This window comes from Chiloscyllium punctatum, chromosome 32 (assembly GCF_047496795.1).
Source record: "Chiloscyllium punctatum isolate Juve2018m chromosome 32, sChiPun1.3, whole genome shotgun sequence".
Lineage (NCBI taxonomy): Eukaryota > Metazoa > Chordata > Chondrichthyes > Orectolobiformes > Hemiscylliidae > Chiloscyllium > Chiloscyllium punctatum.
In genome coordinates this window covers 13,953,006-14,241,363 of record NC_092770.1, presented here as the reverse complement: position 1 = coordinate 14,241,363, position 288,358 = coordinate 13,953,006, and the positions used below count along the sequence as shown (strand labels likewise).

Here is a 288,358-nt window from a genome sequence, read left to right as displayed (position 1 = left end):
GTACTGAATTCCAAGGTTTATTCTTCATTTTTAGAGGCATGTATCAGTAAAAAAAGCACATAGTGTGCTTTGTAAAACTGTGGGGTCTGGCAGTGATCACTGTTATAGATAATGAAAGTTTCATTCAGTTAGATGTTGTTTTCCATTATCTTTTGATGATATTGTCAAGGATTTTTACTCGACCAGTTAAACTTTGGCATAACTTTCCTGCATTATGCAGTCAAAACATCTGACAGCTGTCTGCAGTCGGTGTGATAAAAGAATTGCAAAGTCACATTGCGCAGAAGTGGAGATTCTTTTGACAGCTCTTATTAGTGAACTTCCTATAGTTTCCATGAAGGTATTTCATTCCATTGATCATAGACCACAAAAATAGCTTAGGTGGTTGATTGCACCTGCCCAAGAGAGACTTATAGCAGGACTGTTTATATTTAAAACCTTTTTGAATAGTAATTGTCCTTAGGCCATTTGTCTTTTGCAGACTATCCTGGAAGTCATTAGTATATCCAAGCAGAAAGAATTTTGAAAATTATAATAAATGTGTATAATTGATTTTATTTTAAAGTAAACAAGTTGGATGCATTTTCAGATCATATCAAAAGATAGTATGAGTACCAAACACAACAACAACTTATAGAAACAGAGCAAAACTTTGCAGTTAAAATCTTAAGTTAATGACAAAGTTGATTTAGAGAAACCTCCATTTCAGTTATCATCTAAGTTCACATTTAATATGTTTCTCATGATATTTTGGTTTTGGAATGGCGATTCCAACTTTACAAGCCAATTGCATGCAAAATAGGTTTTAATTGCTTTTAAATACTATGGGAATCTCATGTTTCTGAATTATTGGTCTTGCTTAGTTCTACCAAAAAATCAGAATCTTTACTGTTACTGAGCCCGAGGATGAACATCTCTTTGCTCAAGATATTGTTCCAGTCTAAAAGGGACCGTATTGTTGGATAGATATTTACATTTGGCTAAATTCCCTGTGCTTATCAATGTCACCCCATAGCCTGTGATAAAGCCAAATAGATACATTGACACAGGAAATCTGTTAAAAATATTAAAGTGAACAGAAATGGTATTCCCCTGATACAATACGTGATTTATCTCAGCATTACAAAGGAACGTTATTAATACCATGTACCGAGAATAACTAAGGATGACCATCAGAAAATGTGGTGTAGAACCAGCTCACATTACAATTTTGTTTGTCACCTTATTTCATTCCCCTGCATGGAAAATAAGCATATCGTATATACGCGCTCACTTAAAAGGATTTGTTGAAAATACAAAAAAAATTCTCATTGTATAATTAATTGCTATCAATCATTAGTTCATTTCACAGAGTAGCATACACTCCAAAGTATTGCTGTGTAGAAGTAATTTTCAGAATATTTGTACAGTCTGAATAATATAATTGACATTCCAAACTTGATATTAAAATGAGCATCTAAGACATTCCAGAATTGAATCTTTCCCATTTGATTTTTGTTAAAACTATGTCATGTCCTCCGTTGCAGGATGTTTTCAATGTAATTATTAGTTAACAGAGTTCAATACAAACAGCCAAATTGAAATGTTACATCTAACACAATCTTCACTTCATTCTTCTTTCCTAGAGATCTCAGCATGAACAATATTACTGAGCTGCCGCAGAATGGCCTTTTCAACATGTATTTCCTTGAGGAGCTGTAAGTATTACAATGCTGCTCTTAGTCTGAAGCAGAATAAATATATTGAACCTAGTTAATAATAAAAATGGTTGCCTTGGGTAACTGATTGGTGTTTGTTAAGCAAAGTTACCTGAAATAAGTAATGACATGATAAAGTGAAATGACTAACAGTAAATCAATAATCCAAATGAAAATGGGATAAGGGGATAATGCAGGAAAGTGGAAATGAGGGTAAAGATCAGCCATGATCTCACTGAATAGTGGAGCAGGCACAATGGGCTCATGGCTAACCTCTGTTCTATTAAGTTAAAATGATCCATATGGCTTCTTTACAAATAACTTATTAAACTTTTCTTTCCAAACTTGTCCCCTCCTCACTAAAGGTGCTGGGTCACAATAAACTAAACTTTTATAGGTTCTATCAGCTACCTAGGACTTCAGCGAGGTAACCATACTTCATTAGTCAATTAGATTGTGTTGTTGACAGTCTGTTTTGCTATAAGAGCTGTGAGTCAGCTTGAGCCCACTCTTATCCAATGTGCTGACACATGTAGTTCCCAATGGGATCTTGAGTTGGAATGATCAGTTGCCTCACTTCTAAGCTTAATCACATTGAGATCAATTGTAGTGCTTTCAGTATCATGTAAACTGGTATCAGTTAACAGTACAGATGAAACAATAAGCCTGTAGCCTTACTAATCAGCATGGCTCAGTACCACATTACACTGTGTAATTTATCCAGTGACCCATGAAGACTAACCTCTACAGTTTATTTTCAAGTAGATTGCTATTCACAGCGATGTAAGGGAGCCAGCACAACATTCTGTATGTGGGCAAAGCAATCAGCCCACAAAAAAGTGCATGCTGCCTTAACCCAGAAATACAACTGCAACTTTGAAACAAAGTGATAAAGAAGCAGTTTTCACCTCCACGCGCAGTGGGACCAAAATAAAACAGTTGCTTGTCCTGATGCCTTATTAATAAACTGTGTTCATTCTGATTTTTCTGGCAGTATCAAATGTGGCAGCTAGAGGTCCTGTCAGAAGTAGGTAGATTGCACATTCATATAAATTGGGGTAATTTAGGGGCCCATGAACCATAGTCAGTACACGTCAGGAGACAACCAGTTATAGAAACACTGAAGAGGGATTTTCAGCCATTACATTCCCTTGGCATGTCTGGGAAGAAAAAAAATTAAATCAAGCAAGTTTCTGTTCCCAAATTTCCTTCTGTTAGGCTTGGGGAGGGGACAACTAGTAACATTTGCAGGAGGCTGAGTGGATGTAGAGTGGTGAATCAGTAATGGGCCTCAGCAATTGTATCTTCTGTCATTGGACCCTGTGATTTTGAGGCCTAAATGATATTCCTGAGGGTGGATTTTTCTGCCTGTGCCTTAAAGGCAAAAAGCTTGGGAACCTTCTGCACTATAGCTACAGAAGTGATTAATGTGAGTAAACGATGCTTGTGGTAAATGTTATATTACAGCAAGAAATAAACAAACTTCCAGCTGTGTGCACAGATATGCACAGAGAGATAGCTAGCAACTCAATGACTGGGTGGCCTCCGATTCCATCAATCTCATTTTCAGTGGCGAGATAAAAATCTTACTTGCAAAACATACAAAATTGAGAGGGCTGTATATTGATCAGAATCTAATAGCATCTACCAGACTGTGCCATGTTATATCCTGCATGAGTCCATAGGATGACACTTCTATTTTCTTTACAGGGAAGCTCACATCACGTGAAGCTACATGGCCAAGTCAAATAGCAGCCCTGTTTCCAAGCAAAGCTAGATTAATGGTGCCTATAAAAGTATACTTAAGGAACTGAATGTTGGGAGTAATTATCATCTCTATACAAGTTCATTCCATGAGTGGTCTGCCATTTGTCATTGACTCTAAAGTCCTAAGCGAGGTAGTGCATGAACAATAATGGAATAAAAAGCCTGAAACTGTTAATCTGATTTATACACAAAAAAACTGGTGAGAGTAAGGCCTGGCAGCTGAAGTAGACGATTTAGCCAAAAAAGATAGACTTAGAATTGCTTTAAACTGAATGCCCAATTTCCATCTTAGAATGTGGAAAATAGGTGTTTTCTAACAAAGAGTGGCTTAGTGTATCGTGGAATATAATCCAGTTGGTGGATTTTTACCACAATTATAGTTTAAAACCTAAGACAGGTGTTCTAAGGAAAGCAATGAAATGGATACCAGCAAGTATTCATTCAGAAAAGCTGCTTGCTTTTATTTCATTGAACAATACATTTTGGAGCGAAACGCTTGTTAACTTCAAATAACACCTGTTCCACAAAATCACATTTAAACATAAAAAGAATTGAACTCAAACTGAATTGGTATGGTCGGCAGGTACATTAATGGTAAATCTATATGCATGCATAGAGAGAAGAATTGTAAAGCAGTTCAGACCAGAGGCTAATTCAGATTTCGTTGCATTTGTACAAAATATGGAGGATGCCAGCCAGTAGTGATATGGTTTTCTGCTGCTTAGCAGAGCTCTGATACATTCTGCAAACATCTATGAGCTGTGACGTCCAAGAATTGATCACAAATTGCTTTACAAAAATTGCTTTACAAATATTTTACAACCAACTCTTAAAAAAATGTTGCCTGAAATTTTCAGACGTTGAATGACTTGGTTTTGAGAAAATTTACTGTTAGTAAAAATGATGCTTCTAAATTTGTATTTTAACTGTCCCAGCTTGCTTTATATATTAATGGAATGGGTGATGGAATTACAGGAATAAGGTTCCTCAAAAGATCTGAGTATACCCCATAGTGATACTTGGCAGTTCAGTTGTCACAATGATCAGGTTGAGAATGAGAAAGCTGGTCAGGATCCCTGTACCCAAAGACCGTTGGGTGACCCCAGTTGACAATGTCTGTGTAGATGCTGGAGGAAAATCATAGTAGACTCAGTTGAATTGCCAACCAAGTAGGATAACCTGGTACAATTGGTAGTTAAGAATAGCTGCCCCCTACTGTCTTCTGCTTCCGCAATCTGCTCCAGCATGTTGATTTTCCAGCGGGTCGATGTGCCAGGAGACTACACTGATTATATTGCTCGTTCGGGGTGGCACACTGGCTCAGTAGTTAGCACTATTGCTTCACATCGCCAGGGACCTCGGTTTGATTCCAACCTTGGGCAACTGTTTGTGTGGAGTTTGTGTTTCCCGTTTCTGTGTGGGTTTCCTCCAGGTGCTCCGGTTTCCTCCCACTGTCCAAAGATGTGCAGGTTAGTTGGATTAGCCATGCTAAATTGCCTCGTAGTATCCAGGGATGTGCAGACTAGGTGGGATAGCCATGGAAAATGCAGGGATAGGGGGTGGCTCTGGTTGCGATGCTCTTTGGAGGGTCAGTGTGGACTTGATAGACTGAATTACCTGCTTTGTCACTGAAGGGAATATATAACCACTGGGCCATATTGAATGCCACCAGTCAAGTTCCTGCCCTGAATGGTGTCAAGAGGATATAGGGTAACTGCCAACAGGAATAGATTGTGGATTTCCCAATAAGTAGAATAGAAGGACCATTCTTGCTCCTCCTGGTCCCACGAAGGAATTCTTTGCAATGTATCAGCAGGATTTCTTCTGTCTCTAGACCATTGCCTGATTGCTGTTTACATAGTTTGTGGGGGATATCTATGAAGGCCTTTCTACTCTGGTCTCTTTAAAATAGTGGTGAGGTCCCATTGATGTAATACAAACCCTCCATTTGCCCAAGCAAATCAGACCCGTCTCCACTTTAGATGCACTCTTGACCTATTTAAATGTCTTGCAGATTTATATCTCAAAAGGACAGAAGCCATCAGGATCTAAATATAATTGTCCAGTACTACCATGCAACCAGCATTAAAAATCAATCCCACAATGTCAGTGGTGGCAATGATATTGATGAAAAAGAATCAGCCAATAGTGTCAAGCCAATAACAGCGACTGTGAAGATTATGGCAATGCAGCTTATAAGTGGCCTGTAGTTGAAGGGGTGGGAACATCCTTCCTTCAATGCCTTCTCCAAATATATAAAGAAGAGTAACCTTGCTTTCTCTCCACAGATGCTGCCAGACCTGCTGTGTCTCGCCAGCCATTTTTGTTTCAATGCATTTACTTCTTTATTTAGCTTTTCTTAAAAAAAATCTGTTTGTTTGATAGTTTGGATGGAGACCCTTGACGTGAATCTCTCTTGAAGCAAGATGGCTACAGTGATGTCACTGTCAGGGAGAGAATGGGTCCATAGTTAACAATGATGAGGGCTGCTCAGCAGTAGCTGGCCACCGAAAGGCCTGCGCTCTGCTGAGATTGCAGAATCCCCAGCGAATAGTGAGGTCTCCAGTTCAAGCAAATCAGGAGCTGTCAGGAAGGACAAAAGTGAGAAATCTGTGCATTCCTTATTTCCTACAGACCTCTACATTGCAATGCCAGCACTCCGATACCGCCTCCTATCTCACCCTGGACTATGACCCCACCACGGTACATCAGGCCAATGTGCCCACTACAATCACAAACCTTATTTTATCTGGTGATATCCCCCCCCACTGTCTCTAAGCTCATAGTCTCCCAATTCTGCACAGCTCACTTCGACCTCTTTCCCAAAATCCACAAACAGGGCTGTCACAGTCTGCCATCGTTTCGGTCTGCTCCTGCCCCAGAAAACCCCACCTCAATTCAATTTTTTTTCTGCCTTTGTCCAGTCCCTTCCCATTTACATCTGCAAGTCCTCTGACCCTTTACATAAGTATCAGAATTTCCAGCTGCCTTGTCTTTACCATGGACATTCAGGGTGTTCAGGGTGAAGATGAGCTCAGCCAGAGCCAATAGATTGAGTGCAGTGCAGGTAAAGCACTACTTCACCTTGAAGGTGTGTCTCGAGCCTTGGATAACAAGGGGGGAGGAAATAAATGGGCAGGCATTACATCTTCTGCGATTTGATGGGGAAAGTGCCATGGGGGTACAGTATTTAGGAGGAGTGTGACTTCCTCTCCTCAGATGCTGACAGACTTGCATCCGCAGTTCATTTGGCTTTTAATTTCCTATTTATTATCCATTTAAATGTAACTTCATCTCATCCCTAACAAAATAATGTGTGCCTTACACTATGTCAAATCAATTCTCATCTCAACACCACAGGAACAATAATTCAGACTATTAAAATGCCTTACATGATTATTTTTAACATAAAAAAGTAGGAGGTCTTGAGGCACAGTAAGTAGTCTTCCTGCTTCTGACTTCGAAGTCCTCAGTTCATGACTCTTTCCAGGGTTTCATGGCACTTGACATATTCAATCCCTTTACATGTCCATCCTCCATTAGGATGGTCTCAGGGCTGTCTGCTTCTTCCTGGAAAAAAGGCCTGAACCACCAGCTTGCAGTGTCTGGCTGAGCTCATCCTTATCCTCCCCTTTTAACTCCTCTCACTTTCTTCAGGTCAACAGGGTGACCATGTGCACTCACGTGGGCCCCAGTTATGTCTGTCTCTTTGTAGGGTACATGGAACATTCCTTGTTCCAATCTAAGTCTAGCCCCCATCCACAATTCTTTCTCCAGTATACTGATGACAACATCGGTGCTATTTCCCAGTCTCATTCAGAATTGGAAAAGTTTACCTATTTTGCTTCCACTTTCAATCTCGCTCTCACCTTAACCTGGTCCATCTTTGACTCCTCCCTTCCCTTCCTCGACATCTCTGTTTCCATTTCTGGGGATAGGCAGGCCAACGATATCCATTACACAACCACTGATTCCCACCATTGACTATACATCTTCACACCCTGCTTCCTGTAAAGACTCTATTCCTTTCTCTCAATTCCTCTGTCTCTGTTGCATCTGTTCTGATGATGCTACCTTTGACGATGGGGTCTTCGAAATGTCTACCTACTTCCTCAACCAAAGATTTCCCAGCACTGTGGTTGACAGGGCTCTCAGTCAGGTTCAACCTATCACCTGCACTTCAGTCCTCACCACCTTCTTCCCTCCCACAACAGCAATAGGGTCCCCCTTGTCCTCACCTACCATCCCACCAGCATCCACATCAGAGGATCATTAGCTGCCATTTCTGCCACCTCCAGTGGGATGTCACTACCAGATACATATTCCCCTCCCCTTCCTCGTCAGCCTTTCATAAGGACTGTTCCTTCTGGAAAACTCTGGTCCACTTCTCCTTCGCTCCCAACACTCCCCCGTAGCCCCATGGCACCCTCCCCTTCATTCACAGAAAATGGAACGCCTGCCCGTTTATTTCTTCACCCCTTATTATCCAAGACTCGAGACACACCTTCCAGGTGAAGCAGTACTTTACCTGCGCTTCACTCAGTCTAGTCTATTGTATTCACTGCTCACAATGTGGTCAACTCTTCACTTGGGAAGTGAAGTGCAGACTGGGTGACCACTTTGCAGAACACTTACATTCTGTCTGCAAAAATCACCCTGAGCTTCCAGCTGCCTGCCACTTCAACAAGTCACTGTGTGCCCCACCAACATTTCTGCCTTGGGCTTGCTGCAGTGCAAGCTGGAAGAACAGCACCTCATTTTCCATTTGGGAACCCTGCAACCTCTGGACCTACTATTGAGTTCAATAATTTTACTGCCTGAGCATCTTTCCCCATACTTTCCCCTATCCCACACACCAAACCTTGCTGTTGCCACACATTACCAATTGTCAACCACTAATTCTCCCCATTCATTACCCTAGACTGTCTGTCCAACTGTTCTCCTCTTTCTTTGGGCTCTATTTCCACCCATCATTTACTTATTCCCCACCACACTCCACTCCATCATTTGTATAAAAAATATCCTTTCCCTACCTACCATCAGTCCATCAGTCGTCAGGAAGGGTCACTAGTCACAAAACATGAACTCTGATTTCTCTCCTCAGATGTTGTCAGACTTGCATCTGCAGTTCTTTTAGCTTTTAATTTCCTATTTATAATCCATTCAAATGTAACTTCATCTCATCCCTAGCAAAATAGTGTGTGCCTAACAGTGTGGTAAAAACAATGACTGCAGATGCTGGAAACCAGATTCTGGATTAGTGGTGCTGGAAGAGCACAGCAGTTCAGGCAGCATCCAAGGAGCTTCGAAATCGACGTTTCGGGCAAAAGCCCTTCATCAGGAATCAATTCAATCAATTCTCATCTCAACACCACAGGAACAATAATTCAGACTATTAAAATGTCTTTCATGATTATTTTTAACATGAAAATAGTAGGAGGTCTTGAGGCACAGTAAGTAGTCTTCCTGCTTCTGACTCAGAAGTCCTCAGTTCATGTCTCTTTCCAGGGTTTCATGGCACTTGACATATTCATAGCATGGCTGAAATGTTTGATCATTAACCTGTAGATTCCATCAATATGCTGGTGGTAACAGCAACTGGATCTACTGAACATCTGTGCTTGATGTGGTGAGATCTGGGTAAAATCAAGGAGCAATTTCTTTTGTCAGCCTCCTAGCGGGAGGCAATAGCCAAGTGGTATTATCGTTCGACATGTTTGTCCAGAAACCCAGAGTAATGTTCTGAGGACCTGGGTTTGAATCCCGCTACAGCAGACGAAAGAATTTGAATTCAATAAAAAAAATTTGGAATTAAAATACCATGGGCTGATGATCATGAAACCATTGCCAATTGTCGGAAAAACCATCTGGTTCACTAATGTCCTTTCGGGAAGGAAATCTACCATGTGGTTGATTCTCAACTGCCCTCTGAAAATGGCCTAGCAAGCCACTCAGTTGTATCAATCGCTAGAAAGTCACAACAAAGACGTGAAGCCAGTTGGACCACCTGACATCAAACTTGGAAGTGGAAAAGACAGCAGCAAAAACACAGACATCCCTGTCAACCCTGCAAAGTCCTCTTGACCATCATCGGGGGCTAGTGCCCGAACTGGGAGAGCTGTCTCACAGACTAGTCAAGGAACAGCCTGACTTAGTCATTCTTACGAATCATACCATACAGATAAAACCCCAGACACCATCATTACCATCCCTGGATATGTCTTGTCCCACCGGCAGGACAGACCCAGTAGAGGTGGTGGCATAGTGGTATACAGTCAGGAGAGAGTTGCCCTGGGAGTCCTTGACATCAAATCTGGACCCCATGAAGTCTCATGGCTTCAGGTTAAACATGAGCAAGGAAACCTATTACTGGTTACCATGTACCGTCCTCCTTTGGCTGATGAATCAGTAATCCTCCATGTTGGAGGAAGCACTGAATGTGGCAAGGGTGCAGAATGTACTCTGGGTGAGGGATTTCAATGTCCACCACCAAGAGTGGCTCGGCAGCAGCATTACCGATTGAGTTGGTTGGGTCCTAAAGGATACAACTGCTAGACTGGGTCTGCAGCAGGTGGTGATGGAACCAACAAGAGGGAAAATACATACTTGACCTCATCTTTACTAATCTGTTGGCTGCAGAAGCATCTGTCCATGACAGTAAAGGTAAAAGTGGCCACCGCACTGTTCTTGTGGAGATGAAGCCCCGCCTTCACATCGAGAATAACCTCCATCTTGTTGAATGACACTATCACCGTGCTAAAAGGGACAGACTTCGAATTGATCTAACAGCTCAGGACTGGGCATCCATGAAGCACTGTGGGCCAACAACAGCAGCAGAGCTGTACTCCAGCACAATCTGCAACCTCATGGCCTGGCATGTCCCCCACTCAACCATTACCATGCAAGAGGGCAAACCAAGAGCAGCACCAGGCATACCTAAAAATGAGGTGTCAACCTGGTGAAGCTACCAAACAGGATTACTTGCATGCCAAATGGCATAAGCAGCAAGTGATAGACAGAGCTAAGTGATTCCACAACCATCGGATTACCTCTAAACTCTGCAGTCCTTCCACATCCAGTCATGAATGGTGGTAGACAATTAAACAACTCACTGAAGAAGGAGGCTCCACAAATATCCCCATCCTCAATGATGGAAGGGCCCAGCATTTCCGTGCAAAAGATAAGGCTGATGCATTTGCAACAATCTTCAGTCAGAAGTGCCAAGTGGATGATTCATCTCAGGCTACTCCAGTGGTCCCCAACATCACAAATACCAGTCTCCAGCCGATTTGGTTCACTCCATGGGATATTGAAAATGGCTAGAGGCACTGGATACTGCAATGGCAATGGGCCCTGATAACATTCCGACAGTAGTACTGAAAACCTGTGCTCCAGAACCTGCCGCTCCCCTAGCCAAGCTCTTCCAGTACAGTTACAACACCAGCATCTACCCAACAATGTGGAAAATTGCCCAGGTATTTCCCGCACACAAAAAGCAGCATAAATCCAACCTGGCCATTTACTCTCCATCAGCAGTAAAGTGATGGAAGAGGTCATCAACAGTGCTATCAAGCAGCACCTGCTCAGCAACAACCTGCTCAGTGATGTCCGGTTTGGGTTCTGCCAGGGTCACTCAGCTCCTGATCTCATTACAGCTTTGGTTCAAGCATGGACAAAAGAGCTGAATTCCAGAGGGGAGGTGAGAGTGACAGCCCTTGACATCAAGGCTGCATTTGACTGAGTATAGCATCAAGGAACCCTGGCCAAACAGGAATTAATGGGTATCATGGAGGAAAACACTCTGCTTGTTAGAGTCCTACCTGGCACAAAGGAAGATTATTGTGGTCGTGAGGTTCAGTCATCTCAGCTCTAGGACATCTCTGTAGGAGTCCTTCAGGGTAGTTTCCTAGGCCCAAACATCTTCAGCTGCTTCATCAGTGACCTTCCCTCTGTCATAAGGTCAGAAGTGGGGATGTTTGCTGATGATTGCACAATGTTCAGCACCATTTGTGACTCCTCAGATACCGAAGCAGTCTGTGCCCAAATGCAACAAGATCTGGACAATATCCAGCCTTGGGCCGACAAGTGGCAAGTAACATTCGTGCCACATAAATGCCAGACAATGACCATCACCAATAAGAGACACTCTAACCACCATCCCTTGACATTCAATGGTATTACCATCACTGAATCCCCAAATGTCAACGTTCTTGGGGTTACCATTTACCAGAAACTCAACTGGACTCACTACATAAACACAGTGGCTACAAGAGCAGCTCAAAGACTAGGGATACTGCAGTAAGTAACTCACCTTTGACACCCCAAAGTCTATTTACCATCTACAAGGCACAAGTCAGGAGTGTGGTGGAATACTCTCCACTTGCCTGGATGGGTGCAGCTCCAACAACACTCAAGAAGGTTGACACCATCCAGGACAAAACAACCCGCTTGATTGGCACCACATCTACAAACATTCAATCCCACCACCACCAGCGCTCAGTATCAGCAGTGTGTAATATCTATAAGATACACTGCAGGAATTCACCAAAGCTCCTTAGACACTACCTTCCAAACCCACGACCACTTCCATCTAGAAGGACAAGGGCAGCAGGTGCTTGGGAACACCACCACCTACAAGTTCCTCTTCAAGCCACTCACCACCTGGACTTGGTAATATACTGTTGTTCCTTCATAGTCATTGGGTCAAAATCCTGGAATTCCCTCCCTACTGGCATTGTGGGTCATCCCACAGCAAGTGGACTGCAGCAATTCAAGAAGGCAGCTCACCACCACCTTCTCAAGGGCGAATAGGGATGGGCTATCAATGCTGGCCAGCCAGCGACACTCAAGTCCCACAAATGAATAAAAGAAATGTTGCCAGAAATGGGGAAGCCAGTAAGTCTATATAGAATATTTGAACTAAAAATAGTTCTGTTATTTTCACATTATGTGTTTCACATTAAAGCATTTTCAGATCATAGATCATAGAAATTTAAATGGACACCAGGAGCAGCTTTGCTTCATTTGATTGTAATCTGAATGGAGAGGGAGACCATGACTGGCTCAGCTGACATACAGAATCCAGGGGTGGTACGGTGTTTCACTGGTTAACACTGCTGCCTCTCAGCGCCAGAGTTCGATTCCAGCCTGGGGTGACTGTCTGTGTGGAGTTTGCACATTCTCCGTGCCTGTGTGGGTTTCCTCCGGGTGCTCCGGTTTCCTCCCACAGTCCAAAGATGTGCAGGTTGGGTAGACTGGCTGTGCTAAATTGCCCAAACTGGTCAGGGATGTGTAGGTTAGGTGCATTAGTTATGGGTAAATATAGGGTAAGGGGAATGGGTCTGGGTGGGTTACTCTTCAGAGAGTTGGTGTGGACTTGTTGGGCCGAAGGATCTGTTTCCACACTGTAGGGATTCTGTGGTTCTATTCTATGGAGAATCACAGAAATTGTTGCAGCACCAAAAGGGTATTCTGCTCTGGAGTAGCACCAGGCTCATCAGAGTTTGTCTAAATATGAGAAGGCTTATAAGTAGATATAAAGTGAAGAATAATGCCAAATAAAATTTGCGCAGAAGGAACATCGGCTACAAAAAATACTAGCGCTTTCCCAAAGTCTAAATGTATTAAAAAAAAAGGGTGTGGTGTTGTAGTAGTGTTATTCAGCTAATAATTTAGAGGCCCAGACGAATGTCCAGACAAATCCCACCATATCAGTTAATGGAATTTAAATTCAACGAATATATATGGAATTAAAAGCTGCTCACTAATTGTGTTCACGAATCCATTGTTATGCAGCTTATTTGTATCAGTAATGTCCTTTGGGGGAAGGAAACCCACAGGCTACAGATAACTGCAGACCCACAGTGATATGGGTAACCATTAACTGCTCCATTTGTATGAGTAAGCCACTCAGATCAAGGGTATTCAGAGCAAATACTAGACATTGCCAGCAACACCCACATCCCACGAAGGAATAAATAAAAACTGTGCGCCTTCGGAGCTTAAATTTTAACTGGCCATTGTGACTACAACATTCAATAATGGAAGGATTAATCTAAAAGAAGTAGTTAAAATTAACAGTGAAAAAGAAGTGATGATCTTCAGCCAAATATTTTTAGCTATGCTTACTGCAGCCAAGATTCTATCACAATTTCCTTCAATCACTTGAAGTATCATAAACAGCTTCAGCATCAACCCTTAATTTATTCAGACTCCAAGAAATGGGATATTTCAAGATGTGGAGAAATGACATGCAGAAATTCTACATGGCCAAACATTTTGAGAAGGAGCAAAATTGAACACCAGGAATACAGAGAATCATTCCCTTAACCTATGTGGTTATTTTCTAAGTTCATACTTCTCTGAACCAATCAATGACAAACATCCTTCTACTCCTGGTCAGAAACGATGGGCAGAGTCTTCTGAGGCAGTGAACGTGTTGGCATTGGTGAGAAGACTGAGAGAATTGCATGAAATCAGCACCTACGTTGCCTCTCTTTTTTTTTATCCCTCAGTATGGACCTCTAAGATCTGCGTATAACAGTGAATTTTGAAGCAAGAAGTCAATGCTGAGATTAGTGTAGACACACCAATTATGTGTGGGCCCTCAAAGTGGGCACTCTGCCTAGGGGGAAGGTTGATCACCAATGAGAAGCCTCCTGACATCAAGAGCAAAATGTTCCATTTTCCAAGTGTTGAATGGTGAGATGAGCATCTTGTTTGTGAATGGTGAGAGATTTTTTTGTATCCATTAATATCTTCTTTATTACATTAATGAGGTGCGATAATGTGTAGTTTCCCATTCGCCTACTTGTCTCGCAAAAACAAGCTGGGGACAGGTCCCAACGTGAAAGTCGGAGCAGAACCTGTCAACGCCAGCTCACTGCTTGCTCCAACAGCCTTCCATCAGTTACCAACATGTCAGGTCACCAAGACCTCCAAGTCCGTTTTGGCATGGCAATTTACAGGAACCATGCAGGGTGGCTGTAGCCTGCCAATGCTTTAGCTAAGTTGGCTGGATAGATGGGTTTGCAATGCAGCCAACAGTGTGCAGTTCAATTCCTGCACTGACTGAGGTTATCGTGAGGGACTCTGCTTCTCAAACTCTCCCCTTTCCTGAGGCTTGGTGAGCCCTAGGTTAAACCCCAACCTGTCGTCTGTGTATCATTTGCCAGCAGTTTCTACTCTGCCCCTGCAATTGGATTACCTTCCTTGGCCTGTAATTTCCTAAAATAATCCATGTAAAAGATGTTTATTGTTTTATGTGTTCCTGATAAAGATCATTTATGACTTTCTATGTTTTCAACACATACAAAACAGAACAATTGATATGGTTTCACAATTGATATGGTCAGAGGAAGTGGTGGAGGCTAGTACAATTACAACATTTAAAAGACATCTGGATGGGTTTAGAGGGACATGGACCAAATGCTGGCAATTGGGACTAGATTAATTTATGGTACCTGGTCAGCATGGACGAGTTGGACCAAAAGGTCAATTTCCATGCTGTGCAACTCTGTTTTTACCTTGCATATGACTCTGTAATAAATGCCTCATTCGCAATCAGAAAAAACTACTGTCTTCTGAAGGTGATGCAATTTCTCACCTGATCTTGTGTTACTTTGTGGGCGGCACGGTGGCACAGTGGTTAGCACTGCTGCCTCACAGCGCCAGAGACCCGGGTTCAATTCCCGCCTCAGGCGACTGACTGTGTGGAGTTTGCACATTCTCCCTGTGTCTGCGTGGGTTTCCTCCGGGTGCTCTGGTTTCCTCCCACAGTCACAAAGATGTGCAGGGCAGGTGAATTGTCCGTAGCGTTAGGTAAGGGGTAGATGTAGGGGTATGGGTGGGTTGCGCTTCAGTGGGGCGGTGTGGACTTGTTGGGCCGAAGGGCCTGTTTCCACACTAAGTAATCTAATCTAATCTTTCTTGTTTTCTGTGTTTCAAAGTGAGAAACACTTTTACTTTGCAAATCTGGAATTCTAATCCATTGAGGATTCCCTGAGTAAGAGAGTCTTCTTCCAAAACTAGATGGAAATCTGAAGGTTTCAGTGACATATAGAACGACAGAAACCATAGAAACACACAGAGGCCATTCAACCCATCATTCTTGCATCAGCTGAATAAACTAGCCAGGCATTCTAATCTCACTTCCCAGCACCTGCTCTATAGCTTTGCAGATCTAAGAGTTTCGGATGCAGATTGAGGTTCCTTTCCATTGAATTGAGGATTTCCTTCTTAAGCACCCAACTAAACAGTGAGTTCCCGACACCCACTGTTCTCTGGTGGAAAATGTTCTTCCTCATGTACCTCCCACAATCCTTCTACTGATCACCTTAAGTCTTTGATCTCAGTGTAAAGTGGTACAGCTGTCACAGTGCAAACCTGTCTTAAAGCTCATTAGCTGAATCTCACAGGAATCGCACATTGACCCAGAAATTAAGTTAATATGTCAACATAACCAGAGCAAAAAAATCTTGAGGGTTTCAATCCAGGTTGAATTCAGAAATGTTAAAGAGGAAGTGAAAAAAAATTGAACAGATTATTGAACTTGCACATTTAGGAATAAGGAAAGAAGGATTTGTATTTATTTTGTGGATTTCAGAACCTCAGGATATTCTAATTAAGACTGTGAAGAATAGTGGGGCACGGTGGCACAGTGGTCGGGCGGCACGGTGGCACAGTGGTCGGGCGGCACGGTGGCACAGTGGTTAGCACTGCTGCCTCACAGCGCCAGAGACCTGGGTTCAGTTCCTGCCTCAGGCGACTGACTGTGTGGAGTTTGCACGTTCTCCCCGTGTCTGCGTGGGTTTCCTCCGGGTGCTCCGGTTTCCTCCCACAGTCCAAAGATGTGCAGGTCAGGTGAATTGACCATGCTAAATTGCCCGTAGTGTAGGTAAGGGGTAGATATAGGGGTATGGGTGGGTTGCGCTTCGGCGGGGCGGTGTGGACTTGTTGGGCCGAAGGGCCTGTTTCCACACTGTAAGTAATCTAATCTAATCTAGTCACAGTTGTTATGTTGGTAATAAGACTGCAATTTCAGTACAGCAAGTTTCTACCAGTATAAATGAAACAAATGACCAGAAATAGGTGTTATGTAAGGCACACATATTGACCTTCTTTGACTGTGCCAAGGGATCACCTGAGAGTACAGTCAAAGTCTTGGTTAACGTCTCATCACAATGCAGCAGTCCTTCATTTTGAAGTTGTTCTTGTGGGCTTTTTATCAAGCAGTCTGAAGGCCCATTTGTTTGCAAGTACATTGATAAGGTTTTCCAACCACTAAAGTGAAGAGATGGGGGCTTGTAATTTACTGTAGTGGAAGAAACAAGGCAGAATGACATTGCTGTTGCCTAGTGACAGGAGTCCAGGGATACAGACTCCGGAGCAATCCATAAGGGAATCAATCGGTAGGTGTGCATGTGCCTGTCTTTGGAAACAGGAGTGATAAATCTAGGAAGAAATCCTGTTAGACTGCAGGAAACTGAGTTTCAGGAACTTGTTTTTGCTTTGATCTTAAAGTGATACACTGTAGTGAGTATTGTTTGCAGCTTGGTTTTGGTGTCTTGGGAAGAGATATCAGCTGAAGGAAAAGCAAATACAGTGTACACAGAAATTCATGGGAAGGAAATAGACTGCAATTGTACCAGCCTGAGCAAGGAGCCTCAGTGTGGAGAAAGTGAGAAATCTCCATTATGATTTAATGTTTAAGGATAATGCTAGGTTGCAAGAAATAGTTGAGATTTTATTGAAAACTTTGTAACCTTTTTGCCAATTTTGAAATAGTCCATGCATTTCTTGTTTAATAAAGGTTTAGGAAAGATTTAGCTTAAAGGTGTACCAGCACATTTTTGTGAATATTTAACTGACCTTTACAGTCAGAAAAAAAACAAAGTTACTGTCTATCAAGCCAAGGTTTCATGCTGGGATCTGACTTGTCCAGTATCAACATAAGCTGGGGTCATAAACACACTGCTGGTACACAATCAGTCAGGTCTAAGTCTCTTTAAAGGTTGTTTACCAGTGTTTCACTTTAATGTGGATCAAGTATAGCAAAAATAATTTCTAGTAACAATACATGCAATTCCTTGGAGCTTGTTTTCACTCTGGCTGCAAAAGAAAAATGTGGTTTGCAATTGAAGAATATCCTGAGTCTCATACAAGAACAGAAATTGAACATTTGTTTTCTATTTTTGTGAGTTTGCCAATTTGATATGTACTTGCACAGTAAATCCATGTGAATTTGTGTGTGCCCTACCTTAAATGGAACAGCAAACAATGCCTTCAGAACTGAACACCGTTTCAATCTGTTGCTGATTTTAGATCTTGTTCTTAACATCACTACTGGGACAGAGTCAAATAGCTTCTACTTGATTAAAGAATGTTTTACCTCCGAGATCATAACTGTCTATAGATTATTATAACAGTTTTTTAAAAATCACACGCTAGCTCTTCAGGGAGTTACACTGGATTCAATATGCATTCCTGGTGCAATTTAGGAATAGGTGTGGTGCATTGTATTGTTCGTGAACATCTCCAGAGTGTTTTTGTCAAAACTGAATACGTCAAGTTTAAACTTGCTTGGGGCACAATTGGATAGGACCCACAAATGGGTGTAGCAATCATGAGGTGAGATTATCCCTTGCCCATTTCTTCAAATGCAGACAGCGCTACAACTAATTTCCAAGATTGGAGTATGCAATGAGCAGTGTACAGTGCACAGCAGTATACAGTGGCTGTGTACCTGAACAGGAGCTACCAACATTGGCTGTAGATCTTAAAAGAGAGCTGCACTGTGACTGGAGTAGGTGCTGAGAATCATTCCGTGAGGAATTCATCAAAGTGAAAGACTTTTTTTTCCAAGGTTTTGTAACACTGCCTTGGTGCAGATGGTGGAAAGGACCAGAGTTGTAATCTATCTACAGCGGTCCTCCATACAAGCTTTGTGATGGTAGTTCGCAGAGAGCTGGCCTTTCCTGCATGGAATTGGTAGCTACCTGCATTCACACCTTTGAGGATCAGGGGCGCAAAGCAACCAACATGTGATGTCTCCACATCAATTGCAGCAGAAAATGATGACACCCAAAGTCTGGATGGTGCAATAAATGCACAGATTGCTGCATAGACAAGTTGAAAGAGGAATAAGGAATCACAGCCGATCAGCAATTTGTTCCCAACTGATAGCCAGGACTGTTGAGATATTGTTCTGAGAGAATGGCCATAACCGGGTATAGAGTCAGCTGTTGTCAACAATGAGGTGATAACCTATATCTTCCAATCAAAGCTTCTACAGCCTGTGAGCACTGCAGGGGCTGGAATACATATTAACCTCCCAAAGTGATGCTTTTGTTTGACTATTGTTTATTCAAGTTTGGAACATTTGCTTTTCGTTACAGTGCCCTTTTCAGATATTAACACCTTTTAAACCAATTTAGTTTGGTTTGCTGTGTTTTGAATAGTTTTGATGGTTTAGCGGGGATTAAGAGAGTGCTGCCACTGTCAGTGAGTCAGCCATCTGCCTGTTACACAGAACTGGTGCAGTCCAGTCAAGCCTTCCAAGGCCACAGCTGTATGAAAGTGTCCTGCAAAACCATCTACAGTTACTACTATTCATCAGGCTTCCGCCTGCCATGCTGCAGTCACTGGGGCAGCACTGTGAAGGAGCATAGGCTAGTCAGAGCCATATTGAAGACAGGACCTAGAGTCATAGAGATTTGCAGCTGAGAAACAGACCCTTTGGTCCAATTCGTCCATCCTGAACAGCTATCCTAAATAAATCTAGTCCCATTTGCACGCATTTCGCCTATGTCCCCCTAAACGCTTCCTACTCATATACCCATCCAGTTGTCTTTTAATGTTGATTCGGAGATGCCGGTGTTGGACTGGGGTGTGCAAAGTTAAAATCACACAACACCAGGTTATAGTCCAACAGGTTGACAATCACCTGATGAAGGAGCGTCGCTCCGAAAGCTAGTGTGCTTCCAATTAAACCTGTTGGACTATAACCTGGTGCAAGTGGGTTGCGCACCAGAATCATGAACTGTGTGATCACTGAATGGCTTTTGGAGCCACATTTGGCGTAATCACAGTGGTTCAAATGCAGATGGTGCAGTGGACTGGCGGAGGAGGAAGGCATCACGACTGTCGCCAAGCAACAGAGCATTGACCTGCAAGTATATAATCTTGATTGTCCATTAAGGAAGTAGAGCCCCTTTCAGTTGCAGCATATCTTTGAGTTGGAGTACAAAGCCCACCAGACAACATGTATGCAGAAATTGGAAACGTCCACCATGATGGAAGAGGTTGCTGTAATCCCTGCATGCTGCATAGTTACTTCACCTGCTTCTCTTTCTGACTTAAACTTTATTCAACTTATTTGACAAAGAATGACAAACTGGGACAAATACAGAAAATGTTGGAGAAACTAAACTGTTTTGGCAGTTTCTGTGGAGAGGGAAACAGAGTTAATGTTTTGAGTCCAGTATGACACTCATTCAAAACCGAACAGAACGAGTCTAAAGAAGGATCAGATCAGACTCGTAATGCTAACTTTGGTTCTCTCTCCACAGATGCTGCCAGACCTGCAGAGTCTCTCCAGCATCTGCAGCAGTTTGTTTTTAAACAGCCAACTGGGAGGTGTTGCAAACATTGCCTGATCCAGCCCCAGACGTGCAAATTCATAATCAGGGCCAACTCCCCAATATCTGACAATGCTAACTCAACCTGTTCTAAAGTTGCCCTCAGTAAAGTCCACCCCACCAACCAGAGCCTGTCTTGCTTGGCCCTGGCCCCCTCAGAACCCCTTTAACTTTTTCTGCACAGGTATCCAGCCATTGATGAGCCCTACTCCAGCAGATGCAGACTCATGCTGAGTACTGCGAGCTGTGGCACTGCTATGCTGCTAACCACCTGTATACCTGGCGGAAAATACAACTTTCTGCTGTACTCTCTACACCATCACCCTAAGCCCCACCCTCTGCAAAACCTTTCCAGCAACTTGTCCTGTTTTGTGTTACATTTGCTTATTCTCCTTGTCATGTTGAGTATTACTGGTTTCAAAGTCTTTGTTATTATGTGCATGGTGCAGAGAGTTTGTGCAAAAGCCTTGAAGGACAGTTCAGCAACCTTTTTAAAGGGCTCCAGACTGCATCAGTTGCTTTTAGTAATTGCAGCAATCATCAGTAGAAATCAGTCAGGGGCTTGCTGATTGGGTGGGGTCAGGAGGAACTCCATTTGTTCAACAGTGAAGAAGTGGTGGGGAGGCAGTTGTCCCGGATAGAGTCAGGAGAAGTATTCACGTTCCACAGTGCCCTTGTGACATCTCATTCATCCTTGTGCAGAGTTCCACCTGTTCTACCTGCTGTGGAGCCAGTATCAGAGCATGAAATCTGCAGCAGATTTATGTGGCTTCACACAGACGCAGAATAGAATAGTAGAGAGTAATTTATGGGAGTGCATCACTCACATCCCATTTCCTGGTATGTCTATGGAAGTTTCTCTTCGGGGTCATTTCAGATCAGTTTGTAATATTGAGATCAGGTCACGACATTCATTTTAGGACTATTCACCCTACCTATGCCCCTCATAATTTTATAAGCCTCGAAAAGGTTTATCTAACCCTCAGCCTTCGATGCTCCGGGGAAAATAGCCCCAGCCTATTCAGCCTCTCTCTGTACCTCAAATCCTCCAACCCTACAGGGATGCAATTAGTATATCAGCATGCAAAATATTCTGACTAAACACCAACAGTTTTCAGTTTACTAGCATTGTGAACATTTAATTAGAATAACACTTGAGTAAGATAGTTTAAAAGATATTAATGAAATATAAAACTCGGCAAAGTATAAAATGGACAGTCACTTTTAATTGCATCCATTTCACATTAACTGGGAGTGCTTAAAGTTGCCTCAAGTACTGTGCTGTGATACAAATTTTAACAGAACAATGATTGATTAATCTTTAACTCCATAAAATGTGTCCAAGGATGAACTGATACAAAACTTCTTAATGTCTTCAGGGTACAAAAGGTTGTGCCATGACTGAATAATAAAATCAATTAAACAAAATGCACACACATAAAATTGCAAAAATTAAAGTCAGAAGTGATGTTAATTCAGCATGGTACTAAGACCTGTGGCACTGAAAAAAAATGCAAAATTAAACTTCTAACACAGGGTATTTACCATTCATTTGCAGAAACGTAAAAATTAATCTTAAAAATGTCTATTAACTATTTATAAAGAGATTGCAAATTTTAAAAATACCAATAATTATAGTGTTAGAAGATGGAAATAAGTATTAAAGAATTCACATAAGACCATAAGGTGAAGGAATACTCAGGATCAACCTAGAGAACTTTTCTGGACTGCCTCCAATGGCAGTATATTTTTCCTTAGACACAGGAACGAGAACTGTTCATAGTGTTCCAGGTATGGTCTGATTAGTGGCCTTTACTGTTTTAGCAAGATCTCCCAATTTTATATTCCATACCCTTTTGAAGTAAAAGGTAGCTGTCCAATTACTTTCCCTATTTCCTACTGAACCTGCATGAGAGATTTGTGATTCATTTACAAGGATCCCCAAACCCTTCTGTGCTGTAGCTTTCTGCAGTCTTTCTCCAGTTAGATAATATTCAGCTCCTCTGCTCTTCCTGCCAAAGTTCATAACCTCCACATTTTCCCACATTATATTTCCATCTGTCAAGTTTTGACTATCCACTTAATCTGCCTATATCCCTACAGTAAATGAAGGAACTGTAGATACTGGAGACCTGAAATAAAAACAGAAATTTCTGGCAAAGTTCAGTGTATGCTTCCACTGTTCTGGTAAAGAGTCGTCAGACTTGAAATATTCACTCTGCTTTCTCCCCACAGATACCACCAGATCTGCTACGTTTTGCAAGCAATTTCTGCCTATATCCTTCTATAGACTTCTTGAAGTAGCCTCATCACTTGCTTTCGCAGTTATTTTTATGTCATCCACAAACTCGGATGCAGTCCATTCACTTCCTTTATCCATGTTATTAATATATATTGTAATGATTTGTGGCCTTAGCACTGATCCCTGTGACATTCCATTAGTTACAGTTTGCCATCCTGAAAATGGTCCCCTTATCCCAACTCTTTATCTTCTATTAGTTAGCCAACCCTATGTTGCCCCAGTACCATGGGCTCTTACTTTATCAAGTAGCCTTCTGTGCAGAATCTTATTGAACAGCAACTGGATCCAAATCATTTACACCTACTGGTTCTGCTTTATCTATCCTTCTTGTTACCTCCTCAAAGAATTCTAATAATTTTGTCTGACATGCTTACCCCTTTACAATGCTCTGCTTATTTTTCTTGATTCTATTACATATTTTTAGTCAAGATCCTTCAGTGTTGTGATAATATAGTAAACATACATTATTGGCCTAAAGGCCCTGCTCAATAATGGATGACATAAGGTATGTTGCAAAGAATGAGTTAATGGTTTTTATTCATTCTTCAGATGTGTAGATGGGAAAATGAGATAATGCAAGCCCAACTGGGAATAGTTTGATACCTGCTGGAAATCAGTGCCCCGCACCCTTTGAGTTAACACCAAGTATAGTTCCAACAAAATCTGGTTATTGAACCTCATAAGAGTAACTGGCGTTTATTTAAAAATACTGAATATAGATGCTTTTGCCTACAGTTTCAGTTTATTTAATGTATAATATTCAAGTGTGGAACACTATATCTGAATGGCCAGGCAGAATAAGGAAGAGTCAAATGCCAACTATACTGAGACTGGTAGCTGTGTTCGAACTGCATTCTAAGGATCTGCAAACAGCTGATGGTGAAACAACACAAAATCAATTAAGAAAATAACATTCATTGACGTGACTCCAAAATCATTTCCTTTTCTTTAAAACATTGTACACAGGACATCTGGACCGTTGACAGTCTCAACCTGTCAATTTGCAACTACTCAACAAAGTCAAATCACAAACAGACGTATGACAGATATATTAAAATATCCTCAGCGTGCTCAGACTCTCAGATTTAGGATTGACCATGATGAATTGAGCTTTTAGTTTATTCTTGTTGCTAAATTCTTCCAGCTGACCAAAGTGTCCAAAGACAATTTCCAGATGCAACGAATGGGATAAGGGGGGAAACACAACGTTCCCGAGTTTGTATTTAGAAGAGTAGTGAGGCTAAAATCTTCTAAGTTAGACAGTAATCTCCAAAATACACTTAAAAACGGTTGAATTTGGACGTTCAGACTTTCAGGTCTGAATTACCAGCTCCTCCTCTGGTAATTTATTGTTTGCCGCAACACTGAAATGCCTGTCAGAGTGAGAAGTTGGATGAACCTGCATCCTAATTTTGCTGCGATAGTGGTGTTCTTTCACTCAGCATGCAGATATCCCAAGTTTTCTCCTGATTTCTCAAATGTCGGGGTTTTTAAACACTCATGAGTCCCTTTCCCATTGTTCCACTCCTTGCATTCCATTTCATATACATTAGTATATGAATGTATATCTCTGAGTGTATCTCTGGAGAGCTCTATGTTTTTCAGTAATTTGCTTTTAATTTGGTATAAATTGATCAAAGCATTGGGTTGATGTCCCAAAATCAACCAATCAAAAGCACATGGTATGAATCTTCACTTGGTGGGTTGAGAGGGAAGCTTACTTAATTAGAGGTGCAAGTATTGATTGATTTAGATTTAAGTTTCATTGTCCCATGCATTCAAGTATAGTACAGGGTACATGAATACATTGAAACATGTACAGTGTTGCCACACATGGCACCACTTTAGGTACAAAGTACATAAGTACAAAATCTTATTTACAGAAATAGAGCAATAAAGGAATAAGTTTTCTTCATAAAAGTGGAAAAAAAAAGAAATAAAATTAAAATGTCAAACATTACAGTCCTTTTGGTGCTTTGAGCTTCAATGGTTCTAATCTCAGGGGCTTATGGTGGGGAAGTGGCAGGTGAGATGGTTAGTGTCTGGGAACCGCTGCCAGCTATAAGCAGATAGACAGGCACTGATTCAAACTCTTACACCAGCGGCAGGAGCCAGGCCCAGGCAATGGACAAGGCAAACAGGAGGCCACCTCTCAAGAGGAAATCCTTACCACTCTCCATCAGCGTAACAGGGGTGGTGAATAGCAGCAGCAGCCAGTGAGGGAGTGACAGCCAGGTCTGGGTGCAGAGGCTGCAGAGAAAGCTGGGCTGGAATGCTCCACCATTCATCGATTCCCGTCCAATCCTTTTGCACCAATCCCCACGTCATTGTCAATTTAATTAAAATTGCATTAATGTCAGTCTCGCAGTAGAACTGCAATCTAAAATGATAATCACCTAAAGTCAGCACAGTATAATATGAGGAGAAACAATTGACGGTTAGTGACAAACTTTTCACTCTTTTGGTGACTGTGCCAATTAAGATGTCATCACATGACCCCCACCTTCAACTGCTCCTTCCCCCGGACGCTGATATTTATCACCCAATATATCAATCATCATGAAATCCATCTTCTAAAGGTGGTTAATATGTTCCAACTTTGGCTTTAGAATATCTCATCACTTTGGTGCAGAGTCGCTGTACTTAGTTCTCCTGACCCACTAAGAAAAGTGTAAAAAAAAACGTAAGATGTGCATTCACATGCAAGTGAATCATTTGTAACACAGTTAATGATAATTATTTCTAAATAACCTGTTTGACACTGACAATTGTAAGTTTTGCTTCTATAGAGTCTCATTCCTTTAGAATTTAATTCGTGCCAGAGATTTAAAAAAATATAGAATTACTTTCACTTCCATATTTTAAAATTTCATTTTGTATATGATTTAAATGTCATTTACTCACTGGTTTAGAATGTGACTGTTTTCAGTCTGAAGAGATTTACAATTGCTTCCCACATTTCCCTTTTAAAGCATACTGTACTGCGAGTTCCATTGCAAAATCAGAAGTACATAAGAACTAGGAGAAGGCAATTCAGCCCCTCAAGTCTGCTGCTTCAAATGACACGATCATGGCTGATCTCATCTCAGCCTCAACTCCATTTTTCTGCCCCCTCTCCATAACCCTTCAACTCGTTGCTCATTAAAAATCTGTCCACCTCCTCTTTAAATTTACTTAATGTCCTGACATCCATCACACTCTGAGGTAATGAACTCCACACCCTTTGGGAAAAGTAATTTCACTTCCTCTCTTTTAAATCTACTATCCCTTATCCTAAAACGGTGACCTCTCATGCCTCAAAACACCTCTCTATATCTACTTTATCAACCCCCTTCAGCATTTTATAAAACTCAGTTAGAGCTTGTAAACTCTGGAGAGTCCAGACCTAAACTGCTCAATCTCTCTTCATAAGACAAACACATCACCTCTGGAACCCACCTAGTGAACCTCCTCTGAATTGCCTCCAATGCAACTACATCAGTCTTCCGGTAAGAGGACCAAAATTGTACACAATACTGCAGGCCACTGCATCGGCGTACAATGATGTAAAGAGAAGTGTGTCTACATTCTGCACGTTAATATTTACTTTCACGTTTATCTAACCGCCTGTAACATATAGGTTCATGAATGCATTCTTTGAAGAATACAGCCATTTGTTTATAAATTAATAGGGATTGATTGGTTCCTCGAATATGGCAGTCGAGGGAATCTGACTGTGTGAATTGTGTAATAATTATTTCCTTCAAGCAGTAGTTGCTTTCTACTTTCCTTTTCTTGAGTATCTTACTTAATATATGTATATTAGAGAAAAGTTAATCTTTCTCCTGCTCACAAGGATGAGGATATTAAGTGTTCAAAGCTGAATCATTCCATTTGAGGTATTCTGTGTCAGCACAATGTTATGTGGATACTGAGCACTCCCTCATGGCATGTTTCCTACAGTAATCTACATCGATCTTACCCAAATAAGCAAGGTTGGTCCACAGCTAAAAATTAATGTTTATTACAGCATTGGCTCTACAGCACAGGACAGGAACTAGCTGTAAGTTATACTGAAAGATACACTTAGACTCCAGCCTAAAGGTCCTCAGGAAGCAGCAATTTTCCTCAAGTCAACAACACATTACACTTCAAAAAACTAAAGTTTTTTTAAAATTAATATTGTAATTTATTGTGCCTCAAAGATGAACTTTTAAAAACCTATTGCTGCATGCTGTCAATAAACAGCAATTCCTCTAAGTTCATGTCTGTAAAATCATCAAACATCATAGCAGTGATGATTCAATGTATATTAAAAAATGTTGGTATATTAACTGATTATTTTATTGTAAAAACACAACGCTGAAAAAGCTCAGCAGGTATAGCAGCATCAACAGAGAGAGAAACAAAATTAACTTTCAGAGTCTAATATTTTGGTGGTAGCATGGGAATTCACTGCAGAATTCATCTGGGCTATAGAAGAACTTGAAATGGGAAAGGAAAGATCAAATTGCCACATGGGTTCATGCAGGAACTAATAATGTTGATAAAATGAGGTTGTGCTGAGGGAATATGAGTAGAACCAAAAAAGTAATAATCTCTAGATTACCATGTGAGGTATGAGCAAATTAGCACAGACTCAACAAGATTAAAAAAGTAAATACGTGCTCAAAGATTAGTGTGGGAGAATTTGGCTTGAATTCATTGGAGCTGAAAATGTGTTGCTGGAAAAGCGCAGCAGGTCAGGCAGCATCCAAGGAGCAGGAGAATCGACGTTTCGGGCATGAGCCCTTCTTCAGGAATAAGGAAGGCGTGCCAAGCAGGCTAAGATCTTAGCCTGCTTGGCACACCTTCCTCATTCCTGAAGAAGGGCTCATGCCCAAAATGTCGATTCTCCTGCTGCGCTTTTCCAGCAACACATTTTCAGCTCTGATCTCCAGCATCTGCAGTCCTCACTTTCTCCTTGAATTCATTGGACACTGGCATCAATATTGGGGAAGGAGAGAGCTGTTCCAGTGGGATACTGGGACCAGAGTCCTGGTGAATCATATAACTAGAGGTGTAGATAGGGCTTTAAACTAAATAGTGAGAGAGTATGTTCAGTTGCATAGAAAATTATAAAATCAAAGGTAAAGGAGAAAGTAGGGTTGCAGGTGAGTAATGGGGTTGATCGTTGCCAGAAAAAAAAAGGAAGGGACAGAATATGTTAATGTCATATTGTACCAAGGAACCATAAAAAAAGGGGGAAATTCAATAATAGAACAAACTTCAAGGCTCTGTAGCTTAATGCATGAAGCATTGAGAATAAGATAGATGACTGATGACAAAAATAGTGGTAAATGAGTATAATCTCATTGCCTTTACAGAAACATGGTTATATACAGATCAAAATCAAGAACTTAACACTTAGGGATGTTTGACCTTTTAGAGAGGTAGAACCATAAGATATAAGCTCAGTGAATCGAGTCCATCATTTAATCATGGCTGATATGTTTCTCAACCCCATTCTCCTGCCTTCTCTCCATAACCTTTCAACCCCATAGTAATCAAGAACCTACCTAACTCTGTCTTAAGTATACTCAATGACTTGGCTTCCACAGGCCTCTGTGGCAATGAGTTCCACAGATTAACCACCGTCTGGCTGAAGTAACTCCTCCTCATTTCAGTTCTAAAAGGTTGACCCTTCACTCTGAGGCTGTGCCTTTGAGTCCTAGTCTCTTCTGCTAGTGGAAGCATCTTCTCCATGTCCACTCTGCCCAGGCCTCTCCGTATTCTGCAAGTTTCAATGGGATTGCCTCTCATCCTTTTGAACTCAATTGAGGTTATAAAGACAGAAAAAATATACTAAGAGGGCAAGCTAGCAAGGAATATAAAAACTGATCAAATAAGCTCCTTTAAATAAGTAAAAAGGAAGAGAGAAGTCAAAGTGAACATAGACCCCTTAGTAAATAAATCTGGGGAGACAGTTTTGGGTAACAAGGAATTGGCACAATACTTAAATAGATATTTTGCATCAGTCTTTATTCCATTAATAATAAAGAATATAGGGGAGGAATTAAGTACCATCACCATCATTAAAACAGTATTGACATGCTAATGGGCTAAAGGCAAGTCGATCTCCTGGCCCTGCTATTATTCTTAAAAAGATAGCCGAAGAAATTATAGATCATAATTTTCCAAAATCTGTTGGATTCTGGAGAAGTCTACGAGGATTGGAAAACTGCTAATATGACAACCCTATTCAAAAAGGGAGGGAGGCACGAAGCAGGTAACTATAGGCTAATTAGCCTATCATCCGTTTGTTGGAGAGGTACTGGCATCAATTATTCAGGAAGTATTAGCGGAACGTTTAGAAAATCTTACTCTAATCGAGCAAATTCAGCATGGCTTCATGAAAGGGAAACCATGGCTGATGAATTTTTAAAAGTTTTTTGCGGAAGTCCCAAATGGAGTGGAGAGAGAGGAACCAGTAGACGTGTGGTATTTGGACTTCCAGAAAGCCCTAGACAAAGTACCGCACAAAAGTTTAAGCCGTAAGGTAAGAGCCCACGGTGTTGGAGGGAGTATATTGGCATGGATAGAGAATTAGCTAATGGGCAGGAATATACAAGTGGGAATAAGGAGTTCTTTTTCAGGCTGGCGACCCTTGACCAATCAGATTCTGCAGGGATCAATGCTGGGACCGCAATTGTTTGCAATATATATTAATGATTTGGAAGGAAAGAAGTGAATGTACTGTGGCCAAATTTGTAGACAATGCAAAAATTGGTGGAAAGGTAGCTTGTGAGAGAGATACAAACATTGAGACGAGACATTAATAAGTTAAAAAAAAAGTGGGCTAAAGAAATGGCCAAGGGAGTATAATGTGGGAAAGCAAGAAGTTGTTCATTTTGAAAGGGAGAACAAAAAAGTACAGTATTTTCTAAATAGAGTCATAGAGATGTACAGCATGAAAACAAACCCTTCGGTCCAACCTGTCCATGCCGACCAGATATCCCAACCCAATCTAGTTTCACCTGCCAGCACCCGGCCCATATCCCTCCAAACCCCCTCCTATTCATATACACATCCAAATGCCTCTTAAATGTTGCAATTGTACCAGCCTCCACTACATCCTCTGGCAGCTCATTCCATACATGTACCACCCTCTGCGTGAAAAAGTTGCCCCTTAGGTCTCTTTTATAGCTTTCTCCTCTCACCCTAAACCATGCCCTCTAGTTCTGGACTCCCCGATCCCAGGGAAAAGACTTTGTCTATTTATCCTATCCATGCCCCTCATAATATGGTAAACCTCTATAAGGTCATCCCTCAGATTCCGATGCTCCAGGGAAAACAGTCCCAGCCTGTTTAGCCTCTCCTATAGCTCAAATACTCCAACCCTGACAACATTCTTGGGGTTTGGGAGTAATTCTGCATAAAACAGAAGAAGCTAGCATAAGGAGCAGCACATAAACAGGAAGGTGAATGGAATGTTGGCCCTTATTTCAAGGGGGTTAACTTATAAGAATAGGGAAGTCTTAGAGCACATGTCCAATGTGCTGGTGATACCATATTTGCAGTACCATGAGCAGTCTTTGTTCCCTTGAAGAAAGATATTTCATTGTAGGCAGTTTAGGGAAGATTCACTAGCATGACCCTGGTATGGCTTATGAGCAAAGATTAAATGGGTTGGGACGAAACTTACCGGAAGAATGAGAGGTAATCTCATTGAAACATTCGCTGAAGGATTCCTAACAGGGTAAATGCTAAGAAGATGTTTCCCCTGAAGGAAGGGTCCAGGATCCGAGGGCATAGCATTAGAATAAAAGGATGCCAATTTAACATTGCGATGAGGAGGAATTTCTATTCTGAGTGTTGTGAGTCTTTGGAACTCATTGCCACAGAGAGCACTACAGGCAGAGTTCTTGTGTATATTTAAGGCTGAGATAGATAGATTCTTGAACAGTAGGTGAATCAAAGATTGTGAGGAAAGTGGATATGAGGAATGCCAGACTAGCCATGGTCCTATTGAATGGCAGAGCAGGCACAAGGAGTGAATGGCCTATTCCTGTTCCAATCTTTTTGGTCTCATGGCTTCTTTGGAACTCTGAAGGGTTGGACTCAATATGTTGACTTGTTTCTCTCTTCACAGATGCTGCCAAGCCTGCTGAGTTCCTCCAGCAATTTCTGAGTACAGTCCAGAATTTCAAAATCAGCAATATTTTTACTTTCTCAATCAATCAGTTATTTGTTTCAGCCACCTTTGCATGATTCCTGTTATTGTACTATCAGACTAAAAATTGTGTTCACTATGATTTTAATTTCTTTAACTGCTAGAAAAAATACAAAATATTGTGAATGTGAAATGCCAGACTTTATCTGTTAGAAGTGATTAATGTGACAGATGTAATGAAAAGAGATATTTTACAGTCAATGTTTTTTACACTCGGCACAGCTTTTAAAATGAAAGCCCTTATTTTTCTAAATATTGTCATTGTGTTTTTTAGCTTCTAAATGAATCCCACATGAAGAAAATGTGTTTGATTATTCTTTCACCCGCAGGCGTCTTGCAGGAAATGACTTAACACACATCCCCTTGGGAGCATTTGCCGGTCTTTACAATCTTAAAGTCCTGTGAGTAAACTCCTCTTTTATTTGAAACCTTTGCTGCTTAGGTAATGAGTGTTTTTTGAAGCATTGAACAAAAAAAAACTGCAAATATCTTAGGTCATGTAGAATATTGTGTTCAAGTTTGTAAGATGTTCACATGGTCAAATTTAACTTGACTATTGGGAAACTGCTGCCAAACGACTCCGTATGTATTACTATACATGTAGGCAGAGCTGTAAGAATACATGTTCTATCAGAAATTTACCATTCAGTAAAAAAAAATGACTGTCCAAAAGTACATGTGTTTCTGACCATCATAGACTCTTGGATTGGTGCTGCATTGCAGATGACTACAAGCAAGTCTACCTTGTCCATTTGGTTGGGCCTAGGGTTCCAACACAATGCTTGTAGCTGTAAACACAGGATAAACAAACATAATTTCTATTGATTGATATTTTCAGGGGCAATATCATGTTTGTGATTGAATGTGCTTTCTGAAGTTTGTTCACTTTCATTTTGCTGAGAGTCAAGTCTAAGCTTTTGTGAGTGTGGACTTCGTAAAACTGTGTGAAAATATCACATAAAAATGTTATCTTACCTTTGGAAAAATGTGTTAAAGATTATTTTGTTTAAGAATCTGCTTCTAGTGAGCAACTTGGCACCTTGTCAATACCAATCTTCCGAATTTATTTCTTAGTGCCTTAAGAAGCTAAAATCTCTAATTTCATTGTGCGTGTTTAGAACAAAGTATCACCTAATAAAGCGATAAAGTAACGCATAGCCTCAAATAATAAATGTCAAAGCGGACACAATGCAGTGTATTTTCATAGTTGAAGGCTCTTTGAAGCTGACAGAAATTTGAGATATGATCATTAATCATCTTTGCTCTGGCTAGTAAGGAAATGTTTGTTTCACCTAAATAATGAATAATTCATTTTGCCTAGGGACAGAAGTTTAGTACACATACTCTTGTGATAGATATGAAAAAGGTGTTTGTCAGGCCAAAGATTGTTGCAGAGAATGCATCTGCCTTCTGCAGAAGAGATGGGATAAAGTGTGAACAGAATTGATTGTTGGTGACGAAGACAGCTACACTTTCAGGACAGCTTGGATTTTGTTGGCACTTGAAGAAATCCAAAGGAGGGGATCATAATCCTGATCCAGGTACTTGTATGACTTCATGAAGCCATCACAACATTGGCTAAACTAATAGGTCAATTTCCATTGCTGCCAGTCACTGGTGAGATAACCTTTGTCAGTTTTCTCTTATAAGAGAGAACAAAGGAAATAAAGAGATTTGTGTTTATACAGGAATTAATTTCCTCTCTGAGATGCATGTTAGAATGTGGAACAATTCATAATTTTGAATTGCCCATCATTGCTGTTATACAAGTTGGTGCAACAAATATTTCTGATAGAGTCACAAATTGTTTGATGGTTAGACATCTTGACTGACCATCCTATCCTATTAAAATGTGTTAATGTTACAAAATACTTACAACCAAGGTGACCAACATATGTGGTGAAAGAAAACACCATCATAAAAGAGGATTACATATATATTTTTAAGACTATTTATCCTAATGTTTTCAAATGAATTTGTTGTAAGACAGATGCAATAATTCTGTGGTAACTTCAAAATATAGTACAACAAGTACCTCTTCAAACTATTTATTTCAGTCAAGATGATCGCAACTGTTGGAACTTTCAGATCCAACTGGTACTTGTCTAAGGCAAGCAGTGAGTCTTGGTACACAAACAGAAATTGTTGGAAATAATCTGCAGCATCTGTGGAAAGAAAGCAGAGGTAATGTTTCCAGTCCAGTGATCCTTCTTCAGAACTGAGTTCTGCTTTCTCTCCACAGCTGCTGCTAGATCTGCTGAGACTATCCAGCAAACTCTGTGTTTCTGATTTTCAGCGTCCACAATTCTTTGGGTTTGCTTTTTGTTTAGTGCACCTTGGTTATGTATTATGAAATTTAAGGCTTCCCTGTTTTCCAACAACGAAGTATAAAATTCTTTTGTCAGTATCATACTCTCAATTTGGAGTTTCAATGGTTGTTGTTGAATTGCTAATCCCTGCAGTCTTTGTTGATGCCAAGTGGACTATAAAGCTGTCAGCAAAGGTCAATATTTAAAAAGTAGTCACATTTATAATGTACAGAATGGAACAACCATTGCAAGTAAAGCAAGATCCCAGATGCAGCTATGAGTTAAAGACCCATAATTTATTTAATGATGTTAGTTAAGAGCCAAATATTGTGACATACATCACATCAACTGCCCTGGCCTTTTTTGAGAAGTATCAGTGTATTAATTATATATTAATTGTGTTAATTATGTGCAGGTGTTGGGCATTAACTGGGATTTCACTCAAATGCCGAATGATGAACAAGTTGATTGAGTTAACATAAATACTTGTGAAGTGATATTTGTTGAAACAGTGAATGGTTGAGTTACGAGCTGTATGCTTGTAATCTTTTTCTCCCCTAGGCTCCTCTTGAAGTCGGCTCTCTAATTTTTGAGTTCTAACTTATATTTGTTTGGGAATCTTATTTCCATTCTCACTAACTCTTGTACAGGTTGTTCTGCTATAACGTGCACTTTGTTAATACGAATTCCCATATAATGCGATTGACGAATTAGGGACACTGTTTCTAAAGTGGGAACTTTTAAAGTGTGTGTTGGTTATAATGTGATTCTGGTCCCCTTAGTTTAAATGGTGCTGCTATTACAAATTTTTCTAATAGCACAGGATTGCGTGAGAATAGAACTACCACATTATAGCAGAACCGACTGTATTAGATGATGCAGTTCCATAGTAACATGACTTTTTGTATATCTGCTGACTTCTGTAGTTTTGGACTCCTACAGAAGCTGAATTAAAAGAATTCATCAATACCCTCAGTAATTATCAAATGGTGGTGTACCTTACTGTCATAGCAACCAAGACAAGCATTCATTTCCTAGACACTACAGTCATTTGGTAGGACAGGACTGGAGTAATACTAAGAAAGATCCATTTTCTTGAAACTTTTCTTCTTGTACTCATCACCACACTGGCAACAAAATTCACATACCACATTATTCATTTGCGTGATAAGCAGAACACATTCTTTTCTTGAGGGTAGCAAGTTAGTCTAGCATAATATTTAGAACTAGCTTCACCTGTTGCTCAACTCTTTGCGATATCTTATCCTTCAGCGTAATCTGAGAAGGACTGGTTACTTTACAGGACCAAAGGTGACCATCTTATGATCGTCATGTATTTAGGATATGTACACTTTCTGTGCCATTATAATAACAGCTATTACACTATTTATCCTTCCGGTAGATCATATCAAACAGCATGTCCTTTTGGCTATTCACGACAAGCAAGCTACCAACCATAAACATCCAGCCTAAGCATACACAACTCTCAACTCAGCATTCATGATTCTGCCATTTTCAACATTTGCTTGAATGTATGAGGAATTTAGGGTTATTGACCATGGTCACAATGTGATGTATTTGTGAATATTGAAGGTGACATATATTAATAGACAACACCCTGTTTGTTACAGACAAAAAGAACTTGTACATGCACTACTCCTGTTTCAACTCATATAGATGGCAGCCATACACAGAATCCTTTCTCAGGGCAATGCCTTGAACAATTAAAGTCAACCTGACTGGTTTAAAATTTAAAGGCAGCATGGCAGTTAACTGTCAACTGGACTTAATGGATGCATTCTCCATAGCATTATCTGTACCAAGCAAAATTCACTTACCAACTAATCTTTGTTCTCCTCTCATGTAGTATAAATTCTGGTTTTCATCTTGAATTTTTTTTTTTGCAAATTATTTAGATGAGTTCAAGACATAAAGTTTTGGCAATACAACACCGTGGTATTTAAACTGCCCAAAACATCAGATATAAGTTAGAATAAAAATTATTTTCAAAGTGACTGACATGTATTTCTACACACACAAAGCCCCACCTCCCCCTAAACACTCTCACCGGAGAGCAGTCAGGTCAAAGCCAATATGTTTCCAGCACATATTCACAAAGATAGATGTTTCTAACCAGGCAGTTACCATGCCTTTTTTTAAAATTGCATTTCAGATCTCAATTTTAGATTTAAATTAAAAAATTATTTTACTATCCATTACACAGCTTCAACTTAATTTCCACTTGAATTTAAGATTAGATTAGATTACTTACAGTGTGGAAACAGGCCCTTCGGCCCAACAAGTCCACACCGCCCCGCCGAAGCGCAACCCACCCATACCCCTACATTTACCCCTTACCTAACACTGCAGGCAATTTAGCATGGCCAATTCACCTGACCTGCACATCTTTGGACTGTGGGAGGAAACCGGAGCACCCGGAGGAAACCCACGCAGACACGGGGAGAATGTGCAAACACCACACAGTCAGTCGCCTGAGGCGGGAATTGAACCCAGGTCTCTGGCGCTGTGAGGCAGCAGTGCTAACCACTGTGCCACCGTGCCGTACTCAACAGTGGCTAGGAGAAAGTGAGGTCTGCCGATACTGGAACTCAGATTCGAAAAGTGTGGCCTTGGAAAAGCATAGCCGGTCAGACGTCACCAGTTTCCTAATCTCCCCTCCCTTCAGTCAGAGATCTCACATTCATTTGCAAGTAATTCATTACTTCAGTGATCTCAGGTTTTCTGAGCTCGTAATCAGTTGAGCATTCCTTTATTGACTGTATGAGCCCATTCTCTCTTTATACCCTTCCTCTTTCTTCTCCATTCCTTATTTACAGCTTCCATTTCTTCCCAGCCCAATTTACAGTCTCCATACATTTTCCAATCCTGCAGCATTCCTGTCTCCCCACAACTCCTATTCAGTCTCCATGTCCTCCCACCCCTTGCAGCCTCTTCTCTCAACTTTGAAGTCCACTGCAGCTCCCTTTGGGCCTCCATTCTCCCTCTCCCTCGCAGCCTTATTCTCACCAAACCGTCTGGATCCCTCAAGCAGATAAAAAGACAGGTCCTGGCTCCTCCCTCCTATTCTAGACAAGAAAGTTGCCTCTAGCCCTGGCACAGTGGCAGCTAGCCTTTAGACCTTGTCACCTCCTGCTCCTGATATTCTGGCTCTGTTCCTGCCCTGGGCAGACATTCCCCAGGAATTCCATCGCTCCAAGAACTCACTTACCTAGCTGCTGGAGGCACCTCCAGTCACAGGCTGGTTCTCTCCCATGTTTACTGCTGATAGGTCCACTGTTGAGTACCGAAAAGTGTGGTGCAGGAAAAGCACAGCAGGAGAGGCAGCATCCGAGGAGAAGGGGAGTCTATAATTTGGGCATAAGCCCTTCATGAGGTGTGTGGGGGGTTGGGGGGGGGGGGTGGGGGGTTGTTGGTAGAAAGGGGGCTGAGAGATAAATGGGGGGGAGGCTAGATGCAGGTGGGGGGTGATAATGATAGGTTGGAGGGGAGGGTGGAGCGGATAGGTGGGAAGAAAGATGGACAGGTAGGACAGTTCAAGAAGATGGTGCCGAGTTGGAGGGTTGGTTCCGGGATGAGGTGGGGGATGAGAGATTAGGAAACTAGTGAAGTCTGAAGGGAGGGGAGATTAGGAAACTGGTGACGTCTGACCGGCTATGCTTTTCCAAGGCCACACTTTTCGAATCTGAGTTCCAGTATCGGCAGACCTCACTTTCTCCTAGCCACTGTTGAGTATGGAAGGGAACAAGCCTGTGATTGGGGGAGCAGCTTCTCACTATTACCCTGCATTCAGCTTGGAGTGGGGGTTGACTTTAATCCAATTGATTATCTTGCGAGTGGATTTGCCAGGGCATTCTGAGATCCTTCAGGGACAGATTCAGCCACTGACCCGTGTGTTTTGAATGCTGCTTGTTACATTTTCATGCTGTGAATAAACGTAAGACTCAATAAAGATTGGATGCAGCACAATCCTTTGCCGACTGACTTTCTGATTCAAACAATGACAACTTGTATATTCAGCTGCTGGATAGCCCAACCTTGGTATAGTGTTTCCTCTGAAAGATGCCAACTCAGGCAGGGTAGAATTCCCTCAGCGGTGATCTGAAATGTCAGCCTTGATCAATTGTTTCAGTCTATGGATTAGTGTAAAATCGGGGCTGACATCTGGGCTGTATTTAGCCTCCCCATTCTGTTTTTGCTGATTCCAAAAACAGCAAACGTTTCTATCCTTCCTTCTCAATCAGCAGACAAGCCAGAATAACCCCAAGAGCTCTTAAAGTGTGCATGCGCAGCATTTTGACAAACCAACTTTATAGCAATGAGAAAGTAATATAATCACAACTTGCCCCTTAACTCATAGAATCCCTATAGTGTGGAAACAGGCCATTTGACTCAACAAGTCCACATCGAACCTCCGAAGAGTAACCCACCCAGGTCCATTTCCTATTACTCTACATTTTGTTTTTAAACCCCTGACCTATGCACCGAACTTACACATCCATGAACACGATGGGCAATTCAGCATGGCCAATTCACCTAATCTGCACATCTTTGGATTTAGGGAGGAAACCGGAGCACCCGGAAGAAATCCACACAGACACGGGGAGAATGTGCAAACTCCATATAGGCAGTCGCCCGAGGCTGGAATCAAACCCAGGTCCCTGGTGCTGTAAGACAGCAGTGCTTACCACTGAGACACCATAAATTCCTGCTGAAGTGTTTAGTAACAGCAGTTTGCAGAAATAGACTGGACAGTATTTGATGGAGGGAAACAGGACTCTCACTTACTGACTGGAGAGTTGGCAAGAGCTCTGTATTGTCCATGCAGGGAAGTCCTGCTGCTAATTTTTAAGTGCCTTTTCTTGGCTACTTAACTGAATTTTGACATTCCTTCCCTAAAGTCAAGGATCAAGGCCGGGGTGGGGGGGTGACTCTCAATCTGCTTACCTAGGTATTGCCCATGTCCCCAGACCTGGGAATTCATAAACAATTCAGTCCAGGACTGCTGCTTGTGCTCCCCACTTTCTGATGTCCAATCACCTCCCATGGGGCTGGGAGTAATATTAGCAGCCCAACAGAATGGATAGCCCACTTCAAGGCATCCATTGGTGGCAGAGATGGTAGATCATCCATAGGCCTTCCTGCTGTGGACTTTTTAAAATTCTTCCATGGAATCTGAATGTCGCTGGCTAGGCTGACATTTATTGCTCATCCCTAATAGCCTTCTGGAACTGCTGTGGTCCATTGGGAGTTGGTATTGTCGCAGTGCTGTCAGACTGATGTTTCAGAAATTCAGTTCAGCAACAGTCAAGAATTGGGGTTGAAGTGGGAATTAGAGGGGTACAAACCTGTCACCTCCGATCTTATTAAACACATCCCCACCACCAAACTCATGGTGAACACTTTAAATACCATCCGCTGTTTAACTAATCTTTCCTTCAGGACAGGCTTGATTGCAAAAGATTTGTGAAATAAATCTTGTTTTAATTTTTGCACCTGTCTCTCAGCAACTTCTTCCCCAGTCGCAGAAGCTTGTTCTTATTTTAAATGTATATTTCTGTGTTTGTTTTAAGGAACAAAGTTTAATCAGTGCTGCTTTTTAGCCAAACTCTTCCATATTGTAATCAGAGTCAGTAACAGTCAATGTGAGGTTAATACAGGGCTTTCCTCTTTATTCTAACCTTCCAATAAAGTTGCTCCAATCTTAAAGTTTCTTCACCTCCAACCCTATTGAATTCCCAGTTTTCATACTCTACTCCAATAAGCTCAGAAATACTGAATCTTAGCAGAACCCTTACCACGTTTATTAACACTGGAATCACATCAGGGCCTTTATTGGTTAGTCTGATTCAGTACTACATTGGATGATGTAATTAATCATTGAGCCACTTCTTACTTAATAGTTTAAGGAACAAGTCTGCAGAAGGATGATTCGAAGATTGCACAAATTTCTATCATCCGATTTTGCTAGAACTGAGAGAATAGATAGCCACTGTTAGTTGATGCAAATTCAAATGCTACCTGCAATCACACCATATTACAGTCAAACTGCAGTGTCATTAAAAACTAAGTAATCATAATGTTGAAACACCACACAGCTCAATAATATCTTTGTAAAAGGTATGTTTTGCTAACCATATTGTCAATTCAAGTAACCTTTGTATATTAAATGCTTTTTTTTTAGAACTTAACAATTTAACTAGTTCACAGACTAGAATGGCTATACGTAGCTTTGCCAGTGGGATTGGTCTGGTAACTTTGTGTGCCTCGTAAATGTCACCTTGATGCTCTATTTACATAATAGTTCTCTCATCCTCAACCTGAGAATGGCATTTGGAATTTTCACTGATCAATTTGATGTTCAGCTCTGATATTCTATTGCAAATGAAAAGTTAAGGAGTGTTAAATTCATTCTTGAGATGAGGACATTACTGGCTAGGCCAGCATTCATTGCCCATTTTGGGGTGGGGGAGAGGGGGGCATGGGGAATGCTAGCCATCAACATTGCTGTGGGTCTGGAATCACATATATGCCAGTCCAGGTAAGGATGGCAGTTTTCTTCACGAAATGACATTAGTGAGGACTTTTCTGGCCAATTGATTCATAGTCATAATTGGACTCTTTCATTCCACCATTTGCCATGGTAAGATTTGAATCCAGGTCCTGGGTTTCTGGATTAACAGTCCAGCAGTAATATCGCTAGGCCATCACCTTTCCTATGTAGCTGTGACAATCACTGCTCTAATCACCTCAAACCAGAAACCATTGGTCTTGGTGTTTTGTTTAACTTCTCAACTCAGCTCCAGCGTTAGTGACTGAAATAGAAATGGTATTTTGCAAGATAGTGCTTGAGAGTTTCCTCAGGAATGCCTTGGAAACTAGGTCTAGTTTTTGCACGGGTGTAAAAAATAATTAATAGCTATACAGTTATAACATTTGTCCAACTTTTGAAAAACTGCATGCAATTTTTCATTAACTGATTTATTTCGGATATCTGATCTCCCAACTATAAGAAGGATGTTGTGAAACTTGAAAGGGCTCAGAAAAGATTTACGAAGATGTTGCCAGGTTGGAGGGTTTGAGCTATAGGGAGAGGCTGAATAAGCTGGGGCTAGTTGCCCTGAAGTGTTATAGGCTGAGGGGTGACCCTATAGAGGTTTGGAAAATCATGAGGGACATGGATAGGGTAAATTGACGAGGTCTTTTCCCCAGGGTGAAGGAGTCCAAAATTAGAGGGTAAAGGTTTGAGGTGAGAGAGGGAAGATTTAAAAGGGACCTCCGGGGCAACTTTTTCACGCAAAGGGTGGTGCATGTATGGTAAGAGCTGCCAGAGGAAATAGTGGAGGCTGGTACAACTACAACATTTAAAAGGCATCTGGATGGGTAAATGAATAGGAAGGGTTTAGAGGGAGTTGGGTCAAATGCTGACAAATGGGACTAGACTCATTTAGGATATCTGATTGACATGGGTGAATTGGACCGAAGGGTCTGTGTTTTCATGCTGTACATCTCAATGACTCTAAGATTATGAACTTTAACTTTCTGCTGAATTCATTCGCAAACAAAACATGTTAGATATACACAACTAAACATGTTTTTTTAATTCTTGTAAAAAAATGTTTAATGGTTATTTGTGGCAATTGCCAATGAAATATTTTCCATTAATTAATCATTACAATTTTATGCTTTAGGGATCATATCTAAACTTGTAACATAAATTGCAATAAATAAAAGCTTATTGTGAATTGTAACTTGATGGAACATCACAAAGCTTACGTTTTGATGCTCTAACAAGTTCCCTTTGGTTTTTCCAAATAAACAGCATGTTACAGAACAACCGCTTGGGGGCAGTTCCTGAGGAGGCATTACAGAACTTGCAAAGTCTCCAGTCACTGTAAGTACAACTCTGTAATACTGCATAATGCTGAGCAAATATCAAAATAAATGATGGAACAAAAAACTAGTCTGCAGTGCTAGTCCACCGATGTGTGGTACCCTAAGTTGTATTATCCATCAAAACCAAATGTTTAGGATGAAACTGCCTTTTCATGTGTTCTATCATGCCAGATATTAGCACTGGCTGAGAAAGTTAGAGAATCATTTCTTAGCCATCATCAACATCACCCTGAAACCAGCCACAAGTGATTCTCATGTTCCTCTTCCTCTTGTGGCCTTCAGCTGACATTTGGAATTTTGAGAGAGACCATAACCTCCGTTAATAAAAAGCAGCAAATGAGAGCTCAAGTCCTTCCTATTGAAGAATCCCACTATTGTACTGTGGTTTCTTGGCTGATAGTTGTCTGCTGAGCTTGACGTTCACTCCTACAGGAGTCACTTTGACCAATAAATGTCACTCAGCTTGTTTAAGCAAGGGGAGCAGCATTACAGTATGGTATGAACATGCACGTATTTTCCAAAAATACATTCATTTTCTCCCTTGCCTTTAAAATATTGAAAAGAAGGTCTTCTTCATTGTGGGTAATTCAGCAAAATGTTGCATTAAGTTTTTGGTACTGGAAGAGCAATTTCCCTACCTTCAAATGATGAGGGTTTTGGAAGCCCAAAAAATGAACTTTTTGGGAGACTTTCTGACCTCTAGGAGATCCACCACAGGAAGCCTGTTGAGGGGTCTAGCACATACTGACAGATGTTCAATAGTTTGACACCATCTACTGTTATTATTAGATGCTGCATTATAACATAGATGTATTTTAATGGAATTATTAATCACAGGGCTCTTTCCTGTAGATAGTGAATTGGCCAGCATTGTCTAAGTACTGCCGTGCATTATAGTACTTTCCCCAGTATAGATAGTTGTCAGAATGCATTCAAGGCAGTCGAAAAATGGGCTTTGATACCTTCCTGTCATGGTTTGGATTGAGATTGAGACATTGAAATATTCTTTTTACTTTGAGTTTTTAAAGATTATTTTAGGAAATTTCCATTCACTAAAATAGCAAAGAAAAATACAAGTGGAACTGAGGTCAGAAAAAAATGCATAACCTTACTGATGTTGGTTTACCAGTCTCAAACATAAAGCATAGCCTTTGTCACTAAATTCCAGAAGAAAGGTAAATCCTTTTTTCAGGATAAGAGGTCATAAGTAGACAAGGACTTGTCTGGGTGTTAACAATAAAGAAGGAGGAGCGTTTAGATTATTGGAGATTGAGCAACTGAGACATTACAAAATCGTAGCAGGAGAAGACTTGAACCTTCTGTTATTGGCTGTTGTGATTATTGGCATAGAAGGACACTGTTAGCCTATCAGGTTTATGCAGATCTCTGTTGCGCTATCCAGCCAATCCCATTCTTCTGCATTTCCCTGAAGTGTCCTTCTGAAATCATTAGTATTTACCCTTTCACCACCTATATCATCATCAGTTTCCAGGTTACTGGGTTAAGAAAAAGTTCTTGACCTCTACCCTGCATCTTTTGACCAGAACATTAAATCTATGTCTCCGGTCCTTGTACCAGCACCTAATGGAAACAGCTTCCTTTGTCTAACTTAGGAGAAAATGAGGACTGCAGATGCTGGAAAGTCAAAGTTGAAAGGTGTGGCACTGGAAATGCACAGGAGGTCAGGCAGCATCCAAGGAGCGGGAGAGTCAACGTTTTGGCCGTACGTCTTTCATCAGGAATGTAGCGAGGGCGACTGTCTAACTTATCCAAATCTTGCTAACCTTGCACACCTCTAACAAATCTCCCTTCAATCATGGCACTCCCCTCAATCTCTGCAGTCCAAGGAGAACATACATTTCTTAACCTCTCCAATCTAACTTTCTAACTCTAATCTCTAATCCCTTTTACAATAAATCCCCTGTGCATTCTTAAGGATGACCACATTCTTTTGGCAGTGCAGTGATAGAGTATAGAGAATTTGGAGCTTGATTATGTACTCCACACACTTATGAAGCCCAAGATATCATATGCAATGCCAACTTACTCTGCATAAAGTTCATTGGCCTCAAGTGGCGGAAAAATGATTGATCTCACCAGTCTCCAGTTATGGACAATGAAATAAAATGGCCAAGAACACCAATATTGATTGATTCCAATAATTCATAATGCATGTACAAATATGAACATTTGTTCAGACATAGAAGAAATGTCACTGATTAAGTAGTCCACTGGCACTCCTATATGGAGAAAGAGCACTTTTGTAGGATGAACCAGGCTGCCTGATGTTAATGGAATCATACTCAAGGAAGGGGTCAGTGCTTTCAAAAGAGGATAAAAGGATCAAGGAGAGAGAGGGAGTAAAAATCTTAAATACTTTTTTTTCAGGTGGGTTAAAACAGTCATTCTAGATTCTGCAGAGGTTTACTTGCACGTAAATCAGGCTGAACTTGTAAAGCAGAATCGTATACTGGGCGCCTTTTGTCAAAGCTTATTGTGGAAAAGAAAACAGACAGCTTTCCTTGTTTGCGGCTGTTCATGGTCAAATTATTCAAGCTATCTTCTGTTCTGAGATAACTCCAATAAAACAAACGGTTCATTGTTGAATTTTTAAACTCTGAGGCATGTTAAACAGAATTTTGTTAGAAATGACATGACAGCTTAATTTCTTTTCCCCCTTTTGTAACCTGAATTCTCTCCCTTCTGAACCAAAGTAAATAAAGGTGTCAGACCTAGAGAATGGTATCCAGTGACCAGATGATGAAGTGTATTGGTCAATAGGAGTGTTACAGCAGCTGGGCAGCAGGCAATGAGATGGAATGATAAAAGCAATACAGAATGTGTACTGCTGGCTAGAGTAACTCCTTAGAGAAAGACTAGACTTGTTTTGTTCATTTTGGAATTGAGTTGAGTGCTGATTAGGTAAAGATGTGCTGTGGTTTAGTTTCATGCTCTGTTCAGTTTATAATACCACATTTACCAGGTGTCACATTCCACAGCTACCCAGCTAGAACCTGGTGCATTGGTCACTTCAGCGTAAAAGTCACACCCAGGAGGTTTTTACGAAGGCAAGCAAATAAACTCTAACAGTGCAGCAGCACAATAAAATCCTCCTGGTTCGCATAACAGCAATATATGAGCAACTTATACATCAGATCTTGTTATTCAGAGTAATTCTAGAATTTAAAAAACACAAACGCTGGAAATCTAGAATGGAAGTACAGTAGGAATTCCTGCAAGTACCTTCCAAACTCTAGGTTAAGTTTCCATAGCCTGACCAGACCATAAGGCTGCTGTCTCAATAGAAGCAACGAGTGGTGGTTTAACCTAAGGGTCACCATATATCAAGCAAATGGAAAGGTTGAGAAGGAGGGTCCTTTATGGTAACTTTAATGAAATCAGGAACTGAACCCACTGCTAATGGCCTCCCTTTGCATTGCAAACCAGCCATCCAGCCAACTGAGTAATCTAAATGTCCACCACCTGGAAGGACAAAGGCAAGAGAAGCATGGGAACACCACCATCTCCAAGTTCCCCACCAAGGCACTCATCATCCTGACTTGGAAATGTATTGCCTCTCCTTCACTGTTACTGGGTAAAACTCTTGGAGTTCATTTCCTAACATCATCAAGGGTTTCCTTATGTTCCCACGGACTGCAGTGAGTTGAAGAAGAGCTCACCATCACCTCTCTTTTCTCAAAGGCAGTTGGGGATGTACAATAAATGCTGGCATAGTCGGTGAAACTCACATTCTGTGAAGAGTAAAATAAAGTCAAGATCAATCAGCAACTCAATAAGAACAGGATAAGGTAACACTTTTGAATGAGACTCTTTGTTCATTTGCATTCATTTACTTGCACTGATTCCTAAACATTTAAATGATAATTATTATTCATCATCGGAAAATCAAAGATCTGAAATTTAGGTCCACAGTGTGACCGCTTCTGGTGATACAGATACTGCCAGCTGGTAAATGAGAATCCCTCCAACTAATGTTAACATGGCCTGTATATAATGTGACCTGACTCTAAGGTTGCAAATACACACAAACCACATGAGTAACAGAACCATGCAGCATGCACACTTTGTGATGCCTGTCAGTCTCTGCCACTGCCCTGATGCTCAATCTATCATTTTGATCCTGTTCACGTATTTGCTTAAGTACTGCTGTGCAGTCAGATGCAGAATTGATGATGCCTCCATGTTATTTCTTGGATCTAACATGGAGTGTTCAACTGAGTAACATTCAACAAAACTTGCTGTTGCAGATTTAGTGCATGTATTGTGTTAAGTGTCATTGGAAGAATTTTCCAAACTGTATAGATTTACAACAGAGTAATGCTAGATTTTGCCATACAGTTCAGAGAAGCTGTAAGGTCTATCAGACTAGTTACACTGGGCTGCACACTGCAATCATGTTTAAGTGAGATCAATGCAAAGATCATGTGCTGCCTATCTCAATGCGTAATCCTGCCTTGTTTCCATTAGTTAAGTATTTATATATTGTGTTGTTGAATAGAAATGGTCTGACACCCGTTGTTCTGCATTCTTTCAGGTTGTATGTGAGAACACAGCTATGTTAGTGTTCAGTGAAAAATGTTTGTCCCTGAATAGATCTGTTAAATAGATAATGGTAGTGGAATTTATGTTTTTTATGAACAGTAAGTTTACATTGTCAGAAAATTCAAGTCATCTTCCAACATTCTTTACTCATGCAATTGGAAAGGCAGCAACCGTAATTAAACCCTTTATGGTGAAAGCGTAACCTTCTGCAGCTGATGAATCATTGCAGTGTGATTCAAAGCTAATCAACTATCTTTGTAACCATTGGGTTTTACTGGTAAGGTTTTGGAATGCAAAACCATTCACACTGACAAAGCATATAATTTAGGATAAAACTCAATTGTGCTAGTTTACAAGAAAAGTGCAAATTAAATCAGTGGTTAAAAGCATAATTCAATGCTGAACCTTGTGAGTTAATTTTCATTACTTTCTGCCTCCAAAAATGAAGTGTTTTTAGGCTTTTCATCACTAAAACTTCATGTCCTTTTGATTATCTTTCTTCATAGACACAAGTTAGAGTTCTATCCCACCGCCTTCAACATAAATGAATACCAGAGAATTTAAAAAGCAACTATCTCAAGGCTTTTGGATCAGGATCAAATGGTGAGACTGTGCCATGCCAGGAATGATCATCTGACATGATTTTTGCAGGTGAAAGTGAGGACTGCAGATGCTGGAGAATAGAGTTGAGAGTGTGGTGCTGATTTTTTCAGGATTGGCTAATTAATGGCCAGAGGGCACCTCCATCATCCATTTGAGGATAATGGATTGGTTCTTGAAGCCGTACCACCTTCTAGCACTAAAGGACCTGCAACATGTCCCCCTCCTTATTTTGCTAGGCCTGCTATCTCTTTAGCCGTAGATTGAATCTGAACACTCCTGACCTGTCCATTGAACTACTGGTTGCTATTGTGTCATTATCTCTCCAGGCAATATAAATCAGTATCAGCCTTATCTCTAAAGCCCGTGGTTGAAATCTGGGGTACAGCAGCTCCAATAATATTCTCAAATCATCACTAACATTCAGGTCACCTTAGGAAGCAACTCTGTAACATAATTTAACAAAACCATCCCTACCTAATGAGCATCTTGACAATGCATTTACATATTTGTTCAAACTATTTACTTGGTGATTTTTCTTCCTGTTTTTATTACATCATTGTCGGGGGCTTTGCAATTTTGTCACTAAAACTCATCCTTGGGATCATTGTGAGTTATCTAGATAGCTCCAGCAATTTAATTAGGTTTTGGATTTCCTCCTTTAATTCTTATAAATCCAAGTCCCATGATTAATTAAAATATTCTGGATTTTGTTTTCCAATTTTCTCTCCTTTACAAGTATGGAGCTGATTCCATAAGGCACTGGTTTACAAGACTATTGAGGGTTAGATTATTTGACAATGCATGTGAATGGTGAGTGTAAAGGGAAATCATCAATGTTTTTCCTGAGGCGTTGGAAATTGTCAGGAGTACTGGGAATTGCCGTTTGCTTGTTTGCCTTGAGAAGCCTAATTGTGATTTTGTTTTACAAGCCCTGTTTTTACAGCACATCCCAAGGATTAAAAATTCGACCATTCTGGTCGTTAGTGCTTACTTCGTCGCAAGGTGCTTGCATTTAACCATGAAGCCACTGGAGTCAGCTATTGTTTATATCATAATTCACCTGTTGGTTGTGTCACTGTGAAAACAAGTGGGTAGTGCAGTAACTTAATGTATACCTCTGGATCTTGGTTCTGAACCTAGTTAAAGGCTGAGACAGACATCTCTTTGCCAAAGTGAAAAAAATCCCAACTATTATGTGGTTAAGTGACATCAGCCCAGCTTTATCCTTGTGGTCAGAATTCCACACCACAAAAGTACCCATCATTGGACTGTAGTTGTCATTAATTTTGCATTTGTTTACTCAGATAGCAGCCACAGTGATGGCTGATGCAGAAAAATCGAAAAACACCAATAAAAGTCACTGTAGTCTTAGCAGACCACATGACTGTGCTCTCATTAGAGGGAGATAACTGCTGATGCTTTAACTTGAGGGTCTCCATGCCTCAGGTGAAAGGAGGGATTGAGAAGGAGAGTCATTCATTGTAACCTCAGCCAGTGCAGGAATTATACCCATGCTGTTGGCATTACTTTGCATGGCAAACCAGCTGTAGAGCCAACTGCGCTAACCGACCTCCAGTTAGGCATGCCTGAGGCTAGGGCAAAGATGCCTTTGCTTAGAATACTGTAAAAGTGCCCACACTCTATGAATATGCTCTACTGGCCCATGCTATAACTTAATGAAAATGTGTTGTTGGAAAAGCGCAGCAGGTCAGGCAGCATCCAAGGAGCAAGAGAATCGACATTTCGGGCATGAGCCCTTCTTCAGCCCTTTCCTCATTCCTGAAGAAGAGCTCATGCCCGAAACGTTGATTCTCCAGCTCCTTGGATGCTGCCTGACCTGCTGCGCTTTTCCAGCAACACTTTTTCAGCTCTGATATCCAGCATCTGCAGTCCTCCCTTTCTCCATGCTATAACTTAATTTAGATTTCATGCTTAAAATGGAGAAACATTCCAATTACCCACAATCCTTCTCAGCTGACAACATTCTGTTGATGAATCTAATGGATTCAAGGTAGGGGGAGCTTGTTCTTGTAGTATAGTGGTAGTATCCCTATCCCTGGATGGGAGTCTCGGGTTAAAGTCCCACCTGCTCCAGAGATATGTAATAGAATCTCTGTTAGAATAGATTGGTTAGAAAAATAAGTTAATGAAAATAAACTGATTCAAAAACACACTTGAAAAACATTGCCTTATGCATTCAGAACTATGACAGTGGCTGGGTTCGGGAGTCTTTAAGCCAAATTACAAAAACTCTTATACCATAAGTACTTTAGCAGCAGGATGGTGGGGTAGCAATTCAATGACTTATGATTCCTGTGGAACAAAATGTTACACAAACTGAACACTTTTGATATTTGAAACAACATCCTGCAGGTTTGAACGGGAGGTTTCATGTTTTAATAAGTACTACAGAAAAACAAGTAAACTCCACTCCTTCACTATTAACTGAACTGGCCAAGCAAGTCCTATAAAACATTTCTCATTGCAATTTATCTTAACGTAATGGCCTGTGCAAGATGAAAGTGTAGCTATTCAATCATTTTTTTGAATGTCCTTATAAAATGCTTTAATTATGTCATTCGAGTAAGGAGTAAATTATTGAGTTTGTGCAGCTTAATTTCCTGCTCAAATCGTTCCAAGTTTTACATTGCAGTGGAGTGTATGTAATGCTTGTCATGGAACACCAAGTCCAATAGGAACTCACTGGGAGTTCGGTCAGATCTAGCCTTCTTGGTTCAAAAGTAATGATTAAGTAACACACCCACAGCTTTCCTTCATCAACATAACTGGCCTCTAGAATAACAAGTCAAACAATAAGGAGCAAAGTTCCATGTTTTGTTGGAAAAGCTGTTCTTTTGAATTAAATCAAGCATGATTGTATTCCCAAGCAAAGTGTAATACCACAGTTTACAACGGAGTAATCAGTAAGGTACATTTATTAGAATAGTGCAATTATGTCATACAATGGACAAGGAGGGCCTCAGCTGTACTTATTAGGTGGAGTGTATCACTTGACATTTTACAGGAATTAATATCCTCTGGAATCTCTGCTTTCAGCTTCTCTTTTAAGGGTATGAAACAAAATTTTAAGGGTTTGAAACATGAACTTTCAAAAGTTGATTAGAGTAGATTATTTGCAGGTAAAGGGGCAGTGGTTAGCACTGCTGCCTCACAGCGCCAGAGACCCGGGTTCAATTCTTGCCTCAGGCAACTGTCTGTGTGGAGTTTGCACATTCTCCCCGTGTCTGCATGGGTTTCCTCCAGGTGCTCCGGTTTCCTCCCACAGTCCAAAAATGTGCAGGTTAGGTGAATTGGCCATGCTAAATTGCCGGTAGTGTTAGGGGAATGTGTCCGGGTGGGTTGCTCTTCAGAGGGTCGGTGTGGACTTGTTGGGCTGAAGGGCCTGTTTCCACGCTGGAACTAATCTAATCTAATCTAATCTAAACTAAGTAGGAGGCCTTCAAAAATGTGATAACAAGAGTTAAGAGGCATTATGTTCCTGTTCGAGTGAAAGGTGAGGCTGGTAAGATTAAGGAACAATAGATGAATAAAGATATTAAGGTTCTAGTCAAGAATTAAACTCAATCATATATTAGATATAGACAACTGGGATCAACAGGGCTGCAAAGAAAAAACTGGGAACTATAGACCAGTAAGCCTAACATCTTTGGTTGGTAAATTACTCAAGAGATCTGAGAGGTAAGCTATACATGTATTTGGAAAAACAGGGTTTGGCTAGGAGTTGTCAGCATGGCTTTATGTGTGGGAGATCATGCCTCACAAATTTGTTAAAGCTCTTTGACGAAGTCATCAGGAAGGTTGATGAGGGCAGGGAGGTTGATATAGTCTATATGGATTTCAGTAAGGCCTTTGATAAGGTTCCACATGGTAGGCTGTTCTGGAAGGTTAGATCACATGGAATCCAGGGAAAGCTAGCAAATTTGATTCACAATTGGCTTGATGTTAAGAAGCAGAGATTAATAGTAGAAGCATGCTTATCAGACTGGAGGACTGTGAGTAGTTGTGTGCCTCAGGGGTCAGTACTGGGCCAGTTGCAGTTGTTATCTATATAGAATCATCTCCCCTCCCCCCACCTTATCCCAGATCCAACCTCCAACTCGGCACTCCCACTTGAATTGTCCTACCTGTCCATCTTCGTTCCCAAAAATCCACTTCAGCCTCTGATCCAACCTATCACCATCAACCCCCACCTTCATCTACCTATTGCCTTCCAAGCTACCTTCCCCCAGTCCCAGCCCTTCCCATTTATCTCTTCGCCCCTTTGGCAACTCCCCACCCCCAGATTCCTGATGAAGGGCTTATGTCCAAAATGTTGACTCCCTTGCTCCTCAGATGCTGCCTGACCTGCTGTGCTTTTCCAGTTCTGATCTCCAGCATCTGCGGTCCTCACTTTTTCCTAGAGTCATAGAGATGTACAGTATGGAAACGGACCCTTCGGTCCAACTCGTCCATGCTGACCAGATATCTTAAATCAGCACTTGGCACATATCCCTCTTGATTTGGATGAGAATGTACAAAGCATGATTGGTAAGTTTGCAGATGACACTAACATAGGCAGTAACACAGACAGTGAGGAAAGTTATCAAAACTTGCAGCAGGATCTTGATCAGCTGGGGAAGTGGACTGAGGAATGGCAAATGGAGTTTAATATAGATAGGTGTGAGGTGTTGCATTTTGGAAAGTCAGATCAAGATAGGAGCTTTATGGTGTCAGATAGGGTCTTAAGGAGTGTAGTGGAACAGAGGGACCTTGGTGTTCACGTGCACAGTTCTCTGAAAGTGGAGTGCAGATAGACAGGGCAGTGAAGAAGGTTTTTGGCCCACCGGTCTTCAGTCAGTGCACTGAGTGTAGAAGTTGGGAAGTTATGTTGCAGTTGTATAAGACGTTGGTGAGGCTGCACTTGGAGTATTGTGTTCAGTTTTGGTCACCATGCTATAGGACGGATGTTACTAAACTGGACAGAGCACAGAAGGATTTTACAGGGATGTTGCCAGGACTGAGCTACAGGGAGAAGTTGGACAAGCTAAGAATTTTTTCTTTAGAGTGTAGGAGACTGAGGGCGGAGGGGAGGCGGGTGGGGGGTGGGGGGGGGGGGGGGTGGGGGGGGGGGGTGTTGTCCTAGAAGTGCATAAGAGGCATGAATAGGGTGAATGCACTCAGTCTTTTTCCCAGGTTTGGGGAATCGACAACTAGACGGCGTCAGTTTATGGTTAGAGGGGAAAGAATAAATGGGAACCTGAGGGTCAAAGTTTTTACACAATGCATGGTACACGTCTGGAATGGAAGTGGTTGAGGCAGGTACATTAATAACATTTAAAAGGCATTTGGACAAATACATGGATTGAAAATTAAAAATCACACAACACCAGGTTATAATCCAACAGGTTTAATTGGAAGCACGCTAGCTTTCAGAGCAACCAAATCATGGATAGAAAAGGTTTAGAAGCATTTGGGGCAAATCCAGGGAAATGGGCTTAGCGTGTATGGACCTTTTGGTTGGCATGGACCGGTTTGGGCTGAAGGGCCTATCTCCGTACTGTAGGACTCTATGACTAAACTGACACTCTTGAAGAGTATAAAGAGTATAGGGGCATTCTTAATAAGGCAATTAGTAAGGCAAAGAAGGGATATGAGACAGCCTTGGCAGATAAGGTTAAAGATAATCCAAAAGGATTCTGTAAATACATTAAGAGCAGGAGAGCACCTAGAGAGAGCAGGACCCCTTCAAGAACAATGAGATCATCTTTGTGTTGAACCTCAGGAGATGGGAGAAATATTAAATGAATGTTTCATGTCAGATTTTATTGTTGAGAAACAAATGGAGGATAGAAAACTCAGATAAATAAATATTAATGTTTTGAAAACCGTTCACATTACAGAAGAGGAAGTACTGGAGGTCTTCAAAAACATAAAGGTAAGTAAATGTCCAGGATCTGACCAAGTTTGTCTCAGGATGTTGTGAGAAGTTAGGAGGGAAATTGAGGGGTCTCTAGCAAAAATATTTGTATCAATATATGTGGGTGAAGTACAGGTGGATTGGAGGGTGGCTGATGTTGTGCCATTGCTTAAGAAAGCTGTAAGGAGAAGTCTGAAAACTATAGACCCATGAGTCTAGTGGGTAAGGTTGTTGGAGATGATTGCAAAAAGTAGGATTTGCATGCATTAGGGCAGGCAAGGATTAATTAGGGATTATCAATGTGGTTTTGTGTGAGGAAAATCGTGTCTCACAAACTTAAGTTTTTTTTAATGAAGTAACTAAGATATTGATGAGGGGATAGCAATAGATGTTGTTTACTTGGATGTCAGTGAAGCCTTTGACAAAGTTCTGCATGGTAGATGCAGGTATTGTTACAATGTTTATAAGACATTTGGCTAAGTTTATGAATAGGGAAGATTTGGAGGGATATGGGCCAAGTGCAAGCAGGGGTGGGACCAGTTTAGTTTGGGAAATAGTCAACATGGATAGGGTATGTTTACATGCTGTATAACTCTATGATACGTCAGCTATGTAATCCAGCTTCATTGATTAATGTTTGAATATATCTGCAGTAGACATCTAGATCCTCATTTTCATCATTGAGGTGTGATTTGCAACTGGGGCCATTTTCTGAAGTGTATTCTCACCTCTTGCCCAACAGTGTTATTTTTCATTGTGAGTAATGGATGGGCTAGAATCAGGGCTGCTGCCTTCCAAAGCCAAAGAGAAACAGAAGCTGATAAATCTAGAGATTGACAGGTTAGAAGGTTCTAACTAGGTAATAAGCTCAGTTCTACAAATGGGTTTAGCAACTTGGTCCTCAACAATCACCCACCACTCATTATTGCCTCTTCAAATGCCCAGAATCTCCCACCATGACCTTTCAGTTTTACTCACATGGTATCTATGATGGACAGAATTTAGTAACCTTGTAGTAACACTGAAAATCATAGAAGTGCTCATAAAACTGTCCAATTAAACAAGCAGCCAATGAAAAATCTCTTCAGAAACATTAATCCTCTGGGAAGCTCATAAAACTATCAATAAAACACAAGCCTCTCAGACTTCACTTGAAAAATATTAATATTGTTTTAATTTGACAGGATTAAGAAAATTAATTTTGGGAGATCTATAATACCTGATAATGGACAAGAGCAGGATTGCTGAACCAGGCTTGTCCCCATATCTCATAGCCATGCATTAAATGGAATTTGCAGAATCAGGTCCCAAACCCACCCTTCAGAAACCACCCACCCCCATCACCCACCACATAGTCTCCATTCTGGTGAAGATGGGACCATTAAAGACCATCCTTTGGTATCTTGTCCGAAGTGATCATTCATTATGTGTTAATGGATATTGAATTGCACATGCTGTTTTGACCAGCTCATCCCCCTCTTACCTAATGTCAGTCACATTTACTTTTTGATAATGGGATCAGGGATCTGAGCTGATTTTCATTTTGTCTGATATATCAGGGACACTGAGGTTAGTTCTTCTCTTGGCTGAGGTCAGCAGTCAGCTAAGCCAGCCCCAGCCATGAATGTCCTTGCTGACCTGTATAGGTCAGTGCCATTGAACCTACCACAGACCTATAAGTTGGTGAAGTGCTCTTTAAAACTGTGGAAAAAAAACCCAACAGTCATTCAAAACCTCTAAAAATTTTGTTCCTATTCATCTCTGATAAAACTGTCCAACAAAATAAATCCCACAGTCCCCTTGATAACCACATCTGAGCACTACTGCCTCACAGCGCCAGAGACTCAGGTTCAATTCCTGCCTCGGGCTACTGTCTGCGTGGAGTTTGCACATTCTCCCCGTGTATGCATGGGTTTCCTCCGGGTGCTCCGGTTTCCTCCCACAGTCCAAAGATGTGCAGGTTTGAATTGGCCATGCTAAATTGTCCGTAGTGTTAGGTGAAGGGGAATGGATAGGGGAATGGGTCTGGGTGGGTTGCTCTTCAGAAGATCGGTGTGGACTTGTTGGGCCGAAGGGCCTGTTTCCACACTGTAAATAGTCTAATCTAATCTAAGTCCATTCATGGGGCTTGGAACTCAACACAGTGCAATTCTAAAGTACAGCTGTGTCCACTGTTGGGCTGAGACCACAATTTTTTGCTTGGTTTCTCTTTCCATTTGCATGCTATATTTTCCCTCTAATTTTGATGCAAGATGTCAGTTCCATTATGCAGCTAAAGAATATCTTGAATAATGAATGTATGGGGGTAGCCTTGGAGTTTCTACCACCCTGACAATGTGTTTTTGACAGAAAGCCATGGAACGCGCATTTACTTAAATTTTCATATTGGATACTAGGTTCATTCTCGAAAGCAATAGATATAGCCAAAGTATCAGGGCAGTTGGGTGAGAGTGTTAGTTGACGCAGGACTCAGACACTGCTGTGGACCTGAAAAAATATTCTTCAGCATCAGGTAGCTATTGGGAGAGTAGTGGTGAAGGAGTGGGGCTGCAGGGGTGTGGTTTGAGTAGAGAAAACCTGGATCAATTCCTGGAATGGCGGGACTATCTTAGGTTGAAAGATTGGAGCAACTGAGCTTGTATACCCTTGAGTTTAGAAGACTGAGAGGGGATCTGATTGAGACGTATAAGATTATTAAAGGATTGGACACTCTGGAGGCAGGAAACATGTTTCTGCTGATGGGTGAGTCCCGAACCAGAGGACACAGCTTAAAAATAAGGGTAGACCATTTAGTACAGAGATGAGGAGAAACTTCTTCACCCAGAGAGTGATAGGTGTGTGGAATGCTCTGCCCCAGAGGGCAGTGGAGACCCAGTCTCTGGATTCATTTAAGAAAGAGTTGGATCGAGCTCTCAAGGATAGTGGAATCAAGTGTTATGGAGGTAAGGCAGGAACAGGATACTGAATGTGGATGATCAGCCATGATCATAATGAATGGTGGTGCTGGCTCAAAGGGCAGAATGGCCTACTCCTGCACCTATTGTCTATTGTCTATTGTCTATATTCCTTCCCGGGTCTCAAAATAGTGGAGATAATGTCTTTTGGGCTTTTACAATTGATCCCAGCCTAATGTTGTTGCTTCCCAAACACTATTGCTGATTGACTGGGAGCAGGGGAATATTGGTTAGAACTCCACAAACTTCACTAGACATGCTTTACCCTCAAGCAATTACTGTACAATATACCTCTCAAATGGATATTATCACTTGTTACTTTTCGATAACACTGCATTACAGTCGTTAGCTAGCATTAAGGTTATTTGTCAGTCCAATTAGAATCTTAGAATCTGTAAGTGTGGAAGCAGGCCATTCAGCCCATGTACATCCATACTGATATACTGAAGAGCATTCCACCCAGAAACATCCCCTACCCTGTAATTCTACATTTCACACGGCTAATTCTATCCAGCCTGCACACCCCTGAACATTATGGACAGATTCAACATAGTCAATCCACTTATCCTGCACATCTTTGGACTGTGGGAGGAAACTGGAGTACCCGGAGGAAATTCATGCAGACATGGGAAGAATGTGTAAACTCCACACAGACAGTTGCCCAAGCTGGAATCAAACCCCTGCGAGGCAGCAATGCTAACCACTGAGCCACCATGCTTGACAGAGGATGAAGTTTCATTATCCATTTTTAACCAGCTATCATCAAAAGGAAAATTAAATCTCACAGCCCACAATAACTCAGTGAGTACACAATTCTGGGATATGAAGGGGCAGTAAAAGAAATAAAACTTTAATCATTATTTCATGCTTTCTAAAATTTTCTTTACATATGATTTAAAGTTTAAAATACCCATTCAGAAACCCCAGTTTTTAACCTCACATTAAAATGTAGTCATCAACATGTCTCGAGTATTTTACTAAGATGTTATAAATTAGTACAGAGTGGAAGAAATGTAAAATGGCAAAGCATTACAGGGGAGTTAGACAGGTGCTTGAAAAATTAGTCAGTTCTTGGCTTTTTTGAAGGTGTCTTTGAAGACAGGGAAGAGGTAGCAAGCTTGAGCAGTTTAGGGAGGGGAAATCAGCAGCTGCAAGATAACCAAAAGCTATAGCACCAATAGTGGAATGTAAGGAGGCAGGAATGCGAAGGAGTCTAGATTCTATGGATGGAAGAATTGAGAGGTCACTGTATCCACTACACTAGTGTACCCATCAATAAAAGCTGTGATAATTAATTAGATCAAGCTGCCATCACAAAGTGTGTGACCACAATTTGTTCAAACTATTTTTAGAAAAGCCTGAAATTTGTCAATGCATCATTTGAGTTAAAGAAAGAAAATAAGAGAAAATCCTAAATATCTTATCATTTGGGAAGCACCCTTCTAATAAAACAAATTCTGTGGTAACTAGCTCATTTAAAAGTTGTATTATTCCTACTTCTTAACGTTTTGTCAACTGTAATGGAACCAAGTTCCTCTTCTATTCATTTCTCTTCCATTAACTGCAACTTTCAAATAAAAGATGATAATTTCATGTAAAATTATTCCAACGACCAGGTGTGAACAAGCCTTGAAAAAGCTGGTTCATAGAAATGACGAGATCTTGTAGAGTGTCTTAATGTGTCCTCAGCTATTCAGAAGTATTTTACAATCATAAGTATGTTAAAAGTGGCAAAAGACTGCATGATTGGATTACTTTGAAAGTGTCACAGGGAAGGATTTGACTAGGTCACTGGGAGAATTCATGATGTTTCTTTGAATCACCCATTGGTACTTTTATAGCCCCCCCCTCCCACCCCTCCCCACCCTACCCCCCAAAGCAAAGAGCTTAGTCTCAGCTCTCCTTCTCATCTGAGCAGCTGGCCTGATATATCAGACTAAATAGTGCAGCTGAAATTGCATTTCCATTTCCCTATGCTGTGAGATTATAAAACTGGTGCACAGATGTCTTCCACCAAGTTGACTTTTTGAAATGCACTGTCACGGGCTTTCTGCTGTCTGTGATGGAGGTGCATGCTGCTGTGTGAATGCCACATTATTGGAGAGGTAATCTTCCGGATGAGATGTTAAAGCAGGGCCCTGTCTGACTTCTACTCTGAATCTAAAAGTTCTCATGTTAGTTTTACAAAGAAGAGCAGTAAATGTCCTTTCAGGGTTATGGCCTTAAGCAACAAGAGGTATGGAGGGAAAGCAGGAGTATTCTATGGTTGTTGAGGTAGAGGCTGTAGGGAATCTAATCTAATTAGGGATGACCAATAAATGTTGCTATAGCCAGCAACATCCTCATCCCAAATGAATGTAAAAATAAAGTTCCGAGAACAAAACCTCCAGGTCATTCAGAAACACAAGGACAGGTTCAGTTCTGTTTCTTGCAGTTCAATATAGCCTACTGCTGTTTATATTCACAGATGAATACTTAACATATTCATATGATGTTTCTCTGCATATAGTTTTGCAGATGTTTAATAGATTTTTAAAAAACCTATCTACTATTACAGCAAAGGAAGAGCTTTTGCAGAAATGTGAAAAATCTATCTTAATTTTGGCACCAGCCATTTCCATCCTAATGTTCTAGCAAATGCTGTTCAAATTGCTATAATTTGGTAACCACATTGTGTACCACATAAAGCTTTAGAATCTATTTTTTGCCATTTATTGCAATTTCTAGGATATTCTGGTGACTGTATTTTTGGAATAATGGAAATTTTAGTGTTTAATTCAAACCTGAAACAACAAAGATAGTTTTCCTCCAACCCCAATTAAACTGATCGAACTCTGATTAGAAAACCTGTGAATATTTGTTCCCTGTGCATGCAGTTGAATTTGTTTTTGGGGAAAAAAACTGAAATAATTGCTCAGTAGCTTACTAACTAGTAGTAAAGGAAAAACACATTGAGAAGGAGGCCATGTCGCAATGACCTTTGACATGCCATGTGACATTGTTGCAATAATGGGTTCAGATACTTCCCAGGGTCACAAAAGCTCCACTGTTGACAGTAGGAAAATGTTATCTTGTATAAAGGCATTAGTGAGCACATTAGAAAAATAAATTGTTTATAGATATAAATGATTATTTCAGAGGTTGACCTTTACTTTTCCAAGGCCAGATATTTGGGTTTCTGATTATTTGATAAGTACAGTGAGATAGAAGCTTGTGAACAACAACAACAGCATCAGCCCTTCTGAATTAGGAGCCAGAAAGCAATTTTAAGAATTAAATCCTCACTGTAAACTGTGTACCATGTTATTTAATTGACCACAACATCCCTCTGCAAACACAAAATATGTGAAGACTATCTTCTTGTCTTGAACCTTCATACAGCAGGTAAAGACAGCAGTATCAAATTCAAGTTTCTAGGGCAACTCAGTGTCCTGGCAAGTGTTTGACATTCTCTTGCCTCAGGCTAGTGCCATTGCCCATCAGGTATGAACTGCTGTGGCTATAGATTTGCATGATGCACCACTCATTAAGATTAATCTTAGATGTCCGGTGCCCTCTGACAGGCTGTGCTGTCATGTAATTGAGCTCAGCGTGGCACTGCAAAATGGAAGAGAAGACAATTTATGACACTGGTTGGTTGAATCTCTCTCAACTTTGCGCATCCAACAGTGCACAGAAGACTGCACATATGTGTGAATGTCAAGCCAGATGAACAATACAGACTAGAAATAATTGGCTTCAGCCAACTATGCAGATGAACTCTTATCTTCTAATTGAGAAAGATATTCATCAACCTGAAATTTTGCTTGGCTGGACAGGATCTTTGATGTAACCAAAATGGTGCTGAAGCCCCAATAATGAAGTCCTGCTGCTGAATACAACACTCATTTTATTTTGTGCGGGGGAAGGTGGTGGTAGTGGTGGAGTAGGCATCTTTTGTGGTTTGACCAGCTGCATTTAGCCAGATCCAATTCATGTTAGGAGAATGAGTACAGTTTTATGGCTTTTGATGAAGATCATTTTGCATTTGTGCTTGTTAAATTCTTTCTGACAGAGCCAAATGGTGTATTAAAATGTTTTAAAAATACTTGTCTATTTTCATTTTTAATTTATTTTGATTAAATTGTATAAGTTGCAAGCAGTAAAATCCTTTGAAATGTTTTAATCAGAAAATTCTTTCTCAAAGTTACAGGCTTTAGCCATCTTGAGCTGCCACAGTCATTTGGAGGCAGTAAGGGAGCCTTTTGGTTCAGGAAACCCTCTGTTAAACATCTAACGCCCATTGAGATTGTTTAAAGCAGACATGAATGTGTGGAAGAAGTGGTTGTATTGGAACAACAAGCTGCCAAGGCATTTAAATTCCCAAGCTCTTTAATTTCTTTTCTTAAAATCTAACCCATATTGACAAAACTTCATTTGTACATTCATTCATGTACTTCATTCATTCAGCTTTAACATTGTAGGAATAACAACTTACCACTACCACTAGACTCTGGAGGTTGGGGAGTGGGGAGGGTGGGGGTGGTGGTGGTGGGGGGGAGAATTGTACAGTCATTTCACAGTTTGAATGAGTTTTCTAGATGTTTGATGTGGGTTTCTAAATTCAAGAGGTAATTTAATGAGGGATTGACTACTTGATGGGATTTACATGTTTTGATTTGTTTATAGAGGTTATAGAGGTTAAACCTTTTATAGAGGTTTATAAAACCACGAGGTGCACGGATAGGGTGAACAGCCAAGGTGTTTTTCCTAGGGATGGGGAGTCCAAACTTACAGGGCATAGGTTAAAGGTGAGAGGGGAAAGATTTAAAAAGGACCTAAGGGGTAACCTTTTCACACGGGTGGGTGGTGCATGTATGGAAGAATTACCAGAGGAAGTGGTGGAGGCTGGTACAAATACAACATTTAAAAGGAATCTGGATGAGTGTATGATTAGGAAGGATTTAGAGGGATATGAGCCAAATACTGACAGATGGGCAGTAGATCAGATTGGGATGCCTGGTCAGCGTGGATGAGTTGGACTTATTTCCATGCTATATGACTCTATGAATGCTATGACTCTCAGGACTGTGTTTTGTTTTATCTCCATCTGATACTGGGTAATCTAGCATTGAGGACATATGAGTAAAGGCACTAAGTTGCCATAAGGACTATAAAGAGCAATGAGATATGGGTATGGGTTGGCATGGAGGCTAAGTGAGGTTATGGAAGTTTGGTTGGCACATTAGGTGGCATGGGGCTAGTGTAGTGTCTAAGGAGTCTGAGGAGTGAGAGCGAGAGAGTGTTTACCTTATTGTTAGTTTTTACAGCTGTGACACCCGGATCATTAAGATGAGCCTTTCACAGAGCCTTAACGTGCTTTTGGCAGTTCTTGTGAATCCTTGCCAGGGGAAGTGGACCCAACTCCTTTGAATAGTTACATACCTCCCAGGAATAAACATTAAAACATCCAGGACACGTTTTCCCAATTTGAGTTAGCAATTTCAGGAATATTTCTGAATTTGCATTCCTAACACAGAAGCATAAATTCAGCAAATCATCTTAAATCAAATGACAGTGTCTGAACTAACACAAAATTAGAATGTGTTTATAGTGATTGGAATGACGTTAGTCAAGTGGATCTTGTTGAGCACAAGATCCCTGATTGGGGCTGTTAATCTGAATCTTAATCAGCCAGGAGTATAAGCAGGAGTATCAGACAGTTTCCTCAGTCTAGGGACTGGCTCTCTGGTAGCTGGTCAGAGTCCATGTACAGTGCAGTTGTAAATGAAGATTGACTTGATGATGGGATATCAGCTTCCGTGGAGTTATTTCAGTGTTAAAGTTACTAAAAAGTAGCAGAGCAAGTTAAATAGAAAAAGGAAAATGAGATAAAATCAAAATACTGCAGATACTGGAGATCTGACCTCTCTACCTCAGAAGAAAGTGGAGCTAGAGTTCATTGAATATTTTTAAAGCAAAATTAGGTAGATTCTATTAAGGCAAGGGCATCTAAGGTTATCAAAGTTATTGGGATTGTGGACTGCAAAATTCAAACAGGTCAGCTGTGATTTTATTGAATAGCAGAGCACACTCTAGGTCAAACGGCCTACTTCTGTTCCTAATTCACACCTGCAAAAAGAGAATTAAAATCAATCATTCTCACTCTTTTAATGTAACGTACAAAACTATATAATTCTAAATGTACAGTTTTGTTCTCCATGCTTGAAGAAGGAGGCAGTATAGTGAAAGTTCACTAAATTGGTTCTTGGGAAGAGGGATTTTTCCTATGTTGAAGGGGGATTGACAGGGTAGAGACTGAGAGGTTGTTTCCCCTAGCTGGGAAACTGAGAACCCTAGGCTTAGTCTTGGGATAGGGGGTTGACCATTTAGGACTGAGATGAGGAGTATTTCTTCTCTTAGAGGGTTGTGTTTCTTTGGACTTGCCTACTTCTCTACTTCAGAATCCTTCACCTTTGAGACTATTTAAGGCCGAGATAGCTTGATGTTAATTTTGTAATAAGCACTAAGACACATATGGCTCATAAAATCACAGTAAGAGAATGTTAAATCTAACTAAAAGCAAAACAAAAACAATAAGCAATTTTGTTTGCTCCTGTTTTCCTGCAAATCATGAATTACATTTGTCATAATTATCCAGCAAGTGTTAACTTTCCTTTTCAAGATACCAGGGTATAATATTTTATTGATATTTGAAGGACAGACAGTCCAACTGATGCTTATAACTAGTGGAATTATTAAAATCAACATGATTAAATTTTTTTACGATTTAAGCATAGAGATTTTTGGACTCTATACATAGGCTAATCTGTGTGTGTTGCTGGAAGGAATAAAGTGCATGCAATAAATATTGAATGTTATACAATGTCAGCTTAGTGTATGTCATACACATGTCGAGAAAATAATTCAGTGTGATATATTTGAAATTAAGGATATTCTGATAAAGGTTGTGCTTGGGTTGATGTTTATATCCCAATCTGTGTTTGACAGTCTCTTATAAATTACTTTAAAAGTGTTTATGTAAACAGTGTCCATTACCATGCAGACTGTATAAATGGTAAAATAGAACTGTTCAAAGAAAAGGTTGTTATGTTCTGTGAAAATCTGATAGTGCATTCACAAAATATTGACAAAATGCCCGAGAGTTTATTTGACACAATTCCATAACCCTTAAAAAAAAATAAATCTCAACTCATCTTTTTTTTTATTGCCTAGGAGACTGGATGCCAACCATATCTCTGTTGTGCCATCAAACTGCTTCAAAGGATTGGTCTCACTTAGACATCTCTGGCTAGATGACAACGCCCTGACAGATATCCCAGTCAAAGCTCTGAGCAGTTTACCTTGTCTACAAGCCATGACCTTGGCCCTGAATAGAATTCCTCATATCCCGGACTATGCATTTCAGAATCTTTCCAGTTTGGTAGTTCTGTAAGTAATGTTGCTTTTGTTCTCATTGCTGTAAAGATATTTCTGTATGGATATGGTACAATCTTTGAATAAATAAGTAATAGTGGCACTAAGTGTACCGTGAAATGCAGAAATCATTTGACCTGTCCTGTGGCCAATCTAAACAGCTCAGATGAGAGCAGTGGGTTGAGTTCACTTTAGGATGCCAAAACTATTGTACTATGCAGGGGTTTTGTCCAACATTGATTACAAATCAAAATACTTTTAGTCTGTTTCAAATTATTCACAGAAATATATTATGATCTTGCAAACAATTGCCTACTAAAATAATATTGGATGCTGCCATTTAACTTCGGGCTCTTTTTATTTAACCATGTACAAAGTTACTACTCAAGTAATAGTAGGGACAGTTACACATTGAGGTCAATTGTTTGGACAGCATCTCCCAATTTCATGACCAATACTATCTAGAAGATCAAGAACAGCAGATACATGAGAATGTCACCATCAGAACTCCCCTTCAAGCCACTCACCATTCTGAGTTGGAAATATATTGCCATTTCTTCAGTGTCACTGGGTTAAAGTCTGGCACTCTCGCTAACATTACTTAAGCCAAATGGATAGCAGCAATTCGATAAGGACCTCACCACCATCTATTCAAGGGCAATTAGGGATGAGCAATAAATGCTGGCCCAGCCAACAGTGCCCACATTGCATGAATGACTGAAAAAAAGCTCAAATTCTTTACAATTTAAGTATAAAATGTCGAGAGACAACTAGGTGCTGTTACTGAAAGTTTTGATTATGGCTAAACAGGAAGTGACATAATCAAAATTGAGTTTGACATATCTAACTTCTATGTAATATCATTCTGAAAAAATGGGCTGAAATCCCCCTTCTCCTCCACAAATGTGGGGCTGTGAGAGGACTGAGGGGATGGGGGATACTGTGCCAGAACTGTTTCCAACATCCCTGCTGCTAGGATGTTTCCCAGCAGTGAGAAGACATCCCTGGAAGATCCTGTCTGATAACTTGCGACCAAATCTGCATGCCTATCTCTGAGTAAGGATGTCTGAATGCAATGTTTGAGTACAGTTTGATACATACAAAAACTTAATAAATCTAAATACAGATCATTACCACATTCTTGTGTACTGGAAAGTATCTGAGTAATCCCTGGAATGTTTTTCCTTTACAAGTTTAGCATCACAAAACTAAACATCATTCTGCTCACTAATGGGGTGATCCAATCACCTGAAGTCACTTTCTTAATCAGTAGCAGCTGAGGTCGTTGATGACTGTTTTGACTAAACAGTTTCTTGATCTTTTAAACCATGTTTAACGGGGAAACTTTCATCTCAATGAAAGATATAACCAACATTTTTCACGTGATTTCTAGAAGTTAAAACCTACCATAGCTGAAGTCTGGTCTACCAATGGAATGTGCACTCTCAGGTAATGGTTCCCAGGATTTTAAGATGCACTATTAATAATACCTTTGTTTACTGAATGTGTCGCTGTGGGAATTTATGCCAGAACTGGTTTATAATGTCACAATTCAAAGAATCTTGCTAAACAATAGTTGGGACTTGGGTGAATAATGGTCAGACAAAACTTTATATTGGAGGAGTATCTGCAAAATCATGCCCATAATATTGTTTGTGTTGTTAACTCTCCTGAAGAACATGACTCAAACTGGCATTGAATTCTAACAGTGCTGGCAACCCTCTCATCTCTTGTCTGTGTTTATGTGCCAGTAAGGCATGGGGCATCGCAGTACAGCCCAGAACATGGTTTTGATTTGAGGGCTGTGGCCAAAACCATTAATTTTTGAATCACATGACAAACAAAACCAATTGCTCCATTGAATGAATTTGATCTGACACTCTGGAGTGCTTGCCTTCAGTTTTGGTCACTGCACGTCAGTAAAGGTATTGTAGGCATTACAACACAGATTCTCAACGGAACAGAAACCTCAACTAACAGTGAGGAGTTACATCATTATTTCACAAAAAGGATGGTGGCAATATGGAATTTCTGCCTTTGAAAGGCTATAGGTGCTCAGTCAATTAAAATGTTCAACATTGACATTGATAGATGTTTGGTATATAAGAATGTCAAGGGATTTGGAGGAAATCGAATTGAGGTAGACTTAGCCATAAAATGTAGCTGAATACAGACAGCATTGAGAAGTTAATGGCTTATTCCTTTCCTCTGTTTGCATTGCAGTAACAACACTATTAAGTTTCCATATTCTTTAGCTTTTACAATCTGCAGGCAATGAATTTTACTGAAATATTATTGATGAAGATTCTCATTATTCTTATTGCTTCAAAACCCATAGAGACTGATGACTCTTAATAATACAAATGACTGATGCAATGGATTGCATGGCAAGATCTCACATTTTAAGGCTTTTACTCTAACAAATGAATTGAAATTCCTGACAAAGGACTTTTGCCTGAAATGTCGATTTTCCTGCTCCTCAGATATTGCCTGACTTGCAGTGCTTTTCCAGCACCACACTGCCAGCAACTAAACATTACCAGTAGACAACTAATGCACTAAACTACAAAAAAGCTATTCTCCATTAAATTGTTAACAAAACTGAAAAACCCATGTCATTTCTGTATAATACACTGCACATCCTACAGAAACATTGGCTGTGTATAAAGAATCTTATCCCTGTTCTAACTTGATGAACCTTCCAATGTGTTTTTAAAAACAGTCCCTTCATTCAGTATTAACAATTAATTTTCTACATTTTCTCAAAGTCATTCATTTGCTTGTTGAAAAGCCAACCATTTCACCTACTCCAAATGAGAAACTGCCTTGAAACGGATCTCCCAATGAACTGTGACAAATTTGAAACACAAAATAGATTACAATTGCATTTAGAAGTCTGTGGATTTTAACAACAAAACTTTGAGGGATTTTCAAATTGCTTCAGCCTGTCATGTCATGGAGCATACAATGCAGGTCCTTCTCCTCAAAGCAAGCTCATACATTTAGTCGAGTAGAAAGCGAAAGTATTAATCAAAGGTGACTTGATTGTCTTCAGAGGAGAACAAGAGCAAATGGTACCACTCCTACATATCACATCAAACATTGTAATTTAGAAACAGATTTGAGTGCTAATTTACCAATTCAACTGGATAATATTACCAAGTAACGCATGAACAGCTTCATCGGAACAACATGTAGGAATTGAAAAAGACTGTGTTATCAAAGTCATTCAAAATGTGGTAAAAGCTATTAATCTCCGATATTGCAGCAGTGGTTGGTATTGTCTGTTAGCCCTGTGATCTTGGGGATATTGTGAAGAAAATCTGTTGAAGGGAAGAAATGGGAAATGTGTTTTTATTCAAAAAGGTACACCTCTCAGGGGAGCAGAATCAGAAGGTGCTAGAAATTTTGAATTTCAATTGCAGAAGCATTACAAATTGGCTAAAATACCACTTAAAAGTAAGTCTGGTAGTTAACAATAAAGAACATGCATTGAAATTACTAAAAAAATAATTTTAACACAAGTTATAAAGAGAATTTCATCCTTACTGAAAAGATGGAAAATATTTGGCATATTCTAACAGGGAACCTTGTAGCACCAAAGATTTCAAAAATTTGTAAAAAAAAAAAAATTTCTTCCACAGAATGTAAACATTGCCAACTAGGCCAGCATTTATTGTCCATCCCTAATTGATCTTGAGGAGGTGGGGGTGAGTTGCCTTCTTGAACTGTGGCAGTCTAATAATGTTTTCTAAAAGAGTTGAAAGATGAACTTGGATTGTCCATATTGTCTTCAAATTTTCTGTTAAAGTGAATCAATGCTTTAGTATTCATGTTGATTGCAGATGGGGAGATATACTTTTCAAATTCGATGCTGCATCTGTATTCACTGTATCTGTCACAGTATCTGTCATAGAAGGTTTTGCAACTTTCCAATAACAATCCTTTCAACTGCCAATTCCAACTGATTATTGATTTGCAATGCTGTAAATAATCCAGAATATCAAATCCAAATGCTGAAGCTCTGAAACATGAAAAGACAAAGCTGTGTATACAGAATAGGGTCCATCAGGATTTGTAACGAGGGGAGAAATGCTAAACTTTCTCATACAGTTGAAAACTTCAAGTTTAAAGACATCAGTAGCCTAACCCTTGTTTGGAGTAAAAACTCACATCCTTTTGACATCTGATTTAACTGAGGCTCTGAAATGATGTGAGTCTTTTGACATGTTTCAAAGGGAATAAGAACTACTCACATTTATCAAATTGGTAATTTAACACCAGAGTATCTGAACAGAATTTGAACAATTGTGTAAACTTCAGGGGGTTATGTACACAAATTGAATTTTTATTTGCCAATGAGTGATGGTTTAACATAAATCTGACATCATTTTCAATTTTGAACATATGTACACTGCTATTAGCAACAAATATTTAAAGAATTGGTGTAACCTGAATCGAATAAATATGTGGAATGGCTGAAGAATTTCAACCTAAAGTTTGTTTAAGCTTGTCATGTGCACGTTCTTTTCCTGATTGTGCCACTAATGATACCCTGCAGGCATCTCCATAACAATCAAATCCATTCCCTGGGAAAGAGATGTTTTGATGGTCTCCACAGCCTAGAAACTTTGTAAGTCGGCATCTTGTTTTATTTGTTTCCTTTTTTTTTTGAATGTTTTCAATATGTAAAAACAGAAATTCAAAAAAAACACTCAAAATAACTGAGGAATTAACAAAATCTTTAAAGTGAAACACAATCACCAATGTATTTCTAATTATTCTGTCTCTTCAGTCGAAAACTTACAATATTCTCCGTGAATAACAAAAATTTCAGGACCCCAAATGATATAAAAACCTATGCACAGTCATATATGTGGAGGCGCCAATGTTGGATTGAGATTGGCAAGGTCAGAAGCCACAGGACACCAGGTTATAGTCCAACAAGTTTATTTGAAATCACAAGCGTTTGGACCGCTGCTCCCCCATCGGATAAAAGACTGTTGTGTCACTTGTAGGTATTTAATGATATTGCAAAAATAATCTATTTATGGTGTTTAATAAGTCATCTACTGTCAGATTAATAAACACGAAAATGTTTGCCAACTATTGCAGTACAAGTTAATTGCTACCTCAATTTGGTCTGAAATAGTGTAGATGTTTAGGCAACCCATGGAGAGCAGACACTTCAGTTTTTTTCCTGTCCTGGATTCATTGTTTTGTATCTGAAACCAAACAATAAACTTAATTAAAAACCAAATAAAGACCTCTTGCAGCACATTTGTGAAGCAAAATATCAAAGAGCCAAACAGAACAGTTGACACAATCATCTGTGACCCTTAACACTACTTTTATAAGAACAGGCCTGTGCAGTATTTTGTATGAAAGATTCCAATCAGAAGGATATCTCTGGCTGTGAATGTGTGAGCTTGCCAAGAAAATTAATTCAGTTTTATATTAGTGGGAACAGAAATGCAAAAGCAACATAGACCAATCACCAAGTGCTGCATTTGCTAATGTGTGAGAGGGTTTTCTCCTTTATAAGTAATTGAGGGAGGAGACCACTTCTGGATCCTCAACCCACGTTTTGCAGGCAGTATTCCCAGTTGGGAGATCTTGCTGGAGGCAAACTCTTTGCCCCGTCCAAGTCCACCATCCAATTGCATCCTAATCAGAGGGCCTGCAAGCATTGAAAGAAAGCAGTTCCAATGGTAAAGGTGGCCACTTCCATCTTGACACACCTGATGGAGGTGGAGAGAATTTCTTTTAAATGGTAAACTCTGGCCACAGCTACCAAACTGTCCCCATAGAGGAAAACCACAGCTAATTGTTGTTGCTGTGGTGGGATGGTGGTGTTAGAATAGGAGGTCTTCTACATTCCTTCAAGGGGATCAAAAGTTACGGGGACAAAGCGGGACAATAGGGTTGAAAGCTATCGGTCATGAATGGTGGAGCAGACTCGATGGGCCGAATAGCCTATTTTCTGCTCTTGTATCTTATGGTCTTATAGTCTCACTTAAGTGGCCTCCAACCAATTTCTACACATCACTGTCCAAGCTTGTCGAGGGCCAAATCTTAGTCTTCCAAACTTCCTATCCCATTATGTACTCAAACTGGATACCCTGTTGCTGCATTTGGTTCATTTTTGCAAGCGATGAACCATTTCCGGTGAGATTGACTGGAGACAGTACCATGTCAGTACACTGACCCTACACCAACATATCTGAATTTTCCCTGGTCCTGCCATCAAGTCCACCCCCAACAGAATTGGGACAATTCAGCTCATGGCCTGGAACAAAGGGACACTTCCCTCCTGCCCTTTAGTAGCAGGCTAATGGCAGCTTTTGAATGGAAATCAGGTTTTCTCGAAGGAGTCTTGCTGATGTGGGCTGTAAACAATTGTGACTTATGGTTGCTTGTTATTGATTTCAATAGCCAGAAGAGAGCAAACTCCATTGCTGGTGCCTGTGCAATTGTACCTCCATAGGATGCTGTGAGCCGTTTTCAGTATTGTGCCACAACCTGTAACCTTATGGCTCTGCATGTCCTGCAGTGTGACATCTAGGAATAACGGATGAACCTGGTTCAATGGGGTGTGTACGGAGCATGTCAGAGTGAACTCCAGGCACACCAAGAAGTGAAGAGCTAAATGACCTGGTGAAACCTTCACTCAGGACTAAATGCTTTCTAGACACCAGAAGCTACACACTCCATTCAACTCTAAGAGATCTGAAACACAACAGATCAGAACAATGCTCTAACATCCAAGTATGAATGATGGTAACTAATTAATATGGGGGAGAACACTTCCAAAGATCCCCATTCTGAATGATGGGGAAGTCAGCATATCAGTACAAAGCATTCGGATCCATCTTACTGAATGAATGGCCTCCACCCAGCCCCCACTATCTACATTATAAGGTTGCCATTGATCAGAAATACAGTAGACCACTCATATAAATACAGTGGCTACACAGCACATCAGAAACTGAGAATTTATCAGTAAGTAACTCAGTCCTGACTCTCTAAAGTTTGTCCACCATCTACAAGGTACAAGTCAGAGGTGCAATGAAATCCACTACACTCGCCTGGATGAGTGTAGCTCCAACCACACTCAAGGGCCCAGCACAAAGCAGTCCACTTGATTGTTGCCCCATCCACTTCCAATATTCATTCACTCAATTCCCAGTGCACAATGACAACAGTGTGCACCATACACACATTGCACTGTGGTAAATTGCTAAAACTTCCTCAGCAGAGTACAGTAGGATCGTGATCAGATGGGTCAATGGACCGAGGAGTGGCAGGTAGAGTTTTATTTACATAAATATGAGATGCTGTCTTTTGGAAAGGCAAATCGGGGCAGGACTTGTACACTTGATGGTAAGGACCTGGGGAGTGTTGCTGAACAAAGAGACCTTGAAATGCAGGATCATAGTTCCTTGAAAGTGGAGTCACAGGTTAATAGTGTAATGAAGAAGGCATTTGGTATGCTTCCCTTTATTGGTCAGGGCATTGAGTATAGGAATTGGGAGATCATATTGCGGCTCTAAAGGATATTGGTTAGGCCACTTTTGGAATTTTGTGTGCAATTCTGGTCTCCCTGCTATAGAGAGGATATTGTGAAAATTGAAAGCGCCCAGAAAAGATTTACAAGGATGTTGCCAGGGTTGGAGGGTTTGAGCTATAGGGAGAGGCTGAAAAGGCTGGGACTGTTTTCCCTGGAGCTGAGGGGTGAAAAATCATGAGCGATATGGATAGGGTAAACAGACACAATCTTTTTTTCTGGGTAGGGGAGTCGAAATCTAGAAACCATAGTTTTAAGGTGAGAGGGGAAAGATTTAAAAGGGGCCTAAGGGGAAACTTTTTCACGCAGAGGCTGGTGCGTGTATTGAATGAGCTGCCAGAGGAAGTGGTGGAGGTTGCTACAATTACAACTTTTAAAAGGCATCTGGATGGGTATATGAATATAAGGGATTTAAAGGGATACGGGCTAAGTGCTGGCAAAGCGGACTAGATTTGTTTAGGATATAATGGCAGCATGGACAAGTTGGACTGAAGGGTCTGTTTCTGTGATAATCATCTCTATGACTCTATAACAGCTCCTTCAAACCTGGATGGCAAGGGAAGCATGTACATTGGAAACCTTCAAGTTCTCATGAAAGTTACACACCATTTTGACTCAGAAATGCTTCACCTTTTCATTGCTGCTTGGTCAAACACATGGAATACTGTACCTAACAACACTGTGAAGGTCTCTGTACCACATAGGCTGTAGAAGATTAGATTAGATTCCCCTACAGTGTAGCCCATACAATAAATGTTGGTCTATCCGGCAATGCACACATCCTATGAATGATTTTTTAAAAAAATCCTAGAGCACTGAAACTCTTGTATGTGAAAGCAAAATAGTTTTACAACACCTACAAGAGAGCACAATATACTTATACTGTAGATTTTAGCACATGATAACTTGATTTACCTTTTGAAAGATGAGAATTGTTTAATGAACCAAGCTTTCAAAGGAACCCTGAGTTCAGCTTTTAAAAATATATATATAAGCACATCCATTGATTCTGCTAAAGATTTGTGTGATTATTGTTGTGACATTACATGAATATTAAAAGCTGGAAGTGAACTGAATTTTGCAAAGAGTCTGTTGCCAAATATTGGTTTGAAATTTAACTAAATACATTCTGGCCACAATTGCAGATGATCTCATTATGTTTTCTCCTATTTGTTATCTAATGCAGAGATTTGAACTACAACAATCTGGATGAATTTCCTGTTGCGATAAAGACACTAACAAATCTTAAAGAGCTGTAAGTATCCCATGCTGTCAGGATTCACATTGAACAAGTAGGTGCAGTTTTATCATCAAAGCGATCAAAATGGAGTGGCAGTGTCACCTCAGGGTGGGTTCAGTGTTGTTATGGGTAAAATTGTTAAGTCACTGGATACTGTCAATTAATCTTTGGGCCAAATCTTTTGCATATTTTTATGATATTGCAAGAATGCCAATTCTGCGGTCAGGGTTGGAATTCTCTTTGACATATTAATGAACTCTAATAATTAGGTCTATTCATGGAATCTGATAATACTGATTCTGATCTTAGAAGAGGAAATGGAAGTCAGAAGAAAACATGACTGAATGAGATACCATCACTGCATTTAAAGATTCTGCTGTGAAATAGCCAGTACTTCAGCAATTTGAGCACTTGTTGTATTTTATATTCCAAAACCTTTTCGCTCTGCCCGTCACTTGGAAGTTACTGCAAAATTTGTAACAGTCTGTAGAAAAGAAAATTGGTCATGGCTTTGACTCCAGGTGATGGTCTCTGGTGCCCACACAAATCTACAAGGTAGGGCTCACTGTAAATCAAAATGATAAGTTGAGGGAGTTTTCAGCTGGCACAAGCAATACTATGCAGGAGCACAGAAGCTGGGGGAGATGTTGAGCAAAGATCAGGTTCCTTTCATAAAAAGGAAGATCGGCTGAATGAAAACATCAAAAGACTCGTTGGCAGGATTCCAGGCAACTGATCCAAAGTTGTATTGGTAGAAGTAGTTTGTCTACAGGTGATGCAGGTCCTTGGGAGATCTGATGGATAAGAGAATAAAAAAGGAGAATTTATTCTTAAATTTTGAAAAATGATTTCAAAGCTTTTCATTGTCTAATATGTTATAGCCGGCACATTTAAAATCAAAGTAGGAGAAGGAGCTATGCCTTTCAGTGCTGAATGTGACATTGTTGATATCCTCCTGTTGGGCTCACAAGTTCCACACTGACTAAACCTCGAGCCATCCAGAAAGTTATTGCACATTTTTCTCTACTGGTCTCCTATATGACTATATTACTTTTCTAGCCATCAACCCTTCAACCTTAAAAGTTTGTTTTCATTTGCATGTCTCTCTACAGCCGTTTCTGGTCCCCCTCCAATCCTGCTTGTCATAAATTCTCGTTGTCCCACCATCAGTAGCAGAACCTTCACAAATCTTGCTTTTAGATCCTGGGACTTTCTATTCAAATTGATCTCCTTTATACAACTCTCCTTACTTTCAACTGTGTCTCAAAAATGTACCTTTACAACCGCCCCTTTGACCACCTCCCTTATTATCATATTCTTGGTTCGATCATTGCATTGGTAAATTTTCCCTCAGGTAATGCTGCTACTGCAAAGTAAGTTACTGTTGCTGTTAAAAGAAAAAAAAATTTCTATAAATGGGAGTGTAATATTCCTATTATATGAGTTCATGTGAGAACATCTCTTAGACCTTCACACAACAAACTATTTCTGAAATATAGCAAGTGAAATGTGACCTTAAAATAGTTATCCTGTGCCAGTAGATACATAGGTGAACATAGTAAGGAAGAACAATTAAATTTTGAAACTATGTTGATGTAATAGAAGATTTTGGAACTCTAGACTGTTGTAAGCCATTGTTCATTTGATATAAATTATGTTCTAGGGGCTTTCATAGCAACAACATTCGGTCAATCCCTGAACATGCATTTGTTGGCAATCCATCCCTCCTAACAATGTAAGTTTTATTTCAACATTTAACTTTACATACTAAATTACAGGATGGTGGGTTGAGTTTAGAGTTTCATTTCTGTTCTTGTTCACTTTTTAAAATCAAGCTTTTCACTCAAATAAAAGCAAAAGACCGGATGCTGGAAATCTAAACTAAAACAGAAAAAGCTGGAGAAACATCTGTGGAGAGAGAAACACACTTAACATTTCAAGTCTGATATATCTCTTCATTAAAACCTAATTAAAGTGAAGTAAAAGCTAGCAACATCAAGCTTCCAAGTCAATTACTGTTCTGAAGCTGTAGTCTTGAAAGTGTGGATATGATTTAAAATGCTTTTTCTTTGCAGCCATTTCTATGATAATCCCATCCAATTCGTTGGAAAATCTGCATTTCAACACCTGCCTGAGTTACGCATACTGTAAGTACAAATTAAGTGCTCATATCACTGAAATCTTGTAAAAGGTATATAGGCCAAACATTTGTACTATTTTATTAAATACTAATCCCTTTTCTCTTTCTAGCTCCCTTAATGGAGCAACCGAAATAACTGAATTTCCAGATCTTACTGGCACCATAAGTTTAGAAAGTCTGTAAGTTTTCCACAACCAAACTTTGAACATATTTGACTGATATTCCACAATATATTTGGAAAAGAAATGTTGATGATATATGTTATATTTACTGAGAGTAATAGCTTTTATCTTTCAGGACTCTAACAGGAGCACGAATTGCATCTCTTCCAAGCACTGTTTGCAAACAGCTACCAAATTTGCAAGTTTTGTAAGTTATGAATTGATCAACCATTGCCTATTATTCCTGAATTTAAAAGAATACCAACTAAAACTTAAATGTTAGATAACTTAATATTTCTTTATCAAAATTAACTCATTCTTTCTTTGTCAAGTTTTGTCCTGGAGAAGGTAAGCAAGTATTTTGCCTGGTAATAGTGTCAAATCAAATTAATTGCCCTGGATAGTGTCAAGCTTATTGAATGTGCAATATTCTATCATAGTCCCGATGTGCATCTTGAAGATTCTTGTTAGGCACTAGGGAGACAGGAAGTGAATTACTTACTGCAGAATCCTTAGCCTCTGACCTGCTTTTATAGCCACAAGATTTATATCACAAATCCAGTTCAGCTTCTGGTCAAAGGCATCCTCCAGGATGTTGATAATGAGTAATTCAGTGATGATACTGCCATTGAATGCCAAGCGGCAATAGTTAGATTCTCTCTTGTTGCCAGTGGTCATTGCCTGGCACTTAAAGTCATAAAGATGTACAGCACAGAAACAGACCCTTCAGTCCAACTCATCCATGCCAACCAGATATCCCAACCCAATCTAGTCCCAACTGCCAGCACCTGTCCCATATTCCTCCAAACCCTTCCAATTCATATGCCTTTTAAATGTTGCAATTGTACTAGCCTCCACCATTTCCTCAGGCAGCCCTTTCCACATACGCATCACCCTCTGCATGAAAAAGTTGCCCCTTCAGTCTCTTTTATATCCTTTCCCTCTCACCCTAAACCTATGGACTCCCCCACCTCAGGGAAAAGACCTTGTCTATTTATCCTATCCATGCCCCTCAGAATTTTATAAAACTCTATAAGGTCACTCCTCAGCCTCTGACGCTCCAGGGAAAACAGCCCCAGCCTATTCAACCTCTCCCAATTGCTCAAATCCTCCAACCCTCTCAACATCCTTGTAAATCTTTTCTGAATCCTTCAAGTTTCACAACATCCTTCCGAGAGGAAGGAGACCAGAATTGCAAGCTATATTCCAAAAGTGGCCCGACTGATGTCCTGTACAGCTGCAACTTGACCTCCCAACTCCTGTACTCAATACTCTGACCAATAAAGGAAAGCATACCAAACACCTTCTTCACTATCCTATCTACCTGTGACTCTACTTTCAAGGAGCTATGAACCTTCACTCAAAGGTCTCCTGTTCAGCAAAACTCCCTAGGACCTTACCATTAAGTGTATAAATCTTGCTAGGATTTGCTTTCCCAAAATCCAACACCTCGCATTTATCTAAATTGAACTCCATCTGCCACCCCTCAGCCCATTGGCCCATCTGATCAAGATTCCGTTGTAATCCGAGGTAACCTTCACTGTCCACTACACCTTCAATTTTGGTATCATCGATATCATCTACAAACTTACTAACTATACATCTTAAGCTCCCATCCAAACCATTTGTAGAAATGACTTATGTGGACGTTATTTGCCACTCATCAGTCCAATATCCTTTCGGGAAGGAAATCTGTCACCGAATCTGACCTACATGTGACTCCGGGGCCACAGCAAATTGGTTGACTTTTAAATGCCCCGGAATTTGCCTAGCTGCCATTCAGTTTTACCAAATCCTTTTCCATATACCAATCTTTAATTTGCTCAGTGTAAAACAATGTTTTGTAATTTTGGTTTCATAGTTGGATGAAAATCTTTTAATGTTTTTGGCTGATTGTCAGCCCAATGATAGTTCCACACTGGCAGTCCCCAGTAAGAACATTGCTGCAACTTGCTGAGGGAACGTTACAGTTGGGGTGGCAATAATGGGAAACCCTCACCAGAGCCTTTTCTTGGTTACAGATGACAAATCACAGGCAAAGCAGCTGATGAAACAATAAAGTATTATTTTCCTTTTTCAAAGAAGTTGTGCTTTGTGTTTAACAGAGATCTGTCTTATAACTGGATCCAGGAACTCCCAAGTTTCTTTGGTTGCCAGAAGCTCCAAAAGCTGTAAGTGTAAGACTTCTGCTAATAGAAATGTTTTACACTGCCTTTGTAGGCAAGTCATGATTTGGAAATGATGGTGTTGGACTGGGGTGTACAAAGTTAGAAATCACAAGACCAGGTTATAGTCCAATAGGTTTAATTGGAAACACTAGCTTTCGGAGCGGTGCTCCTTCATCAGGTGACAACCACCTGGTGAAGGAGCAGCGCTCCGAAGGCCAGTGCTTCCAAATAAAGCTGTTGGACTATAACCTGGTGTTGTGTGATTTCTAACTTTGTAGGCAAGTATAATTCAAGGGTTCATGTGATAAATGATGGCACATTTCAGAAAAATCCACTAATTTGAACAGGCAACATTTTTTTTGATCTATTAAAATTCTAAGCTAAGAAATGCAGAGCATGATAGTTAAGCTTCATTCGTCTGTTTCCATTTTCAGTGACCTGCATCACAACAAAATTTATGAAATTCAGCACGATACTTTCCGCCAGCTCACTGCCCTGCGATCACTGTGAGTATCCAACACCCTTTGGTTCAGTAGTTCAGGATTTGTTTCAGTACCATTAAAAACATTGTAACAGTACATCAGTGAGAAAACAGATATAGCCAACTTACTGGTTACCTTAAAATCTTGAGTAAACTTAAATCTTACAATTAATAAAACCAAGCCTGGTTGAAAGACAGTGTTTATTTTCCCAAAAAGATCAGAAACTCACATTTAAATTTCATTCATAAATCTGGAATGTGAAGCTTCTTCCAGCATAGCAGGTGGCATTGGTGAGGGAGGGCATGAGCAGCTGGCACAGTTATGCCAGGACCTCCAACAGCATCTGAGGGTGCTGAATAGGGCAGCTGGGTTCATCAAATTTCCTCTGGAAAGAGTGACTTTGAGGGAAAGGAGTGTAATGGGGAGAAGGAACAGATAAATTTTCTCAAGTTTCTCAACCAGATGTAAACCACAGGATTGATCCCATGTACATACTATGTCTTCCTTAGAGTCATACAGCCGTAGAGATCTACAGCACGGAAACAGACCCTTCGGTCCAACCCGTCCATGCCGACCAGATATCCCAACCCAATCTAGTCCTACCTGCCAGCACCTGGCCCATATCCCTCCAAATGCTTCCAATTCATATACCCATCCAGATGCCTTTTAAATGTTGCAATTGTACCAGCCTCCACCACTTCCTCTGGCAGCTCATTCCATACACGTACCACCCTCTGCGTGAAAAAGTTGCCCCTTAGGTCTCTTTTATATCTTTTCCCTCTCACCCTATGCCCTCCAGTTCTGCACTCCACCACGGCAGGGAAAAGACTTTGTAAATTTATCCTATCCATGCCTCTCATGATTTTATAAACCTCTATAAGGTCACCCCTCAGCCTCTGGCACTCCAGGGAAAACAGCTCTAGCCTAGTCAACCTGTCCCTATAGCTCAAATCCTCCAACCCTGGCAACATCCTTATAAATCTTTTCTGAACCCTTTCAAGTTTCACAACATCTTTCCGATAGGAAGGAGACTAGAATTGCATGCAATATTCCAACAGTGGCCTAACCAATGTCTGTACAGCTGCAACATGACCTCCCAACTCCTGTGCTCTATATTCTCCCATACCAAATGCCTTCTTCACTATTCTATCTACCTGTGACTCCACTTTCAAGGAGCTATGAACCTGCACTCCAAGATCTCTTTGTTCCGCGACACTCCCTAGGACCTAATCATTAAGTGTATAAGTCCTGCTAAGATTTGCTTTCTCAAAATACAGCATTTTGCATTTATCTAAATTAAACTACATCTGCCACTTCTCAGCCCATTGGCCCATCTGGTCAAGATCCTGTTGTAATCTGAGGTAACCTTCTTCGCTGTCCACTATACATCCAATCTTGGTGTCTTCTGCAAACTTACTTAACTATACCTCTTATGCTCACATCCAAATCATTTATATAAATGATGAAAAGTAGTGGACCCAGCACTGATCCTTGTGATCAGGCCTCCAGTCTGAAAAACAACCCTCCACCACTACCCTCTGTCTTCTCCCTTTGAGCCAGTTCTGTATCCAAGTAGCTAGATCTCCCTGTATTCCATGAGATCCAGCCTTGCTAACCCATCTCCCATGGGGAACCTTGTAGAACACCTTACTGAAGTCTACATAGATCACATTTACTGCTCTGCCCTGATCAATCATCCTTGTTACTGCTTCAAAAAACTCAATCAAGTTTGTGAGACATAATTTCCCATGCACAAAGCCATGTTGACTATCCCGAATCAGTCCTTGCTTTTCCAAATACATATACACCCTGTTCCTCAGGATTTCCTCCAACAACTTGCCCACCACCGATGTCAGGCTCACTGGTCTATAGTTCCCTGGTGTGTCCTTACCACCCTTCTTAAACTGTGGCACCCACGTTAGCCAACCTCCAGTCTTCTGGCACCTCACCTGTGACTACTGATGATACAAATATCTCAGTAAGAGGCCTCTCAATCACTTCCTTATCTTCCCACAGAGTTCTAGAGTACACCTGATCAGCTCTTGGGGATTTATCTACTTTTATGCTTCAAGACATCCAGCACTTCCTCCTCTGTAATCTGGACATTTTTCAAGATGTCACCATCTATTTCCCTACATTCTATATCTTCCATATTCTTTTCCACAGTAAATACTGATGCAAAATACTCATTTAGTATCTCTCCCATCTCCTGCAACTCCACACAAAGGTCACCTTGCTGATCCTTGAGGGGCCCTATTCTCTCCCTAGTTACCCTTTTGTCCTTAATGTATTTGTAAAACCCTTTGGATTCTCCTTCACTCTATTTGCCAAAGCTTACCTCATGTCCCCATTTTGCCCTCCTGATTTCCCTCTTAAGTGGACTCCTACTGCCTTTATACTCTAAGGATTCACTCGATTTATCCTGTCTATACCTGACATGTGCTTCCTTCTTTTTCTTAACCAAACCCTCAATTTCTTTAGTCATCCAGCATTCCCTATACTTACCAGCCTTTCCTTTCATCCTGACAGGAATATAATTTCTCTGGATTCTCGTTATCTCATTTCTGAAGGCTTCTCACTTTCCAGCCATTCCTTTACCTGCGAACATCTGCCCCCAATCAGCTTTCGAAAGTTCTTGCCTCATACCATCAAAATTTAGAATTTAGAACTTCAACTTCTAGATCTGGTCTATCCTTTTCCATCACTATTTTAAAACAAATAGAATTATGGTCGCTGGCCCCAGAGTGCTCCCCCACTGAGACCTCAGTCACCTGCCCTGCCTTATTTCCCAAACGTGGGTCAAGCTTTGCACCTTCCCTAGTAGGTACATCCACATACTGAATCAGAAAATTTTCTTGTACACACTTAGCAAATTCCTCTCCATCTAAACCCCAAACATTATGGCAGTCCCAGTCTATGTTTGGAAAGTTAAAATCCCCTACCATAACCACCCTATTATTCTTACAGATAACTGAGATCTCCGTACAAATTTGTTTCTCAATTTCCCTCTGACTATTAGGGGGTTTATAATACAATCCCAATAAGGTGATCATCCCTTTCTTATTTCTCAGTTCCACCCAAATAACTTTACTGGATGTATTTCCGTGAATATCCTCCCTCAGTACAGCTGTAATGCTATCCCTTATCAAAAACGCCACTCCCCCTCCTCTCTTGCCTCCCTTTCTATCCTTCCTCTGTAACATTTGTATCCTGGAACATTAAGTTGCCAGTACTGTCCATCCCTGAGCCATGTTTCTTTAATTGCTATGATATCCCAGTCCCATGTTCCGAACCATGCCCTGAGTTCATCTGCCTTCCCTGTTAGACTTCTTGCAATCAAATAAATGCAGTTTAATTTGTCAGTCCTACCTTGTTCTCTGCTTTGTCCCTGTCTATCCTGACTGTTTGACTTGCCTTTGTTCTCAACTGTACCAGTCTCAGACTGATCTCTTTCCTCACTGTCTCCCTGGGTCCCAGCTCCCCACCGAGCAAATCTCCCTGTCAGTATAATAGTCCCCTTCCAATTTAGGTGCAATCCGTCTTTCTTGTACAGGTCACTTCTACCCCAGAAGAGATTCCAATGAACCAAAAAATGTGAATCCTTCTCCCATACACCAGCTCCTCAGCCATGCATTCATCTGCTCTATCCTCCTATTCCTGCCCTCACTAGCTCGTAGCACAGGGAGTAATCCAGATATTACTACTCTCGAGGACCTCCTTTATGAATTCCTGCCTAACTTTCTGTAATCTCCCTTCAGAATCTCAACCTTTTTCCTTCCTATGTCATTGGTTCCATTAGCGGGTTGGTATGGTGAGGGAGAGCAGCTGAAGCAGCAGTGCTCAGACCTCATTAATGGGTTGGCATGGTGAGGGAGGGCAGCTGAAGCAGCAATGCTAGGACCTCCATTAGCAGGTTAGCATGGTGAGGGAGGGCGCCGAGCAGGGCAGTTGGGGCAGATGAACCGACCCTTTTCAGATGAAGTGTAATCTTTGCAGGAAGAAGAATCAGATAGACAATGTACTTCCTCAGCCACATGTAAACCACTGGCATGATTCCATGCACTTACAGTACCTTCCTTAATTTCCCTTCATGCTTGTAATGATCAGATGCCAATTGAATAAAGTATTCTTGCTTCATGACCTTTGAACAATCTGTGTGTTAAGATTTCATGTGACATTAATAATGATATCATGAAATCGTCAGAATTTTTTTGTACACTGTCACCTAATTCGCTAATATCCACTCAGGAAGGAAATCTGCTGTCTTTACCTTTTCTGACCTACATGTGACTCCAAATGCACAGCAACGTGGCTGACCTTTAACTGCCCACTGAAATGGACCAGCAAGTCACTCAATTCAAGAGCATTTAGTGATGAATGACACATAACCACACCCAATGAAAGAATAAAGAAAATTGAGGAAGTCAATTAGGAAAAGAAAATGGCCAGTGTAGACCATTTAAAACTATTGAATTGCTTAAAATATTGCATTGTTGAGCTAATTTGATGCTAATTAGTGTCAGCAGTACAATTGGCCTGGGCAATACTATTTAACAACTAGCAGATGGAGCTCTCTAATCTCTGATTTAGCGATGATGCAACAAATGTTAACATTTTTATAGTATGCTCAATTTAGCCCAGCTGCAGTAATAAATAGTGAAATCAGAGTTACTCACATGTTATAACTTAAAGTGAAAAATGAAGTGCAAATATCTTTCCCCAAATTGTTAATAGTCTAAATAATCATTGTGGCTTTTCTTGCATCAGAAATTTTAAAAACAACTTACTCTAGCTGTGTAATTGATGGCAAGAGAAAAGGAATTCCTATTTAAATGCTTGGCAAAAGCACACTGTGGTGTGCATTATGGCATGTTAACTGGGAATAATCTGTATGGCTCAGTGGCACACTACATACAACTTGCTGAGCTTTCAGGAATTTACAATCTTTCTTCTCATTCCACAGTTAATATGAAGGCAAGTGTTCACAGCCTCCATCCTAGAATCAAATTTGATGCCTTCATTATTTTTCTATTCCGGAGTGTTACTCGGATTTAGGTTATGGTCTATTCTTTACATCAGATACTGGAAGTAGTGACATCATTACTGGACTAGTAATCCAGAAAACCAGCAGAGACTCTGGGGATATGGGTTCAAATCCAACATTGACAGCTGGTGGAATTTGAATTCAGTTCATAAAAATATAAAATATAACAGTATTCTTTGCCTATTACTACCAATTGACATTTAAAATAACTGTTTGGTTCTCTGCTGTCTTTTAGGCAAGGAAATCTGCCACCTTTATATGGTCTGACCCACATGTGGCTCCACACCAACAGTAAAGTGCACTCAGTGATTGTCTCACAAACTTCCCAGTTCAATAGCCCACACCACCTCATGAAAGAGTTTTTAGAAGAAACCATCACTGAAACAGCATTCAGTTAATCCCTACATTAATATATTATATCCATCACCTAAAAACAGAAAATACTGGAATAACTCAGCAGGTCTGTCATATGTACAAAGAGGAACAGAGTGAATGAGTTGAGTTTGCATTTTTGCATCAGCTCACAACAGGAGACTTTTGGTATTCATTATCACGTGGGCACTTTCAGATATCACAAAAAGTTGCCAATTGGCAGCCAGCTGACATATTCTTATTCAGGTTGTGGAGTGCCCGTATTGGTCTGAGGTGGACACCAGGTTATAGTCCACTTCACTAGACCGTTCACCTGACAAAGGAGGAGCACCTCGAAAGCTTGTGATTTCAAATAAAACCCTCATGTCATGTGACTTCTGACTACATTCATGTTCAACTATAGTGGCAGGTGGGCACCTGATGCTTAAGCTGTCAATGTATGTTGGAGAAAAAGAGGGTACTTCAACATAGAGGTGTACCCTGAAGTGATTTCAGACATGATAAAAATAAAGAGGCTGGAGAATCAAGGCCATTGTGGTGAAGCTGTGCCCCTGTAGCTGTGGGGTTGGGGAGCCAGGTTTCGACAGGAAGCCTGTATGCCAACTCAGAAAAATCCAGTTTTTCTTTTATTCATTTGTTGAATGCGTCCATCATAGGCTGAGCCAGTATTTATTGCCCATCCCAATCATCCAGCAATTCCCCATTGCTGTGGCTCTGGAGTCACACGTGGGCCAGAACAGGTAAGGATAGCAGTTCCTTAAAAGGCATTTGTGAACAAAATGGGTTTCCCCCCAGCAATGATTCTCTCAATTTCCAGATTTTTATTGAATTCAGATTTCACCATCTGCCAGGGTGGGATTCGAACATGGGTCGAACAATGCTTGGGTATCTGAATTAACAGCCTGGCGAAAATACCATCAACCGTTCACCAACCAGGATATCAGCTATCAGTATAGTATTATTATTAGGCCCTTTAAGAAGCCTAACTGTTTACCCACCAATCATCACCACTAAACCTATCCCAAAATAGCCTGCAGGCAGGAATGTGCCAATAAACCAACAGATCAGTGTCGGAGTCCAAGTTGTCTGCACGCCCAGCTCTGATCTTTCCTCATCGGTCCAATAAAGATTTAGTTCACATTTTTAGATCACTTAGATTTCTAGATCAGTTTGAATAGAATTGTGCAGGGCATTTTTTTTTTAAGAGGCTATCCACTTTTAAATATTTTCCTTTATTTGGAAATAAGGAATTTCCCTTTCTAGACATGGCAATTTACTGTGGGAGGAAAGCTATTGAGATTCAATTTCAGTATTTCAAACTTGTAAGCCAAATACTTTAGTCCATTATGCTACATGCCAAAGTTTACAGCAGTCTGTTTCTAATTTTACATTTTAAAAAATAATAAAGTTGAAATCCTTCCATGATAAGAGTAGACACCCTTCAAATGCAGCGAGTTACTGGTCCTCGCTGTGAAACTTTGTATAGACTACACAGGGTTAGATATAGTGGTGGCTCCCTTCATGTGGCATCTCAGAAATGAAAACTCTTGGCTATTTAGCCTGGAATTTTGAAGTAAAATGAAATTACTGCAAATTGAGATTACACAGTGATTTATTTTAAAATTATTTTAAACTTAGAAATGTCAGTTACTGAGGGAAAGAATAACAGTCTTTTTAAATCAAAAGTATTTTTTATGATCTGATCTGGTCATCACGTGTTTCATTTATGGCTTTCGTGAATGGTCATTCGGTAGTGGTTGTTATCTGAAATCCTTCATAGTTTTGCAGTGGTAATTTCATATTCCGAAGGTTTGTTTTGATTTGCACACGTCCAACTTCTTCAGTCTGTAGCTTTCCTTTGAGAGCACAATGCATGCCCAAGGCATGATCTTACAGGAAATGTAAGCAAATGCAAGACTTGCACAGCACTACCCTCATTGTTTTCTCTGAGAAACTGGGTGAGTGCAACTGATGTGTTCGATGAAATGAGAAAATAAAAAGCTAAAGTTTACTTCCACAAAAGGATCATGGTGGTGTGGTGATCAATTATTCTGTCTTTCATAAAGAAAGTTTGGTAACTGATCTATGAGCACTGGGTTTGATTGGTTAAACCTGGATGTGAACTCAGAGTGAAGGAAACAGAAGTTGCGGGAAGCTAGACTGCGATTTGTGTGAATGCAGATATTTTGCATTTGCAAAGATACTCCAAAACTCTAGTAAAATAAAACCTGTTGCACTCTTACAAGCTAGTGTCAGTTCTGCTTTGATTTGAGTTATATAAAATATACAGCAAAATACAAAAGGTATACAATTGAGAAATACTGATTTAAAATCCGTTTTTCCTTTTTCCAACCTTACATCACAATTCGAACTGAAATCCAAATCTCCATGCTCTCTGCATGTGAAAGCGTTTGGGTCGAAGAGCAAAGGTACCATCAGGTTGTTCCACTCTCATGGACTGTCCTTTGATCAGACACAAGATCAACAGTACTGGTCAATACCCACTATAGCTAGCAAGAATGTTAAGGAGGACCTTATTTAAGGATTGATGCTTGAGGGAAAAAAAACTGTTTACAGAACCAGTCTTATTTAAAATTGTTCCATTTCCAATTAAATAGTCCAGAGGTTAAGGTAAAAAATACGCAAGGGTTCATTGTTGCTTTGTAAGACCCTGACAGAAATTGTGTTTCACCAAAAGTTTGCAATCCTATGAATATTTCTTCAAGCTGGAACAGTAATTACAATTTTAAAAAAAAGTTGTAAATATGTTCGATTAGTGAGCAGATAAAAATTAAATATTTGGAACCTTCTCCAGATTTATTGTCATCTGGATGAGGCATTCTACTGCACCTTGTAGGTGAAATATTAAAAGGGTTGTGCACAGAATATGTTTTTGCAATGTTTGTGAAGGTTTGTCGCTCAGGTTGAGGTTTAGGGTGTAGGTTTGCTCACTGAGCTGTAGGTTTGATATCCAGACGTTTCATTACCTGGCTAGGTAACATCATCAGTGGCGACCTCCAAGTGAAGCGAAGCTGTTGTCTCCTGCTTTCTATTTATATCTTTCTCCTGGATGGGGTTCCTGGGGTTTGTGGTGATGTCATTTCCTGTTTGTTTTCTGCGGGGTTGATAGATGGCATCTAGATCTATGTGTTTGTTTATGGCGTTGTGGTTGGAGTGCCAGGCCTCTCGGAATTCTCTGGCATGTCTTTGCTTAGCCTGTCCCAGGATAGATGTGTTGTCCCAGTCGAAATGGTTTTTTTTCATCCATGTGTAGGGCTACGAGGGAGAGAGGGCCGTGTCTTTTTGTGGCTAGCTGATGTTCATGTATCCTGGTGGCTAACTTTCTTCCTGTTTGTCCTATGTAGTGTTTGTGGCAGTCCTTGCATGGAATTTTGTAGATGACGTTGGTTTTGTTCATGGGTTATACTGGGTCTTTTAAGTTTGTTAGTTTTTGTTTGAGAGTGTTAGTGGGATTGTGTGCTACTAGGATTCTGAGGGGTCTTACTACTAACAAACTCCAAGTAGCACACAATCCCACCAATGCTCTCAAACAAAAACTAACAAACTTAAAAGACCACTACAACCCATGGACAAAACCAACATCATCTACAAAATTCCATGCAAGGACTGCCACAAACACTACATAGGACAAACAGGAAGAAAGTTAGCCACCAGGATACATGAACACCAGCTAGCCACAAAAAGACACGGCCCTCTCTCCCTCATAGCCTTACACACGGATGAAAAATAACCATTTCGACTGGGACAACACATCTATCCTGGGACAGGCTAAGCAAAGACATGCCAGAGAATTCCTAGAGGCCTGGCACTCCAACCACAACGCCATAAACAAACACATAGATCTAGATGCCATCTATCAACCCCGCAGAAAACAAACAGGAAATGACATCACCACAAACCCCAGGAATCGCATCCAGGAGAAAGATATAAATAGAAAGCAGGAGACAACAGCTTCACTTCACTTGGAGGTCGCCACTGATGATGTTACCTAGCCAGGTAATGAAATGTCTGGATATCAAACCTACAGCTCAGCGAGCACACCTACACCCTAAATACAGAATATGTTTCTAACCAGGTAGCACAGTTAAAACAATCCATTTCATTTGGTACAATAATCAAGACTTTTAAGATTTTCTAACAATAGCTATCCAATGGAAAACTGCTCAACTAAACTTTATTCACGTGCAGGGAACGCCTACCAAACAACAAAGATACATAGCTAACATACCCAAGTATATTAAATTGTTCCTTGTGTTTTCATTTTAACTTCATTGATGTGGGTTTATTTTATTTGAAGACAGATTTTCAAAATTTAATTTTAATGGCTTTGTGTGTGTGTTAACATAAACTGTGTCCTGAAACAATTTATCTACCAGGCCAAGACAACCCCACCTATTACTGTCAAGAATGAGTTATGCAGCTGGCATTCAACACAATTGTTTGTTGGCAGAAATGAAAGTGTTGGTACTAGTGAAAGCAAGAACATTATTTTCCATCTGCCTGATATAGCTTACCACCAATATGTTTCTTATTTTAGATCATCTTTGAGCGCCAACAGTAAGAAGTGTTTGCCAGAGCTCAGTGAAAAGGCGGGTAGTTGTTAAATGGGTGGGGTAGTGGTATCACTGATCAGTTAGTCAATTTTCCACTTGCTTTTTCCCTATTACTGAGCTTTTGTCAGCTGCAACTTGTGAACTTAAAGTTTTTGGAAATTATTTTCAGCCAGAGATCTTCAGGGGCATCTGATCATAGTATTGTACAGGAGATTTGGTGCACTTTGATTCTCCTTATGAGTTCCCTACTTGAAAATGTGCAGCAGTCGACATTGTCTAATGAGAGGATTGCTCTCATTTGTGATCCCTCTCACTTTGACAACTTGCTGACTCTCATCCTAGAACATCAGTTCAGTTCTATATGCAGACAGTTGTCAGTACTTATCAAAATCAGATTTGCTGGTTTTTTTTAAACTAAGAGGCAAACCTCTTTCATCCCCTTATTTCATCCATAGCCCTTCTCTTAAGTACTGAATATTTAGTGGTGAAAGACTACACAGTTCTGGTTTTACTAATGCAAAAAGGCTGCAGTGACATTGAAGAATTTTGCCATTTGCTAAAGCAGCCAATGCAACCAGAAAAGAGGCAAATACCTCTTATGTGGTTCTAACCAGGGGAGGATTTTTAGACTGCAGGCATAGTGTCATGTAAAGTGTTGGTATTCAGATGATTCTATGATCAGACAGGGTAAACATTGTAAAGCATTAGCTTATTTTCAATTTGGAAGAATGAGGAATTCATTTTTTAAACTTATCCTGGAGAAAAGCTCCATACTTGGAAAAGCTTTTATTTTCAGTTTGCAGGAATCCTAGTTGAAGTTGGTTATGTGAGACAATTCCTACTGAAGAAAGGACTTCATTCACAACCATAAAAAAAGTTTTCTTCAAGACAAGAGATTTTGTTTCAATACTCCTGACCAGAAGTGTTTGGTTAGAAGAGCCAGGAGGGGACATGAGAAGTCATTGGCATCTAGGAACAAAGAAAACCCTAAAGCTTTCTATAGGTGTGTCAGGAATAAATGAATGACTAGAGTAAAATTAGGGCCAATCAAGGACAGTAGTGGAAAGTTGTGCATGGAGTCAGAAGACATGGGACAAGTGCTAAATGAATATTTTACATCAGTATTCACACTGGAAAAAGACATTTTTGTCGAGGAGAATACTGAGATATAGGCTACTAGACTAGATGGGATCGAGGTTCACAAAGAGGACGTGTTAGCAATTCTGGAAATTGTGAAAATAGGTAATTGGGCGGCAATTGGGCGGCACGGTGAAAATTGGGCGGCACGGTGGCACAGTGGCTAGCACTGCTGTCTCACAGCGTCAGAGACCCGGGTTCAATTCCCGCCTCAGGTGACTGACTGTGTGGAGTTTGCACGTTCTCCCCGTGTCTGCGTGGGTTTCCTCCGGGTGCTCTGGTTTCCTCCCACAGTCCAAAGATGTGCAGGTCAGCTAAATTGCCCGTAGTGTTAGGTTAGGGGTATGGGTGGGTTGCGCTTCGGTTGGGCAGTGTGGACTTGTTGGGCCGAAGGGCCTGTTTCCACACTGTAAGTAATCTAATCTAGGTAAGTTCCCTGGCTGGGTGGGATTTATACTAGGATACTCTGGGAAGCCAGGGAGGAGATTGCATAGTCGTTGGTTTTGATCTCTATGGCATCATTGTCTACAGGAATAGTGCCAGGAGATTCGAGGATAGCAAATGTAGCCCCCTTGTTCAAGAAGGGGAGTAGAGATGATCCTGGTAATGACTGACTGGTGAGCCTTACTTCGGTTGTGGGTAAAGTGTTGGAAAAGGTTATAAGATATAGAATTTATAACCATCTAGAAATGAATAAGTTGATTACCGATAGTCAACATGGTGAAGGGGAGGTCATGCCTCACAAACCTTACTGAGTTCTTTGAGAAGGTGACCAAACAGGTGGATGAGAGCAAAGTGGTTGATGTGGTGTATATGGATTTCAGTAACGAGTTTGATAAGGTTCCACACAGTAGGCTGTTGTACAAAGTATGGAGGCATGGGATTGAGGGTAATTTGGCAGTTTGGATCAGAAGTTGGCTAGTTGAAAGAAGACGGGGTGGTGATTGATGGAAAATGTTCATCCTGGAGTTCAGTTACTCATGGTGTACTGCAAGGATCTGATTTGGGACCTCCGCTGTTTGTCATTTTTATAACTGACCTGAATGAGGGCATAGAAGAATGGGTTAGTAAATTTGCGGATGACACCAAGGTCAGTGGAGTTGTGGATAGTGCCGAAGGATATTGCAGGTTACAGAGGGATATAGATAAGCTGAAGAGCTGGACTGAGACATGGCAAACAGAGTTTAATGCGGAAAAGTGTGAGGTGATTCACTTTGGAAGGAGCAACAGGAATGCAGAGCACTGGGCTAATGGTAAGATTCTTGGTTGTGTAGATGAGCAGAGGGATCTTGGTGGCCATGTGCATAGATCCCTGAAAGTTGCCACCCAGGTTGATAGGATTGTTAAGAAGGCATATGCTGTATTGGCTTTTATTGGTAGAGGGATTGAGTTTTGGAGCCATGAGGTCATGTTGCAGCTGTACAAAACTCTGGTGTATTGCTTGCAGTTCTGATCACAACATTAAAGGAAGGATGTGGAAGCTTTGGAAAGGGTTCAGAGGAGATCTACTAGGCTGTTGCCTGGTATGGGGGGGAAGGTCTTATGCAGAAAGGCTGAGGAACTTGAGGCTGGTTTCTACATAGAGAAGAAGGTTGAGAGGTGATTTAATTGAAACATATAAGATAATCAGAGGGATGAAAAGGATGGACAGGGAGAGCCTTTTTCCTTGGATGGTGAGAGACAGCACAAAAGGACATAGCTTTAAATTGAGGGGTGATAGATATAGGACAGATGTTCAAGGTAGTTTCTTTACTCAGAGACTTAGGGGTGAGGGATGCCCTGCCTGCAACAGTAGTAGACTTGCCAACTTTAAGGGCATTTAAATGGTCATTGGATAAACATATGGATGAAAATGGTTGGGTGGGCTTCAGATTGGTTTAGCAGGTCGCCACAGCATCGAGGCCCGAAGTGCCTGTATTAATGTTCTATGTTCTAAAAGTTTGATAGACAAAGGGATTCTCTCTGGTGCTTGAGTACTGTGAAATGATGATGTTGGAATAGATGGGATTGTATTTTACCGTATGGTTTGGAATTTTTTGAATTTTGTTGTATGTAATTGGCTTTACTCTATTTTCATTTCTTTTGCATAATAAGCTTTTGCTTTTGTTATTAAAATCATATCTGCAGCAATGTGTGGGAGAATGTGAGCACTGCAGATGCTGGAGAGCAGAGTTGAAGAGTGTGGTGTTGGAAAAGCACAGCCGGTCAGGTAGCATCCAAGAAGCAGGAGAATCAATGTTTTGGGCATAAGCCCTTCAGCAGCAATGTGTGCTTGTCTTTCAGTGAAAGGTCATCTTGTTACATAAAAATGAGAGAAAATATGATGTAACAAGCCAAATTTCTATCTGGGATCTTGATTAAATTAACTTCCCCACAGTGTGGAAACAGGCCCTTCGGCCCAACCAGTCCACACCAACCCTCTGAAGAGCAACCCACCCAGACCCATTTCCCTCTGACTAATGCACCCAACACTATGGGCAATTTAGCATGGCCAATTCACCCAACCTGCACGTCTTTAGACTGTGGGAGGAAACCGGAGCACCCGGAGAAAACCCACGCAGACAATAGACAATAGGTGCAGGATTAGGCCATTCTGCCCTTCGAGCCTGCACCACCATTCAATATGATCATGGCTGATCATCCTCAATCAGTATCCTGTTCCTGCCTTATCTCCATAACCCTTGATTCCACAATCCTTGAGAGCTCTATCCAACTCTTTCTTAAATGAATCCAGAGACTGGGCCTCCACTGCCTTCTGGGGCAGAGCATTCCACACAGCCACCACTCTCTGGGTGAAGAAGTTTCTCCTCATCTCTGTCCTAAATGGTCTACCCCGTATTTTTAAGCTGTGTCCTCTGGTTCGGCACTCACCCATCAACGGAAACATGTTTCCTGCCTCCAGAGTGTCCAATCCGTTGTTAATCTTCTATGTCTCAATCAGATCCCCTCTCAGTCTGCTAAACCCAAGGGTATATAAGCCCAGTCGCTCCAGTCTTTCAGCATAAGGTAATCCCGCCATTCCAGGAATTGACCTTGTGAACCTACGCTGCACCCCCTCAATAGCCAGAATGTCTTTCCTCAAATTTGGAGACCAAAACTGCACACAATATTCCAGGTGTGGTCTCACCAGGGCCCTGTACAGCTGCAGAAGAACCTCTTTGCTTCTATACTCAATCCCTCTTGCTATGGAGGCCAGCATGCTATTAGCCTTCTTCACTACTTGCTGTACCTGCATGCTTACCTTCATTGACTGGTGTACAAGAACACCCAGATCTCTCTGTACTGCCCCTTTACCTAAATTGATTCCATTTAGGTAGTAATCTGCCTTCCTGTTCTTGCCATCAAAGTGGATAACCATACATTTATCCACATTAAACTGCATCTGCCATGCATCTGACCACTCACCTAACTTGTCCAGGTCACCCTGTAATCTCCTAACATCCTCATCACATTTCACCCTGCCACCCAGCTTAGTATCATCAGCAAATTTGCTAATGTTATTGCTAATACCATCTTCTATATCATTAACATATATTGTAAAAAGCTGCAGTCCCAGTACTGATCCCTGCGGTACGCCACTGGTCACTGGTCGGAAATGGAGCTGTTTATCACTACTCAGACACAGGGAGAATGTGCAAGCTCCTCATAGACAGTCGCCCGAGGCTGGAATCGAACCAGGGACCCTGGTGCTGAGAAGTAGCAGTGCTAACTGTGAGCCACCGTGCCACCCCAATAATAACAACAAAATGTGCAGCCACTAACTGGCATGACAGTACCTCCTTCCTATCCCACCCCAGGACCATTGTCCCAGATATAGGATGGGCTGTAAGTGAGGGTTTGCCATGGGGTGGTGGGGCTACCAAGTTTTATCTCTCCACCCTGGAGGCTTCCTACCTGTATTCCTGATGAAGGGCTTTTGCCCGAAATGTCGATTTTCCTGCTCCTTGGATGCTGCCTGACCTGCTGTGTTTTTCCAGCACCACACTGATCTAAACTCTGGTTTCCAGCATCTGCACTCCTCTCTTTTGCCTACCAATAGATAGTAGCCAGTTCAACTACTTTATTGTCTGTTAAAACCTTTGTCACAACCAAACTAGAATTTTTGATGTCCTGTGAACCATCAGGACAGGCAGAGGTTCAGTCTAATATTTTCTTTGAAAGATAACAACCCTAACACTATACAGCTATCTGACAGTACTGAAGCTTCAGTTCATATGTTCAAACTATATCACTGGCCTTGAATCTACATCCTTCTGATTCTAAGGCATAAATGCAAAATAATGAGGAAGCTGGAAATCTAAAACAAACGTTCAGAATGCTGGAGAAACTCAGCAGATCTGGCAACATCTCTGGAGAGAGAAACAGTTAACATTTCAGAAGTCAAGTTATTGCCAATGGAAAATTTTGCTTGTGTCAGATAAGGGGGGAGTATTAATTTCTCAATTAAAGTACAGAGTGGTATAATTCATCTCCAGCATAAAACAGATGGGAAATTGTATCAATAATCGCCATACTTAACTCACTATAAATTTATGTGGGGTGTATGTGTAAATTCATACAGATGGCAGCACCTTATCAATAACCTTCATGTATCTGTCCCCATGTAGTGACCTTGGTTGGAACAAAATTGAATTTATACATCAAGAATCATTTATTTCTTCACCATCTTTAATCAAACTGTAAGTCTCTGAGTTCTAAATATTTCATGAGCGATACATAATTTGGAGCAATTTTCCGATGTGTAATAAATATACTTTTGTCCTTCATTACAGTGTTAATTTAGTATTGCAAATGAGCTGGTTTTCAGCCAATAAGATTGTTACATTTTCATTAGCATAAGACCCTGTTTTTAAATTTATCACACCTAAATTCTAATCAAATTTTAACATCAGGTAGTTCTGAATTTCTTGTGAGCTATGCTTTCAATAAGAATCCCTTTTATAATAATCTCCTGAGCCTTTAAGACAACTTTAAAATAAAACTTTAAATTCCAAAGCCTTGACCCAGGATCTGACTCTCACCATCTTTTCTCTCAAGTCAGATTTTCCACAGATCCCCCGCAGGTTTACAAGGGAGAATTTTATGAGTCCTCAGTTCTGGTAGAAAGAAAGCGATACAAAAATTCATGTACTTCGCTGAATGATTTTTCAGCCATGGCTGGAAGTTCCTGGGCAGTTCACACCAGAATTTCCATTTTGCCTCCTATTGAGCAAAGATTTTTGTCTTTGGAAAATGCTTTACCTAAAGCCAAAGTCTGATTTTCTTAAAGAGAAAGTGTTCTGTGCCTTAGCCTTAATGCTTCCAGATCTCTCTGCTGGAAGTTATATTCTGGAACCCAGCACCCATCATTCTTCATTCTGCAGTGTAAAAATAGCCTATTCAGTCCATACTGACTCTCTGAAAGCCAATCCCTCGCTTCACTGTTATCCCTGTAACCCCTAGTTTCCCATGACTAATCCACATAGCATCCCTATATATTATGAGCAATTTAGCATGGCTAATCTACACATCTTTAAATTGTGGGAGGAAACCCATGCAGAAACTGGGAGAACATACAAGCCCCACACAGACAGTCACCCAAGGTTGGAATCAAACCCAGGTCCTTGATGCTGTGAGGCACCAGTGCAAACAACTCTGCTACCATGCTGACCTGCAATACAGTTAGGGACTGGAGAGTAGATTGTAGCATTAAGTTGGGGAAATAGAAGCCACACATACATTGCTCCTTCACAGTTTATGGAGGCACCTGCTCAGGGGAAAGTACATCTGCCTTCAAACAGAGACAGATTTCCTCAATAGGATTTCTGATTCATGGGCTCATAGATATTTGAGGAAAAGGTCTAAACCAGCAAGATCTTTGGAAAGAGAAGGTACTCTTCTGAAGAGATCAGGTACTCCTTTGTGATTGTTAACAGTTGACATGAATGTGTCAAGTCATTTAAATCCCAAGCCCTTTATATTTTGGGGAAAACATTCAGCCTGTAGTTTGGGGAAAAAAAAAGCATTGTTGGTGATTTCACTGCCTTGCTGCTTCTAAAACCTATCACAGTTTGATTGACAACTGCAAATGGTTCCGGTAACAGTTGCTATCTTTGATGTGAATATGTGCTTGTTTTTGAAAAGGGATTAAGTACTTTTAGAGATTCTAATATTATCTATTAGAATTATTTTAAGAAAAATGAAGTTTGCAGCAGATAATTGAAACTTAATTTCATCTGACCATGGCTCATGAGAGCTGCCCATCTTGGGTATTAGAGGTTTAAAGGCGTAAAGACAAAGACTGGTGGACAGGGACATGAGTTGGTAGTAAGTTGGGCATGGGGTGATAAAGGGCAATGAGGATGAGTGGGGTGTAATGGCTTGCTGGCCATGGAATGGAGTGGGAAGCAATGGGAGATGGTCTATCTTGGCATGGATGAGCACAGGAAATGATTGGAAGTCTGAAGATTGAAAGCTGGAGTTGTTTTTTTCTATTTATTGTTTTTATTGCAACTGGACAAACTCCCACCCACTGAGACTAACTTTTTAAACAAGTTGCCCTTGGCACCTAGCTACTCTTGTAGCTGCATCCAGACTGTTTCCAGACGATGCAGTGAGCTTAATGCCGCCTGCCTTATTCCCTCCCACCCTCAATCTGTAAATTGGCCGTTGGTCTCCAGAATTAATTGGATAAGTTTGGTAAATCAGCTTGGTTGGCAAGTTTCCAGAAACTGAAAGAAAAAGAACCAACTTAAAGGAAGTTCACATAGCCTTATGCAATGTTAAACTTCAGAAACATAACATCTGCACCCGCCCCCCCCATCCCTGCCAGCCTTTGTGAAGAATCTCTCACTCAGTAATACTAATTTTAGATTAAGTTGTTGACAGTTTCAGGCTACTTGACATTTCCTTTGCATTTATATTTCATCAACTATGTCATGCTAGGATTATATCAAAGTAAATGTTACTCCTAAAATTTAACAAAATAATTTGTAATTGATTCACATGCGAATAATCATTCCATGCAGTGACCTCACCTTCAATCTTCTGTCATCTCTTCCTGTATCTGGACTAAATGGATTAACACATCTGAAAATAACTGGCAATCAAGCTCTACAAGATTTGTTACCTATAGAAAGCCTCCGGAACTTGAGGTAAGGAGACAAATACACAATTTATTTCTGCTTTAATCATTACCAATGAGAAATTCATTAAGAAAGTAACTGAGGGGTTGTGAGTCATTTCAAGAATTGACCAGCTGGTAGGTTTTATTGGACTAGTAAATGAAATATAAAGAAAAACATGTGTAATAAGAGAAATTGCTGTTGAAACTCAACGGATCTGGTAACATCTCAGGAGACCAAAACAGAATTAACACTTTGAGTCCAATATGACTCTTCAGGGTTGAATCTTATATATTTTGGCTCAGTCTGAGTTGCATCAAGGTTATTGCAGATTGTTTTTATGCAAGACCAAATTAGTTATCTTGGTGTATCTTACCAAATAAGTCACATTAATTACTTAACCCGATCCTAGGGTGTCTCTCGTGTCTGATTCTGGCGTCATCTTGCCACATGTCATTCCCAGAACTCCTTGCTACTCAGTGGGCATCACCAGAACACTGCCATCCTTTGTGCCCTTGCCATCTTTCAACGGTCACTGTGCATCTGGGCAAGCATTGGCAGTCTGGTATTGCTCATTACCAGCAGCATAATGGCATATCAGCCACAAAACCACACTCCCCATGACACATACTTGGCACTCCATCACACATCCAAACCCATTCTCTCACCCGAGCTGTAATTTAAGCAACACACCCAAAACTAGCTGTCTGAACACTCCACATCAGCACTAGTCTGTCCCCAGTGCCCACCTGCTTACCCAAAACTTGTCATCATCCTGTAGGACAATGTCACACATAGGCAATTAGTTGGACAAATCCAAACAGAACCTTTCATTCACAGTCAGCTAAAGGAAACACAGACAAAACCAAAATAGGCTGAGGTTCACCAAAACAATGCAAAACAGATTTCAGGGAATCACATGCAATGAATATTTTACAGTCCGCAACTGTGTGCTCCTCCCTGTTCTCAACTGTCGGTACTGGGTGTTAATTGGGTTCTGTATAGCTTGTGGTGCCTAGTGCAGTTGAACTCTGTCATGACCAAACTTAGCTTCCACTTATCCAGTCCCCTCCTGTTCTTCCAGTTCCTCAGCATCCAACGTATCGTCCCATTGCCTGCTCCAATTAAGTGGAGCACGCCAGGATGATGTGGTACATTCTGTCCAAACTATAGTGGAGCTCCCCCCTCCAAGTCTGGTCTAAGCAGTGGAGCCACATGTTCAACAACCCTATTGTCTGTTCCCCCATGGACCTGATTGCAGAATGGGTGATGTTGAACTTGCACTGAGCATCTGTCAAAGGGTTCCTCAATGCTATGATGAGCTATGATCACTATGGGTATCCCTTGCCTCCCCCAATACGCAACCTTGTAAGGACCCTGGACCCTTAAACACACTAGGCACATGAAAGTATGCCAGAATGTAGGAGTCATGGTAGCTGCTGGGGTAGTGGGCACACTCCTCTGGGAATCAAACAAAACCACTGTCTGATGATGATTTCTGCAGCATTATGACAGAGTCTTGTCATTGCTGCATATGTACAGTCGATAGCACCCTGCAACTGGGGGCAAACACGCAATATTCCTGAATCTTACAGCCCAGGCTACAGCACTGACCTTAAGGAGACTAGTGTGACATTGTACTGATGGTATCGGTCACTGTCTAGATGGATTTGTGGGTGCACAACTGGGAGATCGCATACAGGAGCCAGTCTCTCTCTCTCTCTCTCTCTCTTTCACACACACACACTCACGCAAACACCCTACTGCAGTGATCTGAACAGCCACTGGGAGAGGTTGTCCTCCCTCTCCTGCAGTCTCAGCTCCCAATCCAGTTTCTGGCACTGTTCTGCCGCAGTGTCCCAGAACAGATGAATCCTCTGTCGGTGCTGCACCTCGCTCATGCCCAGGAAATGGAGTCGTGGTCGGGAACGTCAGAGCCTCCTGTGCATCCTTCGGCGGCCCTCCCCCCACCCCCCCCCCCCACCCCCGAGCAGCGTGCTCCGTATCCTCTGGGGTGACCTGCTGCTGCTCCCCCTTGGGTGTCTCATTTCCCTGGTCCTCTTGCATCCACTTCACCTTCCCAGGGAGTTAGCCGCAGCAACAAACCTCCCATCACACTGGCAGGCCCCACCACTCTCAGTGGAAAGGACCCAAAATGGGATTAAAGGAGCAAAAAGAGTTTCGAAGGTCTCAGAGCAGTTTATTCATGGCATGCCCTGCAGCACAATTCTCTGCATAATGAGATATGCCGCACTCAAACAGTGAGGGATGTGTGCCCTATATCCATCCACCGACAGCTTGGCATGTGCAGCAAGTTGGTCAAGGTGCCATACCATATGTGTGACCACCCCCCAGTGCCAGAGAGAAGGGTGTACCGGGTGTGCTCTGACATCCTTCCTACCCCAGACCTACATTAAACGTACACCGGATGTTCTATGGCTCAAACAGGACTCCGGCAAGTTTAGTGAATAGCAATGCCCCTTCAGTTTTGGCAATTTGTAATTGAATTGCTGCTCACTTCCACATTATTTTAATGACCAAGTTCAGTTTGTAAGCACCAACGGCATGATGCAAAACACCTTTAACCGGTATCTGACCACTCTGCAACATAGCAAGCGCGTGAAATAATTAGATGTTAAATGAGATTGTGCTTTAATACTGCTGTGTCATGTATTTGTTGCTACAATATACTAGTATACCACGCCCCTTCTCCCCCCCAGCCCCCCGAAACTGACTACCATTGAGTTGGTAGAGCCATTCCAGCATTTTCCAGTTAGTATCGCTTAACTTCCAGGGAACGGAAAGTAATGGCAGGAAATGAAGATTGTGCTGGATACCATCTGTACCAGGCCTTGCCTGATCACCAGGTTTCTTCCAAAGCCTCCATGCCCCTTTTAACCTCTCACTGCCCCCACAGCCCATCACCACCCATCCTCCCCATGTGGAAACCCGTCATATTGAAGTTTGCCTGTAACTGCTCCCAGAACCCTGGCATTATACTGTTATGAAGCCCACGCTCGTTCTCTGTGCTCTCCCTGGGTGCCTGTGAACACGAAATGTCCTTGCAGGAGCCTTTCAATGCTAATTGCTGGTGAACCCTGCAATGCTTGCCTGTGCTTCTAGATGGCGTTGCCAGTGCCTCAGAGATGCCATGATGGTTGTGATCAGTTGGTAGATGATCAATTTGGACGAGGTATGCCAGAGGCTAATGCCTGTGAAACATTCCCTGAGATAGAGTTTGTTCATATGGAACATGGAAGTCATTTAGAGCAAGTAATGATCTGAACTCACTAAGTACCTGCTCTAGTTTTCATGCATAGTTTTCTCGACATCAAATTGACTTGGCGAGTTTCATAAAGTGCGAAAGATGAATATTAATGAGGCAAGTTTTGCTGTCAAGGAAGCATTTAACAACCAATAATCCCTCTTACTTGGTGGTCATGATTTTGCGGTGCCGGTTTCAGACTGGGGTGGACAAAGTTAAAAATCACACAACACCAGGCTATAGTCCAACAGGTTTATTTGGAAGCACTAGCTTTCAGAGCACTGCTCCTTCACACAACCACATGATGAAGGAACAGCACACCAAAAGCTAGTGTTTCCAAATAAACTTGTTGAACTATAACCTGGTGTTGTGTAGATTTTTAACTTCTCAATTGGTAACCCATCACTGCCGTGTGAGGAACTCACATGCCACTGTGAAAAGGATAAAAGATGAAGCTGATTGCTCCTGCCATTTGCAATGGGTCAAACAGATGTCTCACCTTGTTCTAACCCATCCCTCTTTAGCTCATATTGCTCAGTCCCCTATAACAATCCAGCCTCTGTTTCTCTCTTTACAGTTTCTAACAAGCCTGCTGAGTATCTCCAACACTTTGTTTTTATGACAGATCTCCAACATATGCAGTACTTTACATTTATTTGAACATATAATAATACCCTACACTGTAATAATTTCATGTTAAATAAAACAAGATGTCTGCTATATTTTTTTCAGACAGTGTAATTCCTGTACTCGTTACTTTACATCTTTAAATTCACAGGGTGTTAGAAATGCCCTATGCTTACCAATGCTGTGCATATGGATCTTGTGAAAGTTCCTACAAACTCTCAAATCAGTGGGAGAAAGTTGAGAACAACAGCGAGGAGGAAGCTCACAAACAGGATGCTGGAATGCTGTCTGGTCAAGGTAATGGTAAATGACCAACCTGCTACTGAATGTGCTAAACTACTGAAATTAGATTAGATTAGATTCTCCACACTGTGGAAACAGGCCCTTCAGCCCAACAAGTCCACACCGCCCCTCCGAAGAGAAACCCATCCAAATCCATTCCATACCCTATATTTACCCCTGACTAAAGCACCTTACACTGTGGGCAATTTAGCATGGCCAATTCACCTGGCCTGCTCATCTTTGGATTGTGGGAGGAAACCGGAGCACCCGGAGGAAACCCACGCAGACACTGGGAGAATATGCAAACTCCACACAGACAGGTGGGAATCAAACCTGGGTCCCTGGTGCTGTGAGGCAGCAGTGCTAACCACTGGGCCACCGTGCTGCCCCTAAATTCAGCTCCAAAATCTATTATAACTATTAGAGATATACAGCTCGGAAATAGACTCTTTGGTCCAACCCACATCCCACGAATTAATAAGAAAGAAGTCTTAAGTATTGAGACTAGTAGTCTCACTGATGATCATTTTCTTAACAAAAAGAGTCCTCTGCCTGATGGCAGGTCCAACCCACCATGCCACAGCCTCCACCATGGGCAGGGGAAGGAGACAGGTCCCAAATCCACCCAGCTTGAATGGTGTTTGAGCCCTGTGCTGATGGCACCAATCCTATCCACACCAGTCACCCAGTCAACTGAGCCAACCATCCCCTCCAAGGGATCCAAGTTGCAGCAGTAAGTACCTGTTTACACACATGCTATAGCCAATAAGCAATGGACAATGAAGGTAGAAATTTGAATTTCTTTCCAACACATCACTGCCCAGGAATCTCTCCCACTCATATTGCCTGCCAATGGAGTATGCTGAAATTATGTTATGAATGCATCTTCCTTGGCACGAAGTCCTGCAGTGGAACTTGGGACAAAGAGCTTCTAGTTCAGAGGCAGTGCCACAAGACCTTCATCTTTTTGATGATGCACCCTCTAGAAAACATGATGGCAATTACAGTAGCAATGCCTATTTGTGGATATCAGTGGGCAATATCTAAGATAACGTAGGAAAGATGCATGAAGTTATTTATAGGGTTCAGAATGCATTGCCTGTTTGTGAAAGAAGGCTAGCAACAAAATGTTTGTGCATGCAGGACAAAATTTATTTAATGCATAATGACTACTAAATTATATGTAATGTGCAGATGATCAGGACACTGACGATTTGCTAACAGACTTTGAAGAAGATCCTAAGGTCCATCATTCTGTCCAATGTGCTCCAGTTCCAGGTAAATTGAAAGCATTAAATAGCAATTTTATATATATATTTTTAAAAACAAAAACCTTGGTGCTTGCCCTCCACAATGATTCCACAAGCAGCTGATCCCAAAGACGAGAAATAAGTAGGTTTGATCCCTGGTCTATGCTTGGCTAAGTGATCCCAGTCAAAACAATGGTATGAAACTCAGCAACAGAAATTGGAGACTGGAAGTCGAGCAAGGGTTCACTTTCAGAAATACATTTAATTAGCAAAATCTTCAAATTAAAAATTGCAGACTTAGAGCCAATGTTTAGCAGCCCAGGTATGTCCTGAAAATTAAACACCAGACAAATCCAATCTGGCTGATTACTGCCATTTTAGTCTATTCTCGATCCTCAGCAAAGTGATGGAATGACTGTGAGCAGTGCTACTAACTCAGCAATAACCTGCTCATAAACACTCAGCTTAGATTTCACTAGTTGAGAGTGTGTGGTGCTGGAAAAGCACAGAAAGTCATGTAGCATCCGAGAAGCAGGAGAATCAACATTTCGGGCAGGAGCCCTTCATCAGGAATGAAGGGTTTCTCTAGGGCCACTCAACTCTTGACCTCATTCTAACCTTGGACCAAATATGAACTAAAGAGCTGAATTCTGGAGGTGAGGTGAAGCTGATTGCAGTTGATGGAGCATTGCATCAAGGATCCCTCGCAGAACTGGAGTCAATGGCAATCAAGGGAAACCCCCCTCTAATAATTGGAGTTACTTCTAGCACAAAGAAAAATGGTTGTGGTTGTTGGAGGTCATTCGTCTTGTCATGGGACATCTCTGCAGGATTTTTTGAGTACAGGTCTTGGCCCAAATCCTCAGTTGCTTCATCAATTACCTTCTCTCCATTGAAAGGTCAGACATGGGATGTTCATTGATAATTGTAAGTTGGATGCTAGAAATCCTGTGGCAAAACTCTGTCATGCCTGGCCACCATCTACAAGGCACAAGTCAGGATAGTGATGGAATGCTCTCCACTTGCCTGGATGGGTGCAGCTGCACAAAATGCTCCTCACCATCCAGTCCAAAGCAGCCCACTTGGCTGGTATCCCAGCCACCATCTTTACTATTCACTCCCATCACCACTGATGGCAGCAGTGTACACCATCAACAGGATGCACTGGGACAACTCACCAAGCCTCTTTCCACCTGCAGTTTCCCTACCCTTAACCTCTATCATCTAGAAGGACAGAGCAAAAGACACAGGAAAACACTACCACCTGGAAGATCCACTCCCATCAGTTTACCACCCTGACTTGGAAATGTATCGCCATTCTGTTACTGAGTCAAAATCCTAGAACTCTCCTCTTAATAGCAGTCTGAGACTGAGCTGCAGCAGTTCAAGAATGCAGCTCATCACCACCTTCTCAAGGGCACTTCGAGGTGGACAATAACTGCTGGCCTAGCCAGCAATGCCATATCCCTTAAACAACTAAAAGATGGGAAGTTCTTCATATGGAGTGCGAGCCATCTGTGGAATGGACTACTAGATGATGTATTGGAGACAAATATCTTAGGAAGAGTTAAATGTTAGCAATAGTTGAGCGAAAATTGTCTGAATCATCTGTATCCATTTTATGATTTCCAAAATAATTTGTTCTTTGTCAAATACCATCCTTATCCAATACTTCTCCAATGCCATTCATTTGGGTGAGACAGCACTTACTTGGATCTATTCTTATCTTTCTAATCATAGCCAAAATGCCACTTGCAATGGCATCTCTTCCTGTCATTTCTGGTGTCCATCAAGGATGTATCCTTGACCCTCCTATTTCTCATTCACATACAGCCCTGGTGATATCACCCCAAATTACAGTGTTAGTTTTCACATGTACATAGATAACACCCAACTCTACTTCACCACCATCGTTTCACCATTTCGAAATAATTATGTTATTTATCTTCATCTACTACTGGATGAACAGAAACTTCCTCTGTTAAGTATTGGGAAGACTGAAGCTATTGTTTCCTGTCCCACTCCAAACATTGTTCCCTAACTACCAACTTCATATCTTACCCTGGCAGTTGTTTGAAATTCAACTCATCTGTTCACAGTAAAATGAAACTGTGGATGCTGGAAATCTGCCCAAAACTGAAATTGCTGGAGAAACCCCAACAGGTCTGGCAGCATCTATGGAGAGAAAGCAGAATCAATATTTCAGGTCCCGTGACCCTTCTTAAGAACACCCTGAAGAAAGGTTCCTGGACCTGAAATGTTATATCCGTTTTTCTCTCCACAGAGGCTGACAAATCTGTTGAGTTTCTCAAGCAATTTCTGTTTTTGTTTCAGTCTGTCCCCATTTTATATGGGCCCCGAGATGAGCTTGCAACCACATATTCATATCTGCATTAAGATTCCTTCTTTCCATCTTCATAACATTACCTTTCTTTGTCCCTTCCTCACCTTAATCCCTTGTTACCGTTAGACTTGGACTAACATGCTGCTACCTGACCTCCCACATTGTACCATCCGTGAACTCAGGGTTACAAACTATGCTGCCTATGTTTTTTTGAGAGGAAGTCCTTTCCATAATTGCTCTGTGCAGAATGTTTTAAGTCTCTATTCTTGCAACCTTTGCCAGCCCAATGAAATATCCACTCTCATCTAGCTCTCTGGTTTTAATTGCTCCATAATTGATGGCTATGGTTTTAGATGCCCAAGCTTTGACACCCTCTGACTCTCTCCCTCTTTCTTCCTTAACATTGCTCCTTACAACTCCCCTTTGAGCAGGCTTTTGGTTATATTCTCCTTTGGGTATCAATGTTTTATTTAATAACACAGTTCTGAAATGCCTTATGAGAGGTTATTCAGTTAAAAAAACTATTATAAATTCCAGCTGATGTTTTATTTAATGAATAAATAGAAGGAAAGGGAGATTTTTTCCAGCCGGGGTGTGGTGAGAGTCTGGAACTCATTGAGCCAGAAACTCTCATAACATTCAGTGTTTAGATACTCAATTATGTAGCCATAGCCTGCATGGATACAGCTCAAAGCTAGAAAATTGGATTAATGCAGTCAGATTTTTGTTGGCCAATATGGACATGATGAACTGAGTGTCCTGTCAGTTCTGTAAGCTTCGATTAATCTATAAATTCACTTTACATTCTAATCTGACTTGGTATACATCAGGTTGCAAAGAATTTGAATAAAGTAAAAAATGTATGGCTTTGAAAAAAATGTTTCATATTTTGTATTGATTTTATTCAAATATAAAATTGACTTAAGTTCTGATAATGAAAATGTTGAACACTTAAATTTTGCCTGTGGAAAGAATTTTCCTTTGGAGATAATTTGCAACTAAATTTCATTTCAAGTAGTTTTGGTTTAGTGCCTGAATGTAAAATGGGTTGTTTCCCAGTTATTATTTTTGTTGATTTCAAGTAAGTGAGTAGTTAAAACAGTCTGGTACTTCCAATATCCAAAGCCTGTCGCTATCGCACCAAGTCAAAATAACCCACGTCAAATGGATTTTCATATTAAGATGTGGAAATAATAACATGTTCAGATCAATTAAATTATGTTCTTCTTAATTGTAGGACCCTTCAAGCCATGTGATCACCTGCTTGGTAGTTGGATGATACGTCTTGGTGTATGGAGCATTGTTTTGCTCTCTCTTGTCTGCAATGGTTTAGTCGCCACAACAGTTTTTGGATCTCCGGCATTTATTGCCCCACCGAAACTTTTAATAGGCCTCATGTCACTCGTGAACGCTTTGATGGGGGGTTATAGTGGCATTTTGGCAGTTGTGGATCTGTGGACATTAGGCAGATTTGCAAAATATGGAGCATGGTGGGAGAATGGAGTTAGCTGTCAAGCTGCAGGTTTTCTGTCTGTATTTGCTTCAGAGATGTCCATTTTCCTACTTACAGTTGCAGCAGTTGAACGCAGTCTATGTGCAAAATGTGATATAAAACATGGAAAATCTCTCGCTAGCATCAAGATAGCAGCTACATTCTGTGCGATTCTGGCATCCATAATAGCAATGCTTCCACTGTTCCATATTGGAGATTATGGGATTTCTCCACTTTGTTTTCCTTTACCCTTCGGGGAACCTTCAACTTTAGGCTTTCTTGTGGCTTTAGTTTTGCTGAATTCTCTTTGCTTTCTTGTAATGACAATAACCTACACAAAGCTTTACTGCCATTTGGAAAAGGGAGACCTACACAGCCTTTCGGACTGCTCAATGGTTAAACATGTTGCCTGGCTACTCTTCACTAACTGTATTCTATACTGCCCCGTGGCTTTCCTGTCATTTTCCTCCTTGCTGAATCTCACAGTTATTAGTCCGGAAGTAATCAAGTCAATACTCCTAGTGATTCTTCCATTGCCAGGATGCCTCAATCCCTTGCTGTACATTTTTTTTAACCCACATTTCAAAGATGATCTTGTACTTCTGAGGAAGCATGGCCGATTATGGAAGAAATCAAAGCAGAGAAGTTTGGCCTCAATAAATTCAGAAGATGCAGAGAAACAGTCTTGTGATTCTACTCAAGAACTGGTGACACGCCCAGGAAGCAGAAATGTTGCGTGCTGTGACTCAGTGAACAATATTTCCCGACCACTGACTTACCAGATGATGGAAACTTGACAGCAGTCATTTTTGTTCGCCATCATTTAATTGTCAAGGTAAAGGATCATGGAAAGAAACTTCACGCCAGGTTGAACTGGTTGCTACAGATAGTTCTAAACACTTTTGTTTTAAATGGCACATTTTTATGCATGATGCCTCCCTTCCCACTGAAACATTTACCCTGTGGCAGAGAAATCAGATTATGTGAAAAATCTTTACACTCCAGAAGATCAGAATGCCACCTTCATTATTCCAGAAAGTTCTTCAGATGTCACATTGTCAACCAACCACTGCAATGATTCAACCAATAAGAACTTCACAATTACAAATTTTATTTGAAACTCAAGTTCATAGATGGGAAGTTTGAAAACTTTATCAGCATATGCACTATAGTTCAAAACCTAATGCACAGTTCTTGAAATAGTGAAGAGCTTCCTTCATGTAGTTCATCTCACAGACCACTTTGAGTGTCAGTGACATGATTACGAGATTACCTGTAATACACAGAGCTAGAGAGATTTTACAGCATGGAAAAGGCCATGTCCTAAAACTGCATTCAAATGTCATATGATTTCCTTTAGACTCTGACTACACTTGATTTCAAATGTAATGACTGCAATAGGTTTGCTGAATATATGCCTCTCACAGCAACACTTCCGATCCACATCGTCAATTTAAATTTGTTCTGAATGATGCATCTCATTAATTTTTACTGCTTTGTCCACATACTTAACATTTTATTGGTTGAGATAATTCTAATTATTCAGACTTTGTCCATTGATGAAAGAAGTGTAGCCATTCAACACCTCTCCCAAACTATTTGAACCAATAAAGGAGACGTGGTGGCTCAGTGGCTAGCACTGCTGCCTCCCAGCACCAGGGATCAGGGTTCAATTCCATTTTTGGGTGACTGAATCCGTGGAGTTTCTTCCAGGTGCTTTGGTTTCCTTCCATAGTCCAAAGATGTGCAGGTTAAGCGGATTGGCTGTACTAAATTGTCCTTGGGTCTAAGGTTGTGCAGGCTAAATGAGTTAGCCATGGGAAATGCAGGGTCATGGGGTAAGAACATAGAATGTTACAGCAGAGTACAGGCACTTCAGTCCTCGATGTGCCAACCTGTGGAACCAATCTGAAGCCCATCTGTCTGACACCATTCCATTTTATCCATATGTTTATCCAGTGAAAAGATTAATAAAGGACTGAGTTGAACAAACAAGGATATGAACTGTGAACATTTGCATCTTGTACATTCACCTCCAGTGAGAATCATACCATTAGACTAACAAGCCACCACCAGGATGTGGTGGGATCCTCTTCGGATGGTTGGTATGGATTTGGTGGGTTGAATGGCCTACTTCCATACTGTAGGGATTCTATAAAAGAGATAAGTTCACCTATGACTTGTAAGAGTATAGTGTGATGAGCAAATCAATTCTCCTTACTCCACTGGTTCAACCTTTAAGTTCTTATGTCACTATGTTCTGATGTCACTATGTAGAACAGTCAGTTAAAGGATGGTTCACATGGACATATGATTCAACAGATTCCTGAATACAAGTTACATTAAAAATATCTGATTACTGTTAAATAAACTTCTGTTAGTGATTTTAATGCGTTAATGTGCCAAACATCATTGTGTTCAATCATATCTTAGGATAGGGGATATAAACGTGGACCTTAACTCACTGCCGCTTTGTTATGACTTGACATTGTAAATTTGTCTCTGCTTAGTTATTGAAACTATTACTTCAATTTATTTTTACATTCCTGGGTCACAAAAGATTCCTGCTTAAGATTAATGACCCATACAAATCACAGAATAGACTACATATTCATTCCTGTATTTACATAAATTATGTACAATATGATTAATTATGAGATTCATATCTTTAGTAAAGAGATCTGCACTTTTCAAAAACTTAATTTAAGTAGTTTAGTAATGGATATACACAAGATTATTACAATAAATATGTATTAGAAATTGTTTTAAAATAATAATTATGACATAACTAAAAAAACTTGCAGTACAATAATCCTACAAAATCTGACCATAAAAACAAGAAAAAAAGTGTCTTAGAGATTAAAGTATCAAAAACATTTGTCACTCCTGAATTTTCTTAAAATCCAGATGTCTATAAAATATATGTACATTTATGAAAATAAAAGTGTATTTATTTGTTTTAAGGGCAATACCGATTTTGTATCCACACTAGATATTGCGTAATGCTTTACCAGGAAGAACAGAATCATTAATTCAATCCCTTGTGTGGAGTGTAATTTTTTCTGTGTATTTTTGAAGTGCCATACTGAATAAAAATGCCTCACCATGAATTCACTTTTGGACTGTAAATAATGTATGTAAACATTTAGCTGTAAATAGTTTGGCTGCTGGAATTTCCACTTCAGAATGGAAATAAGAACATGTTAAAATAAATACTCACAATAAATTACAGCTGTTTTGTTATTGTTTTTCTTTTAGTGTGCTGTTGCCATATTCTTCTACTATTGCATTTGATCCTAAAGCAGGCTGAAGCTGGATGTAGCCACTGCTAGAGTTGCAAATGTAAGCCTGGTGTACAAAAAATCCTTTTGTAAATTATTCCAACATTGGTAGACAGAAGAGCAACTCTGATATTTCTTAAGAACTTATCTGTCAGCACACTTACCTCCAAGTCAGAACGTTGTTGGATTTGAACAGTCTGCAAGTCTGAGCATGAGATCTGGGCCAGCATTTCAGATCTGAAACCAAAACCCCTTTCAGATCGATGCAACACATCCAATGGCTCTGTTTGAAGAAGAAGAGGGGAGTTGTTGCAATCCACATTTTCCCTAGAATTCAACAATACAAAAAGTGGGTTATCTGGCAATCTGACTCATTGAGGTTTGCTAGACTTTTCTGTAATTTTTTGGTTTTCCCCAATTCTTTAAAGTTCAGTATAGAGCCATACAGAAGTCATGAAAGGTACTGTAAAAATTGAAGTTCTTTCAGACATACTCCAAAAAACTTTTGAGAAAGGGTCACGTGACCTGAAACATGAACTCTGATTCTCTCCACAGATGCTGCCAGACCTGCTGAACTTTTCCAGCAATTTCTATTTTTGTTGCCAAACATGTAAAGTTGAGCATTAATGATTATGTATTAATTTGCTCATATTAATATTTAGATGAATGCACATATTACATATTGACATCTAAATATCAACTTATGAAAACAGTGGACAGAGTCTCAGGTAATTGTATTGTTCAAGAAAAGAGATGGACTGGATAACTGACATACGATGCTTGTGTTCTTACCAAAAATATGCAGATTTGCTAAAGTACCAGCAACTCTTTGATGGTTCCTGTCATGGCTTTGTATGATAGTTTTTGCTTTACAGAGAAAGAGGGCAAGTCTTTTTTTCTGTGATAAAACGAGATGGGATGGGTTGGGCTCCAATGAAGTAGATCCTTTCGAGGTATTGGGTCTTGTTCATACGCTTGAGCACATTCTTGAGTGGCCTAGCCTGTGTTAATCGAGAACTCTGTTTAAGAAGAAGGTGGGCATATAAGAGTTTCAACATCAAAACATTTCTGATTGGTTTTGGAATAAAGAAAGAGCAAATAAAGCTTTTCAGGTTTAAAAGATAATCTAAACATAAATTAGAAATAAAAGTAACCTTCTAACAGATGTGTTAAATGCCTATCAATTAACAGTGAAATACATTTTACTTCAAATGCAGCTAGGCAGTTCTTTTCCTTTATATTTTATGTTTTGAAATGCAGGAGCCGCTCCCAAATAACTACACTTGCTACGCTTATATAAAGTTTGAAATCCTTTCCAGATATTGATTATATCAAAATAACTAGCACACAATTATGTTCAAACAAAACCTTTTAAAAGTTCACATTTCCAGCTGATGCTTTGTAGGGACAAATTAGTTGATATTATTACAGGAAGTACATTTGATTCTAAACATCCTGAAGTAATTTAAATCCAACAATGTGTGAATAGGGCCCTTCTCCCTTCCCTCTTAACACTAGACACCAAAACCACTAAAATAATTCCAATGATTAACCTGATGCAGCATCAGTAAACTTTTAAAAATCACACAGCACCAGGTTATAGTCCAACAGGTTTATTTGAAAGCACTAGCTTTTGGAGCGCTGATCCTTCATCAGATGGTTGTCACAACCACCTGATGAAGGAACAGTGCTCTGAAAGCTAGTGCTTCCAATTAAACCTGTTGGACTATAACCTGGTGTTATGCGATTTTAACTTTGTACATCCCAGTCCAACACCAGCATTCTCAAATCATCGGTAAACTTTGGCATCAAGAAGTTTTATAAATTTATAAAATTTATATTTATATGGAATTATAAGGTTTAAAAACATATACAGCTGCATTTGATATTTGTTGGTCATTTTTAAACTGATGCATTTGCATAATATCAGTTATATCATGAAATACAGTAAACTAACATTTCTGATTCGAAGTAATGATGGGAAGGACAACCACAACATTTAATAATATTACAGATTACAGATATCGGATGATGAAGTAACTGGTTTTCTGAATGTTATTTCCTGTAATGACTAAAGGTGTGGTTTATAATTTATATACATTAAAGTCTTCAATTAGTAACTGAATTAAAGTCAATAACAATGCTAAAGGTTTTGTGCAACTGAACTATGACCATTTAACATGATTTATACAAGTAATTGATGTGTTTTAATAAATAATAAAGAACAAAAAAACTTTCAGATGACTTAATATGCTTACTGAACAGCAATAAGATCAATAGCCCCCAAGTCACGAGCAATATTTCTGTTATTCTTTCTTCAGCCTATGATAGTATATAGCTGCTGCCTCACAGCACCAGGGTCCCAGGTTCGATTCCAGACTCGGGTGACTGCCTGTGTGGAGTTTGCACATTCTCCCTGTATCTGTGTGGGTTTCCTCCGGGTGCTCCGGTTTCCTCCCACAGTCCAAAGATGTGCAGGTCAGGTGAATAGGCCATGCTAAATTGCCCATAGTGTTGGGTGTAGTAGTCAGAGGGAAATGGGTCTGGGTGGGTTACTCTTCAGAGGGTCGGTGTGGACTGGTTGGGCCGAAGGGCCTGTTTCCACACTGTGGGGAATCTACTCATCATCAACTCATCAACTGTAATTCTGATTCTCACCTGGTTGATTAGAAGTCACAAAATTGCTAGAAAAAAAGACACTAAAGTTCAGCTTTATCAGTTGTCCTTTATGTCATGTTTTCTGTTGCAGGTCAAGAGTATCAATTACATGCCCTTTGTGGACCAGTGAATATGAAATTAGCTATTAGATTGGTTTTGAATGTGAGTGATTCCTTTAATCTGAAGGGATCATATTTACCACAAGAGTCCAAGAGTCACAATGACCCCATTCTCCCAGCCCATTTTGAAGGTATGCCAAATTCGTTTAGACTCCTGTGGCAAATTTATGTGGCATTACCCAACCACAATGGGGTTGGTGGAAATGGCACATGCTTCCGGAAGCTTCAGGTGGAAAGAATACCACACGCTGTAAGTTAACAGTAGAAATGTGCACAGATTTGCTTCATGACTACCACCACTAGCCAATTCTTGGAAAGAAACTACACACAGGTATGATTCCTGCACATTAATAAAATCATGAATGACAAGGTCTAAGCAAAGAAGCAAGTTTCGGTGATTTCACACAAAATAGGCAGACTTGACAGAAGTAGAGTCAGCATTTTAACAGAATTAGCTTGGCCACTTTCTCAGTTGTTACTAAATTTGTACTTACACAAAGACAACAACTGAGGAGAGAAAGAATATCTGATACTTCTATGAATTGAGGACAGGAAGAGAATCAGGTCCCCTTTTGTTGTGGTTAAAGCACATTAAATGAACACCATATTCATTGAAAAATCATCTAAAGTGTGCCTCTGGTTACCAAAACTTCAGTGATAATGTCATGACTCAATTCACAAAATGAAAGTCAGGTGAAGAGGAAGAAAGCAGCTATTCAATGTTTCATTCTGAAAAATGTACTTTCTGTTAACATATTTTGTAACCTGTCTGCATTACTGAGCTTTTTAATGAGTAATGGGCGTGAAATTTGTGGGGGAGGGGTAATGGGGTGAAATTAACCAGAATGGGGTAATGCAAATTTTAACAAATCTGCAGCATTTTCACACAGGCCTGATTTTGCACAATTGACACAAATTAATTTCACTTTTGATCTGTTAGCTAATAAGGATTGGAAACTGCTACTTGGGGATGTTAGGATAGGTCTTTTGGATGAAGTGTTTGATGAAATTCAATTTTCCACACTCAAAAGCCAAGTTAGTGGTTTTGTGACAAAGGAGGATTGATCAAACAGTGATCAGAATATCAATCTTCTGGAGCGTCCGGAGATTATTAATGTTTATCCAGAGAAATGGGGCACAAAGGTTAACACCTCCATCAAAGGTGTGAATTCCCTCAATACTAAATTGGAATGTTGAAAATTAGCACTAAAATTGTGAAATGGCATTTAAACCTTTGTAATTCAGGACTAAATGAACTTCATTCACTCCAGAGGAATGAATTGCTTACTGATAGTATACCTAGGTTCATATAATTGAATGGTGGGCCACAGCTGTAAGTAAACCATCTCAGAATGTTGGGATCTAACTTCCTCCATTTGATGAGTCCTAATCTAGCTATTACAGGAAGAGAATCAATAGACGACAAAATCTTCTCAAATGGAAAAGGGCAGGAAGTCATTGAGCAATTCACTTTATCATCTCTGCTGAGTTACACAGGGAGTTTACTAGTATATTTTTAGTTTTTCAGTAGTCTTGTTGGGAATTTAGAATAGTGGGAATGGAGGTTAGGGCAGTTGAATGTCCCTCCTACAGAATGTGGGAGGTAAGGTTCACCACTAGTGTCCCTGCTGACTGCATCTGTGGGAAGTGCACCCAACTCCAGCTCCTCAAAAACCACGTTAGGGAACTGGAGCTGGATGAACTTCGAATTATTCGGAAGGCAGAGGGGGTTATTGAGAGGGGTGACAGGGAGGTAGTCACACTTCAGGTACAAGAAGAAGGTAGATGGGTTACCATCAGGGGACAAAAAGGGAACCGGCAGGCAGTGCAGAGACCCCCTGTGGCCATTCCCCTCAATAACAAGTCTACCATTTGGATACTGTTATGAGGGTGGGGGGAAACGACTTAACAGGGGTAAACAATGGGGTACAGCTCTCTGGCACAGAGTCTGCCCCTGTTGCTCAGAAGGGAAGGGGAAAGAGGAGCAGAGCATTAGTCATTGGGGACTCCATAGTTAGGTATTCCTGATGAAGGGCTTTTGGCCAAAACGTCGATTTTACTGCTCCTCGGATGCTGCCTGAACTGCTGTGCTTTTCCAGTACCACTCTAATCTAGACTAGATAGTTAGGGGGACAGATAGGACGTTCTATGGGAATGCCAGAGACTCATGGTTAGTGTGTTGCTGCCCAGTTGCCAGGGTTTGCAATGCCTCTAATTGTGATTTGGAATCCTTGAGGGGGAGGAGGAGCAGCCTCAAGTCCACATAGACACCAATGACATATATAGGAAGAGAGATGGGGATTTAAAGCAGAAATTCAAGGAGTTAGGGTGGAAGCTTAGAGCTTGAACAGAGTTGTCATCTCTGGTTTGTTATCCGTGCCACATGCCAGCGAGGAGAGGAATAGAGAGAGAGAGGAGTTGAACTCGTGGCTACAAGGATGTTGCAGGAGTGAGGGTTTTGGATTCTTGGATAATTGAGGCTCTTTCTTGGGTCGGTGGAACCTCTACAAACAAGTCAGTCTTCACCTGAACCAGAGGGGTACCAATATCCTGGGGGGAATTTGCTCTTCGGGTAGGTTTAAACCAATTCAGCAGGGGGATGGGTACCTAAATTGTTATTCGAATATACAGGAGGTTGACAGTAGTGAAATCAAAACTAAGGTTTCAAGGTCGCATGAAATTGGTTTGAAGTGTGTCTACTTCAATACCAGAAGTATCTGGAATAAGGTGAGTGAACTTGCAGCATGGGTTGGTACCTGGAATTTCAGTGTTGTGGCTATTTTGAAGACATGGGTCGAGCATGGATAGGAATGGTTATTGCAGGTTCCAGGATTTAGATGTTTCAGTAAAAACAGAGAAAATGGTTTTAAAAAAAGGGTGGGGGTGGTGGGACTATTAGTCAAGGACAATATTATGGTTGCAGAAAGGACTTTTGAGGACTCGTCTAATGAGGTTGTATGAGCTGAGATCAGAAACAGGAAAGGACAGGTCACCCTGTTGGGAGTTTTCTATGGGCCTCTGAATAATTCCAGAGATGTAGAGAATAGGATAGCAAAGATGATCCTCGATAGGAGTGAGAGTGACAGGATAGTTGTTATGGGGAACTTTAACTTTCCAAATATTGACTAGGATTACTATAGTTCAAGTACTTTAGATGGGTCAGTTTTTGTCAAATGTGTGCAGGAGGGTTTCTTGACACAGTATGTAGACAGGCCAACAAGGGGTGAGGCCACATTAGATTTGGTTCTGGGTAATTAACCTGGCCAGGTGTTAGATTTGAAGGTAGGTGAGCACTTTGGTGGTCGTGACCACAATTCGGTTATGTTTACTTTAGTGATGGAAAATGGTAGTTATATATCACCGGCAAAGGGTTATAGCTGGGGAAAAGGTAATTAGGATGTGATTAGGCAAGATTTAGAAAACATAGGATGGGGAAGGAAACTGCAGGGGACGGGCACAATTGAAATGTGGAACTTATTCAAGGATCAGCTACCACGGGTCCTTGATAAGTATGTACCAGTCAGGCAGGGATGAAGTTGTTGAGCATGGGAGCCGTGGTTTACGAAGGAAGTTGAATCTCTTGTCAAGAGGAAGGAGAAGGCTTATGATAGGATGAGATGTGATGGCTCAGTTAGGGCGATTGAGAGTTACAAGTTAGCCAGGAATGACCTAAAGAGAGAGCTAAGAAGAATCAGGAAGAGAGATGAGTCATTGGTGGATAAGATCAAGGAAAATCCTAAGGCTCTCTGTAGGTATATCAGGAATAAAAGAATGACTAGAGTAAGATTAGGGCCAATCAAGGATAGTAGTGGGAAGTTGTACGTGGAGTCAGAGGAGATGAATACTTTTCGTCAGTATTCACACTAGAAGAAGACAATGTTGTCAGGGAGAATACTGAGATACAGGCTACTAGACTAGATGTGATTGTGGTTCACAAGGAGGAGGTTTGAGCAATTCTGGAAAGAGTGAAAATAGAGAAGCCTCCTGGGCCAGGTGGGATTTATCCTAGGATTCACTGGGAAACTAGGAAGGAGATTGCCGAGCCTTTGGCTTTGATCTTTATGTCATCATTGTCTACAGGAATAGTGCCAGAAGACTGAAGGATAGCAAATGTTGCCCCCTTGTTCAAGAAGGGGAGTAGAGACAACCTGATAATCATAGCTTTACTTCAGTTGTGGGTAAAATATTGGAAAGGGTTGTAAGAGGTAGGATTTATAGTCATCTAGAAAGGAATAAGTTGATTAGGGATAGTCAACGTGGTTTTGTGAAGGTGACCAAACAGGTGGATGAGAGCAAAGTGGTTGATGTGGTGTATATGGATTTCAGTAAGGAGTTTGATAAGGTTCCACACAGTAGGCTGTTGTACAAAATATGGAGGCATGGAATTGAGGGTACTGTAGCAGTTTGGATCAGAAGTTGGCTAGTTGAAAGAAGACAGGGGGTGGTGATTGATGGGAAATGTTCATCCTGAAGTTCAGTTACTTGTGGTGTACTGCAAGAATCTGTTTTGGGTCTACTGCTGTTTGTCATTTTTATAACTGACCTGGATGAGGGCATAGAAGAATGGGTTAGTAAATTTGCAGATGACACTAAGGTCGGTAGAGTTGTGGATAGTGCCGAAGGATGTTGGTTACAGAGAGACATAGATAAGCTGCAGAGCTGGGCTAAGAGGTGGCAAATGGAGTTTAATGCAGAAAAGTGTGAGGTGATTCACTTTGGAAGGAGTAACAGGAATACAGAGTGCTGGGCTAATGGTAAGATTCTTGGTAGTGTAGATGAGCAGAGAGACCTCGGTGTCCAGTTACATAAATCCTTGAAAGTTGCCACCCAGGTTGATAGGGGTATTAAGAAGGTATACGGTGTGTTAGCTTTTATTGGTAGAGGGATTGAATTTCGGAACCATGAGATCATGCTGCAGCTATACAAAACTCTGGTATGGCCACATTTGGAGTGTTGCATGCAGTTCTGGTCACCGCATTGTAGAAAGGATGTGGAAGATTCAGAAAAGGTTCAAAGGAGATTTACTAGGATGTTTCCTGGTATGGAGGGAACGTCTTACAAGGAAAGTCTGAGGGACTTGAAGCTGTTTTCATTAGAGAGAAGGTTGAGAGGTGACTTAATTGTGGCATTTAAAATAATCAGAGGGTGAGATAGTTTGGACAGTGAGAGTCTTTTTCCTCAGATGGTGATGACTAGCACGAGGGGATTTATCTTTAAATTTGGGGGTGATAGATATAGGACAGATGTCAGAGGTAGTTTCTTTACTCAGAATAGTAGGGGGAATGGAATGCATTGCCTGCAACAGTAGTCTTGCCAAATTTAAGGGCATTTAAATTAGCATTGGATAAGCACATGGATGAGAATGGAATAGTGTAGGTTAGATGGGCTTGAGATTAGTTTCACAGGGTGGTGCAACATCGAGGGCTGAAGGGCCAGTACTGCGCTGTAATGTTCTACGAAAGACCTAGGATCAGTGAGAACCCAGAGTCGGGGAATGTCATTACTAATGTAGCAAGTAAAACTCTATGTTAAGAGTTAAAAAATAACATGAAACAAAAAAAATGTTTTAAATCCATACGTGTTGGATGAACTGATGACCAGAGCTTGGTATACACAGGCTTCTGTATACTGTTGGTTGTTTATATGTTTCAGCCTCCTAGGCATACAGGATGTCAGTAAATAAAAGTCTTGTTTATCAGGAAAATGATCATTATTCAATTATTTAATGGCAACAGGAAGCAATCAATTGGACTGTGCAAGTATGAGAATAATCTGAAAAGTACAGACATCTGAAGATTGAGAGGAAGACAATTATCTTCATTACAATCACTCTCTATTTTCTGTTTAAACATTGCATTGTAAAAAGCACATAGAAAATCAGCTGGGAAACTGTTTTAATTAGTTGATTTCCTGTTCTCTGCAGCTGAATTACGTTTTTATATCGTCACATACTAGCAATCATGTTTTACAATTATACATAGGTGTCACTAATATCAGAAGAGCTAATAAGTTAACAAAGCATTTTACATCCAAACCATTAGGAGATGTGAACTTCACAAATGGGGAATGCAGTATGCAGCTAACATCTTTTAAATTCAGCAGTGTTAGCTTCTTAAGTGTTGTAACCTCTGTACTGACACATAATAAATATAGAGTAGGGAATGTTTGACAAAAATAGTCCCCTTTCCCCTCTCAAACCCTCCCCATTCACAAAACCGCCTAAGGAATTGTCACAGATTTGACTTCTGGTTGTTCATCTGCCACCATGTTTGGTTCTGCAGGCAATTAACTAGACTGAGAATCTAAGCTTCAACCATTTGAGTGTTTTCTTTTTCCTGTCACATATTTCTGACTACAAAAGTTTTAGTTCAAGTTTCAGATATATCCTTCCTCAAAACAAAGGGAAAACCCTGCAGCATTGCATGGAAGAAAGTCATTTTTCAAAGTCAAGCAAAGTGTATACAAGAACTTCTGTAGTTAGGAACGTTAGGTCATTATTCCACTAAGCAGGCCATTAGTTATGTTTACCAAACTTACAATTTATTTCCCCTATTGTGTTTAGATCCTTTCAGAAAGTGGTTGCACCAAGTCGAATCTAGTACACACACAGTTTTTAACCTATGAAGTACTGAAGGACCTTACCTTTGCTAAAACCCATTGATTATGTTCATATGGAAATGCTCCAAAAATGACGATGTGAAATCATTCATAGTTTGATATTTTTCCAATTTAAGAGATGCAAGTGCAATTAATGTGCATTGGGGTGTGTGGATGTGGGTGTGGGTGTGGGGGGGCATATTAGAATAAAATATGTTTTGCATTCTGTGCTAGATTTTCACATCCTTTCTCACAAAACATTTGCAGTGCAGGTAGCGATTTTGTCTCATCATGTCCACAATAGTTAGCTGGAAGGGTAATTTGGCTACTGCTACTCTCCTGCCTTTTCCTATAATTCAGGGTTTTTTTTTCTACTTAGATAGTTATGAATTTCTCTTTTGAAAGCTCCACTTGACTCTGCCCCTACCACACTCGCAGGCAATGCAGTCTGGATCCTAACCAAGCACAGCGTCAAAGATTTTCCTTCATGTCGTCTTTTTGCCACTCACCTTACATAGTTGTCCCCTGGTTCGCTCTGCCCTGACTCTTCATGATTTGTCCTCTCAACTTCTTTTCTAAGAGAACAGCCCAATCTATCCACAAACCGGGATGTCTCATCTCTGGAATCATTCTCGCAAATCCTTCCTGATTCTCTCTGAAGTTTTCACTTCCTTCCTGAAGTGTGGAGTCCAGAATTGGACATAACATTGGGGTCAGACTAGTTTTTTTTAAAGACAGGTTCACAGTATCTTTCTGGGTTTTTTTTTTGCACTTTATGGCTCTACGAAGCCCAATGGTTTAACTTTTAACCAATTTTTTGATTTTCACACCAATAACTAAAGTATGCATCTCTTCAAGGTCCTTTTATTTCTGCACTTCCTTTGGAATTTATCAGATGGGCCCTGGCCACATTCTTCCCCTATATATCTCACAATCTAATTAATACCAAATCGAAGGACAGAAAGTAAAGGATCCTTCATTGGCGACGTGATGGGTGAGGAGAGGGCATTGATAAAATTGGAAAAACGGGGTTGGGGTTGGGGGTGGGGCTGCTGATGAAATTGGAGAGTAGGGGAGGGAATGCTTGTAGGGAGGAGGGAAATGATATATTACTGGGAAGAATGGAGGTGCAGTGTATTCCACACCCCAACTGTGCGAAAAGGCTTTTCTAGCCTCATATTCACACAACGCTTTAAAACTGCGCTCTCCAATTCTCAATCCTTTTTTTTTATGAGTAGGAACTACTTCTCCCGATGAGATCCCTCATGATGTTGAAACTTCTATTAAATTTCCTTTTAAACTTCTGTTCTCTCAGGGAAACAATTCCAACTTCTCCAAACTTTCCTCATAAAGTGAAATGTCTCATCCCTGGAGCTGCTCTTGTAAGCCTTTCCTACACTTTCTCTAATGCATCCATGTCCTTCCTACAGTGTGGAGTCCAGAACTATACACAATACTCCAGCTTAGGTTTAACCAATGTCTTAAATAACCATTGCCTCCTTTCTCTTGTACTTTATGCCTTCATTTATGAAGTCTTTATATAACAGCTTTTTCTACCTGTCTTTATGAAGAGTCACTGGACTCAAATTGTAAACTCTGATTTATTCCCACACATGCTGCTTGACCCGCTGAGTTTCTTCTGCAATTTCTGCTTTTGTTTCTCTCTACTTGTCATGCCATCTTTAAAGATTTATGCACATGGGCCAGCCAGGTCTTTTTGCTTTTGTGTACTCTTTATAGTGGCACCCTTTATTTTGTATTGTCTCCCCATCCTTTGAATGCCCTAAAGATTCACAACACATCCACATCTTGTATGCACAACTTTTGAAATCACATGTAAGTCTAACTCATTAATGTAATCCAAGCAAGGTAGTGGTCGAAATATAGGTCCTCAGGGATCCTCACTACATACTGTCCTACAGGTCAAACAAAAACATCACCATCATTCTGCCTCCAGTCACTCACCGGGTGTTCTTTTATTCCATAGACTACATAGAACATAGAACATAGAACAATACAGCACAGAACAGGCCCTTCGGCCCACGATGTTGTGCCAAACTTCTATCCTAGATTAAGCACCCATCCATGTACCTATCCAAATGCCGCTTAAAGGTCGCCAATGAATCTGACTCTACCACTCCCACGGGCAGCGCATTCCATGCCCCCACCACTCTCTGGGTAAAGAACCTACCCCTGACATCTCCCCTATACCTTCCACCCTTCACCTTAAATTTATGTCCCCTTGTAACACTCTGTTGTACCCGGGGAAAAAGTTTCTGACTGTCTACTCTATCTATTCCTCTGATCATCTTATAAACCTCTATCAAGTCACCCCTCATCCTTCGCCGTTCCAACGAGAAAAGGCCGAGAACTCTCAACCTATCCTCGTACGACCTACTCTCCATTCCAGGCAACATCCTGGTAAATCTTCTCTGCACCCTCTCCAAAGCTTCCACATCTTTCCTGAAGTGAGGCGACCAGAACTGCACACAGTACTCCAAATGTGGCCTAACCAAAGTCCTGTACAGCTGCAACATCACTTCACGACTCTTGAATTCAATCCCTCTGCTAATGAACGATAATACTCCATAGGCCTTCTTACAAACTCTATCCACCTGAGTGGCAACCTTCAAAGATCTATGTACATAGACCCCAAGATCCCTCTGTTCCTCCACCTGACCAAGAACCCTACCATTAACCCTGTATTCCGCATTCTTATTTGTTCTTCCAAAATGGACAACCTCACACTTGGCAGGGTTGAACTCCATCTGCCACTCCTCAGCCCAGCTCTGCATCATATCTAAGTCCCTCTGCAGCCGACAACAGCCCTCCTCACTGTCCACAACTCCACCTATCTTTGTATCATCTGCAAATTTACTGACCCACCCTTCGACTCCCTCATCTAAGTCATTAATAAAAATTACAAACAGCAGAGGACCCAGAACTGATCCCTGCGGAACTCCACTTGTAACTGGACTCCATGCTGAATATTTACCATCTACCACCACTCTCTGACTTCGACCGGTTAGCCAGTTTTCTATCCAATTGGCCAAATTTCCCTCTATCCCATGCCTCCTGACTTTCCGCATAAGCCTACCATGGGGAACCTTATCAAATGCCTTACTAAAATCCATGTACACTACATCCACTGCTCTATCCTCATCCACATGCTTGGTCACCTCCTCGAAGAATTCAATAAGACTTGTAAGGCAAGACTTACCCTTCACAAATCCGTGCTGGCTGTCCCTAATCAAGCAGTGTCTTTCCAGATACTTGTAAATCCTATCCCTCAGTACCCTTTCCATTACTTTGCCTACCACAGAAGTAAGACTAACTGGCCTGTAATTCCCGGGGTTATCCCTATTCCCTTTTTTGAACAGGGGCACAACATTCGCTACTCTCCAGTCCCCTGGTACCACCCCCGTTGCCAGTGAAGACGAGAAGATCATTGCCAACGGTACTGCAATTTCCTCTCTTGCTTCCCACATAATCCTAGGATATATCCCGTCAGGCCCGGGGGACTTGTCTATCCTCAAGTTGTTCAAAATGTCCAACACATCTTCCTTCCTAACAGGTATCTCTTCTAGCTTATCAGTCTGTTTCACACTCTCCTCTTCAACAATACGGTCCCTCTCGTTCATAAATACTGAAGAGAAGTACTTGTTCAAGACCTCTCCTATCTCTTCCGACTCAATACACAGTCTCCCACCACTGTCCTTGATCGGACCTACCCTCGTTCTCGTCATTCTCAGGTTTCTCACATACGCATAGAATGCCTTGGGGTTATCCTTGATCCTATCCGCCAAGGATTTTTCATGCCCTCTCTTAGCTCTCCTAATCCCTTTCTTCAGGTCCCTTCTGGTTATCCTGTATCCCTCCACTGCTCTGTCTGAACCTTGTTTCCTCAACTTTATGTAAGCCTCCTTCTTCCTCTTTACTAGACATTCAACCTCCCTCGTCAACCAAGGCTCCCTCACATGACCATTTCTTTCCTGCCTGATCGGTACATACATATCAAGGACACGTCATATCTGCTCCTTGAAAAAGTTCCACATTTCCACCACATCCTTCCCTGACAGCCTATGCTCCCAACGTATGCTCCTCAAATCCTGTCTTACAGCATCGTAATTTCCCTTCCCCCAATTGTAAAAACTTCCTTGTTGTGTGCACCTATCTCTCTCCATAACCAAGGTGAAAGTCACAGAATTGTGGTCACCATCACCAAAATGTTCACCCACTAACAAGCCCACCACTTGTCCCGGTTCATTACCGAGTACCAAATCCAATATGGCCTCCCCTCTGGTTGGACAATCTACATACTGCGACTAACTCTTCTAACATGTCTGTTACGTGGCACTTTATTAAATGCCTTTTGGAAATCTACATCCACTCCATCATCAACTATATTACCCTAATTAACTCTTTGTTATCTCGTCAAAAAAGATGATTAAACATGAATTGACCTTTAAATCCATGCTAATTTTCCTTAATTTATCCACATCTGTTCAATTTCATCCTGAATTATCATTTCTTTTTTTTTCAAAATTAAATTGTTCAATCTATAGATATTGGGTTTAAACTTACAGCTTATGTTCATCAAGGTTGCAACACATGCAATTCTCCAGACTTTTGCTACCACCCCAATGTTTGAGAAAGATTGAAAGATTCTGGTCAGTGCGTCTGTGGTTTATACCTTTATATCTCATTATCTTCAATACAAATGATTTAGTCCTGGTGACTTTAAGTCCAGCCTGCCTAATACCTCTCTTCTTTAACAATTGTGCTGGGTCCATGAACATTCTCTCACTATCACTTGGGCAACATTTTCTTCCTTGCTAAAGCCAAATATAAAATACTCATCAAGTACCTCAGGCATGTCTTCTGTTGATCCATAATTTGCAATGCCATTTACTGTCCTTATACCATTTATATGGCTATATTAGACTTCTGGATTTCTTTTTACATTAGCTATCATTTTCTATGCATACCCTCTGTTTACTTCACCTTCAATTTCTTTCCCCTTTGAATTTTTAATATTCAGCCGGGTTCTCATTCGCATTAGCAACTTAAAATCTGCCATAAACACCATTTTTCTGCTTTTATCTCTCTTTTGTCATCCAGTCAGCTTTGGCTTCGTTTGTCTTTCTTTTCTGCCTTGTGGTAATATACCTCAAGTGTACACAGCTCATTTCCTCCTTCAAGGTAGTCCTAGACGTTAGAACTGTGCACTTTCATCAAATATGGTCCGGGGATGAGAGTTTAAGAATACGATTTCATCAGAGTGATGTTGTTAAATTGCATACATCTAATGTGGGAAAAGTAACCATCTGCACTAATGACCATTCATTATTGCCACAGCGTCCAGGTTGAAATTAGGATGGGAGAAGAATTGGACATGGCAGCAGCAGAATCCCTGGCAAAAAGTTTCCTGGTAAAAGGTCCTTGACCCAACCAGAGCCATGCCCACACCCCGGACTCACTAGCCAGCAGATAGCTTCCTGACGACAGAACTCACTTACCCGGCTCGCTGCCTCTCCAATCACAGGCCATTTCTATCCCACAATTATTGCTGAAATGCTCACCCACCAGCAAACACAGGGGAGAACCAACCTATTTGGAGGAACAGTTCCTCACTTTCTGATGAATGCACATTTTCTCACACTGGTTGCCCCTGCGAATAAATTCTCCTGGGCCGTTTTGGGTCAATTACCTGCTACCCTCACTGTATTTTGAGTTCTGTCCAACATATGTTGTCCAGGTCTCATTATTGTAGAAGAGTGCACTGAGGATAGTCTCTTACTCAGATTGGAAATAAAGGCTGCAGATTTTGCAATGTGAATGTTGATTTCAGCATCAAGTGGTAGATAGCAGATGATGGTGGAGTCTAGATAGGTAAATCTATCAACAAACTTCAGCATCGCATTGTCATTGTTGATAGATGGTGATAGCGCATTGTCCGGGACAATGTGTTTACCTTCCTGATACTGATGGTCAAGCTCACTAGAAGCATGAAGCAGCTTTTCTATCTGCTGCTGGAGGTGTCAGTGGCTAGTATTAGCATTCCATATGGCACTGTACTAGAAAACGATTGGTAAAGTTGCTGTATGGAATGTTTACCAGACCATATTGCTGTTCTCTCATTACAGAGACAACTGGGTGTGGTTTATCATGCTACAGTTGAGGGCAAAAGCTGACAAGGAGAACCCTTAAAACAAGCTCAGCTAGTGCAGGAATTGAACCCATGATATTAACATCACTCAGCATTTCAAACCAACTCCACAGCCAACTGAGCTAACCAACACCCTGAAAGAGATGGAGAAACAAATTTGCAAGGAAATTACAGAAAGGTGCAAACACTTTAGTTATTGCCAGGAGCACTGATTATTCATATAGTCCAGAATTGTAAGTATGTAAAGATTAGAGAGGGGAAGAGTTTCTGAATGAACAGGAGAATTTTCTAAATCACTAAGTTTCTGGTCCAGTGAGGAGGCATTGCTAGATCTGGTTCTGGGGAATGATGTGGATCAAGTTGGTCACCTTAGTAAGAAAACAATTAGGAGTGATCATAGAATCAGAGAAAGGTTACAGCACAAAAAGAGACCATTTGACGTGACATGTCTATACCAGTTCACTGTGAATTGAAAGCATAGTCCCACTCTCCCACCATTTCCCCTAGCATTGCAAAAATTCTCTTCAGATAATTATCTAATTCCTCTTTGAAAGCCACAATTGATTTTGTCTCCACCACACTCTCAGGCACCACATTCCAGACGCTGACCACTTTGTGAACACTTGCATTCCTGCAGACCTCTGGCAATGCTGTTGGAACTGAGGAGTAGGTCATCGTATAAAAGATTTGGTAACACAATCTTAATATTTAAATACTAGCAAAAACCCACAAAACATTTGCGGTTCTTTCATTGCAACTGTATTTCTTTAAGTACAGGACTTTTTCTTTCACTAAAGATGTAACAGAATCAAAATCTTTCTTTTTGGAAAAAGGCTATGTGTAAAAACAAGCCGAGGAATATAAATACAAAATTCTGTCACAAGTCTAGCGTTGGTGACATTCTTTAAACGTTCATAGAAAACAATTGGGAACTCAGTTCTCCCAAGTTGAAAATTCAGATTTACATTTTATGAGTTCATTAGCATTCAAGGAATTAAATACTCAAGTTTGCCAGAAGCTGCTTGTTATAATCATTGAAGAAATCAGCTTCATAATTACCATCCTTGTTCCATGACAAAGTTCTTGTTTAGGATTTGAGCTTTGAAGCAACATTTTAACTGCTCCCTCCTTGCATCTAGAATCATATGGTGCAGCTCATTGTGTCTCCACTGACAAAACTACACTAAATTCACAGTGGTCCCACTTTCCATCGCTAGTTTTGTGCAGTGGCACATCTTTTGGAATTGATATTTATCATTTTCTTTATGCATGGTGTCAACTTTGATGAATTCGAATAGTTTTCCTGAAACCACTTTATTTCAAATAATAGGTTGCATCTGCCATTAACTGCCCCTGCCATTTCAACCCACTTAACCAATTCCATAATCTCCCATCCCTCTTGGCATCTCCATCCCATTTCTCCCACCAATCCCGTCCCATCCTTCACTGGAACAATCTCACCAGCTAGGGTGACACTGTTATTGAGCTCCTTGTTCCCTCCAACTGTTTCTTCCTCCTCCAAATGTCCTTTATCTCACTAGGGCCACAGATTTTCATATATTCCAGTCAGCCATGCACCCCATGTGTCTGCACACCCCAGGAACTGTCCATCAAAAGTACCAGCCAAAAAAAATCGCCATTAAGCAGACAGGTCAAAGCAAATGGGACAGATAAAAGCTTGAGTATTATATTGAGAAAATGGAGTATAAGCAGAATAGATTCTTAAGTACTATCATCTTCTCGGACTCTTGTATACTACATTCTGATCTGAGTATATTTTTTAATAAAAATGAAAATATCCAGATACGCTACCTTTCAATGTCTCCAAACTATTAATACTCCACACAAAAGAATGTTCAGCATAGGCTTTAGATGATGATCTAGGATTAAATAGTCTGCCAACATATGATTAATTGGGGTACTTTGGTGAATGGCTGCAGTATTGCTAGCAACTATAAAATTTTACCACAGCAACCTTCAGAAAAGAGAGCAATTGGAAAAGGTTCTGCCTGTATAGAGGAGTATTGGTTCTGACACAAGATGCAACCACAAATTAAGATTAAGCAAATCTTTTAGATAACCAAGGAAGTTGCTATGTAACCAGATTTGAAGAGAAACATGCTGGATGTAAACAAACTGCAAAAGGAAAACATAGTAAAGCAGTAAATACAAGATAAATATGCCTTTATTTTCAATTTGTTAAAACCTGAAATGATCTGACCTTGTACAATAAAAGGCATTGAAAATTGTTGAGTTATATTTGTAAATATTCAGCAATCCTTTTCTGCTTAGCTTGGTGTCTTTGGATGAGAGTGATACAGTCTGTAATGTCATCAATGCAGTTAAACATGTTTTCAGTGCTTTCGTGCTGCAGTATGAAATCTCAGAGCAGCTCCATGGCCTTTGCAGCTTCAACTGATCAAACATGAGCTTGGGCATTCATCAGAAACTTCAGGGTCAGTGGCATCCTCATGCTGAAGAATGCACCACATCCACAATGGCCTCTTCTGTCAGTTCCTTTGTGCAGCGAACAGTGTTGCTCACCTTGGCGTACATTTCCATGGTTGACTCTGCAGAGATTGCAAAAACAGCATTTTGGAAGTGTACAAAACAGCCTGGACATCGGGTTAGTTGGCTTTGCCCTGCTCCCACTTGTACACAGCATTTTATGCAAAAGTTACTGGTTTAAACCTTGTGTGAATGAAGTATTTGGTGATTGTGACCTCCATCAACATCTTTCATGCCTTCTTTATCATGACCATAGCCTCTAGAACGGTTGGGTGTACTTCTGCTTCCTGTTTCTTCTCAATGACTCCAATAACATGGGGGAATCTCCTTTATGTTTTTCAATTTCTTACTCATCTTCTTACATATTTTGTCCACACCACAAAACTTTAGAAGCTCATCCAGATGGTTTTACTCACCTCTTAGTACATGCTTCACAAAGGAATGTGGCTTCAACCACATTAGTAAACCTTTCACAAGGGATCAGCAACATACTTACTGGAGAGAATACCTGCACGCCAAACTGTTTCAAGATGTTTCACTTTGCATTTCAAGATGGCTGACAGACTCTATAGTGGAATCTCCCCTTCCTGTCACTAAGCATGGTAAAAACAATGACTGCAGATGCTGGAAACCAGATTCTGGATTAGTAGGGCTAGAAAAGCACAGCAGTTCAGGCAGCATCCGAGAGCAGTAAAATCGAGAGCAGTTTTGGGCAAAAGCCCTTCATCAGGGATACAGGCAGAGTGCCTGAAGGGTGGAGAGATAAATGAGAGGAGGGTGGGGGTGGGCATAGAGGGTGAGGGTGGGCATAGAGTACAATAGGTGAGTGGGGGTGGGGATGAAGGTGATAGGTCAGAGAGGAGGGTGGAGTGGATAGGTGGAAAAGAAGATAGGCAGGTAGGACAAGTCATGGGGACAGTGCCGAGCTGGAAGTTTGGAATTGGGGTGAGGTGGGGGAAGGGGAAATGAGAAAACTGTTGAAGTCCACATAGATGCCCTGGGATTGAAGTGTTCCGAGGCAGAAGATGAGGCTTTCTTTCTGCAGGTGTAGGGTGGTGAGGGAGCGGCAGTGAAGGAGGCCCAGGATCTCCATGTCCTCGGCAGAGTGGGAGGGGGAGTTGAAACGTTGGGCCACAGGGCGGTGTGGTAGATTGGTGTGGGTTTCCCAGAGATGTCCCCTAAAGCACTCTGCTAGGAGGTGTCCAGTCTCCCCAATGTAGAGGAGGCCGCATCGGGAGTAACGCATACAATAAATGGTACCGGTGGACGTGCAGGTAAAACCTTGATGGATGTGGAAGGCTCCTTTAGGGCCTTGGATGGTGGTGAAGGAGGAGGTGTGGGCACAGGTTTTGCAATTCCTGCGGTGGCAGGGGAAGGTGCCAGGTTGGGAGGGTGGGTTTTTGTGTCACCACTTTCCACTTCCACTCTCTGATTGACACTCAACTTTCTCACAGGTTCAGCCATACTTGTAGGGTTTGAAGGTACTTCTACAGGAAGATTTTGATGTTGAACAATCGCTTGCCCAGAGTTTCAGTGCAGCCTAGTTCTGTTCCAGTTGGAGATGGTCACATGCAAAGTGCAGCCATATGATAGGCTTCCACAAGTTTGACTAATCCAGAGTTAGCAGCCCAGAACTTCAGGTGATCACTGACACCGTTCTATTCAATATGTTATTGTGTTGGCATGAATATCTGACTTTAATACAATTTTAACTTTATCTATTTTTCCTTACAGATAATATCCATTGTATTTAAAATAATTATTTTTTTTTCCTTATAGAGTACAGATAATGTGCAGGTGTCTTCTTCCTAGGATAGGGGATTTCAAGATGGGGGGGGGGCATATTTTTTAAGGTGAGAGGAAAAAGGCATGTTGGGCATGTGGTTCATGCACAGAATGAACTTCCAGAGGAAGTTGTGGATGCAGGTACATTACAAGTTTAAAAGGCACTTAGATAAGTACATGAATATGAAATGGTTGGAGGGATATGGGCCAAGTGCAAGCAGGTGGAATTAGTTTGGTTCGGGATTATGGTCAGTGTAAATGGGTTGGACCAAAGGGTCTGTTTCCATGTAGTATGACTCCAAAACCAAAATTCTGGGTTATCTGAATTTCACTTATCGTGATTTCACTGTCTTCAGATATGTGCTTGTATTTGGTTCATTGAGCATAGAATCACTGCTTTTCTGACTGGAGATACACTTCAATATTCTTACTTGTGACTTTACCCAGATGTGAAACATTTCTGGAACGTGTTGACCACATTAACATCTGTGCTAGCTTGGCTTCCTGCTACGTCTACCATTGTGTAAAAAGACTGGAGATTATAATCACCATTGCTCCACCACCCTATGTGTGCTTCCCATTAAGTTTTATTTTATTGGCTAGACTGTAACTTAGCCATGAGAAATATTATTGATCATAATCTGAAATCTGCAAACTATAAATGCTATCACATCATAGATAATTAAATCTTTGTGACTTAGTACTATACACCAAAGATACATTTCCAGTTTTGAAATGCTGTTGAATTGAATACTCAGCTCAGAGAAATGCAAATATGATGTTAGGAAGTGTTCAGAGTTAATACAGAAAATTCTGGAAGCATTCAGCAGGAGTGGCAGGGGAAAACAAAAGTTAATCTTCAAAGTTTGTGAGAAGATTTGTAGTTCGGGTGCTTGTTGTTGTGGTTCTGTTCGCCGAGCTGGGAATTTGTGTTACAAACGTTTCGTCCTCTGTCTAGGTGACATCCTCAGTGCTTGGGAGCGTCCTGTGAAGCGCTTCTGTGATTTTTCCTCTGGCATTTGTAGTGGTTTGAATTTACCGCTTCCGGTTGTCAGTTACAGCTGTCTGTTGCAGTGGTCGGTATATTGGGTCCAGGGCGATGTGCTTATTGATTGAATCTGTGGATGAGTGCCATGCCTCTAGGAATTCCCTGGCTCTTCTCTGTTTGGCTTGTCCTATAATAGTAGTGTTGCCCCAGTCGAATTCATGTTGCTTGTCATTAGATTAAATTAGATTAGATTACAGTGTGGAAACAGGCCCTTCGGCCCAACAAGTCCACACCGACCCTCCGAAGCGCAACCCACCTATACCCCTACATTTACCCCTTACCTAACACTACGGGCAATTTAGCATGGCCAATTCACCTGACCTGCACATCTTTGGACTGCGTCATCTGCGTGTGTGGCTACTAAGGATAGCTGGTCATGTAATTTCGTGGCTAGTTGGTGTTGGATCATTAGCTGTCTTCCTGTTTGTCCTATGTAGTGTTTTGTACAGTCCTTGCATGGGATTTTGTACACTACATTGGTTTTGCTCATGCTGGTGAGTTGTTGTCAGAGAGTGGCTGTTGGTTTGACAGCCAGACTACTGCGACCATTAGGACTCATAACAGCACACAAACCAACAGGCCCTCTCAGACAACAACTCACCAGAACGAAGGACCCGATACCCAGCATAAGCAAAACCATATTCAAACAGTTCAGAGGAGGTTCACTATATTGATCCCAGAGAAGAAAGGTTTGTTGGATGAAGAAAGATTGAACAGTTTAGGCCTATACTCTTTAGAATTTAGAAGAATGAGGGAAGATCAAATCAAGGCATTCAAGATGATAAAAGAAGTGGATAAAATAAACAGGAGCAGATGCTTCCTCTTGTGGAGCATTTCAGGACGAGAGGTCATAGTCTTAGGACAAGTGGGGGGGGTGGCAAACTTAAAACAGAGTTGAGGAGAAACTATTTCTCCCAAAGGATTGTGGATCTGTGGAATTCACTACCTCAAATGGCAGTGGCTGGGATAGTGAGTAAATTTAATGAAGAGTTAGAAAACTTTTTAATTGGCGATCGATTGAAGGGATATAGAAAGAAGGCAGGAAAATGGGAGTGAGGAGCATATCAGCCATGATTGAATGGCGGAGCAGACTTAATGGGCCTAATGGCCTAATTCTGCTCCTTTACCTTATGAACTTTTTCGATTCTAAGAACCTGCAAATTTCTAACCAAAGTCTCCTGGTATTAAAGTTTTACCAAATAAACACTTCTGCTGAGGTCGGAGTGGAGCTGGAAAAGCACAGCAGGTCAGGCAGCATCTGAGAAGTAGGAGAATCAAATTCCTGATGAAGGGCTTCTGCATGAAACATCGATTTTCCTGGTCTTTGGATGCTGCCTGACCTGCTGTGCTTTTCAGCACCACTCTAATCTAGACTCTGGTCTCCAGCATCTGCAGTCCTCACTTTCGCCTACTTCTGCTGAGGTGACTCGTCCCTGAACTGCACTAAATTCCTTTGGAGAGGAGAAAACTCAACCTTGCTTCTAAATTCAAAATTGGTGTCTTCTGAACTTAAAAACTTGCACAAACAGATTCTGTTTATCTAAAAACACAGGTCAATGCTCCATGTTTACACTATGTGGCGAACACAAACATCTTTCCATTGGCACAGTGGTTCAGTGGTCAGCACTGTTGCCTCACAGTACAAGCGATCCAGGTTTGATTCCAGCCACAGGCAACTGTGGAGTTTGCACATTCTCCCCGTCTGTATGGGTTTTGTCCCACAGTCCAAAGATGTGCAGGTTAGGTGAATTGGCCAATTTAAATTGCCCATAGTGTTCAGGGATGTGTAGGTTACAGGAAATGGAGGGGAATGGGTTGGTGCGGACTTACTGAATCAAATGGCCTGCTTCTACACAGTCAGAATTGTATGAACACCACAAAGGTCCACAGTCACCTCATCTGACAAAATGTTGAATTTGAAGCACTATTATAGAAAGACTCAACACTTTTTAAAAGGAACTCTTCACATAATAACCAACATCTGCCTCTATTTTCAATTCCAAACATGACATATAAAAATACATCTCGTCACAGGAAATAACAAAAACAAAAAATCAGCAAATAGTATCCTGGGCTTCAGAAAGAGGTAGAGTACAAAAGCAGGATAAGTGTTATACATCTTGAAAAGTTCATTGTCTGCCATAACTGCAGTATGTTCTAGTCACCATGCTTCAGGAAGCACACGGGCTCATGAGAGGTTGCAGGAGAGATTACTAGATCAGGAAAGGTCTGAAGAATTTTCCTAGGATATTAAGATGAGGATTTTTAAATTGCTCTCTTTCAAGCAAGGCAGTTCAAGCAAGATTTGATAGTGACCCACAACATTGAAGTCTAATTTAGCTGAGGTAGACAAAATGTTGCTCCCATCATATAAAGATTAGAGGACAGCTAAATCTTCAGATGAAAGACATAGGGAGGTGGTATATGACTTGGGACAAGATTGGTGAAAATGGAGAAGATCAATTATTTAATGCAATTCCAAGGAAATTGGAAGGGTACAGGCATAGAGCAGGACACTGATTGGAATGCTTTATGGAAAGCCAGCAATCTAGTTGAGACAAGTGACTGCTTTCTATTTACATGCTTGGGCTTCCTTGGGTCGGTGATGTCATTTCCTGTGGTGACATCATTTCCTATGATGCAATTTCCGGTTCCTTTTCTCAGTAAGTCGACTGGGACAACACATCCATCCTAGGACAAGCCAAAGAGAGACATGCACAAGAATTCCTAGAAGCATGGCATTCCAACTGGAACTCTATCAACAAACATATTGACTTGGATCCCATTTATCACCCTCTGAGAAAAAGAACAGGTCATGACATCATCAACGCAAGGAAACCCAAACATATAAAGAGAAAGCAGGAAACACCAGCAATGCTTCATCTAGAGGTTCACTGAAGACGTTACCTACCATGGTGACAAAACATCTGAAGGTAAACCTTCCAGCTTAGTGAGCAAAGCTACACCCATGACTATCAAGTACAGCCTGCGTTGACATTTTGTAACTCATCCACATCAGAAAACAGGATATATATTGTTTCTCCTTGTGGGAGCATCTAGGACCAGTGGACATAATCTCTGTAAGGAGTCATCCTTTCCTGGGATGGCAAGACTACCGTGTGATGAGAGAGTGGATTGGTTACCAATTATAATCACTGATGTGGATGAATGAGGGAGGAGTTATATTCCAAATCTGAGGCAAACACGAGACTTTGAACCCTATTTGGCAAGCAAAACAGTAAAACATTGAAACTGTGTGATTTAATAGATATGGTTAACTCAAAGTTACTACTTTATTGTTATTATGAACTCTGCAATGCACCATAATTTAAAATCCTGGCTGTTGAATCAGGTTGAAGAATAATATATTAAACTGGTAAACCAATTGTGAGACATTGGGGGAGGGGTATCTTAGTTCAGTGGTAACATTCTTGACAGTCAGAAGATCGTAAGTCCAAAGCACTGAGCATACAATTCACGATGGCACGCCAATGTTGAGAGAGCTCATTACTTGTCCTTTTTGGAAAATGTTACTAATCTCTTTCACTATTTAAGGTGGTTGCACTTTCAGGTTGCATTCCAGAATAGGACAAAATTTAGCCTAATGCTCAAGAACTGTAGTAATACTGCACTGGCAGAGTTGTTTTCTTTGAGACAACCATTAAACCAAGATTAAAAAATCACAACACCAGGTTATAGTTCAACAGGTTTAATTGGAAGCACACTAGCTTTCGGAGCGACGCTCCTTCATCAGGTGATTGTGGAGGGCTTGATCGTAACAGAATTTATAGCAAAAGTTTGCAGTGTGATGTAACTGAAATTATACATTGAAAAATTGTCTGTTTAGCCTTTCATCTGTTAGAATACAGTCAAAGTTTCACTTCTTTCATGTGCAAATCACAAAACCCTTTTTTTTTAAAAAAAGGTTGCATTCTCAGGTTAGCTGTTAACAATGGTGATAGCTAGACAATATGTTGAAGGTGTTAGCCCCCTGTATTCTCTGTCTATGACCTGATGTTTAGATTGATTCTAATCTAAAAAGTGAGATAACAGAGTTTTACATAAATTCATGCTGTTTTTGAGCTCAGAATTCTACATGAATGTATGCAGTAAACCAAGAGACTGTCTTCATCTCAGGTGAACTTAAAAGATCTCTCAGCGCTATGGCAAAAACCAAGTGAGTTATCTTTGGTGATCTAGGCAATATTTAGCTAAAACTAATTCTGGTCTTTTACAAATTTTATTGGAGAGATTTGTAATTTTGCTGCTATGGCTTGTTCAGTGGTCATACTTCAAAGTTGCTGTTTGCTTTGATGACATGATATTGTGAAAGATGAAATGTAAATCCAAGTCTTTGCTTTCATTGGAAGAATACTGGTTCTGATGACCCGAGTGAAGTTTATACCTCAATCTTACAGTTCAACTGCGAGTAGGATAAAAATTGGTTTTGTCTATATTACATAATTTATTTGCTGTGGAAGTGCTTTTTCTGTGTGAAAACCAACATTTTAATCAGTTTGTAGTATCATCGATGCCCAGCTTTTCTAAGAATTAATTGATCAATGTATCATTTCTCCACTACTTATTGCTAAACTCAGAAATGTTTGCACAACCAACAGGTTACTTTGCCCACACTATATAATGAGGATACAAAAGAAAAGACAGACTCCTTTTCTTGATAAAGCATGTATTGAAAATAATCAAATATAAACACATTGTATAAGAATACTTACAAAGTATTTAGTACAAAAGTTTATTTGTCAAATACTTGTCACTCTTCAAGTTTTCCTCAAACCATAAAATAAATAAATTCTCACAAAACAAGATTGCACATAAATTTTGACCAGCCTCAAGAACTGATGCACTGGCATGCATAAATTTTAGTGTTCCAACTTTTCCACTGCAGTAGATTTTGTCTTCAAGTATGTTAATACATAAAACAAAGAGTCTCTGCAGCAGCAAGTCCACCACACTGAATATAAGAAAGGGTGTTATGCAACCCCTCCTGGAATCTTCACCTGGCAAAGCAGTCACTTTGGACTTTCTACCAAGGCAATAACACTTTTTTCTGTGAAACCTGCTGCTTTTGAACCTGTAATAAAAAATCTCAAACAGAAGTTTAACAAGGGAGGGGGAGAAAAGAAAACAAAAAAATTGAAACTGCCTTATTCATGTGCATAGAACTGCACTAAAATTAGCCAACTTTACATGCAGCAGTTCGTATAAAGACTAAAGACACACGACATTTAAAAAATAATTCATCATTCTGAGGTACCATACTTACGGACGTGATGTTACGACAATCTGACAGGGCCCAGAGGCCAAGTAGGAGTTCATTGATCTTGTTTTGGGTCACTGGTTCGTAAACTCCAAGATTTTTGACCACGTAGAGAAGAAAGCCGTTGGGGAGGACATGTGCATCTCCACTGATTATTATCTGCATTTGCAGATATCAGCTATAGACCAGCCAAGTCTTGATGAGCCACCTCTTATACGTAGGGGGGATCGGGAAACATTTTTACGCTCTGTAATCATTGCCCTCTGTTCTGGGAAGGGCTTAAATTTAAGAGCTCATCTAAGCTGACGCCAATCTCCTGACACCTGGTAACTAGTTTTCTGAGATTATCAGTTTTACCTCCTTCTGAAGCTTCAAACAAGAGTTGCTGAAAGAGATAGGGGAAGCACTTAAGTAAGACCTAGCCACCAATTAAAAATTACCTTGTCACTGGAAATGGTTGCGTTTATAACAATGTATTTTTTTTTAAAATTCATTCATGGAATGTCAGCACTGGCTAGGCCAGCATTTACTGCCCATTCCCAATTGTAAACTAGATCAGAGCTCAAATACCTAAAATCATATCTGTACAAAATCTAAATATAGAAAATAAAAATCAAAGAAAAATATAATGGGAAACTTTACATCTTTCCAGAGCGTTGCACAAAGGGGTAACTTCTTAAGTGCTCGCTGGTAAAGCTGCCGAACCTGAAAAATAGCAAATAGCAAGTGGGAGCACTTGTGTGGAGATACTCATGGGAAACAATCGTACAGAACTGCTACAAAAGCCATAATTATTACATGAAAAAAGATTCCCAAAGTAAATTTGTGAGCAAAGCTACCATTTAAAAGAAGGGAAAATACTCAATATATACACAGCATTGTGTATATACAGCAAATGAAGTAGAAAGTGGGTTGGAAAGTTGCGGTGAAGTCCATAAGGCTCGATTGTACTGAATGCTGGAATAGACTCAACTGGCATCATGATCTACATGTGTTCTTATGGCAAAGAGCTACAGTAAGCTGCAATACTATCAGTAAATCAAACCTTGCAAAATCAAATCAAAACTAATTTTTTGAAGTAGGAAGACAGGATTGCCTAGAATGTAGTCTGCTGCACAGAAGTCAAATTATTACAATTTGATGTCAAAGTTACATATAAGAAGTTTTTTTTAAAAATTGTGCATAAGAGCATTAAAATGTGAAACACATGCACTTACCTCATTTTGATGGTCCTTCAACATGCTTTCAACAGATATGGCTCTAATGCAAAGAAAAACAAAAACAAACATTTAATAATATTGAAACTTCTGGATGCTACTTTACAACACTAGAAAGCACCATGCATTGGTTTACAAAAGGATCTAGAGAACTTTCTTCAGAGGTTTAACTTAAAAGCTACAAATAAGGGAGACAGCCTAAGGAATATTAATTTTCATAAGGAGCAAAAATGAACAATTGTTCCATTGCTTAGTTACTAAGTCTGGCATTAAACAAAAGTTTACTAATTGTTCGATTGACAGTCCTACTTCAGACTTCTTGATTGCTTGACAACTGAGTTAAATCTTACCAAAAGTCTCAAGCAACTTGCTCAAAATCAGAAAAAAGGAAATATCAATAACAGATTAACTATTTAAAGTAAAATTTTAAATAAATTAGTAATAGAAAAATAAAAACATGTTATTACATTTTCCAAATTGGCAAACAGATTGGCAGAGAATGTGTAAACATAGTCAATTGCAGTTTGAGGTGCTGGATATTGCCCTCCTTCCATTCCTGTTCCAGTATTCTGCAGGGGAAAATGAAACAAATAAGTTGAAACAAAGACATACATTATGAATCACTTTGCAATTCTTAGAAAACTACAACAAAAGAATCAACATTTTATCTCAGGAATTAATATTTTTTGCACATTTACCTTAGTGCTAGTCCAACATTAGTTGGCATAATGGAAGGGAACCTTTCCAAAGCTTTGCAATGTTGGGATTGGGGAAGGCAACTTAGATAAAAGGAAATCACCTAAAAGAGAGTTACATTCAATTAATCTAAGTTAAATAATTCTTCAACAGGAATCATGTAAACCAGTTAAACAAGCACCACTAAATAAATGGTGATCAGTAGAGATCCTTCAGTATTAACACCAAATAAAAATGTTTCGAAATTTCACATTAAACTTTACAACAGGTAGAAGCTTCCCACCATTTTGTTTTTTTACCCTAAGGAACATGAGTGTGAGAGAGAATAAAGTACATAGGATATTCATGTCACAAGTATTATTGTCAGTAAAATGTTCAGGCTTTAATGGCCAGAATTTGTTAAAAATGAGGCTCCTGGTTATTACAGTAAATACAACAGAAACATGCAACCAGCCACAAGAAATTAAATAGGAAAAACAGACTTTCAGAGTTCCTCAGGTGCTCAATTATTTCCATTCTATTCGTGTACAACTCAAGAGTCTCAGCGTTCAAACACATGCAATGGCATTAAATTGTAGTTGCTCAATAGCAACTCAAACTTGAGAAAAGATTACGATTTGTTCAAACCAAAGTGCATTTTAAAAAATGATAAGTCTAATTGCCAGTAAATATTATCCTGGTGCAGGAGAGATTAAGCATGTGTGACACCATATCATTTCTATTGTTCAGTGTTTTCAAAAATTCATAATTTATAATGTTTCCTCTGAATTATCCTTTTCTTTTTGCCTCTATTTCGCTTAGTGTATTATTCGTCACAGCAGTGACTACTCTAACTTAAGACTTCCTAGATCAGATTCTGCATAGTTCAGGAAAGACGGTCAGAAGAGGAAAAACAGTAATTGGAAAGCAAACCTTAACTGAATCTATGCAACACAGATTATGCATTTGTATACTGAAAACAGGAAGGCAAATCATCTCAAATGGTGATAGACTGGCAAAGGGAGAGAATTAGAGATAAAGCTTACAACAGCTGCTGAAAGTAAGCATGCATGCAGGTGCAGCAGACATTGAAGACAGCAAATGGTACATTGGTCTTCATAGCAAGAGTATTACAGGATGAGCAGGAATGTCAAGCTGCAATTGTACAGGGCTCTGGTAAGATCACTCGAGTATTCTATGCAGTTTTGGTCTCATCTATATTCTGGCTATGGAGAGAGTGCAACAAAGGATTTTTTGGTGGATTCCTGATCCAGACTGACTCCTGGGATGACTGGACTGCTATATGAAGAGGGAAGAAATAGTCAGGATGACATTCACTAAAGTTTACAAGCGGGGGGGGGGGGGGGGGGGGTGGAGAGAGGATCTCAAGTTTATAAAATTCTAATCAGATCAGAATGGAGAAATGCAGGAAGGATGTTCCTGATGACTGGTGAGTCCAGTATGAGGTGTCACAGTCTAACGACATGGGGCAGTCCACTTAGTATTGAGATGAGAAAGTTATTCAACCAGTAAGTGGTGAGCCTGCGTAATTCTCTACCATAGAAAGCAGCTGAAAGCTACACATTGAATGTTTTAAGAAGGAGTTAGATATAGCTCATGGGGCTAAAGGGGTTGGGGTGTGTGCGCACACGCGCACATGGTGGGGTGGGTGTTGGAAGCAAGCAGGGGCAAGGTGCTGGGTTGGATGTTCAGCCACAATACTCAATGGCAGAATAGGCTTCAACAGCTGACTAGCCTATTGTTGTTCTTATTTTGTATTATTGATACTCGAAAGCTGTACATTTTGGAAATTAGGAGAATCTATCAACCCAAGGTTGGAAATTAAGTTGAGCACTGGACCTGCTAATTGCATCAATTAAAACTTAGATTCAACAAGCATTGAGAGGGGATCACAATAAGTGTTCCACTAGGAATGAAATGACACATGCCTGCGATTAGTCCAAGTTGTAAATATTGTTGAGTGAAAGCTACATGCCAAGTATTCAGAAAACCACAGTTTCTGCAAGAATCGTCTCTCATACTTAGCCAAAGGAGAAGCAGACGTCAGCAGTGATTATAGGCTAACATTCTTCCCAAGGCATCACAGGAGATTTCCCTCTCTTCCTCTAAAAGCATTTTTACTACATTGCTGCATTGCGAGTACCATACCAGTCAATTTCAAGCAAAACTCACATTTGGGCACAGTATGAAAAGCCCTCTATGCATGACCTATTCAGTCAGTAAGAGCAACAATATGGAGAATAAACGCTTGCAAGTGATTTCCATTAGCACAAGCATACGGACATCATTGCCAAAAGGGTTGCAATGAGTGGCAAACACCTCCCAAACACTGAGAAAAGAGAACAGGTAAATGCTTGTGGTTCACTAAAACTATAAACAGAACACAAGGTAAATGTGTAAATTTGTATATGCATCCCCTCAGCTCCACAGTTGGTTTTAGACTACCTCCCCTGGTTCCCACTCCAGATCACCTGACCTGTCAAAGGGGCAACAGCCCCAACCATATACATGACCGTGTATACTGCAAAGATGTGGATTCTTAACTAGCCCCCTCAATCTGAAAGAATCAGGATCAATTTTTCCCGGTTTCTTCTTTCTTTCCTATTTCTCACCTTTTAATGAAATAGAGGTTGTACTGACTTTCAGCAGTGTCAACCTTTACAGAATCACAGAAGAATAATAGAATCCCTACAGTGTGAAATCAGGCCCAACAAGTCCACACCAACTCTCCGAACAGTAACCAACCCAGACCCACTCCCCTATCCTAGAGGGCTCTATATTGCAGAAAGTAGTAATTTGGCCCACTAAGTCAGCACTGACCCTCCAAACTGCATTCCAAGCAGACCCAGCACCCTAACCCTATCACCATAATGCCACATTTACCATAGATAACCCACCTAACCTGTGACACTATGGAGCCATTTACCAATTTCCCTGATGTGCACAGCTTTGGACTACCACTATACTACAAGAGCCCCTCTTTCCTGATTCATGCGAATACCTTCACCACTTGTGGCATAGCCAAGTAATCATTTCTCAGGCATATCCAGACCATGAATACTGAGACCACACAAGCAATTCCAGAAATCTCATGAGTTTGAACCTGCCTCAAAAGACAATCAAGCATTGAGCAGGGTTAGATGGACATGAAGTAACAAATGCAGATGCTCTCCAAATCTAAACGAGGGATGCCAAGCCCATTTGAAGCTCCTCTACCAGCACTCTGGCTAAAATCAGCTACATTTAAACAAATACAGGATCAAATCATGACTCTGCCAACTGACTCAATAGGAAAAAACATTACTCAAAATAAAAGTCTTCCCTTGACTGAAAGGAGCACATGTTTATGTATTATAGTTACTGAAAACTGGAAATAAAGAAATATATTACCTGATTATGAAACTCGAAGTTGCTCCAAAAATTGGCAGAACTGAATGGTATAAGCATTCTTGTGGGGACTGTGACCAAACACCTATGCACCAACTCTGTAAACAGTTTAAAGTCTCTGTTCTTGTTCTTAGAACCAACAAGCTGGCTACTGGTAAAAACAAGATAACTGCAGAAAAAACATCCATCATTGTTACTATGTTGGAAACAACAGTTGTTAGAGACATTATTTCCAGAGATAGTCTAATTAGATTAGGATTATTTTTGTTTCCTTTTGCATGTTGTACTTACTCCATCCAGATTTGTTGCACAATATCATTTTGCATAACTGTACCAAGAGCTGCTTCAAAGGTGTCCACAGCTTCTCTTGTGCTTGCATTGATGGATTGCCATAAACTGCATATGTTTGAAAGTAGAACATGAAAAGAAAAAGGAAAATTAAGGCTGGCTATGACAAATAGGACTGGTCATTTCATACTCACGCAGTTATTTTCTTTCCCTGAAGTTCAAAACCACATACATTTATCAGCATTAATAAATGAAACTTTTTCAAAGCCTTATTCTCTAGCAGATAAAGACTTAATTGAAGTTGAGTATTTTGCTCAGGATTAAACTCATCTGCAGGATTTCTTACCAGAAAATCAACCACAGATAGGGGATCTGGGCGTTCAGCAGTTCCCCATTCAACAGTTCTTTGCATGAAGGTGCTCTGAAGTCATAAGGCATGGGATAGTTCAGGAACTGACTGATAAAAAGAACAAACATATTTTAAAACCACCTCTTTCAAAAACACAGAAGTGCAACCAACTAGAATCCAAGAATAGCAGAAATGCTTAACCAAATAATTTACTAGACTGTTGCATGATCCCAGAAAGTCTTCCCATCAACAATTTTTATTATTTTTGGTTTTAAAAATGACCAGCGGCAGAATCTCAAACATTAAAGTCCTAAACCAAGACTCAAGATATATTTTTTTAGGGAAAAAAAATTCTGTTTCTGAATGTCATAAAAGGTGAATCCAATAAAATCCATCATTACTTAAATGGCATACGTTCAGAATGTCAAGAAAATGCAACTTTCAGGAAGCATTTTCAGGCTCTAACATGTTCAATTTCAGATATTCACATTTTCTAACTACGCATCTAATTTCTTCAAAATTGTGCAACATAAAAATAATTTTTAACTTATATCAAATATTCCACATCTTCACAGATTTATTCCAAATAAAACCAAGAAAGGCATGGACACAGTTTGGATGAAGAATCTAAGTCACAAATGTTGACCCATTTTCGAATATGAATTTGTCCTGATTTCTGACATTTCCAGTGACAAAGGAAAACAAAAACAAATCTGAAGAGAAAGACATTCACGCAATATATGCAAGAAAAGAGACAACCCTTTAGGATCCACAGTTTGAAACCTTCATCTTAAAAAGTGCACACAGCAATTAGATACAAAAGCAGAACTTGAAACTACAAAACAAAAAACAGGAAAACAATGGAGCTGAAGCTACATTTCAAGAACAAAGACCATTCAAAGAGGGATGTAGCAAATCTGGATAAAATAAATGTACATTAGCAAGGATAACTGACAGCATATTTCCTCGGATCTGTAGGTAATATTCTGACACCAAGAAAACAATTTCACTTACTGGAATATTTTCTAGAATACAAAAAAGGCATACATGACCAAATTTTACACAAAAATGGCTCAAGTAGGACACCAGTATAAACGTTCCTGTTTTAGTACGGAGATCAAAATTGATCAAGACCGCCAAATTCCAAAGGTCCAAAAATCAAGCAAAATATATAGTTCAGTAATTGAAACAGCACTGAAGAAAGCCAATATAAACAGCCCCAACTAGATTACTGAAAGATTTTAGTTCACATTTTGCAGAACTGAAGAAATAATACAGGATCTTAGCAATTTGAAAAATGCTTTGCTCAACTGTCATTTGATAACAAAGATTTTATGGGGTAGAAAATTCAATTTTCCGAAACAGTAAACGTGAAAAATCCTTGCCATGGCAAATAACTTCTATTGTACCAGCCAGAAGAATATGCCACCAAGAGATAAAAGAGCAATGCGTGCATTTATACTGAGGCATCATACAGGAAGATCATATCACATGAAAACCTCAAAGCAGTGTTTGCATAGTTCTATCACTTTGAATAACATGACAAATTTTTTATGTAAATAAATGAATGAATTCATTTTACAGATTATGCTTTACTTCAATGTCTGTACAATGCAGGTCTGATATCCTGTTTTCATGATTTATAGAGGAAACATTAGAGGGAATCAATAAACGTGGGTGGTATCAACAACATGCTAGCTTCCTACAGCAAATTACAGAAGGAACCTCAATTATCCAGAGGGCACAGGTAGGGAATATTGCATTCGGTTAATTGAATGCTCGGTAATCGAGTGCTGGGTAACAGTTAGCCAAGCATCAGGACGTTGTGATCTTGTTCAGATAATTCTAAATTCAGTTAATCGAATGCTGGATAATTGAGGTTCCTTTAAATTGAATTTGCGTAATAATTCCGATTTTCAAACTGCAAATGAAACATTTCACTTTATTCTTTTATGGCAAACCCAGCATTATTACTGATCTCTAATCTTCCTTGAATGGAATAGCTTGCCAGACCATTTCAGACTGCAGATAAAAGTCAACTTTGAGTCTGAAATTGCAGAGGCCAGACTAGGTAAAGATAACAAGTCCTATCCTACAGGACATGAATTAGATCAACTTACAACAATTTATGATACTTTCATGGTCACCACCACTAAGACTAGCTTTCACTTCCAGAGTTCCAAACTGAGTTTAAATTGCACTAGCTGCCATGGTAGGAGCCAACTTATGTCACTAGATAATTAGCCTGGACCATTGGATTGAGTTCAATTACATTATTATTACACTAGATTCTCTCCATGTGTGATGTGAAAGGAAATAGATTTCTGCAAGCAAGGCTCACACTTAGAGATAAACAGTTCCACAATTGCCAAAAATCTGGGATACAATTTAAGTACCTTAAGTACAATTAAGGATTTAAATTCAAGAGAAGGACTTAATTAAATAGCAACTTAGCAAGTCTGTTTTTAAAATAGAGACCTTTATGGGCACAGGGATCAGGCCTTACCGTAAAGTATTTGCAGGGTGGCACTTGGGGGCTTCCCCCTCAAAGAAGGAGTCAATAAATTCTTGAAACAGAGCAGGAATCATGTCTCTCTTTTTCTATAAAAAAAAGGAATGATGAAATGACAATTTGCTTTTTATGTAAGTCTTTCATACTTCATTTACAACAACTTATAATTCAACAGAAAATACATCCAAGGACACAATTTAAGTATTTATCTTAAATTTCTCTTTACCATAGAAGGCCATTTAACACACTTTAAATAATGTCACCAGCCTAATGAAACTAGTTCCAGATTAACAAGATTACAATCCCATCAGATCAACCACGATTATACAAAATGGTGCAGCAGTCTAATGGGTTTACTGGCCTAGTCCAGTTTGTATTTCTTATAATCCTGAACACAATTTGTTCAGCAAATCACGGAGGGGAAATAAGTGGGGAATGGGAAAAAGATTTTGCTTCTACTTTCAAGGTGACCAGCAAATATATACGGAAAATATTTCAGCTCCCAACAAACAAAACTCTGAACTGTCTGGTGCAATATATGGAATCTGTCAATCTTGGAATAGATTCAGTTTGAGGAAGGGAATATTGCAAAACAAATACATACCACTGAAATAAAGAACTTGAATGCATAATACAATAATTGAGCATTATGGGGGTTCCTTCTAAATGCAGAGAGCCATGCATTTGCAGCATCTTCAATTTGTTTATTCTCTAAATAGAGGTCAGCTAGAGCTTCAGTAAGTTGGAAGGCAGCTGGGCAGGACTGCAGCAATGTCTTGCAAAGTTTTACAGCAGTTTCCCATCTGAAAAATATTACAAAGGCACTGAAATTAACACGCATCAAGTAACTGTTTAACAATCTGCAATCAAATAGAATACCTTCAAAGATGTTGACGTTAAACACTAACGTCACTGACGAGTACAAATAAAATGCTCCATCTATACTTCAATGTTGCTTGAGAGTTTAAGTAACCATACCTTCCCATTAGCTTCAGTACTAAAATCATATTTCTGTAAATTGAGAGACAGGCTGCAATTCTCTCCTCTGTTGAAGCACAGTCCTCAGAACATGCATGGACAGCATCTAAGCAAATTGGTTAGAAAGAAATCATTAATTAATTGAAATTTTGACTTGTAAATTAACAAGCTCAAAAGATTCAAAGCTTATTAACTTCACCTTCAAACAATGCAAGTAATGTGTCAGGATGTGTTTTTATATCGGTTGATGTTTGCCAAGGGATGAGAAATGGCTCCTTCATTACAAGCTTAGAAGGAATGGCTACAGCTGGATCGAAGAACCGGCAAGGGAGAGTGTTGAATTCAATGAGGTGAATATAGGCTAACCAAGCCAAGCAGCAGTCATTTGTGTTTAAATATCCTGCCACACTTTTGTTACCATCTGAACTCTTCAGGGCATTCTGTAAAACATATGATCAAAAATATGAAGACAATGCGCTAATTCATACTTCAAGTTGCATCCTTACCTGGTCTGGCCTAGAGGTAATTCCAGACCCACAGCAATTTGGTTAATTCAACTGCTTTCTGGGGTATTAGGGATACATAATAAATGCCGATCGAGCCAGTGACGCCCACATCCCATGAAATTTTAAGTATTAGAAAACTCAAAATTAACAAGGTGGAGCAGATGTCCTCTCAGCACAACTCTCAAAGTCCAGAAAATTTGCAAACATGGAAGTTTTATTTTTACCACAAAAATGCAAAGTGGTAAATTGGAATGCCCTTACTCAGACTGAATATTAAGCTTTATTAATAGTTGCAGTTTATGTTGGAAATTTACAAAGCTGAAGCCAACCTAAATGACCTTATTTATTTTATAAAACATGTGAAAGATTGCATCTTCAAATGTCACTTAAAAAAAAAATCATTTGGGGATGAACGGGGAATAAGTTTGAACCATTTGGATATCAAGCTAGACAATGGATTTCAAAGTTACAGAAATAACTGTGCATAAGATGACACTGCAAGGGATAACTGAACACAGTGGAATGGGGAAAAGTTTTAGAAATTCAGTGTCAGGAACTAAATTTTGGTTAAAAATGTACTTCACATAGAAAGATAGGTTATACAAAATGGGTGGGAGCAGTTTACACCCAGAATGTATTTCAAGCAATAGCTCAATTGTATAGGAACATTAGAAACAGCTAATGAAATGCTGAGCTTTACAGTAAGTAGGCTATACAAGAAACGAGTTAAAATGTAATGATAAATTTGTTTGTCATGCTGTTTGAGTAACTTGCAGAGTTTTGGGCTCCACATTAATGTATTGTGGCAAGAGAGGGTAAAACAGATTCAAAGTATGTGTCCATTAGGAAATATAATTATGAAGACGGCTTGTCTTCAAAACCTGAGTACATGATGATTTGATAGAGATGCTTAAAATTAGGCAAGGTAAATAATCAAAGCAAACTACTTGGAGCAATCAACTGATCTCTAATGAAGGGCTCATAATGTAGCCACCAGTGTATGCATGACCAATCCTAACGCCATGCTGGTCAGCAGCAGGAACAGTGTAACAGAAAATCCCAATTCCTATACAGCCCAGGTAGTTCAATTAACAATTAAAGATTCAATCCTAAAGTTAATGTTTCTAGCCTTGCGTTGGGAAATGTACTTGTAATATTTTTATTAGGTACAATAATTATTACAAGTTTAGTTTTCTGGGAGAGCCTAGCTACTGAAGAGTACATATATTTGAAGAAAATAAGGCAAGGAGATGAAACATTTTAACACAGCTTATGTAGAAGTCTAATTTTAAAAGTACTTCAAATGTATCCAACATGAGAATTTTAATAATAATGACTGGCAAATGAACATAATTTTTGGAGAAACAGTCAATACTAATAGGATTCTGTTTCACTTTATTTGTTAGTACCTGAATTTGGTTCACATCAAAATTTAAATTTAGATGCCAGTTGAGTTGAAAATGAAGTGCAGAAATGAGCTTGATCAAAAGTCTCATTACCACAGCTGACACTGCCTCTGCGGTATGTGCAGGAAATGCTCCCCCTGGTGTTGCAGCATTCGTAAATGCAACCTTTAATGCTGTAATGTCTATGCCAGCACTTTCCAAACATTGTGGCCCTATTTTGAAGCTCAATGATTATAACTGATCACAGAGGCCTGTCAGAGTGAAAAGACAGCTGTACATCTCTTACTATTTAGTCAGAGCATGACGACAGCAATTTCTGTAGAGTTCATAAGTCCAAAATTTCAGCTTGTGATCCCACTTAGGGCACCCCTGGTATATGCAATTCCAGAACCTCCTGCCCTATCCTGGTCCAGTCAGCACACAATGGACAATTCATCAGCTGAACACCAATTTACAAAAAAGGACCTGTGGGCCATACCTTCAATTTTATTAACTATCAATACCAGGGTCAATTATAAAGCCAAAAATGTGTTGTTGGAAAAGCACAGCAGGTCAGGCAGCATCCAAGGAACAGGAGAATCAACGTTTCGGGCATCAGCTTTTATGCCCGAAATGTCGATTCTCCTGTTCCTTGGATGCTGCCTGACCTGCGGCGCTTTTCCAGCAACACATTTTCAGCTCTGATCTCCAGCATCTGCAGTCCTCACTTTCTCCTCAATTATAAAGCCATCAAGAGCAATCTGCTAAAAGACTGATACAGGGGGTACATGTAGAAGTGAGAGGAACAAATGAAGAGTTATCATGGACTTCAAAAGGAAATCTTGAATCATCTAACAACATTTAATAGAATATACAGCAGTAACACAGATGTTATTTAACTGGATTTTCTAAATGCTTTTGATTAGGTACCCCATAATATGCTAATTATGTTACAGAATGTAAGATGGGAACAAACAGCAGAATAGACTGCTCGCTGATCTCAAGACAGAAATCAGAAAGTGGGAGTTAAAGATTGACAAAGTGGAAAATAGTGTTCCACGCGGATCAGTGCTAGATCCAAGCTGTTCTGGTGACCACAATACAGGGAAGGTACAGAAGCAGTTGCAAGGGTGCACAGAATTTTAGAATGATAATTGGGTATACACATCAGAAAAAAAAAGGTGGGTCTCTTCTTTCTTGTCAAAGGCAAAGTGTAATTGAAAGGTCCTTAAAATCAATAAAGTACTCAAGAATGAATTCAGACAGCATGGCTCCTTTTGTGACCAATGTAAATAAGATTGTCACCAAGAAATTCAAATAAGTTAAAAAAAAATTCAGAACTTCCCAAGGTGACTAGGAATGTGGAAATCAATACCACAGGGAGTGGCTGAAGCAAATAATATAGATACTTTAAGAGGAAACCAAAGATTTGAGGGAGATGGGAATAGATGGCTACGATGATAGAATCAGTTGAGAAAAATTGGGAGGCGGCTGAAATGGCGTAAATATAGTGTGGACTGGTTAGGCCAAAGGATTTATTACTGTACCAAATATTTCACATAACCCTTTGTAAGCTGGGCAACTTTAAATGAAGTTGTCATCTAAAAATTTCTCATACTAACCTATCAACAAAAAAGGTAGAGTGCCTGACAATCCAGATGGACATGCAATTATAAACCCAAAAGTTAAAACTAAAACCAATAGCGAATCATTTACAGAGCTACATGGCATTTGTTTTTTTAAAAAAAGGTTGCAACATTCCATAAAAAGAATTGAAATGGCTAATAAGCCTATTTTGGTAGATTAGGCCAGCTCCCAACTCTTTACATAGTGCCAAAGGCTCTAACATCCACCTGAACCATTTGGACCAAGACAGGCAGTTTTGGCCAATTTTCCACAAAGGATTTGCAAATGAATCACAGATTTAAGTTCTCTTTACAGCTATCCAGTGCAGCTTGAGAAAAAGAAGAATTTATTTGTTAATGAGCCAGACAGATGGCTAGACAGACAAGTTTGGGGAATATTGCTGCTCATAGAACATTTCTAACTGAAACAAATGAGTCAATTGATTCATCCCAGAAAGCCAGCATCAGTCCCATTCATTTTGAAAACAGCAAGAGATTCTAGAGCTCACACTTTAAGGTAGCTTTACTGCAGGATTGAAATCCTGAAGGGCAAAGTGATCAGAACAGCAGCCTCCTTCCACCCAATGGAGAATAAGGGACAATTTCAATACATCAGTCTAAATAGTATGAAAGTGGAATTCGGCACATAAACAAAACCAGATGTGAGAAGGTAAAGACTGCACCTGAATTCAATGGGGACGAATATACTGAAAGTGAAATTTGCTACAGCTCCTGGGAGGATTTAAACTCGTAAGGTGGGGGTGGTGGACCCAGGGAGATAGTGAGCAAAGAGACCAGTCTGAGACTGGTACAGTAGGGAAAAGGAGCAAATCAAACAGTCAGGACAGGCAGGAACAAAGAGAACAAAGTAGAACTGATAAATTAAACTGCATTTATTTCAATGAAGTGAAGTTATTTGGGTGGAACTGACAAAGAAATGATCAACTTATTGGCATTGTACCACAGACCACCTAATAGTCAGCAGGAAATTGAGAAACCAATTTGTAAGGAGATATCAGTTATAAGAATATAAATTGGTTATGACAGGAGATTTTAACTTTACAAACCTAGATCAGGACTGCCATTGAATTAAGGGTTTGGATGGAGAAGTACTGGTTAAGTATATACAAGAAAATGCTTTGATTCTGTATATGGATGTACCTACTAGAAATGATGCAAAACTTGACCTACTCTTGGGAAATAAAGCAGGGCAAGTGACTGAGAAGGGCTTATGCCCGAAACGTCGATTCTCCTGCTCCTTTGATGCTGCCTGACCTGCTGTGCTTTTCCAGCAACACATTTTTAAGCAAGTGACTGAGGTGTCAGTGGGAGAGCACTGTGGGGCCAGTGACCATAACAGTTTTAAAATATGGAAAAGGACAGATCAGATCTAAAGGCTAAAGTTCTAAATTGGAGGAAGGCTAATTTTGACGGTATTAGCCAAGACCTTTCAAAAGTTGACTGGGGGCAGATGTTTGCAGGTAAATGGAGAGCTGGAAAATGGGAACCTTCAAAATAAAAAAAAAGCTAGACTCCAGTGACAGGCAAGGCTGGTAGGTGTGGGGAATGTTGAATGACTAGAGGAATTGAGGTTTTGGTCAAGCAAAAGAAGGAGGAAGCACATCTCAGGTACAGACAGCAGAGACCAAGTAAATTTATCGGAGAGTATAAAGGCAGAAGGAGCATTCTCAAGGGACATGAGGAAGGCAAAGAAAAAAGGACATGAGACAGCTTTGGCAAATAGGATTAAAAGGAGAATCCCAAGGGATTTTATAAATACACAAAGGACAATTGGGCCCCTTAAAAGATCAAAAAGGCTACCCATGTGTGGAGCCGCAGAGGTTCTAAACAAGTATTTTCATCAGTGCTGAAGTGTGGAGAAGGATATGGAAGATAAACATCAGGAAATAATTAGCGACATTTTGATAACATCCACATTATAGAGGTGATGGATGTCTTAAAATGCATAAAGGTGAATAAATGTTTGATCAGATCTACGCTCAAACTCTGTGGGAAGCTATAAAACAATTGCTAGGCCCCTTGTTGAGATATCTGTATCATAGATAGCCACAGGTGAGGTGCTAGAAGACTGGAGGTTGGCTAACATGGTGCCACTATTTAAGAAATGTGTTAAAGAAAAGCCAGTGAACTATAGACCAGTAAGCATGACATTGGTAGTGGATAAGTTGTTGGAGGGAATCCTGAGGGACAGAATTTACATGTATTTGGAAAGGCAAGGACTGATTAAGAATAGACAACATGGCTTTGTGCATGGGAAATCATGTCGTGCCTCACAAACTTGATTGAGTTTTTTGTAGTAGTAATGAAGAGGGCAGAGCGGTGGCCATATTCTATATAGACTTCAAGATTCCTCACAGTAGATTGGTTAGCAAGATTAGATCACATGGAATAAAGGAAGAGTTAGTTATTTGGATACAGAACTGGCTCAAAGGTAGAAGATAGAGGGTAGTGGTGCAGCATTGTGTTTCAAACTGGCGGCCTGTGACCAGTGGTGTGCTACAAGGATTGGTTCTGGGTCTGCTGCTTTTTGTCAAATAGAAGATATGATTAATAAGTTTGCTAAAATTGGAGGTGAAGTGGACAGCGAAGGTTACCCCAGAGTACAACAGGATCTTGATCAGATGGGTCAATGGGCCTAAGACTGGCAGATGGAATTTAATTTAGATAAAACATGAGGTGAGGCATTGTGGAAAAGCACATCTGAGCAGGATTCATACACAATGTTAAGGTCCTGGGCAGTATTGCTGAACAAAGAGACCTTGGAGTGCAGCTTCATAGGTCCTTTAAAGTGGAGTCTCAGGTGGACAGGATAGTGGAGGAGCAGTTTGGTGTGCTTGCCTTTATTGGTTAGTTCATTGTGTATAGGAGTTGGGAGGTCACGTTGCAGCTGGACAGGACATTGGTGCGTCCACTATTGGATTACTGCATGCAATTTTAGTCTCTGCCATAGGAAGGATGTTGTGAAACTTGAAAGGGTTCAGCAAGGATTTATGAGGAAGTTGTCAGGGTTGGAGGGTTTGAGCTATAGAGAGAAATTGAATAGACTAGGACTATTTTCACTAAGGGGTGACTTTATAAGGTTTAAAATCATGAGGGGCATGGAGAGGCTATTTAGACAAGGTTTATTTCCCCAGGGTGGGAGAGTCCAAAACTAGAGGGGAAAGATTTAAAAGGAACGTATGGGGCAACTTTTACCACATAGAGGCTGGTGCATGTATGGATGAGCTGCCAGATGTGGAGGAGCCTGGTACAATTACAACATTTAAGAGGTATCTAGATGCGTATATGAATAGGAGGGGTTAAGAGGGATATGGGCAAAAAGTAGGCAAATGGGACAAGAATTATTTCTGATATTTGGTCAGCATGGACAAGTTGGATTGAAGGGTCTGTTTCCATGCTGTATATATCTATAACTCTAAGTCACCAAATCTCTTAGCATGGTTTCCACCACTATCAAACTCCAGAGAACACAATACAAGCTTGAAATATGCCACACTATGAATCAAGCCTGCAAGAATGGATGATTACATCTCACAGTAACTGTAGTCATGAAGGCCAGTATTTATGAGAACTGTTCCAATACTTTAAATTCCTAATACAAAGGATCTTGGATTCGCAATTCAGAATTTTATCACCAATAAAGCAATACTCCAAAGATAATGTTTTTCAAACCTACAGGCTCATTTAATTCCAAGAGACACCAAATGAGAACAGAAAAAAATAACTGGAAATTCAAACCAGGTTGCCCACCCATATGGCTTGTACCCACAAAAGGGAAATTGCTGCTCAAGAGCACCTAGGAATCAAGTACCCCTTAACTGGTGATGGTACAATGAAGACAGAGCAAGTGCACTCACAGTATGTATGAAATCAATAAACCATCAAGGCAGCTTGAAATTTGGAACTCAATCATAATTAATATACTGATGAACCAATTTCCAACGCTTTCATTTATTCTTGACTGTGGGTGCCGCTGGCTTGGCTAGCATTTGCCCATCCCTAGTTCCCTTGAGGTAGTGGTCTTGAGTTGCCTTCTTGAATTGCTGCAATCCACTTGCTGTAGGACAATGCCAACATGGAGGGGTTTCCAGTATTTTGACCCAGTGAGTGAAGGAGTGGCAATATATTTCAGAGTCATGGAGGAGTGTGGCTGGGAGGGGAGCTTGGTTGTCATGTTCCCATGTATCTGCTGCCCCTTCCCTTCCAGATGTTAGCATCCATGACCTTGGTATATGTTATCCAAGTAGTCCTGGTCATGTTCTGCAGTGCATTGGGTACATGGAACACATTGCTGCTACGGAGCATTGATGGTAGCAGGAACGGATGTTTGTGATTATAGTGTCAATCAAGTGGGCTGCTTTGTCCTGGGTGGTGTCAATGCTTGAGCATTGTTGTACCTGCTTTCATCCAGGAAAGTGGGGAGTATTCTGTCACAGTTATGCCTTTTAGATGATGGACAGCTTCTGGGGGAGTCAGGTGGTGAGAGTTACTTGCTTCAGGATTCCAAGTTTCTGATCTCTTGTCGCCACTTTATTTATATGGCTCATCCAGTTCAGTTTATGGTCAATGGAACTCCCAGAATGTTCATAGTGGGGTATTCAATGATGACAAATTCACTGAATATCACATTGGAGATGTTGCCTTGATTCATGTGGCACAAATGTTTCATGCCATTTTTCAGCCCAAGTCTTGATAATATTCAGGTCTTGCAGCAGTTAGACACAGATTGCTTCAGTATCTGAGGAGTGCACAATGGTGCTCAACATTGTGCAGTCATTGGCAAACATTTCTACTCCTAAACCATATATGAGGGAAAGTAATTGATGAAGCTGAAAATGGCAGGGCCGATGACACTAACCTGAGAAACTCCTGCAGAGATATTCTGGACCTGAGATGACTTCCCTCCAACCATCACCACCCTCCTTTGTGTCAGGTATGATTACATCGAGTGGAGAGTATTCACCTTCCACCCTTGATTTTCATTCTGTTAGGAATGCCTTACACCATAGCAAAACTGTGCAAAGCTACACAAATATTTCATTTAATATTTATAGATATTACTGCACTATAAAAAGAGTGCCCACAGGAAATCATATTGAAACTATCCCCACAGTTAGCCAACTATCAAGGATAGAAGCTTAAGAGCAAAACTTTGTCAATTTAAAAGGTCTCAACATCTTTCCTAAAGCGGGGTTTCAGAATTGACCACCACCTACTGGGGCCAAATCATGGTTTAAAAGGCATGCACTCTTGCTTCCATATTCCAAAATCAAAGCTGAGGACACCATACAATTTCAAACTCAATGATGTCCAAAATACAAACCTGAAAGATGGCCAGTGCATTCTGATGTCTTCCAGTAAACAGACTTAATTGCACCCAAAAGAGAAGGGATTGAAGTAGTTGAAAAGATAGAATTTCAGATTTTTCAGATTTTTCAATTGTTTCCATCAGGAACTGCACAATTCGACTACACACGTAGTCTTTTCCATCAAAAGAATTCTCGAGCGTCAAATACTGCAATCAGAAAATAACATTATGGATCTAAAGGAAGATCAATCTCAAATCTTCCAAAGTGCACATTCTCGGGCACTTTGGAACAATGTTAGATGGGGAAACCACTGAAGGTAAATTACAAACAAACCATAATAAAGTAATTGATAAGTTAACAATTCTTTGATGATTAAGTGTTACGTTTTGGCTAGAACATGGAGAGAATCTCTACTCGTTCCGTTCTAATAATATTTGCTACAGTAACATAGTCCAATATCAAAACATGAGAACTGGATTTAGATTAGATTAGATTAGATTAGATTACTTACAGTGTGGAAACAGGCCCTTCGGCCCAACAAGTCCACACCGCCCCGCCGAAGCGTAACCCACCCATACCCCTACATCTACATCTACCCCTTACCTAACACTACGGGCAATTTAGCATGGCCAATTCACCTGACCTGCACATCTTTGGACTGTGGGAGGAAACCGGAGCATCCGGAGGAAACCCACGCAGACACGGGGAGAACGTGCAAACTCCACACAGTCAGTCGCCTGAGGCGGGATTTAATATCTCAACTGAAAAATGGTACCTCCAATAAGCAGGACTTTCACATCACTGTACAACATGGAAACTCTGGATTCAGAGCAAGTTTGTTTTTTTAAATTCAAAGACTTTGTGGCTGATCCAGCATTCATTGCCCATCCTTAATTGCCCTGGAGAACATCATGGTGAGCTGTCTTTAACCATTGCAGTCCATTTGGTGTACAGAGATCGACAATGTTATCAGGGAGGAAGCTCCAGAAATGTGAACCAGCAATAGTGAAGGAAATGCAATGTATTTCCAACTCAGGATGACGGGTAGCTCAGAGAAGAACTTGCAGGCCCTGGCATTCCCATATTTTTGCTGCTACGAGCGTATATCTGCTTGTCATAAACAAGTTCATCTACAGTCTACAGGTTCTCAAGGATAAGGTCAAGTATATTTCTCCCTCTTGTTGGGTCCCTCATCACCTGCCACAATCACAATCTAGGATGTCCTTTAGGACTCAACCAGCTTAACCATTCGTAGTACTTCTGAATCACTCAACAAACGGCATTAGAGTCCACCGCCCAGAATACATTCTGCAGCCTTTGCCACCATCTGTCTTTCCCAAGTGACCTTGCAACCCTCAGTGCTTCTTCCAAGTAGCTGCAAACATGAAACAAGGTGGGGGCTGCAGGGACTTACAGTAATCAGGTTTCTTTGGCTTGATGACATGGTATAAGTAACTCCATCCCTTGCAGTATTGTGGGTCCACCTAAACTAAACGAACCACAATGGTTCAAAAAGGCAGCTCACCACTACTTTTCAATGGCAACTCGACAATAAGTGCTGGTCCAGGCAACACCACCCACATTTCACAAATGAATTTTTCAAACTTTCAAGGAACACAGGGTCAATGTGGAGTACTCACGGGTCAATTCACAGCCATCCAGATGTAACTGTACCACTTCTCCTGTGGCTGTCCTACCAATGGGACAGGACATACACAGGGCTAGTGCTGGTGTAATACTCAAAGGTAGACTTTTTGACTTGTCTGAGACACAGCTCTCCAGCTCCCACAATTCTTTACCATACTATGAACAGATCTAGTTCTTAGGATTGAAATATTCAAAGGGTACAGGAAAAAAGCAGGCACACGTTCGTGAGTTGGATGATCAGCCAGCTCCTGCTTTCTATATTTCCATGTTACCTAACATGAACAAGTTCCAGAAAATTCCAAAGTACTTACAGTCCACCAAACAGCATTTGTAGAGGCATACTGTACAGCTGTCTCGCACATTTCTTGAACCTCTTCCTTTGTACCTCTTTTTGAAAACAAGTTGAGATAATGGCACCAAATTTCAGGATCTGTTCTGTTAATTTCAAGTGCTCGAGCTAAAGCATTCAATGCTGCATCTAAACATTCTGTTGGAGTCCTAGTAGAAAGGAATTAAAACCAATGTGAACTTCACAATGAGACTGTTTCCTAGACAAATTCTACCATTTAACATTACAATGTAGCACCATTCCCATAATTCCCACATGCTAATTTTTTCATCATTTAGGAAGGAAAATAACAATACCAAGCAGCTTAGAGTACTTTGAGGGGAAATGTGACCTCTCTAGAATATCGATGATGTTAAACTTTTTAAAACTAAATATATTAGTGAAAAATACTGACAAGGAGCAACTGTCTCAAACGAAGTATTTACATAAATAAATAAATGACCACAGAAAGTACAACTCAGATTTTAATGTTGTGGCATGTTTCAGTTCAAATTTAGGGCATTTGAAGTATCAGCTTTCTTATTTGACCGTCATTATTCTTCTGAATCTGGCTATAACTTTAAGATTTAGCACAAATGGGAAGTCATGGAAATCCGGAGGTTCTGATCAATAAATGTTTGCTTCGCCACAGGCTATATTGGGTTCTCCATCCTACCTACCCACAAGTCAATCATCAAAAGCTGATTTCAAAAGAATTTAGTAATTACCACTCATTCCTGACAGATACCTCACAAAAACTCAAGTCTGTTTAATGAAATGTAACTGGGTATTTAACATCAACCAGAGTAACCAAATAAGCTCAAAGAATCAACTCATGGGTAACTGAGTCATTCCATATTAATGACTGACTTAAAACTACATGTTTCTAAAAAAGGTTTCTTCACAAGACTCTCAATCCAACATCTATGCCCTAATCCATGGAGTTATTCCAAATTCTAAAATTTGAGTTTTTAATAGTCCAAATGTAGTGGAGAAAGTACATTCAAACATATGACAAGGAAAAAGTTGTTGACAAGTTGTTGTCATCAGCAAACACTCATGAAGAGTGATTGCCTACTTAGTATTGGGAAAGCCCAGACTTTCCTAAGAGGAGCATCTTGCTAAGTTAAAAGTGATTTTCTAAAATCTTGAAAACTTGTGATGCAGTAGATTCATAGCTAATAAGTGGGCACCATATTACATTCCTGATTACATCAGGAATGCATTAGGCCCTTTAGAAACCTGTCTCAAAGCCTGAAGTAGCCACAGCTATAACTACAGCTAAACTGAAATTCATAAATGAATGGGAAAAGCTGAAAGTAAGTAAGGCAAAAAAAAAAGAAAGGAACCAAAGTATTGCTGTGTAGGATTATGAATGCTAATTTATGTATTTAAATACGTTTTGCAGCAGTATTGTTCAGCCACTCGCCTGATGAAACACTGTTCGACAAGTATGACTAATCTGTTATTTAATTAAGACAACAAAATATTTCTGCTTTGTAGCCAAATGGTGGATGAACACATTTAACATTTTATAGTCAGAACTCTGGATGCATTTTCCTTAATATAGAACAATCTGATCCAAATAAAAGAGAACACACTGCTCTCTCCCCATTGGCATGTCATGAACCAAATTCCTGAAACACAGAATCACACCTCAATTTCAAAAAGCTCCAGAAGCCGCTGTAACTGGGAAACTCTGCCCAATGCCACTTACTTCTCCCCGATATTTCCAGGTGGCAGTTATTCCTATCTCTACTCACTTGGTCATCAGATTCTCATTTTTAACAAGCATAGAAACCTCAATCAATACTTGTATTTCTCAAAAATCAAATGCACTGCAATTCAAACGAACTCATTTAGAAAGTATACAGGAATACATCAGAAGCAGAAGTTCCTGTGCTGCTGTGCCTTTAAGCACTACGCAGGGCTACATAAAGAGAGAAATAAATGTGGGCTTCAGATGAAGAGATGAGACACTGTACACAAAACAGTGATGGAAACTTTGTGAAAATTATTAATTATTTAAACAGGAAAGAGGGATAACTTTCGATAGTAGGAAGTCTTCAAATCAATAGAGAACATGAATCACATTTGGCTTTCATTTATTTGTATACAAAACAGGCAGTGTAGAGAAAAATGTGGGAGGAATGAAGAGAAAGAAAACTGCAGGAAGAAACAAGGATTAGACTTGGTTGCTATACCCTTCATCCAGTTGCCATCAAACATAGGAACACAAACAAACATTTGAAGAACAGGCTACTAAATCCTTTAGGCTGTTCGAGCATTCTATATCTACCTCAACATTTCTTGTAACATTCACATATTCCTTGATATTAATGTGCACTGATCTGTCTGGAACATAGTTAATAACTGAGTTGTCAAAGTCCTTTGGAAAATTCCACAGGGTCACTGTTCCCCAAACAAACATATGCCTCCAAGTCCAGGCACCCATAGCCAAGGGAAACAATCTTCGTGCAACTACCTTGTTGAGCCCTTGAAGTTTTGTTTTAAGTTTCATTGACATCACTTGCTTTCAAACACTAAATAATACTGGCTCAGTCTCCTCCTTCTCTCCTTATAGGACCATCGTGCCATACCAGGAGGCAAGTCTGGTTTACCTTGCACAACAGCAAGTATATCCTTACTTAGGTAAGCAGAAAAAGTGCACACAGCAATCCAGGTGCCTTCTTACTAAGATTTTATACAATTGAAGCAACACAGCTCTAATCCTGTACTCAAATCCTCTTCTGATGAAGTCAACATATAGTAAAACTGGCCATCCTAATGTATTGCAACACCTATATTTACCTTTCAATGATTTATGAACAAGGAAACCCAGGTGCCTTTGGATATTAACACTTACAAATCATTGAAGAAATAATCCTCATCTCAATTCCTTCTAAAGCAGATAACCTTATACTTACCTCAATCCAGTGCAGTATTTTACCCCCTTCCATTCATGTTGATATTGATCAGTAATTTTTAAAAAGCCTTCTGAAAGTCCAAATAAGCCATATCCACTGGTTCCTCTATATCCACTATGTTAGTAAAATCCTTAAAATAGTTATTACTCAAGTTCTTTTAATCATCAAGATGTACAGCATGGAAACAGACCCTTCTGTCTGACTTATCCATGCTGATCAGATATCTCAACCTAATCTAGTCCCACTAGCCAGCGCTTAGCCCATATCCCTCCAAACCCTTCCTATTCACATACTTATCCAAATACCTTTTAAATGCTGCAATTGTACTTGTGTCCATCACTCCCTCTGACAGCTCATTCCATACATGCACCCCCATCTGCATGCAAAATTTGCCCCTTAGGTCTCTTGGTTGAAACACAATGACTACCAGCTCTTGCAGAACTTTGGTCAAACCTAAGACTTATAGCATCCTACTTGAACTTCCTTAAAAATGAATTGGCATGGAAGTAATTTGGGTGCAGAGACAGCAAGAGAAATATCAATGTCAGTTGTCTGACATTTTAAAACTGGCACAAAATCAAATCAGTAGCAAACTGATTTCTAAAGCTACAGATCAGATTCTGCCCTTTTAAACAAATGGATAAAGGAAAAAAAATAAGTGGGAGGAAGAAAAACTGTACACAGAAGGATCAGAGCAGGATCACAAGAGAACAGATCCCTGCAATTGGGATGGCGATCACAAGGAGGGAGGCTTAAAAAAGGTACAGCTGAATGTTACACAGATGGTTCTACTTTTAACTCGCCTAAGATTTGACTTTAAACAAAAATAGCTGACTGCAATAGTATATTAATAGGTCAGTCTCAAAAACCAAAACATATCTGCAAAATATTAATTTGCATTGTAATTAATTTTCCAAACTTCCAAAATCAAAACATACATTGTATTTTTATATATGTTATGTTTAAGAATGGTTTCTATAGTTCATAGCTTCCCATGTTCGGCCTTCCTGACTTAATGAAATCCAAGATTCAAGTGGCTTATTTTCAATAACAAAAAAAATTAGATTCAAAACCTTTCTGCATTTAAATTGCAGCTGATAAGTACCAAGTATCACTGATCTTAGTGCTCATGCACACAAGCAACTGACCCAACGCAATTTAAGTAAACCCAGGCTATAAAAGAACAAGCCTAGTCAAAACTTCATCAAGTCCCATATTTTGTGGTGTTGAAACAATTAGTACGTTGCTCAAAATATTAAAGGATATTCATGGCCTTCATTTTATATTGCCTGCAAAACCTGGTGAAATAATAACTCTGGTAAAATTTGAGTTTTGCTTTTTATGTTATGGCCAACCTGTACCTTACAGAACAAAAACTGGAAAAAATTTAACACTACTTGAAATATCTAACAAATGCAGATATTTTGAAAATATGTTAATACACAATTTAGCACATCTCAAAGCTATCTAAAGGGTACTATAATGCACTACATATGTAAAGCAAAAAAACTACATATGCAAACAACAAGTCAAATTTTCTTTGAACGAGTTGTTAGGGACTAGTTTCTTTGACAATATTTTAACCCTCTCCAAGGGAATGTCTTACCAAATGAATTTTAATGAAACAAATTAAATATTAACTTATCTGCAGTTACTTCATTTACTTTCATTAGTTGAGGAAATTACTAAAGAACATACCCTTCCTTCTGATTCATATATTTATATGCAAGTTTAAGCCAAAGCTGCACATCTTGGGGATTTTCCATCACACTTGTTTCGAGATTGGCAATGTCATCAGTCTCTGCTGTAAAATACCGAACATCATCTGGGGTAATAACTGCATCCAAAGCTTGGGTTCCAGGCCACGGATGTTCCAGAGACTTGGCTGAAACATAGAGGATATTGTTTTGTGTTCCACAGAAAAGAGATCCAAACTTGAGGAACTGAGCATTGAAGAAAATATCCCCGTGAAAATAGCTGATTTGTGATAAATGTTAAAACAATTACATGGTGTACAGTTTTCAAAATTTCACTGCACTGCTCAAAAAGACACCACAAGCTCCCTGTGACAAACTAATTCCCCCCACCCCCCTACAAAGACATTCAAGTATTGAAGTGTTGCCTTTAATTGGAGGGACAAGATTTATTGCAGCATGGAACAGTAGAGATATTGTTGGGGCAGTGATGGCCCCCAACATTTCCAGCTTTACAATATGTAAAGTAGTTCCCTTGTTAAAGCTGGTTCTAAAAAAAAATCAAAGATACCAGGTATAAGTAATGCCCAAACACTTAAAAACAATACAATGTTTAGTGGTCTTTTCTTTGAAGTGTTAACTAAACAATTACAGCTGGGAATAAGATTAAACAAAACCTCTCTGCAAATCCTATATCTAGCTACATAATTCCAGTTTAAGAACTTCATGAGTTAATACCAGGTGTTAAATATTGTTTATTTGAATTGTTGCTAGGAAAATACTTCTGGCCTTTGAAGGATAGATTTTTGATGCATTTTTATCTAAGGTGAAAGGAAAAGTTTGTTTATGCAATAAACCCTATCATCATCTTATCAAGACCATCTATATCAAAGGAGACATGAAGGAGGACTGTGCTATTAAAATCACACCATGAATGAAAAACTGAATAGGTGAACCATGTCAACTGTATACTGCTTTATCAATGATCCACCTTCATTCAAAGAACAGTTGCCCATATATTCAGAATGGATAAAGATCGCTTTGTCCAAACATTGCAAAATCAAAATCAAATGGTTTTTCAAACTTGGCTTAAGCCTATCTACAGAAATCTGATTGCATACCATATCTTATTGGTCCAGAATTGTGTTCATCATCACTGCCATTAATGGTGCTACTTTCAGAAACTTGTTTTCTTGAAAGTTGGGGCTTCCATTTCCTTCTGTCTTTGAAAGTTGTGTAAGGAGGTGCTGAAACAAAATGAATGTTACATGCTACATTTTAAACTTGCACATATATTATTTGTGTCACAATTTCCAGAATCATTCCTGAAATAATGTGGAGCAATTCAATAGGTCTGGCATCTGCAGAGACAGAAAAGATTTCATGCTCCAAGTCCAGTCAGTCATCTTCAAATGTGAAGGGGACAGAGAAATGAATACCTTTATACTGTTGACAAAGTAAGACCAAATGAAACCGACAAGGAGTGTGCCCAAAGCAAAAAGAAACGAACAAGGCGGGGTGCAATGATAGTAGAGGAGTTTTATAGGTGCTAAACAGGCATTAATACTAAGTGAGATTTGGATTAAAATAGGTCATTTTTACTGAAAGAAAACTTATGCAAACAAGACACAAGGAAATCAAAACATTCATGTGCTGAAGCTGCTGAATCCAATTATCCTTGCTGCGGGTTGGAGGTGGTGGTGGGGAAGGGGAGAGAGAGAGAGAGGGAGAACAAGAGGAAATGAGGGAGAGGGAGAGGAAATGAGGGAGAAGTGTGAGAAATGCATCAGAGACAGCAGAGGCCCCAATCATGGGAGCAAATCCTTCGTTGAAAAGACAAAAAGGGCATGTGAAAGGTGGCATCATCGCCACAGAGGCAGAGATCGAAAAGCTGAGAGAATAGAATGAGGCACCTACAGGATACTGGGTATGAGAAGGTCCAGTTAAAATACCTATGGAAGTCACCATGTTTGTAATGAATATTGGTGACTGAAATGCCCAGTATTTGAAGATGTCAAGGACGTGAAGCAGAGATGGCTAGAGATGTATGAAAAACAAAACTAAAATTAAACCTTTTTTTTCTCTAGAGAAAGGGAGCACTGATTATATAGTGCAAGGTGGAGGCCAGCACATCAGGTGACAACAGCAACATCCCTCTAAGCAGATTGGGTTAAATCTGAAAAAAAAGTCCAAGTTCAGAAGGAAACAAGTTAGGGTGGTGAGGGAGATCAGAGAAATTAAGCGGCCCATGCCACATTGACAGTTTCAATGAAGAGATCAGTACAAGCTCAAAGCCAAAAAGGAGAATCAAAGTGGAACGAGAATTATGGAGATGGGTGAAAGGATGGGTTGAGCATTGAAAGTGGGGAGACAACTATGGTCTTAAAAAAATGTGGATCCAGGAGTTAAGGTGACAGCAGAGCTCAGTGTCATATGTAATGCAATAATGTAGTCGTTATTAAACTTCACAAAAGTCATGTTAGACAAAGCTGCACTAGATGAATTCCCATGCATTCATTTAATGTGCTTCAAACCGTTTGCAAGTTAAATGCCCCACTCTATTCTGCCATATAATCTTCCAACTAAAAACTTTAATGCACATTTCAATTTAGATTATCTCCACATAATCAATATCCATATTAGAACTTGAACATTTTCTTCCTCACTCAGCTTCCTTTTTCTCTCAAGCAGGGACTAATCTGAATTAGTATGACGCTTCAACCAAATGCCCATTCTTCATTAGGGACATTTAAGCAACTGCTGGACATGCACATGGATAGCAGTGAGTTGAGGGGTGCGTAGGTTAAGTTGTTATATTTTACTTTAGGATGAAACCTCAGCACATTGTGGGCCAAAGGGCCTGTTCTGTGCTGTACTTTATGTTATGTTCTATGATAGAGTCTAGAAGTCTTTCTTACACTGTTCTTAAAACTATATGCATCACTGTGTAAGTATTTAATGCTTAACTCAGCTATGGAGGAGTCTTTAAGAGGTAGTACATGCTGGACTAAATGCAGGCTAACTGCTCAAATTTTACCACCAGTAAGTTGCAAACTTGAAAATAAATAACAATTTGTATGTTCAAAAGTAAATATCTGAAGGACTTAAGTGTGAGAAAACAAACTTTTACTTACTATGACCAGTACTCTCATTCACTTGGCTAACAAGCAGAACAGCCATCTCATCTGTGGTCATTCGATCTTTGTTTTTGCCGAACTGTTTATCCACGTAATTTTCTTCATATAAATAAGAAATCTGTTAGTTTTATGCTTCCAATTCCCACTTCAGAATGAAGTACCTTCAACTAGAAATATTACGTGTAACATTAAGAAAAGAAATGAATACTGAGATCGCACATACAGTCATACAGCCACAAAACCAGTACTTTAAATGTTAAGTTAAAGCACTCCACAAACATCTAGCCCGTACAGCAACTACATTACCTGCTGCAACCCTGATTTCTTCATCTGTACTAAAATCTGAACATTTTATCAGAGATAAATTGTAGGAGAGAAGATCCTGAAACAGCTGGCATTGATTTAAAATACAATCTCTCATGTGCTGCCTAAAGGGAGAAAAAGATTCAAAAGTTTAATAGGTTTGTAAAGCTTTACCCCGATGCTTTACCAAGCCTAATATTGCAATAGGTGTAAATCAACTTGTACAAAAGACAACGTTCAACTTTAGGTTCCATTTGCACTAAAAACCAGAATGCAAAATTGTTGCTATTCAGAAAATAAACCTTAACTAAACCACAGAGCTGACTTTCCAATCCTTAAGTATTGCAAACTTCACAGAAACTCTAGTGAACAAGTAATTCATTCAAACTAAATATTTTTAAATAGCATTTTGAAGGGAGCTTCCAATTCTCCTATCTTAAGGATAGAGCATTTACAATTCTTACTGCAAATAAACAGAGTAGGACATGCTAATGTTTGTGCTAGATCTGATGACCAGTTTTTAGTTACTTATTACTGCACTACTAATTTAAAAAAAATTAATATTCTTTCATGATCAAACAATATACGCACCATTGACAATCATCATCATTGCATGTACCAGTTAAATCGAAACGACAGAAACTCTGTTTGGGGTCAATCAAGTTGCTATAGGAGACTGAACTAATCAGAAGCCTTTCCTTGTTACGAAAGTAAGGACTGAACCTGCAGAAAAGAGGTTTAAGCATATGAAAACAATACACATTGAACTTTGACAGCCTTTGAAAACTTAGGAAGAAATGCACACAGTTTTACATCACCTTATCTATAAAGCACTTCAGTTAGCCTTTTGACAATTTCAAACATGCAGATTTATCAATGTTAACTTTTCATCTCATTCTGCTTTAAGCATAAACTCTACAGATTTTTTAATCTGACAGCAAATCATCACTGCAGCACTCAATTTTGTAAGAGTGAACTAACATATTCAGTTATCGCTCTGATTAGGCGAGCATTTATTGCCCATCCCTAACTGCTTCGGAGAGGTGAGGTGCTTTCTTTGACAACTGCAGTACTTGCAAGTAGGGATATTTAGAGTGGTTTACAAAGGAACCTCGATTATCCAAATCTCTGATTATCTGAAGGAGATCTCAAGGTCCCGATAGAAACATTACATCAAAGACGTGTTTCCAACATTGGCAGTGTCTTTTGTTTACAGTGATTAAAAGTGAACTTATCTTACTGAAACGTTGCTGAGAACAGTCCTTGATTGATAGGAGTCCAGGTACTATCTCCAAATGACTTACCACCCACCCTCTTGCTCCCCCAACACCTTCCCTAGAGTTGTACATAGGATTGTACCCTAAACCCCCTTCACCAGATAATCTCGACAACATTGTCCTGTACAGGACAAAGGTGGAACCTGTTAAAAAGGAGTGAGTGCACGGGCTCTATTTGGAGACTCACCCCCCCCATGTATAATGGAGAATACGTGACATTGACTATATGGTGCCCATTTTTGGATGAAGCCGCCAAACTGATGGGCACATATTGCCCTTAATAAACAATTAGTAGTCTTGATTGAAATCAGCATACATCTACTTCTATTACACTCTTAATTACATAACGAGGTCAAAAGAAAGCTAATTTGACACTGAACAAAACTTCTGAAAAATATTAAATGCACCACACAAGGCAAATATGGAATGTAATTCTGGTAAGAGCAAGGTGGCGCATTTTTTGAGGGGGGGGGGGGGGGAGAAACCTTGGTGTACAAATTCATAGAATTTGTCAGCAAAGGTAGACATGATGGTGAAGACAACATATGGACTGCTTCTCTTCATTAGCCAGAGCTAATGATCGGAACAAAAGTCTTATTACAAAAGACCTTTTTACACCACAGATGGAACACTGTTCAGCTCTAGTCACCATATTATCAGAAGGACATAACTGCACTGGAGAGGGTGCAGAGGAGATTCACCAGAGTGAGGTGCAGACTTAAAAACTCTAAATTTGAGGAGAGGGTGGATAGGCTGAGGGAGGGGATCTGATTGAGATATTCAAAATTGACACATGGACAGTAGAGTCAGAGATGTACAGCATGGAAACAGACCCTTCGGTCCAACCTGTCCATGCCAACCAGATATCCCAACCCAATCTAGTCCCACTTGCCAGCACCCGGCCCATATCCCTCCAAACCCTTCCTATTCATATACCCATCCAAATGCCTTTTGAAATGTTGTAACTGTACCAGCCTCCACCACATCCTCTGGCAGCTCATTCCATACACGTACTACCCTTTGTGTGAAAATGTTGCTCCTTAGGTCTCTTTTATATCTTTTCCCCCCCTCACCCTAAACCTATGCCCTCTAGTTCTGGACTCCCCAAACCAAGGGAAAAGACTTTGTCTATTTATCCTATCCACTATAATTTTATAAACCTCTACAAGGTCACCCCTCAGCCTCCAACGCTCCAGGGAAAACAGCCCCAGCCTGTTCAGCCTCTCTCTGTAGCTCAGATCCCCCAACCCTGGTAACATTCTTGTAAATCTTTTCTAAACCCTTTCAAGTTTCACAACATCTTTCCAATAGGAAGGAGGAGACCAGAGTTGCATGCAATATTCTAACAGTGGCCTAACCAATGTCCTTCCTGATGAAGGGCTTTTGCCCGAAATGTCGATTTCGAAGCTACTTGGATGCTGCCTGAACTGCTGTGCTCTTCCAGCACCACTAATCCAGAATCTGTTTTCCAGCATCTGCAGTCATTGTTTTTACCAATGTCCTGTACAGCCGCAACATGACCTCCCAACTCCTGTACTCAATACTCTGACCAATAAAGGAAAGCATACCAAACGCCTTCTTCACTATCCTATCTATGTGCGTCTCCACTTTCAAGGAGCTATGAACCTGCACTCTAAGATCTCTTTGCTCAGCAACATTCCCTAGGATCTTACCATTTCATGTATAAGTCCTGCTAAGATTTGCATTCCCAAAACGCAGTACCTCGCATTTATCTGAACTAAACTTCATCTGCCACTTCTCAGCCCATTGGCCCATCTGGTCCATATCCTGTTGTAATCTGAGGTAAGCCTCTTCGCTATCCACTACACCTCCAATTTTGGTGTCACCTGCAAGCTTACTAACTGTACCGCTTATGCTCACATCCAAATCATTTACGTAAATGACAAAAAGTAGAGGGCCCAGCACTGATCCTTGTGGCACTCCACTGGTCACAGGCTTCCAGACTGAAAAACAACCCTCCACAACCATCCTCTGTCTTCTACCTTTGAGCCAGTTCTGTATCCAAACGGCTAGTTCTTCCTTTATCCCATGAGATCTAACCTTGCTAATCAGTCTCCCATGGGGAACCTTGTCGAAAGCCTTACTGAAGTCCAGATAGATCACATCTACTGCTCTGTCCTCATCAATCTTCTTTGATCATGAGAACTTCTTCCCCATGGTAAATGTGTCTAAGAGCAGAGGACATGATGTTTAAAAGGTAAAGAGCAAGTAGCTTATGGGAGATCTGAAAGCATTTTTCAGAGGCTGGCAAAAATCTGGAATGTGCTGCTTGAGACAGTGGCTGGCAGCAGATAAATTTGCAAATTTAAGAAACAACTGGACAAGTACTTAAAATACCAGGTTCAATAAGATAATGGATGATCTGTGTTTGGAATTCTATATTCCCATCTACTCTCTATAATCTCCAAATTACTTAGCCAACACGATTATCTAAATCTACCTTAAGATATTAAATGACCCACCTCCACCATATCGTGAGATAACGGCCAAAGTTGCAAAACCCTCAAGATCTCTCCTCATCTCTGCTCGAGTTCTTGGGGGGCTTGGTGAATGCAAGGGATTTCGTGCAAGTCAAATGCAACTTTCCGCTTTTACCAATCTGGTTTATCTCAAAGTAAAATGCACATTTTTCACCTTCGTATTTTAAATTCCAACTCAACAGTTTTATCAGGATTGTCTCTGCTTACCAGTACAACGAGTACTAATGAGTACTAAACAAGCCAATTTTTAAAATAAAAATTAATACCTGTAAGATTTGAAGACCAAAAGTGGGCTATTATATGGTCCAAAGGCAGTTGGTTTCAAATCAGTTTGCCTTGACTGTGCCAATACTACATCCAAGTCCACTGGAATCTCCTGAAGACACATCTTGTCAAAAAGTACAAAAATATTTTGTAAACAGAAAGAAAAAATGTTGTTATTTGCAACTTAAGTACGATAGGGTTAACACATCTAATAGATAATTTTGAGCCAACAACCTTCCAAAGAAATTGCAGTTACACTGATAAGTGTCAATACAAGATTTCCTCCTCGTGAATTCTTGGTCAAGTGAGAAATACCGCGAGTGATGGAAATTTCCAGTTTACCTAGATTTCCATGTTTAGTTTCTTAAAGATTTATATCCGAAAACACCAAATTTGAGGGCAAACCTTTTATTAATTGGCACCTGTGGGACCATGAGTGCAGCAGGTAGTCAAATATTTTGGTTAATCAAGATGTATAAACAATCAAGGTAAAAACACACTAATATAATAGTAATGCTTGGGGTATAACTATCACTGTTGTAATTTTAAAAAAGAGTTTAGATTCCCGACAGTGCGGAAACAGGCCATTTGGCCCAACAAGTCCACATCAACTCTCAAGAGTAACCCACCCAATCCCATTCCCTTACCCTATATTTACCCCAGACCAATACACCTAACACGATGGGCAATTTAGCATTACCAATTCACCTGACTTGCGCATCGTTGGACCACGGGAAGAAACCTGAGCACCCGGAGGAAACCCACACAGACACAGGGAGAACATGCAAACTCCACACAGACAGTGACCCAAGGCAGGAATCAAACCTGGGTCCCTGGTGCTGGTAGGCAGCAGTGTTAACCATGTAGTGACTATGTCACCTATTTACAACATAAAGCACAAATAACAATATAACTTTGCTTGAATAAAACTTACTCACACCTGCAACAGACTACTTGGACATGGCAGATATTATGATAGTACAGTAAACATCGGAGATGTTTGCTGGTTTATCAAGAGTGCCAGTTAAAACAAAGTCATAAACAAAACATTTTCTAAAATACTAGCATTAATATGTTGTAAACCATGATGCCTTTTTGTATTCTTAACATATCCAATATAAAACCTGGCAAGAATTTAGCATTTGCAGTTAGCAAGTCACAAAGCTGTCCAGCATTGAAACAGACTCTGTGATCTAACTCGTCCATGCCAACCAGATATCCTAAATTAATTAGTCCCTTTTGCCAACATTTGGCCCATATCCTTCTCAACCCTTCCTATTCATTTACTCATCCAAACGCCTTTTAAATAGTATAATTGTAACACTTCCTCCGCCACTTCCTCTGGAAACTCATTCCATGTGCAATAATTAAGAAGTTGAACTTAACAACTGCCCCATATTTATACCTGAACAAACCTACCATCTTGGAGAAACTGGCTCCAAAACCTAAAAACTCTCATTTAAAAGTCTAATCAAATATGCAAGCAATGCTCAGACCTTAATTTAATATTTCATCAGAAGGAAACAAGTCTACTTCTTGAATGCCATCACTAGACTTCTCTACAGGAAAAACTAAAAACATTTGTTTAGCATCTTACCCATTTCCTGCGATTCCACACAGACAACCTCACTGATCTTTAAGAGGCCTTATCCTTCTCAAGTTACACTTTTACTCTATGTATTTGTCGACTTTGGATTCTCCTTCACACTTTGTCAAAACGCTCCCATGTTTGTCCTCTGATTTCCCTCTTCAGAATAGTCCAATGCCTTTATACTCGAAGGACTCACTCGATCACAGCTATCTATACCCGACTATGTATCCTTCAGATTCTTAACAACGGCCTCAATTTTTCTAGTCATCCAGCACTCCCTACACCTACCAGCCTTGCCTTTCACACTAACATACTCTGAACACACTCATTTTTGCAAACCTTCCACTTTCCAACCACTGCCTTACTTGCTAACAAATAACCTCCCTCAGCCAACTTTTGAAAATTCCTTGATCAAAATTGGTCTCACTCCAATTCAGAATTTAACTTTTGAATCAGGTCTATCCTTTTCTACATCTATTTTAAAACTAACGGAATTATAATCACTGCCCCCAAAGTGCTCCCCCACTGACACGTCAGTCATTTGCTCTGCCTCATTTCCCAAGACAAGGTCAAGTTTTGGTCTTTTTCTAGTGGAATCCAACCACTCATGTATTCAACGCATTGAATACAGAGCTGGAACGTCATGTCCCAGCTGCATAGGACATTGCTTAGGCCACTTTTGGAATACTATGTTTAATTTTGGTCTCTGCTCTAGGAAAGATGTTGTGAAACTTCAAAGGTTTCAAAAAAGATATACAAGCATGTTACCAGGGTTGGAGGGTTTGAACTACAAGGACTGGGACCTATTTTTTCTCCACAGCATGAGGCGCTGAGGTGTGATCTTAAAGAGGTTAATGAAATCACGAGGTTCATGAAAGGAACAAGATAAAATGTAAGCCATTCTTCAGATAGTGTCTTTTTCCCAGGGGAGTCCAAACTAGAGGGCATAGGTTTAACCTGAGTAAAGATTTAAAAGGGACCTGAGGGGCAACATTTTCACAGAGGGTTATGCATACATGGAACGAGCAGTCAGAGATGGTGGTTGACGTGGGTACAATTAAACATTTAAAAGACATCTGGATGGTACATGAATAGGAAGGGCTTGGAGGGATATAGGCCAAATGCTGGCAAATGAGACTAGATTAAGTTACGATATCTGGTCGGCGCACGTGAGTTGGACCAAAGGGTCCGTTTCCATGCTGTATAACCGATTCCAACTAGCTAGCATTTCTCAAGTTCAGTGCAATCATTCCAGCCGTGACATGCCGGTGTTACAACTTGAATTAATTACAGAATGACAGAGAAAAAGATCAAACTTACAATTACTAACATATATTAGCCTTGGATTAGTGGGTAGCATTTCACCTCCAAAGTCAAAGTTGAGAGTTCAATTTCCACACCAGAGATGCTAGGACAAAGGCTAACTAAGTTCACATCAACCATGCAGTACTTAGGAAATATTGCATCGCTGAAAGGTGTTGACTTCCAGATGAGACATTAAATCAAAACCTCTGTTAGGCAGACATTAAAGATCACAAGGTACTTTTTTTTTTAAAAAGAGCAGTTACAGGGCTCTGCTGTTATTTAACTGTCAAAGACAACAAACTATCTGGTCATGATAAAATTCAAGGGAGCTTGCTGTGTAACGATTGGCTGCCAGACTCCTCATATCACAACAGTGACTACCTGGGTAGTCTTGAATTTATGAAAGGAGCTACATAAAATGCAAGACTCAAGTTGCACTTAATGTCACTATTATTATTTTGCAAAGAAAAATAAAATTTACTGATAACAGCTTCATACATTTACAGTTTTTTGCATTATTTTGAGTTACAGGCACCAATTTCATTCTACTAACCTGACCATACAAAGGTTTCTCTCTGGAAGTCAATGAAAGTGAAGTTTTCTGAAGCAATGTTTTCAAGTCGTCTGCCTCCCCATGAAGCTTTTTGAGGTCATCAATATTGAGCCCAAGAAACAGCTCAGGTTCATCAAAGCTTTTCTTCATAGGCTTACTTAAAGTTTCTTTCCCCTGAGTTAGATCTTTGTGCTTGAGATTTGGCTTGGTAAAAGAGTTCGAATCCCGGAACGACCTCCTTCGTTCCCTTAGAGATGGAGACTGCACTTCATCTTCTGCATCATTTTCTTCAGTGTCAAGAGCAAGTTTATCTTGTGTTAGGTCATGCAGAGAAGGCTGTGAAACCACAAATGCACGCTCTTCCTCTATCCCCTGCAAACTATCAGGTTGCCCTGCATTCCTTAAAGCTTGCGCCTCCTTCAGTTTTTGAATCTTCAGCCGATACTCATATTCAAGTTGCTGCAAACGTTTTTTCTCCATAGCTATATATTCAGCAGACTGTTTCTTTAAGACTGCCACATGCTTAGATGAGCCATCCAATCGGATACTCTTGTTAGCCTGAAAGAAAGTTATTTCAGAATCAAACATTATGTTAAAAAGGCATTTAAAAAGTTATTTAAATGCAAAAGATTCAACATAGAATAATTTGGCCCTCATGTCACAAACATTACAAAAAATGGTCCCATTCAAAATAATAAATACCAAAGAAAAATCTTAAGGAAATAGTTACTTGTTCGAAACCATATGCTAATTTTTATTTGATGGCCCAAAATAAAAAAGTAGGCAAAATATTTCAGGACGTATCATAGCCAGCTGGAAGAATGAATTAGATCTTTAGACTCAGGCCACACAATAAGCAACTGGAGTAGAGTATTAGATCTTTAGACTAAACACTGCACAATTTGAATACAGCAGATTGTCAAGCAAATATTGATAAGCAGCTAAATTTTTCTTCTTTAAGGTTCAAACCATAAGCAAACATTAAATACAGAAGGCTTGAATGCCACAACATGCACAAAACAACCAAGTACCGGTGCATTATTTAGGGTTTCTTAAAGTTTATGACTTTACTCAAAAAAAATGACAGATTTAATAACAAACTTTCCAACATATAACAGTGGCATTATGCATTCTATCCATGTATTATTCAGTTGTATCCTCATAATTCATTGAAGAAAATTCTAAAAGAGGATGCATCAGTCATGGCTAATTAAAAATGGTATCAAAGGAGAGATGTCTAATGCTGCCAGATGTAAGGATTGTTAGAAGATAAGCAACATTTTAGAAACTAGCAAAGGAGGATCAACATTTGATTGAAAAAAATGGGAGCACAAGAAAACTAATGAGAAATACAGGAACAGCCAGCAAAATTTTCTGTACAAATAAACATAAAAGAGCAGCCAAAGTAAGCACTGTTCTGCTAAAGTGTGGGAAATTACTGTTAGGAAACAAGTAACTTGCAGCCCTTCTGAATAAGTATTTTCTATCTAACTTCAGCAGTCAAAGGACAAAAAGCATCCCAAGAAGAGTAAAGAAAAGCAAATGGAGGAACTTAAAACAATTGAGAGAAAAAACATACCAGAAAACGCGATGGGACTAAACTGACAAGACCCCTGGATCTGAAACTGCATCCTAGGGTGTTAAAAGAAGCGAGTGCAAGAGGTTACACTGGCTGTAATCTTCTAAAATTCCCTGATTCAGTAAAGGTGCCAGTGAACTGGAAAACTGCAAGTATAATACCACTTATGGAAGGTCAGAAAAAGCATGAAGTTGATCTAACATCTGGTAGGAAAAACACCAAAAAATTATTAAGAATGGAGAAGCAAGATACTTACAAAATTCCAATAGAATTGGGCACAATTCTTTTTGGACAAATGAGTGTTTGAGGATGGACAAACAGCGAATAAGCGGAATCAAACTAGATGCGCACCACATATTTTTTGAATATACAAGATAAGCTTCCACAACATTTGGGGTGAAAGAGAGAACTGGCTTACTGACAAAACAGTTGGGGAAAAGAAGTGGGCTGTTTTCAGGTTGGCAAACGCAACTAGCTGACTGTCACAATTAGTACCGAGGGATAAACTATTTACTATATTTTTAAAGAGCTGAATGAAGGCACCACTATTGCGTACTGGGCTTGGTTTAAACTAGTTTTATGAAGAGATGAGACAGAATCTGGCTGAGCTGAATTGGGAAAATCCATGAGAAAGAGCATGCCCATACATATAAGAACAGGATAGTCTTTGGAGAATCCATGGCTGAACATCCACTATGTTTCTTCAAAGTGCACAAACTTAAAGGTCAGTCAAGCTAAGGACGGTGGAAGATTAAAATAAGAAAAGGCTTTATGAAGTCAGTCTCAGATCGACAGCACAGAGCAAAGGAGTTTCAGCCCATCAATTCTGCACCATACAAAAACAAGCACCTATTATTGTTCCATTCCCCAGCATTTGGCTCATAGCCTTGATGCCTTGGAATCACGTGCACATTTAAGTATGTTAAATTGTATTATTTGTCTCTATCACCCTTACAGGCAGCAGGTTCCAAACGTCCACCACCCTCAATGAAAAATACTTCTCTCGTATCTCCTCTAAATCTTCTTTCCCCTCAACTGAAATCTACGCCCCCAGATAATCGATCCCTCCATCAAGGGGAATAGTTCCTTCCTGTTTGTGCTATACCTCACATAATTGTATACATTTAATGTCACTGCTCAGTCTTCTCTTCTCCAAGAAAAATAGTATCGAATCATCCTTCAAAATCAAAACTGTCCTGATCTAGTCATTATTAAGAGGACTGGGAAGCTTTCACAACAAAGGAGGACCAAGAAACTGATAAAGGAACGGAAAAATAAGAGTGCAAAGCCACACAAAAAAAACAGATCGGAAAAAGCTTTAATAAATGATTAACAAAAAGTATTTGACAAAGATGAATGCGTGTGTATTCAAAGCAATGTCACAAGGATTTGTAATGGGGAATAGGGAAACAGGGAAAAAGCCAAACGACAACAGTGTGTCTGCTTTCACCGAGTAACAAACAAGAAATCTCCCAGAATTAGAGAACCAAGTGACTAGAAAGAATGAGAAGTTGAAGCAAGTTAACATTTCTAAGTCAGACTGCAGCAATTATTGGGATTGAAAGTTGATAAATCTCCAAGACCTCAGTCTACCTTCCAAAACATTGAAAGTGATGGCGATCGAGGTAATTGTTGCATGGGAACCACATCCTAAAGTTCTGTAGATTCTGGAATGACTGCAGATTAGAAACTTACAAATGCCACCCCACTATTCAATATTGGAGCAAAGGATAAAATACAGATCTGCCAGTTTGACAAAGTTGTTCGTTTTTTTTTTGAGTATGTTGGTAATAAAATTAGAAGAGACCTGATGGATATAGTATATTTAAATTTGCTGATAAGGATCCCCCACAGGAGGTGGTTAACTACTCCTGCTCTGGCTTTGATCAGACTTCAGATTCCCAGCAATGGTGTGTTATAAAACTGTTCTCTGAAATGGCTGAGCAAACCATGCAGTTGTATTCAAGCTGGCTCAATATCATTTTACATTCTCAAGGGAAATTAGGGTTTGGAAATTTGCAGACTGAAAATGTGTTGCTGGAAAAGCGCAGCAGGTCAGGCAGCATCCAAGGAGCCTGACCTGCTGTGCTTTTCCAGTAACACATTTTCAGCTCTGATCTCCAGCATCTGTAGACCTCACTTTCTCCTCGAAAATTTGCAGACTGGTCAACAAAGTCCACATTCTGAGAGCTAATTCTTTCAAAAAGTCAACTTACAACAAACGAATCTTGTTCACGTTTACGTTTGCCCACTTCTTGACTAGCAACAGCTTTTGCTCTTGCGAATTCTTCATATCTAATGGATAAATTCTTCTTAACTTGTATTCGATGTTGTACTTTATGGATCTAAGAGGCAATAAACAAAAACAGTTTTCCAAACAACTCATACTACTTAAACATGACAGAGCTGGTCCACTGCAAAACTGTAATGCACAAAAGCATGAAATTCATTTAAGACTTGTTACACAAATCTTTTTCAAACCTCCACATGGTCCTAGGGATTTACTGCTTCAGTAAAGATTAAATCAGCTGAGATGTTAAAACCAAACTTTTATCGGTTTATTTCACAATTCAGATAAATGGTATGACTGTTGCTAATGCCTCTAACTGTTAGAAGAAACCTGGTTTTTAAATAATATTCCTCCAATAAGATAAGCCAAGAAGAGTAGACACTCAAAACTATTGTTTCACCATTCGATTAGATCTATGTCTGATTAGATTATGTCACTAACTCTAGTTTCTTGCCTGTGTTCAAACCTTCAATTCCCTGCAAAACTCTGCCCAACTCAGCTTAAATTTGTTCAATTTCCCCAGCCTCTACTGCTGCCTGAACAGCATTCCAAAAATCATCAATTCTCAAAAATAATTCTGCCTAATCTCAATCTTAAATGGGAGAATATTCTTATGTTGTGACCCTAGCTTCTAGATTTCCCATGAGGAGAAACATCCTCGATTGCTAAAAGTGCTGACCACTTCAGTCAGTTTCACCCTTGTTGTACAAAACACCCTCCTACATTTACTTGCATCAACAAAGACTGTAATCACAAATTATTTTGTTTTTTGAAAAGTACATTAAGGCATTTCAAAGCGACATGCCATTCACATTTTTGCAATGGAAGGTGTCTTGCGCATATTCTATATGCTGAAAAACCAACGGGAGAGGACTAACTAGCTTTTCTTTTTCAGTTTGTCCTTCCTCAAAATACAATTCTTTCTGGAGTTCACTTCCATGGAACCCCTCTGCCAAAGTCTTCAATTGCCTCTGTAAGCTACAACACTGAAACACTAACAGGCAGTGTGAAAGGAATGTATAACAGCAAAACAATTTTGACTACACCTATATTCCAGCCCAGCAACCATGAGCATGTTTGACCGATCCGCCATCCTCTTGTAAAGACCCAGGTCCAAAACCAACTGCACTATTATCTGATCAAGAAACAACAGCTTCTTAAAAACAGACCAACTTAGCTTACAGAATACAACTATCCTCAACTCGGAGCTGTTTGGGGAATGGAAATTTGTAACTAAATTTGTGTTGCCTACCTGTTCTTGAAGCTTTTTAAGCAGCATTCTGTTGGCATTCACAATCTTTTCAGCTGCCTGTAATTGTTCTTTATGCTTCATGTATTTGGCTTCAGCTTGACGGAGTGCTTCTTTCTTTTTTGCTTCTTGTTGTAATAGGTTTGATAAAAGAGACTCATCTTTTGTCAAGAGCAGACTAAAATAAAAGCAAATCAAAATCTTACACCTCAAGCTTATTTTTCACAAATTTAAACACTTAATCAGTAGAATGCATAGAGCATGCTTTTGATCTTTGAGAAAACAGTAACCATTAGCACAAATTCAAGCTATTACCATAGGTATGACTTAGCTGATTACTAAATTGAATAAACCTTAATTTATATGGATTTTAGTTTTGCGTCAAGCAGTTGACACCTTGCTAAAAAGGTGCAATAGCGACACAAACAAGTAAAAATGAATAGGTGGAGACATGTTGTCCGATTGCAAACAATTGTGTTCTGAAGACTGAGGCACATTTAACCTTGCCTAATTTTCCTTTCCTGACAAATTTAAAAGTGAAGCCCAAACATTTTCATCCTCTGAAATTATTGAGCACGTGAAATGTAAATGGTGCTAGCTATATAATACAGCAGCATAAGATATTTGGGAACTATACCAAACAAAAAAGAAACATGTTACATCAGATATCAAATTAGGAAGGCGACATTCATTTTGGTTCAAATTGCGAACTGATGGCTGCCAGAGAACCTTAACAGATTGGAAATGGTAAATGATTATACTGACAGCTTGCCGATTCAAGTCACTGCATAAGAACTACAGCAGAAAATCTTTTCAGGCAGTTAGAAAAATACCAAGCAACTACTTGAGGTAAAATAAAGGGGCTCTTTCAGGCTCTGAAGATAATTACTACCCAATTAGCAAAATAGCTAGTCTGGCCATTTATTTCACTGTAGTCTACCAGACATTCTGAAAAAGTTTCTATTAAGGTAAATTTGTCCAACACTCCTTATTGATGCTTAGAGAAAAGAAAGCACAATGAAAACTTACTTGTGTTTTCTGAGTCTATCTTCAACATCTGACAGTTGTTTACTGACCACTGTTCTTTTTCCAATACTATTTACTTCAGCACCAGAGCGAACCAGGGATGGACTAGCCCTTGACAAATCAGACTTCAGCTGTCGCTGTTTCTCACGGCTAAATAAAAATCAAGCCAAACTAATGAGTACAAAAGCATTGTACTAAGCATTGAAATTAATAAACATTAGTCTGACAGACAGCAGCCCGCTCACATTCAATTCATAATCGGCAGCAAACAAACAGAACAAACTTTAGTGCTCGTAACAAGTTTGTAATCACAAGATTCAAACTATATAACTCAGAACAAGCTGGACTCCTCTATTCAATCAACAGGAGGTTAGGTCAATACCATCACTCAAGTGCAGAAACATTTAGCTTGTAGCAATTATCTGGTTCATTTTTCAGAATTTGCTGAGGAAACAGTTCACAACACCAAATGACTATTAAAGTGAATAGAAGCAAATAAAAAACATGTCAAAAAAGTGAATATTTACCTGATATTTTCTTCCTTTAAAAGTCTATTTTCCTTTTTGCCTCCCTCAGAAAATCCATCTTTGGTTCCAGCAGGATCATTTTCTTTTTCTGCTTTTAGTTTTGGCTTTGGTTTTGTGGCCTTTAGACAAAGAAAGTTTTCAGCCTTGATATAGCATAAAGAGCGATGAACATCAGTACTCAAAAATTAAACTGATGAATTTTTTAAAATGAGCATCAATACTCAACCATATACTATGCCAAACATAAGCTTTTCCAGTCTCCAATGACTCTCAAAAACCGGTCTACTGCCATGGCATTAATTACCATAGAGAGTTAATGACAAAATCAGAAAAGACACTTCCCCCATCCGGTTGGCCACAAAAACCAAGGGCCTTCAGGAGCCCCTTTGCAGGTATCTACCCAGTCATTTCTTTAGGAATTTCCAATCTTTCTGGGCAACTTTTGAGTACCCTCTGCATAAAAATAAGGGCTTACACTTCCATACTATTTTCAGAGATTTTCAATTTCAAAACATAGTCAAGTTCAAAGTCTGTATGGATGTTAGACACACGTGGAGCCTCCTCTGCCAATGTTGCCATATGCATCATAACAAATTCCTTTTTTTTTTAAATGAGAACCAATGCCTGCATAATTATTTTGATAATGACCAAAGTGGTACATAAGCATATAGATCTGGACAAACCTGTGTGAAATACATGCTTCATCACTTCATGGGATTTCTGTTCTAACCCCCTTTGTTGTATTTCCTTATAGATTCCCAATATTCATTTTTCTTGTTCCCACTATTCCTGCACGTCATGCTGTTGGACTTAGTGAGCTAACCACTAACATTGTCAGGCTCTTTTTAGTGCTCTGTAGCCGTTTAGCTTATTTTGCCCATGTTACAGATCATTTGTCACTTACCCAACTATGGTACTGATATATCCAGATTTGTATTTATCTTCTCCAATATTTTAAATTGTCCTTCATCAATCTGAAAACTCACTACTAGCTACAGAATGAGACAGTTAATGTTCCAGTAATCAAATAACTTACGTCCACTATAAAAAGCAATAGCTCTATCACAAATTGCGATGGAAGCTGGTGATACCCATGCATGCCTACAACTTATTCATAACCCATTCTTTCATTCAAATAATTTTCAATTGACCTTAGAAGCTTGTCTCTGTTCGTATGACTTTCTTCCTTGTTGGTTGATAGATTGAGACATGATAAACGTTTCAAGACAACACTTTCATAGATTAAAGTTTTCAATCTTCATGAGCCATACAAGTACAATGTAGAACTCCAAAAGTTACTTTTCACGTTTAAATCTGGGTTGCCATTAATATATTTTTTTGTGTTCTCCAATATGGATAGGATTTAGTGGCAAATAAACTTGAAATTATAAGTGTTTAAAAAACAAGAACGTAACTCCCTTCCCACAAGTCCACAGATGCAAACAACACAAGGACTGCTATTACTACTTTTGAGAGTCAAATATACTAGTTTTCAGCTGGTGGGCCTGGGGATGGTAACTCAGCTTGGTTATTCTCATCCTTCTGTTTCTGCTCACATTTTTCAGTCTAGATGTCAGTGCCAAATTACGAATTGATTCAAAGTATCTAGATATACAATACATAATAAGGAGACAGAATTGAAACAATTACTGGGCAATTGATTCATCTGATTAATCCAGGTCATAACTAAAGGTCTTGGGTACAGCTCTGTTTTTAAAAAAACTGATAGTGCAAAAAGAAATGTAGGTCAGGCAGGGACTATGGAGAAAAAGAATGAATTCAAGTCAACATTTTTCCATTCATCTCAAAATATTATGTTTTTTTCCCAAGTACATCCAACAATGTTTATTTTTGATTTTCAGCATTTGCAATGGATTGATTGTGTAGATTCAGTTCTATCTGCATGCTTTTAGATTGAGAACATTCAGTCAATTTTTTCTGATTACATTTTCCATCCACCTTTCTACCTTAAATTTGCCATGTTATTGTTATAATTATACCATTTCTGCTAGCTGTGATACTACAGTGCATCCGTCAAAATGGCATATGCAGTTTTCTTTCATGGTCAGTTTTATGAAGGGCAGGTGAATTGCATCCACAAGACAAATTCCTGCAATGCCACTGCCAGAAGACTTTAAGTGTAACATTATGGGAAACTGCTTCAGTAATTTAATGAAAAATCCACTTTCTTTAAAACTAAATATCATCTATGACTTTTACTATTCTAATTAAGAATTCAAAGAACCCAAGCACATTAGCGATGAATCTATTACATCTCTCCCACATGGGAATAACAGATCATTCAGCATGGTTTTGATATGCAGAGGATTCTAGTGAAATTCCATCCCTCCATTTACAATACAAATTTTGTGACAATAGCACTTTTTTGTAGAATCTTGCTGTGTGGATTGGATACTGCTCTTCCAACACAAGTGACTGCACACTGAATAGGCTATGAAACACACTTGTTGGAGAAAGTGAGGACTGCAGATGCTGGAGATCCGAGCTGAAAATGTGTTGCTGGAAAAACGCAGCAGGCCAGACAGCATCCAAGGAGCAGGAGAATCGATGTTTCGGGCATGTGCCCTTCTTCAGGAATGAGGAAAGTGTGCCAAGCAGGCCAAGATAAAAGGTAGGGAGGAGGGACTTGGGGGAGGGGCGTTGGAAATGCGATAGGTGGAAGGAGGTTAAGGTGAGGGTGATAGGCTGGAGTGGGGGTGGAGAGGTCAGGAAGGTGGTGCTGAGTTTGAAGGTTGGGACTGAGACAAGGTAGGGGGAGGGGAAATGAGGAAACTGGAGAAATCTGACTATGAGGTTGGAGATGGTGGATGGGAGATCCCCTGAGGTGATAAGGTTATGGATGGTCTGGGAGATGGTTTAGTGGTGAGAGGTGGGGTCATGGTCAAGGGGGCAGTAGGAGGTGGTAGTAGTTTGGCGCACCGACCTTTACACCGCTGATGCGAAACGCCAGGTCGCGGACACCTCCTCCTACTGCCCCCTTGACCATGACCCCACCTCCCACCACCAGACCATCATCTCCCAGACCGTCCATAACCTTATCACCTCAGGGGATCTCCCATCCACCGCCTCCAACCTCATAGTCCCACAACCTCGCACCGCCCATTTCTACTTTCTGCCCAAAATCCACACACCTGACTGCCCCGGCCGACCCACTGTCTCAGCTTGCTCCTGCCCCACCGAACTCATCTCTGCATACCTCGACACGGTCCTGTCCCCCTTAGTCCAGAACTCCTCACCTACATTTGGGACAACACCCACGCCCTCCACCTCCATGATTTTCGCTTCCATGGTCCCCATCACCTTATCTTCACCATGGACATCCAGTCCCTGTACACCACTATCCCCCATCAAGAAGGACCCAAAGCCCTCCGCTGCTTCCTTTCCCGCCGTACCAACCAGTACCCTTCCACTGATACCCTCCTTCGACTGACTGAACTGGTCCTCACTCTGAACAACTTCTCTTTCCAATCCTCCCACTTCCTCCAAACCAAAAGGAGTAGCCATGGGCACCCGCATGGGCCCCAGCTATGCCTGCCTCTTCGTCGGATATGTGGAACAGTCCATCTTCCGCAGCTACACTGGCACCACCCCCTACCTTTTCCTCCGCTACATCGATGACTGTTATCAGTGCTGCCTCGTGCTCCCACGATGAGGTTGAACAGTTCATCCACTTTACCAACACCTTCGACCCCGACCTCAAAATTTACCTGGACTATCTAGACTCCTCCCTCCTCTTCATAGACCTCTCCATTTCTATCTGGGGCGACCGAATCAACACGGACATTTACTCTAAACCGACCGATTCCCACAGCTACCTAGACTACACCTCCTCCCACCCTGCCCCCTGTAAAAACGCCATCCCATATTCCCAATTCCTTCGTCTCCGCCGCATCTGCTCCCAGGAGGACCAGTTCCAATACCGTACAACCCAGATGGCCTCCTTCTTCCAAGACCACAATTTCCCCCCAGATGTGATCGAAGCTACTCCCCACCGCATCTCCTCCGCCCTTGAGCCCCGCCCCTCCAATCGCCACCAGGACAGACCCCACTGGTCCTCACCTACCACCCCACCAACCTCCATATACAGCGTATCATCCGTCGTCATTTCTGCCACCTCCAAATGAACCCCATCACCAGGGATATATTTCCCTCCCCTCCCCTATCAGCATTCCGAAAAGACGACTCCCTCCGTGACTCCCTCCTCAGGTCCACACCCCCCACAAACCCAACCTCCACCCCGGCACCTTCCCCTGCAACTGCACGAAATGCAAAACTTGAGCCCACACCTCCCCTCCCCCACCATACTTCCCTCCAAGGCCACCAAGTGATCTTTCCATATCTGCCACAAATTCACCTGCACCTCCACACACATTGTTTACTGCATCCACTGCACCCGATGTGGCCTCCTCAATATTGGGGAGACAGGCTGCCTACTTGTGGAACGTTTCAGAGAACACCTCTGGGACACCCGGACCAACGAACCCAACCACCCCGTAGCCCAACACTTCAACTCCCCCTCTCACTCCACCAAGGACAGGCAGGTCCTTGGACTCCTCCATCGCCAGACCATGGCAACATGACAGCTGGAGGAAGAGCGCCTCATCTTCCGCCTAGGAACCCTCCAACCACAAGGGATGAACTCAGATTTCTCCAGTTTCCTTATTTCCCCTCCCCCCACATTGAGGGTTGGGACTGAGACAAACTCAGCACCACCTTCCTCACCTGCAATCTTCTTCCTGACATCTCCACCCCCACTCCGGCCTATCACCCTCACCTTAACCTCCTTCCACCTATCGCATTTCGAACACCCCCCTCCCCCCGCCTACCTTTTATCTTAGCCTGCTTGGCACACATTCCTCATTCCTGAAGAAGGGCTCATGCCCGAAACGTCAATTGTCCTGCTCCTTGGATGCTGCCTGGCCTGCTGCGCTTTTCCAGCAACACATTTTCAGCTCTGAAACACACTTGCTCTTGACCAGGAATCCTGATGAATTCCAACACCCAATGAAAAAATGTTACTATCTTAATTACGTAGGACAAAGTTTCTGCACACCTCTGCAGATCGTCTGGCTTCTCGAATCATGGACTCCAAACCTCCAAAGACACCCACACTTAAATTGGATTGCTCATTATCTGACTCACTATCATCAGAGTCATCCAGTCGCACAACTACAGATTTGTGCCTTGGAATCTGCAAATTTGAATAAAAACAAAAGCATAATGAAAAACATGAAAACATCCCAAAATATTTAGAGAAAGACAAAATTTGCATATCAAGTTTACCTCCCTAATACTCCCAGGAAGGTAATTTTAGGCAATTCAACATTTTGTAAAAATTAGGTCATGAAACATAGATACTAAATGAACCCTTCCACCTATCAAGAGCATCAATACTAGAGATCATTAATATAAAATATTCAGCAAATCAAATAGCAGCGGCAAAGCTGTTTCTTTCTGGAGAGTAGTGAGAACATGGAACACCCTACCACAAGGATTGCAGGAAAGAACATAAGAAAGAGCACAGAAAGGGTGCATTGCTAGAATTAGAAGAGAAAGAAAGGAGGAACTCAAGTGGAGCATAAACACTTGAAGGAGCAAGCTGCTGTCCTTTAGGTTCAATGTAATTTTCTGCCTTCAGAAAAGCTGTGAAATCTTTACTATACATACCCATATGCTGACAAGTATGAAAAAATGAAAACTATTCCACCAAACTCTACAGTTTGAAAAGGCACACAGAGGATCTATTCTCTAACAACCTGCATGAGCTCAGTTATTTTGGTTCAAAGTTTCTTGGAACTTTCAATACACCATCTGATTAGTTTGTTGCATTGAAATAACAGAGTTTGAACCCAAAGGTAATTTGCTAAAGGTGGCATTGTTTCCATTTAGATGTTTACCTGTGTTAGGTTAATGTGGCTAGTTTTTAAAGTTCCAGCAGAATTGAAACTGGAGTAGAAAAGTAATTCTGTTTTGCACTTAAATTGTGCTCAGTTTAAAAACAAGTAATGTTCCATTATCTCAGTTAAGCTGTCGATTAAATACCATTCTTATATTCACTGTTAAGATACTTCGGAACTTAGCATTCAAAGGAAACTGTTAACCCAAGAACTAAGTACACCTTCACAATTGGACAGAACAGAAAACCACATTAACAAATTCAAGATATCATTAACATGAAGAACAACTGAAAAGGAGTTATATTCTATTTTGAAAAAGGTTTACTTCTTTGTTAACCTTTAAATTAAATCTATGTTGTGTTACACCAGCAATTTCTGGAACAGTTTCTCCATACAATTTCCCACATCCAAAACAAGCCAAGGTTACATTTATAAGATAAAACCCATTTTGCCAGCATACAGAGGTTTATAAAATCATGAAGGGCATTGATAGGGTAAATAGACAAGGTCTTTTCCCTGGGGTAGGGGAGTGCAGAACTGGAGGGCATGGATTTAGGGTGATAGGGGAAAGATTTAAACGGGATCACAGAGGCAAATTTTTCACAGAGAGGGTGATGTGGGCATCTGTGGGCATGTGTAATGAGCTTCCAGAGATGGTGGTGGAGGAGGGTGGTACAATTACAATATTTAAAAGGCACCTGGATGGGTATATGAATAGGAAGAGTTGAGGGATATGGGTCAAGGGCTGGCAAATGGAACTCGATTAGTATAAGATACCTGGTCGGCCTGGATCAGTTGGACAAAAGGGTCAGTTTCTGTTCTGTACATCTCATGACTGTATGAACAAAGTCAAAACAAAGTCCTTACCATTATAAGTGGACGAGGAGCTGAAAGTCCTCTTGTAAACTTTGTGCTTTGAGGACGTGGTTGTAATGCAGAATTCAGGTCAGCAGTTGGAAGATTATTCATTGGTCCAGATTGGGAGTTCTCAATAGGAAGAGATGGATAAGCCATGTCACAAATATCAGTTGAATCCTGTTTTAAATAGTGGAGAGAGTAAGCTAATTATCACCAATCAAATTTACTTATTTGCTATTCCCAAAATTCAACTTGCACTGAAGCGCAATCAAGCATATTGCCCCACATCCCAATTAGAATGGTTAAATAGGAAAGGTCCAATATTCTCCACACCTCTCCAATTATTTTATTTTCAGTGAACATTTGGACTCTTTTGGAACACAGCATCAACAAAGAGCTGCGAAGAAACTGAGTTCACCAGAGTTCCAAAGCACAGCCCAATTTGGTCCGTGTCAGACACCACGACAAATATTATGCTAAATCCAATACTAATTATACAGAGGAAAAATTGAATTAGATGAATTCCACACTAAAACTAATAACTTTCACCTAAATTAAATTTGAGACATTCACAGCTGAACTCAAAAATCAGCAAACAGAAATCACTCCAATTAAATATCCTGACTTGTAGCAGACTGCCCTCTGGTGGCTAAATATAACTTTAACATGAAGTTGTTAAAATTACTTCTGGTTTCACAGCACGCCGATTTGCTATAGATTTTAACAATTCCTCTCGAAGGAGCATTTCTTCTTCTTCTTCCTCATCGGCAAATGGAGGTTTTGGTGGCTGCTCAGGTTCCTCTGGAGGAAGTGGTGGGGGCGGTGGCGGCACAGGCAGCTCCAAGGGATTAGGAAAGTAGGACTCCAAGAAATTGGGAATCATAGGATCCATCATGTTCTAAAAATGGAACAGATGTGCAAAAAAGAAAAAAAAGAGTTCAGACATTAATCACAGAATTTAAAATAAACCAATTTAAATATGTAAGTGGCAGAGATTGTTTTTTACCGCTTATGTAGTGAAGCCATTAGTGGTTGTTATAACTTCACCTCATTTAATTCCCTCCTCAAATACAGTTAACTAAAAACACCAGTACAGTCAAAATCATTTCAGAAACCAGTGAGCTTTCAACTGCAAAATGCTAACATTCCATGCACAGTAATGAAGGTGCAGTTGCAATTTAGAAAAACAGCACTTAAAATGAAAGATTCATTTTTGACAGTTCACAAGGCAAATGTAAAGATAATAACCTGGAAAATAATTTATACCATAAATTATGGCACTAAGAAAACACACAATACAGCAGCATATTACAGATTCAGTTTAATATAAGGACTAATGCAGAAATGAAATTAACCTGATGCTGTGAAAATATTGGCACAGGTGGCATTGGAACATAATACCCTGATTGGTAATCCACAGAGACTGAAGATGGCACTGGAGATGATACTGTGAGGGGAGAGGAAGAGGGCACATTTTAAACTGGTAAAACCATGTCAAAGTTGTTGACAATCCGGAATAAAATAAAGCTTATCATGTGCGCATATATGGATAAACTATTTATCAAAACCGTTTCACTTTCAACTGGCTGGTCAATGTAATTACATGTAGATATAGATTAATGGGCACATGTAGTATACTGGCAAAACTTTATTCATCAGTCACTGATCTTTTAGGCTCTGACATCCTTTCATATTAATTTGGATTTCTGGCAGCAAATTATTAACATGCTATTTGCACACCATTTTAAAAATAAAATTAGGTTTTTACAAAACACTTTTGAGAATCCCTTTCCAAATTCTTTCAATAAAGAAACCCAGAATCACTTATCAACAAAACACATGCAACACTGACAGCAACCATACATTTATGTCTAAGGACCTCTACAACTAAAAAATGTTGACAATCATTTCCCAAGAAACAGGCCAGATTTTGTGGTTAGTGGTAAAGTAGCATCCACTGACATCGGACTGGAAAGCTTTTGCTCATCTCCGAACACAGATTTGCTTTTGTCAGCACCGAAAACAGTGTCACCCTCTAGTGGGCACATCGGGAATCATTGAAGGCAGCAAGTTGTATTACACGTGTCATAATCATGCGCAACCATTCCCCACTTCTGACCTTCCAAACTGTGGAAGGTCACTGCAGAAACATCTACATTGCTGCAACACAGTTTCTAAGACACTACCCTTAGGGTACCTGGTACAAATATCCTTGCTAAGATGGCTGGCCTGCAACAACCAAAACATTAACCCTTTTGTTAGGCATCTCCAAGAAATGGAGGGCTGACTACTTGATTCTTATTTGATTAAATTCTATGTTAAGATCTTTCTCATACTGACTGCATACTTTGCTACCACATCCAGTTGTGCGCCCAGGTATAAGACGAGGCCTTTACAGATAAGTGTGTTTCATTAGTTTTGTTGGATTGCTTCAATTTGCCACTGTTGCAACTGCCACCCTCAACTCCATTTTAGTTGATGCAATTTACTTCAAAGAAATGAGCATCTAAGTTTCACGTCATCCATGAAAAGTCTAAGCTACTAATTTCACAGGAGAAAGTGAATGACATGGAACATTCATTTTGATTTCAAATGCAATTTACAGAGCACTGATATTTACCTGGTGAATTGGTTTCACTATCTGTTTCCATAGCAACCTCTTCATAATTATCATACTGGTACATGCTTCCAGATTCTTCCATTGGTCTCTCCTGTGATTTTTTGATATCAAAATCTGTTGACTAAAACAAGAATTATTGTGGACAAAGCCCTTCAACAAACCTGCACTGAGTTGGCTAACTGTCCTGTGGAAAATGTGTAGACTACAACAAGAAAATATTGCTGGCTAAACTCATTTCTGGCAGCACCTGTGGGGCGAAAGCTTCACATTTTACCTCCCCATCGTTACCAATTTTAGATCCAAATTGCTACGAATTGCCTTCTGACCCCAAACCTTTCAAGTATTCTGGTATGCCTCAAATATCTTAGTTGGTCTAAGCATTGTTGTCCATGACTACAGTTGCCTAGACCCCAAGATTTGGGATTCACATTCCTCATCTTCCTCTTTAGGACACACAAACTTTGAGAGGGAGCACAAGGAGGAACTTGAAAATTGACTAGAATTCATGGGAGTCCCTGAAAAAGGTGTCCAGCTAACACAGAACATGTACAAGCAGCAGCGTGCTGGATTAGACCAAGGAATGGCACTGAACCTCATCTTGATCTTCGAAGTGAGGAAATGAAATGGGACATTTCATGGATCAATGACGTTTCTAGGTGACATTGGGTATGGGGTGAAGATGATTGAGGATTTGGACAACAGCTCTAGAATGCAGAGTTAAGAAGCTCAAGCAGCCCAAAAGATGTAATTTATAGACTTTGAGCAAAAGAAGAGGAGGAGTGTGAAGATGTAACGATTATGGGAGACTTAAGGAAAAGTAGACATTTTTAGGTTATTGGCATACAGGCCAATTTTCATTTGTCAGGTGAAACATTGTGGCTAATGACTGATGGCTGAACAGAGTCAAAGCATGGAATAGACCCTTTGCTCCAAACAGTCCATGCCAAACTTAACCGAACTAAACTAACCAAACTAACCACCTGCCTGCTCCTGGCCCATATCCCGACAAACCATTCCTATTCATGTGTCCTTCCAACTATCTATTAAGTATTGTAATTATACCCATATCCTCCACTTCCTCAGGATGTCCATTCCACACACAAACACACCCCCTAGTCTTGAAATCCCCCCTGCTAGGGAAGAGACAACTACCATTACGTCTACCGATACACCTCACTATTTTATGAACTTCTATCAGGTCACATCTCAACCTCAGTTGCTCCAGTAAAAAAAGTCTCAGCCTTACTTTATAACTCAAACTTTCCATACCTGGCAACATCCTGATAAATCTCTTCTGAACCCTCTCCAGTTTAATATCCTACCTATAACTGGGCGACCAGAACTGGACACAGTATTCCAGAAGAGGCCTCACCAATGTCCTGATCTAAAAGGACTGAGCAATGAAGGAACGTCAAACACCTTTTTAACCATCCTGTCTATAGGATACAAACTTCAAAACAATTATGTACATGCACTCCTTGGTCCCTCTGTTCAACAAAACTATCCAAGACTCTACCATTAAAATTGTATAAACTCTACCCTTATTTGTTGTACCAAAATACAACACCTCGCATTTCTCCAGATTGAGCTCCATCTGTTGTTTTTCAGTCCGTTGATATTTGATCGAGATCCCTTTGCAATCTTAGAATATCTTCACCTGTCTACTACGGCACCAAAAATTTGTACACTGTATAATATGCAACATGATTTCTGGGTCAAAAGAAAAACCCAATTTATACAGTATGATCTACCTCACTGGCATCAGTATGGGGGAAGATGGGGTTATGGAAATGAAAAATTATCTATCGTATGACTAGTTACAACAAATACAATGAATACTGTGTCAAAGAAAAACATTGTTGAAACTGAATGAAAGAATCTACAACATAAGACTTGCCGCCTTATGCAGTGCAGAAACTAAGACAACAATTGGATACGGTCAAGTTGTGAGTTGTGTGGAGTAATGTCAAAGGAAAGAATGTCAGGAGCCGACACATTTCGGACAGCAGAGGGGAAAGCAATGGAGTGAACATGGAAGAGTCAAGGAAACATCTCATACATTCAAATGTTATGGTCAAATAATACAGAGCAAAGAGAAATGCAGTTAGGAATGCAAGGGTGATGGGATCACCAGGAAGATTTCTAGTACCTGCAGTATTTTGCTATCACAAGTTTGTTTATATACTACACCACAAATCATATCTACACAATTATAACAAAAAGTTGGTTCACGCCCAAAACAATCAGAACTTTGGATAGAGAATGCCACGATTGTAAATTTCACAGGAGATTAGGTGTAGGCAAGGTATTCCTACTTCGACTTTCAACATTATATTCAGAAATACATCAAATTCTCAACAGAAACCCTAAACTCATTCATACACTGAATTTGCCATAATTTAGGAATAATGTAGGTTTACACTCCAAGGTTTTCCACTAATCTGAATGCAGAGCAGTTGTATTAACAAACCCACAATCAACCATGAACAGAAACTACAATACTCATTGTAATATTGGACAAGGATTTAGGACTCACTTAGTTTGAAAAGTTTCAACATTCAGTTTGAATGAAACACTTTACATTAAATTCAATGTTATAAAAAACTAACATTCAAAGTTTGTGAGAAGATTTGTAGCTCGGGTGCTCGTTGTTGTGGTTCTGTTCGCCGAGCTGGGAATTTGTGTTGCAGACGTTTCGTCCCCTGTCTAGGTGACATCCTCAGTGTTTGGGAGCCTCCTGTGAAGCGCTTCTGTGACCTTTCCTCTGGCATTTGTAGTGGTTTGAATCTGCTGCTTCCGGTTGTCAGTCCCAGCTGTCCGCTGCAGTGGTCGGTATATTGGGTCCAGATTGATGTGCTTATTGATTGAATCTGTGGATGAATGCTATGCCTCTAGGAATTCCCTGGCTGTTTTCTGTTTGGCTAGTCCTATAATAGTAGTGTTGTCCCAGTCGAATTCATGTTGCTTGTCATCTACGTGTGTGGCTAAGGATAGGTGGTCGTGTCGTTTCGTGGCTAGTTGGTGTTCATGGATGCGGATCGTTAGCTGTCTTCCTGTTTGTCCTATGTCGTGTTTTGTACAGTCCTTGCATGGGATTTTGTACACTACATTGGTTTTGCTCATGCTGGGTATAGGGTCCTTCGTTCTGGTGAGTTATTGTCTGAGAGTGGCTGTTGGTTTGTGTGCTGTTATGAGTCCTAGTGGTCGCAGTAGTCTGGCTGTCAGTTCGGAAATGCTCATGTATGGTCGTGTGGCTCGTCCTTTAGGTTGCGGCATGTCCTCGTTCTGTTGTCTTTCCCTTGGGCATCTGTTGATGAAATTGCGGGGGTATCCGTTTTTGGTGAATACATTGTATAGGTGTTCTTCCTCTTTTTGCAGTTCTGATGTACTGCAGCGTGTTGTGGTTCTTTTGAATAGTGTCTTGATGCAACTTCTGTGTGTTGGGGTGGTTGCTTTCATAGTTCAGGACTTGCTCTGTGTGTGTGGCTTTCCTGTATACCTTTGTGGTGAATTCTCCGTTCGGTGTTCTCTGTACCATCACGTCTAGGAATGGGAATTGGTTGTCCTTTTCTTCCTCTCTAGTGAATCGGATTCCTGTGAGCGTGGCGTTGATGACCCAGTGTGTGTTCTCTATGTGTTTTTAATGATTACAAAGGTGTCATCAACATATCTGACACAGAGTTTGGGTTGAATTTGCGGTAACACTGTTTGTTCTAATCTTTGCATTACCGCTTCTGCTATGAGTCCAGAGATGGGTGAGCCCATGGGTGTGCTGTTGATTTGTTCATATATTTGGTTGTTGAAAGTGAAGTGTGTTGTGAGGCACAGGTCCAGTAGTTTGGGTATGCAGTCTTTGTTGATAGGTTCAATGTCCTGTTGTCTGTTCTGTATGTCCAGCAGGTTGGCTATTGCTTCTCTGGCTAGGGTTTTGTCGATAGAGGTGAACAGTGCAGTTACATGGAATGAGACCATAGCTTCTTCCTTGTCTATGTGTATATTTCTGATGATGTCCAAGAATTCCTGTGTTGATTGTGTAGAGTGTCTGGGTCTGCTGATCAGGTGTTTCAGTTTCTGCTGTAGTTCTTTAGCCAGTTTGTGTGATGGGGTCCCTGGTGGGTCTGAGTGGGATGTCTGGTTTGCGCACTTTAGGTAGTCCATAGAATCTGGGGGTGTTGTTGCTTTCAAGTTTCATTCTTTGTCGGTCAAACCTGGTTATCTGTCCGTTTTTTTGTAGGTCCCTCAATGTGTTGCTTATTCTATTGGTGAGCTGTGGGGTGGGGTCAAACTCCCTCTTTTGGTAGGTGTTCGTATCTGCAAGTAGTTGTGCTTTTTGGATGTAGTCTGCTTTGTCCAGGATGACCATCATTCTGCTTTGTCTGCTGGTCGTATGATTATGTTCTTATCGTTTCTTAGTGATTTTAGTGCTTCCCTCTCCTTGGTGTTGAGGTTATGTGTTTGTCTTTTCCTTGTTATCAGAGGTACGATACTTTGTCTTACTGTTTGCTGTGTCTCTTCTGTCAGTCCATTGTTCCTGAATGTGCATTTTAGTGCTGCTAGGAAGTCTGCTGTCTTGGTGTCCCTGTTGTTGTAGTTGAGTCCCTTGGCCAGTATTGTTCTCCCCGTGTCTGAGCGCTGTCTGTGGGAGAGGTTTCTAACCCAGGTGTGTGTTGTGGTGTCCTCTCTCTTGTGTGTTAGTTTGGCCATTTTTTCTTTGAGTGCCATTTTTCTGCAGTGTGTGGTCCTGTTCTGTCCTGTGGTGACAGCTGCTCTATGGTTTGGGTCCATTCCTAGACGTGATGGTACAGAGAACACCGAACAGAGAATTCACCACAAAAGGTAGAGGAAAGATCACAGAAGCACTTCACAGGAGGCTCCCAAACACTGAGGATGTCACCTAGACGGGACGAAACACCTGCAACACAAATTCCCAGCTCGGCGAACAGAACCACAACAGACTAACATATTTCTAGTTTCACTTGAAATGATCAGAAGCTGAATTTATCTTCCCAAATAAAGTGCAATTTACATTTACCAAATTCTAATGAAACAGTGAGTCAGTTCTGAGAGCTTACTCAAGACTGGGGCTAATGTTTCTTCCTCAACTACTTAAAACTCAATATGCATTCGAAACAATACACCGACTGTGCATATTAACAGCAACCTGGCATTAGAAGAAATATTTTCTTAAATCATCACTTAGCATAACAATACAAAGCAATTAAGTCTTACCTTGCTACTAGATCTTCTCTTCCCACCTACAAGTTTCATAAAACGATTGTACTGCTCCTCCTGATTGGAGAGATCACGTATTTTTCTGATTTCTTCCTCACGCTTTTTCCGCTCTTCCTCTTCCAGTTGTTTCTTCTCTTCCTCTTCCTTTCTTTGCTTCTCTTGTTCTTTTTGCTGCTGTAATTTTTTCCATGCTCTCGTTTTCTGTCTTCGCAAAACCTGCTTTGTAGCAACAGCTGAACAAAATAGTTAAAGCATTAAGAATATTGAGTTTATATACAGCCTCCATTTTGTAAATTCCTCATATGCATGTTTGAATGAAAATACACAAAAGATTCATCCGCTTTTAATGATGAATGAATATCATCCGTTTACCCAATTCAAGTCATCTCTTGCTTTGATTTCACTGCCTTCTACCAATTCCCTCAAGCTGCTTGCAGCATAAACTGAAATCCCAGTTCTGCTACCAACACTTTGCCCTAAATAAAATTTCAAGTCACTGACTACTGCACTTCCAAAGATCTGAATTGCATTATTAGGCTAGACAGTGTAGTGAAGGTGTCAAGCCAATCAACTATTCCCTCTCCATCACCATTGTTTTCATGGTCTTAATAAAATTTACTATTCCTGCCCATTCTCCAGGTACAAGTCTTATCTTCATGCTTTCAAAAGGATCTTGATTGTGGTACCCAAGTTGTTTACTAAGGTCTCTCAACCTGGCCAAACCATATCAAACATGATTGGACCTCACTGTCCCCTGCCAAGTTACTGCACACTATTCGATACTATTTGCAATCTTTCAAATGATGTTTCTCGGTCTGCAAACAAACATTTAAGATCAGGCAATTAACTAGCAAGTAACATTCATGCCACTTAAGTTCAGGCAATCACAAATTGGAGCACTTGACTTTCTTGATATTTGACAGCATTACTAACATTCAAAGATTAATGACCTAAATCCCCAGAGACCAGCCACACAAAATCTATTATAAGAACGGGTCACAGGCAACATTCACTCTAAGCTGCACAACCACTTTGATCTCGCATGTAGTGATTAGCACTGGCATGCTGATCCAGAGGCCTGTACAGTCAATAAGCAAGTTAGAGAATGCTGGTCAGAGGCTGGGTATTCTGCAACAAGTAACTCACCTTCAAATTCCCAAAGCTTCTCCAACAACTACAAGGTGCATCAAGAGCATGTTTGAATATTCTCCACATGGCTGACTAACTGCAGTTCTAACAATACTGAAGTAGCCAATATTTAGGGCAACATAGCTCCCTTGATTGGTATACCATCCTGCAGACTAAACATTCATCTATCACCAGCACATGTGACAGCAGTATGCACCATCGACAAGATGCCATAGAGTATTTCATCAAGGTTTCACCAACACTACATTCCAAATCTGTGAACTCTATAATCTAGAACAGGAAGGGCAGCAGATTCTTAGGAACACCACCACCTGCAAGTCAGACACCATCTTGATTTCAATCACCTTCAATTGCTGCCACCTTAAAATTCAATAACTTTTAACTAACAATGTTGTTGTACCTATATCACAATGACTGCAGTGGCTCACTACACCTTTAAGGACGATTATGGATAGCCAATAAATTGTGACCTTGACCAGGACATCCACTTTTAATGAACAAATGAAAAAGTATACTTACTTACCAGGATGATCATTTCTTTTGAACAATCAAAGCCTATATTGCCCATTCTTCCATATTCCCTACATCCTTGAACTTCCAACAACCACGTTTGAGTATCTATACCATAGTGACTACAATAGTTCAAGGTTGCAGTGAGCAATAAGCAAGTTACTTTCTAAGATGCAAACTCCGCAATCTCTGCTGTTTTTTTGAAAATCTACCTAGCCCAATATTCTTGTCCCAATGCTAATCTGGACCCACAAGCTTCTTTTATCCCTCTCTTCATTCCATCTTTGCTTCTACATTACTCCTTCTACTGACCACCAATTGTCATCCTAGTGCCCACATGGTCATTGTAATTGGTTCCCTCGCCCCATGTCAAAACTGCGATCAGTCACATCCTCAAAAATCCATCCTCCTCTTCTCCTCTCCTAAAAATGGTTCCTCACCTCCAAAGCTCCTGAAAGCATCAACCAAATCCACATCTTTGTTTCTAATTTGCTTCAATCAAATCTTCTCCCTCCCACAAAGGCTTCACAGTCACAATTTCTTTCACCATGCTCAACCATTCCTTGTTACCTCCTTGAATTTTTATTCACTTTGACATAATCAACCATTTCATAATCTTCAAAAGAATTTGCATTTCTGTCTCAGTGGCTCTATCTTTGCTTCACTTATCTTCACAATCGCAGACCCAGCACATATCGCTTCTTATATACTCCTTCCTCCCTATTTACCTCTAATGTTACCCACATGGACATCTGACTTAACTAATATGCTTCAGAAACCCTTCCCTTTATTCCTTTGTCCCCTCCAGACTGAAATATTACAGAGTAACCTGTATTAATCCAAAATTTACCAAACTCTGGTGTTACCTGTATTAAGTGGCTTCTTCAGCACACGGGTTTTAGGGCTACTTCGGACTTTCTGCTGAGACACCTTTGGCTTAGTAAGCTTCTCTTTGCTCTCTTTCATTACACATTGTTCCTTTTGTTGCCATTTTTTACTAGCAGACTGCAATGCAAGAAGGCGTAACTGGAGTTCTGACAATTCTTCCTCCTCTTCCCTCTCCTCCTCGAGATCATCATCGTCCGCTTTGACGACGTCCTGTTAAATGTTACAAAATTAAGTACCCAACAATCATAAATTCTATCTTCAAACTACTATAACTTGGGACAGTACAAATACAAGAATCCATTTTGTTTAGAAAATACAAATGCGCCAAACGTTTACCTTGAGAGGAGATTCTGTCAAAACCCCTTTACTATTTGAACTAGAATGGTCTAGATCTTTATTTTCACACTCTGTAAGAAAACGTAACCAAGTTAATAACAAATTGTAGTACCTGTATATCCATTATTTTCACAATTCATATTCTACATACCTGGTTTATTTGTTGAAGGCTCCAATAGTTCTGGTTTTTGGCTGTCGTTTACTTGGTCACTTTGTTCCAGCTGGGCTGGTGCTCGTAGCTTCTGTCTTAGAGGTTTTAGTTCAAATGCCTGAAAAGCTTTCACCTGAGGTTTTTCAGTGGATAGCTGTAAATTGTTCTTTTCAATACTGTTCGTTTCAACATTAACATTCCCAGACACAATACTACCTTCCTCTTCCAGCAAGTTTTCTCCCTTGGTAGTTTGAGACATTTTTTCTTCTCTATTAAGACATTCCAGTTCCAGCTGAATCTCTTTATATTTCCTAAGAAGATCTTCAAATGTTTCATCCATGTCATCTTCATTTCTGCAATACTGAGCTGGTCTTCTTGAAGGGAACCGGCCAAAAAATTTTGCTGAGTTAAAAGTGTCAAGGAAACTTAACACTTTCAATACATAATAACTAAATACTCCAACTTCAGATGTGCAAAATCAAAGTGTCAAATTTTCCACAATATATTATGAGCAACATTCATAAACTGAAAATGGACATCAGAAGTTGAAGCTTCCAATAGTAAATCCTCATTGAGGTAAGTAATGAAGCTGCAGTCATTCAGAAGACAGGGATAATCAAGGAACTCAATTAAAAAGCTACTGAGGCACTGTACAATAATCATTCAGACTACACTGCCCGTGCTAAAGACTGAAGGGAATAAGCTGGTGCTAATGCTCACTGTAGTGCAAGTTAAAATACATTGCCAACAGAAAAGAACATCACTTGCATCTTCATAATTATTACAGGAAATTCTTTTTCCTTAAATGAATGTTAAACTTTTTTTTTTAAGTTGAAAGCCTTCTCAAATGGATGAAATGGACTTCCAATCTAAATGCGCTACAATATCCATTTTATTTCAAAGATTTTTTATTAATAAAATATATGTCCACACAGACTCACTAAAGCAGTCCATACAGTCATTGCATATAGAAAAACCCCAAAGCATCTCTTAATCATGCAAGATACCATTTTCATATATCTGAGGCACTGAGGATCTGATAACTGAGACAACTCTGCGCAAAGGATATTTCGATATGCCATTTATTAAACAAGCATTTAAGGATCAATTTAGAACTATTTACCTGACATTGACAATGATGTGATATACCAGACAAACCAAGAAATAAAGGACAAGTCTGACTCCATTAACATTCTGATGCAAGTTGAATGAACGGCTTTCAACAGGAATAAAGATTATGTGTTAATAGCAAACACATTTCACCTGTTCACAGGCCATATTCACGCAAGCGGTTACTGGTAAAATCTGGACCAACAGCAGCAATACCATCATAGGGATGTTAAACAGGTTCATGTTTATTCCCAGAAGCATGAGTTTCTTTCTGTCCAATTTGCAGGTCCTCACTTGAATATAATATTCTTACATATGTTACTCACCAGTACAAACTCAGTCTAATTTCTCAGTTATTTAAATCAATCGTGTAATAATAAAATTTATAGTGTACAATAGAATGGACACTTAAAAAGTTTAAACTGAGTTTTTCCATGATTATATTAACGGTTTGGTTCGATTCTAGTGAACAAAATACTGGAAATAACTTCAGCAGATCAGATATTGTAGTCTAACATATTCACCACAATGCAAATGCACCTGAATTTCAAACTGCAGCTGGATTCCACCTACCTTCCTCTCATGTTGAAAGTAAATACTCTCTGCCTGAAAGCTGGGTAGCCTAGATAACTATCACAGCAAAGGCAGTATTGGGACCTCTCTCGGAGCGTCAGATGTGGAACTCATCAATGTCTTCTGGAGGACTGAAATTATTTTGATTTTATAACAAGTGGAGAGCTTGCCCATTTGTTATTGCTCTCTTTTCATGATTGAGTTTTTCCTTCTCTTAGACACTTGAGATTATTTCAGGGATAAAGACGTCATCAGACTGGAGTTTGAAAGCCTTGGGCCTACAAGTTTTAATGGGAAATCATATCATCCAATTTAGAATGCAGATAGCCATAAACTATTCAAAACAGTTTTTAATACTTTTAACATACTGCACAGGAAAATTAGACTTAGCAAGTTACGCTGCTGTAAATATTCAAAAGCTTACTCAGTATAGAGGAACCTCAATTATCCGAACACCGATTATCCAAATTTCTGATTATCTGACAACATCACAACAGTCCCGATGCTTGGCTGAACTGTGTTATTCAAACATCCGATTATCCGAATGAAATACTCCCGACCAATTTGTTCGGATAATCGAGGTTCCTCTGTATGCCAAGGCCAACTGAAGCTTAAATTGGCTTTAAGTGTGTTTGTTTGCATACTGAAACATTCAACTAATGCTGCCCAATCACAGAATTACATCCAATATTGGACATTGTGCTGAGTGTTTCCTAAGTGGAAGGTAATGGGACACTGTCAGTGGCTTTCCTCTTTCAAGAAGCTGAAGGCAAGTGCCAATCTTTGGACATATAGCCTACGTACATAGCAACACCCTGAAACTAATATATGCGTACGTTTCTTGTTTGAGACCGGTTGAATGAATTTTTTGGTCTAGATGACAGATCAGAAGGAACGGCAGAAATCAGCCCTTCGAGCATGCTTCACGATTCAATATAGAACACAACATTACAGCACAGTTCAAGCCCTTTGGCCCTTGATGGTGGAACCAATCTGAAACCCATCTAACCTACACTATTTCTTTGTTGTCCATATGCCTACCCAATGACCATTTAAATGCCCTTAAAGTTGGCAAGTCAACTACTGTTGCAGGCAGTCCATTCCACGACCCTACACATTGAGTAAAGAAGCAACCTCCAACATCTGACCCATGTCTATCAACCCTCAATTTAAAGGGATGCTCCCTTGTGCTAGCCATGGCCATCAGAAGTCAAAGGTTCTCACTTTCCAGCCTATCTAACCCTCTGATTATCTTATATGTCACAATTAAGTCACTTCTCAAACTTCTGTCTAATGAAAACAGCCTCAAGTCCCTCAGCCTTTTCTCAGAGGACCTTTCATAGTAAATATCCTCTGGACCCTTTCCAAAGCTTCCACATCCTTCCGACAATGCAGCGATCAGAACAGTTTGCAATTCTCCAAATGTGGCCCCACCAGAGATTTGTACAGATGCATGATCTCATGGTTCTGAAACTCAATCCCTCGACAAAATAAAAGCTAACACACCGTATGCCTTCTTTACAACCTTATTAAACTGGGTGGCAACTTCGAGAGATCTCTGTACCTGAACACCAAGATCTCTCTGCTCATCTACACGACCAAGAATCTTACCATTAGCCCAATACTCTGCATAGCTGTTACTCCTTCCAAAGTGAATCACCTCACACTTTTCCACATCGAACTCCATTTGCCACCTCTCAGCCCTGCTCTTCAGCTTTCTCTCCGTAACTTACAATATCCATCATGATGCACAACTCTACTGACCTTAGCATCATCCGCAAATTTACTCACCAATCCTTCTATGCTCTCATCCAGGTCATTTATAAAAATGACAAACAGTGGACCCAAAACAGATCCTTGCAGTATATCACTAGTAACTCCAGGATGACTATTTCCCATCAACTAGCACATTCTGTCTTCCTTCAGCTAGCCAATTTCTAGTCCAAACCACTAAATCATCCTCAATCCCATGTCTTCATATTTTGTGCAATAGCCTACTGTGTGGAACCTTATCAAACGCTTTACTGAAATACATATATGATCCTGGAGGACCCTCTAAATCAACACCATATTCCCTCTCTCCATATCCCCTGACACCAGTCATCAAAAAGTTTATAAAATTGCATTATTGAATGCGCTTACTTGACCTCCATAACTTTCTGTGGCACTTAATTCCACAGAAATGGCTTGTTATCCTGAGATTGTGACCTCTGGTTCTAAACATTCCAAGTAGAAAAAATAGTATTCTTTCTATGTAATTTGTTACGCCTTTTTCAATTTATGCTTCAATCAAATCCCACCTCAATCTTCTAAACTCTAGTGAATACAGGCCCAGTCATAGAGATGGTAGATCCTGGAAACAGACCCTTTGGTCCACTCGCCTATGGCAACCAGATATCCTAACCTAATCTAGCCCCATTTGGCCTATATCCCTCTAAACACTTCCTCTTCCTATACCCATCCAGATGCCTTTTAAATGCTGTAATTGTACCAGCCTCCCACCACTTCCTCTGGCAGCTCATTCCCTTCACGCACCACCCTCTCAAAGTTGCCACATAGGTCCCATTTATATCTTTCCCCTCTCACTCTAAATCTATGCTCTCTAGTTCTGGACTCCCAGGGAAAAGACTAGTCTTTCCATGCCCCTCATGACCTTATAAATCTCTACATAATGTCACCCCTCTGCCTCCGACACTCCAGGGAAAACAGCCCCAGTCTATTCAGCATCTCCCTATACCTCAAATCTTCCAAAGCTGCCAACATCCTTGTAAATACTTTCTGAACCCTTTCAAGTTTCACAACATCATTCCGCTAGGAGGGAGACCAGAATTGCATGCAATATTCCAAAAGTGGCCTAGCCAAAGTCCTGTATAGCCACAATGTGACCTCCCAACTCCAATAGTCAATACTCTGACTAATAATGCTCAGCATATCAAATGACTTCCTCACTATCCTCTCTCCCGTGACACTTGCAAGGAACTATGAACTTGCACTCCAAGATCTCTTTGTTCAGCAACACTCCCCAGGACCTTACCATTAAAGGTGTATACGTCCTGCTTGGATTTATCGAAATTAAACTCCATCTGCCACTTTGTCCTCAAATCAACCAATCTGCCCTCAAACACTTCTGCCACACACAGTATCAGTCTAATAAACCTGTGCAGCATTCTTAGTATATCCTTTCTTACATAGAAAAACCAAAACTGCGCTTAATACCCTAAGTGCAGTCTCGCCAAGTCCCTATTGCGGTAAGACAGTCCTACTTATGAAGTCAAAACATCACACGATCACAGTCAACCTGCCACTTGCCTTCCTAATTGCTTGCTGCATCCACCTGTTTGATTTCATTGATGAATAAGGACACCCAGACATCCCTTTGTGTATACATTCCCAAACAGTAACATCCAGTTACAGTCAAACATCACGTGTTGTAAAAGCATGAAAATCCTGTTGCTCGTAGTTATTTACAATCTAGTACTGCAAGATTTTAGTGAACCAACAAAACCTCCAAAGATACCTACTCACACCTATAAAGCAAGCAGTAACTCATGGCCAAACAGCATCACAACATAAATCTTTTAAAAGCTGATATTATTCCACAGCTTCAACATATGAGCAAGACAAATTAAATCACAAAGAATCTGTTTAATTACTTGGAAATTATGACAAGTGATTTCTGCCACTATTCTGTCAAACTTCTTAGAAACCTGGCACTGTTCCACCAAGACTGTCCCTAAAAGTTATATGGAATAGTCCATCTTCCGCAGCTACACTTGCACCACCCCCCACCTTTTCCTCCGCTACATCGATGACTGCATCAGCGCTGCCTCATGCTCCCACGAGGAGGTTGAACAGTTCATCCACTTTAACACCACCTTCCACCGCAACCTCAAATTCACCTGGACCGTCTCAGACTCCTCCCTCTCTCCCCTTCCTAGACCTCTCCAATTCTATCTCGGGTGACCAAACCAACACGGACATTTACTATAAACCGATTGACTCCCACAGATACCTCAACCACACCTCCTACCAACCTGTCCCCTGTAAAAACACCATCCCATATTCCCAATTCCTTCGTCTCCGCCACATCTGCTCCCAGGAGGACCAATTCCAATACCGTACAACCCAGATGGCCTCCTTCTTCAAAGACCACAATTTCCCCCCCAGACGTGATCAATGATGCCCTCCACTGCATCTCCTCCACTTCCCGCTCCTCCGCCCTTGAGCCCCGCCCCTCCAACCGCCACCAGGACAGAACCCCACTGGTCCTCACCTACCACCCCAACAACCTCCATATACAGCATATCATCCATCGTCATTTCCGCCACCTCCAAACGGACCCCACCACCAGGGATATATTTCCCTCCCCTATCAGCGTTCCAAAAAGACCACTCCCTCCGTGACTCCGTCAGGTCCACACCCCCCACCAACCCAACCTCCACTCCCAGCACCTTCCCCTGCAACCGCAAGAAATGCAAAACTTGCGCCCGTACCTCCCCCTTTACTTCCCTCCAAGGCCCCAAGGGATCCTTCCATATCCACCACAAATTCAGCTGCACCTCCACACACATCACCTATTGCATCCGCTGCACCCGATGTGGCCTCCTCTATATTGGGGAGACAGGCTGCCTACTTGTGGAACGTTTCAGAGGACACCCGGAATAACCAACCCAACCACCCCGTCGCCCAACACTTCAACTCCCCCTCCCACTCCACCAAGGACATGCATGGTCCTTGGACTCCTCCATTACCAGACCATAGCAACACGACAGTTGGAGGAAGAGCGCCTCATCTTCCGCCTGGAAACCCACCAACCACAAGGGATGAACTCAGATTTCTCCAGTTTCCTCATTTCCCCTCCCCCCACATTGTCTCAGTCAAATCCCTCGAACTCAGCACCACCTTCCTCACCTGCAATCTTGTTCCTGACCTCACCACCACCACCCCCACTACGGCCTATCACCCTCACCTTGACCTCCTTCCACCTATCGCATTTCCAACGCCCCTCCCCCAAGTCCCTCCTCCCTACCTTTTATCTTAGCCTGCTGGGCACACTTTCCTCATTCCTGAAGAAGGGCTCATGCCCGAAACGTCGATTTGCCTACTCCTTGGATGTTGCCTGACCTGCTGTGCTTTTCCAGCAACACATTTTCAGCCCTAAAACAGTTTAAGCAACATCTACATGCCCAGAATTAACATGACGACTAATTTGTTGAATAGTGTTACTTGGGTAAGCATTGCCACTTAAACCATGATACTCTCTTCCATTGGTTTGAATACATGAACTTTTGAACAAATCTCAAAATGTTAATTCTGATCATTCTCTGTGGCTGTAACACGATTCTGAATTCTCTTCTGTTACTGAGACACTTTGTATGGTATGATCCACATGCCTATCACACAAAACAACACCGCTGTATGTGACAACCATCATTTAATCATTACAAAATTGGGCTGGTTGGTTCAGCATTCAATGTCTCAACCAGAATTTGTGGCAAGTTCTGCATAATACAGCCAAGTACGTTTCTATTATCCTTGAGATGCTAGAAAATAGTGACCACTGTAGATACTACAAGAAAAGTTGAAAATATGGGGCAATCAATTTGAATTGATAGCTTTTCAGATATTACCCCAGAGTCTGACTTTGGTAACTTTGCTTTACACTAGTCCGTGATCCCTACAATTATAGCGATTCTATGTAATTCAGGAAAATTTTAGACAAAGTTATGACTAGAATATTTGAATTACAGTTTGATGGAAAGTATAGTGTTTTCCAAGAAATTAAATTAACACAAACTGTCACTAACAGGCTACACAATCAAGCATACGGTATATTCGGCTAATAGAATTTTAAATGCGACATTAATCCTGATTGCAGATTAAACAAGTGTTAAAATAGCTACACAAAAATTCTACTTAGACATTTGTCAACCTATCCAAACAGGTCTCCATAAAGCCAAGAAAAAAAAAATCCTACATTTCAAAGTAACAAAGGCAAAGGCATCACCCTGCAGTGGAATGAACTAATGTTACATCACACCTGCTAGCTAAGAAAAAAATGTGTACTTTTCTTGCATACAGTATTTGTACACACATTAACATAGCTATTTCACAACTGAACCAAAGAGCTCTCCAGTCAAACCAAGCAATCTTTATGATCTCCACTTAGGGTTTCAGCCTAAAACTTGTCCACAAATTACACTGAGCATCCCAGCCAAATGTAAAGATGTCTGAATTTCCACACACAAAGCTTACATTGAATATGATAATGCAACCCTCCCAAGGTAAACTCTCAACCCCATTCATTTCCTCGAGATAAGTGCCCCTCTAAACCTCTCGAGAACTAAGAAATATTGTTAAACAGCACACGGCATCCGATCGCTTTCTTTCATTTTGTCAGGAAAAAAAAACCCAAAGATTCGCTTCTGACTGGGTGCTGACGCCAGTCAAGGAACGCACTTCACAAATGGAGGTGGCAAGGGTGGGTCTATTCCTTAAATGATTCAACTTCTCTCAATGTGCTTCGTCAGTGAGGCTCAGGTCCTGGTGGGGTCAGCGGTAGAACTGAGCAAACGCTGGTTCGGGCGGCAGAGGGACGGGAAAAGGATACGTTTCCGGGGTGGAGAATCCCTGCGGATGTTGTTGTTCCCGATAAAGGCGGGCCCGGGTCCCGGTCTCCCTCTCTTCAACCCCCGAGGGCCAGCTCCCCGAAACCCCCTGCCCCAGCCTCCGCGGTTCGACCCCTCCCGAAAGCGGAAACGGCCGAAGGTGCCGTGGCTCCTCTCCCAGAAGTTGGAGCGGGACGAGTCGCCATGGAGCGCGGGCGGGGGAGGAGGAGGGGGAGGCGGCGGCGGCTGCTGGGGGAAGCCCCGGTACGGCTCCTTGAGCCGGTACACGAGGCCGTTCCCGGAGGCCAGCGGCCGGTGGCTTTTGGGGCCCAAACCCCCGATGTTGCTGGGCCTCGGCTTGGGAGTGGAGGACGAGACGAGCCGCGACTCCAGGTAAACGTTTTCGTCGTTGTCATCGTCGATCTCGCCGTCCTCCAGCTCGCCCTCCTCTTTGGGCGACAGCCGCTCGCCATCCAGCTCCATGGCTGCTCCTGTCGCAGACTCCGTCACAGGCACCGGAAACGGATGTGACGTCTCAAGGGTAGTGCCCGGGGGGGTGGGGCGAAGCTGCGAGGAACCGCCCCGCGCATGCGGAGAGCGGCCCCTGTGTGGATGAGGACAAGAGGGAAGGGGTGAGCCCTTGGCTTCCTTCCAGTTCCCTCATCATTTATTTATCAGGGGAGCTTGCTGTCACCAAATTAGTTGCTTTGTTAGTATAAAACAAGGAACTGCGGATTAACTCAAATACAACAAGGAATTACGATTGCTGGAGATCTGAAACAAGAACAGAAATTTGCTGGAGCAACTCTGCAGTATCTTTGTGAAGAAAGCAGGTCTCCATTAGAAGGGATAAACTCAGCAGGTCTGGCAGCATCTGTGGAGGGAAATGAGAGTTAATGTTTTGGGCCCAGTGACCCTGCTTCACAACTGATAGCACCTCGAAACAAATGGTATCTTTCTGACTGGATGGTAGGGCGAGAGAATGAATGAGTTGATAGGCAGAGACTGAGCCCAAAGAGAGAGAAAAAAAAGAAACAAAGGGATTGTTGATGGTAAGCCAGGGAAGGAGAAAAGGCGGATAGGTGATAACGCGAAGTGTGAGTGAGTGAGTGAAAATGAATTGACTGTGTTGAAAGCAAACCATTGTCATGATAGGACATGGTATTTGGAACACTGGGAAATAGGTGTTCAGGCCTTAACATTAATGAACTCGATATTGAGTGCCAAAGGCTCCAAGGAAAATGTGGAAAATGAGATGTTGTACCTCCAGCTAGTGCTGAGCCTCACTGGAGCACTGCAGCAAGCCCGAGACAGAAATGTTGCTATGGGAATACTGTACAAGGATGTTTTGAAGTGGCAGGCAACTGGAAACCCAGATTCATTTTTAGTGGGAACATAAATGTTCCATGAACTGTCGCCCAGTCTGTGTTTCATCCCTTCAATGTATAGGAGGCTGCATTGTGAGCAGCAAATAATTGAGAATAGATTGAATAAAATGCAGGTAAATCTGGAAGGTTTGTCTAGGGCTTTGGATAGTTAAGAGGGTGGAAGTAAACGGGCAAGTGTTGCATCTTCTATGATTGCAATGGGGAGGTATTGGAAGTGGAGGAGGAAGGGGCCAGATTATCCCAGAGGGAACAATCCCTGTAAAATACTGACAAGGTAGAGGAAAGGAATATGTACCTCATACTGGTATCCCACTGGAGGTTGCGGAAATGGTGGTTTATGATCCTTTGCATATCGAGGCTGGTGAGGTGGAAAGTAAGGATGGGGCACTCTGTTAAGGTGGGAGGGAAGCAAAAGGGTGAAGAAAAAAATGTGGGAAATAGTTTAGATACCACTAAGGGGCCTGTTAAACAGGATTGCAGGGAATCTTCCATTGAGGAAAAATATGGACATTTCTGAGACCCCCTGTAAGAATGAAATGGATTCCTTATAGGAAGCATTGTGTGAAGGTGTATAATCCAGGTAACTGAGGGAGTCAGTGGGTTTGTGATAGATTGGTGGCTAGCCTACCAATTAGAATGGAAACAGACATTGACAATGGGAACGGAGGAGTCAGTTGGGCAAAGTGAAGGTGAGAGCAGTGTGGAAATTTGAAGCACCAATTATGTCCACAGTGTACTGGAGAAAGAGTTTTAGGGAGCGACTTGGAGTAGGACTGGAATAAGAAATGTTTCACATACTCCACAAAGGGACAAGCATAACCTGTGCTCATGCAGGTGCCCATGGCTATGCCATTGATCTGAAGAAATTGAGGAATCAAAGGAGAAGATATTCAAAGTGAGGGCAAACTTGGCCAGATGACGCTGTGAGCTGAGGGGGTGATGAGATAAATGGGAGGGAGGGGGTGGGGTGGGGTGGGGCAGGGCTGGGGGGAAGGTAGCTGAGGGTGCAATAGGTAGATGGAGGTGGGGTAATGATGATAGGTGGGAGGGGAGGATGGAGCAGAGAGGTGGGAAGGAAGATGGACAGGTCATGAGGGTGGTGCTGAGTTGGAAGGTTGGAGCTGGGATAAGGTGTGAGGAGGAGAAATGAGGAAACTGATGAAATCTACTTTGATGCCAGTGTTGGAGGGTCCCGAGGCGGGACATAGAGGTAGTTCAGGCCTTCTTACCAAAAAAAATCAGAGAGCCCAAAGCCCAACCCAGTGTTTGATAGGCATAGAGGTTTTGCACATGCATGGTGAAGCAAAGGCAGCTGGTGCCTGCAAATGAATTTTTTGAACTGACATAAAGCATCAAAAGATTGCAGATGTATGTGAGAAGGGACTAGACAATGGGAAAGAAAAAATTGACTGGGCAAATACATTTTAAAAAGGGTCACTGGACTTGAAATGTGAACTCTGTTTTCTCTCCACTGTTACTGCTAGCAGTTTCTGTTTTTGGTTGTTATATTTCCTGTGTCCAGATCGTGGCTGCTGTTTCATTGGCTGTGATGCAGCCAGGGAATCAAAATTCACTATACATATGCAAGTCTGTCATCTGCTATAATTAAGTCTGGTTTCTTTAATATGGTAATGATTTACAGCTACTAAAATACAGCATACAATATGACATCAGAAATACAGCTAAAATTTGGAATGTGGTACACAAGTGGGCCATTTAGTCACTCAGGTCTGTTTTGTAATTCAGTCAGATCATGGCTTAATTGTGCATTAATCCCAAAATATTTCAGATCTTCTGATCTGAAAAGTCACCTGAACTACCACATTAATTAAAATCAAATCTCTTTTAATCATCTTTTTAAACACGTAGCTGATTAATTGAAGTCCATCTTGTGGGCAAGAGAGTACATTCGGCATAAGTGAGGACCCAGATGCTGGAGATCAGAGTCTGAATTAGAGTGGTGCTGGAAAAGCACAGCAGGTCAGGCAGCATCCAAGGAGCAGGAAAATCGACGTTTCGGGCAAAGGCCCTTCATCAGGAATGAAGGCAGGGAGCCTCTGGGGTGGAGAGATAAATGGGAAGGGGATGCAGGTGGGGAGAAGGTAACCAAGAGTACAATAGGTGAATAGGGATGGGGGTGAAGGTAATAGGTCAGAGTGGAGGGTGGAGCAGATAGGTGAGAAAGAAGATTGGAATGTAGGACAGGTCATGGGGACAGAGCTGAGCTGGAGATTTGGAGCAGGGGTAAGGTGGGGAGAGGGGAAATGAGGAAACTGGTGAAGTCCACATTGATGGCCTGGGGTTGAAGTGTTCTGAGGTGGAAGATGAGGCATTCTTCTCCAGGCATCGGGAAGTGAGAGAGTGGCGGTGGAGGAGGCCCAGGACCTGCATGTCCTCGGCAGAGTGGGAGAGGAAGTTGAAATGTTGGGCCATGGGGCGGTGGGGTTGATTGGTGCGGGTGTCCTGGAGGTGTTCTCTAAAGTGCTCTGCGAGAAGGCGTCCAGTCTCCCCAATGTAAAGGAGACAGCAACAGATCCAATAAATGATATTGGTAGATGTGCAAGTGAAACTTTAATGAATGTGGAAGGCTCCACTGGGGCCTTGGTTGGAGGTGAGGGGGGAGGTGTGGGTGCAGATTTTGCATTTCCTGCAGTGGGCAGGGGAGGGAGGGTTGTTGGGGGGCGTAGACCTGACCAGGTAGTCACGGAGGCATGGTCGAGGAGGTGTCTTTGAGTTGGCGTCTGGCTTCAGCGGTATAGAGGTCAGTGTGCCAAACTACCACTGCACTCCCTTTATCTGCTGGTTCGATGGTGAGGTTGGGATTGGAGCGGAGGGAGTGGAGAGCTGCGCATTGTGAGGGTGAGAGGTTGGAGTCGGGAGGGGGTAGACAGGTTGAGGCGGCTAATGTCTCAGCACCAGTTGGAAATGAAGGGATCGCGGTAGGTAATAGGCCACACGGGTTGTCCAGGTGGATGAAGAGTACATTAGGTCTCGTGATAAAAGAAACAAAAGATTTTGCATTTTTGCATCATGACTTGCATGATAAGCAAAGTGTCTCACAGTTGATAAAGTACATTTAAAATGTAGTCACCATTCTGATATAGAAATTTGTGCATAGCCAAGTCCCACAAATCCAATGAAATAAAAGATTATAAAAGGCCCAGGGTTGTTGGCACCAGGGAAAGTCGCACTGGGGAAAATCACACCGAGAGGTCAAGCAATTTTTGAGCGAGATCTACTACCTCCAGTGCAATGGATTGCAGTGATTCTTAATGGTTATTTCCAACATAAAGTTGCATTGGCGTCATTGTGAAATCTAAGCAGCCAGACAAGATTTCTCATACACAGCTAAACAGGAAATAAAAAGCACTAAAATCAAATCATAATGTTAGAGAGATGTACAGCATGGAAAAAGACCCTTTGGTCCAAATCGTCCATGCAGACCAGATACCCGACATTAAGCTAGGGCACTTTACCAGCACTTGGCCCATATCCCTCTAAACCCTTCCTATTCAGATACCCATCCAGATGTCTTTTAAGTGTTGTAACTGTGTCAGCCTAAATCACTTCCTCTGATAGCTCATTCCACACATGCAACACCCTCTGCATGAAAAAGTTGACCCTTGGGTCCTTTTTAAATCTTCCACCTCTCACCATAAACCTACGCCCTCTAATTTTGGACTCCTGACCCCAGGGAAAAGACTTTGTCTATTTACTCTATCAATGCCATTCATGACCTTACAAACTTCGATGAGGTCCCCCCTCAGCCTTCAAAGCTCCAGGTAAAACAGCCCAGCCTATTCAGGCTCTCCTTATAGCTCAAGCCTTCAACCCTGGCAACATCCTGATCTTCAAGATTTGTGTGAAGATTTGTAGCTTGGGCGGAGAGTGTAGTGCTGGAAAAGCACAGCAAGTCAGGCAGCATCCAAGGAGCAGGAAAATCAACGTTTTGGGAAAAAACCTCCATTTGGAATCAGGATGTGAGCTGAGGGGATGGTGAGATAAATGGGAGGGGGGTGGGGCTGGGGGAAGGTAGTTGAGAGTGTGATAGGTAGATAGAGGTGGGGGTAATGGTGATATGTGGGAGGGTGGAGAGGATAGGTGGGAGGGAAGGTGGACAGATAGGACCAGTCATGAGTGCAGTGTTGAGTTGGAAGGTTGGAACTGGGATAAGTGGGGGGAGGGGACATGAGAAAATTGGTGAAATCCACATTGATGCCATGGGTTTGAAGGGTCCCAAGGCAGAGGATGAGGTGTTCTTCCTCCAGGCATTGGGTGATTAGAGAGTGGCAATGGAGGAGGCCCAGGATCTGCATGTCCTTGGGGAATGAGGGGGGGGGGGGGGGGGGGGAGTTGAAGTGTTTGGTCACAGGTCAATGGGGTTAGTTGGTGTGGGTGCACTAGAGATGTTCTCTGAAGCACTCTTCAAATAAGCGTCCTGTCTCCCCAATGTAGAGGAGACTGCATTGGGAGCAATGGATACAGTAAATGAAGTGTGGAAGTGCAGGTAAAACTCTGATGGATGTGGAAGGCTCCTTTGGGGCCTTGGACGGAAGTGAGGGGGAAGGTGGGGGCGCAGGTTTTGCAATTCCTGCGGTGGCAGGGGAAGGTGCCAGGAGGGGAGGGTGGGTTGTTGGGGGCATGGACCTGACAAGGGAGTCGCGGAGGGAATGGTCTTTACGGAAAACGGATGGAAGTGAGGAGGGAAATATATCTCTGGTGGTGGGGTGCGTTTGTAGGTGGTGAAGGTACAGAGGATGATGTGATGTATACAGAGGTTGGTAGGGTGGAAGGTGAGGACCAGGGGCGCTCCGACCTTGTTGCTGGATGACATCATCAACCACGTGGGAGAGGAGGTTGTGGTTCTTAAAGAAGGACGCCATCTGGTGTGATCTGTGGTGGAACTGGTCCACCTGGGAGCAGATGCGGCAGAGTTGGTAGAATTGGGAATAAGGGATAGCATTTTTACAGGAGGCAAGATGGGAGGAAGTGTAGTCCAGGTAGCTGTGGGAGTCGGTGGGTTTGTAGAAGATGTCAGTGTTGAGTCGGAAACATCGATTCTCCTGCTTCTCAGATGCTGTCTGACCTGCTGTGCATTTCCAGCACCACACTCTCTAATCTCCAGCATCTGCAGTCCTCTGCCTTTGTAGCTTGGGTACTAGTTGTCATGGTTGTGGGTATGTTCGCTGAACTGAGAAGTTGATTTGCAGATGTTGCATCCGTCTAGGTGTCATGTTCAGTGCTTTAGAGCCTCCCGTGAAGCCCTGCTTTACTGCGTCTTCTGGAATTTATTTGGTTCCGCTCCTGCTGCTTCTGGTTGTTGATTCAGGTAGTTCTTTGTAGTGGCTGGTATATTGGGTCTAGGTCAATGTTGATGGAGTCTGTGAATGAGAGCTGTGCTTGTAGCAATTCTCTGGCTGTCCTCTGTTTGGCTTGTCTGATGGTCGTTGTGTTGTCCTAGTTGAATTTGTGGTCCTTGCCATCAGTGTGTATGGCTACTAGGGATAGCTGGTTGTGGTATTTGGTGGCTAGTTGATGTTCGTGGATGTGGATTGCTCGTTGTTGGCCTTTTTGTCCTTTACAGCATTTCATGCAGTCTTTGCATGGAATCTTGTAAATTACTTTAGTCCTGCACATGATGGGTATAGGGTCTTTTGTTCTGGTGAAGCTGTTGTCTGAGCGTGGCTGTTGGTTTATGAGCTGTCATGGATCCAAGTGGTTGGAGAAGTCTGGCTGTTAGTTCTGAGACTGTTTTATATAAGGTCGTATGGCTAGTGTGTTCGGTCATGGCATGTACTTGTTGCATTGATTGTCTGCCAGGCATCTATAGATGAATTTGCCGGGATATCCATTCTCGGCAAAGTCTTTGTAGATGTGAACTTCTTCTGGAGTGAATGCACCACAAAAGTGGTGAAAAGCCACACACGCGGACCAGATCCTGAACCACAAGAACAACCACCTGAACATCCACAAGAGAAGCTGCATCAGGACCCTGTTCAAAAGGGCTACAGCACACTGCAGCACTCCCAATTTGCGAAGAGAAGAAGAACACCTCTACCAAGTCTTTGACAAGAACAGATATCCCTGCAACTTCATCTGCAAATGGCTAGCAGACAAATAATGCAACAAGAATATACCATGAACCAACACAGTAGCCACACTACCCTGATATAAAAAAGTCTCGGAACTAACAGCCAGACGTCTCCAGCCACTCGGATCCATGACAGTGCGTAAACCGACAGCCACTCTCAGCCAATTCACCAGGACAAAAGACCCTATACCCATGATCAGCAAGATTAACATAATTTACAAGATTCTGTGTAAAGACTGCATGAAACACGATATAGGAAAAACAGGCAGACAACTAGAAATCCGCATACACGAACACTACCTAGCCACGGCTAGCTGTCCCTAGTAGCCATACACACACATGACAAGGACCACAAATTCAACTGAGACAACACAACGATCATAGGAGAAGCTATACAGAGGACAGCCAGAGAATTTCTAGAAGTATGGCACTCATGCACAAACTCTATCAACAAACACACCGACCTAGACCCAAAATACTGCCACTACAGCAAATAACTGGAACCAGCAACTGGAAGCAGCAGGAACAGAACTAAATAAATTCCAGAAGACACAGTACAAAACGTTTCACAGGAGGCTCCCAGTTTGGCGAGCATATCCACAAATATGGCAACATCCTGATCTATATGGACCTTAGTAAGGCACTCGACAAGCTTCCTTATAGTAGACTGGTTAGCAAGGCTGGATCACGTGGAATACAGGGAGAACTAGCTATTTGGATACAGAACAATCTCGAAGTGACAGTGACGATGGAGGGTTACTTTTCAGACTGGAGGCCTGTGACCAGTGGTGTGCCACAATGATCAGTTCTGGGTCCAATGTTTTTCATCACTTATATAAAAAAAATCACTTTCAACCTTTTATGTAGAAAGCAAATGAAACATACAGATGAGGTGAATGTAGAAATTGAAATATTATTTTAAAAATAATTACTCAAAAATTGTTTTGAATATCAAGTATTTTATCACAATGGAGACATTTAGCAATGTTCCACAAATAATGAACTATTTTGTCAGGCCCAAATTGGTCATTTAATAATAGCTGTTAATTATACTGCCATGAAATCTCTAATTTTGATAGGCTTTCTAACAGCAAAATGAGAGTGGATAAAAGGAAGTTCTCAATATATCAACTACTTTCCATGATTGTTGGCTGTGGTGGTAATAATGGGGGGTGAGTTGGGCAGACAGTCTGTGGTGGAGCAGTGAGTGGCAACTTCACAATTTCCATGTTAATGTGCCCATGTGCCATATCCATAAATTATAGTCAGTTTCAGATAGGAAACACAAACAGTTTGGTACCAAATAACTACCTCTCCCAACCTTGCTGAAACTTATCACAAACCCCACCCCCATCCTGCAACCCAACTCTCGAGATCACCTGAAATATCAACTCAAGCTTCTCTCTGCCGACATTGCCTGATCTGATGAGTGTTTAGTTGATGGTGGCTGTGAGATAGCAACTGATATTGTGCCAGGAGATCTCCTATGTTCTTTGAACAGTGCCATGGGATATTTTGTGCCAACAAGAGAGAACAGAGAGGGCTTTGGTTTGATATCTCAGTTGAAAGATGGATTCTTCAAATAAAACAGCACTCCCTCAGTGCTTCATTGAAATGTTAGGCTAGATTATGTGTTCAAGTCTCTGCAGTCATTCTGACACTATCAGATTATGAAGGTTGACACCCAAATTAATAATTAATCATAGTTCTAATTAGAGAAGAACCAAAATTTGTCTTGAATCCTGAACAAGGAGGGAGGCTATTATAACTGGACTGTTACTCCAGAGTCTGAGATAATGTTTTGGGAACCCTGGTTCAATACCCGCAACAGTAAATGGTGGAAGTTGAATTCAATAAATATCTGGAATTAAGAGTCTAATGGTGACCATGTCAATTGTTGGAAAAAACCTATCTGGGTCACGAATGTCTTTTAGGGAAGGAAACTACCATCCTTACCTGTTTTGGCCAACGTGTGACTCCAGACCCACAGCAAAGTGGTTGGCTCTTAACTGCCCTCTGGGCAATTAGGGATGGGTAATAAATGCTGGCCTTGCCTGCGATGACCTCATCCCATGAATGTAAAAGACATGAAATTCTTCAAAAAAAACCACGTGAAACAGATGAGATAATTATGTTATTGAGGTAATCTAATGTGCACAAATTGGCCGCCACCATTGTTTTATACTTAGTGACTAAGTGATTCAATTGCTGTGAAGCATGTTAGAACTATGAAAAATGCAATACTGTTTATCTGAACGATTCCTCTTTCAAATAAAACATACAATTTCCTTCCTCTTGGGTGCTCAGAAGAAAGCAGCAAAAATTCAGAGATTATTCACACATTTGTTTTCTGTTTTGGTTTTGTGGCACACAAATCATTGAAACTTCCCTTGAAGTGAACGTTTATCCTGAAAACAGTGTCTCAAAACAGACGGGTTATTGATCACATTGTTGTTTGTTGACCTTGTTGTTCTCCAGTTAGCTGTTGTGATATTTATATTACTGAATTTTGCAATCATCAGGGAAGAAAAAGTGTTTGCCATTAATCTCAAAATTGGTTGCAAAGTGAACTCTGTGATGAAAGTCTTCCCATTGTCAACTATAATTCAATCTAGTGTGAAATTCAGCAGGTGTTTTAGCAAAGTCCCAATAATATGCAGAGTTTTACAGCCAATCAGTTGAGGATTTTTCAGACAGAAATTAAAAGTAGTTTTATATCATTCGTCTTGAAATGTCCAGATCATGAAATAAAATATTATCATTTGCATTTTGAGGTAAGCTAAAATCAAAATATTTTTTTAAAAATGTCTTAAGAATTGGACATTTTTATCATTCTAGAGGAATGTTAATTTCCTAAAATATAAAATTAAAATTTCAAGGGATATTTAACAGGTACTCTGAAGTATGGTTTTACAATGTTTAGTAACATCTAATTTTTCAGGTTTTCAACAGCGAGACTTACATAGAAATGGGAGCTATTGACAATACATTGTTAACTTTGAGCTTCAAATGCGTCACCTCTGGTGAAACGAGAATCGTTGATGATAAGTGAAAGAAAACCACTAAAAAAAGGTCAAATGGAACCTCAGTGCGACCAGTACGTTAATTTCCAAGTTTTATTTTTTAAAACAGTTTTTTCCCCTCTGTGTCTGCACGGACTTAGAGTCACAGAGTCAGTCTTGGTGGAATAATTAAGCTGACAATTTCGCTATCATTGCCAACGCAAGACTCTCAGTACATTAATTACAGTTGGAGTAAACACTTAATGAACCACAAAGTGCTCTGCGGACATCCTAAGGTCAGAAAGAAGAGCTGCAAAGGATGTCCATTGGACTCGATCCGATAGCACTGTTTCACCCTACTGCCAGATCTGTTGGATTTCCCCAGCAATCTCCCTGTTTTCTATTACAGGAGATGATTTTTATTTTTTGCCAGTGCAGCTTTTTTCATTGCATCGTTAGGCCTGAGGGGGGCGCTCCGAGACCCTAATCGATTACACCCTTCTGATTGGTTAGAAGCTGCTAGGCGGAAGTTAGTGGTTGCCTCTTCCAGGAAGTGCTGTCATTTTGCGGATGGCTGGAGCCAAGTTCAACGTTGAGTGGGGTCGGGACCGGTTTTAGGAGGGGGGTGTGACCTGACCTGACTTGAGCTGAGCTGTCTGTGTTAAGAGGCTGGACCTGTCTTCTCCGAGTCTCCCTATATATATATCTTCCACAGCAGCCACTGCTTGTCTGCAAACAGTGAAAGGCAAATCCCTTGGAGAGAATGGTAATAATGTTTCCCCAAACTGCGACCAGCAGAGGTATTGTGAATACAAGTGCATGAGTTTGAGGCAACGCCGATTTTAGTAAATAGATCCGAACGAAACTGTACCCGTTCCTTCGAAAGCAAAGATTAAGCATCAATTCACTCGAGGGTTAGGGACGGATACTCTGCCTTGTCTGGGTTATTCATGCTCACCGCTGTGTGGAGATATTGCAAATTACCTTTTCTTTCCTTTTTCCCCACTTCTCTGGCTTTAGGTACGGGTGTGAACGTTAGGAACATTGGTCACCAGTCATCGGACAAAGAATTTGTAAACATGATGGGAAATATTGTTATCCTTAGTTTGATAGTGGCCATATCCTTATCATTTTGGATTGTGTCGATGACTGTCAGTACTTATTATGGTAAGTGCATTGTTTTGATATGTATTTGGAGCTCATAAATCCTTTTTGTAACTTGGAGTAAGCGTACAGTGTGTTTGATATTAAATATCTAATTGCTAAAAACTACTGTATTTAATATTCTGAAGGATAAGTAGTTGATGAAACACTTATTAAAGTGTTTAAAGATTAAAGAGCCTATTTACATTCATTTCTCCAACCTGGTACTCTTGGTTTCCAAAATGTATGTCAGCGAGTGCCTTCATGAATGTTAAGTTTTAAACTCTCAAAATCATGATTACACTGCATTTGAAGATCTACCATTGACTTTTGAACCTCTCTTCCACAGAAATGCAATACTTTGTTGTAAATACACCTTCATTTCACCACCAGTAATTTAGACGAATTATGTACTGTATATTCTTACAAAAAAGCCTTTGAGAATAATCTAAATTGATTGACCACATTGTTAAAGAAGCGTGTTATTGAGCTTTAGAAAAGCATAAGATTTTGTCAGATTTTCACACTCTGTTAAATTGAATGGGAGAAGACAGTAGGCGGCACCCTGATTCTTTTAAACTTCAAATGTAAATAGAGCGAACACATTTGTACATGGTAACACATGGTCACGTTTTCTAAATAATAGAAATGGTCAAAACTGTTTGAGGTGGTGGGTGGGGTAAGAAAGTTGCAGATTAAGCTAATACTATTTTTATATGTAATCAATACTCAAACACTAAACTGACCACATTACAAACATACTTTTATTGAATAGTTGAAAACTAATGCAATATTTGTATAATTAAACATATGGAATAAACATTGTTATAATTAATCTAGCTTATCATTCCTGTTTTCAAATTAAAACATGAAATATCAAGACACTATTATTAGTCAAAGGAAATAGCAGTAGATTATTTGGCCCCTCATCTGCTGTACTATTCAATTCAGTCACAACTAATCCAATGCTATGTCCATATCCTTTGATATCTTAAACAGCTAGAAATCAATTGATCAGACGTTATTTCTTCTTTATTCTGTGTATTATGAATCATTAATTTTGTTAATATTATTTAAATCTATTTTTGCCCATAAACTAGATGTTTCCATTTTTATTTGCAAATTTCATTGCCTGCTGAAGGAATTCTGCTATTGACACTTTAAATAATTGAACAGCAAAACAAAAATTCGCAGAGATGTTATTTGATGGAAGTTGAATAAGTCTATCTTAACCCACTGCTGATGGGCTGTGCCTGAATCTTGTTTTTTTGCTTTATCTTTCTCTTTGTCTTCACTTTTTGTTTCTCAAACTTTCTTCCATAGATAAATGCTTTCCTTTTAGTTTTACATAACATCACTGAGATTAAGGTTCTATGACAGTTTTGCTCCTGACAATGTACATAATGTCCATTCATGCTTCACTTTGTGAGATTCCTGAGTAGCAGAATGTAGCATAGCAACCTCTCACTGTCCTGGCTACTCTCAATCTTAATGTATTACATGACCTATTATGATTATCATCTTATCACATGACCTATTATGATTTTCTTGATGCAGGACTGAAAATGGAGTATTGTTAATGAGAAAGAGAACTTCTGGCAATGATGGGTTCAGAAAATGATTGAAAGAAGATGTCATGCTGTTGTGATAAATACTATCTGTGAATTGAATTTATCTTATCTTATTTGTTGATGGGATGTGAATATCAGTGGCTAGGCCAGCATTTTTGGTCCATCCCTAATAGCTCTTAAGATATTGATGAGCTGCCGCCTTGAATCACTGCAGTACATGGGGGTAGGTACGACTAGTGCTGTTGGAGAGGGAGAATTCCAGGATTTTGACCGAACAACAATTGAAGAATGGTGATAACGATCCTATTCAGGTTGGTATTTGTTCAGAAGAGATGGTCCCATGCATCTTCAGCAAAACCAAAGAGCACAAACTGATGTTGCCTCCCCCCCCATAGGAAGGACGTTGATAAACCTGAGGTCGCAGAAAAGAATTACAAAGATGTTGCTGGGATTGGAGGATTTGAGCTGTAGGGAGAGGCTTAATTGGCTGGAATATTGGAGCCTGAGGGGTGACCTGATAGAGGTCTATAACATTGAGGGGCATGGGTAGGGTGAATAGCCAAGGTAGTTTTCCAAGGGTGGGTGAGTCCAAAACTAGAGGGCATAGGTTCAAGATGAAAGAGGAAAGATTTAACAAGGACCTGAGAAGATAATTTTTTCATGCAGAAGGTTGTGTGTATATGGAATGAGCTGCAAGAGGAAATGGTGGAGGTGGGTATAACGACAACATTTGAAAGGCATCTGGATGGGTAAATGAACCAGAAGGGTTTAGAGGAATATGGACTAAATACTGGCAAATGAGACTAGGTCAGCTTGCAGTATGCATGTAGTCAACACAGACAAGTTGGATTGAAGGATCTGTTTCCTTGCTGGTCTATAAGTGCCAGGCTGTAATCATCTCCAAGAAGAGAAAATCTAACCATTGCCCCTTGACATTTATTGACAGCAACATTCTGGAGGTTACCGATTACCAGTTCAAGAAGACACCTCAAATCACTTTCTTAAGGTCAACTATTGATTAGCAATAAGTACTGACTCAGCCAGTGATGCCCACATCCCAGGAATGAATTTTTCAAAATCGCCTGCTAGGTGTTAAAAGTCAGAATTTGCTTTTGGAAGGTTCTGTCTAAGGTACCTTGCTGAATCTCTGCAGTACATCTGGTAGGTGTTACACACTGCTGCTACTAAGCATCAGTGATGGAGGGCGTGAACATTGAAGCTGGTGAGCTTGATACTAATCAAGCTGGTTGCTTTCTTCTGAATAAGTCCAACATCTTGAGTGAAGTGGAGCTGTATTTGACCAAACATGTGGAGAGTATTCCATAGCACTCCTGACATTTTGAACATTGTTGATGGTGGACACCCTTTTAGGAGTTAGAGCTACCTGCTGCAGAATTCACAGCCTCTGACCTTCACTTGTGTAGCCACATTATTTACATGGCTGCTCCTGTTTGGTTTCAGTTATGTGGTAACTCCCAGGATTTTGATGGTAGCAGTTGAGCTCTGGTCATGCCATTGAACACCTAGGAAAGGTGATTAGATTCTCCTTTGTTAGAGATAGACATTGTCTGACATCAGTGTGATATGAATGCTACTTGTTGCCACTTGTCAACCCAAGCCTGGACATTTCACCACATACAGGTGCTGACTGCATTGTATCTAAAGAGTTGCAAATAATACTAAGGAACTCATGCAGTGACATCCCAGTACTGCAGAGATCTCCTTGAATGTTACATATGGCTCCAAAAAATGGAGAAGTTTCCCCGATTCCAATTGACTCCAGTTTTGCTTGGGGATCTTGATGATGTACTTGTCAAGTGTTGTCATCATCAAGGCAACAAGAGCAGTCACTCTTAGCTCATCTGTGGAGTTCAGCTTTTTTTTGCTTATGCTTGGACCAAAGCTGTAATGGGTTTCCGAGCTGAGTGGCCCTGGTGAACCTAAACTGAGTATCAGTGAGCAAGTTATTGCTAAACAAATGCTATTTGTTAATGCTGTCAACAATCCTTCCTTCACTTTGCTAATGACCGGAACTTGCTTGATTGACTGTTTTGGATTTGTTCTTTGTCTTGACAGGATATACCTGTGAAATTTCATATGTTGCTAGGATGATGCTGGTGTCCTATGTAAAATTATTGAAAAGAGTTCTGATTCATGACTTGATCATTGTCGACCTTGTATCTAAGAAGTAAAATATGTCAAGACCTTTGGTATTTTATTACAGTTGCCTTGATCTTTCCTTTAGGTACTCTACGACCCGTGTCACCTTGGCGATGGCTGTTTTCTGTATTAGTTCCACTAGTTATTGCTTCACATGCACTAAAGAAGCAAAGTCTTGATCGCAGTGGAGCTATTGGAGGTAAATTTTCAAACTAAACAAATGTATTAAATTTTGATGTTTTACTTTTTCTACTTCTGTTACATTGCCAGTAGATGTTTACTAATACATAGAATAATATTAACCCATGTACATTAAGTAGACTGGTTGAATTTAGAGGATTGCGCTGGATTAGATCTCACACGTATGGTTCCTAGCCAGAACTGAGACATCCACGGTGTTCACCAGAGTAACACAGACCCTATTCCCACAAACAAAAAAATACCATTCAACTCAGTGTTCCATTGTTAAGGAAACTTCAACATGTTTCCACATCAGTACTTGTTTCATTGCCTTACCATTCTCTCAATTTAGTTTCTATTTGAATGAAGACATTTACAAGGAAGTAGCAACATCTTGTATTTATATTGACAAGCATGCCATGAGTAGCATTGGCCAAGAATTTCCTCCCTACACCTTTTGGCCTTCTTACTTCCTTTGCAATAAAACTTCCCAAGACAATTCACAGGATCACTATAAAATATGACCCCAAACATGGTCAGATGATCAAAGGCTTGGTGGATGAATTAGGTTTTTAAAAGCCTCTTTAAAGGAGGTAGGGAGCCAGAAAGGTATCGGGAAGAAATTCCACTCCAATGTGACTGAAGAAATGTTTGTCTATGCTGGAGAAATTAAAACCAGAGATGTTCAAGCGGACAGAATTAGATGCGCAGGTATCTCAGGGTTGCGTGGCTGATTGGCGATGGAATGGGGCAAGGCTGTGTAGAGGATTGGAAACATAGTTGAAAATTTCAAAATCATCATGTTGCTTAAGGAGGAGCCAATGTACACCAGGAGTGATAGGTGAATGGAATTTGTTTGAAAGTTAAGACATAGGCAGCCAAGTTTTGAATGACAGTGTTTATCGAGAATAAAATTTGAAAAACGTATCCTTTTACGAGATGCGAGCATCACTGATGAGACCAGAATTTTCTACCCACCTTGAATTGCTCTTGAACTGAGTAGTTTGCGAGGCTATTGTTAGAGGGCAGTGAAGAGTCAGCCATTCCGTTGTCATTTCAGAGTTGTATCTTGGCCAGACTAAACAGATTTCCTTCCCAAAAGGACATTAGTGAACAAGATTAATTTTGACAATACTTGACAGTGGTTGTCATGTGATGAAATGACATGCTCACCCCAAGAGGTTAATTTATATTCTGGATTTTATCTAAATCCTTATTGAATTCACATTTCACCATCTGCCATGTTGGGTTTCAAACCAGTGTCCCAGAACAGGGGATTCTGGATTACTCCTCCAGGACCATACTGCTACACCATCGCCTCCCCAGTGAACCAATGTCTTGGAGATTGAGTTTAGTAGGCTGGATTATTAATTCGATTACATTCATAATTAGTTATTGTCACCCTTTAATATGGGAGATCAGTCAAGATTGTGTTGGAATTGTCAAGTCCAGATTTAACAAAGGCAGGAGAAAGAATTTCCAAAGAGATGAACTGAAACTGACCATAAGACCGTAGGCCATTTAGCTCATTCAGTCTGTTCCACTATTCAGTTAGAATATGATTGACCTGATAATCAACTCCACTTTCTCCAAAATCTTTGATTCCCTTACTAATTAAAAATCAGTCCTTCTCAGCCTTGAAATACTTAAGAACCCTATCTCAGCAGCCAGCTGTGGTAAAAAAAATTCTACAGATTGACTATCTTAGATAAGAAATCCTTCCACTATGTCTGAAGGAGGCAGCCTCTTACTCTAACATGATGCCCTCTTGGCCTGTGTTCTCCCATAAAGGGAAACAACCTCTTTGCATTGACTCAATCAATCCTCCTAAGATTCTTATAGGGTTGTGGAGTTCAGTTGAGTGAAGATGGGCAGTGCAAAGGAGATAGAAGCAGGTAGTCTTAATGATGGTGTGAAAAATTGGTTGGAAATTTATCTGCATTAAATATGATAGATTTAATTTCAGACTGTTGCCGGGGACAAAAATGGAGTTGGTAAACTGAAACTTGAGACAGTGGTTTCAATCTTCCCAATTTTCACTTGGAGGAAATTAGTTTAGTTTGTACTTAAATGTTATGTTGTAAGTCTGAAGACTTGCAGTATGCTGAAGATCAAATATGCTATAAAATTGCCTGGGAAGCCAAGCAATGCAATCGAAATCGAATGCTTAATTTCTTGAAATGGATGCAGCACATGGTCTTAACGAAAACAGATAGATCTTTCATAAGTTTATTTTAATGCCACAATCTTATCTTACATTACATTGTAATAAAGATGAAGCATGGTTTAATCCTTTAAAGTTGGAATTTTAAATATCTTGTGAAAACATTATATAATGAAAACATATAAACAAAAATAGAAATTGCTGTGAAAACTGAACAGGTCTGGTAGTATCTGATGCAAAGAAAGCAGAGTCAACGTTTTGGGTCCAGTGACCCTTCTTCAGAACAGGTCACTGGATCTGAGAAGTTAACTCTGCTTCCTTGCCATAGGTGCTGCTGGTTTTTTCCCAGCAATTTCTCAGTTTGTTTCTGATTTCCAGCATCTGCAATTTTTTCTTAATATAATGAAAACATGTTTAATGGTGTTTAAAATGAAAATATTGAAATTCCTTGGAATCTGATGGAAAATACAAAACGCTGAAGCTTAACAACTCAAGCGGCATCTGTGGGGAGAGAAACAAGGGTAATAATATTTCATATACAGATATCCTGAATATGGGAAAGGTACAATATGAATGCAAATTTATTTTGTATTTCAACATCATTTTTTTTCTTACAACGATTAGCTATGATTGTATTGAAACATGACCTACATTTTGTTCATAATTGAGAAAGTGGATTCTGAGACAACTTTGTAGAGAATTTGGTCTATTGTGCAGAAATGTCTTCAAATGTTGAATACTATTATATACATTGCTTTGGTCAATTTCATGAGTCTCTTGTGACAAGCAATTCTATATTTTTAAAATAACCTGTAAGACTTCTATATAGAGGAAAAAAAAGTCTTGCACAACTCTTTCTATTCTTTTTTCAATCCTAAATTTGCAAGCCCTACCAATTCAGCAACTGATGGAAATCATTTATCATTACCCTCTCAAATTCTGTCAGAATTTCCATCTATATCTGTTCCAGTGAGTGAATCTGAAGCAGTTCATCAAACTATGTCAGCTGATTGCAAGTGTGTCTGTGAGTAGCTAGACTTCATCTTTTTCATAAACTCAAACTTCACGATACATAAGAAGGATAAACTCGCTGAAGCAATTATGGAAAAATAGACATTGGACTGTCATAAACAACTGAGATGACTTGTATTCTGTCCAAAATGTTGCAATGGTAAATTATGTCTGATTTGGGTAAAAGAAATCTTGTATTTTTCATGAAAGCAATTCCTGTTTCCAGGACTATAGCTTCTTAGCAATTACCCAACAATGCGCTTATTTTTCAAATTTATCAGCTTTAGTTAAAGCTATAATGCTTCTCTTTAATTTTGGATATGCTAATCTCTGTTATGTCCATTCATAGTGGAGAATTCTTGAGGGAAAAATGTGTTGTTTGTATGGCTTTTTGAAAATGCTTACATTTTTTTTTCCCCCAGCTTTGATCGTTGGGTTCATCCTTACAGTTGCCAACCTCAGTTTCTTCTCTGCATTGCTAACTTTTTTTGTTAGCTCATCTAAACTCACAAAATGGAAGGCAGAAGCAAAAAAACGTTTGGATGCAGAATATAAGGAAGGTAATTTTACCAATCCATGTCTTTTGTGCTTAAAAGAAAATATTTCTGTTGTTTACTCAATAAATCAAACAAGTAGAAAATCTGAAAGTACAATGTATATATTGCAATGATTTTATTTACAACTTAAATATTTACATTGATTAAACATTTTGGCATATTTACTAACAAATTTGTTACTTGCGGTATAATTTGTACTGCTATTTTCTCATTTTACAAAGCTACAGCATAGAAAAGTGAAATAGATAAACTTTCATCTGTTTTCCTTTCTATCCCTCCTCTCCTTTGCTTCAACTCAAGAATGTGGACCTGGTCACACACCCTAATTTTACCTGGTCACACACCCTAAAGCTTTCACTAAATCACTCCACCTTGCTAAGGCTGTCTCAATCAGGACCCTCAGTATCGATCTGTTCTATTATGTTGTTGCAGCTCCCCAACATTTTGCTGATTCCATTTTTATTACTGATTTATCCAAGGGTATTGAACTAAATGAAGGAATAGCAAGGCTATTCTCAGTCATAAAGAATCATAGAAGCAAAGAATCATAGAGGCCAAAAAATGGCCTCCTTCAATGTTGTAGCTATTTTGTCTTTGTCCAGTCTCCGCTAAAGCATTTCCCTCTCCTCCACACTTCACTGTAACCCTGCACATTATTTTCCCTTGGAGAAAATGAGGACTGCAGATGCTGGAGATCAGAGCTGAAAAATGTGTTGCTGGAAAAGCGCAGCAGGTCAGGCAGCATCCAAGGAGCAGGAGAATCGACGTTTCAGGCATAAGCCCTTCTTCAGGAATGAGGAAGGTGTGCCAAGCAGGCTAAGATAAAAGGTAGGGAGGAGGGACTTGGGGGAGGGGCATTGGGAATGTGATAGGTGGAAGGAGGTTCAGGTGAGGGTGATAGGCCGGAGAGGTCGGGAAGAACATTGCAGGCCAAGCAGGCAGTGCTGAGTCCAAGGGTTGGAACTGAGATAAGGTGGGGGGGAGAGGAAATGAGGAAACTGGAGAAATCTGCATTCATCCTTTGTGGTTGGAGGTTTCCGAGGCGGAAGATGAGGCGCTCTTCCTCCAGGCGTCGTGTTGCCATGGTCTGGCGATGGAGGAGGCCAAGGACCGGCATGTCCTTGGCGGAGTGGGAGGGGGAGTTAAAGTGTTCAGTCACAGGGCAGTTGGGTTGGTCGGTGCGGGTGTCCCAGAGGTATTCTCTTCACATGTTTAGCTGTCTTTTTGGAATCTCTGATTAAGTGTTCCAATCAAAGAAGTGCATTCCAGATTCTAATCATTTACTTTGTAGAACTTTTTTTCTCATGTTGTTTTACTAATCACCTTAAATCAGTATCCTTAGCTTCTTGTACTTCTGTCATCGAGGACACTTCCTATCTATTTACTCAGTTTGCACCCCTCAAAATTTTGGATATTGACACTAAATCTGCCCTCCTCTTTCTTTTTATTATAAAAAAACAGCCTAGATTATTCAATTTACCCTTGTATTTAAATTCCTTCATCTCTGGATCCATTGTCATAAATCTTTCCAGCAGCCTGTCTAGTACCTTCAGATTTTTGAGGTACAATGCTGAGATCGAACCCAGTTCTTTAGTTAAGTTAGAACTTGTGTTTTATAACAGTTCACCCATCTTGCTTGTTTTTGTATTGCATGGCTTGATTTAAGAAGCCTGGGATGCTGTATGACCTTTTAACAATTTGTCAACTTGCTTCACTGCTTTCATCTATTTATGCACATACTCCAAAGGTTTCTCTGTTCTTGCACCCTCTTTTAGCATTGTACCCTCGAAGAATGTTTTGAAGTCTTATTACTGAGTTTAAGTAACTGGACAAAAAGTTGGCAAAATGTAGGAAAATTTGAAGTTGTTCATTTGTTCTCCCTTCCAAAAAGAACATTGTTATTTAAACAGAGAAAAAACACAGAAAGCTCCCTCACAAAGGGGCTTGGGGGTAATTGTACAGAAAAACACAGAAAGCTAGAGAATAGATGCAGCAGGTATTCGGGAAGGCTAATGGAATGTTGGCCCTTACATCAATGGGGTTGAAGTATAAGAGCAATGAAGTTTTACTGTGGCTGTACAAGGTGCTGGTAAGGCCACATCAAGAATACTGTGAGCACTTTTCGTCCCCTTATTTCAGAAAAAAATATTATTTTCTTTGATGTAATTCAGAGAAGGTTCACCAGGATGATTCCTGGTATGGTGGGATTGTCTTATGAGTGAAGATTGTACAGCTTGGGATTCTATTCACTGGAATTTAGGAAAATGAGAGGTGATATCATTAAGACATATACGATTGTTAAGGGGATTGACAGGGTAAGTGCTGATAGGGTATTTTCTGTCATGGGAAAGTCTAAGACCAGACAGCATAATCTCAGAATTAGGCGCACCACTTTAAAACTGAGATGAGGAGGAATTTCTTCTCAGAGGGTTAAGTATCTATGATATTCATTGCATCAGGGTGCTCTGAGGGCAGAGTTCTTGTATATATTTAGGCTAAGACAGATTCTTGATGAGTAATGTTAGAGATGGCTTGAGGAGCGGGATAGCCTTTTCCTGTTCCTATTTCTTTTGGTCTTGTGGTCCCTCTATCCTTCTCGCAGGTCACAATATCTCTAAGTTTTGTGTTGTCTGTAAATTTTTAAAAACACCTGAGTCTAGGTCATGACTGAATTGCCTGTTTCCACGCTGTAGAGAGTCTAATCTTCAAAAAAAAACATATGTAATATTTATATCAATAAAAGCTAATCCTTCGGCCCCAATATGTACCTTCCTCTAGGGGGAAAAGAAGACTCTGTTTAGCACTAGACATGTTCTGAAAAAGGGTCACTGGACCCGAATCGTTAACTCTGATTTCTCTCCACATATGCTGCCAGACCTGCTGAGCGTTCCCAGCCATTTCTGTTTAAGTTTTTGTTTCTGATTTATATCATTCACAGTTCTTTCAGTTTTCTGGTCAGCACTACTTTATTTCCTGTCACTCAGTTAAATTCATCTCTATGCTACCATTGTACCTTTTATTCCATGTGCTTGCAACCCTAATATGCAACACCTTATGAAACATATTTTGAAAGTTTGTGTACAGGATATCATATCATCTTGAATCTCTGTTAGGTCAACAAAACGCTATTCAATTCATAAACACAATCACTTTTAAAAAAAATTAATGCATACTAGTCTACATTACTGTTAATTTTGAGAAAGTGAGGACTGCAGATGCTGGAGATCAGAGCTTAAAAATGTGTTGCTGGAAAAGCGCAGCAAGTCAGGCAGCATCAAAGGAGAAGGAGAATCGATGTTTCGGGCATAAGCCCTTCTTCAGGAATTACTGTTAATTTTGTTCTGAATGATCATTTCTAAATGCTTTCTCTCCGCTGAGATTGAACTGGCTCATCTGTAGGTTCTGCATTTATCCTTGAGTTCTCTGAAATACGTTTTCAATTTGGATTTTATATTTTTTAAATAATTTTCAGTAAAGATGCAGAAGAGTTGATTCCCAGGATAATGCTTGTGAATAACTCTTGTTAAAAGATGAGTAAGCCTCTAATCATGTTCAGAAAACTCAGAACTGGTGATTTTAATGTGTTTTTAAAACAGTAGATCAAAATGTATTGTGAGCTCTTCCTAATTGTTAGGAATCAGTAGTGATTACGTAAACACATCTCAGTAATAGGACCGAACACATTTAATTTGCATTTAGAATCTGCATCTTGTTAAATCACATACATAATTGATTTTCATTAGTCTATGCAAAGATATTTGCTTTGTTGCTTAAATTTAGAGGAATGCGTAAATAAGTTGCTGTTTCTTGCCAATTTCTATGCCTATTTTCATTTCTAGCAACTCCCTTATCTTAACATCTGTCTTTTGGTAGGAAAAGAAAGCAAAAGAAGTGATTTTTTTTTGTCATGGAATTAGGTGTCACTGGAAATGCCAGTATTTGTTGCCCATTTCCAGTTGCCCTGAAGAATACCTTAAATGCTGCAGTCCATGTGCTGTAGGTACAATTGCCTTTGTCTTTCCAAGTGGTAGAGGTTGCAGATTTAGAAAGTGCGGTCTGGAGATTTGATGATTTGTTGCAGTGCACCTTGCATTTGTGCATGCTTATGCCACGGTGTTAGTTAAGGGGAGCAAATATTAAAGGTGGTGGATGGAGCACCAATTGAGCCCTGGATAAAGTTGAGTTTTTCTAGTGTTGTTAAAGCTGCACCAACCAAGTAGATGGAGGGTATTCCATCATACTCCTGACTGATGCCTTGTTGATGTAGACAAACGTTGGGAAGAGATGAAAGTAAACAAGGGTAATACAGACCAGTTGTTTTCCATGCCACTGAGTTTGCCAATTTCAAAGTGATTAATTGGATAGTATAAATGGATTAACACTGACTGATATGACTTCCAATCTCACATTACTCTTATAAATATTGATAAATTTGAACAGCAGGACAACAGTGGATTGTCAATGGACTGTAGCACATGGTTTACCATAGCAATTGACATGGATTCTGGTCTGGAAATGCAGTTAACAGGATGCGTAGTAGAGTTAAACGTTGACTGAAGAGCCATATGTGGCAGCAGGAGGCCAAAAACAATCTTCAGTGGTAAATAAAATGCATTGAGATATGGTCAATTAGATAGTTTTGGTTTCTCACCTGGCATGTGAGATCAAACTTGCTATTTGTGGTTTGCTGATCAGAATTATAATATTGCCTATGACTTTAACCTGGAAGACTCCAAGGGAAAAGACCTGTTTTCAGTTCTTGCTTGATTAAACATTTTTTTCACTTTAATTCTGTTCTTGCCATTTAATGATCAGCACCATTCGGCTCAATGTGAATACTAACTTTGCTGGCCTACCCTTCACTTGTTCCCCCAAAAAGATGAACGAACAGCAAAGAAAGCTCACACTTCATCATAAAAAGTCTTCATGAAAGTCCTCATTCTATCTTTGAAGAGAAAAAATTCAGAGTGTTTCATAACTATATCTACAGCAGACTAAATCTGCCAAGTGAATCCAATCACAGAATATTAAATTTCATTATTATTTTGATCACAAATAGATCTGAATAATATTTCAAGAGGAAAATCATGAAGATGGATGTTTGTAATTATTTTGAGTGTTTTCACTTATTTATTTAACCATATTTTCATCTATTCTGAGTGTTTATATCAACTTTTTTCACAGGTGGCCAGAGGAACTGGATACAGGTATTTTGTAATGGAGGTGTTCCTACAGAGATTGCCTTACTTTATATGATTGAAACTGGGCCGGGAGAAATTGCAATTGATTTTTCAAAGCAGTACACTGCCTCTTGGATGTGTCTGTCTCTCCTGGGAGCGCTGGCTTGCAGTTCAGGTGACACCTGGGCATCAGAGATAGGAAGTGTTGCCAGCAAAACGCATCCAAGGCTGATCACCACGTGGGAAAAGGTTCCCGTTGGTAAGAATTCATTTTCTTTTCTAAAAGATGCCAGTCAGTAGCTAACCCATATCGATATCCTTCACATTCATTTGACGAGAAAAATCTTTATTTATAAAAGTTGAAAAATTTATCATTACCAACTTTATTGAATTTGCCAACATTGTACAAATTGTACCAAATTCTTTCACTAGTGCATCATAATCTGATCAAAACCAGAGGCTTTGCCCTCTTATGAAATATTTTAGAGCCGTTATTTGGTTTCTGCTAGATTCAGCCAATAGAACTGCTAATAATAAGTGAAAGTAAAGCCCAAAGAAAAGAGGAAAAATAATTCATAATTTTAAACCAAACCATGAGTCTGAAATTCCTTTGCTAATGGCACTGTGGGTCTACCTATAACATGCACACTGCTGCAGTTGAAGAAGGCAGCTCACCACCACTTTCTCCTGGGTAACAATGCCCACATTTCATGAGAGAATTAAAAAAAAAACCAAAAGTTGAACTGACTAAAACAAGTTTTATTTTCAGGTACTAATGGAGGAGTTACCTTTGTAGGCCTTGCCTCGAGTTTACTTGGTGGAATGGCTGTTGGATTAGCCTATCTATTAACTCAATTGTTATTTGTGGAGGACCTGAATACTTCACCACCTCAGTGGCCGATTGTTATATATGGTGCTGCAGCAGGTTTCCTTGGTTCCATTTTGGATTCCTATTTAGGCGCCGTAATGCAGTATTCAGGTTTGTATTTTAAGTTATTAAACATCAATGATTGTTTTTATTCTACTTGCTGATTGCAATGTAAAGGGGAAGAAAATGTTTGTCCCCATCCACACTGACTAAAAGAGATTGTAGAAGTGACCAAGTAATGGTACTGCACTACTTGAATGAGGTAAAGCCTTTCCTTAGCTGCAATATTCCCTAGCAAATAAGCCATTATGTAAATGAATGCATGTCATACATATTCATGCAATTGTATACAAATGTGAAGCATAAATGCATTAATTCTATTAAATCTTATGTGTCATTGACTATGCTGGCAAATTAAGGAAGCTTTCAAGCCAGCTTGTCAAGTTCACAGGCCATTTTACAAGGGGCATAATTTGCTGTTCATTATAAATTAGTGAATCATACAAAACTGGAGTACAGGACAGCAATATAAACAGAAGTTGCTGGACAAGTTTAGCAGGTGTGGCAGTACCTGTGAAGAGAAAGTAAAATTAATGAGTTCTAAAGAAGGGTCACTGGACCTGAAATATTAATTCTGATTTCTCTTCACAGATGTTGCCAGCCCTGTTGAGCTTTCCCAGGAGCAACTTCTGTTTTTGTTTCTGATTTACAGCAAGTGAAGTTCTTTTGGTTTTTATACAGGACAGAAATGTTTGCTTTGCACATAATTGCACTGTAAACTTATCTCCAGCAAATATTTGTATTTCTTATGTCCTTGCAGGTTTTGATGAAGACAGTGGGATGGTTGTCAATCACATTACTCCTAATGGACGGCATATATCCGGAAAACCTATTCTGGATAATAATGCAGTAAATCTCTTTTCTGCCATCCTTATTGCTCTACTGCTGCCCGGAATGACTTGGCCTTTTTGGCCAAGGAAGTTAGCAATTTAGAAACATAGTGAAGGAGGATCCTAATCATCTGCTAGTATAAAATATTGCATATGAGTGTTGCACTAACAAATGGAAGTCTGATTTAAAATGAAGATGTACAAAAATACTTCCAATATTGCAACTTTGTGGAAGCATAAGCTGTATCTTCACACGCTTACTTTGTTTACTTATTTATTGTTTCTTTGGAAATGTTATTTGGTGTCTTCAATCAAAAAGCTTACCCTTAATGTTACATCTCAGTGAATAGTCTTTTTATTACAATTGATGTTGTTGCTCCTTTTTATTAACATTTTTTTCAGCAATGCCTCTAAATCAGAGAACATACTTAAATTATGTAACAACTTATAACTTTGATGAACAGATTTCAACAGCAAACTATTGATCAGCCAAGCTCACTCTTCAAAATCACTGGTTGGTTTCCTCCTTATGATTCTGGATCTAAATCAACATTTCAAATCAAAGTTTATTCAATGTCTTTTTGAAAACTTGTTTTTTGTTAAATTCTTACTGATGATTCTCAATCTTATCATGGTTTTACTCAAAACAATGCTGCCTAAATTTCAGAATTTGAAACTTTACCTTCTAATTCTTGAATCCAGTATTTGACAGAAGAGTTGTGAATCCTCACCAGCAAGAGCTTATAAATGAAATGAAGTTACTGAACAGCTTTAAGACTGAGAGTGATACAGGAGAAATAAAAGCAAAATGATGTTTCAGCCCCAAGGGATAATTTACAGGTAAATCTTAATTTAATCTACAATAACACAAACCAAATCCAGCAATGTGTGGACTGAGCAAAGAAAAATTAGTTTAATTAATTAAAGTCATACATAAATCTTGAGTAATTAAACATACATCAAGATTGGCCTGGATTGAATCGCTGGTTTTGTGCTATACCAGAATCTTGAACAAATGCATTTGCGATAAGGAGAAACTTTTGTTCAGATTTGTTGAACTGGAGTCCAAAACACACGGGCATCATAGAGTGGGGTGAGTTCTGAGGATTGTTTGATTGAGGAGGCAGTCTCACATTTTAGCTTTCTGAATTTAATTTTTATGTTTTTCCATACCTACAGAAGGTTTTAAAATCAGTTTTGTTCTCCCTTGTTTACTCGTGTTCGAGTTTGTCTTTACGAATTTCTTGGTGATCTTTCATTTCTAGGAGAGACAGTGACATCGTGGTAGTGTCACTGGATGAGTAATCCAGAGGCCCAGTGATATTCCCACTGTGCCAACCTCTATTACTCTCTGGACACAGATTTAAATTTCAACTTTCAATTTGGTGAAGTTTCAATTTGGTAAATTTCAATTTGGTGAAGTTTAAACTTCATTAATGAATGTGGCAGTAAGAGCTACTCTTGGTGATGGTGACCACAGCAGTTATTGTCAATTGTCATTAAAAAACCCATCTGGTTCACTAATGCCCGTTAGGGAAATAAATCTGCCATCCTTACCTGATCTGGCAGGTGTACATGTGACTCCAGAGAACCACAGCAATCTGATTGATTTGGAAGTAGACAAACACATTTCTCTATTCAAATGAATTAAGGGTAGACAATAAATGTTAGCCTTGTCAGTGATCACATGAAAGAATAAAGGAAAATAACAATCTAAAATTCTCTCAATGTTATTTCTCCTCCTGACAACATCAAAAACTTCCTGTTTCATCAAATTTCTAAGTTTTTCTGTTTGATCACTTGTATTGAGTTTTCATTTCTTAAAGAAATCTATTTTTCTGTGAATTGATTTTTTAAAAAATATAATGGACACTTGTTTCATCGCAGTTTAATTGGAGCCCGTTTGGAAAGAACAGCTTCCTATTTCTTGGCACCAGTGCCAGAGCCCCTGAATTAATAAATCTGCCTCCCATTCAACACTTTTAGCCATGCATTAAGGAAAAAACCTTATTATCCATTCGGCAATAAACTAATTTGCATGTGGCTCAGAGTTTGAATTGCAGAACAAAGTACAATAACATTTTAACCCGCGTTTTTTTTTACTCCATCACTCCCTCCCTCCTTATAAACTGAAGAAACAGAATGAGCATAAACAACTATGAGCATAGAGTTTTTAAATCAGTTATTATCAGTATATAGAAAAGAATTAGTGAATGTAAATTATAATGGGGAAAAGAAATCGGCAGAGACATTAAGGAATAGATTCTTTTTGAAAGAGCATTCTGGAAAGCTCCTTTTTCTTTGTTCTTCTGAACTTCTTGGAAAGATGTTCTTAATACTTGTGGTAATTTATGAAACCCTGTTGACCTCTTCTCCTGGAAGTAAATTTGCATAAGCATCATACAATTAGTATTTAACATAGCTAATATTTTTAAAAGTATAAAACTGATTTAGGCAAAAATTTAGAGAAACACTTTGAAATATCCGATTATGTTATGTTTAATGTATAGTATCCAAACATGCTCACCATAGACTAAATTGAGCAGTCAAAACCTCAGCAAATACACTAAGAGTTTAAATTTGTATTTTCATTCATTTGAATAAATCACAGGTTGCTAATATAAGCAAATCTTGTTGTTTAGTTCTTGGTTACATTTAACAATGAGGTGATTGTGCTTAAAACAATCCTTTACAAGCCCCCAAACCTTTAAGCAAACTAGCGACTAAGAAATGTAAACATAGGTAGAATTGAGTTGCCCAAAGTTCATAAGTCTTGATTTAACTCATTATCTGCAGTTTGTACATTCATATCAACTATAATTAATTAAAAGTCAAACTTTTATAGTCAGATATTTGAATTTAGTTGTAGATTACTTTTAAGTGTGCTATGATAATATGTTGAGAAATAACATATAGTATCTTTTGTGTCTTCATGACCTCATTGCCTGAATTACTTTTTTTAACATTTACCTATTTGGATGTGTCATGACATATCTCTGTGGCAGGTGGGGCATTTTAAAATTATGCTTTCAAAGAATGTGGGCACTGCTGGCTGGACCAGCATTTATTGACCATCTCTAATTGCTTGGAGGGCAGTTAAGAGTCCGGCACGTTGCTCTAAGTCTGGAGTCAAATGTAGGCCAAACCAGATAAGGACAGTAGTTTTCTTCCCTAAAGGACATTACTAAGGAAGACTTTTTTTTTTCCCCAATAATCAATAATGTTTTCATAGTAATCATTAGACTATTTAATTCCAGATTTTTTAAAAAATTGAAATTAAATTCCACTATTTGAGCACAGGTCCTCATCTTTGCCTGAGTCTCTGAATTAATAACCTAGTGATATGACCATCAGGCCAGCACCTCCCTATCGAAGCTGGACCTCTGACCCAGAAATAGGAGAAAAATAAAACACTACCACAAAACCACTACACCTTTTGAACCATCTGTAGAATTGTAATTTAAGCCAAAATCCCACAAACAGCAATGAGATAAACTGGTCAGATGATACATCTTTGGTGTTGGTTGACGATGAAATATTAGTTAAGACATGTGAGAACATCCTGTTTTTCTTAAAAGTTCTCTATTGGGTTTGCTTTGCCAATCAATGAGATGATGGTCAATCTGATGGCTCCACTTTCCTGCCTTTATCCCATTCCCTTTATCATTAAATCCATCCAACTCAACTTTGAATATACTTAACAATTCAGCCTCGATAGCCCTTTGTAGTAAAGAATTCCACAGATTTGTTACCCTCAAAAGAAATTCCTCCTAATCTCTAACTTAAATGTGCAATCTGTTTTTTCTGAGACAATGCCCTCTGGTTCTAGGTTTTTCCATGTGGGAAAACAATCTTTCTGCATTTACCTTGTCAAATCATTTAAGAATCTTACATTTTTCAATAAGATCACCTCTTGTTCTTCTAAATTCCAAAGAATATGGGCCCAATCCACTCAGTGTTCCCTCACAAGACAGTCTCTCCGTAGCTAGTACCAACCTAGTGAGTCTACTGAAAATTGTTTTCATCTGCTCTTTTATGGCCACCTGGAAGATTGACCAGAATCTAAATGTATGAACTTACCTGCAAGATATATTGCTGCACTGCCAGATTATGTGCTTTAAACTCTGAACTGGAACATCAAGTTGCAATCTGGTCACTTAAAAGGCAAATGCAGTAAGGTTTATGTGGAGAACTGGGTAAGCAATGCATAAATTAGAAAGGTTTTTGGATGAATTTGTCTTTTATCCATTGAATAGTTCTGAGGAATAGTTGATATATTGAATAGTTCTGAGGAACGTTACTGTGAAGTCTATTGTGTGAATGAAGTGTTCTATTTTCTGTCACATGGACAAATATTTTATCCACAGTTTATCACATTACGGTCACATTCAGAATCAAACTAATTTTGCATAGTATTGTTACACAAAATCCAGTGAAGTGTTTATATTGTTTTTGAAGCATTTATTCCATCTTTTCCATCATGTTAATATGGCAGATTTTTTTCCCTCGTATGTGTAATTATTTTGTTAAAAAAAGTTCCTTTTTTAAGAAATGTGACAATATTTTGTGTAAAGTACACCTTCAGAATAGTTTGAATTATTTGAAATTAAACAAATGTTTTATGTAACCAATTAATAAAACTAGTGTATATACATGTTACATTTCAGTTGCATTCCATTCATAAATTGATATTACAGTATCATAAATATTATAGCCCAGGCAGAGACCATTGAGCTCATTACATCAATGACTGTTTGCTTTTCTGCTGGAACTATTTCCTATTATTTACTCAACTTGCTTTTTTTTTGTTGCTTTTCAGCAATTCATCCAGTTCCTATTTATGTTTCGAAATGTACCTAAATAGCAACCTCAGAAAAGTTACCTTAATTTTTCTAGTGTTGAATCTTAGAACTTGTCTCCCCGGTACTAAGTCACCAACCACTTGAAATACTGTTGCACTCTTACCTTTTCAATAGCTGATAAAGGGCTTATGCCCAAAATGTCAATTTTCCTGCTCCTGCCTGACCTGGAGTGCTTTTCCAGCACCACATTTTTGACTCTAATCTCTAGCATCTGCAGTCCTCACTTTTGCCTTTTCAATAGCTGTCGTAAATTTTACACCTTCTATTAGATCCCCATGCATTTTTCTGCTTCAGTGGGAAAAGTCCCAATATTTCATGTCAGTTTTCAAGTTTCCTTCAGTAACTTTAGCATTTATCCAGTTGAAAATAGAATAGAATTAGCTTTATTGTTACATATACTCAATTAGTACACTGAAGAGTTTATACTTTTTTGTTGCTAAGCGCTATCTTAGGTACAAGTTACCTAGGTACAGCTTCTTTAGTTACAAGATCTTAGAAAATAGACAAATAAAATGCCCGGAACAGAGGTCTTCCAACCATACTGAGCTGACACTGAGCCTCCAGGTAAATCATTTCTACAAATCAAGCATATTCCCAACAGTTGTGTACTGAAAACTGTACACAACAATTGTGACCTTGTAAATTTCTTTCATAATTACAAGATTTATCTCATGGTTTTTATATTCAACATTCCACTTATAAAACCTGGAGTCCCAGTTGAGCTTCTATAAGCCATTTCTGCTTCACTTTTATTCTTAAATGTTCATATATTTCTTAAATGTTTATATAACTATAGCGTTGGATGTCTCTTTTTCTGCATTAAGAATCTCTTTTATGGAAATATTTCATTTTTACAATTCTTTTTCCTACAAAGCATTATATTCTACTGAATTGCTTTGGTCACCTTTCTCTTAAACCTATCTTTTACCTCGCACTCTACAATACTGGTCCGTTAAATTCCCTCTTAAATTTATGGCAAAATCAATTTTAAACCTCGGTACAGTCTTCGGATGTCAAACGCTCTCTGTAGATTCCTCTAGGTCGACTTTGGAGTTCTGCACAAATTTCTCATAGATAGGTACCTTTTCAGAGAGCTATTCGGCTCGCGGTCTGTTTGTTTGCATTTGTTGCTGTTCTCACCCTAACTGTTCAACATGTCCAATTTTTTGCCCCAAAACATTGGATCATTTCATTGGTTTGACGTCCTCCCAAACAGTGAAATTCCAATTTGATAGGATTTTGGTATTTGGGGCATATTTTAAACTGGCTGAATATGAATTTGTTTTTGTTCCATGGCAACACAACTCCAGGTATTTGTTTTGACCAGGTGTTACATTTTTACCTTGTTCAGGACAGTCTGGGCTTTCAGTCAGTCCTTGCGAGCTTCCTCTCCCTCTTAAAGGTACAGTACACCTCTACACCTTCATAACAATTACATTTATTGAAGGCTGATTTTTGATAGATGAGGGAATAGAGGATAATAAGGCAGCATACACCAAGAAATTGAGACCACTACCAACAATTATTTTATTGAATGACAGAACAGGCTTAAATGACCTACTCCTGCTCCTAAGTTCTATGTTCTGACTTGGTAATATGTAAAGAAAATAGCCTTTTAAGGGAACTGAGAGGTGGGTTCCTCACCACAGAATACCTATTCACTGACTACCTTCTAACCACTGTGTTCATGTGGTTTGTCCTCCTTTGCTCATGATCAGAAGTACCCCCCCCCCCCAACCCAGGATGTTAATAGTGGAGTATTTAATTATGTTAATGCCATTCATTATTAAGGAAATATGATTAAATTCTTTCTTGTTGGTGTTTTCTCACTGTAAAATACACTTGACAATAAAATCATTCATTCATTCATATATTACTTGACATATAAGCACAAGACTGAATATTGTGCAAGACTTGCTCTGTGGAATGTTTATTATCTGAATTCTTAATAGAACTGAATATTGAAATCATCAACAAGCTTCTGATCATATTATAGAGGGAGGTCATTGATGAAGCAACTGAATATGGTTGGACCTAGAAATCCTCTAAGTGATTGCCCTGCAATAACCACAACCATCTGTCTTTGAGCTAGGCATGATGCCAGGCTGTGGAGAGTTTCCCCTGACTTTACTTGGCCTTACTGATTCCATACTTGGTCAAATCCAGCCTTAATGTCAAGTAAATGTCTGGTAATTGTTTTCAAGTCATCTCTGGAAATCAGCTCTTTTAACCATTTTTGAACCAATATTGTGAAAGTGTCTGGCACAACCAAAAGGCAAAAGGAATGGTAATGCTAAATAATCAAGATTGAATGTGGGTAAGCATGTCACTGATGGTTAAATACCACAAAAGAGCACAGGGAAAAAAATGCCATCATTCTACTGTTAACTGAGAGTAGGCTGATGAGATGGCAATTCATTATATTTTTTTCCATCCTTTTGAGAGGAGACTAGATCTGTGCACTTCCCAGAATCTGAAAATCCTAGAACATGAAAGAAGTTGAAAACAACCAAACCAGCAGGTCAATACTTTTCTAGCACTACTCGGTGTCTCAACGTTATTTTCTATCATTTTTTGAACAATAATACATATGAATAGAAATAGGCCATTCAACTCATTGAGTCTGCTGTGCCATTCAATGAGATCATGGCTGATCTGACAGTCTTCAACTTCACTTTCTTTCTTTCCCCCCATAACCCTTCATGAGATTAGATTACCTACAGTATGGAAACAGGCCTTTCGGCCCAACAAGCCCACACCGACCCTCCGAAGACCCATTCCCCTCCCCTATATTTACCCCTGACTATGGGCAACTCAGCATGGCTAATTCATCTAAACTGCACATCTTTGGATTGTGGGAAGAAACCCACACAGACACAGAGAATGTGCAAATTCCACACAGACAGTCACCCGAGGTGGAGAATCGAACCCAGATCCCTGGCCCTGTCAGGCAGTAGTGCTAACCACAGAACCACTTTGCTGCGCCTCATTCCCTTACTGATTAAAAATTTGGCTATACTTAATGCTCCAGCCTCTACAGCCTACTGTGGTAAAGAATTCCACAGATTTACTACCCTCTGAGAGAATAAATTTTTCCTAATTTCTCCCTTAATCTCAGAATGAGGGGTTGCCCGTTTATGCCCTCTGGTCTAGACTCTCCGACAACTGGGAATGACTTTTCTGTTTCTACCCTATCAAATCCCCAAAGAATCTTCTATGTTTCAATAAAGTCACCTCTCATTCTTCTAAATTCCAGTGAGGACTGGAGATCAGAGACGAGAGTACGGTGCTAGAAAAGCACAGCAGGTCAGGCAGTATCCGAGCAGCAGGACAATCAATGTTTTGGGCTGAACAGTAAATTCCAGTGAGTATAGGCCAAAACTATTCAACCTCTCCTCAAAATAGTTCCTCTGACCAAGGAACCTTATCTGGATTACCTCCAATGCCAGTACACCTTCCTTAGATAAGGGGCCCTATACTGTTTTAAAATTCATCTAATCTTGTTAGTTTCTAAACTCTTACTCCCCAAACTGTCCAGTTAGATTGATGATATATACAAGTACAGATGGAATTTGATTCTCTTTATTTAATTTCATCACAAGTTTCTATTGTTTATGGATTTACAAGTCAGACATTGAAACTAATTTGACTTAAGTTGTTACTAATCTAGTTAGGCTGTAACTACACTCATTATCCTATCAAAATTAAAAGATAGAATGAACTCAGCAGTGTAGTTAATTGGACAAAGAAAAATCAAAAAAGAAAAAATGCTTCTCAAACTGGAAAAGCTTGTTCATAACTGTGGCAGTTTAAGTAACTCTGCTGTCAGATGTTATACTCCAATTTTAAATATTTTTGGATTAGTTTCTCCAAATAACTTTAAACTCCTATCTGTCTCCCCAGGATCCATTACCCTGCCCACCTCATAAATCTGATCTTCAGTCCCCGCAGACTAATCTTCACCACTTGAACCACTGTGAACCTGGAATCTCTCCACACCCGCTACTCAGCAAACCATTTCCCCAGATCTGTAAATTTGACAGTGTCTTCACGTTTTCACTATATTCAGACTTCCTCATCAATAGATTTAAGTCCAACTTTAATTCTGTGGAAAGAGATGGGTTTTGAGTTGAACATTTTGCCTTTATGTGATGCTGCTCCCTCCCCCGAAACAAAGAGCTCATGTCCCAATCTATTGACCATAAGAAATAGGAACAGAAAATTATTTCAAAGAAAAATAAGAAATGCTGAAAAAGCTCAGCAGGTCTGGCAGCATCTGTGGAAAGAAATCAGTCAACATTTCTGGTCCAATAACCCTTCCTCAGCCACCAGACCTGAAACATTAACCCTGATTTCTCTTCATAGATGCTACCAGACCTGCTGAGTTTTTTTCTAGAAATTTCTGCTTCTGATTTCTAGCATCCTCAGTTCTTTTGGTTTTTATTTAGGAAATTATTTTATCGAGGGCAAACCTAAGTAATTTTGAATATTTTTGACAAGTAATAAATTTAGTATATAATAATCATGTGGAGTATTTAACAAGGTAAGTGCATGATCATGAAAGAAAAGGCTTGCATTTATATAGTTCATTCATGATTGCTGAATGTTCCAAAGCATTTTAGAGTTTTTGAACTACTTTTGAAGTTAAGTCACTGTTGGGGTGCAAGAAATTTGGTAGCTAATTTGGAACCAGCAAATTCCTACAAACAAATATGTGGTGTTGATGAAGTGATAAATATTAGCCAGGATACCATGTTTCTTCAAAAAACTGTTCAAGAATCACTTACATTTACCGGAGAGTCGGATACTCATCTGAAAGACAAATAATGAACAATTCCAAGAGAGGTGGTATGATAAAGTTGCCCTGGTACAAAAAGCAAAGGGACTGATAAAGGTTATAGTAAAAAGACAAAAGTGTCAGAAAGCGTGAATATAAATGCTGTACTCTGGACCAATGCTTGCTTTCTTTCTGACAAAATTCCTTATGCTATTTGGCTTTTTGTTCTGTGACATTTTGTCGTTTAATCTCTTGTGCCCTCTACCTTATCCCGGTTCTTCTCTTTTATTCTTCTTTTTCCCTCAATCCCCACATTTCAATTACATTTAACCATCAAACTTCCTTCATTGCCTAAGTGTCAGATTTGATCCAAAAATGCTAATTCTGCTTTTCTGTCCACAGATGCTGTCAGACCTGCTGGGTATTTCAAAGAGAGAGAAAGCAGTGGTGGCAGTTTCACTTTCAATGTGGGACCAGCGTGTGGTGTTGCCAGATGTTTTGGGTAGTGCTAGAAAACCAGTCATTTGATTGCCTGGCATGTGCTTCGTGTGAGAGGTTGTGTTAATTACTAACTTTGGACACCAGAGTTAAAACAAAATAAATAAAACATGAAACAATATAAATAAAAAAAGGCAAGATATTAAAATAAATACCTGAAATACATAGCTGTGTTATTAAGAAAACCATAACTTTAGTTGTAGTTTTTAAGCAATTAAGGTGCGCAGTAGATTCTTTATATGTAGGAATTATCCTAAATTAATGCAGAAAGTAATTAAAGTAATTTAACTAAAGAAACATAAGCAACAATGGCAGAACAGATATTATGCTGTAACTGTGGAATGTAGCAGGTTTTAGATGCTAAGGCATCAAGGACCAACATGTTTTCAGAAATTGCAAGCATCTAGAGGAATTCTGAATCAGGACTATTGATTTACAAGTGAAATTGCAGACATTATACAACATAAGGGAAAGGGAGAAATATCTGGAAATCTTATTCTGAAATACAGTCACACTTCTCAAAGCAGGAATTTCTGTTTTAAACAGCATGAGATACAGGTGGATATGATCAAGAGTAAGCAGACAGTAATGGAGGTGCATCAGACATTGTCATGGTCAAACAGGTCTGAGGAGTGCTCAGCTTGTGCAGATGAACGTAAGTGATTAAACAGACTAGCGAAGGCATCATGCTGCAGGAAGTTGTTAAGCAGAGGGTAAAAAACAGAATGTAGTGAACTGTTATTGTGTGTCGGTCTTCATTCTGAAGGACACAAGTAACATTTTGGAAATAATTGACACTCAGGAAATGGAAGGGAAGGAAGAAGTCAAGAAAATCATGAGGGAGGGAAAGGTTAGTGGTGAAGTCAGACAGCATGGAAATATACCCAATCGGACCAACTCATCCATACCAACCAAACATCTCAGTCTGACCTAGTCTCGGTTGCCAGCAGTTGGCTCATATCTGCCTAAACTCTTCCTATTCATTTACCCATCCAGACACCTTTTAAATTTTGTAATTGGACCAGCTTCCCCCACTTCCTTTTGCAGCTCGTTCCATACATGCACCACCCTGTGTGAAAATGTTACCCCTCACGTCCTTTTAAAATTTTTCCCCTCTCACTTTAGACCTTTTTCTTCCAAGTTGGTGGTGGAGTAGGTGGACTGAACCTGGGCTCATATGATCCTGGCGGCTTTCTTTATCTTTTTTTTTATTCTTTAGCCCTTTTTCTTTTCTCTTTCTTTTTGTTTTATTTTCTTTGCTTGTGTGGAGAGTGGCAGCTGACGGAGGAGTCCTCCAGTGGCAGCAGCAGCAGCAACACCAGGATGAGCACGACATGGCTCCACTCAGCCCGGGTTCTCTGTGAGTGAGGAGCAGGTCCCAGGCTGAATCCCTCACCCAGACTCTCAATCTAGGCCAAGACTCCCAGGCCATGGCTAGGCCTGGGCTCCTGAAGGACAAGTGGTGCTCTTGTCACACAGTGGCAGTCTGCTGGTGTGGCGGTCTTGTCCAGGCATGGTGGTCTTGTCCTGGCATGGAGATCTTGTGTCGGTGTGAAGATCTTTGTCTTCAGCTTCCAGGTATTCCAGCAGTCTGGCAGATGGTCTCGTCCAGGAGTGACAGTCTTGGCCCAACATGGCGGTCTTTTTTGGCAGAGGGTTCCAGCCCAGTATTCCAGTGGGTGGCGTGGCAGTCTTGCCCCAGAATGGCTGTCTCATCCTGGCTGGATATGCAACCATTCTTTAATTGGCTTTCCCCAAACCCAGCAACAGTTAACGCAACTGTGATGAAATTTGTCTTAATTTTACACTTTTCTTTTTATGATATATGACTTCTGTATTGATGTAGGCTCCATATTGAAGTGACCTATAAAACTTTCCACTATATTTTTCATGTAAAAGTACACATGACAATAAAATTCTATTCTACTCTGTTCTATTCCCTATTAAAGTTATATCCTCTAGTTTTGGACTTCCCCACCCAAGGAAAAAGACCTTGGCTATGCAACCTACTCGGCACGTCATGATTTTATAAACCTCGACAAGGTTACCTATCAATCTCCAATGTCTTGAAACAGTATCAGAAAATGCTGGGGGAATCTCAGTAGTCTAAAAATGTGTTTGGAAAAAGAAACAAAATTAACGTTTCAAGTCTGATGTGACTCTTCTTCAGAACTCCAATCCAGATGATTTGCATCCTAGGCTTTTAAAAGAAATGGCGAGTGAGATATTAGATAGTTTTATTGGTTTAATTTCACTGGTTTTAATTTGTCAAAGTTTATTAGATTTGGGGAAGGTTCCATTTGGTTGGAAAATAGCTAATATTAACTCCTTTCTCCAAAAAAGGACAGAGATAGAAAGCAATAAATTATAGGTCACTTAGTTTAAGATTGATCATATGGAAAATACCGGAAGCTGCTATTAAAAACATCATGATAGGGCACTTGGATAAGTTCAAGTTAATCAGGCAGAATCAATTTGGCTTTTTGAAAGGGAAATCATGTTTAACCAATTTATTGGCAATCTTTGAAGAAGTGACGTGTACTAATAAAAATATACCGAACTTAGATTTTCAGAAGTGCCACATCAAGATTACTGCAGAAAATAAAATCTCTTAGTGTAGAGGATAACATTGACATGGACAGAAATATGGAACATAGGGATCAGAGCCTTTTGATCATTTGGCCTTTTGAATTTGCATCACCATTCAATATGATCATTGCTGATCATCCAATTCAGTACTTTGTTCCTGCCTTCTCCCAATGATGAAGGGCTTTTGCCCGAAACATCAAATCTCCTGCTCCTTGCATGCTGCCTGACTTGTACTTTTTCCAGCACCATACTTTTCAACTCTGACTTTCCAGCATCTGCAGTCCTCAATTTCTCCTTTGATCCTGTAAGCCCCAAATATACTATATTTAACCTCTTGAAAATATTCAATGTTTTGGCCTTAATTGCTTCCTGTGGTAGGGAATTTGAGAGGCTCAACACTATGGGTGAAGAAATTTCTTCTCATTTCAGTCCTAAATAGCTTATGTCATATGGCCTACTCCTTAAACTGTGACTCCCTGGTTCTGGACTCCCCAGTCATTGTAAACATTCTTCCTGTGTTTACCCTTTCGAATGCTATTGAATGTTATTATTTTCTATGAGATCATACCTCATTCTTCTCAACTTCAGTGAATATAATCCTAATTGATCCGGTCTCTCTTCAAATGTTAGTCCTGCTGTCCCAGGAAAACATCTGTTAAATCTTTGTTGCACTTCCTTCACTGCTAGACATCCTACCTTAGACAACGAGACAAAAACTCCACACAATTCTCCAGGTGTGGTCTCAACAAAGCTCCATACAATTGCGGAGGAGAAAGTGAGGACTGCAGATGCTGGAGATCAGAGTTGAGAGTGTGGTGCTGGAAAAGCACAGCAGGCCAGACAACATCTGAGGCTTAGTAGAATCGACATTTTGGGCAAAAGCCCTTCAGCATGATTCCTGATGAAGGGCTTATGCCCAAAACGTTGATTCTCCTATTACTCGGATGCTGTCTGGCCTGCTGTGCTTTTCCAGCGCCATACTCTCAACTCCATACAAATGCCACAAGACATCCCTGCTCCTGTATTTGATTCCTCTTGATAGATACTATTTACCTTCTTCACCACCTGCTGTACCTGCATGCTTACTGTCAATGACTGATGTACAAAAACATCCAGGTCTCATTGCATCTCTCCCTTTCCCAATCTATTGCCTTTAGGATAATAATCTGTCTTCCTATATTTGCTACCAATGTTTATCAATATTGTACCTCATCTGCCAAGCATTTATCCACTCACTCAACTTGTCCAAATCACACTAAAGCATCCCTGCATCCTCTTCACAGCTCATCCTGCTGTGATTCAGCTTTGTGTCATCTGCAAACCTGGATATTTTACTTTCAGTTTCCTCATCGAAATCCTGAATATTTTACAAATATATGGGTCCAGCACTGATCCCTGTAGTCCCTGACTTGGCACTGCCTGCAACTGACAAATATGCCTGCTTCTTTCCACTCTTTGGTTCCTGTCTGACAACCAATTCTCTATCCATATCAGCACACTACCCCCAGTCTCAAGCCTTTTAATTTTACATGTAAGTCTCTTAAGTTGAACCTTATTGAAAGCCTTCTGAAAGTCCAAGTAAGTCACATCCACTGGCTCCTCCTTATTAGATTTACTCGCTACATCCTTGAAAAATTCCAGTAAATTTGTCAAGTATGATTTCCCTTTTGTAAATCCATGTTGACTTTGTCTGATCCTGTCATTGTTTTCCAAGTGTTCTGCTATTAAATCTTTTATAATGGACTTTGGATTATCCCCACTACCAATGTCAGATTAACTAACATATAATTCCATGTGTTTTCTACCTTTTTTAAAATAGTGTGGTGACAGTAGCTACCCTCTAATCCATAAGAGCTGTTCCAGAGTGTATAGGGTCTTGAACGATGACTACTAATGCATTCACTATTTCTTGGGTCACTACTTTAAGTGCCCTGGAATGTAGATTTTTGGTCCCTGGTGACTTATTGGCCTTTAATCGCATCTAATGCTGCATACTATTTCCCTGCTAATATCGATTTCCATTAGTTCCTCCCTCTTACTAGACCCCAGGCTCCTCAACATTTTTGGGACGTTATTTGTGAATCCCTTTGTGAGGGCAAAACTAATGTATTTAATTGGTCTGCCATCTCTTTGTTCCCCATTCTAACATCCCCATTTGCCTTCACTAATCTTTAACTCTTCACATACCTATTGAAGTTCATACAATCAAGTTTTATGTTCCTGGCAAGCTTACTCTCGTCCTCTATTTTCCCCCTCTTAAACAATCCCTTTATTCTCTTTTGCTGATTTCCAAATTGCTCATAATTCTCAGCTCTGCTGCTTTTTTTTTGGCCAGTCTTTATACCTCTTCCTTGGATTTAATACTCTTCTTAATTTTCCTTGTTACCCATGATTTGACAGGAAGAGGGCATTGGTATAAATGGGTCGTTTTCTGGTTGGCAAAATGTAATGGACGCTGTGGTGCAGGGGTCCATGAGATCTAACCTCGCTAATCAGTCTCCATGGGGAACCTTGTCGAACACCTTACCGAAATCCATATACATCACATCTACCGCTCTGCCCTCATCAATCCTCTTTGTTACTTCCTCAAAAAACTCAATCAAGTTTGTGAGACATGATTTCCCACGCACAAAACCATGTTGACGATCCCTAATCAGTCCTTGCCTTTCCAAATACTCAGGATTCCTTCCAACAACTTGCCCAGCACCAATGTCAGGCTCCCTGGTCTATAGTTCCCTGGCTTGTCCTTACCACCCTTCTTAAATAGTGGCACCACGTTTGCCAACCTCCAGTCTTCCGGCACCTCTTCCGTGACTATAGATGATACAAATATCTCAGCGAGAGGCCCAGCAATCACTACTCTAGCTTCTCACAGAGTTCTAGTTTACACCTGATCAATTCCTGGGGATTTATCCACCTTTATGCGTTTCAAGGCATCCAGCACTTCCTCCTCTGTAATTTGGACAGTCCTGAAAAGTTAATTTTGTTTCTCTCTCCACTGATGCTGCCAGACCTGCTGAATTTCTCCAATCATTTCTGTTTTCCTTTCAGATCTTCAGCATTCACAGCTCTTTGATTTTTTTTAAAAAAACGTGAGGAAGTCTTGTTAAAGCTGTACACTGCATTAGTACGAACACAGCTGGAATGCTGTCACAACTTTGGGACCCTTGTTTAGGGACAGATATACTAACATTGGAGGCAGTCCAGAGATGGTCCACTCGGTTGATTCTGGGGTTGCAGGGACTGTTTATTTGAGAATGAGTGGTTCGGGCCTACTACCATTGGAATTTTTTTTAAAATGCGAAGCAACAGGCTGCACTTGCAGAGAGACAAAAACAACTCGTTTTTAAGCCACGGAGGTAGAAGGATGACAAATTTGCAACTGGCCTCGCCGCCCGAGGTTGGCGCATCGGTCGCCATGACAACACTGCGCCGCGCCCTTCCCCCCCCACGCTGACGGTTGGCCCAAAGGGGAAGGGCGACCGCGCGCGCCACTTCAACCGTTCAGAACCTTGTCATCATTTGAATGGTCCCGGGGAAACGGGCCAATGAGGAACTGCGGAACCCGTAGCACGTGATAAGTGGGACACGGACGGTTATAAAAGGGGATCGTACGCGCCGCGCTTAGTCGTAAACGGTGGTGATTGTTGGTAAGAGCGTGGGTTTGTATACACAAAGAGGGTAATTTCGGAAAGGTGAGATACTTTCGGTTGTTTCGAGCTCTTCCTAATTGCAGGTTGTTGGGATTATAAAAAGGCTGATGATTGGTGGGGTTGGATTGTTATTTTGCTGGACTCTTAGCTAGTGTTCAGGACGCGTCCAAATGTAAATGGGAACATAATAGTGCCGAGCTTTTCTTGCAACTTTCTTCTTTTTCTGACTTGGAGCATACGAAGCCCTTTCCCGTTTGGTCTGCAAAGTGGAATTTGATCTGGTAAAGTATTGATTTTAGGAGGAGTAATAAGCCTTCATTTCTGAACACCATTACTTCTGACAAAAACGTTCTGATTTAATGGTTCATATTTTATCCTTTGCTAAAGTTGACTTGTTCAATGTTTTTTTTTCTGCATTGCAATTACTAACATCTGTAATCGTTCGTGTAGATATTGTTAACTTACATGTCTAGGGTCCACAGTACTTGGATTTTCTGGCCTAGAAGTTGAGACATTATCACTCGTGTTCATGGGATGAGGGTGTTACTGACTTACCAGCATTTAATGTCCAGTCCTAGTTATCCTTAAAGATGGTGGTGAATTGTTGTATTGAACTGCTGAACTCATTGTGCTGTTGGTTGACCCATGCTTCTCTTAAGGAAGCAATCCTCTGATAGTGACTCAGGGACAGAGGGTCCTGGGATGTATTTCCAAGTCAGGGTGATGAGTGCCTTGGAACAGAATGTGTCGGTGATGTTCACATATATATCTACTGCGCCTGACTTTCTAGGTGGAAGTTGTTGGGGATTTGGAAGGTGTTATCTAAGGACCTTTTTTTAAATTTCTGCATTTCATCTTTTAGATACAGTTGGTTCTGCTTTAACTTGGTAGTTCTCTTCTCATGCAATCCTGTTATTAAAAAGATCATGTAATAGCAGCACGGTTTATACTAATGTGGCTGGAATCTTGTTATAACTATTGCATGTTTTAAAGTTCATACTTTTAAAACAGTAGCCTCAATTCACTAATTGCTAGTGAAATTGTGTTAATGAAATGTTATAGCAGAATGACCAGTAATGTACACCAGCTGCCACTCTACGTCAAGGGCAGAGGGAGTGTATCTTTAGATCTGGTACCAATCAGCTGGGTGCCTTGTCTTGAATGGTGTCGAGTTGCATTGATCCAGGCAAATGGAAATTGTGCCTTGTGGATGGAGAGCATATTTTGGAGTAAGAGCAATTACTTGCTGCAGTGTCACTAGTCTCTGACCTGCCCTTAGTCACTATATTTCTGATTTTAGTTGTTTTTAGTCAGCGGTAATCCCCAGGGTATTGATAGTGGGGGCTTTTCACAATGGACTTTGGTCAGATTGTCTTATTTGAGATTGTCACTGCTTGGCATTTTCAGTGTTAATGTTGCTTGCCACCTGTTATTGTCTAGTTACACTTGTCTGTGGAGTGTTTCAGTATCTGAGGAGTCATGAATGATGCTGAGAATTATATAATCAATGATTTTGTTTTCCCCATTTCAGACTTTATGTTGGAGGTAAGGTCATTTGAAGCAGCTAAAGATTGTTAAGTCAAGGACACTTAATGCAGACAGCCTGCAGACTAGGCTGACCTTCAGCCGCTGCAATTGTCATCCCATGTGGCAGATATGACTCCAACCAATGGAGAGTTTATCCCCCATGTCCCCTTGATTCCAGTTTTGCTGCGACTCCTTGCCATACTAGGTTGAGTATGACCATGTCAAGGGCTGTTGCTTAACCTCCCCTCTGGAATTGTACTTTTCATTTTTCATCCAAGGTTTGAGGTCAGGAGCTCTGGCCCTGGCTGAACCCTAATTAGTTGTTGATCAGGTTATTGCTGAGCTTGATAGCAATGACACCTTCATCAGTTACTGATAACAAATTGGTCTAGAATCTTATTTGACTGAGTTAGATTTGACCTGCTTTGTCGGCAGGTGTACTCCAATGTTGTTGCTTTGCCAGTGTTGTAACTTCACTGGAACAGCAATTGAATTATGGCAAATTTGGGAGCAAAATCACTGGTATTGGTGGAACTTTCAGGGCCCATCGCCTTTGTAGTGCCTTCTGACAATTGTCAGAATGAATTGAATTGGCTGGTATGGCATCTGATGTTGGGGACGATTGAGGCAGAGATGATCATCCACTTGCACTTCTGGCTAAAGATTTAAACAAATGCTTAAGCTTATCTTTTGCACTGGGCTATTCTCTCATTGAGGATGGGGATATTTGGAGTTCCCACCTATAGTGAGTAATTTGTCCACCACTCCACATGAGTGGATGTGACAGTCCTACAAGATGTGCTACCAGAGCTTTAAGGATAATGTTAAGTGAGATGGGTTAGTCACATCGGAGTAAGCACTAACTCCATTTCCCTCTCCACAGATGCTGCCTTTTTCTGTTCTTAGTATTTGATTTGCTTTGGTTGGAAGAGGTTGAGTTGCTATTCTGCTTAAACTACTCAAGTTTAATGCTCTATGTTCTGATCTTGTGGAACTCCCTTTTTTTTTCCCCTTTCTTCTCCCCCCCCCCCCCCCCCCCCCCCCCCCCCCCCCCCAGCCAGTGGATTGGATTTTGGTCTTGAAACTAATCCATTACTCCTACTGAAGTATGATATCCTCATGCTTAGTTCAAATTACAGTCATAAAAGCAAATTAACCAGTCTGGTGTTTGTGTATCATTCCTGTAGTGAGGACTAGAACATGGATTTAAGAATAGAAATAACTTTCATTTTAACTGTAATATGTTGCTGGACTTGATAATTTATAACAAATCATTTTAAACATTCTGGGTAGTGGGAAGGTCAAGTTTGAGTTGAGGAATCATGACCAATTAGGGCTAGAAATTACATGAGTTAATACTACGTGGCCTGTTTGCTTTTGCACTTAGAATTGGTCCAGCACTTTCTTCACTGTTTTTAATGTTGATGTTTATTGTTCTAATTGCTATAATCAATTTTCCCAAAAATTGAATACCCTGCACAATTTTTTAAATGGAAGTTATTTCTTTACCTGATTTGGAGTGACTATTTCAAATGTATGTCTTCACTGCTTTCTAAAGTAGATCTTGTGCCTGATCTGATCCTGCTGAACAAATTGGAAGAAAACGATCAAATATCCTACCTGATTTTTCCTCTGGTGAAGATAGTTATTCTTTTTTCTGTTCTCAACTTAGGATCTGCCTCTGAAATGCTCTGTCACTGCACTGAACAGTGTTTTACTGAAAAGGCAATTTAAACGATTATTGACACTTTTAAATTATCAAAGCCAAATTACAGATGTGCTGTTTTGTATTCATTTGATAGTTGGTGGAAATTAAATTTGACCACTCCGATTTTAATACAAACCTATGTTTTTATCCAACACAGACAGGCACCTCGCAAGAATCATTTTGGCAAGTTTGCAATTGCAAATATTAGATTTTAGCAAGAGTTTGATCTCCTACTTATTTGAGAACCTTAATTCTGAGGGTTGCAGCATGTTTTAAGTTGTTCTCTCCAGCTGTTCTCTCAAGTTTTAATTCACTTTTGTTGCCATAGTTTTGCATCTAAAGTCAAATTATTGACTAATCAAAAGATGCACAAACTGAGGCTCCCTTGCCAAAAATAGAAGGTAATACTTCTATTTCTGTAAGTTGAGGGTTTGAGTAATAGGGAGGCTGAATAGGCTGGGGCTGTTTTATTTTCTGTCTAGAGCTTCAGAGGCCGAGGGGTGATCTTATGGAGGTTTATAAAATCATGGGCATGGATAGGGTAAATAGACCAGTCTTTTACCTGTGGCTGCATATATTTGAACTAGAGGGCATAGCTTTAGGGTGAGGGGAAAGATTTCTAATTAGATTAGATTCCTACAGTGTGGAAATAGGCCCTTCGGCCCAACAAGTCCACACCGGGACGGTGCCTGTTTCCTTACTGTAGGGAATCTAATCTAACATCAGTGAGCCTACAGATGAAGCCCTAGTGGTATGGCCTGCTTTCTATTTGTGTTTAGGTTTCCTTAGGGTGGTGGTGTCTGGGATCCAAGTCAATGTGTTTGTTGATAGAGTTCTGGTTGGAATGCAGTGCTTCAGGAATTCTCCGATGTCTCTGTTTGGCTTGTCCTAGGATGTTGTCGCGGTTGATGAACACAGTCCATTGATTTCTCAGCAACAAACCCAAACAAGCAGACAAAACACATCGAGAAACCCTAGCCACTTTTCCAAAGACATCTTGGAAATGACTGTCAGACTACCCTTGGCATCATGGTAGCCCACCAACACTAAAACAGCAGCTAACGAACAACAAGCAACACTAATGTCATTTACAAAATACCTTACAAAAATTGTAATAAACACTACATTGGACAAAAATGCAGAAAACTAGCCACTGACATACATTAACATCAACTAGCCACAACTGCATGATCCACTTTCTAATTGTTCTTTCATGCAGTTGAGGAAGGGCACCACTTTGACTGGGACAACACATCCATCCTAGGACAAGCCAAACAGAAATGCATGAGAACTCCTAGAAGCATGGCATTCCAACTGGAACTGGACTTGGATTCCATTTAACAACCCCTAAGAAAAAGAACAAGTAATGTAGTCCGCACCCCAAGGAAGCCTAAACACAAATAGAAAGCAGGCCGTACCTCCAGTGCTTCGTCCTGAGGCTCACTGTTATCTAGTCTGGTGACGAAACATCTGAAACTAATGTTTCAGCTCAGTGAGCAGACCTACATCCACATTTAAAAGGCATCTGGATGGCTTTGTCTATAGGAAGGTTTAACCTGGCTTGTGCCAAGTGCTGGCAAATAGGACTAGAATAATTTAGGATATCAGGTTGGCATGGACAAGTTGGACTGAAGGATTGGTTTCCATTTTGAATTTCTAATTCCAGACTTAATCAGTGCAGCTTCATTCTTCCTTCTCCATAAACTTCACAATTTGCACTTGGTGTTTTAAATATGAGGTGTATAATTGACAATGCTGAATCTTAAACATGCTTGTCACTAATCCTGCTGAATGGTTTAATTGCTAAGACAGTGCTAATCGGTAAAATGGTTACCTTTCAGCATTCACCATGTCAAATACACAATTGTCAAAATTTGAATTTTTGACCATGTTCATCCCTTAAATGACCTGTTTGAATTTTTAAACCAAAACTATTGTGGTGACAAATTGGTATTTGCTCTCATGTCAGCCTCTTTGCTTCAGTGAAGCAAGCTGAAGGGCCAATAGTTGCATTACCACAACTGAGTACTAACCCAGATGGGTTGTTTGCTAGCTTGGCTTTGAAAGCCTGGAAATTCTAATCTGACAAAGTTGAAGGAGATAAGGGTTGCTCAGTGTGCACCAGGAAACATTTTGGGTGCAGTTTTCATTTAGGTGTGTTTCAAGTGAAGACTTTGCATTTCAAATACTCACATTTTTTTCACCCCATAATAATGGCTCAAAGCCACTCAGTATTGTCAACAATATTCCTATGACAATGGAATTTGGCATTGTATCTTTTGCTAGTTTTATTTGACTGGCTGCATATATTGAATGTTATCAGCTTAACATTTCTCTTCTTGCCCCACTAGGTTTTGAAATGAGTACAAACAAAGCTTTGACTAAGCACAGTGACCCAAACCAACAACCCCCAACACCAAGTTTAACAAAAAGAAAACAGGCACAGGAAAAGTAAGCTGCTTTAACTAGAAAATTTGCAAATGGCAAGGGGTATTCTGGCAACTTTTTCATGCAGAGGGAGCTACGTGTATGGAATGAGCTGCCAGAGGATGTGGTGGAGGCTGGTACAATTGCAACATTCAAAAGTCATTTGGATGGGTATATGAATAGGAAGGGTTTGGTGGGATATGGACTGGGTGCTGGCAGGTGGGACTAGATTGGGTTGGGATATCTGGTCGGTGTGGATGGATTAGACCGAAGGGTCCGTTTCTATGCTGTACATCTGACTCTGACTACTTTTTTTTTCACGTTTAGGAAATTCTTCCGGAGTCCAACTGACAGCATGCTTTCTCCATGCTCTCAAAGATTGATGAAAACAAAACACATGAACCATACAGAGTAAGTTATAAAAGCCCTGTCTTGGTGGTCTGTAAAATGCTAGAGAAACTGAAGTGATCAAAACAGCATCATGTAAGGAGAAAACAAATGTTATGACTCTTTGTAGAATCAAATTGGACTTTACATTAACTGTTTTTCTCTCCTGTGCTGCCAGAGCTGAATTTCTCCAGCTGAATCTTTTTAACTTCAGGTAAGCAAATTCAATTGTTGCATTACCTTCAGGGCCCAAGTTCCCATTAATTGCTAGTTACTAGAAATTTCATGTGTTAATGTCCTATTAGTTCTCAACTAAACTTGGAACATAGAACATGTCCAGCATTTGCTTAAATGTCTCTCATGAATCTGCTTCCACCACCAACACATTCCATGCATTCACAACTCTGCATTAAGAGCCTTCCCCTGACATTCCCTCTACCTTTCTCCTAATATTTTAAAATATGACCCCTTGTGCAGATCAATCCTGCCCTTGGGAAAAAGTCTCTGGTTATTGATTCTATCCATGCTTCTCATTACCTTGTATTCCTCAGTCAGGTCACCTGTTGTTTTCCTTCTCTCCAGAGCAAGTCTGAGCTTAGTCAACCTCTTTGTAAGACAAGCCTTCCAGTCCAGGCAACATCTTAGTAAGCCTTCTTTGCACCCTCCCCAAAGCCTCCATATCTTTATAATATGGCAACCAGACTGGACATAATATTCCAAGTGTGGTCTCAGCAAGGCCTTGTTGAGCTGTAGCAAAACATTGCGACTCTTAAACTCTGTCCTCCTGTAAATGAAAGCCTAAACACCATATGTTTTCTTAACAACCGTATCCACTGGATGGCAACTTTTGAAGGATCTATGTGTTTGAACACCAAGATCCCTCTGTTCCTCCACACTGCTAAGAATCCTGTCTTTAATCCTATATTCAGTATTTGAGTTCAACCTTCCGAAGTTCTTCACTTCGCATTTATCCAGGTTGAACTCCATCTGCCATTTCTCTACCCAGCTCTACATCCTCTGTCATGTTGCATCCTGCAATAGCCCTCGATACTATCAATGGCACCTCTAACCTTTGTGTCATCAGTAAATATACTAACTCACCCCACAACCTCCTTCATCCAAGTCATTTATAAAAACTACAAAGAGCAGAGGCGCAAGAACCAAGTCCTGCGGGCACTCCTTGTCACTGACCTCAGGCAGGATACTTGGCATCTATAACCATTCTTTGCCTTCTGTCAGCAAACCAATTCTGAATCCGGGTAGCCAAATCTCCCTGTATCCCATACTTCTTGACATCATGAATAAGCCTACCATGGGGAACCTTACCAAATGCCTTTTTGAAGTCCATATGCACGACATCCACTGCTTGACCTTCGTCAACTTGTCTAATCACCTCTTCAAAGAACTCAAGATTTGTGAACTGCTCCCTGAAAGCCATGCTGACTGCCTTTAATCATGCTATGCTTTTCCAAAGCCATAACTCCTATCCCTCAATTATTTCCAAAACCTTGCTGACCACAGACGTAAGACTGACTGGTCTGTAATTGCTAGGGATTTCCCTATTTCCCCTTGAAAAGCAGAACAACATTCACATCCCTCCAATCCTGCATTATGACTCCTGTGGAGAGTGAGGAAGCAAAGATCTTCACCAGTCTTGCAACTTCCTTTCTGGCTTCCTGGAGCAACATTGGATATATTTGGTCTGGCCTTGGGGACTTATCAATCTTCATGTTTGCCAAAATTTCCAGCACATCAACGTCATCAATCTTTATCTGGTCAAGCCTGTTTCCCTGCTCCTTAAAGTTCTCATTCATAACAAGGTCCCTTTACTTAGTGAAAACTGAAGCAAAAAACTTGGGGCTTCCTTTATCTGCGCAGACTTCACACGCAAGTTGCCTACGTAATCCCTGACCAGCCCTACCTTCTCCCCGATCATTCTCTTATTCCTCACTTGAGTAAAATGCCTTTCGTTTTTCCCAATCCTTCCTGCCAAGCCTCTTTCGTGCCCCCTTCTGGCTCTCCTCAGTCCATTTCTGACCTCTTTCTAGTAAGCCTGTAGTCTTCTAAAGCTGCTGCCTGCCTCTTGACAAGAAGCTCCCCTGTTCTCGTCATCCAAGTTCCTTAATCTTACCCTGTCTCAGGAACAAATTTGTGCATCACTTGCAACTGCTCCTTACAGTCTGCACATGTATGTTGTGCCTTTTCTATGGAACAATTGCTCCCAATCTGTACTTTCAACTCCTGTCTGATTTCCTTTTCCCCACTTAAATATTGTCCCCTGGTAATTGCTGCTTTCCACACCACCCCCCCCCCCCCCCCCTGCCCTGCTATGGTAAACGTGAGGCAGTTGTGGTCACTGTCAAAATATTCTGACACCAGTCCTGGCTCACTGCTGAGCACCAAATCCAAAATTGCTTCTCCCCTTGTCGGCCTGTTTACGTACAGTAAGGAAACCCTCCTGAACACCTGACTAAAGCTGCTCCATCCAAACCATCTTAGGAAGCTTCTGTCGATATTGGGGAAAGTTGAAATCACCCATAACAACCCTGCTACATCTGCATTTTTTATAAAATCTACCAACATGAGTTCTTCGATCTCCCTACTGCTATTAGGGGGCTGCAGTAAACACCCAATGAGGTGGCTGCTCCCTTGCTGTTCCTAACTTCCATCCATACTGTCTCAGTTGACAAACCTTCCTGAACAACCTTTGTTTCTGTAGCTGTGATGCACTCTGATTAGTAATGTTGCACCCCCTCTTTTTCCACCCTCCCTGTTTTTAAATGTTCTAAACCCTGGAACATCTAGCAACCATTCCTGCCCCTGTGAAACCCATGTCTCTGTTATGACCACAACACCATAGTCCCAAGTACTGCTCTTTGCTCTAAGTTCATCGCTCTTACTTCTGACACACCTTGCATTAAAGCAGACGCACTTTAACCAATCCCTTTGTTTCATCATGTGGAAAAACCTTCCTGATAGATTCACTACATCCTGTCATTGCCCCACATACAACTACCCACCCCCTTGCCAAACTAGTTTAAACCTTCCCGAACCACACTAACAAATCTCCCACCCACAACTAACAAGTTTAACAGATTGTAAGTGAAACCCTTGTTTGACTCATGGTGGGTTTTCAATAACTATTAATTTTCAATAAGAACCTTGACTGAAAGATGAATGCAACAATTAAACTTACTTACCTGAATTTAGAATGGTCTTATAAAACTGCTTCAATATAACCAGCAAGTAATTTGGTCCAGTTATGTAATTTACATGTTATCTTTATGGTAAGTTCATATATGCAACTCTGAAGAGCTGATTTGACTAGGTACATGCCAACAAATGTGGCTGCTTTTGCTGATGTGCATGACTTTACAAGTTTGTTCTCCTTTTGTCTTCAAATTTGAATGTTGGATTCAGCTGACTGTGCTGAATAATGAACAAAAAACTTACAGCCCAGGAACAAGCCTTTAAGCCCTCCAAACTTGAGCCGATCCAAATCCAGTGTCTAAACCATCACCCAATTCCTAAGCATCTGTATCTTTCTGCTTCCCACCTACTCGTGCATCTGTCCAGATGCACTTTAAATGAATTTGCTGTGCCTGCCTGTGAAGGCAATGCATTCCAAGCACCTAATACCCTCTGTGTAAAGTACTTCTCATATGTATCCTCAAACTTTTTCACCTCTCACATTGAACGCGTGACCTTTCATTGAATCCCTCCCCCTGGGGAAAAAGCTTATCTCTAACCACCCTGTTTATTCCCTTCATGATATTTGTAGACCTCCATCAGGTTCTCCACCCCCTTCCCACTTCCTTTTTTCTAATGAAAACAATCCTAACCTGGTCAACCTCTTCATAGTTAGCGCCTTTCAAACTTGGCAACAAATCTTCTCTGCACATTCTCCAAAGCGTCCACGTTCTTTTAGTAATGTGGTGACAAGAACTGTACACTGTATTCTAAATGTGGCCAAATCCAAGTCTTGTACAATTTTTAACATGACCTGCCAGCTCTTGTACTCAATGAAGGCAAGCATACCATATGCCTCCTTGACCACTATCCACCTGTGCAGCAACCTTCAGGGAACAATGGACCTCAACTCCCAGATCTCTCTGCTCATCAACTTTTCCCAAGGTTCTTCCATTTACTGTATAGCTTGCTCTAGAATTGACCTTATAAAATGCATGATGTCACATTTGCCCAGATTGAATTCCATCTGCCACTTCTCCACCCAACTCTCCAGTCTATCTATATTCTCCTGTATTCTTTGACCGTCCCCTATGCTTTCTGCTACTCCACCAATCTTCGGGTTATCTGCAAACTTGATGATCATACCACCAGTGCCCTCTTCCGATCATTTATATCACAAACAAGTGGCCCCAGCACTGATCCCTGTGGAAACACCACTGGTCACCTTTCTTGATTTCGAGAAACTCTCTTCAACTATGACTCTGTCCCCTGTTGCTCAACCAGTTCTTATCCAACTAGCTAGAACACCCTGCACATCATGCGACTTCACTTTCTCCATTAGTTTACCGTGGGGAACCATATCAAATGCCTTACTAAAGTCAATGTATATGACATCTACCGCCCTTCCTTCATCTATCAACCTGGTTATTTCCTCAAAGAACTCTATTAAATTGGTAAGACACAATCGTCCCCCACACACAACCATGTTGCCTATCACTGATAAGCCCATTGTCTTCCAAATATAAATAGATTTCAGCCCTCACTACCTTCTCCAGCAACTTCCCCATCACTGACATCAGGCTCGCTAGTCTGTAGTTACCCGAAATATCCCTACAACCCTCCAGTCCTCTGGCACTTCACCACCTGTTTAATGTTGCTACAAAGATATATGTCAGGACACCAGCTATTTTCCCCCCCCTCCCCTCAGCAAATCCTGGAGCTTTGTCTACCTTTAGTCTCATGTCCTTTAGTCTACCCAACACATCCTCCCTCATGTCAACGTGATCCACAGTAAACTTCTGTCTCTGATCTCAACATTGATCATGTCCCTCTCCTCAGTGAACACTGCAAAGTAATCAGAATCTCACCCATTTTCTCAGGTTTGACACACAACTTTCCTTAACCTTTAGTGGACCAACCCTTCCTTTAGTTACCCGCTTTCTTGGATAAGAATAAAAGGATTCTCCTTAATTCTGCTCGCTAAAGCTATTTCATTACCCCTTTTTAGCCCACTTGATTTCTTGCTTAAGCTTGGTCTTACTCTTCCGATATTCTTCCAGGACCTGTTCTGTTCTTAGCTGCCTGGACCTTATGTCTGCTTCCCTTTTCCTCTTGGCCTGTTGCACAACTTCTCCTGTCATCCACTGTTCACTAATATTGCCTTTCCTATCCCTTGTTTTCAAAGGGACATACCTATCCTACACTATATTCAACATTCCTTTGAAAGCCTCCCACATACCAAATATGGACTTCTCTTCAAATAACCGAGTCCAATCCAAATTTCCAGCTCCTGCCAATTTCTGATATAATGGGCCTTGGCCCAGTTTAGTACCCTTCCCTGAGGGCCACTCTCATCTTTTGTCTATCTGTATTCTAAAACTTGCAGAATTGTGGTCAATATTCCCAAAGAAACCCCCCCACTAACTTCTGTAACTTCGGTCACCTGGCGTGGCTCATTCCCCAACACCAGATCCAATATGGCTCCTTCCCTTGACAGACTATTGACCTACTGCTCTAGAAAACTCTCCTGGACACTTCTTAAGAATTCTGCCCCATTCAGATCTCTGACATTAAGTGTATCCCAGTCAGTGTTGGGAAAATTAAAGTCTCCCATCACCATCACCCTGTTGCCTCTACATCTTTCCATAATCTGTTTACCTACTTGTTGTTCTATCTCACCCTCACTGTTGGGAGGCCTGTAGTACAGCCCCAACAATGTAACTGCATGCCTATTTCTCAGCTCTACCCATAATGCCTCACTGCTCAATCCCTCCATTGTGTCCTCCTTTAGCACAGCTGTGATATCATCCCTGACCAGCAATGCAACTCTTCATGTGAGGAGTTGCAATGAGTTGTCAGTGCTTTGCTCCCCCTCCAATAGAGGAGGAAACTTTTTTAAATTGAGAAGTCTTGATGAATTCAATTGCTGTACACTTCATTTAGGGGCTAATCTAGCAGTTAGCATAAGTTTGTGTAAATTACCTGTTCAGATAACTAATGCTTCATCTGATCTACACAAATGGGGAAGAAATCATGAAATAAGGTACTCACTTGAAAATCCTAATGTGTCTAGCCAAAGACTTCAGTCCAACTTATTTAATGTCCTTGGTTTTTCAGATATGGGCTGTTTGCCTAATGAATCCTATTCCATCAACCTGGAAATGTACTGGGGTTCCTTCCAACGTTTTAAATCTTCACTAGTTAGTAGGCAAATTGAAGGCTTGTTGCATTGTACAGTGGTAGTACACTACTACCTCAGGACCTTCTGGTCGTGGTTCAAGCCCCACCTGCTCCAAAGGTGTTGTCATGTTTGTCAACAAGCTGATTTTTAAATCTGCCTTGGCATTAGCCAACTCACTTTAATTCTTGCTTGTCTCTCAATGCAAACCAGCTATTCATATTTCAAACCATGCAGTGACCCTTTAATATTTTAGAGTGTATTGCCTACACTCTAAAACCAGCCTTTCCTATTTTTCTTCCTAAAAGATTGACTTTTTCCCCCAAGTGGACTTTTTTATGACTTTTTTTTGTATTTGCCTTGGCCTTTAACTTTTAAACCATACAATTAAATTAGCGAAATGTGATCTGATATAGTATTAAGTTTAAGCAATAGGTCATCTGTATTGATGTTGAACCAGTTGGGTTGACAACAAGTCAGTGACCCAACAGACTGGACTCTAAAAATAACTGTTTTCTGAGCTGAGTTTCTCTAACTTGTTTCAAATCTTCATCTACAGTTTTTTATTGAATTGACTTATTTGGTACTATCTGTGGGATTTTTGACACCACTGAGTTGTCAATAGGTCAACAGCAGAAACTCTAATTTTGTTAGACAGTACCTTCTGAACTCTTGGGCCTCTGCTGTGTAGGAAAAGATCAGCAGAACAAAATATACTAACAAGTTCCACTAAGGCTCACTCCATCCTGACATTAAATTATTATTGTTCCTTCACTGCTGAATCAAAATCCTGAATAAAGTTCAATCATAACACCCAGGTTATAGTCCAATAGGTTTATTTGAAGCACTAGCTTTCAGAGTGCTGCTTCATCAGGTGTTTGTGGAATATACGATCATAAGACAGAATTTGATCTTTTACTCTAACTACCTGTTGAAGGAGCAATGCTTCAAAAGGTAAGCTTCCAAATAAACCTGTCTGTCTAAATGTGGTGTTGTGATTTTTAACTTTGTCCATTCCAGTCCAACATTGGCACCTCCATCAAAATACTGGCGCTCACTCCTTGTGACAACATGGTGGCTGAAGTAGTTCATTTCCTCCACAGCAATGAATGCTGGCATAGCCAGTGACATCTGCATCCTATCAGTCTATTGAGGTTTGATGTTCAGTGATAACTCTAATGTGCTGTCACAAGAACAAATCTTTAGTAACTATGACTTTAATGCTAAATAAAATATCAAATGTTAGTACTTGAGTGTATGTGTAACCTGCTTTTAAATGTGTCTTCAGGCTTCAAAGCAACAAGATTACTTCTCAAGTTCATGAATTCTCCATTGGAAATAAAGAGAATGATCTGGAACAAAGGCTTTCTTTTGGAAGAAATACCAGTTAATTTTTGGATTTTTGTGCATACCTAAATGCATCTTCTATCACCAGGACTGTCTTTTTCAATGGGTGTTTACCAAAAGGTGAAATCCTATTTCAATGGGATAGTTGCAATTTTTCCACTCTGCTCTTACTTTATTGTTACCAATAGTACAGATGTTTTACACTAGCAAATCAAAATGCCAATGTTGCAATAAACCTCTATGCTTAATAGCCAGTATCTTATTTTCAGTGTACTTTTGCAGCCAACCTTCACTACTGCAATACATTGTTCAGATAATTAAACTACCTCCAAAGCCATAGTTATTCAATAGTACTGGAAACCAATAATTTCAGGTTTTTGGATTGTCACATTGTTTGTTTGATTCTCACTTTTTCATGTACTTTGTGACAGCTGTGCCTTTCAATGGTGAAATGTGAAAATCTGACTGTTCAAACCCTGAATTGGGAGTGGATTGATTACAGGGTTGTAGATAAAGACAAGGTCATACAAATGGGAGTTAAATTGTGGTGTTTGAGCACAATGGCTTATAAGGCATCAACATTTATTTCTTTACAGTTTCTAGATGAATAGGACTGAAGGGTTTTGAACTGAATTTGAAGGTAGGAAGCACTCCTCAGGATCGGAATTGTTCCATCTGCAGTGATGGACTTTTTCTAAAAAAAAGAGCAGAGGCAAGAATGAGTGATCCTGAATATTGGTGACCAACTGCTGTGTACCAAATACAATATCAAGGTCAACAAGTCTTAGTACAGATTCTCTTCAGTTGTCCCCTCTCTTCCCTACCTGTATACACATACAGGTCTTTTTGTTCCCTTGAAGTAGTTTATTGTAGAAACTCGTAAGAACAGCTTTGCTAATTGATGGAAGTATGTGCTCAAACTGCATGCCACCTTAGTTGAAGGGATCATGAAAAAATGTAATCCGCCAACAGGACCATATGAAATTGACAGGGCCATATCTTGCTAAAAGATCAAGTCCGAATTGAGGAAATTTTGCAGCAAGCAACTTGTTTCTACACATGTTTAGCTAGTGCAACTCCAACAGTGGCCAAGAATATAGACACATCCAACAACTTGACTGGCACCCAATCCCCCACCATTCTACCCTTCACTGATGCATGTTTGTAGCAGTATGCACAATTGCAGGGCCATTCAAGGGAAAATATAGGCCAATTAACCCACACCTTATTTTCTAACCTGTATCAGTCATGTTACCTGGCTTTCTTGGTCAAAGCAATGCAGGGACACAAAATGACATCTTGTGCTCTGTTATGAAAAGATGAATTAATTTAGTCTGATGCCCTGATTTTAGCAAATAATTGGTATGTCTTTTATAACTTTTTAGGTAAATGTTAGTGTCACTGTAGAATCTTGATCACTGTTTATTTAGATTTTGATTTATTGTTGTCACATGCACTAAGTGCAGGGAAAGCTCTCTTCTCTTTTGCATGCAGTAAAGAGATCATAACATACAAAGATCATAGGATGGTTGCACAAAGTTATGGCTGCAAAGAAAGCACACAACGCAAGACCAACAGTCAATTTGAAATTTGAGGGATCCATTCAGAAGTCTAATAACAGGACAAAAGGTATTTTTGAACCTGAAATTTGAGGGGTTGATCCAGAATTGAAAAGTGTGGTTTTGAAAAGTAGAGTCCATGTTTCTAGCATTAAGTCCTTCAATGATTTTTTTATTTAAAAAATATACTTTATTCATAAAATATTTTGATCTGTACATTCATAGGTCCACCTTCCATTTCTTTACATAGAGATCAGAATTAATCATTTGTATATACAGGTCTGTAACTGATCCATATATTTAGCTGAGGCCCCTGAGTGGGCCCCTATTTTTCCTTTCAGCAGGCAGACGTTACACGGTGGTCTTTCCCACCGTGCCTTGGTGGCAGCTGCCCCAAGCTTCATCACGTCCCTCAACACTTAGTCCTGTACCTTGGAATGTGCTAGTCCGTAACACTCAGTTGGGGTCAGCTCCTTCAGCTGGAAGATCAACAGGTTTCGGACAGACCAAAGAGTGTCTTTGACCCAGTTGATGGTCCTCTTGGCACAGTTGATGTTTGTCTGTGTGTCCCGGGGAACAGACCGTAGAGCACGGAGTCCTGCATCACCAGAGCTGCTCGGGATGAACCTTGACAAACACCACTGCATTCTTTTCCAGAATGGGTGTGCATAAAGGATCTCACAGGCAGAGCCCTTCTCACCACCAGCCAAGCCATGTCTTGGTGCTTGTTGGAAATTTCTGACAATGAGGCATTCTGCCAAATGACTTTGACAGTCTGCCAAGGGAACAGCTCGACAGGATCCACCCTCTCCTTTTCCCGAAGGGTCTCAAGGGCATTATGTGCTGACCACTTCCTGATGGACTTGTGGTCAAAGGTGTTTTTCATAAATTTCTCCATAAGGATAGGTGATTATGGAACAGTCCAACTACTTGGAGTGTTCTATGGCAGCGAGGTGAGGCCAGGCCCATCCTTCGCAACACCAGGGACAGGTAGAACCTCAGTACTGGGGATCCACACACAAAGGTGGCTATTAGGGTGAGGGTGGCATTGGGTGTGTTTTTTTTCCCTATTGCCCAGATCTTTATACATAAGTGTCCCTTCAGACGTGGTCCATCTTTGATCTCCATATTAAAATGGAAGCTGGGCTCAGTGACAGCACAGGATTTGGGAATAGGCCAGACCTGTGCCACATATAACAATGCTTCACACCTGATGACCAGGTGTTTACCCATGCTGGAGAGTGACCGTAGCTTCTATCTGCCCAGTTTCTGCCTCACTTTCCTGATATGCTCCTCCTGAGACTTGGCGCACACACCCCAGCCCCTCCAAACCGAATACCCAGCACCTTCAGGTGGTCAGTCCTGCCAGTGACTGGGATGGAGGATTGGTCGGCCCAGTTCCCGAAGAGCACAGCCTTGTTCTTGCCTCGGTTTACTTTAGCTCTCAAGGCCCGTTTGAACTGGTCACATACAACGTGAGTCTCTGATCCCTGAGGAAGGGCTTATGCCTGAAATATGGACTCTCCTGCTTGCTTCTTCTATACAGCCCAACTTGCTGTGCTTTTCTAGCGCCACACTTTTCAACTGTGATCTCCACCATCTTCAGTCTTTCTCTCCGCTTCATCCAGATATCTCATAAATGGTGGAGATGCTGTTTTGTTGGGGGGCGGTGGTTTGGAGAAGACGGAGGGTTCTATCTTCCTGCTAAGTTGCAGAAAAGGTACAGGTCCATCCTTTCCTATGACCACAGCCTTCAGCTTGTCCCCGCCTTTGCTCCGCCCCCTTCCATAGCTATCAATCAGCCCAGTCCCTGGCGGGCGTGACGCAGGAGGAAGGAGACGCCATTAGACAAGAGGGCAGTGGCTTGTTTACTGTGGCAGGCTGTCTAACAGACTTCCCAATTACAACAGCTCAGCTCGCCGCGGTCTCATGCGATTGTGCTCGAATTTTTGTTGGGCTCCGTTTCTCTGCTGATCATGGCGAGTGCCGGCGCTGGAGGCGGTAAAACCTATTCGTTTAAAGTTGTCCTGCTGGGGGAAGGATGTGTGGGAAAGACGTCTCTGGTGTTGAGATATTGTGAGAACAAATTCAACGATAAGCACATCACTACACTCCAGGTTCGTCATTCCTATTCCTCATTCCTGTTTCACTTCAGTTTCCATTTCCCTCGGCCACCCGTGGGTTTTTGGACCATTGTCCCCCCTCACTCTGGTGGGGCAGGCGGTCAGTGCTCCTGGCAGCGAGGAGGCCCTGCTGCCGAAATGTGAAAATCATTTTCTATTGTACGCTTATACCCACCAACTGACTGTGAGTTGTGTGACCCACAGTCACACATCAGTGTTATTTTTGTTGTTTTGCCAGCGATCAGTGAATTTTTGGGGGGAGCTGGAAGGAGGAGAAATGCTTCGCCCTTCATTTGTTAAGAAGGCTGATAGTTCTTAAAACAAACAAAGCTCACAAATGATATTTTGTCATTAAAATGTGTAGGACGCGTATCAGATTCATTCACAGGTTGGCCAAGTTTGTTTCCGAAATATCTTCAGCAACACTTCCTAAATTTTAATGTTATTGGCGTTTGTGCTTCATTTTCACTTCTTGCATGCAGGACCATCTTTTAAAGGCTTATACAATTCCATTGAAGTCTGAACTTCCGCAGCTAATTTTTTTAATGGGGTGGCAAATTGAGAGTTTGACGTTTTTTCACAGAAACGAAAGTATGGAATTTGGTTTCGTGGCATTTCGTCGCATTGTTTTTGGTTGTGAAATAAAGCATACTTCACATGACGGTAGGGTTTAGTCAGGGGATTTTGTAATCATTGAGTTTTTTTTTCTTTTAACTGCTTGTGTTCTACAAAATATCGAAAATGACTTGATCTTTGAGCCCTATTAGAGGAATAAAATCAAAATAATGCTCTGTATCATTGACAGTTATATTTCTGGAGTACTAATTCTTGAAAGATTATTGACCATTTTAAAATAAACCTGTTAACTAATCAAAATAAAAAAATTCTGCAACTGGTTGTTTCAGAATCAATGCAACTGGAAAGACAATTTAAAAAAACTTGGTAAATATTTGGAAAACATTAAGAATGATAAGTCTCCAGGGCCAGACCAGATTTATCCTATGCTGCACTGGGGAGCGATAAAGGAGATTGCTAAGCTGCTGGCAAGGATATTTCTCTCCTCACTCTCCACAAGAGTCGTACCGGAGAATTGAAAGGAGGCGAATGTTGTTCTTGTTTTCAAGAAGGGTAATACGGAAATCCCTGGCAATTACAGACCAGTCAGTCTTAAATCTGTGGTCAGCAAAGTTTTGGAAAGAATTCTGAGGGATAGGATTTATGACTATTTGGCAAAGCATAGCGTGATTCAAGACAGTCAGCATAGCTTTGTGAGGGGCAGGTCATGTCTCACAAATCTTATTCAGATCTTTGAGGAGATGTCAAGACAGGTCGACGACAGTCGAGCAGTGGATGCGATGTATATGGACTTCACCAAGGCATTTGATCGGCTTCCCCATGGCAGGCTCATTCATAAAGTCAGGAAGTATGGGATACAGGGAGATTTGGCTATCTGGATTCAGAATTGGCTGACTGACAAGGCAGAGAGTGGTTGTGGATGGGAAGTATTCAACCTAGAGGTCAGTGTTGAGCGAGGTCCCACAGTGCTCTGTTCTTGGGTCTCTGCTCTTTGTAGTTTTTAGAAATGACTTGGACAAGGAAGTTGAGGGGTGGGTTAGTAAATTTGCAGATGATACAAAGATTGGAGGTGTCGTTGATAGTATAGAGGCTACTGCAGGCTGCAGCACGACATAGATAGGATGCAGAGCTGGGCAGAGAAATGGCAGATGGAGTTCAACCTGGATAAATGCAAAGTGATGCATTTTGGAAGGTCGCACTCGAATGCTGAATATAGGATTAAAGATGGGATTCTTGGTAGTGTGGAGGAACAGAGGGATCTGGGTGTGCAAGTACATAGATGCCTCAAAGATATTAAGGTGAAGGTATAAAGGAGATGTCAGAGGTAGGTTCTTTACGCAGAGAGTTGTGTATACATGGAATGTGTTGCCAGCTGTGCTGGTGGAAGCAGAGTCATTGGGGACATTTAAGAGACTGCTGGACATGCACATGGATAGCAATGAGTTGAGGGGTGCTTAGGTTAAGTTACTATATTTTATATTAGGATTAAATCTCAGCACAATATCGTGGGCCAAAGGGCCTGTTCTGTGCTGTACTTTTCTGTTATATGTTGTATGTAGCTTCTCTGGTATTTGAGTATATTACCAGAAGTAACATTCATTTTTTAGATGCTTGATTTTAGTGTTATTAAGCTTCCTATAATTTATTAGAAGACACAGCTGTGCTTGTCTCTTTTCCGTTCATTCAAATTTGATGTTAAAAATGAAACTTCCTGTTTTCTGTCGAGTGATCCACTTTGGCCATAGCCTTTGTCAGTAATATAGTTAAAGATTAAGATGGATGTATTTTAATAATCGTGTGCAGAAGAGAGGTTCTTGCACTTGTGAGCTTTCTTTATTCAATCATGGGATGTGGGTGTCATTGGCTCCTGTATTTGTCCCAGCAAAAGTGATAGTGAGTTGCCGCACAAAGTCCTTGGGGTGTAGGCACATCCACAATGCTGTTTTGAAGAGAGTTCCAGGATTTTGACCCAACAACAATGAATGAACAGCTCTGTTCCAAATTGAGACGATGTGTTCATCTTCTTCTGTTGATTAATTGATTCCGGATTTTTTTTTTACTTTCTAGTCAAAATAAATGCCATTTCGTTTCCTTGTTTTAAAGGAATTGAGGTCAAGTTTCTTTGTCTTTGCAAAGCTTTCACAAAAAGGCCAAAAGGTTTGAATATGCATTGACAGTATACTTAATTTGAATGTCATCAATTCTCTGAAATTGAGAGGTTTGAACTGCCTCCAGTTTGCATATTCGTAACTCACTTTTCATGAACCACAGGATATCTTTTATATTGTAAAGCATCCCAAGGTACTTCACTGAAACATTTACCATATGTTTAGCTACATGAGTAGCTATTACAACAGACGACCAAAGATGCAAGTAGCTTGGAGCAGTGGAGTAAACCATCATTTGCAACAGCATTGACTTATATGGTGCTCTTAAAGTAATAAAATGTCTGTGACAATTCACAGAAGCATTATAAAACAAAATATGAAATCAGTGCCGCTGCAGTCACCCGGGCCATCTTCTAGTTTATACGGAGGTCAAAGATGGACCGGGTCCGAAGGGACTCGCTGTACAAAGATCTGGACAACGGGGGAAAAAATACACCCAATGCCACCCTCACCCTGATGGCAACCTTTGTGTGTGGCTGCATCAAGCTGTGCGTGGATCCCCGGTATGCAAACACCAAGTGTCACTACGTACTGAGGTTCTACCTGTCCCAGGTGTTGCGAAGGATGGGTCTGGCCTTGCTGCCGCGGAACGCTCCGAGTAGTTGGACTGTTCATTATCACCTGTCCTTCGTGGAGAAGTTTATGAAGAAAAACTCCTTTGACCACAAGTCCATCAGGAAGTGGTCAGCACGTAGTGTCCTTGAGACCCTTCAGGAAAAGGAGAAGGCAGACTGTCAAAGCCATTTGGCAGAATGCCTCATCGCCAGAACTTTCCAACAAGCACCAAGACATGGCTTGGCTGGTGGTGAGAAGGGCTCTGCCTGTGAGATCCTTTATGCATGCGTGGACTCTCAGCCGCACCGCATGCTGCCCTCGAAGCGGCTGTGGGGGTGGGGGGGGACACGAGACTGTCACACCTCTTTCTGGAATGTGCCTACGCAGAAGAAGTCTGGTGAGGAATGCAGTGGTGTTTGTCGAGGTTCGTCCCAAGCAGCGCCATGACGCGGGACTCCGTGCTCTACGGCCTGTTCCCAGGACGCACACCGAGACGAACATCAACTGTGCCTGGAGGGTCATCAACTCTGTGAAGGACGCTCTCTGGGTGGTCCGAAACCTGTTGGTTTTCCAGCTGAAGGAGTTGACCCCGACTGAGTGTTGCAGACTGGCACATTCCAAGGTCCAGGACTACGTGTTGAGGGACGCGCTGAAGCTTGGGGCAGCTGCCGCCAAGGCGCGATGGGGAAAGACCACCATGTAACATCTGCCTGCCTAAAGAAGAACAGGGGGCCCACGCAGTCATTTGGGCTCTGTTGACGCCTCAGCTAAAAATGTAATCGTACCGACCTGTAAATAGGAATGATTACTCTGTTTTCGGTATGCAAACAAATGGAATGTTACATATGTATGGCATGTCCAACTGTACAGACCATTAAAGTATTTTATGAATAAAGTATATTTTTGAAATTAAAAAAAATGAAATCAGGCTACTTAAGCAGATGTTAAGTGAGATAATCAAAAGCTTAGTTAGAGGTTTTTAAAGAGTGTCTTAAAAGAGGAAAGTAAAGTAGAGAAGCAGAGTGCTTTCTAGACTTGGCACCCAACAATTGGAGACATGACTACCACTATGCAGAGTTTAAAATTGAGATGCATGCGAGATAGAATTAGATGTGCATAGATATTTTGGAGAATTGTGGAACTGGAGCAGGTTACCAATAAAGGGAAGGATAAGGAAGTGAAGGGATTTGGATACAAGGCTGAGAATTTTCAAATTGAGACATTGCTTGACTGAGACCAGTGTATGTTAGTGAGCTAAGAGGTGATAGGGAAACAGGGGGTTTGAGCAAGTTAAAACACAGGAAGCACAATTTTGGATGACTTCAAGTTAGGGTAGAAGTTGGAAAATCTGCCAGGAAAACAATTGGAATTGTCGAGTCTAGAGATAATGAAGACATGAATGGAGTTTCCACCAGCAAATGAAGTGGGTAAAGTTGCATGCTGTTCCAGAGGTTGGGATAGGTGATTTTGGTGACCACAAGGATGTCCCAGAGAGGGTGCAGAATGTTCTCATGGGGAAGAGGGGGCACAGGAGGTCATTGTCCACATTGGAACCAACGACATTGGAAGGGAAAAGGTTGAGACTCTGTAGGGAGATTACAGAGAGTGAGGTAGAAATTTAAAAAGGAGGTCCTCAAGGGTAGTAATATCTGGATGAACTCAGGGCATGGTTAGGAACATGGGACTGGGATATCATAGCAATTACGGAAACATGGCTCAGGGATGGGCAGGGCTGGCAGCTGAATGTTCCAGGATACAAATGCTACAGGAAGGATAGAAAGGGAGGCATAAGAGGAGGGGGAGTGGCATTTTTGATAAGGGATAGCATTACAGCTGTGCTAAAGGAGGATATTCCTGGAAATACATCAAGGGAAGTTATTTGGGTGGAACTGAGAAATAAGAAAGGGATGATCACCTTATTGGGATTGTATTATAGACCCCCCCCCCCCCCCCCCCCCCCCCAATAGTCAGAAGGAAATTGAGAAACAAACTTGTAAGGAGATCTCAGCTATCTGTAAGAATAAAATGGTGGTTATGGTAGGGGATTTTAATTTTCCAAACATCGACTGGGACTGCCATAGTGTTAAAGGTTTAGATGGAGTGGAATTTCTTAAGTGTGTACAAGACAATTTTCTGATATAGTGTGTGGATGTACCTACTAGAGAAGGTGCAGAACTTGATCTACTCTTGGGAAATATGGCAGGGCAGGTGACTGAGGTGTCAGTGAGGGAGCTCTTTGAGGCCAGCAACCATAATTCTATTCGTTTTAAAGTAGTGATGGAAAAGGATAGACCTAATCTAAAAGTTGAAGTTCTAAATTGGAGAAAGGCCAATTTTGACGTTATTAGGCAAGAATTTTCAAAAGCTGATTGGAAGCAGATGCTCACAGGTAAAGTGATGGCTGGAAAATGGGAAGTCTTCAGAAATGAGATAGCAAGAATCCAGAGAAATTATATTCCTGTCAGGGTGAAAGGGAAGGCTGGTAGGTATAGGGAATGCTGGATGACTAAAGAAAGTGAGGATTTGGTTAAGAAAAAGAAGGAAGCATATGTCAGGTACAGACAGGATAGATCGAGTGAATCCTTAGAAGAGAATAAAGGAAGTAGGAGTATACTTAAGTGGGAAATCAGGAGGGCAAAACGGGTACATGAGATAGGTTTGGCAAATAGAATTAAGGAGAATCCAAAGTGTTTTTACAATTATATGAAGGACAAAAGGGTAACTAGGGAGAGAATAGGGCCCCTCAGAGATCAGCAAGGCGGCCTTTGTGTGGAGCCATAGAAAATGGGGGAGATACTAAATGAATATTTTGCATCAGTATTTACGGTGGAAAAGGTTATGGAAGATATAGACCGTATAGACTGTAGGGAAATAGATGGTGACAACTTGCAAAATGTCCAGATTACAGCGGAGGAAGTGCTGGATGTCTTGAAATGGATAAAGGTGGATAAATCCCCAGGACCTGATCAGGGGTACCCAAGAACTCTGTGGGAAGCTAGAGAAGTGATTGCTGGGCCTCTTGCTGAGATATTTGTATCATCAATAGTTACAGGTAAAGTGTCGGAAGACTGGAGGTTGGCAATCGTGGTGCTACTATTTAAGAAGGGTGGTAAGGACAAGCCAGGGAACTATAGACCAGTGAGCCTGACCTCGGTGGTGGGCAAGTTGTTGGAGGGAATCCTGAGGAACAGGATGTACATGTATTTGGAAAGGCAAGGACTGATTCGGGATAGTCAACATGGCTTTGTGTGTGGGAAATCATGTCTCACAAACTTGATTGAGTTTTTTGATGAGGTAACAAAGAAGATTGAGGGCAGAGCAGTAGATGTGATCTATATGGACTTCAGTAAGGCGTTCGACAAGGTTCCCCATGGGAGACTGATTAGCAAGGTTAGATCTCATGGAATACAGGGAGAACTAGCCATTTGGATACAGAACTGGCTGAAAGGTAGAAGACAGAGGGTGGTGGTGGAGGGTTGTTTTTCAGACTGGAGGCCTGTGACCAGTGGAGTGCCACAAGGTTGGGTGCTGGGCCCTCTACATAAATGATTTTGATGCGAGCATAAGAGGTACAGTTAGTAAATTTGCAGATGACACCAAAATTGGAGGTGTAGTGGACAGCGAAGAGGCTTACCTCAGATTACAACCGGATCTGGACCAGATGGGCCAATGGGTTGAGAAGTGGCAGATGGAGTTTAGTTCAGATAAATGCGAGGTACTGCATTTTGGGAATGCAAATCTTAGCAGGGCTTATACATGTAATGGTAAGGTCCTAGGGAGTGTTGCTGAACAAAGGGACCTTGGAGTGCTGGGTCATAGCTCCTTGAAAGTGAAATCGCAGATAGATAGGATAGTGAAGAAGACGTTTGGTATGCTTTCCTTTATTGGTCAGAGTATTGAGTACAGGAGTTGGGAGGTCATGTTGCGGCTGTACAGGACATTGGTCAGGCCACTGTTGTAATATTGTGTGCAATTCTGGTCTGCTTCCGATCGGAAAGATGTTGTGAAACTTGAAAGGATTCAGAAAAGATTTACAAGGATGTTGCCAGGGTTGGAGGATCTGAGCTACAGGGAGAGGTTGAACAAGCTGGGGCTGTTTTCCCTGGAGCGTCAGAGGCTGAGGGGTGACCTTATAGAGGTTTACAATATTATGAGGGGCATGGATAGGATAAATACGCAAAGTCTTTTCCCTGGGGTTCGGGAGTCCAGAACTAGAGGGCATAGGTTTAGGTTGAGAGGGGAAAGATATAAAAGAGACCTAAGGGGCAACCTTTTCACGCAAAGGGTGGTACGTGTATGGAATGAGCTGCCAGAGGATGTGGTGGAGGCTGGTACAATTGCAACATTTAAGAGGCATTTGGATGGGTATATGAATAGGAATGGTTTTGAGGGATATGGGCTGGGTGCTGGCAAGTGGGACTAGATTGGGTTGGGATATCTGGTCGGCATGGACGGGTTGGACTGAAGGGTCTGTTTCCATGCTGTACATCTCTATGACTATGACTCTAAGTCAGAAACTCATCTTAGAATCAAACACAACACTAAGGTTGCAAATAGGCTGGCTTAATGTTCCATTTTTTACATGGAAAGAAATGGAGTCAATAGCCAGGGAGCAGAAAGCAATGGCTTTAGTCTCCTCAAGATTCATCTAGTATTGGATGTCAGATAACCAGCCTGATAATTTAGATTAGATTACTTACAGTGTGGAAACAGGCCCTTCGGCCCAACAAGTCCACACTGCCCCGCCGAAGCGTAACCCACACCATACCCCTACATCTACATCTACCCCTTACCTAACACTACGGGCAATTTAGCATGGCCAATTCACCTGACCTGCACATCTTTGGACTGTGGGAGGAAACCGGAGCACCCGGAGGAAACCCACACAGACACGGGGAGAACGTGCAAACTCCACACAGTCAGTCGCCTGAGGCGGGAATTGAACCCGGGTCTCTGGCGCTGTGAGACAGCAGTGCTAACCACTGTGCCACCGTGCCGCCCACAATTTCCAATTTAGTGGAAAGTTGAGTGGTGGTGCGAAGATAAAGCTGTATATTGTCATTGTGTGTGTGAAAACTGATAGTATGGCTTTGGATGATGTCACTAAGAAGCAGAAAATGGTTGAGAAACAGGATGGAGCTAAGCATAGATCCTTAGGAGAAATCGGACATAACATAGAATCTGGAAGAGAAGATATTGCTCGTGACTCTCTGGCACTGATTAGACAGAGAGACACAAAAAAAAAGAGTTTTGCAGTGACAGTACTCCGCTGGATGACAGCAGAGCAATAGTGTATTCAAATGTCAAGGATGCAGAGAGATTGAGAAGGACAAGGATGAAATTTCACAAATTGTAATTTGTGAAGTTGATAAAAGCAGTTTTGATACTATAACAGTAGTTGAAAACCTGTAGTAGGAAACCTGATTGATGTGATTCAGATGTGGAGTTCAGGGAAAGGTAAGCCTGGATTTGGAAAGTGACAACATGCTTCAGGACATTTTGAGATGAAGGGAAGGTTGACAGTGCAACAGTAATTTCCAAGGTCAAGGATCAAATATAAAAATAGAGATATCTTGCTGAAAGCATAAAATGAGCTATTTAGACCACTCCTGAAATATTGTGAATAGCTTTGGTCTCCTTAACTAAGGAAAAATATACTCACAATGGAGGCAGTCCAGAGAAGACACACGTGGTTAATCTTTGGTATGGAGAAATTTTCTTATGACAAATGGTTGAGTTGGTTGGGTCTGTACTTGTTAGAATTTGGAAGAATGAGTTGTGACCTTATTGAAACAAGATTTTTAGTGGTTTGACACAACAGTTGTTGAGAAGTTATTTCCCCTTGTGGGAATGTCTCGGACCAGGGGGTAGATTCTCAATGTGGGATTGGTGGGTGGGGTGGTAGAATCTTTAGGAACCTTTATCACAAAGGACTGCAGAGTCTGGGTTCCTAAGTATAGTTAGAGCTGAGATAAACAGATTTTTGAACCAGTTGTGGGCAATAGGCAGGAATGTGGAATTGAGGACTGTCACATTAGCCATGATCTCATTAAATGGTGGAGCAGACCTGCATGGACTACTTCTGCTCCTACAACTTATTCTTAATGGGTTTTTTTGCGAGAGGTGTCAAGAAGTTTTGAAGGAGTTGTGGACAGCATCTGAAAGGAGAATATCATTTGTACAATATTGAATTAGATAGAATGGAATTTCCAGAGCTTAACAGCCAAGACATCTGAAGAAATGAAAATTGGGAATATGCAAAAGTGAGAATTTGAGAAGTGAGGAAAACGCTGAAGCTTGACAGGCGAGCAGAAGTTGGAAGGGTGAGAGCTTGTGGAGGGATTTCAAATAAGAATGAAAATGTTAAAATAGAGGTTTTGTTGAATTGAGAGCCAATCTAGATCAGCACTAATTTATAACATAACTGATCTTTTCATTGCTCATATTACGAGGGGCATGGATAGGGTGAACAGCCAAGGTCTTTTCCCCAGGATAGGGAGCCCAAAACTGGAGGGCATAGGTTTAAGGTGAGAGGGGAAAAATTTATAAAGGAGGTCAGGGGCTAGTTTTTCACACAGAGAGCTGAGCATGTATGGAACGAGCTGCCAAAGGAAGTGATGGAGGCTGGTACAATTACAACATTTAAACGGCATCTGGATGGGTGTATGAATAGAACGAGTTTAGTGGAAGATTGGCCAAATGCTGGCAAATGGGACTCGATTAATTTCGGATATCTGGTAGGCATGGACAAGTTGGACGAAGAGGTTTATTTCCATGCTTTACGTCGCTATAACTCTATGTAGGTCATAGAGCAGAACAAAGGGAGTAGATTGGTAGAATTAAGATTAAAAATTGCACACTGTCGGGTTATAGTCCAACAGGTTTATTTAGAAGTACTAGCTTTCAGAGTGCTGCTCCTTCATCAGTGGGGCAGGATCATAAGGTAGAATTTATAGCAAAAGATCACAGTGTCATGCAATTAAAATGATATATTAAACAAGCTTGGATTGCTGTTTTATATATGGTTTTAATTACATGAAGCTGTGATCTTTTGCTATAAATTCTGTGTCTTATCATCCTGCCCCACTGGTTACCTGATGAAGGAGCAGTGCTCTGAAAGCTAGTACTGTACTTCCAAATAAACCTATTGGACTATAACCTGGTGTTGTGTGACTTTTACCTTTGTCCACCTCAGATCAACACTGACACCTCCACATCAGAATTAAGATTGCAATACCTGTTGGCTGAAATTAGAATTTGTTAAATTGAATGCTACTCTCCACAAGCTGTGGTTGCTAATCTTTGGAACTTGACAACTGCTCCATTCTCTACTTGAGCACCAAATGCAGGTAGTTGGAAATAGTGGACCAAATATTTGAAATCTAACTTGTTATGATTGGGAGGGGTTTGGAGGGATATGGGCCGGGTGCTGGCAGGTGGGACTAGATTGGGTTGGGATGTCTGGTTGGCATGGGCGGGTTGGACCGAAGGGTCAGTTTCCATGCTGTACATCTCTGTGACTCTATGACTCCATGTCATTGAAAAGTGCTGCTGATACTTCAAATGGGTCTACTCCAAGCCAGCTTTATTTCTGTGCAGTGATTTTTTTTCACTCGCTGAGTTGTTTTGTTGTCTGTAAATTCAGGTAACTGTTTATTGTTGATGTTAAAGATGCAAAATTTGAAACATCAGATATACTCCACTTTTTAAAAAGTAAATATTATTCTATTGCTTTTTTAAATATTCTTTGTGTAATAGCTTTTGCACCAAAGATCTGCTGTTCCACACGTTGTCTTTGTCCATTTTTAGGCATCATTCTTGACCAAAAAACTGAATATCGGAGGCAAAAGAGTAAATATTGCAATTTGGGTAAGTATTCAAATTTGTGAAATTAATTTGATCACAACATTGAAAAAAATTTATTGACATTAGAGTTTATGTGGTATAAGCCCTATTTTCCACTAACACATTAATTGTAAAATAGTTGTTAAAACATGAACCAATCCCAGTGAAGAGGAAATTTTTGTTCCGCTTTGTTATTGTGATATTCAGCTTTCAGACCTGAAAATGTGTTGCTGGAAAAGTGCAGCAGGTCAGGCAGCATCCAAGGAGCAGGAGAATCGACGTTTCGGGCATGAGCCCTTCTTCAGTGCTCATGCCCGAAAAGTCGATTCTCTTGCTCCTTGGATGCTGCCTGACCTGCTGCGCTTTTCCAGCAACACATTTTCAGGTCTGATCTCCAGCATCTGCAGTCCTCACTTTCTCCATATTCAGCTTTCATTCAAGTTTCAGATTGAATCTATGCTTTAGATGCAAAATCTGTATGAACAGAACTGATTCTGTAGCAGTGCTACATTTGCACCCATAATTTTCTTTTAAAAGTTTATAAAACTATAAGTCGGCTGAAGCATTTTTGAATATTATGTATGAATCAGTTTTCTTTTCCTTTTATCTGAATTTTTCTTAAAGTGAAAATTTAATGAATTGTTTTTGCTGTAATAGTCGTCCTCATTTTTATCAATTTTACAAACTATTTGAAACATACTTCATTTATAATTATTCCCAAAATGGGCGGCACGGTGGCTCAGTGGTTAGCACTGCTGCCTCACATGAATAGGGTCCCAGGTTCGATTCCAGCCTCAGGTGACTGTCTGTGTGGAGTTTGCACATTCTCCCCGTGTCTACGTGGGTTTCCTGCGGGTGCTCCAGTTTCCTCCCACAGTCCAAAGATGTGCAGGTCAGGTGAATTGGCCATGCTAAATTGGGTCTGGGTGGGTTACTCTTCGGAGGGTTGGTGTGGACTGGTTGGGCCAAAGAGCCTGTTTCCACACTGTAGGGAATCTAATCTAATCTAATCAAAATATTGATTTAATTAAGTCCTTGTATGGTTCTATTCCCACCTAGTGGAACACCATAAGCAGTGTGTTTTCAGCAATTGCTTCTGTCTGTTTCTCCAGAAGTTTATCTTCATTGTCCCCTAAAGATTTGCATGCGTCCTCTTTCTTCCACATGTGGTGCTCTTGACAACATTATCTGTAAGCCCAAGAGCTGCATTAACATTTGCAGATGCTTTCCAGCTGTATTTTTCGACCTCTGTGGCCTCCACTGTGCTAGCGAGCCTTGATGATTTCCTTCTTCTGGTTAGCCAATGTCACAAACACAAAAACTATTCACTTTTAAGTTCCACGACATACTCTACCCCTACAAACCCCACTTACCACTGTCAGTTGAGTGAAACAGTTTAAAATCTTGATATGCTCAGTGTGATTTCGAATTTCAAAATTCATGAAGATGGCTTACTTACATTGTATTTTTGGCCTCTATCTCAGCTCAAACTATTCATGACTTTGCCATTTACAGGCTTGAAAATTATTTGTTTTCTTTGCTGACCTTTCCATCCTCCACTGACTGTCAATGCCACATCTAAAAGTCTGCTGTTTCTGTCCTTTCTCATACAGACCTATCTTCTTCTGGGCAGTCCTATGAGATTGACGATAACTTGCTCTTACTGTGGTTCAGTGAGTTATGAGATGGCTGATGAATGATCCTCAGGCACTGCCACATGTGGGACAGGTGGTGCTTGAAGGGTTGGGCTGATGAGTGTTTTCCTGTTTGTGTACTTTATGCAAGGTCTCAACATCTGTCTGCTCTTGTCAAAGTCTTTCTGTGGTCAGCACCTTCCCAAATAAATGCTGTCCATTTTGGTTGGTTACAAGACAAGGACATCTTAAATAAGGGCATCTCTAAAATGTGTTTCCGCTGTCTTCCTAAGTGTCTTCTGCCACAACTGAATTCAGAGTTGAGCAGTTGCTTTAGAAAACAGAAGTTAGATACAAGGATGACTTCCCAAGTGAAGTTGCTCTTGAATGATTAGTGCCTCAATGCTGATTGTGCTAGCTTCGAAGGGTGCTGTTGTTGGAGGATTCCATTTCCTGTCCCTGGATTTGGAGGATTCTATGAATGCAGCACTGGTAATATTTCTGTAATGTTTTGAGATGCCTGTTGTAGGTTAATAAAGTGTCCAATGAATACAGTCAGGAACGAGGGGGTCATTACTGCTTGGTAAACCATGTCATTAGTTTTGGGTTTGAGATCCTGGATAGATGAGCTGACAGTGCTGAAAATGTGTTGCTGGAAAAGCGCAGCAGGTCAGGCAGCATCCAAGGAATAGGAGAATCAACGTTTCGGGCATCAGCCCTTCTTCAGGAATGAGGAAAGTGTGTCCAGCAGGCTAAGATAAAAGGTAGGGAGGAGGGACTTGGGGGAGGGGCGTTGGGAACGCAATAGGTGGAAGGAGGTCAAGGTGAGGGTGATAGGCTGGAGTGGGGTGGGGGTGGAGAGGTCAGGAAGAAGATTGCAGGTTAGGAAGGCGGTGCTGAGTTTGAGAGATTTGACTGAGACAAGGTGGGGGGAGGGGAAATGAGGAAACTGGAGAAATCTGAGTTCATCCCTTGTGGTTGGAGGGTTCCCAGGCGGAAGATGAGGCGCTCTTCCTCTAACCGTCGTGTTGCCATGGTCTGGCGATGGAGGAGTCCAAGGACCTGCATGTCCTTGGTGGAGTGGGAGGGGGAGTTGAAGTGTTGGGCTACGGGGTGGTTGGGTTGGTTGGTCCGGGTGTCCCAGAGGTGTTCTCTGAATGTTCCGCAAGTAGGCGGCCTGTCTCCCCAATATAGAGGAGACCACATGGGGTGCAGCGGATGCAATAGATGATGTGTGTGGAGGTGCAGGTGAATTTGTGGTGGATACGAAAGTGTCCCTTGGGGCCTTGGAGGGAGGTGTGGGCACAAGTTTTGCATTTCTTGCGGTTGCAGGGGAAGGTCCCGGGAGTGGGGATTGGGTTGGTGGGGGGTGTGGACCTGACGAGGGAGTCACAGAGGGAGTGGTCTTTTCGGAATGCTGATAGGGGAGGGGAGGGAAATATGTCCCTGGTGGTGGGGTCCGTTTGTAGGTGGCGGAAATGACGGCGGATGATACGTTGGACATGGAGGTTGGTGGGGTGGTAGATGAGGACCAGTGGGGTTCTGTCCTGGTGGCGGTTGGAGGGGTGGGGCTCGAGGGCGGAGGAGCGGGAAGTGGAAGAGATGCGGTGGAGGGCATCATCGACTACGTCTGGGGGGAAATTGCGGTCCTTGAAGAAGGAGGCCATCTAGGTGGTACGGTTTTGGAACTGGTCCTCCTGGGAGCAGATGCGGCGGAGACGAAGGAATTGGGAATATGGGAAGGCTTTTTACAGGGGGCAGGGTGGGAGGAGGTGTAGTCTAGGTAGCTGTGGGAATCGGTTGGTTTATAATAAATGTCTGTGTCGATTCGGTCACCCGAGATGGAAATGGAAAGGTCTAGGAAGGGGAGTGAGGAGTCTGAGATGGTCCAGGTGAACTTGAGGTCGAGGTGGGAAGTGTTGGTAAAGACCGCTCCCTCCGTGACTCCCTCGTCAGGTCCACACCCCCCACCAACCCAACCTCCACTCCCGGCACCTTCCCCTGCAACCGCAAGAAATGCAAAACTTGCGCCCACACCTCCCCCCTTACCTCCCTCCAAGGCCCCAAGGGACACTTCCATATCCACCACAAATTCACCTGCACCTCCACACACATCACCTATTGCATCCGCTGCACCCGATGTGGCCTCCTCTATATTGGGGAGACAGGCTGCCTACTTGCGGAACATTCAGAGAATACCTCTGGGACACCCGGACCTACCAACCCAACCACCCCGTAGCCCAACACTTCAACTCCCCCTCCCACTCCACCAAGGACATGCAGGTCCTTGGACTCCTCCATCGCCAGACCATGGCAACACGACGGTTGGAGGAAGAGCACCTCATCTTTCGCCTGGGAACCCTCCAACCACAAGGGATGAACTCAGATTTCTCCAGTTTCCTCATTTCCCCTCCCCACCCACCTTGTCTCAGTCAAATCTCTCGAACTCAGCACCGCCTTCCTAACCTGCAATCTTCTTCCTGACCTCTCCGCCCCCACCCCACTCCAGCCTATCACCCTCACCTTGACCTCCCTCCACCTATCGCATTCCCAACACCCCTCCCCCAAGTCCCTCCTCCCTACCTTTTATCTTAGCCTGCTGGACACACTTTCCTCATTCCTGAAGAAGGGCTGATGCCGAAACGTCGATTCTCCTGCTCCTTGGATGCTGCCTGACCTGCTGCGCTTTTCCAGCAACACATTTTCAGCTCTGATCTCCAGCATCTGCAGTCCTCACTTTCTCGAGACTAGGTGAGCTGACATGTTGGAGGCAATGATTAACTTCATTATGTATGTCTGCCTTTATGAAGAGGAGGGCTCCAAATGTATAGAAAATGATCCATATTTTCCCAGACCTTGCAGTTGATCTCAATTGATGGGAGATAGCTTGGAGGATAACTGTATTTTTCTTGGTATTTTGTGAAAGACCTGTGCTAGTTTCCATACACTCAAAATGTTCCAAGTTCTAACTACCTTGCAACTGTCAGTCCCTGCAGTTATCTTAGTGCTCTTCATGACAACACTTTGTTTCTACATCTCTCTCTATATTTAAGTCTCCTCCAAATCCATTGCAAAGAGTTAGTCTCTTGACTTCTTGAGACACCTTGCATTTTTATTTGCCCATTTGTGAAGAATTAGAACTTTTTATTAGTCCCATATCAATAGAAATCGTTGTATGTTCTGCTAATGTGGAATTAAAAGTAATTATGAAAACAAACCTTTGTGTTCCAAACCAGGATACAGCAGGTCAGGAAAGGTTCCATGCTTTGGGTCCGATATATTACAGAGATTCTAATGGAGCCATATTAGTGTATGACATCACAGATGAAGACTCATTTCAGAAGGTGAGTTCTTAAAGAATTCAGGCATGAAGATGCAATTGAGCTTAAAACTGCATGGTTACAGTTTTCCATAATGACACAGTATAGCTCATACTAAGTTGAATGTTACAGAAGAGAAATGGAAAGATATAGTACTTCGATTTAAGTTTTGTGAAATCTTGTAGTCTTTATTAGTTTGAAGTTATAAATTGGCTCATGCCAGGGCAGTAACAAGTGGAAAAAAAATTATGTCATCACTCATTACTTGATCCATAGAGCAGAGAGACAAACTGTTCGGTCCAACTCATCCATGCTGACAAGGTAGCGTAAACTGTTTTAGTCATGTTTGCCAGCATTTGGCCCATATCCCTCTTGAACCCTTCCTATTCATGCACCTATTCAGGTTCCTTTCAAATGATGTAATTGTACCTGCCTTCACCACTTCCTCTGGTAGTTCATTCCATACACGCACCACCCTCTGTGTGAATAAGCTGCTACTCTGGTCCCTTTTAAATTTTCCCCTTTTCACCTTAAGCCTATGCTCTCTATATAACGCTCTTCTTGCACAATTCAGTGAATTGTTCTTGTCTGGAACAAGCATTTTTCTTATACCCTTTTCCTATGATTGTTTTCATCTTGAAATTGAACAAAAATCCAGAAATCAATTTTCCTAATTGAATTTTTCTAAAAGGTATCTTGAAAATTTAGCTTTCCTAATCCCTTCCCTTTGATCGTTGAAGACTTGTGAGAGAAATGATAGGGCAACATTTGGCATACAAATTAAATATTCCACGAAGAAAGCTTCAGAACTTCACAACCTCCAGATGTTCTTAAATGCTTTATTTTTTGAAGTGTCATATTTGTTGTAATTTATTAAATTGAACAATCAATTTGCACATGGCAATTCTCAAACAGCAGTATGATAACCAGAGTTAGGGAGGGGGGCAGGTGTTGATTGAGTGAACAATTGGCCAGGACATTAAAATAAATCCCCTGCTGTTCATCAAAACAGTACAGACGAATTTCTTACGCCCATCTAAGAGGGTAGGTGAGGACTTGGCTTAAAGTCTAATCCAAAAGATGACAGCTTTAACAATGTAGCACTTCCTCAGTGCTGCATTGAGCTGCAGTCTGGAGTTTTGTGTTAAAGTTCTGGAGTGTGACCTAACCCTCAAATTTACCACAGCTGACGCTTGGATGATAAAGGTTTTTTTATGTGCATTGTGAATGAAGAAACTATGCACTAATACTTACAAAATCTAATGCTTTTTTAGGTGAAAAATTGGGTGAAAGAATTGCGGAAAATGTTAGGAAATGATATTTCTTTATGCATTGTAGGTAAGTGTTCATCTCATCTGCTAGTAAATGATTTTGTTTTTAAATGATAATCTTGAGTTGAATAATGTTTCAGAATTTGATATTGTTCTAAAATAAAGATTTGAATTTTAGCTTGGATGCATATTACATTATCATTGGGTGGGTCAGGAGTAAGTGTGATGTTTGGAGATCAGGAAATCTTGACTTCTTTCTTTCTAGGTTTCCTACCAAAAACCAACCTGCTAGGTTCTCCAACAAACAGACTACATCACAAGACTGCAGCTGTTGTGCTCTCGAAGGTCTAATTGGTGGAGGGGTGAAGACACTGGTGTAGGAGATATAACTGAAGGGGGCGGGGGGCGGAAATTAATGGTGGTGTGGGGCTGAAGAATCATGAAGATGGAGGAGAGTGGGTTGAGAATGTAGAGGTTTATCTGGTAACTTATTGCACTTGGAAGATGCCCTCATCTTCCTACCGCATAAGCTATAATGTAAATGCAGTTATTTCATGAATCCTATTCCTCTCGCTTTCTTTTACCTACTGAGTTTTCCAAGGCCTGGAAAACCCAATTACTATCTATGATTTAAAAATCACTGTTAAAATGAAGGCATGTGACTTCAGTAAGCTATTTTAAAATCAACCTGATTTTTTTCTTTGGCAAACTGATCATATGGAGTGATAAGAATGCTAGATGCCATTAAATTAAACATCTCATTACCTTAACTTCGAATTTATATAACTATAGAACCTTCTAGCCAAAAACCTGGTCATTGAGATATATGATTTTGTTTTAGTATTATATGAGGATAAGATTATCCTGGAGCATTTAAGTTAAATGATTAAAAGATTGTGTTTTATGTCAGCGAAATATTTTTCCCAAAACTTTTACAAACATCCTGTATTTTAAAAGTCAGTATTGAAGATTTCCCTCATGTGCTATTTTGAGTGAAATTTTAAATAATTCTTACAGTTCCATTTATGATTTTGTTAAATGTTCTACGGAGAATAAATATCGCCCTCCTGTCAATGCCTTAACTTTACTAGCACATTCCGAGTTACGGTGGTGTGTGGCTTAAAAGGAAACTTGCAGTTGTGGCATGTCTATGAATCTGCTGCATTTATCCTCCTAGGTAGTAGGGGTCACAGGTTTGGAAATTGCTGTAAAGGGAGCCTTGTTGCATTACTATAATTCATCTGGTAAACAGTGTGCTCCCTTACTACCACTGTGCATTAGTGATGCAGGAAACAAATGTTGATGGTGGCAGTTATGGTGCAAATCAAGCAGGTTACCTTGTCCTGATTAGTATCAAGCTTCTTGTGTTGTTTGAGCTGCACCAATCCAGGAAAATGGAGAGTATTTTTTCTCACTCCGAACTTCTGCCATGTAGATTTTGGACAGGGACTGGCGGGACAGTTTGTAACCTGTGATTTGCTTGTGTAGCCACAGCATTTATAATGTTGATCCAATTCAATTTCTGGTCCATGATAATCTTCCAGGATGTTGATCATGGGGTAATCAGAGACGGTAATGCTTTTGGATGTCAAGGGATTACATTCTCTGTTGCTGTAGATGTCATGCCCTCCTTTTAAGTGACATAAATGTTGCTTGCCACTATTAGCCTAGATCTGAATGTTGTCTAGATTAGAGTGGTGCTGGAAAAGCACAGCAGGTCAGGAAGCATCCGAGGAGCAGGAAAATCAACGTTTCGGGCAAAAGCCCTTCATCAATTCTAATGAAGGGCTTTTGCCCGAAATGTAAATTTTTTGTGAGTAGTGCTGAGCATCATGCAATCATCAGCAAATGTCCTCACTACTGAGCTTAGAATGGATGTGACTCCACTTAGTGGAGAGTTTCTTACTGATTCACATTGTCTAAAGTTTTATTAGGGTTCCTTGAAGACATACTTGGTCTAATGCTGCCTTGATGTCAATAGTAGTCACTCTCACTTCACCTTTGGCATTCAGGTCTTCTGTCTGTGTTTGGACTGGGCCTGTAATAAGGTCAAGAGCTAAGTGGCCCTGGTGCAACCTAAACTGATCAACATTGAGCAGGTGACTCTTTGAAAGTTCACTTGATTGAACTGTAGTAACTCCTTCCATCACTTTGTTCAAGAGCAGACTGATAGAGTAGTAATTGGCCAGGTTATATTTGACCCTCTTTTTGTGCTCAGGACATGCCTGGACAACTTTCCACATTGCCAAATAGATGCCTATAACTGTTCTGGAACAGCTTGGACAGGAGCGCAGCTAGTTCCGGAGCACAAGTCTTCAGCACTAGTGTTGGAGGATGCTGAGATGGGTCCCCCACTCAGCACCTCTGGTGAAAGATGCATGCAAATACTTCACACCTGTCTTTTGCAATGACATGCTAGTTCCCTATCCTTGGGGATACAGTAATTTGTGGAATCTCCAACTCCTGCCAGTTAATTACCATTCGTGACTGAATGTGGCAGGACTGCAGAGCTTTAGATCTGATCCGTTATATGTGGGATCACTTAGCATTCTTTACTGTATGCTACCTCAGGTATTTAGCGTTTCACCAGGTTGACACCTGATTTTTTTAAAGCATGACTGGTGCTGCTCCTGCATGCTGTCCCACACTCTTCTTGTATTCGGCTTATTTTCTAGCTTGCTGGTTGTGATGGATTGGGGAATATGCCAAGTCATGAGGTTTTAAATTGTTGTTGAATACAATACTGCTGCCTGATCGCAAACAGTGCCTCATGGTAGCCCAGTTTTGAGTTGGTGGGTGTGTTCAAAAACTGTCCCATTTAGCAGGTTGATAATGTCACACAGAACAACAGAGGATATCCTCAACAGAGATGATAGGACTTTGCAAGGACTATGCAGTGTTTACTCCTACCACTACTATTGTGGTCAGATGCATCTGTGACTGTTCGATTGATGAGGTGTGATATTGCAGCTGTACAGGATACCAGTAAGGCCACTTTTAGAATACAAGGTTCAATTCTGGTCTCCCTGCTATAGGAAAGATGTTAAATTTTATAGGGTTCAGAAAAGATGTACAAGGAATTGGAGGGTTTGAACTATAGGGAGAGGCTAAGAGGTGATCTTGTAGAGCATTATAAAACCATGAGGGGAATGAATAGCATTAATAGACAAGGCCTTTTCCCCAAGGGAGGGGAGTCCAAAATTAGAGGGCATAGATTTAAAGTGAGAGGGGAAAGATTTAAAAGGATCCAAAGGGACAATGCTTTCATGCAGAGGCTGGTGCATTTTTGGAATGAGCTGCAACAGGAAATGGTGAGGCAAGTACAATGATAATATTTAAAAAGCATCTAAATGGATACATGAATAGAAAGGGTATAGAGGGATATGGGCCAAATGCTGGTGAATGGGACTAGATCACCTTAGGATATCTGGTCAGTGCAGAAGAGTTGGACCAAAGGGTCTGTTTCCATGCTGTACAACTCTATGACTCTATACGTAGAGTTTTGGCCTTATTTTTCCAGTAATTTGTCACAGTTATTATAAACTAAATTTACAAAACAGTGATAACTGTCATGAGTTCCATCTTATCAATGCATGAGACTAATGTCTAAGTGTTAGAATTCCAAAACGATCATGGGATTTGTATTTTGAAAAGGCCAGAAACAAAAACTCAGTTTATAAACTTCATCTTAGTCACAAGATTGTGATCAGCTATTTGACAATATGTCCTGAGTGAGTTTTGTTTCGTACTTCAGCTAAAAGTTGTTTGAAACTGTAATGTCTTATGGAGTGATTTAAGATCATTGTCTTAAACATCAAATATAATAATGTAATTATCTGTACACTTATAAATATACTGCAGTCATTTTCATTTATGTTGTTTGTTGAATTCACCAAACCTGGGTCCAAATAGTAAATAATTCAGGACATCTAATTTGGAAAATGATACCAGAGAATAACTTCAGTGGTCAAGTGATGTCACATATGATGTCACACATGTCACATATCTATGATTTAAAGTATCAATGGTTTAGCTTGTTGGATGTGTTATTGAGGAGTAAGATGCAATTTAAAATTCAGTTATGCTACTAGTGCAAACCCAAAGTTTGAAGTTTTGCCTGTAAGGGACATTGTCCTAGTCTGAAAGTCTACATTGCTGCTTTGTTGTATTTCATCTTGGTGAGATCAAAAATATTAATTGGAAGTTGCTTGGAGGAAAATTTATATCTCCAAGTTAACTGTTTTGAAGGGATGATATTTCCTGTGGTAGGGGAGGTGACAAGAAGACGTGTTTTTAAATTGTTGCAAAAGAGTAAGAAAAGAGGTTACCAGAAATATCTTACAGAGAGAATTATTGGAATGCTGAGTGCCTTGCTAAAGGTAATGTTTGAACTAGAAACCACTGCACTAACAGATCTTTTAAGGAAAAAGTGGGGAAAAATTTGAAATAGAACATGGTTGTGGGCTCTGGGGATTCGAGAAAGGCAACAGGCTTAGTTTTCACTGATCTTGGAAACAACTGGCACAAAACTTGCTGGGCCAATGTAAACATACGTTATCTCAATCAAGAGCATGTAAAGGCTCCTTTGAGCCTACCATACCATTCAGTCTGATCATGACTGATCTTCTACTTCAACTTCCTATTGGATTATTCCCAAATCCTTTAAATACCCAAAAATCTAATGATCTCTATCTTGAATAAACTCCATGACTGAGCATCCATAGCTCTCTGCATAGAGAATTCCAAAAATTCACAACTCTTTAAATACTTAAGCTTCACTTCATCTCAGTACTAAATGGCCCTTCCCTTTTTCTGACACTGTGACACCTGGGTTTAGACACCTAAACCAAGCGGTACTGTCTCTCAGCATCTTGCTAAGATCCTTAAGAAGTGTGTATGTAGCAATTGAATGCTGTGAAAGACATTTAGGTAGCAACTATCACAACCACCAGCTGTCTCCAGGTACCCGAAGATCAATAAATTACTTTTGAACTGTAGTCACTGCTATTATTGTAGGAAATGCAATAGCTAAGTTGCACAAGACCAGACTCCTGAAAAAAAAAACTAGATTCTGATCAGAGAATGCATTATTTTGATGTTGATTTAGAGATCATTGAATTTCTATGTAGTTGGTCTAAACATAAACCAAGATTGTTGGAAATGACCAGATCGCTTTAGGATTGTTGAAATGTTGTGGTTCTGTTCGCCGAGCTGGGCATTTGTGTTGTAGACGTTTCGTCCCCTGTCTAGGTGACATCCTCAGTGCTTGGGAGCCTCCTGTGAAGCGGCTCCTGGCACCCGGAGGAAACATCACAGAAGCGCTTCACGGGAGGCTCCCAAGCACTGAGGATGTCACCTAGACAGGGAACGAAACGTCTGCAACACAAATTCCCAGCTCGGCAAACAGGACCACAACAACGAGCACCCGAGCTACAAATCTTCTCACAAATTTTGATTGTTGAAATTCCAAAACTTTTCTGTATGTACTGTATTATTTCCAGAACTTAGATATGTAAGAATATGGATTTTAGTTAAATAAATGTTCAGAGAATACACTCATGTATATTTGATTTAATGAGCAAAGTTTTTGGTTTTCAGTAAAAAGTTGATGGAATGGTTGAAATTGCAGAATCTTGCATTAAATAGAATTTGATCCTGATTTAAAACTCATTGGCCTTGGTGAGGAAGATTAGAATGCTGTTTGTATATTCTAACCAATTTGAAAGCCTAGTACCTGTGATTCTAATGTTTATGTGCTTCTTTTATCAGGTAACAAATTAGACCTTGAAAAGGATCGTCATGTATCAGTTGAAGAAGCAGAGGTGTAAGTGCACAAACATTCTATTTTTCTCTCATTGCACTAATTGAATTGCAAAATCAGCCTTAATTTAAAACTTGGATGTTAACTGATATTTGTACAGGTACGCTGAATCAGTTGGAGCAAAACACTTCCATACGTCGGCTAAGTTGAACAAGGGAATTGAAGAACTATTTCTTGACCTTTGTAAAAGTAGGTAAAATTTTGCCTCTTAATTATAGCATAGTGGATGTTAACTGTTTGGTTAAAAGTGTTGAAATTCAATTTAATTGTTAGAAGTAATAAAGAACTCTTTGCATGTATCATCAGTGATTCAAACATCTGATGCAAAATGGAAAAAGAACGTTCTTCTTGGTAGATATTCAATTTAATTGGATGTTACAGAAGAGTAACTGAAGTTATTTTCCTAATGTCACTTTTTTAGCACATCTTATTAGACATATAGAAATGTTGAATGGCTGTTTTAAATGTGGCAACAAATTTTTGACACATCCCCTTATCCACTTTGACAGTTTGTTTTCAGTAAATGTTTTCAGTCTGTTAATTTCACAATTCAATCTATTTAGTCCTGTTCCCTTACTCTTTAAGATTTATTTTCTTCACATCCAGTATCCTTTCATATGAATTTCACTTCAAACAATTTCTAATAAAGCATTCTAACTCATTACTTTGTAAAAAAATACATTTTCCTAACCTGTCTTCGTGCCTGGGCAAATCAGTTGATGTGCCTCGTTTGAATTTAAACAAAAGCTGGTTAGTTAACTGTTCCTTGGTACATTCTGTATGGCAATGTCTTTACTAACTGGTGCCAATTACCAACTAATCTGCACCCTCTCCTCATGCAGTGTTAGTTGTCATTCCCTTTGAGATTTTTACGTTGCTTATCTGATGAGTGCAAGACATAAGGCTTTGATAGCAATACAGTACTCAGTCTCTTCTGTACCTTCATAGCTTTCACGATCTTCTAAATCAAAGTGCAAAAAGTGTGTAAACTGTATTTAAACTTCTTTTTAAAATATAGACTCAATGTTATTTCCTTTTTTTTGGACTGAACAAGTTTTACTTTTGTTGAAGAGTTGTGGTGCTGGAAAAGCACAGCTGGTCAGGCAGCATCCGAGGAGCAGGAAAGTCAATATTTTGAGCACAAGGTCTTCATTGGGAATGAAGGGGTGGCCCAAGGGGGCTGAGAGATAAATGGAGGGGATGGGCTGTGGGGCAAGGTATCCTTGCATGCCCTTGGCCGCCTCCACCATCAAACTCTAAACACTGATGCCTGGAGGAAGAACGCCTCATCTTTCATCTTGGGACCCTCCAACCACATGCGATCAATGTGGATTTCACCAGTTTCCACATTTCCTCTCTCCCCACCTTATCCCAGATCTAACCTTCCAATTCAGCACTGCCTTCTTGAACCTGTCCATTTTTTTTCCCATCTATCTGTTCCACCCTCCTCTCTGACCTATCACCTTCACCCTATCTTCACTTACCTATCACATTCTCAAGTACCTTCCTCTCTCCCCATTATCTCTCAACCCCCTTGGGCCACTCCCTCATTCCTGATGAAGAGCTTATGATTGAAATGTTGACTCTTCCTTTCCTTAGATGCTGCCTGACCGGCTGTGCTTTTCCAGCACCACATTGTTTGACTCTGATCTCCAGCATCTGCAGTTCTCCAAGTTTTGTTTTTGACCTATTTTCAGGAATGATAGAAACAGCCCAAGCTGAAGAAAGGGCAAAAGGTAATGGCAATGGCCAATCTGCAAACACAAGAAGAGGTGTACAGATAGTTGATGATGAACCCCAACAACAGAGCAGTGGAGGCTGCTGTTCTTAACCGACCAAAACTGTTGAGCTTTGTTTTTGACGTGGAGACTGCCATGCATCACATCACATTTCTTATCAACCGAATGTTGTGTTTTAAAACTCATCTTAAAGGACTAAAAGTGCTAAACAAAGCGAAATGTGTGACCAGAAGGTTTTGCTTTTCCTTTTTTTTTACACTTGTCTGAACAGAAATGATCTATGGCTTTTGTCATGAATCTTATTTAGAATTGACTTTTTTTTTAATTGAGAAGCTGTATAATTTGCATGAAACATTTTAGCATGTAGAAGCTCCAGTTATATTGTCCTTTTAAAATCAGATCTCTATTATTTAATAACTTATGTACATGTTGAATAGTACACATTTGACTATTTTTGAACATTACTAAATGTGCAGATTCAGTCAATTATTTTCTAGTTTGAGCAGGGTTTTGCACAAGGCTCTCCCTATTATGAGTTTATTCATCTATTTCTTAACATGATGAAAACATGCATAAAAATGTCATATTAAATATTTTATCCACTTTACAAGGTGTGTACATCTTATAAGCTTTAGTTTTTCCAAGAGCCAGTGTGAATGGGGGTTGAAAGCATTTAAACAATGGCCCAGCTTTTGCTGTAACAAATTTTCTAATGGCACCAGTTGTTGGATAGACTTATTCTTCAATGTTTAGGTTTTCCTTTTTGTATGCCAAATAGCTGGAATTTATAGTTGATGATTCTGTAGATGAGGGAAACATGGCACCTGATGCTCAAGCTAACAAGACAAGCAACTATGTCTCCTTAATTAACGAGGCTGAAGGATTGAGGAAAAAAGGAACAATGGCAAAGGAAGTGTAAATTACTGGATGAATTTAATGTCAGCTAAGATGGAGCAAAAAAGCTTGGATTTAGAGAGGAGAGACCAGCGAAAATGCCTTTTTTAAATGAAATTTTATATTTTTAAAACCTTGAACAATTAATGCCTAAAATAATACAATTCCACACTTAACTGTTAATTATCAGCGCTGAGGATCTTGGATGGCAATTTTTGACTGTTATTAGATACTTTAAGAGATATTTACATTTGTAATGACAAGAATTAACTTTATGACCAGTTTTAGTTTGCATCTACTGTGCAAATAAGCACATTGATTGCATTGCAATTGTGAAACACTTTCATGAAATTATCTTGGACAGCAGTTTTAAGGTATTGACATTGACTATGCATATGCTTCTCAACTGTATTTGCTATGTGACATATATGCGTAAATAATGAGAAGAATAGTTAGTCTGTTACTTTGACAGTAAAATCTGGGCCATTGCTTCTGTCAAAGTATATTTATCTCACCAAAATTTGAAATAAAGGGGTGAAATTGACCTTCAGTAGTGTGGAAATGAGTGATAACCAAACTACCCTAAGACCCATTTCCCAACCAATACTTTGGAACTGAAGTAGGCTTTGCAAATTGACAACAAAGGTCTGAGGGAAAATACAGTTTATTAAATTTTTGTGCACAGTGTCTGTGAGAAGAAATGTAATGTTTTTTGGATTATGGTTTAAAGGTGCAATGCAAAATTTCTTACCTGTAAATCTAAATCAATGTAATAAATGCACTAAAGAGGCATCTGTGTTAAAGCACTGCTGGGCGTTTCCTTGATTGGGCTCCTTTAGCATAAATATCTCGTTAAGGAACTGTAATGTATTTTAACCCATTTTCAACAAGTGGATGTTAACATGGTAAGTACAATGGCTATAAGGTTGGTCTTTATCAACTGTACTAAAATCAATTATAGTGAAGTTGAGCATGTTACTACTAAATCTATCGTGAACCTTTTTTATTTTTTTTCAGACAGACATGTCTAGAACCTGTGAAATCATTTAATTGCTTCAAGTCAAACATAGAATGATCAAGTTTAAGAAAAAAACTTGATACTCTATTAAATTCAAATCATG

At 40.4% G+C, this 288,358-nt stretch overlaps 4 protein-coding genes across 14 annotated transcripts in view; 3 read left to right on the top strand and 1 right to left on the bottom strand.

The window, feature by feature from the left end:
- The window catches only part of LOC140457906 (leucine-rich repeat-containing G-protein coupled receptor 5-like), a 156,821-nt gene extending 50,089 nt beyond the window's left edge, over window positions 1–106,732 (top strand). The window contains exons 2-18 of one of the 4 annotated variants that reach the window (XM_072551678.1): window positions 1,626–1,697; window positions 30,924–30,995; window positions 40,744–40,815; window positions 62,070–62,285; window positions 66,832–66,903; window positions 71,024–71,092; window positions 72,741–72,812; window positions 73,153–73,224; window positions 73,328–73,396; window positions 73,515–73,586; window positions 75,484–75,549; window positions 75,981–76,052; window positions 91,763–91,834; window positions 94,163–94,288; window positions 98,302–98,447; window positions 99,627–99,710; window positions 103,264–106,732. In XM_072551678.1, coding sequence (XP_072407779.1) covers window positions 1,626–1,697; window positions 30,924–30,995; window positions 40,744–40,815; window positions 62,070–62,285; window positions 66,832–66,903; window positions 71,024–71,092; window positions 72,741–72,812; window positions 73,153–73,224; window positions 73,328–73,396; window positions 73,515–73,586; window positions 75,484–75,549; window positions 75,981–76,052; window positions 91,763–91,834; window positions 94,163–94,288; window positions 98,302–98,447; window positions 99,627–99,710; window positions 103,264–104,315 — 2,476 coding nt within the window. In that variant the 3' untranslated portion in view covers window positions 104,316–106,732. Of the gene's footprint in view, window positions 1–1,625; window positions 1,698–30,923; window positions 30,996–40,743; window positions 40,816–45,911; window positions 45,984–62,069; window positions 62,286–66,831; window positions 66,904–71,023; window positions 71,093–72,740; window positions 72,813–73,152; window positions 73,225–73,327; window positions 73,397–73,514; window positions 73,587–75,483; window positions 75,550–75,980; window positions 76,053–91,762; window positions 91,835–94,162; window positions 94,289–98,301; window positions 98,448–99,626; window positions 99,711–103,263 lie in introns of those variants that run through there. The other 3 variants (XM_072551680.1, XM_072551679.1, XM_072551681.1) reach the window with 3 other exon arrangements.
- Window positions 106,733–132,375: 25,643 nt separating this feature from the next.
- LOC140457905 (zinc finger C3H1 domain-containing protein-like) lies at window positions 132,376–201,906 on the bottom strand. 2 transcript variants are annotated; one of them, XM_072551675.1, is made up of 35 exons: window positions 201,388–201,906; window positions 193,095–193,496; window positions 192,944–193,014; window positions 192,586–192,817; window positions 190,058–190,293; window positions 184,829–184,949; window positions 183,564–183,655; window positions 182,894–183,106; window positions 182,218–182,385; window positions 180,507–180,644; window positions 175,433–175,575; window positions 174,909–175,055; window positions 173,883–174,057; window positions 172,557–172,685; window positions 168,762–169,319; window positions 165,315–165,436; window positions 161,862–161,993; window positions 161,274–161,395; window positions 160,965–161,066; window positions 158,952–159,077; window positions 157,835–158,021; window positions 153,193–153,379; window positions 151,249–151,440; window positions 142,588–142,828; window positions 142,389–142,494; window positions 142,015–142,213; window positions 141,405–141,499; window positions 138,896–139,006; window positions 138,553–138,657; window positions 138,265–138,430; window positions 134,877–134,977; window positions 134,646–134,747; window positions 134,179–134,221; window positions 133,604–133,666; window positions 132,376–133,346 (listed from the first exon to the last, which is right to left on the bottom strand). In XM_072551675.1, the coding sequence occupies exons 1-35, from the start codon at window positions 201,866–201,868 to the stop codon at window positions 133,215–133,217; spliced, it is 5,940 nt and encodes a 1,979-aa protein (XP_072407776.1). In that variant the 5' UTR covers window positions 201,869–201,906; the 3' UTR covers window positions 132,376–133,214. The 2 variants fall into 2 exon arrangements, with proteins under 2 accessions (XP_072407776.1, XP_072407778.1); XM_072551677.1 differs by having other exon boundaries at window positions 132,377–133,346; window positions 175,433–175,551.
- Window positions 201,907–202,012: 106 nt separating this feature from the next.
- On the top strand, window positions 202,013–237,858 carry tmem19 (transmembrane protein 19). Of its 5 annotated transcripts, none has more exons than XM_072551674.1 (8): window positions 202,013–202,247; window positions 211,806–211,961; window positions 212,887–213,033; window positions 216,826–216,939; window positions 220,518–220,655; window positions 225,837–226,091; window positions 226,602–226,811; window positions 227,521–232,195. In XM_072551674.1, the coding sequence occupies exons 3-8, from the start codon at window positions 212,946–212,948 to the stop codon at window positions 227,691–227,693; spliced, it is 978 nt and encodes a 325-aa protein (XP_072407775.1). In that variant the 5' UTR covers window positions 202,013–202,247; window positions 211,806–211,961; window positions 212,887–212,945; the 3' UTR covers window positions 227,694–232,195. The 5 variants fall into 5 exon arrangements, 4 of the variants coding, with proteins under 4 accessions (XP_072407775.1, XP_072407774.1, XP_072407772.1 ...); XM_072551673.1 differs by having other exon boundaries at window positions 202,013–202,335; XR_011953414.1 differs by lacking the exons at window positions 202,013–202,247; window positions 211,806–211,961 and adding exons at window positions 212,435–212,666; window positions 237,632–237,858 and having other exon boundaries at window positions 227,521–228,430.
- Window positions 237,859–243,842: 5,984 nt separating this feature from the next.
- Window positions 243,843–288,040, top strand: LOC140457902 (ras-related protein Rab-21). 3 transcript variants are annotated; one of them, XM_072551669.1, is made up of 11 exons: window positions 243,847–244,011; window positions 249,556–249,655; window positions 249,959–250,042; window positions 250,197–250,232; window positions 257,674–261,408; window positions 272,523–272,582; window positions 277,429–277,536; window positions 278,787–278,850; window positions 284,553–284,607; window positions 284,705–284,793; window positions 286,302–288,040. In XM_072551669.1, the coding sequence occupies exons 5-11, from the start codon at window positions 261,268–261,270 to the stop codon at window positions 286,433–286,435; spliced, it is 651 nt and encodes a 216-aa protein (XP_072407770.1). In that variant the 5' UTR covers window positions 243,847–244,011; window positions 249,556–249,655; window positions 249,959–250,042; window positions 250,197–250,232; window positions 257,674–261,267; the 3' UTR covers window positions 286,436–288,040. The 3 variants fall into 3 exon arrangements, with proteins under 3 accessions (XP_072407771.1, XP_072407770.1, XP_072407769.1); XM_072551670.1 differs by lacking the exons at window positions 250,197–250,232; window positions 286,302–288,040 and adding an exon at window positions 286,204–286,301 and having other exon boundaries at window positions 243,843–244,011; XM_072551668.1 differs by lacking the exon at window positions 250,197–250,232.
- The last annotated feature ends 318 nt before the right edge of the window (window positions 288,041–288,358 follow it).

What these genes read in the sequence shown, in the direction of transcription:
- LOC140457905 (XM_072551675.1), bottom strand. Translation starts at nt 201,868, where the DNA reads ATGGAGCTGGATGGCGAGCGGCTGTCGCCCAAAGAGGAGGGCGAGCTG. An exon ending in AGAGAAGATCTAGTAGCAAG is followed by an intron (nt 184,950 to 190,057) that starts GTAAGACTTAAT and finishes TTCTTGTTTTAG; the next exon opens with TCAACAGATTTTGATATCAA. An exon ending in AATGTTGGACTAGCACTAAG is followed by an intron (nt 134,748 to 134,876) that starts GTAAATGTGCAA and finishes TTTCCCCTGCAG; the next exon opens with AATACTGGAACAGGAATGGA.
- tmem19 (XM_072551671.1), top strand. Translation starts at nt 212,630, where the DNA reads ATGGTAATAATGTTTCCCCAAACTGCGACCAGCAGAG. An exon ending in GTGGGAAAAGGTTCCCGTTG is followed by an intron (nt 226,092 to 226,601) that starts GTAAGAATTCAT and finishes TTTTATTTTCAG; the next exon opens with GTACTAATGGAGGAGTTACC. An exon ending in CGCCGTAATGCAGTATTCAG is followed by an intron (nt 226,812 to 227,520) that starts GTTTGTATTTTA and finishes ATGTCCTTGCAG; the next exon opens with GTTTTGATGAAGACAGTGGG.
- LOC140457902 (XM_072551668.1), top strand. Translation starts at nt 261,268, where the DNA reads ATGGCGAGTGCCGGCGCTGGAGGCGGTAAAACCTATTCGTTTAAAGTT. An exon ending in AGCACATCACTACACTCCAG is followed by an intron (nt 261,409 to 272,522) that starts GTTCGTCATTCC and finishes GTCCATTTTTAG; the next exon opens with GCATCATTCTTGACCAAAAA. An exon ending in GAGTAAATATTGCAATTTGG is followed by an intron (nt 272,583 to 277,428) that starts GTAAGTATTCAA and finishes GTTCCAAACCAG; the next exon opens with GATACAGCAGGTCAGGAAAG.